Raw genomic sequence first — 278,515 nt, forward strand, 5'->3', positions numbered from 1 at the left:
GGAAAACCCTCGAATGCCTAGACCAGAGGCCAAAATGACACCCCCCACCACCCCAGGGTTGGGAGACACAGAAACTTCTCTAAAATTATTTGCAGAGGAGCTGAAAATTGGAGTGACACAAAGAGAGCTCAAAAATCAGGAAAAGGCCAAGAATTATCAGTGCCAAATCCTGGACTAGCCTCTTTGAAACCATTTTTTTCCTTATAAATCTGTTACTCAATGTCTCTGCTAATGAGGGCTTCCCAGGCAGTTTGTAATTTATGCACTGAACCATAAAGCAATTAAGCCAAAAACTTGAAACCAAGCCACAGAAATATAAAATATCAGGAACAGTCTCTGTATTCAAATGAAATGTCAGCATTCCAGATCAGTCTGTCTCACTAGACAGCAAAGACAAGAGGAGTCTTGGAAGGAACCGTCCGTTTCCTGTCCTTTAACTTGTTCCTCATCTGTGCCAAGACCCTCCCCCTTCTCCCATGGCTGCTAACCTCACTCAGGGGTCTTTGGGGAGGCACCTTCTCAAAAGCCTTTCGGAAGCCCAATCGTATCGAGGCGACTGGACCCCCCCTCACCCATGTCTTTGTGAACCCTCTCAAAGAAGAGGCATTTATTTTTTACTGTTTTAATACCATTTACTTATTAACAACTTTTGTAAATAATAATAGCAATGAATAATAAATAATAATAGCAATAAAAGTATCAGGATATATGGAAATCATTAGTAAAACGGCAACTCAACAAACAAATAACCACAGTAACAATGAGTGTTCCATAGAGGGGCATAATTAAACCAGTGAGCAATTACGTGATATCATATATCTTTTGAGCTAATAATGAAGTATTTAAATTTGCAATCCTGAGTTGGGGGGACGGTCAGGGACCCAAGCAGGCTTTACGTGGGCATGCCTCGGAGTTAGGCTGGCATATCTGGGAGTTTTAAACAAAATGGGGGTGGGGAGAAACCCAACCTTTAAAAAAACAAAAGCTGGGTGGCCCAAGGATGGGTGGAGAAGGTAAAATGATATAATAGAAAAATATTTTTATTTTAAGGCTCTTATATCAGGGTTAAAAACATTAAAAATGATAGAACAAGGCACAGTGGCAACTCATAAGGTCGATAGGCTTAAACCACACACCATATGAGTTTCGGGCAACAGGCCTTCTTCAGTGGTCAAGTAAAAACCCACATAATGCACACACAAGTAATATACAAATATATCACCATATATAGATAGATAACTTTATACAAGCCCAGGCATGCATATGGGATGTCTGGACTGTATTGGTCTCTCATACAGATTGTGCATGCTAGTGTCAACCTGGTAAAGCATATGATGATACCTTTGTATATTACTTGTATGTGCATTATATGGGTTTTTATTTGACCACCGATGAAGGCCTGTAGGCCAGAACGCGTATGGTGTGTGGTTTAAGTCTACGAACCTTATGAGTTGACATTGTGCCTTGTTTTATAATTTTTAATGTTTTTGATGCTGATATAAGCGCCTTAAAATAAAAATATTTTTCTATTATATCATTTTACCTTCTCCACCCAATATCTTTTAGTTTTGCCACTGTATTTTGGAGTTATGCTGGCACAGCGCCCTGGTGCATTGGCACAGTGGCAGGCTGCCAGTGCACCTCCACGCCACAGCCCTTCCAGTATACCCACCATGCCAATATACCCACTGTGCTGTGATGGGAGGGGGTGTTCCTAGGGCCTGGGGGGTGGTAGTCAGTACCCAAAGGCATTCCAGCAGTCTAATCTGGGCCATCAACTTAAAAATATTATGCCAATGAAACCCATGGCGCAGCACAAGGGTGAAGGAATATCCGCCTGGATTCTGCCAAGGGGGGTCCTGCCTCACCGCTCTTCAGTTGCATTCAGCCCCCCCCCCCCCGGATTGCACTGTTATTCACATAGGATAACGATGTGTAAATAACTTTTTCAAATATGCACTGTTTTTGCTTGGTACTGCTATGTGAAACAGGATGCTAGACGAGAGGGTCCCTCACTGGTCCGATCCAGCCAGTCTCTTCTTCGGATGTTCTCGTGTTGTTAACTCACTGATAAAGTAAGAGTCAAAACAAGGTGAGGCACGGTGCTGGACTGGGTGGTCCCTCTCCACTCTGACCCCGCAGGGCTCTTCGGATGTTTTTGCTGGAACAAACGTGTGTGTGTGTGTGTTGGGGCTGAGCTCAGGCAGGCCTCCTGCCCATGGCTGCCAGTTGGGGCCACCACATTACACAGGCTGGGCTGGACCGGGGCCACGTGTGTCCGGGAACGGCCAGGCAGCGAAGGACCCCCGAGGCCGCCGCTCCGGAAGGCAGAGTGCTGGTCTGGGTGGGGCTCAGGGCTGACCCAAGAGGGAGAGCAGGCTGCCTGGCGGTATCAAGCCTATCACCAAGAGGCAGATCTCCGCCCCCCCCCCCGTGGGGCCACTGCCCCCATGGGGTGCAGAGAGACCTTCCCTAGGACTTGTGAGAGGGATGACCGGTGCCTCGAGGGCCTCCAGGTGGACGGACGTCCAAGCCACTTTATTGACAGGATTTCTCTCCTGCCTTTATCCCCAACGGAGACCCAAAGCGGCTCACATTGTTCTCTCCTCCACTTTATTCTCACTTCCCTGCAAGGTAGGACAGGCCGAGTGTGACTGGCCCAAGGCCGCCCCTTCCAGCTCCTCAACCAGCACTGCAACCACAGCACCTTGCTGGTTCTCCACGCCAGTGCTGATCCCGAATGCCCGTTTCCCCTCTGGGAAACGGTTCTTGGTTCTTGCGTGGCTCCTCTTCCAGCGCGCCAATCTCGGCTCCCCCCTCACTGCATAAAGCTCCCCTGCCTGCCTCCGAGAACCGGATGCCGCTAAGCAACCCATGTTGAGAAAGGAGGTGGGTCTCTCTTGCCTTCAAGGTTTCAGGCTTCAGTTAGTTCTGACTTCCAGGGAAGATACAGACGGTACATCCCAAACTCTCTGTCAGATACCACCTGTCCTGGTGGACCAGAGCTAGTGTGGCGTAGTGTTCAGGAGTGGAGGACTCTAATCCAGAGAACTGGGCTGGTTTCCCCACTCCTCCACGTGAAGGCAGCAGGGTGACCCAGGGCTAGTCACAGTTCTCTCCGAACTCTCTCAGCCTCACAAGGTGCCTGTTGTGGGGAGAGGAAGGGAAGGAGATTGTGAGCTGCTTTGAGACTCCATCTGGTAGAGAGAAGCGAGGTATAAAAACTGATTCCTCTTCTTTTTCTGATACTCAGCCTTTGCTGTCCTTACCAGTGAGATTCAGGGCAAGCAGCTGATTGCCTCTCCTTGCCTCTCCAGTGCAGCGTTCCAGGCCAGCCCTGCCCGGACCTCTCACCCTTGACTGGATGCGTCCTCTCCCCTTGGAGGCCACCAGGTCAGCCTGCCCTGCTTGGGAGGCAGGGCTCTGGGACCTCTGGCTTCCTTCCAGGCCTGCCCTGAAAAGGCAAAGGCTCCACACCCAAAGCCACGGGTAGAAGCTTCCAGAGAAGAGGGCCGCCGGGACCACCTTTAAAAGCGGGAGAAGTGTTCATCTGGGCAGAAGCTTCTGGGGATGGCAGGCTCTGTCTGGGCAGACACGAGAAAGGCCCTGCTGGATCAGACCACAGTCCATCAAGTCCAGCAGTCTGTTCACACACAGTGGCCAACCAGGTGCCTCCAGGAAGCCCACAAACAAGACGACTGCAGCAGCACCATCCTGCCTGTGTTCCACAGCACCCAATATAAGAGGCATGTTCCTCTGATCCTGGAGAGAATAGGGATGCATTGTGACTAGTATCCCTTTTTACTAGTAGCCATTAATAGTCCCCATGAACATGTCCACGCCCCTCTTAAGGCCTTCCAAGTTGGCAGCCATCACCAAATCCTGGGGCAGGGAGTTCCACCACTTAACTATGCGTTGTGTGAAGAAATGCTTCCTTAGATCTGTTCTGAATCTCTCACCCTTCAGCTTCAGCAGACATTTCTATAGAACACCATGAAGGGAAATGGCTGTTAAGAGCAGGCTCCAAGGCCAGGAAATGCAGAAGACAAGGAAGGGAGATGAAATCAGTGTGGGAAGCCAAGGGCAGGGGGTGGACAGGCAGGAGGCACATCTCACGAAGCTACTTTCAGGGGGGTGCTGAGCTGCTCGACACCTGGCACAGGTAGATTTGACTCCAGGAGCACCTTAGAGGCCACGAAGATTTTAATGGGGGGGGGGGTATGAGCTTTGCTAAGTGAAGGCTGAGGAATCCTTGTGAGATCCTTGGAATGAGGCAAACAAGTTCTCCATGAATTCGAATCCTGTTGGGTTGTGTGTTGGGTGCCGTAGGCTGCCTGCTTGCCTTCTTGATCTTGTGCGATCCACCTGGAGTCTCCACAAGAAGGGTGGGGGCTATGCCTAAAGCAAACCAACAGCCCTGGGGTCTCCTCTGGCTGTCTTCCTCTGAAGGGCTGGGTTTCTGTTGGGTGTGTTTTTTGCCAGGTTAGGGGTGACTTAGATCCCCCGGAGGGTCCTGGGAGGCTGAAATCCACCCACCCGTTTCAAAAGTCAGATTTGTGTCCCATAATCTCTGCTGCGGCTGGGCTGTAGGCCCCCGGAGCAACCTTCCTACCCAGCGGCTCGGAAGGCAGCAAGAGCCCAGCCTGGCTGGGCGGGCTTGGGGCGGGGGGCGCACAGGGGCCTCTCCCCCACAAGAGCACCCCCCCTTGCGCTCCGGGGGCGCCGGCCTCCTGGCCCCGCAATCCTTGAAACCCCGGCGAATCTGCAGGAGGAGCAGCAGCAGGGGGGGTGCCGGGGAGAGGGGGCCTCGGCCGGGGGCCTTTGTCTGCCGGGCCCGCGGTGCAGCCCCAGGCTCGCCCCCCTTCTGCAGGGGGAGGCCAAGGAGCCCCCGCAGCCTCTCCGCCCCTCCGGCTCGGGCGACTCTGGCCCCGGCGGCGAGCCGCAGTGCCGGGCGGGCGGGGGCGCGCCTGGCGGGGGAGGGCCGCCGCGCGTGACGTCAGTGGCCGGGGGGTCCTGGCCGGCCCGCGCGGCCGCGGCAGGAGGGGGCGTCGGGGTGGGGAGCGCGCCTGCGGGGGCGGGCGGAGCCAGGCTGCCCCGCCCCTGCCGCGCGCTCCCGCTGCCGCTGCCGCCCGGGCGCTCCGCTCCCTTCCCGGCCCTTCGCCGCTGCCTGCCCGCCTCTCCGGGGGCGGCTCCAGACCGGCGCTGACGCGGGAGGAGGAGCGGGGGCGGCGGCTGGGGCTGCTGCTGCTGCTGCTGCTGCGGGGAGCGCCGTCCATCCGTCGGTCCGTCGGTCGGTCGGTCGGTCGGTGGTTCCGGGCGCCGGGGAGGGCCGCGGCCGGGGCCCCGAGCGCAGCTGCTGCCGCCGGCCATGCAGGGGCGAGAGCGGCCCGCCCCGCGCCGCTGAGCCCGCGCCCCCCCGCGCCCGCGCCCGCGCCCCCCGTCCGCCGGCCATGAACTACCAGGCGGGCGGCGGGCAGAGCCCCGGGCAGCAGGCGGCGGCGGCGGCGGCGTCGTCGTCGCAGAGCCTGGCGGCGCCGGGGTCGTCGGGGTCCGGCGGGCCGCAGCCGCAGTTCGGCCTGTCCAACTCGTCGGCCATCCGGGCCGAGATCGGCCGCTTCGAGTCGGTGCACCCCAACATCTACGCCATCTACGACCTCGTCGAGCGCGTCGAGGACTTGGCGCTCCAGAGCCAGATCCGCGAGCACGTCATCTCCATCGAGGGTGGGTCCGCCCCACCGACGGCCGGGGGGGGGACGGCGCGGGGGCGCGAAGGAGGGGGGCTCTGGCGCTGGCCCGGGGAGAAGGGGTGGGGGGTGGGGGGGTCGACCTCCGGGCCGCCCCCGCCCGGGATCCGCGTGCCTCTGCTGGCGGGGCCGGGCGATGCCCTCCTTCCCAGAGCCGCCGCCGCCCGCCTCCCTGCGAGCGAGCGAGAGCGCGGTGCCAGAGGCTCCCCCCCCCCCCGCTGCGGCACACCATGGAGGCCCGGTGCCGGGGGGGGGGCGTGTGTGCCGGGGTCTCCTGCTCCGCAGAGGCGCCGTGATTAATCCCTGGGCGGGTGGCACGCTCCCTGCCCCCCCCCGGCCTTGGCACGCGGCGTGCCCCTTGGAAAGCCGGCCCCGAGAAGGCGCTGCCTGGCCGGGCTGCCCCCGCCCCGCGCCTCTCCGGAGCCTGTGGCCAAAGGGCTGTCTGCAGGGGAGACCTCCCCCCCCCCGGCTTTGGCAAGGGCTGGCCCCACCAGATGGCCTGCGGGGGGGGGGGTATTTGCTGGCCTGGGCAGCTGGTGGCCGGCCGGTGGCCTCTGCCTTCAGCGGCTGAGCAGAAAGGTGCTGAGGCGGCGGGGGTCCGGGCTCCGGTCCTGGGGACTGCCGTTGCTTATGGAAAGGCCCTCTGCACACGCTCAGGGGCTGGGCCTGGGTCCGCATGCAATTCGGAGGCAGTGGTCTTTGGGGGCTTCCTTGGAACGCTGCAGTGCCCGAGGGCCGCGCCTGGGGCAAGCAGATGTGGGGCTCGGTGCCGTGGAGACCCTCCCCTCACCTGCTGCCCTCTTGCCTGCCTCCTGTTTGTCTGGAAGGGCCTGTGGTGGGGGAAGACCCTGCAGGGCTGTCCTTGTGTTTGGCCAGTCACTTGGGAGCGGGGGGGGGGGGGGGAGACACCCAAGCGTGCTGGGCTAACGGGATCCTGCTGCCAGGAGCGGCCCAGCCAGCCGGGGATGCTGTGCCGTGCGCACACGTGGCCCTTGTTTGCTAATAACACTGTGCCCGGCAATGCAGTGTGTGCGGGGGAGGGGGGGAAGAGAGCTGGAAGATGGCGTGTGGCGTGGACGCCTCCTTCCTGCAACCAGCCTGGGTGTGGCTCCCTTTGGAAAGCGTGCCCCGAGGCGGACGGGCGCTTGGGAGGTCGCTTGGAATGCCAGGGGCACCATCTCAGCTTTCCCTCTGGCAGGCCTTGCTTCTCACGGCACGGATGCAGTCAGAGAGCCCGGATGTTCAGGCTTCTGGCTGGGGGGGGGGGCATCCATTTTTTTTAGGCGGCCACCACGGTGACGGTGGGGCCTCGGGGGTCTTTAGGCCCGGGCAGAGGAGGTTGGGGGCCAGGGAGGTACGTGGAGCATTCTGGCATCCAGGAGTGGGGGTGGAGGAGCTGCTGGTTTGGTTATTGCTGACAACGTTGCTATCCCACCTTTCCTCTTGGTTCAGGGCAGCTTCCCTTGCCAGTTAGAACACTCCCAGCTAAAACCAAAGACCAAATCGCCAGCCCCAAAGCCCTCCCCCCCCCTTAGACTTGCCTGCCAGTTCCAGTCCCCTCAGGAGCCCTGGCAAATGGGCAGGGCCTCCTGGAGCCTCTCCAGGGAGGGGGCCTCTCCCACAGATGGGAAAGGCCCTGGGCCATCCCGAGCGAGCGGTGGGGTAGCCAACAGATGGCCGCCTGATGCAACCCAGAGGGCTGTTGGGAAGGAGGCGGGGCCCTCCAGTTGTGTGGGTCCCATCCCGGCTTTGAAGGGCCTTGAAGGTCACCACCGGCGGTCAGCCTTTCCCCCAGGCGGAGGCGGGGGCCGCTCCAGGGAGGTGTGTCCGGTGGCCGTTGGGTCCTGGCGACTGCCGGGCAGATGGCAGGGTGAGGGGGCTGGGTGCCACCGGCCGCACTGGCTGGCGCTGGGTCGTGCGATGTGCCCACAACTCTGCAATTCCCAGTGCCCACGGGCGCCCAAAGGTCCGGGGCTTCTGCCCTCCATCCTTCAAGGGGAAAAGGGTGCAGGAGGAGCCTCCCCCCCACCCCCTTTTGCAGGGCCGTGTGCCGCCTTCTCACGTGATGAAGCAAGAGCACATTTGCCCTTTGCCAGACTCCAGCAACAATGAACAAACCCTTTTTAAAAAATTCCCTAACTGCACAGACGGGGGAGGAATGTCCTGCCTGCCAGCCCTGTCTTGGGGGCAGCCCGGCCCCTCACGCGCCAGGGCACGGGCCCTCGCGGGTGGGCCGGCTTTTGAATCCAGCCAGTCCTAGGCAGGCCGGGGGCAAGTTGAGCAGGGGCGGAAATGAGCGGTGCAGCTTGTCTCTGGAGGGTGATTGTTTGGTGTCAGCCCTGTGAGGCTGAATGCGGGGAGGACGGGGCGGGGGGGGGTGTTGCTCTCCAGACCAGTCTGGATTCTCTTGGGAAAGAGCTCGGTGCCGCCAGTGGGTGTTTTGGCGGCCTGGTGGAGAGTGGCAGGGGAGGATGCCAGTCCCTGCATGGCAGCCGGTGTGGTGTTTTGTAGCTCACAGAGGGTGAGGGATTTCTCCAGCCAGCCGTGGCTCTAGGGATGGGGGGTGCCCTGCAGTCGGCGGGTGTAGGCCCAGCTGAGGTGCGGAGATTCGGGACCCCCTTGTGGGTGTTCGACCCTTCCACAGGTGGCACGCGGCATTTGGCTTCTGCACTGCGGACGTCTTCTTCAGACTGCCCTTTCAACTTGCTCTGGCAGGCAGTGGAGTGCGGGAGTGCGTCTATCATTGTTCCTTTGATGCTGGGGGAGGGCACGTGGTTGTCCATGGGTCCTGGGAGCCCCCCCTCTGGTGGCGTCAGATGGCTGGCTTGCTTCGGGGCTGTGGGTCAGTGGCTGGGGTAGGGCTGCTGAAACGGACACCGTGCTAGACCTGGCCACCCACAGAGCGGGGGGGGGGGATGTCCAGCTCTCCTTCTGGTTGTTGTTTTGGCCAGCCCCGCTCCCAGGTTCACCATATCCAGCAAAGCTGAGGTGGGGGGAGCAAGGGGACTTTGCTGCTGATCCTCTGGACTCTACTTAGACTTTAGCTTCTACCGGGGGGGGGGGGGGTGTCATACCAGCTCCAGTCGTACCAATTTGCCAAACATTAAAATAGCAAATGAGATTCAATGTGAGCAAGTGTAAAGAGATGCATATCAGGGCAAAAATATCTCAGCACATATACACTGATGGGATCTGTGCTGGCAGCGACAGGCCAAGAAAGGGATCTCGGGGTGGTAGTGGATCACTCGATGAAGATGTCAACCCAGTGGGCGGCTGCTGTAAAAAAAGGCAAATTCCACACTGGCCGTAATTAGACGAGGAATAGAGAATAAAACTGCTGCCATCATACGACCTTTGTACAAATCTGTGGTGAGACCACACTTGGAATACTGTGTACAGTTCTGGTCACCACACCTAAAAAAGGATATTACAGAGCTTGAGAAGGTGCAGAAAAGAGCAACCAAAATGATTAGGGGACTAGAGCAACTGTCCTATGGGGAGTGGTTAAGATGCTTAGGGCTGTTTAGCTTGGAAAGGGCTGCTAAGGGAAGACATGATAGAGGTTATAAAATTATGCATGGTGTGGAGAGAGTGGACAGGGAGAAGCTTTTCTCCCTCTCCCATAATACTAGAATGCGGGGTCATCTGCTGAAGCTGGAGGGTGAGAGATTCAAAACAGATAAAAGGAAGTACTTCTTCACACAATGCGTAGTTAAATTGTGGAACTCCCTGCCCCAGGAAGTGGTGATGGCTGCCAACTTGAAAGGCTTTAAGAGGGGAGTGGACATGTTCATGGAGGAGAGGGCTATCCATGGATACTAGTAAAATTGGATACTAGTCATGATGCATACCTGTTCTCTCCAGGATCAGAGGATCATGCCTATCATATTAGGTGCTGTAAAGGAACACAGGCAGGATGGTGCTGCTGCAATCGCCTTGTTTGTGGTCATCCTAGAGGCACCTGGTTGGCCACTGTGTGAACAGACTGCTGGACTTGATGGGCCTTGGTCTGATCCAGCAGGGCCTTTCTTATGTTAACAGGAGTTGAGGGAGATCAAGACATGAGAAGGTCAGCATGGGACTGAAAGCCCATCTTCTCCAGCCTTTCCCCTGCATCCCACAGTTACACACAAGCAAGGCATCAGTGCAATATCTCTCACTTGTTTGCTTTGCCACCCAAGGACTAATGTTTAGAGATAGACTCCCTCTGAACATGGAGGCTCTGTATGTGCACCCTGCTTCATAGAATTCAAGCCTCCTCAATGAATTTGACGTTCTTTTAAAGAGTCGTCAGTCCCAGGCCGGCACCACACCCCGTAGCGGTGAATTGCGTAAGTCCATGATGCTCGGGGGCCACAGGTGGCTCTTTGACTGGTGGATCCCACCTTAAAGCAGCCGCTGTTGGAAAGGCTGGAGGGCAGGAAAGCTGAGCCCCTCCCTGCCTGGGGTGCCTCGTTCCTTCTGAGGTTGGAAGTCCAGGGCCTGCCCTCTCCAACACCCCATCCAGCCCCAGGCAAGCGCCAGCAGGAGAGCCAGGGGCTGGTGCCAGGAACCTCAACCGCCTTGCTTTCTCACCTGGCCTGCTGTGCTCATGCTGAGAAGGGCAAGAAGGCCGAGGAGGAGGAAGGCCTTTCCCTCGCACCAGGGCAGGAGAAAGGGTGGCTGCAGTGGGAAGCAACAGCCTTGTCTGTGCAGAGGCACTCCGGGAACCTCAAAAGTTACAGTGACGGCCAACGCGGATGGTTGTACTGTCGCCTGGGTGTGTTTGGTGGGGTGTGGGGCTGCGTGGGGCGTACCAGAGTTCTGTGGCTGTTCTGGTTGCTGCTGATAGCCTGTGTGGCTCTCTGAGCCACCGAAGGAAGAGCGCAGGCGAAGGTGATCATGCGAGGGGCAGAAGACGACTTCCTTTCCTCTGGCCTCTTTCTACTGCCCATCAGTGTTTTTGTCAGGTTGCCCTGACTTCTCGGGCTACGTATGGAAATCCTGCCCTCCCTCTAAGGAGCTCAGGTGAGCCTGCTCTCCCCGTTGCTAACCGCCCTCTAAGCCCTACACCCCACTTTCTATTTGGGCTCCACTTCCGTAGCATCACCAACCGCTGAGATAGTCCACTCCCATCCTATAATACCCCAGAGGCCTTTGCCTTTCCTAACAGGGAAGAAGTCATAGAATCATAGAGTTGGAAGGGACCACCAGGGTCATCTAGTCCAACCCCCTGCACAATGCAGGAAACTCACGACTACCTCCTCCCCACACACCCAGTGCCCAGAAGATGGCCAAGGTGCCCTCCCTCTCATGAACTTCCTAAGTTCACAGAATCAGCATTGCTGACAGATGGCCATCTAGCCACTGCTTAAAAACCTCCAGGGAAGGAGAGCTCGCCACCTCCCGAGGAAGCCTGTTCCACCGAGGAATTACTCTGACTGTTAGAAAATTCTTCCTAATGTCTAGATGGAAACTCTTCTGATTTAATTTCAACCGGTTGGTTCTGGTCCGACCTTCTGGGGCAACAGAAAACAACTCTGCACCCTCCTCTATATGACAGCCCTTCAAGAACATGGTTATCATATCCCCTCTCAGTCTTCTCCTCTTCAGGCTAAACAGACCCAGCTCCTCCAATCTTTCCTCATAGGACTTGGTCTCCAGACCCCTCACCATTCTTGTTGCCCTCCTCTGGACCCGTTCCAGCTTGTCTACATCCTTCTTAAATTGCAGTAGACAATTTAACCCCTTGTCCCTTGGCTCTCTTTTTTCCAGCTCAGAGTTTGCTTTCAGTGATGCAGCAGCCAGAATTGAGCTCGGTGTTTCAACTGTAGGGGCACCACGGGTGGTGGCCGCAGCCTCAGTCATCCACGTTTGGTTCTTTTCAGACGACTGCTGAGCGCAGTCTTTGCCTTCCTTGCTGCCACGTCTCCCAGATCAATTTCTAGAAACTGTTTTATCCCGATGGGCATCTCTTCCCATCCTTGGTCCTCCTTTGTCAGGTGGGCGCTCTTCTGCCCACTCCTGGGAGATCCCCCTCAGAGCTCTTTGGAGCCCGTTTCCACGTTCACAGTCTTGAGGAAGTGGGTGTCCTGTGCAGAACGGGCGCCTGAATGCTCACAGACGTTGGTGAGCCAGGGATCCTGACCCCAATTCACAAATATGTCGAGCAACCCGGGTACAACATCCTGAGTCCACCGTCATTGGCGTGTGCCACTCAGCCGGGGACTGGCTCTTGCCAGTCCTTTATTACAGGATGACCACACGAGGTCTCGCAATGAGTAATAAATGTACAGAGCAGCCCCATGCCCAATTGTTTTAAATCTGACTGGCATAAATCTGAGCATGGTTTGCATTTGGATTACTGGCAACTGTTCCTGTCTATCAGTTTCCCTTTCCGTAAAGCATCTCTAAAAAGACTTTCGGTCCCATAACAGTGGCTGCCTGCTATTCTCTTCACAGACTGGCTATTATTCCATCCCAGCTGCCTCTCAAATACATCTTAATGTAAGGATTTCATTTTATTTTTGAAACCGCCACAATTTGGTGCCATACTGAACCATAAGCTGCAGCACATGGACTAGGCTCCGAGAGAGCTGGGTTCAAATCCCCACTAAGTCATGAATTTCATACGGTGACCATGGCTGGTCACTCTACCTTGTTCTGAGGATGGAACAGGGTTGGGGCAGGATCACTGCATGCCGCCTTGGGCTCCTTGGCGGCTAGGCAGGATTAAAAATGTAATGAGTAATCCACTGTTTCCCAGTTGTGCCTGTTCCAAATGTCTTTGTGGATGGAAGTGGGTTTGGGGGTGCTAAGCCCCACTCCCTTCTGCCCAGAGGCGTGCGCTGCGTGTCCACAGACCGGATCCAGTTTGCCCCTTTGCCCATGGGTCATTATTGCTTTGGGGGCTTTTCCCCTTCAAGTGCCTGGCATCTTTACCCAATCATACATTTGTGCCTCTTTTAATTATAGGTTTTTAAGCACCTTTTAAAAATGCTTTGGAAATGGTTTGGTGAGGCGTTGTGTGGCAAATGACACAAAGAGGCATTGCCGGCTGCCCTGGAGCCCATTCTGGGTGGCTTCTGCTTTCTCTCCTTTATCTTCATCTTCCATTTTCTGCCACGGCGCTCAGACGGCTGGATGAGTGTGTTGTTTGGCCATGGCAAATGGTACAAACTGTGCTCCTTGGTGGTAACAGTTTGTATCATTGCCTAGGTGACCTATAGGATAAAATTTCCCCCTTAAAATGTTTACTTGTATGAGCCAAAATCAGAGAGGACCTCATTCTTCTAGATCTCTGCTCTGCGGTGCTGCTTCCACCATGAATGGTAGGGAGTTCCTGTAATCTGTGTCTGATCCATATTTTCAATATACAGGATTGTCATTTTAGGAATAATAGATCAGCTGATCCATTACATTTAATAGGATTTTCTTTAAATTAATACAATAAAAATCCGATTATTTTCCTATTTAAGGAAATCAGGGTCTCGGTGTTTTTAAAATATGCTTTTGAGTTAACATTTTATTTTAATTATAGCTCACCTTTCTTGCTGAGGCTCAAGGTGAATTACAGAATATAGAGCTATGCGGTCAGAGGTCACGTGACGATCAATGAACTGTGCAGCAGGGTTGGGATTACAGAACTGGAGAACAATGTGAACAAACACCGAGGCAGGCGGGACTTTACCATAATGCAGAGAGTGGATTACTGAAATAGAAGGCAGTGCGGTAAAAGGAAGATGGTGATACAATAAACACTGCGCTAGAATACAGTCTTATTCCCTTATAAAATCATCCTGCTGGACTGCTCCATTCTGCTGAAATTCTAATCCTCTTATAAAAAATCCTCCTGAACAGTTTTGTTTTGTACATTCTGTGGAACGATAGAAGTGTGTGTGTGTAGGGGGGGGAGTCCTTCCTGACTGGGGGGGGCATCCCACAAGGCGGGAGGCTGCAGCAGAGGATGCAGTCGTTTGGGCAGCTGCTGATCTTGGCCGTTGGCAGGGCTGGCGCCCTCAGAAGGCTTTGCTCAGCTGAGTGAAGCCGTCTTTGATCAAGCATAACAGGAGAGGCAGCCCCGCAGGGATGTTGCTCCAAGGCCATGAAGGGCTTTGTAGATGATAGCTGGTACCTTGAATTGGACCCCATAAGTGATCATAGTATCAGAGAGTTGGAAGGGACCACCAGGGCCATCAAGTCCAACCCCCTGCACAATGCAGGAAATTCACAACTACCTTCCCCCCCCCACACCCCCAGTGACCAGAAAATGGCCAAGATGCCCTCCCTCTCATCATCTGCCTAAGGTCACAGAATCAGCATTGCTGATAGATGGCCATCTAACCTCTTCTTAAAAACCTCCAGAAAAGGAGAGCTTACCACCTCCCGAGGAAGCCTGTTCCATGGAGGAACCGCTCTGTTAGAAATTTCTTCCTAATGTCTAGATGGAAACTCTTTTGATTTAATTTCAACCCGCTGGTTCTGGTCCGACCTTCTTGAGCAACAGAAAACAACTCGGCACCCTCCTCTATATGACAGCCCTTCAGGTACTTGAATATGGTTATCATATCCCCTCTCAGTCTTCTCCTCTTCAGGCTAAACATACCCAGCTCCTTCAACCTTTCCTCATAGGACTTGGTCTCCAGACCCCTCATCATCTTTGTTGCCCTTCTCTGGACCCGTTCCAGCTTGTCTACATCTTTCTTAAATTGTGGTGCCCAAAACCGAACACAGTACTCTAGTTGAGGTCTAACCAGAGCAGAGTGAAGCGATACCATCACTTCACGTGATCTGGACACTATACTTCTGTTGATGCAACCCAAGATTGCATTTGTCTTTTTAGTTACAGCATCACACTGCTGACTCATGTTCAGTGTTTGGTCTACTAAGACCCCAAGATCCTTTTCACACACACTACTGCTCAAACAAGTCTCCCCCATCCTATAATTATGCATTTTATTTTTCCTACCTAAATGCAGAACTTTACATTTGTCTTTGTTGAAGTGCATTTTATTAGTTCTAGCCCATTTCTCCAGCCTTTCAAGATCATCCTGCATCTTGGCTCTGTCTTCTACAGTATTTGCTATCCCTCCCAATTTAGTATCATCTGCAAATTTAATAAGCATCCCTTCTATTCCTTCATCCAAATCATTTATAAAGATGTTGAACAACACAGGGCCCAGCACAGATCCCTGAGGAACTCCACTGGTCACTTCTCTCCAAGTGGACGAGGAACCATTAACTAGCACTCTTTGGGTGCGATCTGACAACCAGTTGCAGATCCATCTAACAATAATAGGATCTAATCCACATTTTCCCAATTTGACAACTAGAATACTATGTGGAACCTTATCAAAAGCCTTACCGAAATCTAGATAAACTATGTCTACTGCATTCCCCTGATCCAGCAAGGAAGTAACTTTCTCAAAAAAGGAGATGATTAGTCTGACATGACTTATTCTTGAGAAAACCATGCTGTTTTTAAGTGATCAGATCCATCCTTTCTAAATGCTCAAGGACAGACTGTTTGATGATTTGTTCGAACACTTTTCCTGGTATAGAAGTCAAGCTGATGGGTTGGTAGTTACCCGGATCCTCCTTTTTCCCCTTCTTGAAGATGGGGACAACATTTGCCCGCCTCCAATCTTCTGGCACCTCACTTGTTTGCCAAGACTTTTCGAAAATAATGGACAGAGGCACTGAAATTACATCTGCAAGTTCTTTGAGTACCCTTGGGTGCAATTCATCTGGCCCAGAGGATTTTGTTTCATTTAAAGAAACCAGGTGTTTGTGCACTGCCCCAATGCCAATCCTCGGCTGCAAATCCCTTCCCTCACCACGTGTTCTGTTTATGCCATGTTGAGCACCACTTCCCTCGTGAGAAAAAACTGAGGAAAAGTACGAATTGAGGAGTTCTACCCTCTCTTCATCTCCTGTTACAATTTCACTGTTCGGTCAACATAATGGGCTTATCTTGTCCTTGTTCTTACTCTTACTCTGTACAAAGGAAAAGATCCCTTTTTTGTTGCGTTTAGCATCTCTTGCTAGCCTGAGTTCATACTGAGCTTTAGCTTTCCTAACACTCTCCCTACAAGCACTAGTTATTTGCTTATATTCCTCTTTAGTTATAAGGCCCTCCTTCCACTTCCTAAATGAGTATTTTTTATTTCTCAACTCTTTAAAAAGCTGTTTATGGAGCCACCCTGGCCTCTTTAGGCTCCTGCCATTTTTCCTTCTCATAGGAATGGTTTGGGAGTAACCATTGAACACATACGTGAAGCTGCCTCCTACAGAGTCAGACCCCCCTTGGTCCATCAAGGTCAGCATTGCCTGCTCAGACTGGCAGCTGCTCTTTCATATCTCCTCCTACCTGATCCTTTTAACTAGAGATGCTCCCAGGGATTGAACCTGGGACCTTCTGCACGCCAAGCAGGTTCTCCACTACTAAGCCATGGCCCCTCCCCATTCTGAAGTGACTGCAAAGTGGGTGTGACACGCACATTTCTCCTAGTGCCCAATAGTGGCCAGGCTGTGGCTTTCTGTATCATCTGGAGTTTCCAAGATGACTTTTCAGGCAGAGCCATGCAGGGTGCAAATTACAATGACCCCCAGCACGGATCCACAGGGCCAGACCAGCCGAGTCAAGATGGGGGGGGGGGCATCTTTCAGGCTAAATGAAGATGAAGTGAGCATCCTTTTTTGCAGCTGTATTAACTCGCTTGTCCAGTAATAATTTTAGGTCCCAAATCACCTTGATTCTTTTTTTTTTAAATTATTTTTATTATTTTCTACAATTCAAAAAAATAAACATATCTCAACAATATATTCAGTTGTAACTACTTGTAACAAAAAAGCTCATTGCTATTACTGAGAATATGTTATCTATAGTATTCAATGCTATCTGCTATATATGACTTCCCCGCATCTTCTTCAGTCACTAATTCTACTGGTTAACACTTTTGCATTTCAAATTGATTTCTAATCCTTATTTTCTCTCATACAGACTTGCTTTAAGCTATCTATACTACTTCTATAAGCAATTTCAAGTCCTACATAGTTATAATATTATCATCATTATCTCTATATAACATTCTATTATTCTATAATGAAGGGATTAGATCAATACATAAACAAATTTTTCCATTTAAAAATTCATCAAAGTAAATCCACCGTGCTTCCCTTACACCCCAAAAATAAGCATCATCTTAGCCATTATCTTGTTTTGGGAGGGGATCTACCAGTCCTTCTTTATTTCCCAATCTCCAACCCCCATTTTTCAGTATAGTAGCTGCAATTCTGGCCTCTGAAAATGTAAAAGAAGATCCCAGTGATTGTATCCATTGGCTTCTTGTTAAAATTTCCAGCAGCTTCTTGGTAAGATCCTTCATCATGTCTCCCTCCATCGCTGGCTGCCAGGAAGTGTTTTCTTGGGATAATAATGTTCCTCCTGTCAGCAGTAACTCAGACAAGTAGATTGTAGAGGTATTGAATTCTCTCATGTTGCTCTCTCTCATTGCCAGCTGGTCATTTGCAGCTACCTCTTTAAGAATAAATTGTTCTAATTCATTGTCATTATTTCCAGATTTTATCACCATTTCCACATAGCATTCAATAGTCATCTCCTTAGTAGAACCTTCTATTTCCGTTGACATAATTGTTGTCGTATCTTGGGTCTTCATATCGTGGATCTCCTCAATAATTGTATTCAGTTTTCCATTAATTCCATTAATTGATTTAAATAGGATATTCATCATCTCAGCTAGTTGAAATACTTGATGTGAGAGCGCTTGTTGTTTTTCAAAGACTGAAAATCACCTTGATTCTTCACTGAGTTGGCAAGTGTAAGCTGAACCATATCAGAAGTAGGAAGCTCTGTGTCCTTTGTGAAGAAATGTCCTCCACCCAAGAACTGACCCCAATATTTCAATCATTGCGATTGCTCTCTGTGTGTTGAAGCCCAGCTGCAAACTCAGAGCTGGCAGGAAGGAGGGGGCCAGGGGATGAGCTGTCCACATCCAAGTGCAGGGTAGTTGAGTGCTTACATAAGTTAATGGCTCTGGCCAAGGAAAGACCATCGTTGACTGTCTCACGCCCTGCTAGGACATCATACGCCAAAGGGGCAGATGCTGCTAAGAGGCAAATGGCTAGAAAGTAAACCCTTTCTCTGGAAGCAGGAAGGGCTGAATAACCGGGGGCGGGGGGAGGGAGAGGGAGAAAGGACTCTTCCCAGGGGGAAATTATACTATCTGGATGTAGAGAAGAAGCTGTCTTGCATCTTGCTCTTGATTTGGGAGCACAATCCATGCAGGACTAAGTCTTTACATAGGGACTCCCCTGGCCCATGTGGCCAGGAATCATGGGGGGTGGGGGAAAGGAAAGACCCCACCCAGAGAACTAAGGTAATGCTGAATGTAAAACTGCTGCATCATCAAGTAAAGCTAGCCTGTTCTATTTAAACATCATTTAGGATAAGTACTGAGTGTAGGGAAAGGTTTTTTTTTGGGTCTATTTTCACCTTTTCTTTGTACCCTTGCTCAACCTGAATACTTGAATAGGTGTGTATTCTTTTAATTCGTAGCAGTATGAAAGGCTGTTGTAAGTAGTCTTGAGTTATTGTGGAAAAGCAGGCTATAAATATTTTTAATGCTAATACTAGCGAGCCTTTCACTCCCTTCTGTCCTAGAGCGTTCTCCTTCCTGGATCTTTCTGGAGTGTCAGCATAACCAGGCCTGCCTGTTCCCACTACAGGAAACTTTCTGGTTGTCACCTGTCCTTTCCAGCCTTGCAGGTCCCTGAGTGGGTCACTCGTGTGATGGTCCTGCGGTCTGGTGCTTCTCAGCCTCTCATCAGTGCGGAAATGTTTCTAATCTAATGTGTGAATCTGCCAACGGTGGGTTTTCTTGGCACTTTCTAAAGAGGAGGGTGGGTAACTGTTTTGCAGTGGACCCCACCCCCTTGGGAAAGGGGTCCTAGGGAGGGAGGGCTGCAGTTCTTCTGCAAGGTGAAGACATGAATGGTCAACGGTTGTGTTGGTCATTCCCCAAACACCAGCCATGGAGTCCTGTTCTGTTGGAAGCAGCCAAAGTATCTCAAGAGCGAGGGCAAACTTTTTAGTTCCTTAGAACTTCTCTTTTGGTTGGATGTTGAGTGGAAGAAAAAGACACTTCAGGGCATGTTGGAAGAGCCAGAAGTCTGCCGTGTGTCGGTTTTTTGAAAGAATGGAGACAGGCACGTGGGAGGGGAGAGGGGGGTGAGACGTCAGGGAGATGACTGCAGGGCATATTGCAGACTTCAGGCTCTTGCAGCATGCAACGAAACATGATTTTCTCTCTCTCCCTCCCCACCCCCAAGGTCAGTGTTGTCTACTCAGACCGGCAGTGGCTCTCCAGGGTCTCAGGCTTAAGGTCTTTTCGCATCACTTACCGCCTTGTCCTTTCCACTGGAGATATGCTCCAGGGGATTTCACCTGGCTGCGTGCCAAGCAGAGGCTGCCCTGGGGAGTCACAACCCCCCCCCTACAGCCCCTTTCCTCTTGGGGGCTGCTCTGATGATGCTTGGGCTGCTGTTAACAAAAAGGTATTAAGCAAGGGGGGTTCTTGTGAGGGGCCCTGCCTGCATGAGACCCCCGGTTTGGTGACGGGTTTGTAAAGGTGCGCACCACTTGAATGCTGCGTTTGGGCTGTATGGCCTTTCTCTGCTCTCTGGTCACTGGTCTGAAGGACCGGGGGTGGGAAACTGTAGGAAGATTAGGGTCACACTAGGCAAAGCTGCCCTTGCCCTCCCCTCAAATGTGATCCAGGTAATCCCCCCCCACACACACAAGGGGCCAACCCTATGATAATGTGAGGCTGCTGAGCACGGGGAGGGGGTGGGGGCTTCCTGCGGCTGCGGCAGAACTGCTCCTTCTTCTTCTTGCAGTCTGTTCTGTGTTGTGTTTGAGGCCTGGCAAGGCGGCAGTGGTGGGCATCGACTGGGAGCGGGTTCGAGTGCGTGCCCTCTGGGTTTGGGGCCTGACAGAAGCAGCTCCTCTGAGCAGAGCCTGTTTCGGCGTGGGGCTTGCATGTGGGTCTTTGCTGCCCTGTTTTGACTTTGGGGCCCGATGCCTGGTGCCCTGGGCAGGGATGAGTAATTCTAGGCTTCGCTGTGATTTGGGAGATTGCAAACATAACTGGGGGGGGGGGAGGCGCCTCTTGTTTTTTGCGATTTGGTTGCCAAGCAACCGAAGCTAACTGCTGTCACGTTTACCAAGATTTTTCTCTGAAACCAAGGAGGGGGTGGGAGAGAAAGCAGCCGGCCGCTGGGCTGGGCTGGGCTGCCGGGGGCCAGTGTGAGTCCGGCTGTGGCCAGCAGGCGTGTGGGCAGGGCCCCCTGTTGCTCCTGGAAGCAGCAGCGGCAGCTCCCTCGCCTGGGTTCGCAGGGGTCCTCGTCTCGACTGCCTTGGATTGGCAAGGAGCCCTCTGTAAGCCTTCTGGGGTGGGTCCAGCGTGCCCCCCGCCCGCCGTGTTGCTCAGCCAGGCCTAGTCCTCCCTCCCCTTCTGGTTTGTGCTTCTCTCCAGGTCCTTTGAATAGAATCGTAGGGGGCTTTCACACATGCTGACTAACGCACTTTCAATCCACTTTAACAATAGACTCATAGAATCATAGTATTGGAAGGGACCTCCAAAGTTATCTAGTCCAACCCCCGGCACAATGCAGGAGATTCACAGCTACCTTCTCCTCACCCCCCACCCCCCAGTGACTCCCAACTCCATGCCCAGAAGATGGGGGGGAAACCCTCCAGGATCCCTGGCTAATCTGGCCTGGAGGAAAATTGCTTCCTGACCCCAAAGTGGCAATCGGCATTATCCTGGGCATGTAAGAAGGGGCCACGAGAGCCGAGCACTGACACAACCCTTCCTGCCCTCCCTCTCATCATCTGCCCAAGTTCGCAGAATCAGCCTTGCTGACAGATGGCCATATAGCCTCTGCTTAAAAACCTCCAGGGAAGGAGAGTCCACCACCACCCGAGGAAGCCTGTTCCACTGAGGAACTGCTCCTAACTGTTAGAAAATGCTTCCTAATCTCTAGATGGAAACTCTTTTGATTTAATTTCAACCCATTGGTTCTGGTCTAACCTTCTAGGGCAACAGAAAACAATTCGGTACCCTCCTCTCTATGACAGCCCTTCAAGTACTTGAAGATGGTTCTCATGTCCCCTCTCAGTCTTCTCCTCTCCAGGCTAAACATACCCAGCTCCTCCAACCTTTCCTCATAGGACTTGGTCTCCAGATCCCTCAGCATCTTCGTTTCCCTCCTCTGGACCCGTTCCAGCTTGTCTACATCCTTCTTAAATTGCAGTGCTTGTTCTTCAGAAACCCATGTTAGTTCTTAGTAACCACAGCCGTCATTTCTAAATGCTCAAGGACTGACTGTTTGATGATTTGTTCGAAAACGTTTCTCCATATAGTCATCAAGCTGATGGGTCGGTAGTTACCCGGGTCCTCCTTTTTCCCCTTCTTGAAGATGGGGATAACATTTGCCCGCCTCCAGTCTAGTGGAACCTCACCTGTTCTCCAAGAATTCTCAAAAACAATGGTGAGAGGCTCAGAAACTACATCTGCAAGTTCTTTAAGTACCCTGGGATGCAATTCATCTGGCCCAGAGGATTTTGTTTCATTTAAAGAAGCCAGGTGTTTGTGCACTACCCCAATGCCAATCCTCGGCTGCAAATCCCTTCCCTCATCACGTGTTCTGTTTATGCCATGTTGAGCACCGTTTCCCTCGCGAGAAAAGACTGAGGAAATGTAGGAATTGAGGAGTCCTGCCCTCTCTTCATCTCCTGTTACAATGTCACTTTCCGGTCCCCTCAATGGGCTTATCTTGTCCATATCTTGTCCTTGGTGTAGTGGTTAAGAGTGGTGGTTTGGAGCGGTGGACTCAGATCTGGAGAACCGGGTTTGATTTCCCACTCCTACATATGAGCAGCGGAAGCTAATCTGGTGAACTGGATTTGTTTCCCCACTCCTACACATGAAGCCAGCTGGGTGACCTTGGGCTAGTCACAGCTCTCTTAGAGCTCTCTCAGCCCCACCTACCTCACAGGGTGTCTGTTGTGGGAAGGGGAGGGGAAGGTGATTGTAAGCCGGTTTGAGTCTCCCTTAAGTGGTACAGCAAGTCGGCATATAAAAACCAACTCTTCTTCTACTCTGTACATAGGAAAAGAACCCCTTTTTTTTGTTGTTTTTAGCATCTCTGGCTAGCCTAAGCTCATACTGAGCTTTAGCTTTCCTAACACTCCCCCTGCAAGCACTAGTTATTTGTCTATATTCCTCTTTGGTTATAAGGCCCTGCTTCCACTTCCTAAAGGAGTCCTTTTTATTCAACTCTTTTAAGAAGCTGTTTATGGAGCCACCCTGGCCTCTTTAGGCTCCTACTCCCCATTTTTCCTTCTCATAGGAATGGTTTGTGTGAGTGCGCCTTCAGCATTTCAAGGTTAAGAAACTCCCACCCCTCTAGAACTCCCTTCTCCTTAAGTATTTGTGACCATGGGATCCTACCCAGCATAACTTTAACGGCCCATTCCTGAGCCGAAAGGGCGGAAATCCTTAGGAGGCCAGGAAGAAACACGGTCCGGGCCCCCTCCTGCGCCGGCACTCATGCCACTGACACAACCCAGGGTGGCACAGACACTGGCGGGGACACACACACACACACCATCCTTCTGTCGCTGCTGCAGCAGCGCCACCCAGGGACGCTGGCACAGCCTCGCGCCAGTGTCTGGACAACCCACTTCTGTTCGCCATCCTCCTGGGGGCGTTCCTGCGCCAGGCCAGGTGAGGAGCTGCCTTTAGGCGGCCTCCTAAGCTCTTTCGGCCTGGGAATGCCCCCTTTGCCCTTACCTGAAGATGATGACGTATCCCCGTGCAAGCCAATGGGGTGGTGGCATGGGTTCTACAGGTAAGGGCAAGGTTTCAATTTCAGTGAAGGTGGGGGGAAACCTCAGAAATGGGCTGCCTGATTGTTAAAATTTGCTTTCCAAAAGTCCAGCCTACGTGTCTGACTACGTACAGCTTTTCTCTTCCCCGAGATGGTAAATTCCAAGAGTACATGGTCATTACTACCCAGGGACCCCACTGCTTCCACCTCATCAACCATTTCTTCCCTGTTGGTGAGAATCAAGTCCAAGATAGCAGCCCCCCCCCCTGTTCCTCTCCCCACTTTCTGGAAAAGGAAGTGGTCAGCAAGGCAAAACCAGGAACTTATTTGCCCTTTCACTTTCAGCAGAGTTGGACTTCCAGCAGATGTCCGGATAATTGAGATCTCCCCTGATCACGGTGTCCCGCTTCTTTGAGAACTTTGTAATCTGGTCTAGGAGTATTTCAGACCCCCACCATATTATCATGATTATTTCTTTTATTTTTACTTTTATTTTTAATTCCTCACGAGATATCCCCACCCTTGAGATATAATGCTGCTCCTCCCCGCTTCCGTATTTGTCTATCCTTCTTAATATTCCGGTCATATTTATCCGTGGTTATAAGGCCCTCCTCCCACCTCCTAAACATTCTGCTCCTAGCATTCCAGCCGCAGGGGTCATCCCACCGCGGGAGGGTCATGGTGCCCTTTCTGCCTGAGGACTTCCGGCTCCTCCTGCGTGTTTGTTGAAGCTGCCTCAGGGCTGTGGCGTCTGGCAGGGGAGTTTCTCGCTTCCGCCCTGCGGAAGGAGGGAACGGGCCGCCTGGAGGTGCAGTGGCTGGGGCTGGTCCAGCGGGCCGGCCGTGTGGCCTCTTCCGGTGGCCGGCGTGACCCTTGCTGGCCCAGGGCCCGTTGCTGTGCAGGCCGGTCCCCTGCCAGCTGTCCTGGAGGAGGGACGGCCCTTTTGAGGCTCCCCCTGCCCCAGGGAGCCCCAGCAGCTGCCTCATGACTGAGCACCTGGCCAGGCCTCTGAAGGGGGCAGTCCTTCTGCTCCTGCCTGCTTTCCCTCTTTGGTGCGCTGCACATGTGCTCGCTGCTGGCCACAGCAGCCACTCCCAGGCAGAGCTCCTCCCTCCCCGGTGGCCGGTTCCCTCTCTCGGCCTGTCCGTTCCCACCTGCCCCAGCTGTGCTGCTGGCTGGCTGGCCGGCGAGACATCCTCTCTCCCTGGGAGCTGCTGGAGGAGAGAGGCTGCCGTGGGGGGGGGGGGCTTTACTCACGGTGGGGGGGGATTTGGCAGGTGAGCAAGAGGTTCTACTATCTGGAGGGCCAGGTGCTGGCTGGATTGGGCCTTGGCTTCTGACCAGATCGCGATCACATCCTGCCAATGGGGCATACCTGCCAGATGCCTCCTTGACCTATGCCAAGGCCAGGCGTCTTTGGTACTGTGGGCAGGCTTCCCCGGGAGGGTCCTGTGCCGGAAGCCGCCAGGTGTGAGGTGCCCCCATCTGCCTGCAGCAGCGATGGCTGTCCCCGTGTGGCTTCCCCGTGGCGTTTTCTGGCCACTGTTGGGAGCAGGCCGTACCGCTGGGCTAGGTGGAGGGGCCCGGGGATCCGGCAGGGCTGCGCTTGCGTTCTTAAGAGGCTGCTGGGAAGGGGGATGGGGGCAGGGTTCCCAAGGCACCCACCTGGACTACTTGGGGAGGCAAAATCAAAACAGGGTTTGGGGCCAGGGCCATAACTGCAGGACCAGGCGGGCAGGTCTCGTGTTTTTGGATCAGGGCCGTGGTGCAAAGGAAGAGGAGGTGGAGTTGGTTTTCATACCAAGCTTTTCTCTACCTTTAAGGAGTCTCAGACAGGCTTACAATCTCCTTCCTTTCCTCTCCCCATAACCGGCACCTTGTAAGGCAGGTGGGGCTGAGAGAGTTCGGAGAGAACTGTGACTGGCCCAAGGTCACCCAGCTGGCTTCATGCGGAGGAGCGGGGAAACCAGTCCGGTTCTCCAGATTAGAGCCCACCGCTCTTAACAACCACGCCACTGAGCCTCTCTCCCCCACACGCCCCTGTTGACCCAGCCTGTCAAGATCTTCCTGAACTTTTAGCTGGGGAGGGCACCCCATGCAGAGAGAAGGAGCTGAGAGCGGGGCAGCAGCACCCCCACAGTCTGCAGCAACACCATCCACACCCACCAATCAGAACAGTGAGCCTGGAGATGTGAAGGCGGGGGGGGGGGTGTCCCATTTTTTTCTGAGATCTTTTTTCTGTTTTGCCAATGGAAATTTTGGGGAGCCCTGAAAAAAATTCCAGTGAAATGTTTTCTCTTTTAGGATGAGTGAAATGCTTTTAAAGACAAGCTGATCACTAAGAGCCAGCACGGGTTTCTCAAGAACAAGTCATGTCAGACTAACCTTATCTCGTTTTTGATAAAGTTACTTCCTTGCTGGATCAGGGGAATGCTGTAGACATAGTTTATCTAGATTTTGGTAAGGCTTTTGATAAGGTTCCACATAGTATTCTTGTTGACAAATTGGAAAATGTGGTTTAGCTCCTGTTACTGTTAGGTGGATCTGTAACTGGTTGACAGATCATACCCAAAGAGTGCTAGTTAATGGTTCCTCATCCACTTGGAGAGATGTGACTAGCGAAGTGTCTCAGGGATCTGTCCTGGGCCCTGTGTTGTTCAGCATCTTTATAAATCATTTGGATGAAGGAATAGAGGGGATGCTTATTAAATGTGCAGATGATAGCTCATAATTCTGCATGCCCTTTAGAGGCATGAACGCTAGCAGAGAGGGTGCTGCTATGCCCCCCTCCCATGGCCCAGAAAGGTGGTTTTAATAGTTTTAATGGAAGTTGTTTTATGGTTTTTTCCTTATTGTTGTTGATTTGTTGCCCTGAGCCCGGCCTTGGCCGGGGATTGAGGGCGGGATACAAATATAAATGAATAAATAAATACATTTTGCCCTGGGGGAAGGGACATGTCATTTCAAAGACAGAGCAGTTCTGAAACTTTTTAAAGACTGACAGATTTTGTGGACTAGAGCATGAAGTTAGGTCTGTGGAGCCTCCATATTCGGAGAAAGTCTCCCTCTAAAGACCCCCCAGTTGCATGGAGAAGAGCCTTAGGGGGTGGGCTGTTGCCTGACCAGCCACTGTTGGCAGCCAAGGCGTTGGGCCGGCACTGGGCCTTTGGCCTGACCCCGTGCAGCTCTTAGAAGCGCATCCGCTGGTAGTGGACTCGGGGTGGGGAGGGAGAGTGGGGGCACATTGCGAGAGGCCCAGCCTGTGCCCAGGGTATGTAGGTGGCATGGAACAAACCAGAAAAGGCAGTCTGAAGAGCCTCATGTCTTACCCCTTGCAGGCTGGAAGCAGTCATGTCAGGGTGGCAGCCCCATGGGGGGGGCACCTCTCATGATGCATCCCTATTCTCTCCAGGGTCAGAGGAGCCAGGCCTATTCTATTAGGTGCCGCGGAACATAGGCAGGATGGTGCTGCTGCAGTTGTCTTGTCTGTGGGCTTCCTGGAGGGACCTGGTTGGCCACTGTGTGGACAGACTACTGGACTTGATGGGCCTGGGTCTGGTCCAGAAGGGCCTTTCTTATGTTCTTATGTGATGATGGCTGCCACCTTGGAAGGCTTTAAGAGGGGAGTGGACATGTTCATGGAAGAGAGGGCTATCCATGGCTACTAGTCAGGAGAGTTGGTGGGAGAGAAATCGAACAGGTTAAAACCTTCAGGTACCTGGGGTGCTCTTCCACCATAATTTAAACTGGTCCATCCACCAAGAACGCTCTCTTGTATCAGCTAAGAGTAAGGCGTCTGCCATAGTTCGTTTTTTCCATCAAAATGGAAATCAATTTGTTCCAGCTGCTCTAAAGATCTTTCAGGCCACTGTAATCTACTGCATGGAATCCTTGTGTGGATTCAGGCTTTCAATAAGGAGGATGAACGGTTTAATTCAGTTTTCTTACGCCATATACTTGGTATCCCTAACTCAGTTGGATACCTTACATTATGTGCCGAGCTGGGACTCCATCTTTTGGAATCTAGAGCATGGGTTTCGGCCATTAGATTTTGGTTGCACCTCCACTTTCGAACTCCATCAAATAGCCTTATAGCTAGTCTACTTGCTGACCCTTATACCTCTAAATGGTCACTTTCGATATCACAGAAAATTCACTCTTTAGGCATTGATATGGAGGCTACGGCCAACTCTGGAGAAGCCTACATTTTCCGGGTGATTCAAAGGAGGATCTGGGATGTAGAACAACAAATAATAATTGCTGGAGTGAACAAGATCTGCTCACCATGTTTCTTTGGCTTCACCTATTCACACATGGCCATGGCCCAGTATTTCTCAAATTTAGTTCTCCCCTAGCATCGCATAGCCTTTATGTTGGCTAGCCTGAATATATTTCCATCAGCAATGGTTAGTGGCAGATAGAAGAAAATACCCCGTGAGTAAAGGCTCTCTAGTTGCCATCTTAAAGAACCAGACTCAGTCCATCATATCCTCTTGCACTGCCCACTCTTTGTGCAACAGTGCTTGCAACTGATTGGTCCTCATCTACAGGCCCAGGAAAACTCAGCAGACATGAGGACCAGGTTTTTGGTGATGGATAGAATCCTGGAAGTTACTGAGCATGTTGCTGAGTATCTTCCTATTGTTATGAAGAGAAAGAGAGAGAGAGAGAGAGAGAGAGGTGGTGTAGGATAAGAACTGTGACTAAAGATATGTACCAGTGTATTGGACATTAAAGGGTTTGGATGGCATTATCTGCCTGTTATATGAGGAGACATTGAGCAGTTTTATTGAAGCAGATGGATAGCTCATGATAGAATATTATTTTCCTTTGGTGTTTGTATTATCGCATGTTAAAATGCTGTTATTATGCCAATAAAGGTTTATGTATGTATGACTGCTAGTCAAAATGGAGACCAGTCATGATGCATCCCTATTTTCTCCAAGATCAGAGGAGTAGGCCTATTATCTTAGGTGCCGTGGAACACAGGCAGGCTGGTGGTGTTGCCTTACAAGTCTTACTTGTTTGTGGGCTTCCTGGAGGCCCCTGGCTGGCCACAGTGTGAACAGACAGCTGGGCTGCCCTCCTTGGTCTGACCGGGCAGGGCCTTCGTGTCCTTTACGTGGCCTCTCCTTGGCAGCCCCAGCCAGCCGGTTGTGTCTCATTGGCTGGCCTCTGCTGCCCCCCAGGGGCCATTAGTGGTACTCTGCTCTTGCAGGGGTGGGTGGGAACTTCCCTATGGTTGTACCTGGTGGGAAGCAATGGGGGGTGGGGTTGAGGGGGGGAGAATGGAGCAACCCAGCAGCATCTGACCCCTTTAAGGGCTGGTAATTCCCTGCGTGGCCCAGTGCAGCGAATGCGTGCAGCGACTGAGGGATGCAAAGGTTTGTTCCTGGCTTTGGCCAGGGGCTTGTGATTCTCACGTCTCCTGAGGAGTGGCGCCCTCTGAAATGTCCGTTGTCCCGGCGTGTTCAGGAATCCCCACTGTTGTTCACTGCCATGAGGCTGGGGGCACGATCCCTAGGAGTTTATCTCGAGGGACTCCCTTTGGAATGGATGAGGCGTGCCCCGACTCTCCTCCGCTCGTTCAGATGTGGTCTGGGGTGGCCTGCTCAGGTGTGCGGTGTGATTATCTGAGAGATGAGCTTGTGCCCTCGGAGGTGGGCTTGGGGGGCCCACGTTGCGCGAGCTGCCCACGCCTCTTTGGGACGAGCAGGGGAGAAGGCGGCGTGTGGAGCCACTAGCTGGGCGAGCTGCCTGTCCCGTCCCCCCCAGGACAGAATCCCCGAGGGAGGGTTTCTGGAGAGGGGTCCCACAGGGCCAGGCCACGGTGTGCGAGAGGCCCGCGTCTGCCTTGCGTGGCATGCTGCTGCTGTGGGAAGTCCCGGTGGGTCATGCGGCCCCCTGGTGTGGGGGCTCTGGGCGGAAGTGCAGCTCCGCAAAGGAGTGTCTCTGGGTCCCCTGCAAGAGGTTTCTCTGCCTCCACTGGCCAATTCCAGAAGGTTCCGCTGGGCGGCTGCTGCTTGTACCTGGGGCATTAAAGCTACGGAGTCCCGCAGGGCTCCATCCCATCCCTCCCCCCTCCCCCACCCCCACCCCGTGCTATTGACCATCTACCTGAAGCCAGTGGCAGAGGGAGGGGCGCCCACCCATATGTGGCTGTTTCTCCTTCTCAGCGGAGTCGGGGGGGGGAAAGGGGGCTGTGGAAGTCCGGAAGGGGGGCATGGAGGAGGTGTTGTGGCACAGCTGCACAGCATGGCATAGAGGTTAAGAGTGGCGGACTCTGATCTGGAGAACCGGGTTCGATTCCCCACTCCTTCACACGCAGCCTGTTGGGTGACCTTGGGCTAGTCACAGATCTCTTAGAGGTCCCTTGGCCTCACCTAGCTCACAAGGTGCCTGGTGTGTGTGTGTGTGTGGGGGGGGAATTGTGAGCCACTGTGAGACTCCTTAAAGGTAGAGAAAAGCAGGTTATAAGAACCGACCCTCCTTCTTCTAATGGGAAGGCTGAGGGCCAGGAAACGGAAGGTCAGTCCAGACCAGGCCGAGGAGGCTGCTCTGCGACTGCGGCGCCAGCCTGGCCTGGAGGGCCTGCTTGCCCCCCTCCCCCTCCCGGAGCAGGGGTGGGGGTGGGGGGCAGCTGGATCCGGGCCTCCTGTTGGAGGCTGGGGTTTTCCCCGTGGCGCGCAGCACATGCGATGGGCTGCAGGCTTCGTCAAGCCGTGTGATCTGGCCCTGGCGATCCGTGCTGGGGTCACGTCCCGGTCAGAGTAGGGCCCTGCGCTCCGCCGGGCGCTGCCCTTGAAGGCCGTTTCTGGAAAGGGCAGCCAAGGCCGGGGTCCAGGGCTCGGGGCGCCCTGTGAGGAAGGCCGGCCTCGGCTGCCCCCAAGATCCCCCCCAGGGAAGGGTAGGGTGAGTTGGAGGGTAGGGTGAGTTGGCGCGAGCTGGAGGGGGGGCGCCAGCTTTCCGGGGGCAGCGGGCCCCTTGGCCTGGCCGGCGGGGTGTGCTGCCCCTTGGCGAGTCGCCACAGGCTCGGTCGTGCCTCGGCCTGGCGCGGGGCTGCCCCACCTCTCTGCGACCCACTTCAGCCCCCCAGCCCCGCCCACCCCCGACGAGCCTTTGGGGCAGGCCCCCTGCCGCGGGGGAGGGGGAGGGGGTGCAGGCGGCCCCCTGCTCGGCGCCGCCCCGGGGCTGCTGGGCCGCCGCTGCCGGTGGGCGGGCGGGCGCGGGCGAGGCGCGGCGGCGGCGGCGCCAGGTCGGGGCATGCCGGCTGCGGCGGCGGCGGCTGGGCGGGCGGGCGGGCGGGCGGGCTGGTGGGGCTGCTGGTGGGGCTGGCGGGTCCGCCATGCCCCCGGGCTGCGATGGCGGAGGGCTGGCGCTGGCGTGAGGCGGGCGGGCCCCCCGGGGGCCGGCCGCCGCGGCGGGCGGCGAGCGTGTGCGAGGCGCTGGACGTGGCGGGCGCGCCGTCGGTGCAGGCGGCGCTGCAGGCGGCCGAGCGCCAGCGCCGGCGCCCCAAGAGCCTGTGCTCGCTGGGCCAGGGGCCGCCCCCCGCCGCGCCGCCCCCGACGCTCCCCCGGGCCCGCAGCGGCCTGCTGGCCTTCCTGCGCCGCCCGCGCGCCGACGCGCCGCGGCCGGCCAGCGTGGCCTTCTGGCCGCCGGAGAGCGGCGGCGGCGGCGGCGGCGGCGGGGGGCTGTGGGGCAGCCGGCGGCGGTGGGCGCTGTTCGGGGGCGGCGGCGGCGGCGGCGAGGGGTCCCGGCCGGACTGGGGCGCGCTGCGCAAGAGCTTCAGCTTCCGCCTGCGGCGGGGCCAGCAGCTGCCGGCCTCGGGGCTCCTGCGCCCGGCGCGCGGACGCACCCGCAGCGAGGGAGACGCCGCCGCCGCCGCCGCCGCCGCCGCCTGCCTGCGCGCCTTCCCCAGCAAGCGCGGCCCGCTCTGCCCCACCGCCCCGACGACGCCGACGCCGACGCCGGGCCCGCCGCGGCCGGGCGGCCTGTGGCGACTGCTGGCCGGCCGGCTCCGGCGCCGGGAGCGCGCCTCGCCCAAGGCCTTCGTCCCCGCCGAGCCCCCCGGGAGCCGCCAAGGGGGCCCGCCCCGCTCAGGTAAGCCTGCGCAGGCACGCGTGCACGGGACGGTGGGGGGAGGATGCTTCCTGGCCGGCCTTCGCAACGGCCTTGCGGGGTCGGTTGCGGGGCTTCTGAAGCGGCCGGGGCAGACCGACTTGCCCGGAATCCTGACGTGCAAGGCACCCCCTCCCCTCGGTCTGAGTTCACACCCATCTTCAGATGCGGACCTCAGAGGGCCGCCTGTGGCCCGCTTCCTGCTCGTCCCATGCCATGCCATGCCATGGAAGAGGCATCTGAAGGAACGCCTTTCTGTGCCAGTGCTGCCCCAGGCCCCTGGTGCCAGAAAGAGGGACCTCGCCCCCTCCTCCTCCAGAATCGGTGCCAGGGCAAAGGGGCCGTCACGAGCAGCTTGTTAGCTGACTTCTCGCGGACTCGGTCCTCAGGAACTCAGAAAGCACCCCTCCAGCAGCTGGTCTCTTGGACTGACCCCTTGGATAACTGCTCTGGCCGCCCTGGGTTGCCCTCCTGGGGCAGGGGTAGAGCAAGCTGGAGGGTCGCGTTAAGCCGCCTTCTCTGGGACGGTCCGTCAGAGTCAGCCTCATCCGCTCAGACCGGCAGCGGCTCTCTGGGGTCTCAGGCCTCAGAGGTCTTTCTCATCGCCTCCTCCCTGGCCCTTTTAGCCAAAGATGCTGCCAGGGGTTGGCCCTGGGACCCTCAGCACGCCAAGCCGAAACTCCTCTGCTAAGCCTCTGCAGAGATTTCAGAGATTGGTATCTGAAGAAGGGAGCTGTGACTCACGAAAGCTCATTCCCTGCCAGAAATTCTGTTGGTCTCTCAGGTGCTGCTGTACTCTTGCTCTTTTGTAGGGCTACAGAGATTTCACAGTGGCGCCCCTGGTCCCCTTCAGTACTGCCTATTCAGGCTGGCGGCGGCTCTCCAGGATCTTGGGCAGAGGTCTTCCACATCAAAGATTCAAAACACATTCAAAGATTCCACATTCAAAGATTCAAAACAGATAAAAGGAAGTATTTTTTCGCACAACACATAGTTAAATTGTGGAACTCCCTGCCCCAGGATGTGGTGATGGCTGCCAGTTTGGAGGGCTTTAAGAGGGGAGAGGACATATTCATGGAGGAGTATTCATGGCTATTAGTTAGAATGGATACTAGTCAGGCTGCATGCCTATTCTCTCTAGTATCAGAGGAGCATGCCTATTATTTTGGGTGCGGTGGAAGACAGGCAGGATGGTGCTGCTGCACTCGTCTTGTTTGTGGCTTCCTGGAGGCACCTGGTTGGCCACTGTGTGAACAGACTGCTGGCCTTGGTCTGATCCAGCAGGGCCTTTCTTGTGTTCTTATCACCTACCTGCCTGATATTTTCAGCTGCAGATTCCAGGGGTTGAACATGGGACCTTTTCATGCCAAGTGGGATGCCCTGCTGCTGAGCCATGGATGCCGGCTTGCCTGCCCTCTGCCTCAGGTCCTTAGTAGCTGTCAGGCAGGGTGGGGAGTGCAGAGGATTGGGGCCCCACTCCTCAGGGAGCCCCTGACCAAGAGCCCTACTTCCTCACTGAGCTGCAGTCCTGGACAGACGGCAGAAGCGGTCCCACACGGTCTGGCATTTTAGTCGGGTAGCGTGGGAGACTCTGGGAAGAGCTGCCCTGGAGGAAACTGGCTTGGGGAGGGGGGCCTCCTGAGGAATGCTCGGTGGGGAAGGTGGCCTGGCTTGCTTGTGTTTGCCCCCAGTCTCCTGTGTGTCACTGACTTTCAGACTGGCCCACCTGGCAAGGGTGTAGCACGGCTCATGAGGGGCTACTGTGTTTTGCCGCCTGCAGCCAAGTGCCTGCCTGTGGCGGACTGTCCTGCCCTCCTGTGGACCGCGGTGGCCCCTTCCGACGGAGCCTCCCGTGTCCGTTCTGGGGGCCCCGAGGGCCCCTTCCTTGCAGGGCCCCTTCCTTGCTTGGTTGGTGGGGACCATGGCGCTCGGCTGGAGGCTGATGGAGAGGGTGGGCATGGATCTGCGCCGCTCCTGATCTTGAGGGGTCTTCCCGGTCAGGGAGAGCATCAGGGGGGAGAGCATCAGGGAGGAGAGCACAGGGCTGCTTGGAAGGATGGGGGGGGGCCTTGTCTGCCCTTGCCGTCTGCGTCTTAAAAGATCCCTGCTGGGCAGCTGCGCAGCCGTTGCATTGATGAGGAAAAGCATTTTTACTGATGGGAAACGGGGGCTGCAGGGTATGGGGTTGCCCCCCCTCCCCTCCTCCCAGGCTAACCGTAGTGATTCCCAACACCCGCCAGCCAGGCCGGTGGTTCTGTTCCAGGCAGGGCTGCCGGAGCCAAATGGGAAGATCTGCCTCGGGATCTAGGGAGCAGGGCTCCCCCCCCCCCCGTGCCCTCTTTCTCCCTACACCCCCCTCCCTCTAGACCCTGGCTGGCGGAGGTCGCTGCAGAATATCCCAGTGAGCAAACAGAGGCCAGCTCCTCTCTCTGTGGACTGCAGGTGGGCAGCGCTGGGAGCCCAGGAATCTGGGGGCGGGGGCGCGTCTCCCTCCCATGCCTCTCAGGCAGACTCCGCTGTTCCCTCTGAGCTCCAGGCAGAGCCTGTCTCTACTTGCCCGGCCTGTTAAGGGCGGCTCTGCTCCTTCTTTTGGGTGAGGCAGCCCCCCCCCCCCGCCAAGTATCTGTCTGTAACCCAAGCCTTGGGATGCCCCCCCCCCCGCAGCTCTTGTCCTCCAATGGGATGAACCGCTGGTGGGGTGGGGTGGGTGGGAGTGAGTGGGGGCCGTACACCCCACACCCTGGGTGGGGCCCAGCTCTTTACCTGGCCTGTGTTCCACATGGGGCTGTGGAAACGGGGCCTTTTGCTGAGCACCTGCCAGGCTTTCGGGGGGAGAGCAGAGCCCCTCCTGGGGGCCTCCTATGTGCCTGGAGCAGAGCCCAGGTGGTGGTGGTGGGGGGAGGCTGGGCCCAAGCAAGGGTGGTGCGCGGGGGTCTACTCTGAGCTCAGGGCTTTCCAGAGCTTACTTGCCCTCTCCCCCCTCCCCCCCTTGGTGGTGACCAGAATGGCAGGGCTGAGGAGGAGGAGGAGGCAGCAGTGAGGAAGGCCTGAGCAGGGGCAGGGGAGGAAGGGGCAGGTGGGAGTTTCTTAACCTTGAAATGCTGAAGGCGCACTCACACAAACCATTCCTATGAGAAGGAAAAATGGGGAGTAGGAGTCTAAAGAGGCCAGGGTGGCTCCATAAACAGCTTCTTAAAAGAGTTGAATAAAAAGGACTCCTTTAGGAAGTGGAAGCAGGGCCTTATAGCCAAAGAGGAATATAGACAAATAACTAGTGCTTGCAGGGAGAGTGTTAGGAAAGGTAAAGCTCAGTATGAGCTTAGGCTAGCCAGAGATGCTAAAAACAACAAAAAAAAGGGGTTCTTTTCCTATGTACAGAGTAGAAGAAGAGTTGGTTTTTATATGCCGACTTGCTGTACCACTTAAGGGAGACTCAAACCGGCTTACAATCACCTTCCCCTCCCCTTCCCACAACAGACACCCTGTGAGGTAGGTGGGGCTGAGAGAGCTCTAAGAGAGCTGTGACTAGCCCAAGGTCACCCAGCTGGCTTCATGTGTAGGAGTGGGGAAACAAATCCAGTTCACCAGATTAGCTTCCGCTGCTCATATGTAGGAGTGGGAAATCAAACCCGGTTCTCCAGATCTGAGTCCACCGCTCCAAACCACCACTCTTAACCACTACACCAAGGACAAGATAAGCCCATTGAGGGGACCGGAAAGTGACATTGCAACAGGAGATGAAGAGAGGGCAGGACTCCTCAATTCCTACTTTTCCTCAGTCTTTTCTCGCGAGGGAAACGGTGCTCAACATGGCATAAACAGAACACGTGATGAGGGAAGGGATTTGCAGCCGAGGATTGGCATTGGGGTAGTGCACAAACACCTGGTTTCTTTAAATGAAACAAAATCCTCTGGGCCAGATGAATTGCACCCAAGGGTACTTAAAGAACTTGCAGATGTAATTTCTGAGCCTCTCACCATTGTTTTTGAGAATTCTTGGAGAACAGGTGAGGTTCCACTAGACTGGAGGCGGGCAAATGTTATCCCCATCTTCAAGAAGGGGAAAAAGGAGGACCCGGGTAACTACCGACCCATCAGCTTGACTTCTATACCGTTTTTTGAACAAATCATCAAACAGTCCTTGAGCATTTAGAAAGGATGGATCTTATTACTAAGAGCCAGCACGGGTTTCTCAAGAACAAGTCATGTCAGACTAACCTTATCTCCTTTTTGAGAAAGTTACTTCCTTGCTGGATCAGGGGAATGCAGTAGACATAGTTTATCTTGATTTCAGTAAGGCTTTTGTTAAGGTTCCCCATAACGTTCTTGTTGGCAAATTGGGGAAAATGTGGTTTGGATCCTGTTACTGTTGGATGGATCCGTAACTGGTTGACAGATCGCACCCAAAGAGTGCTTGTTAATGGTTCCTCGTCCACTTGGAGAGGAGTGACCAGTGGAGTTCCTCAGGGATCTGTGCTGGGCCCTGTGTTGTTCAACATCTTTATAAATGATTTGGATGAAGGAACAGAGGGGATGCTTATTAACTTTAAAGATGATACTAAATTTTGAGGGGTATCAAAAACGGTAGAAGACAGAGCCAGGATACAGGATGATCTTGACAGGCTGGAAAACTGGGCTATAACTAATAAAATGAATTTCAGCGGAGATAAATGTAAAGTTCTGCATTTAGGTAGGAAAAATCAAAATCCTAATTATAGGATGGGGGAGACTTGTCTTGACAGTAGTGTGTGTGAAAAGGATCTTGGGGTCTTAGTAGACCGACCAATGAACATGAGTCAGCAGTGTGATGCGGTAGCTAAAAAGGCAAATGCGATGTCCAGATCACGCGAAGTGATGGTATCGCTTTACTCTGCTCTGGTTAGACCTCACCTAGAGTACTGTGTTCAGTTTTGGGCACCACAATTCAAGAAAGATGTAGACAAGCTGGAACGTGTCCAGAGGAGGGCAGCAAAGATGGTGAGGGGTCTGGAGACAGAGTCCTAGGAGGAAAGGCTGAATGAGCTGGGTATGTTTAGCCTGAAGAGGAGAAGACTGAGAGGGGATATGATGACCATCTTCAAGTACTTGAATGGCTGTCACATAGAGGATGGTGCCCCAGAAGGTCAGACCAGAACCAACGGGTTGAAATTAAATCAAAAGCGTTTCCATCTAGACATTAGGAAGAATTTTCTAACAGTCAGAGCGGTTCCTCATTGGAACAGGCTTCCTCGGGAGGTGGTGGGCTCTCCTTCCCTGGAGGTTTTTAAGCAGAAGCTAGATGGCCATCTGTCAGCAATGCTGATTCTATGACCTTAGGCAGTTCATGAGAGGGAGGGCACCTTGGCCATCTTCTGGGCATGAAATAGGGGTCTCTGGGGGTATGGGGGAGAGGAGGTAGTTCTGAATTTCCTGCATTGTGTTGGGGGTTGGACTAGATGACCCTGGTGGTCCCTTCCAACTCTATGATTCTACGATACTATGAAGCTGGCACAGAGCATGATGCCGGGGGAAGCAGACTTTTAGGGAAAGGAGTTTCAGGTTGGCAAGGGCCAGGGAAGTAAGAATGGGCCTTAAATTGAGCCTGGGAACAAAGGCAGCCGGGGTAACTGTCCTGGGACCATGTGTCAGTTACAAGGGGAGCACTGTCTGGGTTGTCTCTGCGGGTGGCATCACGTAGAGTGCATTGCAGTAGTCTAGCTCTGAGTTCCCACTCACAGGGATCAGCAAAGGCAAACCATGGCGGTACCTCCTCTGCCTCCACCGGCAGCCTGTGTTCTTCCTGCCTCCTCTCTTCCCCTCATGCTCAGCGGCTGATCAACCATTGCCGCTGCTAGCCCCTTCCCCCCCATTTTGTCTTGGGGGGAGGGGGCCTCTCAGGCTGGGCACTGCTGGGACAGGGCACTCGTTTAGGATGTGAACTCCAATCCTTGTCAGGCGGTTGAGCCCTGTGAATCGGCTGGCCGTCCGAGCCGTTCCTTCTTCCATCTCTTGCTATAGATGGAGCCGACTTGTCTGAATTTCTGGTGGTCATTGTGGTGGTCGCTCAGACCTCCCTGGAGATCAGACCTCCCTTTCAACACTCTCCTGGAGATTAAAACCTCTGTGGCTGAGTTAAAGCATCGCAGCCCCCGCTGAATCCTCCTCCCAGGCCTGCTGGGCAGCGGCAGGGGCCTCCCGCCCAACGTTCAGTCCTGGCCGGGCACCACTCTCAACCTCCGAGGGGGAAGGTCGGGGTTCATTCATTCGTCCCATGTTCAAAGTGAAAAACCTTTCCCAGCCAGGGAACAGTCAATGTATCAATTAAAACTTTTATTTAAAAATAACCTGATACCTCTAGATCTGATTAGAAGAAGACTTGGTTTTTATATGCCGACTTTCTCTACCTTTTAAGGAGAATCAAACCAGTTTGCAATAGCCTTCCCCTCCTCTCCCCACAACAAACACCTTGTGATGTAGGTGGGGCTGAGAGAGTTCGGAGAGAACTGTGACTAGCCCCGGGTCACCCAGCGGGCTTCATGTGTAGGAGTGGGGAAACCAACCCGGTTCTCCTGATTAAAGTCCAGCGCTCTTAACACCCCGCTGGCTCAATAAAACATTATTGAATAGATATTCAGAACACTGGCATTCGTCCCCAGAAGTCATACCTGTATAATGACACGTGTCATTCCTGTTCTGCCTAAATTGATTTCCAGATTCTTTCCCAGAGCTTTGCCAAAAAGGGGGAAAACAGATTTCACTGAATGCCCAACCCTGAGGGATTCAGGGGTGGTTTGGCCAGTGTATATGGATACTACGACATAGGATGTCACATGATTTGGCTTCTGATTTGTGCCCTCTAAAGGCGTGATGTGTGTGTGTGTGTTAAGTGCCGTCAAGTCGCTTCCAACTCATGGCGACCCTATGGATCAGTGTCCTCCAAAATGACTTATCTTTGACAGCCTTGCTCAGGTCTTGCAAATTGAGGGCTGTGGCTTCCTTTATAGCAGGGATGGGGAACCTCAGGCCCGGGGGCCGTATGCGGCCCCCGAGGACATTTTGTGTGGCCCTCGGGAGCTCTGGGGCCCTGCCGCGGAGGCGGGGTGCAGGGCGGCCCTCTCCGAGGGTGTTCCTAGGGCTGCGGCTTACAGGAGTGCTGTGGTGCCCTTTGGACCTCCTCTTGCCTACTGTTGGCTGTTGGTCAGCGAGAGTGTAGGGGGAGTAACGCTTCCCCCAAGGCTGCCTCCTACAGCTGCTGTCGGCTGTTGAGCAGTGAGAGGTTGGGGGGGAAGAGGCTGTCGGCTCCCGTCGGCAGAGCATGCATGTGGGAGCCTATTGGGCTTTGGGGGGGCCTTTTGTGGACTCAGGGGGGAGGGCATGGAGACTGGGGCCCGGTCATGCAGGGCTTCGTGCACCGCCGGGTGTGGGCCGGGGAGGCTGGGGCCTGGTCGTGCTGGGCCAGTGTGCGCGGGTGTGAGTTTGGGGGGGGGGAGGAAGGCTTTTCTCTTTTCTTCCTCTTTTTCTGTCACTCTTTCTCCCTCTTTTTCTGTCTCTTTCTTTGTCTCCCTCTGTCGTTTTCTTTCTTTCCCTCTCTCCATTTTTTTCTCCCTTCCTCTCTCTTTCACCCTCCCTCCCTTTTCCTCTTTCTCTGTTTTCCTTCCTCCCTTGCCGATTGACTGTGGGCTGTGCCCCCCTGGCACCTCGTTTGCTCGGGCCCACTGCTGAATGCCCTCCTGCCTGGGAGGGGGAGCGGGGGCGCCCTGCAGGCCTTCTGTGTGGCCTCCCCTGGGGTTGCCAACCTCCAGGTGGTGGCTGGAGACCTGGCAACCCTAGCCTCTTCCTCCCACCGGGTGATCTACACCTGGTATGGCCCCTGAATGATGTCATAAATGTGCAAATGGCCCTTGGCAGGAAAAAGGTTCCCCACCCCTGCTTTATAGAGTCAATCCATCTCTTGTTGGGTCTTCCTCTTTTCCTGCTGCCTTCAACGTTTCCTAGCATGACTGTCTTTTCCAGGGACTCTTTATCTTCTCATAATGTGGCCAAAGTACGAAAGCCTCAGTTTAGTCATTTTAGCTTCTAGGGTCAGTTCAGGCTTGATTTGATCTAAAACCCACAGATTTTTTTTTTTTTTTTGGCAGTCCACGGTATCCGCAACACTCTCCTCCAACACCACATTTCAAAGGAATCTACTTTCTTCCTATCAGCTTTCTTCATTGTCCAGCTTTCACACCCATACTTACTAATAGGGAATACGATGGCATGAATTAACTTGGTGGCCAGTGACACATCCTTACACTTCGGAATCTTTTCTAGCTCCTTCATGGCTGCCCTTCCCAGTCTCCATCTCCTTCTGATTTCTTGGCTGCAGTCTTCCTTTTGGTTGATGATGGAGCCAAGGAATAGAAAGTCTTCAACAATTTCAATTTCTTCGTTGTCAATCTTAAAGTTGAGTAATTCTCCTGTAGTCATTACTTTTGTCTTCTTGATGTTCAGCTGCAGTCCTGCTTTGGCACTTTCTCTTTTAACTTTCAGCAGTAGTCGTTTCAAGTCTTCGCTATTTTCTGCCAGTAATGTAGTATCATCGGCATATCTCAAATTGTTAATGTTCCTCCCCCCCCCCCCCACAGTTTTCACTCCACCTTCATCTAAATCGTCACCATAAACAGGTCCGGGCCCCGGTGCAATAATCACACACCACAGGGGTGAAAGGAAAAAAGTTTATTCCTGTGCACGTAAATAAGGTGCCCCCCACCCCCACCCCCTCAGCTCCAGGGGCTGTTGTAGAGAGAAGCACCCTGGAACTCACAATGGCAGACCATAAACAGCATCTCATTTCCTCCTTCCGTTACACATGTTTGGAAAGCAAGCTACTGGTTGGCACATCTACTCATTATCCAAGCGTGCGTGCAGCTTTACTCTCTTATATAATTGAAACTCCCGCTACGGCTGCACAGCCTTCTTGGAGAGGAGGACGACCACGCAAGAGGTGCGTTTTGGCAAATTCTGTGTCACTGAGTAACTCCCGGTCACTTTCTACAAGGTCAACCTGAGCTTGTTGGGAGTCTAGCAGTGTTTATGAAACTCCAGATGTTCCTCTTGTGCCGTGTTATCTGTTATTCCCTGCCAAAGCTGTGAACGCCAGGCACCTCTAAACTTTATTTCGGTCAGGCCTTTTAGCTGTGCACCTTTGAGCCTAATAGCACCTTCATCTGGTGTGAGGAGTGCCTGGGTCTTTATTTAGGGCCTGGGGATCCATAGGATGCTTTTCTGACCATGATCAGTTAGGCGCTGTTTTGACATTGGGTTTTTTTCTGGCATCATATCAACTTTGTGGTATTGTTCTTTGTGTGGAGAGCTAGTTTGGCAGAAGATCAGCCTTTCATAACTCATTCTGACAATGAACAATACATCACTTCAGCCTCCTTGTTCAAGGCTGAAGAAAGGAAGAGTGAGACAGAGGAAACCTGATAAAATCTCAAAGCACAACTCACCGATATCTCTACAGTTCCATAGATGAATTACGTGGTACGCATGATTAGTCCTTCGTTCCATCATATCTCCCTCCATGCTGAGAAAAAAAACCCTGGATTAAACAATATTACCCCACAAACCAGGAACCAAAAATAAAAATCTAAAAATCCTATAAGCAAAAATTAACACGTGTTTCTTACTGTATATGGGTGATTGTGACAGGAACGATTCACGTGTGGTGGTGAGCTGCATCAAGATGGTAAATTCTCCGATGTGCCCTCATCTGTTGAGGTTGCTGGGACATATAATAAGTTCCTCCTGATGGCACAGAGAGAAGGTGTCTTAACTGGGCTCCCTGACCACGCAGATCAGTTTCTTCGATCTGCATTCTTCACCAGAAGCGCGTGGGTAACACGGCCCCCACCTTACCGCACCCCGCGAGAGTCTCTGGAACCAGACTGGCTTTTTGGCAGATCCAGATGACTCTTGGCAGGCCGGGCTTGTGTGCCGGCTCTTGAGAGATCTTGATTCTTCCGGGGAATTAGACAAAGCCAGTTCAGGCCGTGATGGGCTTCTGCAGCGGCGTTCCCTCATCTTTGTCCAAAAAGAGGGTGTGTGTGTTCAGCTTGGCTGTTTCCCCACCCGGCAACAACCTCTTCTAACCTCAGCCTGGTGGTTTGCCTGAAGAAGCAGACAGCAATCCATAGGGTCACGCTTGCTACTCTTCTTGGTGGTTATTAGCAGTGGTGGGTGTTTAAAATACCCCTTCTCTACCGCAGCAGTTCACCGCGTGGCCCTTGCCAAGGGACGCTCTCCTCCGCCTGCATCCCGGGGCCGGTGCTGTGAGGATAAACCGGAGGAGGGGATACCAGCGCTGTGAGCCACCTGGGCTCCCTCCTGGGGAGCAAAGTGGGGCCTAACCAGCAAATGAATTGACACCTGTGTGAATCTAACTTTTATTGAAAAAGGGAAATATTTGTTTTATTAAACAAGACAGTATAAAATAGAGAACTAAAATTATTGAACTCATACAGAATGTAATTAAGCAGGCAAGCACAATCAAATCTCCTAACATTGTTTTAATGCATACTAAAACTAGTTGTCTGTTAGAACAAATCAGAATTCAGTCTCTTATTCATTGCTCTTAAGGAAGTCAAATTAGCCGAAAGGGTCTCTATATCTTACCAAGCAAGGGTCCTTCAATCTCTGATAGCTGAGCTTCAGTCCAAGGAAAATCTGATTTGGTCCTCAGACTCGTGCATAGTTATAGAGAAAACTTCCCTATCTGATCAATCTCTGAAGTCACTTATCACAATCATGTGGCTATTTCTAAGTACCTGGTTGCCTATTATAATAAGCAAATCAGCATAAACACATCTGTTCGCTTTATCACATGATGAATACATTTCTGAACTAGCTAGACAGAAGGACATAAGCTGTCTCATCAAAATAACCTTTCAAACACTTTCCCCAGCTTTCCCAGATTACATCAGCTAAATACTTTCCCAGGCCTAAAACTGCAAGCACAGGATGACGTAGCTACAGGTGTCTCCTTGTACTGGGGATGAGATCATTGCTACTGCCACAGTGGGGTCAGGCCGGCCCCTGCTTCCATGCCACAAGGAGTGGTGTTTGTGTGTGAGTCTTTTCCTGGTCTGTCCATTGCACCAGCATCCTGCCCTCCCTCCTCCACAGGGCTCAGGGCAGCATACGTGCCCCCCGTCCACATTATATCACCACAGTAGCCCTGTGAGGTAGTTCAGGACGAGAGAGGAAGGCAGGCCCCAGGCTGTCCAATGAGCCTCGTGCGGAGGGGGTGGCCATTGGGGCAGACTCGGCTGAGCCATGTGTGGCCCAGGTGGGCAGGCCCCTGGGCAAGTGGGCTACGGCCCTGCACTGCCCCTGCCCCTCTTCCAGCCCTTTAGCTCTTCTCCACCTGCCTCCAGAGGTCTGGGGGTGAGGCCAGGCGGCTTCTCCCGCTAACCAAGAGCCGGGGCTGTGCCTCCGCAGACGACTGGCTTGGCTTGCCTGGGCAAGGCCGGGGTGCGGCCGGGGCAGGGCGAGGCCCACGGGAAGCCCGTCTTCCCTCTTTGCCCCACTCTCTGCTTTGACCCGGCCAGGTGAGGTGCAGCCCCGCCCAGTCTAGGCCCCGAATCCTCATGTGCCTCCTTTGCGACTGGGTGGGGAGGAAGGAGCTCAGCATCCAGCATTGCACAGTGGGGGCTGGGGAGGGGGGTGGGAGCCTGGCTCTTTCGAGCTGCCTCTCCCTCTTGTGGGCAGCTGAGCGTGGGTCCTCTTGCCGAATCTGCCCTGGCTGCCAGGGTCCCCCAATCTCCCGGCTGGGGCGTCCTCCTCCCCACCTCTTCCTGAGCAGAGCTGCGGAGCAGCCCGACTCACCAAACCAGTTTGGGTGGTGTCCCGGCAAGCCCTGCCAGGCATTCGGGCCCAGCAAAGTGTTCCAAAGCCTGGGTAGAAGTGGGTCTGGGAAGTGCTGGGCATGGCACGCCGGGGCAAGTGGCTGCCCTGGAGGTCCTAGGCCTGGAATGCCCCCTAGGCCTCCTGCCTCCCCCCCCCGGGTGAGGTGTTCTGGATGACCCTTCTGTGAGCGTCTCCCCCAGGCTGAAAAACAGCCTCTCGCTTTGCTGCCTCTCGCTCCCAGCCTCTCGCTCCCAGAGAAAGACCAGTATTCGTTGCATGGAATTTTGTGCTGCTTTTCAGCCTATGTCCCAAAACAGCTGTACAAAAACATGCAAACAAAAATAGTTGAAATTGGCCTAAGAATGACATCAAAGAGTATGGGACTGTAAAGTATTGTTAAAGATAGAATTGTCAAGCGTATAGAAGGGCAAGCCCTGCTGAGCAAAACCCAACATGGCTTCTGTAAAGGTAGGACCTGCCTCACTAACCTATTAGAGTTTTTCTGAAAGTGTCAGTAAGTATGTGGACAGGAATGAGCCTGTAGACATTGTGTATCTGGATTTCCAAAAGGCTTTTGACAAAGTCCCCCACCAAAGACTGCTTATGGATTGAGAGCTGGCTGAAAAATAGGAAGCAGAGAGTAGGAATCAATGGCCAGTTCTCACAATGGAAGGATGTGAGCAGTGGGGTCCCTCAGGGATTTGTGTTGGGACCGGTGCTTTTCAACCTGTTCTTCAGTGACCTGGAGTTTGAGGTAAACAGTGAGGTGGCCAAGTTTGCAGATGACACCAAATTATTTAGGGTGGTTAAAACAAAATCGGACTGTGAAGAGCTCGAAAAGGATCTCTTCAAACTGGAGGAATTAGCATTAAAATGGCAAATGAGATTCAGTGTGAGCAAGTGTAAAGTGATGCATATGGAGGCAAAAAATCCCAACTTCACATATACACTGATGGGATCTGTTCTGGCAGCGACAGACCAAGAAAGGGATCTTGGGGTGGTAGTGGATTGCTCAATGAAGATTTCAACGCAGTGTGTGGCTGCTGTGAAAAAGGCAAATTCCATGCTGGTCATAATTAGACAAGGAATAGAGACTAAAACTGCTGCTGTCATACTGCCATTGTATAAATCTGTGGTGGTCACCACACCTAAAAAACGATATTGCAGAGCTTGAGAAGGTGCAGAAAAGAGCAACCAAAATGATGGGGGACTAGAGCAACTGCCCTGAAGAGTGGTTAAAATGCTCAGGGCTGTTTAACTTGGAAAGAAGGCGGCTGAGCGGAGACATGATAGAGGTTTATAAAATTATGCATGGTATGGAGAGAGTGGACAGGGAGAAGTTTTTCTCCCTCTCTCATAATACCAGAACATGGAGTCATCTGCTGAAGCTGGAGGGTGTGAGATTCACAACTGATAAAAGGGAAGTATAGTTAAATGGTGGAACTGCCTGCCCCAGGATGTGGTGATGGCTGTCAACTTGGAAGGCTTTAAGAGGGGACATCTTCATCGAGGAGAGGGATATTCATGGCTACTTGTTAAAATGGATGCTAGTCATGATGCATACCTATTCTCTCCAGGATCAGAGGAACAGGCCTATTATATTGGGTGCTGTGGAACACGGGCAGGATTGCTGTGGTCGTCTTGTTTTGGGCTTCCTGGAGGCACCTGGTTGGCCACTGTGTGAACAGGCTGCTGGACTGGATGGGCCTGGGTCTGATCCAGCAGGGCCTTATGTTCTTATGAGACACCCAACAAGCCCCTCCAAAGAGTGAGCGTGATGGCGCAGAGTGGGCCCAGCACTGGCAGCCCACCGGAAAGAAAACCCAGCCAGCAGGGACTGGGAGAGGATGAATCTTAGGTGTGACCAAGAATGCTCTCTTGCTTTTGAGAATCGCCCTGACCGGCCCTGGGCACGCTTCCCTCCATGCAAAGCCAGCCCTCCTACAGCGGAAACAGGTTTGGGAAGGGGTTCTTGCCGGGCTGTTCCCCGATGCTGGTGTGCTAGAGAAGAGAGTTTTGCTCCTTTTAGGTATCTTATGGTGGGCACAGTGGGGCAGAGATCTGTGTCCAGACCCCCTCTGAATTCCAGGAGCTGCCCCAACGTCACCCTTTTGTGACCCTCCCCACCTTTGTGGGGAGCCTTGCCGTCTTAAGCCGCCTTGAACCAAGAGGAAAGGCAGGGTGGAAACGCCTTAATATAGAAAGAAAATAAATGCCGGCCCTCTCAAGCGCTGCTTCCTCTCTTTCTGCAGATTCGTTTGTGAACAGCCAGGAGTGGACCCTGAGCCGGTCAGTGCCGGAGCTCAAAGTGGTGAGTCGCCCTTGTCAGTGTGTGGCTTGGTGGGCTCCAGACTCTCCTGACCCCCGTGGTGATGGTGCTGTGTATGTGGGGAGGGGGGGCACTCTGCCTATGCCTTGAAGTGTTGCCTTGTTCTCCTGGTCTGTCCATCACACTGGCATCCTGCCCTTACTCCACAGGGCGGCATGCATGGTCCCTCCCCTCCACATTATATCACAACAGCAGCCCTGAGAGGTAGTTCAAGCCCAGAAAGGAGGGCAGGGCCCCAGCCGGTCCAGTGAGCCTCATGTGGGAGGGGTGGGTTGACCATGGGGTCTTACTAACTTTGGTACAGCACCCTGACAAGTACACCACTCTGGCTCTATGGACAAAGCCTGGCACTTGCAATAGATCCTGGGGCTAAATTGCCCCCCCCCCCCAGCTCTGGCCAGGCCTGCAGGGCAGCTTGCGCTCCTTGCAAATGCCCGAGCCCAGATTCACAGAGCCATGTGCTGGCGGGGGAAGGGGGGATGAGCTCAAGCTCCACCATGGCCGGTGCAGGTTGCCTCACCTGGTGGCAGGGTAGGGGGGCAGGAAGGACCCCATGGCTGCTGGGTCTCTGGCCTCCAAGGCCGCCCACACAGACCGCAGATCAAAAGCTGGAGGAGGGGGCGGGGGGGGGGCTCTGATCCTGGTGCAGAGTTGCCGAGGCTCTGGCCCCTCTCAATCAGGAGCACCATGAGGGGGGCTCTGTGGAAAGGGCCTCTTTGCCCCTTTGTGGCTGAGGCAGTGACAGGACCCTCTCCCTGGCGAAGCACGGGGATGCTGCTGCCGCTGCCCCCGCCCCCGGCCCCCTTGTCGGCTGTGCTTCTTCCGAGAGACTCCCTGCTCTTAGGGCAGCACCGGCAGCTGCCCACGCCCTGCCCCTCCCCGCACTGAGCTCTGGTGGCCTCTCCCGCTTGCATTTGTTGCTGCCAGGAGTGTGGAAACATTCAGACAGGCAGCGGAACTTGCCTAGCAGAGTTCTCTGCACACCTTCTTCTCTCAGCCGCTGTTTTATCTGCATTTCCCCCCACTGGGCAGCTGGACGGAAGGATGGGGGGCGGGGCGGGGGGCAGAGCTGTTTTTAATAGAAGCTCTCTGAAAGCCCTCTGGTGGCAAGGAAGGGGAAGTGCAGGCTGGGAGGGGCTCCCGGAAAACCAGTGGGGTTGTTGAGGGCAGGGCCTTGGACAATGCGCGCCTTCCTGTCCGGACAGCATGACAGGCGCACTTGCAGCGTGCTCTGCTCGGGAAGAAAGAGCGTGGGAGTTTGTTTGTTTGTTTATTTAAAAAATTCTCATGCTGCCTTTCCACCCAATCAGGGTCTACAAGTCAGCCAACATTAAAAAAAACATTAACACATAGAAACAATTAAAAATACAATTTAAATTATAACAACGCATAAACAAACAACACTAGAAGGAGGGCCAGAAACTATTATTAGGGAGATGCCAGACAAAACCAAAACGTCTTCACCTGCTGCCAAGAGACACTGAATGAGGGAGACCCCCCCCCCCACACACACACATCCCTTTGCAGCTGCGTTGCAGGATCTGATCTCGGATCCCTTGGGTTGCGTAGCCCTCTGTCTGCCAGACTTCGGGTGGGGGTGGGGGTGAGGAAGCGCCCAGTATCCCTTGTGGGCCATACTTGCTGGCCCCCCTCTCACTTGGAGGTCAAGGTGGCCTCCCAAGGAGGTGGCTGGCTCTGAAGTGCTTTTCACTGTCCCAGCTGGGGTGAGGGGGGGACCAGGGGCTGCGCTCATCCTTGCCTTTGCATTGCAGGGGATTGTGGGAAATCTGTCCAGCGGGAAATCTGCTTTGGTGCATCGCTACCTGACGGGCACCTACGTGCAGGAAGAGTCCCCGGAAGGTAAGTGGCGGTTGCTCCCACTCTGGGTCTGTGCTGGGGCTGGGAACCCGGAATTGGAGTGAGCCATGAGGGGCCCCCTGGCAGAGGCCAGCTCCCAGCATTGTGACTGAGCAGGACCCTGAATGGCACGCTATGGCATTTCCCTGCAGCTGCCGGCTCCTCTGCCAGGCTCCCTGGGGGCTAGTGGGGGGCTGGGGGCCCAGGCGACCCTTAGATATTTCCCCCCACCCAGTCACTTCCGTTTCCTCATTCGTACTTTCCTTGCCACAAGGACAAGATTACTTCGCTCATGGTATGGTTTCAGCATATTTACACGCAACGATTTACTTTGACCTCCCTCAGGATCTACATTCACTAAGTAATTCACCTTCGAAACCTGAGACCCAATTTGGGGTGGTCCCTCCCAAGCCACTTCCAGCTGGTTCTTCCCCTGAGGCTTCAACATAAGGACTGGATCTCCTGGTTGAAATAATTTATCCCTGGCCTTGGCGTCGTATCGGGGCTTCTGCTGGGCTCTGTGCAGGGTGGTCTGCAGCAGCTGCTCTCAGTTGCTGTAGATTTTCCAGAAGCTCTTCTAAGTAGGTAATCACATCTTTGCTTTCGATGGGTTCTCGGCCTGCCCATGATTCCTTGAGGATGTCCATCGGTCCTCTCACATGGTGTCCAAATAGAAGCTTGAAGGGACCGAACCTGGAACTTTCTTGGGGCCCTTCTCGATATGCAAACAGAAGACGTAGTCTTTGATCCCAGTTGTTTGGATGGTTCCCTGCATATGTTTTCAGCATTGGGTTCAAGGTACCATTAAACCTCTCATTCAGTCCATGCGCTTGGGGATGGTACGTTGTGGGGGTGAGGTGCCTGATTCCACAGCCTCGCATCAGTTCTTTGATGATGCTGGACATGAATGACATCCCTAAATCTGTCACCATCTCCTTTAGAAAACCTAGTCTGCTGAAGATTGTTAATAAGGCTTCTGCAACTGTTTTGGCTTCGATGTCTCTTAAAGGTACTGCCTCGGGGAACTTGGTGGAATAGTCCACTACAGTCAAACTATATTTATTCCCCCGCCTGGTGGTTCTAGGAAATGGTTCCACTGGAGCCACACCAATCTTTGAAAATGGTTCTGAAACAGGTGGGATGGGTTGCAAGAGACCCCTGGTTTTTCTGAAGGCTTTCCTACAAGTTGACAAGCCAGGCAGGACTTGCAGAAAGCTCTGACATCTTTGCCTATATTCGGTAGAATCTGGCGTGCAGATGGTCTCTGGTTTTATTAATCCCCAAATGTCCCGTCATGAGGTTTTCATGCGCTGTTTGCAAAAGGTGCAGTCTATATCTTTTGGGGATAACTAACTGCTTTGGCAAAGGTGTTAGACAAGGATGTATTTTATCTCCCTGTCTCTTCAATCTGTATGCAGAACATATCATTAGGAAAGCTGGATTAGATTTAGATGAAGGTGGAGTGAAAATTGGGGAGAGGAGCATTAACAATTTGAGATATGCTGATGATAATACATTAAGGTAAAGGTCCCTTGTGTAAGTACTGGGTTATTCCTGACTCATGGGGTGATGTCACATCCCGACGTTTTCTAGGCAGACTTTGTTTACGGGGTGGTTTGCCAGTGCCTTTCCCAGTCATCTTCCCTTTACCCCCAGCAAGCCGGGTCCTCATTTTGTCGACCTCGGAAGGATGGAAGGCTGAGTCAACCTTGAGTCGGCTACCGGAAACCAACTTCTGTTGGGATCGAACTCAGGTCGTGAGCAGAGCTTGGACTGCTGTACTGCAGCTTACCACTCTGTGCCACGGGGCTCTTACTGATAATACATTATTGGCAGAAAATAGCGAAGACTTGAAACGACTACTGCTGAAAGTTAAAGGAGAAAGTGCCAAATCAGGACTACAGCTGAACATCAAAAGACAAAAGTAATGACTACAGGAGAATTACTCAACTTTAAGGTTGACAATGAGGAAACTGAAATTGGTCAAGACTTTCTATTCCTTGGCTCCATGATAAACCAAAAGGAAGATTGCAGTCAAGAAATCAGAAGGAGATTGAGACTGGGAAGGGCAGCCATGAAGGAGCTAGAAAAGATTCTGAAGTGTAAGGATGTGTCACTGGCCACCAAGATCAAGTTAATTCATGCCATCGTATTCCCTATTACTACGTATGGGTGTGAAAGCTGGACAATGAAGAAAGTTGTACTTCTGCACAACAAAAGGAAGAAAGTAGATTTCTTTGAAATGTAGTGTTGGAGGAGAGCGTTGCGGATACCGTGGACTGCCAAAAACCCCAAAAACAAATCAGTGGGTTATAGATCAAATCAAGCCTGAACTGACCCTAGAAGCTAAAATGACTGAACTGAGGCTATCGTACTTTGGCCACATTATGAGAAGACAAGAGTACCTGGAAAAGACAGTCATGCTAGGAACAGTTGGAGGCAGCAGGAAAAGAGGAAGACCCAACAAGAGATGGATTGACTCTATAAAGGAAGCCACAGCCCTCAATTTGCAAGACCTGAGCAAAGATAGGTCATTTTGGAGCTTTTGACAAAGTCCCCCACCAAAGACTGCTAAGCAAACTTCATACTCATGGGATAAGAGGACAAGTCCTCTTATGGATTGAGAGCTGGCTGAAAAATAGGAAGCAGAGAGTAGGAATCAATGGTCAGTTCTCACAATGGCGGGATGTGAGCAGTGCGGTGCCTCGGATCTGTGTTGGATCCGGTGCTTTTCAACCTGTTCATCAATGACCTGGAGCAGGGGTTAAACAGTGAAGTAGCCAAGTTTGCAGATGACACCAAATTATTTAGGGTGGTTAAAACAAAACCGGACTGTGAAGAGCTCCAGAAGGATCTCTGCATACTGGAAGAATGGGCATTAAAATGGCAAATGAGATTCAATGTGAGTTAGTGTAAAATGATGCATGCTGGGACAAAAAATCCCAACTTCACATATACGCTGATGGGATCTGTGCTGGCAGCGACAGACCAAGAAAGGGATCTTGGGGTGGTAGTGGATAGCTCAATGAAGATGTCAACCCAGTGTGCCGCTGCTGTAAAAAAGGCAAATTCCATGCTGGCCATAATTAGACGAGGAATAGAGAATAAAACTGCTGACATCATCCTGCCCTTGTACAAATCTATGGTGAGACCACACTTGGAATACTGTGTACAGTTCTGGTCACCACACCTAAAAAAGGATATTACAGAGCTTGAGAAGGTGCAGAAAAGAGCAACCAAAATGATTGGGGGACTAGAGCAACTGTCCTATGGCGAGCGGTTAGGACGCTTAGGGCTGTTTAGCTTGGAAAGAAGGCGGCTGAGGGGAGACATGATAGAGGTCTATAAAATTATGCATGGTTTGGAGAGAGTGGACAGGGAGACGTTTTTCTCCCTCTCCCATAATACTAGAACACAGGGTCACCTGCTAAAGCTGGAGGGTGAGAGATTCAAAACAGATAAAGGAAGTATTTTTTCACACAACACATAGTTAAATTGTGGAACTCCCTGCCCCAGAATGTGGTGATGGCTGCCAGCTTGGAGGGCTTTAAGAGGGGAGTGGACATATTCATGGAGGAGAGGGGTATTCATGGCTGTTAGTTAGAATGGATATTAGTCATGCTGCATACCTATTCTCTGTAGTATCAGAGGAGCATGCCTATTATTTTGGGTGCGGTGGAACACAGGCAGGATGGTGCTGCTGCACTCGTCTTGTAAGTGGCTTCCTAGAGGCACCTGGTTGGCCACTGGGTGAACAGACTACTGGACTTGATGGGCCTTGGTCTGATCCAGTAGGGCCTTTCTTATGTTCTTATGACACTGATCCATAGGGTTGCCATGAGTTGGAAGCAACTTGATGGCACTTAACACACACAACTGCTTTGTCTTCTTCCACAATTAAGCACACTTTTTCTTTTGACAGGCTGTATACAGCCTTTGATCAATCACATTAAATGTGCAAGGACGTTCTCAGCTTGCTGCCACAACTCTTGCAGCGTTTCACCCTGGCATTGGTCAGGCAAGAACTGCTCAGCTGGTACATTTTGAAGCAGGGTAGCAGGCTGCCACCGCCGACCCCTACCCCACCCCCCTTTCTGCTGCTGCTGCTCCATTTGCTGCCCCCAGTCCAGAAGTTCAGTTTGTATAGCAACACTTGCCTCTGTAGGCCTAGGTGGAATTTCTGAAGCCTGCTCTTGAGTTCTGCCTTCTTGTAATGGCTTGGATAGATTTTGCTTGTGAGGCTAAGTAAACAGCACCAATGCAGGTGCGACTTAAGTCCTCCCACGCGCCAACCATCCTCATTCCTTGGAACCCTTTACACTTTTTGGTTACTTCTGTCAAGTCCACATCAGATTCTGGGCCACTGACTCCCTTTGATTTTACATCTTTGACTGGAAGATACTGTTCTTTCTTTACAAGCGGAGGAATTACTGAAGAAATCTCTGCTCCTGTATCTCCCCAGCACAATAACATCTCTGTGTGTGTGGGGGTGTTAATCTCCCACAGGTTCAAGAAGGCAGTCTTTGTTTCGGGCCTCCTCAGCTGCCCCTGCGCAGGAGACTCTGGCCGGTCTCTCCCTGGTCCCCGGGCTCTTCAGGCTCGGGTAGGGTTGCCAGGTCCCACTTCGCTGAGGAGGGCGGGGTTTGGGGAGGGGAGGGACTTCAATGCCATAGAGTCCAATGGCCAAAGCGGCCATTTTTCTCCAGGGGAGCTGATCTCTTATCGGCTGGAGATCAGTGGTCATAGCGGGAGATCTCCTGCCACCACCGGGAGGAGGCCACCCTCGGCTCATTTTGCTGTCCCGTGGCTCCTCTCCCATTGCCTCTCTGCTTTCGGGACTGAACTGGCACACGGGGGCCGGGGGGCCATTCTCTGTTTTGATGCCTTTAGGCGGTCAGACTCTTCTGCGCCCCAGTTCCTGACAGCTGAGGCAAACCGTTCCTCTCCCCTTAGTTTGCTCTGGAGGGTTTTGCCTCACAGGGTTGGTTTTCATGGTCTCAGCGTTTTCTGAGGTGGACCAAACTTTATGTTTCTTGGCGGGGGTGGGGGGGGTTTGTTGGAACAAGGATCCTCCTAAACCTCCTTCTGTCTTCATCTACTGGTTTTTTTTTAATTCCTTGTCCCTCAGGTGCCATTTTAAGGGTGAGGGGACTACCTACCAGCTGTTTCAGTTTCCCAAAAGGTTTTTCCCCTCTGCTGCTCCCCCCTCCCCCCTCCCCTGTCCGCCCAGCCGGGGTTCTGGTCCGAGGGACCCAGCGCCCCCCACCCCCACCTGGGTTGACCGCTCGATGCTTCCCTAAGGGGGCTTTCTCCCCGCGGTGGGCCCTCCGCGCCGCGGTCTCCCTCTCAGCAGCGTGGAGCCGGAGGCCTCGCACAAAACCCCTCTGTCCTCATCTGAGGACTCCGCAGCGCTCCTGCAGAAGTAACACAAGAGGGTCTCCACCATTATCCCCTTTCCGGCATCTGGGGAACTCCTTTCGTTCCACTGGGGAACTTCCTCCACTTCTTGGTGCGTAGAGGGGTAATTCTGTCCTTCACGGGATTATCCCCCGCTCGTCTCTTTTGCACGTTCCCTTTCAGCTTCTTTCCCCCTCTCTCTGTCGAGCTTTTTCGTTTTCTGCCTCAACCCTCAGTGTCTCTTTTTCTGCTTCGTAGAATCGCTGAGGAGTGGGACGGGACCGCCGGGGTCATCTAGTCCAACCCCCTCCATAACGCAGGGGAATAGCCACAGCTGCCTTCAGTTGCAGGGCCTTTTTCTTTTTCCGCTTCTCCTTTAGCTGGCTCCCCTTTCATTCGCGTAGTTCCCCCAATTTCTGGACGAGGGCCACCTTTGGGGGCCGCCGCTCCCCCCCCGCTCTCCCCCCCCGGCTGCCTCCCTGGGCTTGCGTGGCGGCGCCATTCCTGACAGGAGTTTCTCCTTACTTGGTAAAACGTTTCTCACAGACTTCCACGATATTGTTTTATATTTGTTTTCTGTGGGGTTTACTTCTTGTGGGTGTAATTTTTGTGTCACGGCTCTGCCACCGAATAATAATAATGTCACGGATTGAAGGAGAGGTTGGTTTTTCAAACATTGGGGTGGTGCGCGCGCGAGAAAGAGGGGGGCCCTGGGAGGGACAGGCTCAAAGCAGCAGGTGTCATTTTCACCAGCAACGTAGGATGAGGTTGAGAAACAGGCACAACTAGGTTTCAGGAAAAACGGTATGGCTGGCCAGAGACACAGATAGAGAGTGGGCACTTCTTTTATATACACACTTTGGTTCCACACTGAGAGGGGGCTGGCTCTCCCTTGGCTGGCCGTCTCTGTTTGGTTTTCACTCAGAATTTACTTAAACGCCACATTTCTTCCGTTTTTAGGAGTTAGGAACTGTTAAAAAAAAAAAAACCACTTTGCCAGTTTATTCCTTAACCTGGACCGGGATCACTCTTGACTCACCTTTGATTTGATTAATGTAGTTTTTATGTATTGGCAGTCGTAATTGAGATTTTAAATTGTGGTGTTTTGCTTGTTTTATAATTGTTTTATAATTGTTTTATAATTGTTGTTTTAGTTACAGCGTGGTGTAGTGGTTAAGAGCAATGGTTTGGAGCGGTGGACTCTCATCTGGTGAATCGGGTTGGTTTCCCCACTCCTCCACATGAAGCCGGCTGGGTGACCCTGGGCTAGTCACAGCTCTCTTAGAGCTCTCTCAGCCCCACCTACTGCACAGGTTGTCTGTTGTGTGGAGGGGAAGGGAAGGTGATTGTAAGCCGGTTTGATTCTTCCTTAAGTGGTAGAGAAAGTCAGCATATAAAAACCAACTCCTCTTCTACATTGTAAGCCATTTTGAATTCCACAAGGTAGGAAGACAGCCAATAAATGATTTAAATAAATTAATACATGAAGTCTTAAACCCCAGTATTGGAGACAGACCTTTTTACAAGCCCCAGGTTTGCAGAAAAATCTGAACTCTTAAAAAAAAAAACACCCAGGGCGGGCGGGTGGGTGTTAAACCCTCCCAAAAACAATGAAGGCAGTGCCCGTAGCTTTAAGAATCGCATGCCCTTTGCAGGGGCCTCAGTTTCTGGTAACAAAAGTTAGGGGAAGGGCCTTTTGAGGGAGGGCTCCTTGGGGCCAGGCCTGGTAGCAATCACGGGCAAGCCTGGCTGTTCACTGCTGTTCCAAAGCAATGACCACACAGATCACACAGTGTTTCATAGTGGTTAGAGTTTTAGACTAGGTTCTGGGAGACCCAGGTTCGAATCCCCAAATTGCCATGGAAGCTCACTGGGTGACCTTGGGCCAGTCACACACTCCCAGCCTAATCTACCTCACAGGGTTGTTGTAAAAATAAATGGAGGACAGGAGACTGCTATATGCTGTTTTGGGTCCTCATTGGGGAGAAAAATGAGGCAGAAATGAAATAAATAATAAATATTGCTAAAGTTGGGGGGGCAGATAAAAAGGTTGGTTAGCTGGTAGGTGGGAAGAAGAAGAAAGCAAGAAAAGGGGAGAGAATAGGGGGGCTGCCAGGGGGAGGGGAAGAGAAAAAGGGGTATGCTGGGGGAAATGAGATGCGCCCACAACTCCTTCTGGGACCTTCATTTGAAACATAAAATCATAGAGTTGGAAGGGGCCATCCAGGCCATCTAGTCCAGCCCCCTGCTCAATGCAGGATCAGCCTAGAGCGTCCCTGACAAGTGCCTGTCCAGCCTCTGCTTAAAGACTGCCAGTGAGGGGGCGCTCACCGCCTCCCTAGGTAGCTGATTCCACTGTCCAACAACTCTCACTGTAAAAAATTGCTCCTAATATCCAGTGGGTACTTTCCACCCACAATTTAAACCCATTATCGTGAGTCCTATCCTCTGCTGTCAATAGGAACAGCTCCCTGCCCTCCTCTAAGTGACAGTCCTTCAAATTCTTAAAGAGAGTAATCATGTCCCCCCCCCCAACCTCATCTTCTCCAGACTCAACATTCCCAATTCCCTCAGCCTTTCCTCGCAGGGCTTGGTCTCCAGGCCCCTGATCATCCTCGTCACTCTCCTCTGCACCTGCTCCATTCTGTCCACATCCTTTTAGAAGTGAGACTTCCAGAACTGCACACAATAACACATCCATAACATATTGTTATGGTTCTAATTCCTTTGTAAAAATGCCCTCCTGAACATTTGTACATTCCACAAACTAATAAAAATCTGGGGGCCTTCCTGACCTCCTCAGGCAGACTGTTCCATAATGTAGGCACCCTCATAGAGAATGCTTGGGGATGGACAGCTGCCAGTCTTACCCATTTGCAGGGTGGCTTTGCTCAGATGGGTGAAGCGTCGCAGTGGGGCGTAACAGGAGAGATGGTCCTGCTGGTATGTGGATCCAAGTCCATTAAGGGCTCTGTAGGTTATAACTAGAACCTGGTAACTGATCGGGAACCATTGGGAGTGTCTGTCGAGTGGGCGGGCTGTGCAGTCACTGAGCCTCCTCATCCCTTGACACCTGGAGCTTCCCAATTGTCTTGGAGGGCAGACCCATCTAGAGTGCATTACAGAAGTGTAGCCTAGAGGTAACCATTGTGTGGACTCATGTGGCAAGATCAACCAAGTCTAGCAAGGGTGGGCTAGGTGAAGCTGCAAGAGTACTCCAACATTGAAGCTGGATCTAGGTAACTCCTTGGATCTTAAGCGAGTCAGTGCATGTCAGCTGGACTCCGTCGGTAGTGGGAAGCGGAACATCCTTCCTGACCACCGCTACCTCCATCTTGGCAGATTCCTCTCCTGTGGCCCTCCCCTTCCTTTGTGGCTTTGTTTTGTTTATTTAATTCAGTTGTACCCCAGCCTTTCTCCCCGATGGCGACCTAAAGTAGCTTACATCATTCTCTTCTCCTGCATTTTATCCTCACAACAACCCTGTGAGGTAGGTTGGGCTGAGAGGGTGTGACTGGCCCCTGGTCACCCAGTGAGCTTCCCTGGCATGAGCAGGGATTCCAACCTGGGTCTCCCAGATCTGAGTCCGACACTCTCAGCCACTAGACCACATGGCTGGTCTCCCTTGTCTCACATTCCGCTGGTAAACTGCTTGGGGCAGAGACTTACTGGGATGGATCCCCTACAAAACACTGTGAACGGGGAGGGGGGCACTATTTCAATGACACTTAAGGTGCCAGCCCTCCACTTCCACAGACTGTCTCGGGGTGGGGGGAGCATGCAGAAGGTGGGGGTCATAGGGGGAGGACTCCCGGCCTCCAGTGTAGCTGCTACCTGCCCTGCGCTCTGTCCCTGTCTCTCCTCAGCCTGACCTGGCCACTTTCTCTGCAGGGGGCCGCTTCAAAAAGGAGATTGTTGTGGATGGGCAAAGCTACCTGCTGCTGATTCGTGATGAAGGGGGCCCCCCTGAGCTGCAGGTAAGAAACACACCCTTCCCTACATACCTGAGGTGATCCTCCAATATGGGGGTTAGTTCTGACCAGGGGCTTGTTCCAGTCTTGACGGTCAGACAGAAAACAGGTCCACGGAAGGAGGAGGACGAGGAGGATTCTTACCTAACAGTTCCACTCTAGCATGCGCTGGCCAGGCCTGGAGATGGGAGGGCCTGGGGAAAGAAAAGGAAAATTTGGAAGGGAACACTTTTTATCTTGCAACAGTTTAAGGACTTTTTTTTTTACATTTTTATGATGGAAAGTTTGAACAGCACTAACATAAACCTCTTGTGAATTTTTATTTTGTTTTGGAGTGCATGAAATGCTTTTTGAGACTTAAGATTTGTTTTTATGGTTTTACTCACCAAAAATGTATAGCATGAAGAATGTCATGCAATACAAACTGCAGCGTTTACTAATAATAATTTGATATTCCTTGTGGATACTGTAGACAACAAGGGGCAACCAGTTCCTCTGGAGGGCCACCAACGGCCAGGGCAAAGAGGCCAAGGCCTTCAGTTTTGGATACCACAATTTCAGAAAGATGTAGACAAGCTGGAACATGTCCAGAGGAGGGCAACAAAGATGGTGAGGGGTCTGGAGACCAAGTCCTATAAGGAAAGGTTGAAGGAGCTGGGTATGTTTAGCCTGAAGAGGAGAAGACTGAGAGGGGACATGATAACCATCTTCAAGTACTTGAAGGGCTGTCATCTAGAGGAGGGTGCTGAGTTGTTTTCTGTTGCCCCAGAAGGTCGGACCAGAACCAACGGGTTGAAATTAAATGAAAAGAGTTTCCATCTAGACATTAGGAAGAAATTTCTAACAGAGCGGTTCCTCAGTGGAACAGGCTTCCTCGAGAGGTGGTAAGTGCTCCTTCCTTGGAGGATTTTAAGCAGAGACTAGATGGCCATCTGTCAGCAATGCGGATTCTATTACCTTAGGCAGTTTATGAGAGGGAGGGCATCTTGGCCATCTTCTGGGCATGGAGTAGGGGTCACTTGGTGTGTGTGGGGAGGAGGTAGTTGTGACATTCCTGCATTGGGCAGGGAGTTGGACTAGATGACCCTGGTGGTCCCTTCCAACTATGATTCCTCTGAGTCTGCCTCCTGAGGTTGGCTGCCTCTGCACTGGAGGCTCCCTTCTTCACCACGGTGAGTGGACCTCTCCTCATATCTCTGCCTAATTCCCTCTTCAAGTCATCTGTGCTGGTGGCCACCACTGCCTCCATTGGCTGCAAAGCCCGCAGTTTACACGGCACATTTATTCCTGCTCTCTGTTTCTTACTGTTTAACCAACGTTTTTAATCTGTAAGAGGACAGGTTCTCTTATCCCATGACTGCTCAGTCATCAGACATCTTTGATAAGGTTTCTTACCCAAGATGCCAGAATGCTGAGCAGTCAGGGATAAGGAGACCCCCTTCCTCTTATAGATAACGCCTTTGAGAAGTACAGATCCAACACATGTTAAAATATATGCTTATGTTTCCAGTTTGGCAACAATTATAATACTATTAATTGCTTGATGATTGTAAAGTGTTAACGAGCTCAGTTTTGTTCATGATATAAAATGTTATATCCAGATATACTGGTATTGTGAGGCTGTTTCTGTCCAAATAGTGCACTTTCTTCACTAGAAAATTTGTTTTCAAGATTCAGCTTTTATCTTTTCCTACTTCTCAAACAGCACATGAATCTTAATTTTTGCCAAGATAAGATAGGGTTCTACAGTTAGCAGGTCTCTTACGTTACTGCTGGGTATATTTATAATTTTGCTTGTAGAAAAGAAGGCATATATAGTTTTAAATACCATGTATATGCCTATTAATATAATTTTACAGCTAAATATGTTATAAATGGTGCTTTTTATGTTGTTAAAAGCAGCAAAATAAGTTTAGGTTTGATGGGACAGTAAGTATTGCATCTATTTCAATTTCCCCAGGAATGTACACATTCATAGGCCGGTGTAAGGATGTGGGAGAAAGGGAGAAAGTTTCTCCCCCCATCCCAATTGTTTCATCTAGAGTCCTTTTCTGGGCTGGACATTTTAAGAAAAATGAATGTGCAAGCAGAGCAAGGCAGCCAGGATGGTGAGGGGTTTGGAGAAGGGGAGGCGCGATTGCCGTCCTCCAAGATCTGAAGGGCTGTCAGAGGGGAGAAGGCGCAGACGGGTTGGCTGCTGCTCCAGGGGGCAGGAATAGACCCGGTGGGCGGAAATGACCAGGACAGAGGATCTGGCTGAACAGGAGGAGAGACCTCCAGGCACTAAGAGCTGTTCAGCGGGGCAATTCCTTCACTGGAGGCCCCTAAGCAGAGGCTGGGTGGCCTTCCAGTGGGGATACGACACTTGCCTTGAGCAGGGGGCTGGACTGGATGACCTCTCTAGCCCCTTCCAACACTCTGTCTATGTGACAGGTAAGCACAGAGCCTGCATATTCAGGGAGGAGTTTGAGCAGGCCCTTCTGTGGACTTTAAAGAGGCCTTTAAATACAAGCGGTATGCTGGCCTTTCCAGTGCAGACATTCTTGAGCTGTGGGGGGGGGGCAGGAACGTGGGGGCCACAGTCCCCAGCAGCATCTCCAGGGAGCAGCAGGAAGCTCTGGGGAAGACCTTTCTCCAGGCCAAAAGCGAGATTCAGAAGTCGGTAGAAGACCCCTGTGTATGTTCATACAGACATGACGCCAAGGGGAGGGTCTGGCTCAGTCGTCGGAGACTTGCTTGACAGGCCGGCAGGCAGTCCCAGGGTCAATCTGCTCCCTGGGGCAGACCCTGGAGAGCCACAGTTGAAGAGGCAAATGGCAGAGGAAGACAGGCTGGGGCTCAGATCCACGCGCCGGCCTTGTCAGAGGTGGCTGCCTTCTTCCCCACAGTTCGCAGCCTGGGTCGATGCCGTGGTGTTTGTCTTCAGCCTGGAGGATGAGATCAGCTTCCAGACCGTCTACAACTACTACTTGCGCCTCTGCAGCTACCGCAACACATCCGAGGTGCCCCTGGTGCTGGTGGGCACGCAAGGTGAGTGGGGCAGGGGCTGGTCAGCTGAATCCTTCCTGGCCCATCAGAATGAGGTGGGGAGAGATCCACCCTCTCACCTGCCTTTCAGTCGTCGTTCTCTCTCCTTCCGTCCCTGGCCCGTCCCTCTTCATCCTGCAGACGAAGCCCCTTTGCATGAATGGCAGCTCGGCTAGATTCCTTCTGTCTGCCTGTCCTGCTGGTTTCCTGCGTTCCGGGGACTGGTGAACCAGGAGAAGCCGCGCAGTCAGAAGGGGAGCAGCCCTTACACAGCAGCAAGGAGGCCTTACTGAGGGATGGCGAGAAAAATCATACCAAATAGGGGGTTTTTTAAAGGAAAAGAGAGAATGAGGCCTTTACGCCACACCACCAATATTCACAGCTGTCCCGTGGGTGTGTGCACCAGCTCTCGCCTTGCGACTGGGGAGAAAAAACAGGTCGGGGGGGAGGGGGGAGCCTGGAAGAGGCTAAGGAACTCCTGGCTGGGGGAAAAACCCCACCACCCACTGGTGAGAAGTAGGAAATGCCCCCTCCAGTCTGGGCCCCCTTGGGAGAGAGCCTGCTCCCAGGAAGGGAGCTACCCACAAGAAGGCAATGCATCTGTTTTCTCATTTGCCGCCAGTCCTCGTGGGCCCTTTTCACAGAGACTTCAGGCACGTGACGTAGTTTAGAACAATTCACTAAAGGGAGAAAAGCACGTTCAGTGACTAATGCAACAAAGTGGGATCATCTCAAGGTTGAAGAACGCGCCCAAAATGCTATAATAGAGGAGCCCTGCTTGACAGCCCTCCCTTTTTACATTTTACAGTGCTATAGACTGTGGCCAGTGAAGGTCCTGCCCCCCCTTCCAGGCTGACTTACTGAGGCCCTCTGGATAGCAGAGCCCTCCTTCCTGTCCCTCAGCCAACTGTGAAAATGCCGGAGTCCTTCAGCAGCTGCCATCACTCACTCCCACCCCCAGACAAGGGCCCTTTGCTGCAGTCCTGGTTCTTTGCCTAGCTGGCCTGGAGCCCTTTCCAATGGTGGCTCTTTGCCTGGCCAGCTCGGAGCCTTTTGCACTTCTGGCTCTTTACCCAGCTAGCCTGGAGCCCTTTGCAAATCTGCACTGAGAGGCAGGTGCTGCCGGACGTTCATGGGAGTGGGGGCGGGGAGCCTCTCCCTGGGGCTGTACCCTGTCTTTGGCCCCGGGGGCCCTCCACTCCCCTCAGTGTTGCTTTTCAGGACTGCAAATGAGCGTCAGGCTCTCTCGCTTCCCTTTGCTTACAGATGCTATCAGTGCCACAAATCCCCGGGTAATTGATGACTCCCGAGCCAGGAAGCTGTCTAATGATCTGAAGCGCTGCACCTACTACGAGACATGTGCCACCTATGGGCTGAATGTGGAGCGGGTCTTCCAGGATGGTACGTGGGGCCAACCAGGGAGAGGAGAAGGGATTTGGGGAGTCCCTCCGGTCCCATGCCCTGTCACCTGCGCAGGGTGTGGCTGGTCCCTGCTGCCTGTCCCCAAGAGGTATATTGGCGCACAGCTTGGAAGCTGATCTTCCGCCGCTGTCCTTTTCTATCTTTGCTCTCCTTTGGGGGTTGGGGGGGGGCGTTGCTGGCAGGGCTTCACATCTGGATTACGCCTGGCACGTTCTGTGGGTAACCGCCCAAGAGACACACCCTTCCGCTCCCTCTGGAGCACAGCCGGGGAGGAACCGGGCTCTCGAATGCCCTGCCCCGCCTTCGGCAGCAGTGTCTGAGGCCGACCGAGGGCTCCTCGGAAGCAGGGACGCTGCTGGTCCCAGTGGTGGCTCTGGCTGGAGCAGGCCCCTTCCCATGCGACCTCTTTCTCTTCCAGTGGCCCAGAAGGTGGTGGCCCTGCGCAAGAAGCAGCAACTCTCCATCGGGCCCTGCAAGTCGCTGCCCAACTCTCCCAGCCACTCTTCCGTCTCGGCAGCCTCCATCCCCTCTGTGCACATCAACCAGGTGGGGAGCTGGGGGCGGTGGGTGGGGGGACCGCCTGCCAGGTGCTCTTGCAGCGGCGCATCTGGCGACGGGTCTTGCTGAGGGCCGGGGGGGCCCTGCTCAGACATTACACAGGCCCCCAGGACTCTCCCTCCATGGGCACCTGGTGCCCTGCCACTCTTCGATGCCCCAAATCCAAGGGCAGCCTGGTCCAGCAAGGGCGAAGTGCCCCTGGGCCTCCCTCAGGCACCCACACCCAAGGCAGCCAAGCCAGGCCTCACACAGGTCCACTCCGGTCAGCCTCACCTAGCCTCCCCTTCCTGGGGAATGACAGCAGGGTGGCCCTGATCCGGGTTTAGAAAAGGAGCCCGAGCTGAGCCGAGGGTGGGATGGAGTGGGTTGTGCAGTGCCTCCTGCCAAGCCAGTCCCAAGTGCAGCCTAGTCAGCAGGGAGAGGGCCCGGGGTCCAGGGCACTATTTCTGGGGCCCCTCTCTCAACCAGGAAGCCACCCAGGCCTTTGGCTGAGGAGCCTCCTGCTCCTACTCTGCAGGAAGGTTGTGCTTCCCCCCTCCCGGTCCACAGACTCATCCTCTGCTCTTCCCTGGAGAGGACTCAGCCCTCCAGCATGGTGTAGTGGTGGTTAAGAGCAGTGGCTTGGAGCAGTGGACTCTAATCTGGAGAACCAGGTTTGAGTCCCCACTCCTCCTCTTCCTCTCCACTTTTCACAAGCTGGCTTCTTGTGCAGTTTGGCACATTAAAAAAAAGATTCATTCTGCTTAGCCTTGTGTCCTGTGTGTGAGTGTTACATGCCATCAAGTCGCTTCTGACTCCTGGCGACCCTGTGAATCACCTCCGACACGTACCCTCCTTTTAACAGCCTTGCTCAGGTCCTGCAAATGGAGGGCTGCGGCTTCCTTGACTGAGTCAATCCATCTCATGTTGGGTCTCCCTTGTTTTCTGCTACCTTTAGCTTTTCCTAGCATTATTGTCTTTTCCAGTGACTGTTGTCTTAGAATCATAGAATCATAGAGCTGGAAGGGGCCTTACAGGCCATCTAGTCCAATCCCCAGCTCAATGCAGGATCAACCTAGAGCATCCCTGACAAGTGCTTGTCCAGCCTCTGCTTGAAGTCTGCCAGTGAGGGGAGGGAGCTCACCACCTCCTGAGGCAACTGATTCCACTGTCCAACAACTCTTACTGTAAAAATGTTTTCGTAATATCTAGCCAGTACCTTTCTGCCCACAATTTAAACCCATTATTGCGAGTCCTGTCCTTTTCTAATGTGACCAAAGTACGTCAGCCTCAGTGTAGTCGTTTTAGCTTCTGACTTGATTTGATCTAGAACCCACTGATTTGTGTGTTTTTTTGGGGGGGGCAGTCCATGGTATCCGTAACACTCTCCCCCAACACTCCATTTCAAAGGAATCTACTTTCTTTCTGTCAGCTTTCTTCATTGTCCTTGTACGGGGTGGGGGAGCTGGAAACCAGCCCTGGCCAGCATAAACATCTGGCTGCAGCATAGAATCACTGATGCCCAGGCCATCCTTCGTTGAGCTTCTGCCCCTTGGTCTACGAGCCCAGTAGTCCAGGCCCTCAGGTCTGCTCACTCAGCACAGGCCTTTTTCAAGCCCTCCCCATTCCCATTCATGCCCCATGATTCAGGGAGGTCAGTCTTTTCTCACACCTCCTGCCTTGCTCAGAGGAAGAATGCCTCCTTTGCCTGCAGCGAGAGACTGGGGATTGTCGAGGCAGGCCAAGGAGGGGCTACATATGTGGGGGGTGGGGAGGCACAGAACTAGAACAAGAATAGAATTCATCCCCCCCCCCCGTGTGAGTGGCCCCACAGTTCACACTCCAGTGATCCAGGGAAGAACCTGTGAAGCGCTGATGGTGGCAGCGGGGAAGGCCAGCCTGTGGGCGGGGGGCGGGCAGCTGGCTTCAGGGCTTCTGGGGCCTCTTCCCACCTCTGCCCCCCCACTCACAACTTCCTCTCCCCAGGCTGCAAACGGGAGTGGAGCCTTCAGCGACTATTCCTCCTCAGTGCCCTCCACCCCCAGCATCAGTCAGCGGGAGCTGCGGATCGAGACCATTGCCGCCTCCAATACCCCCACCCCCATCCGCAAGCAGTCCAAGCGCCGCTCCAACATCTTTACAGTAAGTGGAAGGCCCGAGGGTAAAGGGGGGAGTCATTTGGGTCGGCAGGGGCGGGTGAGATGTGCGGTCAGGGCTGTCCCGCAAGGGGGTCTGATTTGGATATGGGACCGGAGGGGCTGCTCACCCAGTGAGCTGGAGACCCCAAAGGGGGGAGAATCCCAGGCACAGTTGAGAGAGAAGATTGAGCTGCAGGAATGCTTTTGAGAAGGGGAGGAGGCGAAGAAAGTGTGACAATGACTTGCTCTGCATGGGAGCGTGGCTCCTCTCTCGTCCCACTCTTCATCTGTGAGTGAATCCTGGATGGGGAGACTCGCTCCTTACCAGGGCCATGCTGGAGGGATCCCCACCATTCCTCTGGGTGTGTCTGTCTGTCTCTCACATACACTCTCCCGTCTCTGTCCCAGTTGCGCTCTGGTTTCCACCTTTTTGATGTCTAGAGACCTGCATGGCCATAATAGCCCCAAAGAGCACAGGATGCGATCTGCAGCGTGTCATAGTGGTTAGACCAGGAGCCAGCCAAGTTCAGATCCCCACTCTACCATGAAACTTAGTGGGTTAGTTTAAGTGACACTGTCTAACCTACCTCACAGGGTTGTTGTGAGGATAAAATAGGGTAAGAGGCTGTGTATGTAGCTCTGAGAGTGGATGGAAATCTAATAATAAATTGAAATTAAATCCAGAGGAGATGTGGAATTCTGGGAATCCAAAGATATATATTTTAAAAAGCTGACATTTTTGGGTGCACAGAAAGATCTGAACACAAGAAGGCTGTTTTTGCCAGATGTTGAAAATTAAGGGGTGGAGTTTGCATGGGACACCTAATATGGGGGGGACAGGAGAACCTCGCCACCCCTCCCCTTCCATGGCCTCTTTCCTCTGCCTCCTGGTTCTACACCCCGCCCTGTACTCACTCGTGTTTTAGAAACGCTGTTCTTCTTCCAGCATCTTGCCACCAAGAGCCCCCTTCCGCCCCCACCACCAGATTCCAGATGGATAGCCAGGTTCGTTGGCAGCAGCCAAATGCAACAGGAGTCCTGTGCCACTTTAAAAACTAGCAATATTTGCCCAAGTATGGTCTTTTGAGCGTCGGTGTTCACTTCCTCAGGTGCATGAAATGTTCCGCCATTGATGGGGCCTCTCTGTGCGGCGTCTCTCCTCCACCTTTCTGTTTGCCACTTTTGGGGGAAAATCTGATGAACTACACACTCTGACTCAGGAAATTTTGCTAGCCTTTGTGATGGCCCTGGAGTCCCATTTTATGCCACTGAGGAAAGACATCTCCCAATAGCCATGTTGCAAAGGACAAGTCATGGCTATAAACCCAGAAATATTTTTTGACGTTGTGCCAGACGGGTGGAGCAGAAGACGGCCAGCAGGCTCGCCTTCAGCTGGAGCAAAGTCGTGGCCGGCCCCCTTGGCTCGCATCTTTCCTCTGCAGCTGCCTTCTGCCAATTGGCCCACCCCTCCTTCCGGATGAGGAACGTCTTCTCTAACTGGCATGTTTTTCCCCAGCCCTTTCTCTTGGTGGTGCTTTTCAAGGCATCAAGGACTGAAGCTGCAGCCTCCAGAATGCACACCCAGCAGAGGCTCTGCCTCTGAGCCGCCCGCCACCCCCCAGTAAAGGCTGCTTCAGAGAATGGGGGTGGGGTGGGGGGAGAAGGAGGGAGGGAGAGCCGGGAGCAGCCAAGGGGCTCAGTGCCGGCCCAGGTGACAGAGCAGGTGGTTTGCAGAGAAGGCATCAGGGGCCCAGAGTCTGGGTGGGGCAGAGAGGTGGGGGCCAGGCCTCACGAGGGGCTCAGCATGGAGTCCCCCAAGGATGCCTCAAATGAACAAATGAACATCCCTCTCCACAAAGCCTTGCAGCACCTAGCCCAAAGGGGGGCCCAGCCTGTAAGCTACCGGGCAGACCTTGAGAGCCTGGGGGTGCAGGGGGCCAAGCCTGGCCAAAGACAAGATGGCTGGGGGCCAGGGGGTGCCTGTGCAATGAGTGTCCCTAGAGGTACTCATGCCCTGGGGGTCTCTGGCCCTCATTCATTCCTTGGATGGGACCTTCAGTGCTCTGGGCAGAGGGACAGTCTTGGCAGTGATCAGGGGCCCTGTTCTCTTTGGCGCATCCTCCCTTCTGCGCTCTTCGTCTGGAAGCTGTTTTTTGTGCTTCACCCGCACACTTCTGACCGACCGCATGCACACATAACGCGCACGGCCCAGCCCCACATTCTTCCTGCAGGCTGTTCCCACTCCTGCTTGCTTCGGTGCCCCACTGCACGCGCCTCCCTCTCCCTTGCTTTGCTTTTGCTGGCTGTCGCTTGTGGGGTTTGCGCCGGCTCTGCTCGCTTGCTTGGCCTGTGGGCCTCTGCTCGGAATGGCTTGCTGTGGGCCTTCCTCAGGCCCCAGTTGGTTCGGGGGTCTCTGTGCTCCTGCTCTTGCTCTCCCTTGTTCTCTGACATGGGGACAGAGTGCCGTCTCCCTCCAGCTGGAGGCCGTGGCCGCAGCAGCTCCTGAAAGCCAACCCCCCCAGGCCTGTGGTGTGAGAAGGAGACCCTTGGCTGCTCGGATAGAGAGAGAACGAGGCTGGGTGTGTCTCAGGAGCCTTGGCTGGGGGCCAGGCCCCCTTGCCCTCGCCCCCTGCATTGTTCTGTCTTTCTGCACCATCCGTTCATTCCCGGAGCCCCCTTCCCCAGACCCCTGCTCATCCCGCCACTCCCTGCTGCTTCTCTTCCTTCCTCCCGCACGGCTGCCGCTCCTCGTTCTCCTCTCCTCCGCACCAGCGAGGGGCAGAAGATACAGGGTGTAGGTGTGCCTGCGGCCAGCAGATGGAGACAGACTCTTGCTTTCTGTTGGCTGCCGTGCCTGCCACCTCCGCTGCCGCCACCACTGCCCGTGCCTCTGCCAGCCTGTTGGTCTCCGCAGCCCTGTTCTCTGTGGGTGTCTCTCTTCGCAGACAGACAGACAGACACACATCCGTATTCCGAGTTTAACCTGCCAAACTCTTTATTCTTTCAATATTTGCAGATATGTGCCACTGTTTCCAACTTTTCATCAACCAAAAGGCCTTTTCAACTCCTTCCAAATTAGAAGATCCAGGTGGTTCCCTGCAGGCCTCTCAGTACCAATTCTCTCACTTTTCATTGCCTCTCCAGGGCCGGATCAGGGACAGGCACTGGGAGTGATCTCAGATTAGCGGCTGCCCTCCCTGCCGCCACATGGGCCCCCCTCCCGGAAACACGCAGGAGCCTTTTTACCCTTCCCCCCCTCTGTAAAGTCTCTGAGAGAGAGAGAGAGCCTGCGCCTGCCCTGTAAGCCGGGACTTTGCTGGGCGTGCCGATTGTCCACGCGTGTGTCGGAGACGGCTCTCCTGGGACGGGAAGGGAAGACCGACCGAGTCGCCGGGAAGTGCCAGGAGACGAAGGGCCCAAGGGACGCTTTGCTGCTGTTAGCGCCCACCCGCCTGCTATCCGCTCTCCAGCTCCCTCCTTCCTCCTGCATGGACTCCTCCTCCTCTTCTTCCTCTTCTTCCTCCTCCTCTGCTTCCTTCTCCTCCTCCTCCAAGCAGAGCAGACTTCTCTGGCTCTTGGAGCCCCGCTTTCTTGTGGGCTCACCGGTGGAGCACAAGAAGGGTGCCTGCGGAGAGTGTGGGTGCTTGCAGCCAGCTCGTGCGAAGGACAAGCAGGAGGGCCTGTGGGACTGATGGACACTTGCCGAGAGCCGCAGGCTGGCCCCGCCCACCATCCTTGTGGTTCTGAATGTGTTGGTTGTGTTCTTCTGTGAATTTCGCAACTTGCTCCACTGTTCCTCCATGGATTGCTTCTCAGCGGACTGTCGAGTTTCAACCTTACTTATTTGTTAAGTTGCTGCTGCTGCCGATGATAATGATGATGACGATGATAAATTGGAGTTCTTGCTCTTTCTCCCCCTCTCCCCCCCCCTCAAGAATCATGTTCTCAATGTAAAGTGGGTGTTTATTGTCGATGCTCTTTTGTAAGGGGCCGGTCATGGCCCGGTGACCTCTGCGACTTTGTATGGTGCCCGTGTGTTCACCAAATAAACAGTTGCATTAGTTGGGCTAGTTCGTTCCTTTCTGGGCTGCGCCGCTGCTGCTGCTGCTGCCGCCGCCACCACCACCGCTTCCATCCATGCTCACGCCATCCCATCCTGCGCCTGTCCATTACCAACATCCCATGGGCCCCAGGGGACTGTGTGGGGACGGGGTCCAGAACAACACATCTCCACTCTGGCCTTCCTTGGGGTGCAGAGCAGGGACTGGGTGGGGCAGAGGGGTGGGTGGTTTCTCTGTGCCCCAGGGACATGGCCCTGCTCCATTGCAGAGGTCCTTCTAACGGATGCTTGTCTCTTATTTTTCCAGTCTCGGAAAGGCACGGACCTGGAGCGGGAGAAGAAAGCCCTGGACTGCAAGGCAGACAGTATCGGCAGCGGCCGGGCCATCCCCATAAAGCAGGTTGGCATCAATAGGCAGAGGGTGGTGGATTGTACCTCCCTAGAGTGGGTGAGGCTGGCCATGCCCGGGGCTGGGAGCAGACCGGGATCTGGAGATGGGTCATGTTGGGCTAGCACCTCACCCTAGCACAAGGAGCATCTCCCTCAGCCCCATTGTGTTTCTCCATGCCAGCGTCACTGTCACCAGCTCTGTGCTCAGTGGACATGTGGGTGTGAGTGGGTGTGAGAGAGTGTGTGGGGGCATTTGCTGTGTTCACTGAGGGGGTCTGTGCTTCCCTCCAGGGGGCTGCTGAGCCCCACAGCAGCTAAGCAGAGAGGACACATTGTCTGCTTTGGTCCTGGCCTCATGAAAGTGGGGGGGGTAGAATGGGAGGGGATAGCAAGGCACACATGTAGTAGAGCCTCTGCCTGGATTGCAGAAGGGCCCAGGTTCAGTCCCTGGCAGCATCTCCAGTTGAAAGGATCAGGCAGCGGGTGATGGGAAAGGCCTCAGCCCCAGACCCTGGAGAGCCGCTGCCAATTTGAGCAGACAAGATTGAGCCCCCTGGACCAATGGTCTGATTAGGAAGAAAGCAGCTTCATGTATCTCATGTGAAGGGTGTTCCTCCTCATCAGTGAAGGGGCCACTCTGCAGGCGCTCAGAGGCACCCTCTCCTCCTGCATGATACCTAGTACCTGCCAGGACTTCCACCTGACCTTGAGAACAGGTCTGCATGGTCAGCCTGGCTCTGCTTCTGCCTTTCCCAAGGCTGTCCCTGCTGGAGCCACCCGGGCCATGGCCAGTCCACAGTCAGCCAGGGCACATGCCCCATCCTGGCAGTGCAAGACTTCTGGGCAGGGAAAAGGGGCCACGTGGGTGTTTCAGCCCAGAGCCACCCACTCGGCTGAGAGGCTGAAAGGGAGAGTAAGCATCGTCTTAAAGGGCCAGGGATGTCCTCATCTTTCCATGCAGGCTGAATTCAGAGGACATGAACTTCAGGAGAAAGCTATCTCCAGATGGCACTTTTGTGTCAGAAATGGGGGGTAATAGACAAGCCACTGGGAGGAGGCTGATTCCTCCTCCTCCCTGTCTCTAGGAAGGTCTCTGCTTGTGGAGTCAGAAGAGTGGGGTAAACAGGCCGGGCTGAACAAGCCCTTCTTGCTGGCAGAAAAGAGAAACCTTCCAGGCCTGCTTCCGAAGGGTCTTGTTTGGGGTGATCTCTTGGGAGTCCTGGCCAGTGATGCTTGGCCTCTGTTTTCTCTCTCTGTCACACGCGCACACACATACCCATTTTGAGGGGTCTGACTGCAGGAAGAGGAAAGGTTTTGCTTCCTTTCTCCCTCCAACCCATCTGGCTGCTTTTCTGCTTCCAGCAGAAGCCTCTTTTTCTGGCCAGGAGAAAGAGACACTCAGAGGAACTGCCACATGCCAGCTGCTCCTCTGTGGCTTCTTTCTCAGGAGCACCTTTGGCCACAGGTTGGCCTGTGGTGGCCCAGAAAGCCTCGTGCATCATTCCAGGGAGAGCTGCGTGGGCCTGGAAAAGCCAAATCCAACAGGCTTCCTGGGGCATCTCCAAGGCAAAGAGGGTCGATTCCCACCTGCACTTGCTTTGCTCCTTCCAGGGCACCTGAAGAGGTGAGCAAGGACTGCCTCTGAAAGCCCCGGCAGGAAGCGGGTGCCTGTTTTGTCTGCTGGAAGGTGCCCCCGGACTCCTAGGGGATTATGCCAAATGGCGGGGGGGGGGGCGCTCTTTCCTGGTGCTTCCAAGTTGCTGGTCAGTAAGGATTCAGAACTACTGTATCTATGCCATTAAAGGTTTTTGTATTTGTATTTGACAGGATTCCTGGCCTGGTTTCTCATCCAGAGTGGGGTGACCAGCTGGGCCTCCATCTCTGAGCCCCACATGAGGGGGAGGTTGCAGAGGGGCTTTTTGCTGTGGATGCATGGGGGGTGTGGGGGTCAGTGTCAAGAGAGGTGCCTGGGAGGGGGAAATGAAGCTTCCTGCCCCAGGACCCTTCTCCTGTTTCTGGCTGGGAGCTGCAGGGAGTCAAGAGCCCCCCCCCCCCGGGCAATAGGGACAAGCTGCCAAGGCTGTCTTCGCAGCCTGCCAGAGGGTTTAGGAGAAAAATTCCCTGGCAGGAGTTAAAGAAGTTTATGCGGGGCATTTTCAGTGGGAAAACAACATAAGAGGAAATAGTTAAAAGCACCCCCCCAAGTAGTGGCCCCGATGGATGGCTGTATCCCGGAAAGGAAAAATGTCCCTGGCTGCAGAATGTCCCGTGTGTAAAAGGGGTCCTGGGAGAAAGGATGGGGGCAGAGAGCCCTTTTTGAGGGGATCCTGGGGGAGTCTGTCGCTTGGGAACCTCCCCCCCCCGCCCCTAGCGCTCCCCCAGTTTTGCTGCCCTAGGAATTGCCAAGAAGGGATCTAAGCCCCACCCCCCACCCCAACCATGCCACGAAAAGCACAGGCACCAACCCCCACGCAAGCTGCCAGCTCCACCTTCCTGGTGCCCCCCCCATTCTCGTCCCCAGGCAGGGCCTCAGAGCCAGGGCCTTGCAGCCAGAAGTGGGGGCTCTTCCTCCTGCCCTAAAAGGGAGCAAACCGGACGGGGGGGGGGCAGCGCCACTGCTATTCTGCAGCCTCCTTGCCAGGAGCAGAGCCCCCCTCCACTGTTTCTTTACCCTCTTTGCAGGCTTGCAGCGTGGCAGGTGCCCATGTGGCCACCACTGACCAGAGGTTCCCGGTGGCGTCTCGGCTCGGGCAGTGCGCTCTCCTTGGGCAGCCGGGCTGGGTGGCTTCTCCTTGGAGGGAGCCGGGATCATGCTGGGAACTTAGATTACATTTAAATTGCCATTTGCATTTTCCAATCAATACACGACTTTACAATTAAGTTTGGTGTTAAAATTCTTAGCGAAAAGTGAGTGGAAGGGAGATTTGTGGAGTAAACGAGTCCTGTGGGGGCCATCTCTGCTTCCTGCTTCATTACCTTGCATATTGCTGCTGCTGCCGCCGCCGCTGCGGCTCTTGCCGCTTATGTGTGTTTGTGTGTGCCTGTGCCACCGCCTCTCTCATCCAATCTCAGTCTTGCAGGCTGGCAGCAGAGGGGGTGAGGGGGTGGGTGGGGGGTTGGGAAGGCGGCAGGAGGCCTGCTTGCCTGGGAAGGGAGGCCTGCCCCATCTCAGCCCCAAGAACCGACGGGGCAGCAGCCGAGGTGATCTGGGGGCCCGGCTGGGCCCCTGTGGCTGGCTCTGTCCCTCCTGGAAGCAAGGAGACAGAGAGCTTTGGCATCTCCGGCCCCCCAGGGCTGGGCCTCTTGACACGCAGGGCATCGAATCGGTGCCCCTGGGCCACCCCCCCTTGCTTGCTCCCCCGCTCGGCACTCCCATGTGGCCCAGCCGGGCCCCTGTTCTCGTGGCCCAAGAGTGTTCAGTGCTCGGGCTTTCCGTGCTGGGCTGAGCCCTGGGAAGAGTTTGGCGTGGGGGGAGGCAAGGCTGCCAACTGACCAGAAGAAAAAGTAGACCGTCTGTTCTTCTGCCTTTAAGAGCTGCCAGATGGCAGGAAGCAGCAGAAAAATTTCCCAGCAGGACACTCAGCCAGCATCCCCTGTCAATTAAGGTGATGTTAAAAGTTGGGGGTGGGTCCGGCGGGGTCTGTCAATACTTCTATCCCTCTATCTTTGTGGGGCCTGTCAGAAGGAGGTGTGGAACTTGAGGGCAGCCCACTTGGAGGGACTGTGTGGGCATGCAGCGGAGAACGGCCCCTCTTTGGGACAGGGCAGGTCGCTGCCAGGCCCAGGGGTCCTTCGGAAGGGCACTGGGCTGAGAACCAGGGGCAAAGCACAGGACTCCCGAGGCTGGCGGTGCAATATCCAAGGGCTGCTGCTGTGTCCTCTCTCTGGTGGGAGGAGGCATAACGGGGGGGGAGGGGGGCAACTGCCCCTTTCATGTGGAGGCTGCTGATCAGCTCAGGGCTGCTCCTCCCAATCGGGCACAGGGAAGCTTGGGGCAACTCCAGGGCTCTGAAGTGTGAATCCTAGCAAGTGTAAAGCCTTCCCTGAGGCAGGACCACAAGGCCGGCCTCTCCCCACTCCGGCCAGCCAGCTCTCTGTCCTGCAGGGGCTGCTTGCCACCCCCAACCCCCCATGTCTGTTGAGGGGGGCTCAAGCTGTGGCCAGTCGGAGTGGGGGTGGGACGGAGAGGAACCCCGGAGGGCCCAGCTGGCCCAGCTCCAAAGTGATCCCAGCTTACGAGTCAAAGCGTTGGTTTCTGCCGGGAGGGGCCACGGGGGCTTTTAGAACCTCGCCTGCCTCAAAGATGGGTTTGCTCTTTGGCTGAGTCTGAGTGCACAGAGCTCTAACTGGTTTGCTTAAAAATGGATTCCTGAACCGTGAACCATTTTCTTTGTTGGTGGCAAGCATGAGTGGTGCACGCACACCTCTCAAGCGTATGCTGTGTGTGAGTCTCGGATCCGGGCATCTGCGCACCAGAAACAGCCACTAGACTGCCCGGCAGCAAGCGCATGGTGAGCAGTAGTGGGTGGGGGGGAGGCGAGGCCGAACTGTTTCTGGCCTGGAACCCTCCTCCTCCTTGGAGTTTGCTGGAGAGTCCCACCCCTTCCTTTCTGGGGGGGCGGAGCTCCACAGCTTCCTGTGCACAGCCACCCCTCCACCCCCTTTCCCCTCTTGGGGGGTGGTCTCTGTCCTTGCTCTTGCTTGTCCTCAGGAGACCTCTGCCTTTCCTGAGCCTTGTTCCTGTTGCAGCCCACCGACCTACCTGGGGCCAGCTTGGCTGGGATGCCAGAGGTTCTGATTTGGAAACAGCCCAGCTGTACCTAGGGGCAAAATGGGGGTGGGGGGCTTTAATTTTCTTCCAAGCCGGGCAGAATAGACTCCTGAAGCAGTAAATCCCCACTTCCCAGGGGTATGCAGGCAAGAAACAGACTGTGGAGTGCCGTCCCACATGTGACCCTGAACATAAGAATTCCTGGCTGGGAATTGAGGGTGGGCTATAAATATGAATAAACAAACAAACAAACAAGAAAGGCCTGCTGGATCAGACCCAGGCCCGTCAAGTCCAGCAGTCTGTTCACACAGTGGCCAACCAGGAAGTCCACAAACGAGATGACTGCAGCAGCATTATCCTGCTTGCGTCCTAAAGCACCTGATATAATAGGCCTGCTCCTCTGATCCTGGAGAGAATAGGTATGCATCATGACTAGTATCCATTTTTACTAGTAGCCATGGATAGCCCTCTCCTCCGTGAACATGTCCACTCCCCTCTTAAAGCCTTCCAAGTTAGCAGCCATCACCACATCCTGGGGCAGGGAGTTCCACAATTTAACTGTAGGTTGTGTGAAGAAATACTTCCTTTTATCTGTTTTGAATCTCTCACCCTCCAGCTTCAGCAGATGAGAGTATTATAAGTATTATGAGAGGGAGAAAAGCTTCTTCCTGCCCACTCTCTCCATACCATACATAATTTTACAGACCTCTGTCATGTCTCCCCTTACTGCATACTAGTCTGTCCTGGGTCCTATAAACGCCAGATGTATGCAGGGGGTTTGTGTTGGAATTTAATCCTCAGCAGCATGGGGACTAATTCACACATGGGAAAAGGGGCTTCAGCCTCCCCCCCCCCTGCTTATTTTCCATGCTGAATCAGCCCCAGGGAACCACTGCTGGTGCCTTTGGGGACACTTACAGGTAGCCTCTACCAGCACGTACAAGGCTCCTCAGCAGAACACCCAGCAGGTTCCTGAGGCTCTGTCCCATTGGGGAGATGGTATAGGGCCCCTCTTCCCATGTGTCGTTCTCCTGATCTGAATCGGGCCCCACCCACTGGAGAATGAGGTTTCAGCAGAGAGTCCTCATAGTGTGTCCGGCTCAATGCGGCCCTGGGTGGATCTTTAGACAGAGCAGTCAAGCCCTCTGTCTCAGGTGGGGGCTGGTGCGAGAGCCGTGGGCAAATTCTGGGTGCACCTTCCCCCGTCCCCTCACTAGCAGCCTGCCATGATTTGGCTCAGATCCAAGCAGATGTGAGTCTTTGGGGACTGAAGGGCATGTTTGAGCCCTGACCTTCTGTGGACCTTGGCACAGAGTGGGGGGGGGGCAGCAGCCAAGAGCCCTTTCTTTCTTTGCTGGGGTGGGAGAATGAAGAAGACCTGAGGTGTCCCTCTGACAGAGAGGAGAGGAGATTGCCGTAGGGTAGAGCTCCCAAGGCAAGGTATGCTGGGTGTGGCACTGGGGTTGGGCAACTCCTGGCCACAAAGAGGCAATTGAGCAAAGTGGTGGGATTTCTCTGACCGCCACCCCTCCCCCCCCCCCCATTTTTCCTGCAGGGAGTTCTCCTGAAACGCAGCGGCAAGTCTCTGAACAAGGAGTGGAAGAAGAAATACGTCACTTTGTGTGACAATGGAGTCCTGACCTATCATCCCAGCCTGCATGTGAGTGCTCTGCGGAGAAGGATCGGGGCCAGGGCTGGCTGGAAGGTGGGAAGCCCTGCTGGCTTTGCTGAGGGGAGGGGCAGGCGGGGGGAGGGCTGCTGCAGCTGCTTGCCGTGTTGTTGGTACGTGGCTGTTGCCCATCCATCTCTGTCGCCTCCCCGCTGGGGCGCTAATGGCTTCTTCTTCTGCCCTCTCTTGAGCACAGTTTGCTGCCAAGGCTAAGAGCCGTGGACACGGGACACTTGTGGCTCCTCTGCCCTAGAGCAGGAGCCCTTCTGGGGGGCAGAGAGGGGTGCAGTGCGGCTGACATCCCGCCGCCCCTGCTCTGCCCTTGGATCCAGCTCTGCTGGGGGTGGGGGTGTCATAGGGCCCGTCAGATCACCTCCCTTTCGCTTTCCCAGCCCTCCGTTCCACATTCCCTTAGTGCCCTTCCTCTTGGCCTGCTCACACCCACGCAGCCCCCAGCCCCGACAGGCCTTCTTCATCTGCAGGGGGTGGTGGGATTGGGAGACACTGGGGTGACGCAGGGCCAGAGCTCCTGGTTTGGGATTTGGCTTGTGGATCTTGCTTGCATGGAGTGCTAGTCCTCAGGAGTCAGGAGAGGAGGGGGAAAGTGAGTGTGGAGCGAGCGCCTCTGGCAGTGCTTTCAAGAGAGGTCCAGTTGTCAGGAAATGGGTGTGTGTGTGTGGGGGGGTCCTTTCCCCAGGTTGCCTTCTCCTGTTCTCTTCTAACCTTTCCAAAATATTCCAGATTAGACAAAAACGAAACGCTGCAGCTATATCCTGCTACTGAGGAAAACGGCGGCGTGAGGGGTGCCTGGGGAGGGGTGTTCCCTTGCGTGCACCTCTGTACTGTTTTGGGCGCTTCTTCTGAATGTTGGGGGGGGTAAGGGATGGGGCTGTCACAGTCCACCCCAAAGTGGCAGCATCAACACAACTTCTCCCCCCACCCCGACACTGCTGCCTCCCTTACGGCCTCCTCCCAGCCCTCCCCCAAACTCTCCTGGGCCCATTGCTTCCCCTTCCCAATGCTGGTCCTGTGCCTCCTCTCCCGCCCCACCCCACCCACAGGCACATGGGAGCAGGGGCCTGCGGTGTGCCCCTCCCTGCCTGCCTCCCTCTCTGCCAGGCGGGCTAGGCGGAGGCGGTGCACAGGCCCCTCCCACCCTGCAGCCATTGAAGCCATTCACACAATCACCTTCTGTTAATTCTATCTGCAACATCAATTAAATTGTTTGTAGAAGCTAATTGAATGTGGCTTAATCACACATCTTAATAGCTTTCCACGCTTTGAACTCGTTGTTAATTCCAGTAATAAAATGAAATGAGAGAAACTGGCTGGGTAATTAGCGAGGAGGCTTGGGAAGAAATTGCAGTTTTATGGCAGGCAATAAATGCAGCATGTTGGTGACCGACCAGGCTCTCTCCGGCAGGCGGGCAAGCCGGCTAGGGCCCCGCCCCAGTTCTGCTGAGCGAGGGGAAATCCTCCGCCTGCCAGCCCCCTCTGGAGACGGGCCAGGGCCTCAGGGGAGCCCTCCTCCTCCTCCATTGGGGCCAGAGGACGGAGGCTGGCAGCACCCTGAGCTTGGCCCCATAGCCAACCCCCCTCCCCAGTTCCCCATGTGGGGCTGTCCCTCCCCTTGCCAGGCAGGGGCTGCTGATGCTCTTCTGCAGCCTCCTTGTGAACTGGAGCAGACACACGAGGCCGCAACACCGTCCCCCCTAGACGGAGGGGGCTCTGGGCTGCAGCTCCTGCCTCCCCTTTGCCCTCTGCTGGAGAAAAGGCGGTGCAGTGGGGCAGCCCCCTGGGGCAGCAGTAGGGAAAGACCCCCGGCCCACACACTCCCAGTGGCCTCAGCCCTGCACTGCTCAGCACGGCCAGAGGCAGAGGCAGGGAGGGGGTGCCTGAACATTTGGTGGGGGAGGGGGTGTCGAGTTATCTGGGCCATTCCTGGGGCCCCTGGCCAGGGTCCAGCACACAGCTGTCTGAGGCTTTAGTCCCTGTCCTGTTGAACAGCGGTCTGATCCTGTTCTCCCATGCCCCTGGGTGGTATTCCAGGGGCATGCGGACTGAATGCCCCCCCCCCCCCCGCGCAAGGGCAAAAGTCACTTCTGTTGCAGAAGCAGTCTGGAAAGCAGCTGGCTGGCCCCCCCCTCCCGCAAATCTTCTGAAGGGCACAAGAAAGAGCCGAGGCTCTCCTGGCTGGCTGGAGGGGCAGGCATGTAGGGGGAGAGGGCTCCCCTCTGCCTAGAGGCTGCCCGAACTGAGGCGGGCCTGTCTTCTGCCCTTTCCAGGACTACATGCAGAATGTCCACGGGAAGGAGATCGACCTGCTGAGGACCACCGTCAAGGTGCCTGGCAAGAGGCTTCCTCGGGCCACCACCGCCAGTGCCCCCAGCGCCAGCCCCAAAGCCAACGGCCTGCCAAAGGAGCGCAGCAGCGGGCAGTTTCCAGGAGGTTCCAGTAAGACCAGTCTCTGTTTGCTCTTTTCTCTGGAGAAGGGGCTGCTAGGTCCTGGAGGCGGTGGGGGGGGGTTGGCTTGGAAAGTCCCAGCAGGCAGCTCGGGGCCCACAGCCTGCCCTGTTTTGCGCCTGTCCTGGTTTGTGTCTTCTGCAGCAGCTCTTCACTGCTTTCAGAGTGGGGGCTTGGCTGGGGCTTAGTGCTGCTTTCCCGAAAGGCCCAGCTGAGAGCCGGTCCACTTCCTGCAGCACCGGCCAGGGGCCAGCCCACCTCCTGTCTGTTTGGGCCGTCACGTGCCTGTCCTCAGACTCCTGGTGGGACAGCCGTTGCGTTGCCTAACTTGGAGCACTTGACTCTGCTGCTGAAATGTTCCTCTAATGGAATGTAGATGGAATGGTAGAGAGAAGGGAGAAGATGAGCAACGTGTGCTGGCTCTATTAACGGTTTTCAGTGTCTAATTAAATGCAAATAACTAGCATTAAAGCCCCATTACAGCAGAGCATCCAAGCCCTCCAAAGTTGGGAAGTTTGCAGAGTGGGGGCTTTGTTTCTCATGCAGACGGAGCCAGTGCCTGCAGGGGGGGGGGGCAGATTCCCAGGAAAGATGCCGGCTTTGGCCCTTTTGCCTCCTGGGAGTGTGCCTCAGTTTTTCCCGTGGGGTGATGCGGGCCTTCTTCTGCTCTGAGAAAATTCTGGAGTGCCCGAAGGCAGCTGCCTTCTGGGCTCTGGGCCTATGTCTGAGTTTGGGGGCATCCAATTCTGCCTTTGGGGGTCTTCTGGCCGAGACTCCTTCTCTCCCCACCTTTCTCGTACCCTGCTTATCCTTGCTCGCCCCCTTTTAAGACCATTAGAGCCACCTCAGTGGCCCCCCGCAGGGCTGTAGATCAACACCAAGCGTTGCCAGGTGCCCTACAGACCATCGCCAAGGGACTGGCAGAGTATCTGAAGCCGCAGAGTTTCTGGCAGAGCATCCTGAAGAGAGGGTGCTGCGCTGGCGCCTGCCCCAAGGGCCCTGGGGATGCCTGTCTGTCTTTTGACTGTGGGTGTCTGCCCCCTTCCTCTGCTCGGCCTGGAGGTCTGCTTGCGACCTGGGAAAAAGTCGTTTGGGACCCCGGCAGGGCACATGTCCTCCTCCGGGAGCCGCTGCTGAGTGTGCAGAAGGGGTGGCAACTCGGCCCGGCTGGCTGGCTCTTTTGCTTGATTATTCCCCGCAGAGTGCTTGTTGCTGCCAGGCACTCTGCCCTCCACCCTGGCCGTGTGCGTGCCCTCTCCCCGCGCCACAGGGGCAGAGAGTGCCATTGGCTCCCCCCAGCCCGGTTGCTTTGCCTGCTGTGATCATGTCACGTTGGGCTCCGTCGATGTTAACATCTCATTATCTTTGTTACTGTAATTACATTATCCGCGGCTTTATGCAGAATTATTCTCCAAGGACTAATTGATGGATCCATGTTTAATTCATTAATCATTAGCATCAAATTCGACAATTACAGTGCACACTGATTGTGGAATTTCAAATGTAATGAGGGAAGAATTAACAAAGAAAAGGGAGAGCTCTTTCACTGGGGCTCTGCCGCTCGCTACGGGGGCGATGACATTGAGACAAGCGGAAGACTGGTGCTGGGGGTGGGGGGCAGGGCGGCCTGGGCTCGGGGCAGCCCTGACCTTTGCATTTTCTCTTCTGTGGGGCAGGAGGATGTGGGCCCCCTCCCAAGCCACTCCAGGACCCACACCGACCACCGTGGCTGGTCACAGGTCTGCAAGGCTGAAGGGCCAATCCACCTATGACAGGGCTAGCTCTTCTCCCTGCCTGGCAGTGCCAGGGTGACGCCTCTGTTAGGTTGCTGCAGTCTTGGGAGGGGTGTGAAGAAAATCAGGATCCACCTCCAAAGAACAAATACCTTAGAGGAGCCCCAGGCTTGCCTGCCTTCCTGCCTGCCTGCCACCAAGAGCTCCCTTCAAGGCGGAGGGAGGCCAGCTGGTGCCAGAAGATGCCCTGTGAGGGCTGGAAACTCTTGCTGGGGAGGCCTGTCTGACGATTAGCAATTCTTTCTCTGGCAATTTCAAGATTGTTATTCTCCCTCTCCCCACTATTCATCCCCCCCCCCACGGCTCCCTAAACCACCACACGGGAGCTGCCTCAGGACTGCGGGAGTTTGACTGCCAGTGGAACAGGAGCCTTTGCATTCATTTCAGCTGTTTATCAGTTTATGTCACTTGCTGCGGAAGGTGGGCAGCAAGAAGAGTCTGAGGCACATGGCCCCAAGGCCTGGCTCCCCCGCCCTGCCAGCATCATGCTTGACAGACCCAACACCCCAGCCTAATAGCGAGCCCCTTGGAAAGTAGCTCCATCTTCTCTGGGAAGTGCGGCTTTGCCATCTTCTTTGGGAAGTGCATGCAATATCTTGCAGGAAATGTCCATCAGCGGTTTTATGCTGGGCAGAGAGGCCAGACTTTGAGAAAGATTAAGTGGGTATCAAGTGGGCCTCTCAAACAAGCCTGCGGGTGGCCACTTCCACATCCCTGGCTGGTCCGTCAGAAAGCTCAAAGTGGTCGTCCTGAAACACACCTGTAAGGGGGTGGAACTGACAAATATTAGAAAATGTGTCTTTCTCCATCAAGGACTAAACAAGGATCGCAGACTTCTCCAAGCTGAGCAGGACTTTGCTTGGTGTTCCCTGACCTTTCCAGGCCCAGCCCACCTTGAGGAGTGCAAAAGCTTGTCCTCTTTCTGCAAAAAAATGAGGCTTCCTCAATGGGCTTGGTCCAAAGCACCTGTCTTGGTCAGTAAGACAGAGGGAGGCAGGGGTGATGCCAGGCACAGCTGACATTCTGGTTGGGTCTGAAATCTCAGGAGCGGTGCAGCCATGCCAGCGGATCCAGCAGCCCGACACTAGGAGGCGTTTCCTTCCTTATTCAGAAAGAGAAGATCTTCTGTAAAAGGCAGTTTTCCAGATCCCCCATCTTGAAGTTGTACGTCTCTTTGTTGGGGGGAGGGAGACGTTGTGCTGTGTGGCTTGGCCCTGTGCCCCTCCCTGCCAGGCATCTTCATGGGGCCCTTCCACCTTCTTTGGGGCATTCCTAGGGTCTGCCCTCCCCAAGCCTGCTGGCCCAGCCACCTTTTTATTGCCTTTGTGTCCGGCTTTCCCCACAGAACACCAAGTACCTCCCGTCAGATTTCCACCAATACAGGGCAGGCCCAGACTGGCTGCTCCCATTGGGGAGCAGGCAGAGAGGGGAGGGGGGGCTTTGTACTTCGCCGTCCATTGCTTTAAGGGGCAGGGGCCGTGGCTTAGTGGCACAGTTTCTGCTTTGGGTCCTGGGTCCAATCCCCAGCAGCATTTCCAGTTGTGTGTGTGTAAAGTTGCAACCAACTAATGGCAACCCCAGCAAGGGGCTTTCAAGGCAGGGGAGAAGCAGAGGTGGTTTGTCATTTCCTTCTTCTGCAGAGTCTTCCTAGGTGGTCTCCCAAGTACCAACCCAGCTTAGCTTCTGAGATATGACGAGATTGGGCTGCCCCACGCCGCCTTCCCTTCCCACCTTCAATTAGGTGATGCACAAGACCTCAAGCTGCTGCCGCCAGCCAGAGGAGACAAAACCGTCATGGGCGGAAGTAGCCTTCATCTGCTGGTGGGCTGACCTGGGCTAGATTCCCAGCTGGCTCCATTTGCAGAAGCCTCCAGAAGCCAGCTGTGGTCAGACTCAAGCCTCACAGGAAAGGCCAGTGGCTGTGCACTTCCACCCCAAGGTTGCAGGACGGGCTGGCCATGTCGACGAGCTGGCCGGCTGGGATGCTGGGCTCTGACTTGTGGTGCCGGCTACAAGGCATAGGGTGACTAAAAGAATGAAAACAGAACTGCCGACTCACAATAATACAAAATGCTTCAAAGCTCAACCCAAACAACTACCCATAACCTCAATGACAACAAACTCATTACTCCAACAAAATGTAAGATGAAGATTTCAGTGGGACATGGTGTGTCCTCTACAGCTGGCACAGGTGGTAACAGAAGAGCAGGTCTAAGCTTAGAAAACTAATTCTGTTATTTTAGGCAGCCTTCCTGTGGGCATTAAAGCCTGTGGCTGCAAGCTAAAGAGTTCTGGATCCCAGCCACTTCCTTTATATTGAAAGTGTCAGCTGCTCACGTGTCCAAAGACTGGTGACTGTTCCACATCAGAGGTCCCCGACCTTTTTGAGCCTCACAGCACCTTTGGAATTCTGACACAACGTGATGGGCGCAGCCGCAAAATGGCTGCTGCAGGAGGCGGAGCCACCCACCCAATGGCTGCTGCAGGAGGCGGAGCCAGCCACCCAATGGCTGTTGCAGGAGGCGGAGCCAGCCACAAAATGGCTGCCACAGCTCACCTTCCGTCACACAGTGAAGATCCTTGTGCTGTGGTGGCAGCTGCTGCCAAAGTCCATGTTTTTAAATATCTGCACAGCCAATCAAATTTCCGATGACCAATCAGAAGCCTCACTGGAGAAAAGCCCCACCTGGCCTGCCCACTTTCTAAAACCACTTGGCAGGTGCCTTGGCGCCCATGGGCACCACATTGGGGACCCCTGATCTACACTGTCCTGAGCGTGGAAGAGAGCCCTTCAACCAGAGCACTGGCACTGTGCTAACCTCGTCCCTGAGGAACCAGCCCTAGGCCTCTGGGGCGTCTGAAGAGGGGCTCTCCATCCTCCACTCATCATCCGCCTCAGTTTGACCTCAGCAGGGAGAGTCTTTTGCACAAAGGTCAGAAAAGGGAAATTCAGGATGGCCTCCACTGCATTTATGTTACAGAGTCCTGCAGGGATCCATCTTGTCCTCCGTGCTGTTCAACAGCTACATGAAGCCACTGGCTGAGATTGCAGAATACGCCCAGCTCTGTTTCTCCTTATCGGCAGAGCCAGGTGGGCCTGTGGAAGTTCTGGGCAGGAAGTTCTGGAGAAGGTGATGGGATGGGTGAGGGCCAATAAACTGAAGGACAGTCCAGGCAAGACTGAGGTGGCGTTGGCCAGTGGAGAAGCCACTCGGATGCTGTGGAATTCAGCCTGCCGTGGAGGGGATTGCCCCCCCTAAAGAGCAGGCTGTAGCCTGGGGATGCTGCTGGATTCTGGCCTGTGGTTGGAGACCCAGGTCTCCAGCGCCTGTGACCAACTGTTGCTGATACACCAGCTATGACCCTTCCATGAAAAATGCAACCTGGTCACGCTAGATTAGCCTCAAGGTGAGAGTACTGGAATCCATTCCAGAAACCTCAACTGGTCCAAAATGCAGCTGCCAAGCTATTGTTGGGGGTGGGGGGTGGGGCAAAACAAGGGCGGATGGGGAAGGCAAATGGCCATCCCCCCTCCCCTGGCCACATCCCTCCAGTGGTGAGGATTGGTGCAGGACCAGCCCCAGTGAGGAGAATATCACCTCCCATGAGGGTGGCCTGGCCATTAGCACACACACCCAGTGCCAGAAGCTGGTCCTTACCTGTGAGGCTCTCGATGTCGTGGGACTGGAGTACGTATAGAATCATAGAGTTGGAAGGGACCACCAGGGTCATCTAGTCCAACCCCTTGCACAATGCAGAAATTTGACAGCTACCTCCCCCACACACACCCAGGACCTTCTGCAGTCCTGCCTGGCCCCCCTTTAAGGTCTGCCAACCATGGAGGTGCTACAACAGACATCTTGTTCTCACGCCATTGGCATGGCTATTGGGCTACTGAAGGATTGGGGCCCCGTCGTACCTTGACCACAGAGATGGACAGGGAGAGTCTAGAAGCAGGAATCAGAATCATAGAGTTGGAAGGGACCACCAGGGTCATCTAGTCCAACCCCCTCACAATGCAGGAAATTAATAACTACCTCCCCGCCACATCCCCAGTGACCCCAACCCTCCCCCCGCCATGCAGGATCCCACAATCAAAGCACTCCCGACAGATGGCCATCCAGCCTCTGCTTAAAGACCTCCTAAGATGGGGACTCCACCACCCTCCGAGGCAGTGCATTCCACCATCGAACAGCCCTCACCATCAGAAAGTTCTTCCTAATGTTCAGGTGGAATGGCTTTTCTATTAGTTTAAATCCATTACTCCGTGTCCTAGTCTCTGAAGCAACAGAGAACAAGCTAGTTCTCTCATCAACATGACATCCTATCAAATATTTAAACATGGCTATCATGTCTCCCCTCGACCTTCTCTTCTCCAAACTAAACAAACCCAACTCCCTCTCTCCTCATAGGGCATGGATTCCAGACCTCTGACCATTCTGGTCGCCCTCCTTTGGACACACTCCAACTTGTCAACATCCTTCTTAAATTGTGGCGCCCAAAACTGGACACAGTATTCCAAGTGAGGTCTGACCAATGCAGAATACAGTGGTAGTATTACTTCCCTTGATCTAGACACAATAGTCCTATTGATGCAGCCCAGAATTGCATTGGCCTTCTTAGCCGCCATATCACACTTTTGACTTTCGTTCTTTCGTTCGTTCACTTTTGACTCATGTTCAGTTTGTGGTCCACTAAGACTCCCAGTTCTCTTTCACATGTACTGTTGTCAAGCCGACTACCTCCCATCCTGTACCTGTGCATTATGTTGTGTCTGCCTAGGTGAAGTACCTTACACTTCTCCCTATTGAAATCCATTTTATTACTTATGGCCCAGCTCTCCAGTTTATCAAGGTCATTCTGAACTCTGACCCTATCCTCCGGGGTATTAACTACCCCTCCTAACTTGGTGTCATCTGCAGATTTGATTAGCATGCTCTCTATTCCCTCATCCAAGTCATTTATAAAAAATTTAAATAGTACCGGTCCCAGGACAGACCCCTGTGGTACCCCACTGGTCAGTCCTCTCCAGGATGAAGTTGTGCCATTAATGAGCACCCTTTGGGTTCGGTTGGTCAACCAATTACCAATCCACCTAACAGTAGCAGTGTCCAGCCCACATTTTACTAGCATTGTTTCAAGAAGATCATGGGGGACTTTATCAAAGGCTTTACTGAAATCAAGGTACACTACATCTACAGCATTCCCTTCATCTACCATACTTGTCACTCTTTCAAAAAAAGATATGAGAATTTGGCATGTTGACCCATGTTGACTGTCAGTGATCACGGCATTTCTTTCTAAGTGTCTACAGACCGTCTGTTTAATTATCTGCTCTAGTATTTTACCAGATATTGATGTCAGGCGATAATTGTTTGGGATTTCTTTTTCCCCCTTTTTAAAGATGGGGACCACATCTGCCCTCCTCCAGTCCACTGGAACTTCTCCTGTTCTCCATGAATTCTCAAAGATTATTGCCAGTGGTTCTGAAATCACTTCAGCCTGTTCTTTTAACACCCTTGGATGCAGTTCATCTGGCCCTGGAGATTTGAATTCATTAAGAGTAGCCAGGTATTTCCGTACTATCTCAGTGTCTATACTATCCTGTAATTCCCCTATTGTATCGTCTGCTCCATTATTCCCAGGTTGAGCACTATTCCCCTTTTGGGAAAAGACTGATACAAAAAAGGAGTTAAGTAATTCTGCCTTTTCTGCCTCCCCTGTTAATGACTCACCGTCCTCTCCACGCAATGACCCAATCATTACCTTGATCTTCCTTTTGTTTTGGACATACCCTTTTTTGTTGTTTTTAACTTCCCTGGCTAGCTGGAGCTCATTCTGCGCTTTAGCCTTCCTGACTTTCTCCCTACATGTTCTCCCTACTTGTTTGAATTCCTCTTTGTTGATTTCTCCCTTTTACCATTTCTTGTACACGCCCTTCTTAAATCCTTTCTCAACCAAACGTTCTTTAGACATCCACCCTGGTTTCTTCAAACCTCTACCTTTTTTTTCTCCTTGTGGGAATTGATTGAAATTGCCCCTTCAGTATCTCCCTTTTAAGAATTTCCCATCCTTCATGTACTCCCTTCTCATTCAATATCCTCACCCACGGGATCACACCAAGTAGTTCCCTAAATTTATTGAAATCAGCTTCCTTAAAGTCTAGAGTACATTGGTTCTTGTAGGTTATCCGGGCTGTGTAACTGTGGTCTTGGTATTTACACAGCCCGGATAACCTACAAGAACCAATGAACTCTGACCGTGAAAGCCTTCGACAATATCTAGAATACATGCTTGACTATTTCTTGCTTCTCTTTTCTGCTGTATAACAAACTCCAGGAGAACATGGTCACTCCCACCTAAAGATCCCACTCCTTCTACCCCATAAAACAAGTCATCATTATTGCTTATGATCAGATCCAAAACAGCTGTTCCCCTTGCCGCTTCTTCCACTTTTTGGACTATGAAGTTGTCTGCTAGGGAAGTGAGGAATTTGTCGGACCTAGTTGTTTTGGCAGAGTTAGCCTTCCAACAGATGTCAGGTAATTGAAATCTCCCATTACTACTACATCTCTCTTTTTTGAATATTTGGACATCTGTTCCAGGAAAGCATCATCTAACTCTTCAGTCTGGCTTGGGGGTCTATAATATACCCCCACAATGACATCACTATTTTTCTCCCCCTTAATTTTTACCCATATGGTTTCAAGCTGGGTTCCAGTGTCTAAGTCCTGGATCTCCTCGCAGGTGTAATCATCCCTAACGTATAATGCTACTCCTCCCCCCTTTCAATTTGGTCTATTTCTCCATTCCAATCATGAGACTTGTCCCACCAGGTTTCCGTAATGCCTATTATATCATATTTGCTTTGTACTATTAAAAGTTCTAGTTCATCTTGCTTATTTCCCATGCTCTGTGCATTAGTGTAGAGACACCTTAGACCACAGGTCCTTCCTTTTGGCAGCTTATTTAAGATGGTTTCCCTCCCGTTGTTAAGTTTTTGAACTGTCTTTCCTTGCGTATGTGCTACCCTCTGCAAATCTTTCATATCTATATTTGCAGTTAATGTCCTCACTTGAGGCTTTAAATTAACGTCTCACTCCCCCAGAATATTTAGTTTAAAGCCCTCCTTATCAGGAAGCGTCATGGGGATCCGTTGGGGAAAGGAGAACCACATATTGAAAAGCAGGGAAGACTCTGCTGGGGGCGGGGGGGGGGATGTCGGAAAAAGGCCCGCCCAGGCAGCATGAGGGGCCTTCCAGGGCAGAGGGTTCGCAAGACCTTTGGGGTGGGGCTGCTCCCCTGGCCTCCAAAGCAGCGGGCCCGGGAGGGTCTCTGGTCACTGCCCTCCCTACCTTCCCCTGCCTGCTGGCTGCCCCTCCACTCCCCTCCAGCAAGGAAGATGGATGTGGCAGTCAGGAACCCAGCGCCAGCTAATTACCCTTCCGAGTATGTCTTGTAAATTAAGGGCTAATTAGAGGCAGAGTCAGTGTCATGGTTTTACACGTGTTCTTGAGGCGCTGAACCAGAGGGAGGGGGGCAAGCCACCAGGCAAGGCAAGGCTGTTGCCAGCGGTGGGGGGGGGGGGGAAGGCACCGAGGCACACCTGATCCCTCCAGGGACCCTGGCATCCTGCCTTTCTGGCCTGTCTGTCACAGCCAGGGCTGTGTGTGGCTGCAGCTCAGAGCAAATTGCCTCCTACTGATCGGGCAGACGGGATCCAGGCAGCACTCAGCCACTGGGGCTGCCTGGGACTGGGACCGGTTCTGCCTCTTTTAGCCTCGGGAGCTCTGCCACTGGACCCCTCCCCATTGTTTGAGCCCCCCTGCAGAGCTGCGCTCTTTCTAGAAACCAGGGTGTGGCTCCTGCTGGCTTCCAGGTTGTGATGCCCAGCCCCGGGGTTGCCATCTCTGGCTCCCTGCCAGCCGCTCTCAGCCTGTTGGCAAACAGAGTGGCCCGTTGCCCTCCCGATCTGTGAGGCTGTAAGCAAGCCCTGTACTGCAGGGATCTTGCTGTGCCTGTCATAGCAGTAGCCCAACGTGGGGGCGTGGCATGGCGTGGAGCTCTTCTATGGCTGCCTGTCGGCTCTCTTGGGGTCCGTCCTCTCCACAACCCTGGCCGGGCCCTTCTGGACTGCTGGTGGCCCACAGAGCCTTTTGCCATAGGAGCATCAGGTGGGCAGCTCGGCCCCCACCCTGAGAGATTTCTAATGCTACCAGTTTGGGGGGGGCTATATCCCAGGGTTTCAACAACTCGCATAACAGCCAGAGCTGGCGGAGGATCTGCCTTTCTCAGGACACCCACTTTGCATGGGAAAAGGCAGAACGGACAGGGACCTCTGGTCGTTTAGGGGGTTAGAGAAACCAAACCCACCCTAAACCCTTGAAAGAACTCTGCAAATCTTCCTTGAGGCTCCCCGCCCACCCCCACCCCCCACGCGCAAGAAAAGGTGGAGCTTTTTTTAAAAAAATGCTGCTTGGGTTTGTTTGTTTTTTAAACCCAGGACTTTGTCTTCTTGGAAATGCAGGAGGCAGATTTTTGCGTAAACGCGAGTGTGAGGCAGAATGTCCGGAACAGTTTCGAGAATGCCGCATGAATGTGCATTATCATTAATTGCAGAACAGTTTATATTTCAAATGGCTTTTTAAAAAGCAAATCGAAGCATAGGGCTTTCATGGATGTTGGCTAAGGGGAACCTCCATATTTAGAGGCAGTTTACCTCTGAATACTAGTAGCTGGTGGCAAGGGAACAGCAGAGGAGGGCTGTTGCCTTTGTGTTCTGACTGAGCCCTCTGGCTGGCTCCTGCATGAGGCAAGATGCCGGACTAGACGGGCGCTCAGCCGGATCCAGCAGGAGAGCTTCCAATGAGCTTTCCTGCCACAGTTCTTAACACAACCCTGTAAGGTAGGCCCCTGTCTAGCGAGGGTGGCATGCCGAAGGCTGAGGCCCAGAGTCTGCTTCGATCGGCTTTTGTGTCACTGTGGGGAAGCAGCCCGGCAGCCGGCTGTCTCGCTGCTCTAAAGCTGACCGATAGGAAGGGCATTTGCCCCCAAGGCCTGAGCTCCACCTGGGACATGCCCTGGCATTTGCCCGCTGCACAGTGGGGCTTCCTTGGGCCCCTTGGGCCAGGGTGGGTTCTTGCTGGAGCCCCTGGGGAGCCTTGGAGGTGGCCTTGGGCTGGGGCTCCTGTGACTGGGCCTGGCCTACTCTCCAGAGTCTCTCCCTGCCCCGGAGAGCCTGGAAGCGGGGGGCTCAGCCCTGGACCTCCTGCCAGCCTCCCCGGGTGTGCCAGTCCAAGGGGGGTGGGGGCAGACCCTCCAGGGCTGGGCGGGGAGCCCAGCTCTGCCCCACGGGGGCGACCCAGCGAACACGGGAAGGCGGGCCAATGCAAATGCCACCCTCCAGGGCCACCACATGCCCCAAGGGCCGATGCGCGTGAGGCGCCGTGCTGGAGTGCTCTCCCAGGACCGGGCCTGTCTCCCCCTGCAGGTGCGCCCCACTCGGCCAGCAGCACCTCCCTGCACTCAGAGCGCTCCAGTGGCAACCTGCTGGGCTTCGGCGTGAAGCTGGAGGGCCTGCACCAGCGCTCGTACTCCGTCTCCAGCGCAGACCAGTGGAGCGAGGCCGTGGCCGCCCCCAGCGGCACGCCCAACCCCGGTGAGTGAGGCCGGCCGATGCCGGCGGGGACAGGAGGGGAGGCCTGGCTGCCTGGCCCTGGGTCTGGCGGGAGGGGAGGGCAGGGGGCTCCAGGGCGGGGTGGCGCTCCAGCCGGCCCGGGTCACCTGCTGCTAATTCACCCCTTTCGCCGCGCAGCCACTTTGGCGAATTGGAAAATAAATGCCTGCGCGCGGCATCCATCACTCGGCGCGGCCGCCGCACTCAAAAGGCAGTTAAATGCACATCAAGAGTGGCGGCGGCGGCGGCGCCATTTGCACGCCTGCCTGCCCGCCCGCCCTGCGCCGTTCTCATTAGCGCGCCCGCCCGCTCCCGGGGGCTTTCGCAGTTTAAAGAGAGCCTCTTTATGATCATTACCGGAGTCCGACTGCGCCGCCGCCATTTGCAGCCGGGGAGGCTCCTCATTTGTAACTGTGAAAAACTATCAATTTCAGCGCGCCCGATGCAGCGCCTCCATCATTGGGCCCATCAGCTCCCTGCTGGAAGCGAATTAATCAGACTGTTACTGCTGATGGGGCAGAGAGAGAGAGCGAGCGGCGAGGAGGGGGAGCCAGCCGGGCGGCGGGAGCGCGCCTGCCCCTGCCCAAGCGGGGTGCCGGGAAGCCCTTTCTCAGGCTGCTTGGCCCTCCTGCCCTGTTGCCAGAGTCTCGCATGGGGTCGTCCCCCTGCCCATACAAAAGAAGATCCTGTCGGAGGAGGCGGAGAGAGGCTGCCTGGAGCGGCAGAAGCCTTCCTCTGCCCAGAATGCTTCTGTGCCCCAGGAGTCCCTGGGCATTGCAAAGCTGGTGGGGGCGAGGGGGGGGAGTTCCAAAGGCACCCACCCCCAGCCTTTTGGTGTGCATGCAAGGAAAATGACTTTGGGATCAGGGCCAAGGCAGGGGCCTCAGCTGAGGATCACGGGGAATGGGGGGCCGGGAGAGGGAGCCCTGCAGCGGCCAGACGCGCAAAGGGACGCAGGGCCAGAAGCTGGGCTGGCAGCTGGCTGGCAGATCTCAGGGCCAGACTTCAGGTGCTGCTCTTGGGGTTGCTGGCAGATCTGCTGCAAAAAGCAACCGGGTGGGGGCGGGTGCCAGGGAATGGGTGTTTCCCTCTCCTGCTCTCCAGCATCATTCAGTCTGCCTTTGCCCCATTCTGGGGGGGGGGGGGGAGCTCATTTCATTCTGCAGCATGGGGAGCTAACCCCCTCCTACCCATCACTGAAGTTAGAGCCACGTGGGCAGGGAGCAGCTGCTTTTTGGAGCCAAACTTCGCATCTGGGGAGCCAGTGAGAGATTCCCCCCCCCCCCCCCGTGTGCCATGTAGCTTGGGAAAGAGCTTTCTCTGCCCGAGGCCCCATGGAGCAGCTGCCAGTCAGAGTGCAGCTCTGAGGGAGAGGGTCCTGTGTGGTCTGAGGCAGGAGGTTTGGTGGCACCCTGGAGGCAAGCTCTGCTTGTGCTAGTTGGCAAAGTCCAGTGACTAGAAGAAGAGTTGGTTTTTATACCCAGCTTTACTGTGAGGAGTTTCAGAGTGGCTTACAATCGCCTCTCCCTTGCCCCAACAGACACCTTGTGAGGTAGGTGGGGCAGAGAGAGTTCTGAGAGAGCTGTGACTGGCCCCAGGTCACCCAGCAGGCTGCATGTGGAGGAGTGGGGAATCGAACCCAGCTGTCTGGTTTAGAGTCCACCACTGTTAACCATGACACCTTGCTGGCTGTAAAGGAGAAGAAGTCTGGCTGCGCTTCCAGAGAGGCGCGCCTCTGAGGAGCAAGAGTCCGAGCAGTAGCTCCTGACCACCAGTTGCTTTCATACCCCAAGGTGGGGGTCCAGACGGAACCAAAGGGGCCTGTGCCAGCAGGCAGACTGACCGCTTCCCCACCACTGCTGCAGGCCATCAACCACCGGGGTGGAAGTGAGGCTCACGCCTTTGGTTATTTGTTCACCTCATTTATACCCCACCTTTCCTCCCCAGTGGGGGCCCAAAGCAGCCTACGTCATTCTCCTCACCTCTATTTTATCATCACAACAACAGCCCTGTGAGACAGGTGAGGCTGAGACTGGGTGACTGGCCCCAGGTTACCTAGCAAGCTTCCATGCAAAGTGGGGATTTGAACCTGGGTCTCCCAGATCTGAGTGTGACACTTTGACCGCTAGGCCAAGCTGCATGGCCTGGGGAATCCACTTTGAGGCTGCGGCTCCCTGAGCCTGCCTGGACCAGGGGTTGGCCATAACCGAGGTGAGGAAACGGTACCGTCACGGAGGACTGCTGGTATGAATGGGCAGAACATGTGCCCTGCATGCAGCCTCGTGATACCGTCAGCAAACTGGAGGCCCTTTGGCTGCCTTCGGGTCCAAGATTAGATCATCCCAGGCACTCTCCCAGTCCTGTCGGCTGTGTAGACAACCACCGAGGAAAGGATTTTGTGCCTCCGTCTCATTCTGATCCTCAAAAGCAAGGTGGCCAGCAAAGACGTCCGGCGCGCCCCGGGATTCTTTGGGGCAACCCCAGCAGGGCTCAGGGTTTCAAACGGCTTTCAATATGTAGTGTAGACAGGGGTGGCCAACCTCCAGGCGGGGGCTGGGGTTCTCCTGGAATCCCAGCTGATCTCCAGACTGCAGAGCTGGGGCCCCCTGGAGAAAATGGCAGCTTCAGAGGGTGGGCCCCGTGGCTCCACACCCCTGCTGAGCTCCCTCCCCAGACTCTGCCCTCTGCAGGCCGTGCCCTCAAAGGTCCAGGGGTTTCCCCAGCCAGAGTTGGCAACTCCTGACTGTAGAGAAGGTAGAGGAGACTTTTCTGTGATGAAGTCCACATTTCACTCTGGGCAGGGGACAGCTGGGGAGAAGGGTGTGGCCTCCCCCTCTTCTGTGGTGCATCATGACAGGGGGACTGGGGGGGTGGGCCAAGGAAGGGGCCAGGGGCTGCGGTGGGTCTTGAGATCCTGGCAGGAGCATTTCCGCATTTATGCTGATTGGAAGCAAGCGCGCGGCGCACTGCTGGAATTGAATGTCAGGCTTCTGATTTTGTTGCTGGTCTCTAATGAAATTTGACATTTAATGGTGAGAGCTGCGGCAATGTGTGCTTGTGTGTGTGTGTGCGTGTGTGTGCGTGTGTGATCGGAGCTTGATTAGCGCACTCTAATTGACAGTAATTAGCCAGCTCCCTGATTGTTTCTAATTCTGCTATTAATTGTAAGGAACAGTATGATTGAGGATAAATTTGGCGTGTGGCAGTCAGAGGGAGATGTCTCTTCAGCGCCTCGCAGACGTCTGCAGGGGGGCGCTCCCGATCCTGCCCTGTGTGCCTGGAGCCAAGGGGTGGGAAGGAGGGGTCCTGCTCTGTCCTTGGGAAAGGTGGGGGGGCAGGGAGGCTGCTTGGGAGAGGCTCTGGTGGCCTTTGAGTGGGAAGGCCGGGCCGGGAGCTGGGAAGGTGTGCTCCACGAACCCTGCGGGGGGGGGGAGCCTGCTGACTCTGTCCTCTTTGCCCCCCCAGCCAACGGCCCCTCAGACTCCCTCACCTCCAGCCCCAACATGTCCAGTGGCGCCAGCCCCAAGGTCGAGCCCCCACCATCTCCCCACGCCAACCGGAAGAAACATCGCCGAAAAAAGAGCACAGGCAGCAGCCGGCCGGAGGGGGCCAACGCTGCGGCTGAAGGTACCCTGGGGGGGAGGGTTGTCTCTGTGCTCTTCTGCCCCCCCCCATTGGGGCCGCTGCTCCTCCTCCTCCTCCTCCACAGTTGAAAGGAATGCAATGGGAGAAGCGGATGGGCTGTGTTGTGGGGGGAGGCCGCTCTGAAGAGAGACCCTCTTTAAAGGTGTGAGAGGAGGGGGCACAGGAGCCTTTCCCGGGGGCACAGGAGCCTGGCGGAGGGAGCTCCGTCTGGGGCCTCAGGCTTTGTGGAGCTATCCTCTCCCCCCCACATCTTGGCACATAGCTGTGAGGGGCTGTGCCCCCACCCTTCCCCACTGCTTGTCATTAGGCCTTTGGATTATTGGGGAAGGGAATGAGGAGTGAGGGGTTGCCGCTCAGTCCCCCCACCCCAGCCCTGTGAGGCCCTTCCACCTGCCTGGGACGGCCCAGCAGAGCAGGCCCAGGGCGCTCACATAGGGCCGCAGCCCGGGGGGGACGACAAAGAGAGGCCCCAACCGCTTCCGCCAGTCACCAGAGCGGGGGGGGGGCCTCAGTTTCCCGGTGTACCTGGCCAGGGGGCCCTCTTCACCTGCAGGGACAGGGCAAGTCCAGGCCCAGAGCACTGGTCCCTACTGCCTCTCCTCTTTCTGGGTGAGCTTCCAACAGATTATCTCTTTCCCTGCAGCGGGGGGGGGGGTCGTCTGGGGGCTCTTCTCCAAACCCTCGTGCCGCTAAGTCTTTGACATCTCTGGAGGGACTGAAAAGCTTCCTGTCCTTTGGGACCATCTTGGGCCAAGTTGGGGAGAACCCGGAGTCGGGTTGGGGAGGGGGGTGGAGGCCCCGCAGCCAGGGGTGGGGCAGCCTGGGTCAAGGAGTACCTGCGTGGCTCCATTGGGCAGATGCCGTGGGCATACAAGCTCTGGGGGGGCCAGACACGTCCACCCTTGCACCTAGGAGCAGCTATTTCCCGTTCTTCCCTTCCCGCAACATGTGCATTTGCACAGCATTCGCTGCCATCTGCACCTGTTAATCTGATTTTACTTCCTTTACAGCCTTCCTTTCTGTCTTGAGTCTGGCCAGTGTTTGGGGTTCTGTCAGGAGGTCTGCTGGGTCAGGGGGAGGGGGGTCCTTTCGAAGTCCTGACTCCAGCCACCCACCCACCCCCCGGCTGCTTCCCACTGGATCCCCTTTTCCCTGCAGCCGGGGCTCCTGCCAGCACCTCTTTACTGCACTGGGCAGGAGTCTGGTAGCCAGGTCCAGCCCTGCCCCCACTGCCAGCCCCCTTTCTTTGGGGCTGCGGCAGAGGCCTTGCAGGCTGGGGGGGGGGGCTCCCTCCCATCAGGCAGGCAGAGCAGCCTCCGTGCCTCAGGTTGGCACCCTGGGAGAGTGGGTGAGGTCTCGGGATGAATTGCCATCAGTTTATCTCATTTAGGAGGTAATCAGAGGCGAAGACGTGCGGCGCAATTGAATCTTCGTTGTTCTGAAGTATCATAAATCACGCGCGGAGCTCTTGCTTTTTTACATGGCCGCATGTTAAAGAGAGAGGGGGGGGAGCGTTTCTGGGGCTGGAGCCGTGATTTCAGGGGGGGCTGTGGAAGCGAAGGGGGGCCTCAGGCCACAGCTCCACAGGCTGCACAGTGCATGGAGCAGCAGAGTGGGGGCAGGGAAATCCCCGATGCCCAAATTGGGCTCCTGGGAGCAGAGTGTTGGAGAGCCCTCCACTGGGGCTGGCAAAGAGCCCTGCGAGGGCGTCCGGGAAAGAGGCTCCCCCAGTGCAGGTCTGTCCCGGTGCTGGGTCCCTCCCCCCCCATCCCTGGTTAATGAAATGCGGGGCGCCCTGCGACAAGCTCTTAATGTGTTTCTTAGTAGCCGCCAAAGGGTGTGCTTTTGCCTTTGCGCTAGAGTTTTAAAGCCCATCAGAGAATTGATGGCCAGTAAGGGAGGTGCTGGGGGACAGGCGTGATGAATGCCGGCTGTCGAGTTGTTGGAGGCCCCCCCCCCCCCAATGCTGGCTCAGCGGCGTTTGCCAGATTGCCAGGGATTATGGCCTCTCTGGTGCCCCTCCTGGCAGCCCGTGCCTGGTCCTGCCAGACGCTTGTTTCCCATTCCCCTTGCGGGCCTTGGGATCCTTACCATCAGGAGCCAGTTGCCCTCGGCCAGGGAGGGGGGCTCTCCCCCTCTCTGTGGGTGAGATGGACTGAGGGACCTCGCCGCTCTCTGAAGTCAGGAGGTCTGTTTTTCTGGGACCGCCTCCCCGCCCCTTCCCCAGCCTTCCCTCCCCTCTGCATTTTCCCCAGTATGGGGGGCCTGGCCTCTGGTTACTCGGTGCCCACCTTCTGCCTACCAGGGGCACCAGGCGAGCCGTCGGTCCAGAGCCTCCTCCTGGTCTTCCCATGTGCATTGCCTCCCCAGTGGTTTGGCTGCCCCCTCTCATCCCCTGCTTCCCCGAACTGGTTGGGGGTCCATGCGCCTTGCTTGTGCTATTTGCCTGGAAGTTGGGGGGGGGGGAAGGGGATTGTCCCTGATGCATTAATGCAGGTTAGGAATATTGGGTTTAATGAGCTGCAAAATGAGGCGGTAGCGCAATGACATTTACGAATGGCGCCCGCCTCACGCTCCCTTCCCACTGCCGGCTTGATTGTAGCGATCCCAAGTACCTCTGGGATGAGGAGCTGCTTCTGAGTCCTGCCCGCTCTCTCCTGGCAAGGGCATCTCCAGCGAGTTCCCCAGGCCTGCGTATGCAGGCCGCCGGGTCTCCCAGAGGGGAGCGGGAGGGGGCTCTTTCTTCCACGTGGCAGTGCCTGGCCACGCTCCTGTGCTCTTGCCGTGCCCTCGCTAATTTCCCTCTCATTTGGAGGGCTTGTTGCCGAGGCAGCATTGGAGACGAGGTCGTGGGGTTAACACCCATTAGCAGTGGCAGCCAGGCGGCCTCGCTTACTTCCGAGCGGGCGGGCTGTGAAACATCATCAAAAAATAATCAAGAGAGGCGCGGGCTCATTCCACTGCCCACTGATTCCCGCCAGCCATGGGCTCCTGCCTGGGCTGTGCTTCTTGTCCACCTGGCTCCCCCTGCAGCCCCCGACCCCAAAAGGGGAGCTCTGTGACAAACCCCTGGCAGCTGCTGTGCTCCCCCCCACACTCTTTTCCAGCCTGCAAGTCCCGGTCTCTCGTCAAATTACCCAAATGCGCCTCTAATTTCTCAGTTGGTCAGTCACAGAGCTAATGAGTTGGGGGGGGGGAGCGGCTGCTGGGCCCAAAGGAATGCATGGAAATCACGGGGGGGAGGGGCACGCAGGCACTGAGCTCCCCTTGCCTCTACTGGGGAGAGAAGAGCCTCTCTCAGAGATTCTCCTGCCAGGAGTGGGAGCGCTCCAATGCCGGCACTGTTAAGCACCTGTGCACGGGCCTGAGGGACAAGCCCCCGGCCTGTTGGGGAGTGGGTTCCTGGAGCCACCGAGCCCCCTTCTGGCGGGGGAGACTGTGCCTGGCACAAGGCTGCAGGTCTCCCCTTCTCAAAAAGGTGTGCACTGGAAGGGGAAGAGGACAGAGCAGAGCGGCAGGAGCTGTGGGGTGTCACTTCCTGACCCTTCCGAGAGCAAGGAAGGGCTGCTGTAGAAATGCCATGCACCTGACTGGGGACCCCCGCTGGCTTCACCCTGCCTGTGGGACTCCCTGTCACTAGAAGCAGGAGCTGGGCAGGTGCTGGCACTCACTGCCTAGTTTGGCCCCTGCGTGCAGCTGGATGCCCCCTCCCCACACATCTCCCTAGTGGAAGCGAAGGCAGTGCTGCCCTAGAAGGAAGGCGGGGGTGTGGAGGCTTTGGGAAGATGCAGGCAGGCAGCAAAAGGCCCGAAGGCCTCCAGGAAGCGGGGTGGGGTGGGGGGAGCTCCTGCTTTTACTCTCCAGGGCATCAGCTGCTCCTGGGGGGTGAGCCGGCCCTCCGGCTGAGGCCACTGGCGCTCACGTAGGCAGAAGCCTACGTGCCTGCTCTGGGATCTGTGGGCACCACCCTTCTGCCATGGCTGCGGGGCAGGGCTCGGGCTGGAGAGGGCACAGGAGGGCACTGGGCCTGGGGAATCCGGCTTCCTCCATCTCCCTCGCAGCGCTTAGGACAGAACAAGGAAGCCGCTCCATTCAGGAGCAGAGGATGTTATTTGCATAAGGCTAATTAGGTAATTACAAATCGTTTTACTAGGAGGTGGCGTGTGCGCTGTGACACGGGGAGGGATTCTTCATTCCGTCCAGCAAAAAGACACTCTGGTGCTGTCAGGTTGGGTGGGAGGGGGTCTCCTCTGCATCCAACTGGGCCATCCAGACTGTGGCCCACAGCACAGCACCTGCTCCTTGCGCAGGGGGCCATGGGGGCCGGCCGGCCTGCATGGCCAACTTGGGGCTCTCCTGCCTTCAGCTCCAGGCAGCCCTGGGCCTGATTGGTCCTCTCGGTGTTGGCCCATCTTGTAAAGATCGCTGAGCTGGATCCCACAAAGCCCTTCCCGTACTCTTAAGAAAGCTGTTAAGAAAAGTGCTGTTGGGTCAAACCAGTGAGGGTCAATCTAGTCCTGCATTTTTCTCACTCTGCTGCCAACCAGCTGCCCTGGAGGGCCAAGAAACGGAACAAAGAGGCCAAGGCCTTCCCCTGGTGTTGCCCCCCGGCTCTGGGATTCAGAGGCTTACTGCACTAGAATGTGGAGGTTCCCTTTAGGCACTGTGGCTAATAGCCACAGATAGACCTTCCCTCCATGAATCTGTCTGATCCCCTTTTAAAGCCACCTATAGCCACCACTACATCCTCTGGCAGCAGATTCCACGCTTTAATCACTGGCTGTCTAAGAAGTATTTCCTTCCGTCCGTCCTGCATCTGCTGCTTCTCTCTCCTCCTCTAGAGCAAGACGAGTCCTTTGAGTTCATCATTGTGTCTCTGACGGGCCAGACGTGGCTCTTCGAGGCCTCCACGCAGGAGGAGCGGGAGCTCTGGGTTCAAGCTGTGGAGAGCCAGATCCTCGCCAGCCTCCAGAGCTGTGAAAGCACCAAGAACAAGGTGTGTGTGTGGGGGGGTGTTTCCTCTGGCCCTGCCCCTCCCCACCTGTGCAGTCCCAGGAGTTAGGTGGGGGAGAGATTTTGTTTCCAAAGCGAGGTGGACAGACGGTGCCATTGGGTTGCAGGATGGGAGACCCAGTTGAGCACAGCCGTTTCCTCCTCCTTCATTTGGGGCCTGGGGGGAGGATGCAGAGATAAAGCCCCAGGGTTGGTTTTGGGGGTGGGGCAGGGGCTGCACTGGAGGCAGTTGTTGTGTCTGGGAAGAAGGCTGCAAAGGGGAAGAGCCCCTCTAGGCAGATGCAGAGTGCCTTCCTCTTGCCACTGAGGTGGGCTTCCGGCAGCTCCAGGCTGGCTTTTCCAGGCATGTTGGAGGGGGCGGAGGGCTGACTGCCAGAGGTCAGTGCCCAGCCTGTGCCTGGTGCCTGTCCCCAGGGGCATGCTGGCAGGGGCTCCGCAGGGGCAGAAGGGCGGGGACTCAGGGGCTGCCTTTCTTTCAGGCTCGGCTGGGCAGCCACACCGATGCGCTCGCCCTCCAGTCCGTCCGCACTGTGCGCGGGAACAGCTTCTGCGTGGACTGCGATGCGCCCAGTGAGTGACGGCCAGCCTGGCGGGGGGGAGGGGGGCTTTCCGCCATTCTTCCCCCCCCCCCGCTTGCCACTGGGGCCGATGGGCAAACTGTCAGTGGGGGAGGGGGGCCAGGGAGGGTCACTGCAGCTTGCTGGAAGGCTCTTTGGGCAATCTAAGTGGAAATAACAACATGCTCTAAATCCCACAGAAGTTGGATGTGGAAGTGCCGGCTCTCAACCTCCTGAGGATGCTTTGGCGGAGGGTCCTCTGCCCGCTGCCGGGGCCCTTACCAAGTGGGGGTGGGCCGGCATGGGCTAGAGGGTCATGGGCCCAACAGGGTTTTCTGCAAAGGCTCTTGGGGACGAGAGACTTTCGGAGGGAGCTGGGAGTGCAGCAGTTTGGCCCTCAGTTTGAGCCAGAAGAGCTGCCTTGATCTGGGGTATATTATGGAGTGGGGGGGGCGAGGCCTGTGCATGGTGGGTGGATGGATCCCTGAGAGATAACCCCTCCCTCCTTTCCTTCTCAGACCCTGACTGGGCCAGCCTGAATCTGGGAGCCCTCATCTGCATCGAGTGCTCGGGCATCCACCGCAACTTGGGCACCCACCTATCGCGCGTCCGGTCCCTCGACCTGGACGACTGGCCCCCGGAGCTGGTGGCTGTGATGACGGCCATTGGAAACACGCTGGCCAATTCCATTTGGGAGAGCGCCATGGAGAACTACCCCAAGCCGGGCCCAGAGAGCTCCAGGTATGCGGGATGGTCTCTTTGGGCTGTGCCACCATGACTGACCGGCGCTTTCAGACCCTAACTCTTCACCCCCCTGCTCCGTCTGTGGGTCACTGCAAAGAGCAGATGTGTGGGAGGCAGCTGCTGCGGGGGGGGGGGGAGCAACCACAGAAGGAAATGCTGCTCTTTGGCTGCTGCTGTGTTCTCTCTGGTAGCGGGGGCGGGGGGCATGCCTTGAGGCCGGGTAGTGGGCCGGGCCCCTTGTGGCTGGTGCTCGGGAGGTTCCAGAGCCTTTTCTTGAGCCTAGATACAGCTGAGTGTGGACTTAAAAGCCTTCTTTCCTGTGGGCTTCAGATTTGTTTATTTTTTACGTTTTGAGGAGTTTTTATGCAAAAAGGATATTAAAAATGTGAATGGCTGTTTTTGCCTCCCACGAGGCTCTGGAAACAACAGCCAACAGTCGCACAAGGTCCTGGATGAGGAAGCAGGTCTCCTTGACCACTCTTGGCAGGCGGGCCTTTCAGGCATAGAAGACACCCCCGCCCCCCACCCGGGGCAGAGCTGTGCCACAGCCGCCAGCTAAGATGCCCTTTAAGGCACTGGGGGGCAGTGAAGACACTATTCCCAGGAGGGCCACAGAGTCAAGATTTCTTTTAGCCACACGGCCTTTCTGGTGATGACCCCCCCCCCAATATTGCAACATGAGCCAGGGTGAAGGGCTGTGGGTGCCCACTCTGAGGAGTCTTGAGGCTTTGGAAGAAAGGGCACACCATCTCGCCCCCTTCCTTCAGTGAAAGACCTGGCCATTGGAGAAGGGCAGGGTTGAGTCAAGTGGTGGATGATGGGCCGGATTGCCATCGGATGCATCCACAGAATAGAGGGGGGTGGTCTGATGGGAATGCTCTCTCTCTCTCTCTCTCTCTCTCTCTCTCTCTCTCTCTCTCTCTCTCTCTCTCTCTCTCTCTCTCCCTCTCCCTCTCCCTCTCCCCCCCCCCATTGCCAATCCACAGATGATCGCATCCGGCCTCAGGTAGCATGTGCAGTTGCCACCTCTGCCACACTCGCACTACCTGGCAGGGCAGCTGATGGTGGGGAAAGCCTCCCTCGCTGGGTGGGTGGAGGAAACCTCCCTGGGAGAGCCCCAGTTCCCCTAGTTTGTAAAGCACAGAGTGGGACAGAGTGGCCCTGGGCTCAGGCTGGAAGCAAACAGAAGCTGGCAGGCTTGTAATGACCAGGAGGCTTTTCTGAGCCCGAGATCGGCATTGTGGGAGATTCCACGTCACTGTGCACCATCACCTGGCCTCTGGCCCACAGTTTCAAGGCGTGGAGACTCAGTTACCAGAGAAGCAGTCTGGGCCCAATGAGGCTGAGGGCAGGGACGACCGGCCTTTAGTCACATCAGGGTTGTCGTCCCCCCACCATTCAAGGGCCAAGTGCAAATGAGACATTTGGCATACCCAGACATTACTGTATGTAAGATATTACCGCCACCTTGAATCCAAGGAGGTCAGGTGAGATAGAAACATTTTCAATCAATCTATCAACAAACAACCAGGCCTCATTAGTTGGGCTGGGGAATCTTGTGTCTACCTGTCTGCTTCCACAGTGGGTCAAAATAGATCCCCGGAGCTGTTTAAAGTCAGGACCGCGGTGTGACTGGAGAGGCTTAAGCCCCTCTTCCCACCCTGCTGGCCTGGCAGGGCGCTTGGGGCTCCTGCTGCAGCTGCCTGTGCCAGCAGCACCTGCCCCCTTGGTCCCAAACAGCCAGCGGTGGCAGGACCAAACAGTGGCCATCCCAGCAGCCAGCGGCCTCCAGCAGCAGCGTCCTGTGCCTGTCCGTGGCAAAGAAGGGGTTAAGCAAAGCGGCCTGTCTGGCTGGGCCCCTGGAGGGGGCCTGCCTTGTTTGTCCCTATCGGAGCCCCTCTGTCTGTCACTCACTCATCCCGACACCCAGACAAGAGCCTTTTCTGCTGCCTTATCAGTGGATAAGAGCAGGTCAAGGGGCGGGAGCCACTGAGCATGCTCCGTAGCCAGCATGGCGTGTGCTGAGGAAGATACAGATGGATAGAATGGGCAGCAGATAGCGGGGTGTGCACAGCATCGATCCGGGCCCCCTCAGCGCCGGTGCCTTTGTGTGGGCAGAGAGACCGCCGCTGCGATAATGCTCGCCGCCCTCCCCAGCACTGGCACAGCGCCCAGCCGGGGGTCTCGCAATCAACGGCAATCCGGTGTGGGTGGATGGCGTGGTCCCTCCTGCCTCCCTCCCTCGGTGACACTTCCTTGTACTTTTGCAGGGAGGAGAAGGAGCGCTGGATCCGGGCCAAGTACGAGCAGAAGCTTTTCCTGGCCCCCTTGCCGCACTCGGATATTCCCCTGGGGCAGCAGCTCCTCCGGGCTGTGGTGGAGGACGACCTGCGGGCCGTGGTCACTCTGCTGGCCCACGGCACCAAGGAGGAGGTGAACGAGACCTACGGAGACGGGGATGGAAGGACCGCGCTGCACCTGTCCAGCACCATGGCCAATGTGGTCTTCACCCAGCTCCTCATCTGGGTAAGGCCGGAGCCTGACGGGCTGAGGGGGCTGAGGTCTCCCCGCACCCTGCCTGCCGTCCCACCGGCAGAGGGAGCTGCGCTTGGTGTCTCTCCCCCCGCCCCAGGAGAGCTGGGCGTCCTAGTCCTGCTTGTTAGCCCCTAGCAACTGACAGCCAGAGGGGTGGATCGCCGGTTGCCGCACACCGGGTTGACCCCTTTGCGGCTGGTTTCTTTGCTTCTCCCCTGCAGTACGGAGTGGATGTGAAGAGCCGGGATGCCCGAGGACTGACCCCGCTCGCCTACGCCCGCCGTGCCGGCAGCCAGGAATGCGTGGACATCCTGCTCCAGCACGGATGCCCCAGCGACTCCACCACGGCCTCCCTGACGCCCAGCCTGCCCCGCCGAAACATCAACAACAACTCCTCGGGCACGCTGCCATTAGACCCTTACCCTGCGGCCCACTGAACACGGGCTAGGCCACAGCACTCTTGCCCAAGTGCCCTCTGCTAACGCCCCTGGCCCTAGGCCCCTGAGCCGCGTGCCAGTTGCCGTCCCTGGCACCCAGTTGGCACAGGGATACTCTTGTGCCTGTCCCTTGGGGTAGGGACGCACTCTCAACTTGGAAACCAGGTTTGGACGGGCGGGTGCCCGTGGCAATTTGGAGCCCCTGCCAGTGGGTCAGGCATCCTTGGAGAGGGCAACAGCTCTCTCCTCCCCCCTCCAAGATGAGGGGAAGATGGGGGCCCCTGAGGGCCCCGTGTAAAGGGAAACCTCTCCCCTCCCCATACGTCCCACTCTGGCTTCTGTCCTTTCTGCAGCGCCCTGTCCACTGTGGGGGTGGGGGGGTGGGCACTTGAAGACTTGGCCGCTCTTGATGCAGCTCCCATCAGCCCGGCCCCCTCCGCCTTTCTCAGTCCCTTGTGTATAAAATGTACATTGGAAATATTTATATTGCATTCTGTAAATAAGGTTTCTCTGCTCCTGTGTGGTTGTGTGCACGTGTGTGTGTGTGTGAGAGAGAGAGAGGGATGGACGTGCAGCTCCAGAGCAGCTGCCCAATAAAGTATCGACCCCGTTTCTCCCAACCGGTGCCTGGCTGCTGGCTTTGTTCTCTCATAGAATCAGAGTTGGAAGGGACCTCCAACCCCTGCACAATGCAGGAAATTCACAACTACCTTACCCCCCACACCCCCAGAGACCCTTACTCCATGCCCAGAAAATGGCCAAGGTGCCCTCCCTCTCATGAACTGCCTAAGGTCACGGAATCATCATTGCCAACAGATGGCCATCTAGCCTCTGCTTAAAAACCTCCATGGACGGAAACTCTCTTGATTTAATATCAACCCATTGGTGCTGGTCTGACCTTCTGGAGCAACAGAAAACAACCCGGCACCTTCCTCTCTATGACAGCCGTTCAAGTCCTTGAAGATGGTTATTATATCCCCTCTCAGTCTCCTCCTCTCCAGGCTAAACATACTGAGCCCCTTCAACCTTTCCTCATAGGACTTGGTCTCCGGACCCCTCACCATCTTTGTTGCCCTCCTCTGGACATGTTCCAGCTGGTCTACATCTTTCTTAAATTGCGGTGCCCAAAACTGAACACGGTACTCTAGGTGAGGTCTAACCAGAGCAGAGGAAAGTTATACCAGCACTTTGCGTGATCTGGACACTACTTCTGTTGATGCAGCCCAGGATAGCATTTGCCTTTTTAGCTACTACATCACACTGCTGACTCCTGTTCAGTCTACTAAGACCCCAAGATCCTTATTGCACACACTACTGCTCAGACAAGTCTCCCTCATTCTATAATTATGCATTTGATTTTTCCTACCTAAAGGCAGAACTTTACATTTATCACTGTTGAAATTCATTTTATTGGTTTTAGCCCAGTTTTCCAGCCTGTCAAGATCATCCTGCATCTTGGCTCTGTCTTCTACTGTATTTGCTACCCCTCCCAATTTAGTATCATCTACAAATGTTATAAGCATCCTCTCTATTGCTTCTTGTTTGGGGAGTTCCAGGGCTAGGGGGTGGGCGGCAGGCCACAGACGGGGGGGGGAAGTCTGGGGGCGGAATGGGCCGTGGCTCCGGGCAGCCACTGCAGGCGGGGCAGTTGCCTTGGCCTGCCTGGGGGGTGAGAAATGGGTGCGATGCCCAGGGGTGCACCCAGCCTGCCCGCTGCCTCCAAGGGCAGCCTGTGCCGAGTTTCTGCCATCCTCTTCGACGGCTTGATTTCTAAATGCTGCTCAGGCTTGTCAAAACAATCTGAGACTGCTGTTCAGCCTGTGGGGAAGGTCATGGCTGCCCCCCAGGGGGAAAAACAGGAAGTGTCCTCCTAAGGGGGGGAACCCAGCCGCCTCCCCCAGACCATAGCTTAACATCCACGGAGGCTGCCCTCTCCAGCACTGGTCCCTGGGGCGTTTCCTGCTCTGACTGGCAGCAGCTCTGCACAGCTCAAAGGGGTCCACCCAGGAGCAGGTGGAAGGGGGGCGCTGCTGGGCCACGCCTGGTCACTGCGCAGGGCCCCTGTAGTGTGACGGGCAGTTCTGGCCAGGTGGCCGTAGACAGAGCCTTGGAGTTCTGCTCTGACCCACTGGACGCACTAACCCTAACCCCGTCCAGAGGCGTCTGACGGAGGCACCTTTGCCGCCACTTTGAGCACTGCCTCTGGGTGCTTCGATGTGTTCCCGGCTGGCGAGGAGCGGCTGCAGCGATCCAGTGCAAGGCTGCTGCAGGAATGGAAGAGCGTCTTGTGATGGCTCAGCTGGATCGGGACCCTGGAATTGGCAGGGGCGACTTGTAGACCTTAAATCCACCCATCCCAGCTGCTCTGGCCTGCTGGAGAAAGCCAGCCCGTTCCCCGCCCCCGCCGCCCAGCTACAGCCGCAGGCATTTAGGGTTCGTGCAGGAACAGCTGCCTTTGGGTGCTCCCATTTCCTGCAAACAGTGAGGGGCTGGCTGGGGGGGGGGGCTGCAACAGACACTAGCAGGGACCTCCAAGGCTCGGTTACTGGGGGAGGGGTGTGTGCGCAGGGACCTCTGCCCCGGGGCTCCCAAAGGAGAGCAGGTGAGGTGATGCGGAATACTGCGTTGCCCCTGGGCAATGCTGAGGGAGGGGTCCAGGGTGGTGATGGGCAGCGCGGGTGGAGGCTTGGCGAGGGGGCAGCGGGGCTGGCAGAGCGACCCTTGCAGGGAGCTAGCAGAGCTGCGGCGGCCGGGCCAGTGTCCAGCACCGCCGGGCTTCCAGCAGCCCCTCCCTCCCGCCACCCTTTCATCGGCAGGGCTCCCCCACCCACGCACCCACCCCGGGAGCCGTTCAGGAGGGGCGCGCCAAGTCCATAGAAAATAACTTTATTGAGCGTCACACACGGCTGCACGGGACACCAGAGACACCACCGACGGCGGGGGGGGGGGCGTATATACAGGCGGGGGTGGTGGGGGTGAGGCGTCAGGGCCGCTGGCCCTGCTCGAGCTGCTGGTGCTGGCTGCGCACGGCGAAGCGGTTGACGTGGACGGGGATGGGCACGACGATCTTGGGGTTGCGGACGGGCTCGCCGGCGCGGCCGCTCACGTTGCCGGCCTTGATGCGCTTCCACTTGGCGCGCCGGTTCTGGAACCAGATCTTGACCTGCACCTCGCTCAGCTTGAGGGCGGCGGCGATCTGCGAGCGCTCCGTCAGCGACAGGTACTTCTTGCAGTGGAACTCCTTCTCCAGCTCCAGCAGCTGCTCGCTCGTGAAGGCCGTGCGCCGGCGCCGGCTCTTGCCCCCCGCGCCCCCCCCCGGCCGACGCCGAGGCCGAGGAGGAGGAGGAGGAGGCGCCCCCCCCCGACGACGCCCCCCCGCCGCCCGCCTCGCCGCCGCCGGAGCCCCGCCGGGCCTTGGCCCGGGAGCCCGCCGCGCCGCCGCCGCCGCCGCCCGCCCCGTCGGGGCCCGCCTCGTCGTCGCTCTCCGCCTCGGCCGAGCTGTCGTCGTCGTCGCGCTCGCTGCCGCCCGCCGCCTCGGCCGCCTTCTCCTCGTCCGAGCTGTAGGCCTTCCCCTCTGCCGGACCGACACACGACGGGGGGGGGGGGAGAGAGAGGGGGGGTCAGCCAGGGACCCGGCGGAGCAGAGGGCAGCGGAGGAGGCCGCGCCTCGCCGCCCTGCCGATCCCGGGACCATCCGGTCCAGCGCCCCCTTCCTTCCCCACAAAAACCGGCCCGGTGCTTCTTGGAGGCCCACAGGCTGGGCATGAAGCAACAGGCCTTCCACACCGCTGCCTCCCCCACCAGTCACTGGTAGACTGCCTCTGAACATGGAGGTTCCTCCGCTTCGAGTGAATTGCTCTTCCAAACATAGGATCATAGAATCGTACAGTTGGAAGGGGTCAGACAGGCCATCTAGACCAACCCCCTGCTCAATGCGGGATCAGCCTGGAGCAGCGGTTCCCAAACTGTGCTCCGTGGAGCCCTTGGTGCTCCGTGAAACATCTCCTAGTGCTCCGTGATGAATTTCTATCCTGAAATGTGCTCTATGACTCAAAATGTTTGGGAACCACAAGTCCTCTCCTCTGCTCCCCCCTCCTCTAAGTGACAGCCCTTCAAATCCTTAAAGAGAGCAATCATGCCCCCCCCCCCAACCTTCTCTCCTCCAGAGGAAACATTCCCAGCTCCCTCCGCCTTTCCCCGTGGGGCTCGGTCTCCAGGCCCCTGATCATCTTGGTCGCTCTCCGCTGCACCCGCGGCTCGACTGCTGCGATCTGCCTTCTGGCGTGGCGGCAAAAAATGCCCAGGTGGGGCTCTGCCCCGCTTCTTGTCTGGTGGAAGGGAAGGAGGGAGCCTGCCTCATCCCACCCTCTCGGACCTCAGGGACTTGGCCCCACCAGACTCCTGCTCTTGGAAGAGGTAGCTTTGCTCCTGGGGAAGACTTGGCAGGTCTGAGCGCACCTCGGGTCCTGCTTGAGAGCCCACCCACCCCCCCAATTCCCCCAATGCAGGAAAAATGGGAGGAGCGCGAAGGCGCACCAGGCGGCCGACGGAGCCTCCGGGAAGGGCCGCCGCCTCTTCAGGCTCAGCACCCCCCACCCCCCGCAGCTGCCGCCCGGGCCCAGCCAAGCAGGCGCGGGGTGAGCGGCAGACGCTGGAAGGTCGGAGAAGGAGGCTCGTCGCCGGCACCCATCCTTCGGTTCAAGGGCGACGCTTCCCTTCCTCTTGAGGAGCTCAGAGGAAGGCGGGGCCACTGCAGGGTTTCCGCGGCCGACTGCCGCCCGAGCCAGGCGACACCGGCCCCCTTCCCCACAGCTCCCCCTCCCACACACACACCCCACAGTGAAAACTTTGAGCTTTCCTTTCGCCTGCGGCGACACTCTGTGCCAGGATGAGAGCGGAGCCCACCCTTACTGGCCTGCCGCTCAGAGCCCGCCCCCTCGCCCCTCCCCTGGCTGGCCTGCGGCGCCCCCTCCCACACCAGCGCCCCATTCAGTTGTCTGCTGCAGGGCAGCCCCTAGTGGCCGAAAGGAGGTTTGCAGACAGCCAGGTCACGGGCAGGGGTGAGACTGAAGAGGTATTTGTGTGTGTGTGGGGGGGGGAGGGAATCCGGGGGCTACGGCCGGAGAGCCCCCCCCCCCCGCAGCCCTGCTCCACCCGCAGGTTTTTCACGGGGAATGTATATCTCATTGGTTCTTGTAGGTTATCCGGGCTGTGTAACCGTGGTCTTGGAATTTTCTTTCCTGACGTTTCGCCAGCAACTGTGGCAGGCATCTTCAGAGTAGAACCCTCAAGGACAGTGTCTCTCCTTCAGTGTTACTACTCTGAAGATGCCTGCCACAGTTGCTGGCGAAACGTCAGGAAAGAAAATTCCAAGACCACGGTTACACAGCCCGGATAACCTACAAGAACCAATGAACTCTGACCGTGAAAGCCTTCGACAATGTATATCTCATTGGCGAGTACTGACCTTGCCACAATCTTCCTTCTTATTCGTTAGCTAATCCTGCCCCTCCCTCAAAGAGCTCACGGTGGCAAACATGGTCTGCTCCCCCTATTGTATCCTCACAACAGCCCTGTGAGGTAGATTAGGCTGAGAGAGAGAGAGAGAGAGAGAGAGAGAGAGAGAGAGAGAGAGAGAGAGAGATATATATATATATATATATATATATATATATATATATATATATATATATATATATATATATATATATATATATATATATATATATATATATATATATATATATATAGGCCCAAGGCCACCCAGGAACTGGATAGCAATTTTCTAAAGGTCTGGACAGCCCCCCCCCCCCAATAAGTCCTTTACACCAGACTAGAAATGGGAACTCCTGGGGAAGATTTGGGGGAGGTTGTGTATTTCTATTTTTCAATAGAAAGACTGGGAAAATTTGGGGAATACTTTTTAAAAAACAATTCCTATGAATTTTTAAGTAAGAATAAGTTAAATGCTTCTTAAGGCAAGGTTTTTCACACTCAACATGTATCAACTGGCAAAGCCTGAGAACTTTCCAGTGGAAAAAATGGGAACTTTTGGAGAATACTCCTGTGGTTCCCCCCTCCTTTTGCAATGAGTGAAACTAAAGACAGAGATTAGCTCCAAATGCGCAGTAAGACAATTTTTATATAAGACTGTGTGGCATCAGTCAGCATAATGCTGTGAACATATACCTCACTTTCAACTTTTTTGTTTTAATGTAAATAATTTTGGCAACAATTAATATGCTATAAGGTGTTTAGTAATACATTATTAAAGAGTTCAGTATTTTCAGTTTTATCAAATTTAACTTAATATCCCAATATGCTGATAGTCCTTGATTCTATGAGAGAGTTTCAGCCCAAATAGTACACTCTTTTGTTTACTATAGAATGTGTACCTTTCTACTTTTATTTTTTCCTTTCTCTCAGATGGCAAAAATTAATCACAGGTCTGCTTTGGTAGTAAAGGGTGCAGCAACTCTTTCTCAAGTACTGGGTATACTTTCAATTTTTCTTATATTTTTAAATTCCATAAATATGCCAGATAGTACAATTCTTTACGCTAAGTTATAACTGATGCGTTTTATGTTGTCAAATCAGTAAAAATAATAATAATAATTTAGGCTTGATAGGGAGGTAAGTATTTCATATGTTTAAATTTCCCCCCAAATTTCCACTTTTTTCTGGAAAAGGGGGAGGGATCCCATTCCCCCCCATCCCCATGGCTTCAGGAGGTCTGTCAAAGCGAACCTCTCTGCTCCAGCCGCTCGGAATGGCACCGTTCTCTCTTTCCCCCGCTCAGAACTTTTCTCCCCTTTTCTAACTCCTGAGTGTGTGTGTGTCCCCCCCCCCCGCCCGCTCCCCGCCATGCAGCACTGCAGATTTGCGCCATCCTGGAGGCGGCTTCTCATCTGCATGAAAAGGACTTGCTCTGGAGGGAAGGGCCCCCCCCACACACACACAGAGGGGCAAGCCCCCATGACGGGCGTCCACAGCATCCCTCTCGGGGCAGAGCCTTAGCCAGCCCTACAGCAGAGACCTCTTTCAGGGCTACACACCCCCTGGGCCCGTTTCTCTCCCGGGGCAAAGCGGCTAGGTGGGAGGGGGGCACTCTGGCATCTGCGAATCCCGCCTGGTAGTGGAGCTGCCGCTCGAGCGAGAGTCCCCGGCAGGCCCAGGAGGAGGGCAGGCAGAGGAAGAGGCGGGCTTGCACCGCAGGGACCCTGCCCCCCCCCAGGTGGGGGTCGTTCTTCCCCAGGGGAGACAGGTCTCGCTTGGACGGCCTCATGGGGATCTTCCTGCAGCCGACCGGTGCATCAAGCTCAGGATGGGGCTCAGGCCGAGGGCCTCTCCCCACCCCACCCCCAGAGCTGCTGTTGGCGTTCTTTTTAACTGGAGACACCCGGGAGGGGGGCAGCTGGGGTCGAACGGAGATTAAGCTTCTTCCCACGAGAAAGGCCCCCACCCTGTTCACTGGCTTGACAAAGTCCCGCTTGCTCCGACCTCTGGACGCTTCAGCCCTCGGGCGAGGGAGAGGCAGGGGATGGTGGGGGGGATGGCGGGGGGGGATGGTGCCATGGGAAGTGACGCATCCCGGAGGGGGCTCCGGAAGAGGGCTCTGAGCCCCCTCCCCTGCCCTCCCTGGCCCTGCTACAGAAGTAGCCCAGTCCTAGGCACCAGGACCTGATCCTGCCCTGCACACAGAAAGCGAGAGAGGGACATCGGCGAAGGCGGCACGCCCGGCACTCACCAGGCCCCAGGGTGGGCTGCAGAGGGCCTGGTGGCGGCCGCGGTGCCGGAGCCCACCCTTGCTGAGGAAGGCGCCAGGGAGGGCGGCTTCCGATGCTGCTCTTGCTGCTGTGAGCCGGGGGGCGGCGCAGTGAGGCCGTGGGCCTGGGGGCACCAAGGCCAGAGACCCAGCGGGAGTTCGGCACATCACCTTCTCCTGGTCTGTCCCCCAGATAACACTTGGTTCCGCGAATAACAATCTCCTGGTGGTCCCTGCCCCAAAGAGAGTCCCGCTGACCTCGACCGGGGAAGGACCTTTTCTGCCCTGGCCCCTGTCCGGTGGAATAGCCTCTCCAAGGAGACCTTAGGGGATCCCGCTGGGAGCTATTCCATCAGGCTTATGGTTGAAGTCAGCTACTGTTTTCTCCATCAACGCTGCCCTCCCCAGCCTCCCCCTCCTTTTCATGCTCTTGTCAGCTGAAATGTATTGGGGGGTGCGGTGGGGGGCTCTGACTGAGGAGGGGCTCGCTGCGTCTTCTTTGCCGCAATAAGAGCGCCAAATGCTTGAGAATGATATTTCTGATATTTCATGGGGCTAGTTTTATTAATGAACACTTTTAATAGGATATGATCTTGTGTTGTGAGCCGCTGTAATCCCGGCTCTTTGCTGGGGAGGGCGGGATATAAAGGTAATAAAATTAATTCCGTCTGAGAGCTAGCGTGGTGTCGTGGTTAGGAGCAGCCGACTCTAATCTGGGGGACGGGGTTCGATTCCCCCCTCCTCCACAAGAAGACAGCTGGGTGACCTGGGGCCAGTCACCGTTCTCTCTCAACTCTCCCATCCCCACCCACCTCACAAGGTGCCTGTTGGGGTGGTGGTGGTGAGAGAATACGATTGTAAGCTGCTTGGAGACTCCCCCACCGCCCAGCACCTGATGCCCAGTCGCCTGCCCGGCAGCAGGACGCCCTCCCTTCCCCCGCGGGACACCCGGCCCGCCTCGGGCCCAATGAATGGACGCCTGCCCCCTCCACACCGGGCCCGGTCTGAGGAGCGGCAGGGCCTGCCGAGCTGCCCTCCAGGAGGGAGGTCCGGGAGCTGCCGGCCTGGCGGAGAGGCCCGCGTCCCTTCCGTCGCCTGCTGCGGCTGGCACACAGGGCGAGCCAGGGGGCAGGCCGGGTCCTGCCAGGCCAAGGCTCCCCTCCCCCCCTCCCCCGGGCCGCGGCCGGCGGACCCGAATCCCGACTCCGAGCCCCGCCCGGGCCGGCCACCCGCAGGCAGAGCTCTCCTCCCCCCATGGGGCCTGACCTGCGGGGGGACCAGCGGCTTCCTCGCACTGGTGGGGCTGAAGCCCATCGCCGCGGGAACGGGACCTTGCCCCCAGCGGCTGGCTGGCAACACTCAAGCTCCAAGGCCAGCCGGAGCAGCCTATCCGCGACCACCAGCTCACCGCCTCTGCGCCCCCGAAGTCCCCGGCCAGCCCCAGGGAGCGCCTCCTCCTCCTCCGGGGGCTGGCTGGCTGGCTGGCTGGCTGGCTGGCTGGCTGGCTGGCTGGCTGGCTTCCTTCCTTCCTTCCTTCCTTCCTTCCTTCCTTCCTCTCTCCCTCCCGGGACCCAGGCCGTGGACCGCGGCCAGGCGTCCCCCACCCCACCCCCGCTAGCCCTGCCCGGCGGGCTCCTAGCACCATGGACAGATCCGCCGCCAGTCCGGGCTTGACCTGTGGGGCTGGACCCCCGGCCTGCTGCTGGGCCCCTTGGCCCGGTTCCACTCCCATTAGTGGGGAGCAGCTCACACCGACACTCCCGGCAAAGGGGAAACAGGCGCCCGGGTCCTGCTGCGGGGCGGCCCCAGCCCGGCGCTGTGTGGAAAGGACCCGAGGCAGGGGCCCGGGGCAGGGAAGGACCCCGCGCTGCCGCCGCCGCCCTCCGAGCAAAGTTGGCCCTCCCGCCCGGCTTTGGCCGGCTGCGGAGGTCGGGGGAGGATCCAGAGCGACCCTTCACCCCCACCAGCCCACACACCCGCGTCTTCAGAAGAGGCTGAACCCCCCTGGCCCGGAGCTGACCCTTCCGGATCGGAGTGTGCTGCGAAGGCGTTGGCGAGGGGGGGGGGGCAACCCCCTGGAGGCTCCTGGGCAGCCCGAGAGGAGGGCGCTTCCCTCCACCCCCCCCCCCCCCGTGGCTCAGCCGTCGCTCCCGGGCGGGAAGGAACGAAGAAACGAAGGAAGGAAGGAAGGAAGGAAGGAAACTTTGCCCAGCAGAGAAAACTTTCGCCAACTCCCGGTGGGCGGCCGCCTGCTTCTCCTGCGGGAGGGCGCCTAGCGGCCGAGGCCCCTGGCGGGCGGCCGCTTTCCTCCCGGGGGCCGGCGGGGCGGCGCGCTCTTGGCCGGGGCCTGGCCCGTCCGCCCACTGCCCGCGGGGTCTCCCCGGCGCCTCTCCTGCCTACCTTCCAGGTGGGGGAAGGGCTCCGGGAAGTGGAGGGGCGGCTGCGGGGGGCTCTTGTCTCGGCCGGCGGGCAGCTGCTCGGTCTCCAGGGCTTCGGCGGCGCTCCGGCGGCGGCAGGGCGGCTCGGTGCTGCTGCGGCCGGCGGCGGCGGGCAGCTCTTGCGGCGGGTAGAAGCCGTCGGGGGCCTCGCCGAAGCTGGGCAGGGCGGTGGTGAGGGCCACCATGGACGGGACGGCCTGGCCCAGGCTGGCGCAGAAGGAGTTGGTCAGGCGTCCGGCGAAGGAGGCCAGCGGCGCCAGCGGCGGGAGGCCGGCGGCCGTCTGCAGCGGCCCGTGGGGCAGCACCAGCGGCCGGTAGGGCATGAACATCGGGTAGCCGGTGTAGAGCAGGGGGCCCGAGCGGGGAGCCGGCGGGGAGTGCCCGATCAGCGCGTCAATGGAGAAGGCGGCCCCCTGCCCCGTCGGTCTCTGCATGGCCGCCCTCCGCCCCCGGGGGCCCGACGGCACCTACTGGCCGGCCCCCCGGCCCCGGCCCCGCTGCAGGGCGCCAGGCTCCGCGCCGGTTGCGGCAGCGGCGGGCGTGGTGGGCTCCAGCCTCAGCGCCCAGAGGAGCGCTGCCCGGCGGCGGGTCGCGCCCTCCCTTCCTGGGAGCCCGGCGGAGCGCTGCCTTCGGGGGAGTGGGCCAGCCGGCCGGCCAGCCCGCCCGCCCGCCCGCCAGCCGCGCCGCGCCCCGCCGCCGCCCGCCTGGGCTGGGCTCCCCTCTGCCTGGCCCGGCGCTCCGCCGGCTGCTGGCGCGGTCTGCGAGGGGGCGGGCGGCAGGCAGGCAGGCAGGCAGGGCGGGCGGGCGGGCGGGGGAGGGGCGGGGGCGGGGTGTCGCCCTGCCTCGGGGCTCATCCATCTTCCTCAAATTCCGCTTGAGTTCCCCCCAGAGCGGCCCGCCCGCCTTCCCGCCCAGCGGCCCGGCCAGGAGCAGCGGCGGGTTCCCACTGGAGCGGCCCAGGGGGGCCCCTGGGAAGGCGCCGCCCCCGCCCGCCTCATCAGCCATTGTGGCCCGTGATTGATGACGGCCAATGCCCGGCCGGGGCAGGGGGGGACCAGCTGCTCCCAGGCGGGCGCCCACCCCGCACAGCCCCGCCAGCAGCCGGCACAGCCCCGAGGGGGCGGCCGCCCAGGGCCCCAGAGCGCTGCCGGACAGAGGGCGGCCCAAGCGCCCATCCCCTGGGACGTCCCTCCAGGGGACCGCGGGGGCCGCCCCCGCCCTGAGAGGGAGCGCCTCTCCTGCCCAGGGGTCCGCCGCCGGGCCTTGCCGGCCTTGCCGGGGCGTCTTTCTCCGGCGGAGCGGGGCCACAGCGCCAGCCCCCCCCCCCCGACCTTCCTCTCCTTCCAGACCAGCACGGGGGCCTGGCATCCCACCCCGCTCCCCTCGTCCGAGGGGCGGAGGGCAAGGCTGGCCGTGAAGGGGGACACGAACCCACCCCCGAGCGGCTTCCTGCTGGGCTCACTGGGGCAGATGCGCGGGGGGGGGGGCTCTGGTGCGGATTTTACTCGTGAACCCTGGATTGACGTCCCAGCCGCCACTAAGAGCGCCTCCCTGCGAGTCCAGCTGCCCTTAAGCCGTGTCCCAGACTGGAGGGGGGGGGGTCGGACAGGGTCTCCAGCCTGTTGCAGCCCCTTCTCTTCCCCTCCTTCTCACCGCCCTCCAGCCTTTTCTCACGCCGGGTTCTGAGGGGGGGGGCGTGCGGGCACCAGCTGCGACTAGAGTCTTTGCCAGAAACCAGCCGGGGGGGGGGGTCCCTCACTTCCCGCCTGGGGCACCCCTCCTTGGGACACCGCTCCCCGGGCTCCCAAAACCCAGTCCCCTTTCCAAACGGAAAGCGCCCCCCCCCCCGCTCCAGGAGCTCTGGCGGCAGCGGCGCCTTCAAAGCGCCTAAAGCCAACCGCGTGGCTGCCGCCCCCGCATCTCCGCGGCTCTTTGTGGGGTCCAGGCAGGGCGGCCCCCCGACCTCTGCCGGGCCTTCGACGGCTGTCCCGCGGGGGCGGGGCTTGCTCTTCCCTCTGGCGGAGGCGGCATGGCAGCCCGGCCTCCGCCTTGGCCCTGCCCGCCTTGGCCCTGGCCCCGGGCTCCGGGGCCCTTCTCCTCGCCCGCTGGTGAGCGGCAGGAAGCACCCGGGCTGGGCCGGGCCAGGGGGTGCGGGGTGCCTCGACGGCCAGGCGCGGGGGGCGCTGGGGTACCGGCGCGCCCGCGGGGCTGAGCCCGTCTGGCGGCGCTCTGGGCGACGGGCGCGGAGCCCCTCTGCTGACTCTGGCTGTGGCGGCTGCTACGGGGGGCGGTGGCAACCCCCCCCCCCAGCCTAGACCTGGCTGAGCAGACCCCTCCGGCCCCCCGAGGCCACCCCAGCCAGCCTCGGGCGGGGCCTGGGTCCGGAGGCCAGCCCTTCAGCCCTCACCGGGCTCCCGTCGCCACTGCAGGCGCCCCCTCGCCCCCCAGTGCGTCCACGTGGGAAAGGAGCGTGCGGAGGGAAGGGGGGCAGGGGGGCAGAGTGGGGATTTGAACCCGCACCTCTCTCTTCCTGTCCGGCCGCTATACCCCGCCCCCAACCGCCACCGGTGCGAAACAATGAATTGGGTCCAGGTCTCCAGGGGTGAATGGCTGCCTGCCCGTTTCCGGTGCTGCCTGGTGACCCCTGCGGGGGATGCCTGCCAGAACACCACCCCCCCCCCGCCAGTGGTGAGAAATCTTGGCAGACGGGGAAGGGAGCCACCAGACAATGGGCAAAGGGGGGGGGGAGTGGGGCAGGAGAATCCAGGAACAGTCTGTGAAATGGCCAGTCTGTTGCACCACTTGAGAAAAAGTCAGTGGTCAGTTGAAATCGGCAGAGAATTCAGAACAAAACCGGATGGGTTTTGTGTGTGTGTGTGTGTGTGTGTGTGTGTGTGTGTGTCTTTTTGACCAGGTTACTAGTGTAGTGGATTGTGCTGCGGGTAGAATATATCTCAAATTCAGAGCAGCGTTTGGCGGAGCTCCCCGCGGTAGTCGAGTTAGCAGTTCAGTGTGAGCCAGGTGGTGGAATCCTGGGGTGTGGTCTTGACTGGCCCCTGCTCACCCTGCAGGGAGGGCTGGAGCAGCCGTTCTGGGCCCTGCGTTTGGAGCAAGGTGTAGACAAACTGGAACGGGTTCAGGGGAGGGCAGGAAAGACGGATGGGTTGCAGGAGGTGGGGGGGGGAGCCGTGGCCAGACCCTGCAGAGCTGACCCGTGGCAGAGGGCCAGGGCTTGACTGACAGGAGGGCAGGCCTCCTGCCAAGGGTCTCTCTAGCAGGAGGCCTGGAGGCATAGGCTGGGCAGCCACCTGTTGGGGAGGCTCTACCTTTGGGTTTCCTACATTGAGCGGCAGGAGGTAGGACTAGATGGCCTCTACAGATCCTGCCAGCTTCGTGGCTGTGTGTGGGAGCACTAGTTCCTTCTGTGGGTGCCGCCTCTGGCACTGTAGCTTGCCAAGTGGCTGAGATCACGGGTCTCGTCTGGTCGTCTTGCCACTCAGTCAAACGATGGGCGGGCCTGAATGTGGACCTTTTACCCATCGTGACTTTCAGCGGGTCACTCAGGCCTGTGTGGGGGCATGCTGGTTCAGCCACTTTTGGCTGCTGCAAACTCTCCCGCAGGGCTTAACTCTACGATGCCCAAGGAAGCAGCACCCACTTGGTTGGCTGAAACAGCCTGAGCGGGCACGTAGGGGCTCGGTTCAGATCATGCCCATGGCACCAAAGGAGGGGACTCCCATGCCTCCTCCATGCCTTTGTCGTTGTAAGAAGTGGGCCATACTGTTGATCCCCACTGGGGAACTGCAGGCATAGGGGTAGCAGGTACATGTGCACTTCCCTGACAGAAAAACAGCACATGGGGGGGGGGGAGAAATAAAAGCCCTCCCACCTTGCGCCAGGGTCGTGATCCCAACTGGGGACCCCCTTGCACCCGCTGAGCGAGCTTCAAATCATGCCGGGTGCTCCATGTGTAAAACTCCCAGCTTGTTCTTGAAGGGTTAGGGTTGGGCACATCGATAAACCTGAACCGAAAGTAAACCAGCAATTAGCCATTTTGGCAGTAGGGTTTAGGGTTAGGGTTTTACTGAATACCAAAACTTGGGAGAAATGCTGAAGTGGGATGGCTTTGGCCTTTCCCAGGCTTTTCCCCATGGGAATTTTTAATGAGCTCTGGGGGAGGCATCTTTATAGGTAGAGTTCCCAAATTTTCAGGGTAGCTTCAAGGCACTCTCCTTGCATGAACCCAAAGTGTGGTGATGATTGGGTCAGGGGGTCTGATTTTATGGGGTTCAGAAGGAGTCAACCCCTCCTCCATAGAGAAGCATTGTAAATGTTACCATACTTCTCTATGGAGGAGGAGGGTGACCCCTTCCAGACCCATAAAATTGGACCCCCTGTCCCAAACTTTACCAAACTTTGGGGTTCATGCAAGGAGAGTCCCTTGAAGCTATGCTGTGAATTTGGTGACTACTTCCAAAAATGCCTACATAGGAGCTTCAAAATATCCCCATAGACTATAATGGACCTGGCAATAAAGCCGAAATACAAAGTTACCAGTATGGGTATTCAGCTTATTCTGGATTTACCCAAAAAAGTCAGGCCCAATAAACCCAAACCCGAAATGTACTGAAATTTTTATTTATTTATTTATTTATTTTTGCACAACCCTACTTGAAGGCTCAGACCTCGAGGGGACGGCTTTGTGGTGAAAGACTGGAGAATTTCAGGCTGGGCTATCCTGGCATTGGGTGCAAATCTCAAGTGCAGAATGTAGGAGTCCAACTTCCTCCATACAAGCACAAGAAGGCCTGAGGGGTTCTTCAGTCTTTACTGCCCCTGACCGCTGATCTCCTGGCCCAGCCGCATGGCTGGCAGACAAGGAGGGGGAAAGGCCTTTCCAGCCCTCCCAAAGACTCCAGTGGGGGCCTGGTGCAGGAACAGCATTTGGCTCTACTTCCGAGTGGGGCCCCTTGTGGGTTCTGCCCCTCCCCAATCATATCCGATGGGTGATGCTTTGCTAATCAGAATTTTATTGTTTTTAACAATTGGCCATAACAATAGCAGCATAACAATACTGAACACCGCAACAACACATATGTGTGTGTAAAGTGCCGCCAAGTCGCAGCCGACTTATGGCAACCCCTTTTTTTGGGGGGGGGGGTTATTGCAAGAGACTAACAGAGGTGGTTTGCCAGTGCCTTCCTCTGCACAGCAACCCTGCTATTCCTTGGTGGTCTCCCATCCAAATACTAACCAGGGCTGACCCTGCTTAGCTTCTGAGATCTGACGAGATCAGGCCAGCCTGGGCCATCCAGGTCAGGGCAACAACACATATACCAGCAGTAAAAATCAATGCAATGTACAGCAATCCAAACAGTTCCCAACGCCGAGTCCTCAAGGTCTTGCACTTTGCTTGACTGCTGCCAGGCTAGGTGGGAGCCAGGGCCTTGGAGTATAGTACTCGAAGTGGGGGTGCCTGGCATTCCCACATGATCCCAGTGCACCCCCACGCAAGCCAAGGTGCTGTCTGGAGTCTGCCTGGCTGCTGGCTTCATTGGCCTCTCTTCTTCCCGGCCAATGGCTGGCCTCCAAAGGGTCATTGGGGCTTTGCTCAGGGCCTGCCCGGGGCCACCCATTTCCTTCTTGCATGTTAAGCAGTGGAGCCCTCCCGTGGAAGCGGCTGCTGCTGTGGGGGCAACTCATGTGCCCGGGCCACTTGCCCCAGCCGCTCACAGCAGGAGGTTGTCATGGGCAAGTGAGCTGAGGTGGGCAGGAGGAAAAGGCAGCTCCTCTGGTTAGAGCCCCACAATCATACCGCCACTGTCAGGTTTGGGGCAGCAGGGTGTGTGTGTGTGACCAGCTTGCTCACCATCCATGGAGCGAAAGGCAGAATAAATGGGGGGGGGATGTGTCTAGCTCAGTGATGGCGAACCTTTTAGAGACCGAGTGCCCAAACTGCAACCCCAAACCCACTTATTTACCGCAAAGTGCCAACATGGCAATTTAACCTGAATACTGAGGTTATCCCCTCTTAAAGGCATCTAGGCTAGATGCTATCACCACATCATGTGGCAAGGAGTTCCACAGGTTAATTACATGATGGGTAAGTGGGTGTCCCTCTTTTAGTAAGGGATTTCACTGAAAGGTGGGAGGCGCTGCAAAGCCAGCGCTGTGGCCCGAGCGCTCTGCTCCCCTCCAGCTATGCCATGCTATGCTCCCCTCCAACCTAGCTCCTCTCCAACCCCACCACTGGAATCCCCTTCGCCTCAGACTCAACAGGCTGCCCTCCGTGCCCTCACGCCGCATGTGAGCCACCCTGCCGCATATGTCAGGGGAGAGAGGAAGTGCTCCCATTGGGCTGCTGGGCAGAGGGGTGACTGATGTGAGAAATGCCCTCAGGCACGCATGGAGAGGGGGAGGCAGCCCGGTCCCGCATCCCTCTGGCTTTTTAGTAACAAACTCAGGCAAACTCTGTGCTGGGGCAACGGCACGCGTGCCCACAGAGAGGGCTCTGAGTGTCCCCTCTGGCACGTATGCCATAGGTTCGCCACCACTGGTCTAGCTTGTGCAAAACAGAGGTGAGGGATGGGGGAGATATGTGCCTGGCACAGCCGCTGCTCACAGTGCCAGAGGCAGAGAGGCCTTGCCCAGCCCTCGAGGGAGAATAAGTGGGGATATATATGTGGGGCAAGGGAGCGTCTTCAGCTTGGCCCTAGTACAGCACATCCTCGAAGCGGAGCAGCAGGAACTGCTGGAGGGGGAGGGGCAGGCCCAGCTCAGGCAGGGTCTGGAGAAGGCGCCCTTCGAGGTAGCTCCGCAGGGCACACCGAGCCAGGTGCTGCAGGGATCGGGGCCTGTGGCCCAGGGAGAAGAGTGACTGGAAAAACCGGGGGTGCTTCTGCAAGAGAAAAGAGTGCACTCACTGTGAGCTCCCCAAGCACAAGAGCCGCCAGTTGGGGCCAAACCCGTGGCCCTGCTAGCACGGCAGCCTATTGCCTGAGGTGGCCAAACTGGCAACCCCAACAAGAGTGGCCCGGAGGCTGAAGCCTCCCCAGGGATGCATGCAGGCTTCCTGTGTGGGAGGGGGGTCCATTCCATCATCGTGGCCAAGAGCCAGTGGTGTTCTCCATACACGGTGAAGCCAGCTGAATTCGTGGCCAATCACAGTATTTACAGTGGCAGGGGATTCCACAAGCTCCTTGCTCTCGGAGGGAAGACGCTCCGTAGCACAGGAAATGCTCTTGCTGGCAGGGCTCTCTTCCTCCAAGGGGCCTCCTCCCACCTCCTCCTGAGACTCCTCCTTGTCGACCTGCCCAGATGCCCACAAGTGCCAGGAGGTCAGGGCAGGGATAGAAAGCTCATTCCGGCAAGTTGCCCTTCTCCCGGTGAGTATCATTTTACACCTATGGACACTGGGCCTTATTCACCATGCTACTGCCCATTCACCTGGGACCAACTACACATGGGGTGGGTGGGGCATGGGTTTGACCCATGGTCACCAGCACACTTTTACAGAAGAATTTGGCCGTTTAAAAATGGTGCGGGGTACGTGTGTTTGAGGTGAGACTTGTCTTGGCAGTAGTGTGTGCAAAAAAGGATCTTGGGGTCTTAGCACACCAAACACTGAACACGAGTCAGCAGTGTGATGCGGTAGTAAAAAGGCAAATGCAATTTATGTGTTTATTTATTTTTCAAATTTCTATCCCACTCTCCCTGGCCAAGGCAGGGCACAGGACAGCTCACAAAGTCTTCTGGGCTGCATCAACAGAAGCCTAGTGTCCAGATCACACAAAGTGATGGTATCGCTTTACTCTGCTCGGGTTAGACCTCACCTAGAGTACTGTGTTCAGTTCTGGGCACCACAATTTAAGAAGGATGTAGACATGCTGGTGCTTGGTATGTTTACCCTGGAGAGGAGATGATTAGAGGTGATATGATAACCATCTTCAAGTACTTGAAGGGCTGTCATATAGAGGATGGTGCCGAGTTGTTTTCTGTTGCCTCAGAAGGTTGGACCAGAACCAATGGGTTGAAATTAAATCTGAAGAGTGTCCGGCTAAGCATTAGGAAGAACTTCCTGACAGAGTGGTTCCTCAGTGGAAGAGGCTTCCTTGGGAGGTGGTGGGCTCTTCTTCTTTGCAGATTTTTAAGCAGAGGCTAGATGGCCATCTGACAGCAATGCTGGTTCTTTGACCTTAGGCAGATGATGAGCGGGAGGGCGGGAAGGGTCGCATCAGTGTTTGGCTCTCGTGGCCCTTTCTTACATGCCCAGGGAAATACCAATTGCCACTTTGGGGTCAGGAAGCTATTTCCTCCAGGCCAGATTGCCCAGGGATCCTGGAGGGTTTTTTTTTTGGGGGGGGGAGCTATCTTCTGGGCATGGAGGGGTCACTGGGTGTTTGTGGGGGGGAGGTAATTGTGGACTTCCTGCATTGTGCAGGGGGTTGGACTAGATGACCCTGGAGATCCCTTCCAACTCTATGTTTCTAAGATTCTATTAAATGAAGAGGACACCCAATCTATCCCTACTACCCGGCATAAGCAATGCATAATCAACACCAGCAATACTCTGCAGATGGAGAGTCTGTAGAAGGCAAAAGCCTCTCCGCGGACAACTGCCACACAACTCCTGACACCACATGTGCCGTTCACGAAGGGCCCCTGACTCAGTGGCAGGCAACGGGGACAGAAGAGCCCTGGGGCCCATCCCTATCCCTCTGGGACCCCTCTTCTCACTTCCCTCCATTGCAAAAAGGGCCCATTTATTCCCCCTTGCTGCTTCCTGTTGGTTAATTAGTCCCTAATGTATGAGAACGCTCCTCCTCTGACTCCCTGGTCGTTAGATTTCCTCAGGAGCCTTTGGGGAGGGAGTTCATTAAGAGCCTTTTGAAAGTTTAAGCCTACGATGTCTCCTGGACTGTTCTTGTCCACAGGGGGGCACTGAGAGACTTTCTGGGACAAGCTGAACCTTTCCAAAAGAGACAGGCCTCACGGGAACTGCAAGGGAACCTGGCTGCAGGTAATTAATATCAAAAAGGTGGCTGAGCAGCTGTTAAACAAACAGGAGCCATTGAGCCTCCTGGTTTGGAAATGACTCCTCCCAAAGGGATGGTGTGGTAATGTGGCCGGAGCAATGATATCACTACTCTTTTCTTGCTGAGTTTGCAAATTCACCAAGAGTTCAGACACTTTTCAACTGTCAATGAACGCTGTTGCTTAGAGCTACTTTAATCTTGGACAATTAGTTGAAACAGTTAACAAAAAGTTAGATTAACTGAGCGTCAACATGGTGTAATGGTTAAGAGCAGGGGACTCTAATCTGGAGAACCAGGTTGGTTTCCCCACTCCTCCACATGAAGCCTGCTGGGTGACCTGGGGCCAGTCACAGTTCTCTCAGAACTCTCTCAGCCCCACCTGCCTCACAAGGTGCCTGTTATGGGGAGAGGAGGGTATCGTGATTGTAAGCGTCTTTGAGTCTCCTGAAAAGTAGAGTATAAAATCTAACTCTTCTTCTAATTGCTTTTTAATAGAGGTTAACAGTTGAGATTGGGCTTCTTATCTTGTTATATTAGATGTCACTCATATACACATGCTGACTGGCTCATTGACACTTATGTTGATTATCTCATATTTAGCTACGAACCCATCAGGTATCTAGATATGACCATATGATTATAATAGATCAGATTTAGAGAAAGAGAAAATTGGTATTTTCCCCCTATAAATATGCACTTCTGTGACAAGCAAATCAGATTCCTCTGGATGGAAGTCTCAGAAGAAGATCAGGTGACATAAAGGTTGTACATTACCTTAGAGTCATAGAGTTGGAAGGGCCCATCTAGTTCAACCCCCTGCTCAATGCAGGATCAGCCTAGAGCATCCCTGAAAAATGTTCGTCCAGCCGATTCCACTGTTGAATAACTCTTACTGTTAAAAATAAATTCCTAATATCCAGCCAGTACCTTTCCACCAGTAATTAAACCTATTATTGCGGGTCCTATTTTCTGCTGCCAACAGCAATTTTCTGCTGCTATTTTCTGCTGCCCTCCTCTAAGTGACAGCCTTTCAAATTCCTAAAGGGAGCAATCCTGTCCCGTCCCCCCCACTGCCCTCAACCTCCTCTTCTCCAGACTGAACATTCCCAATTCCTTCTCAGCCTTTCCTCGCAGGGCTTCTTGGTCTCCAGGCCCCTGATCATACTCGTCGCTCTCCTTTGCGCCCGCACTATTCTGTCCACATCCTTTTTGAAGTGGGGCCTCCAGAACTGCACACAGGGCTCCAGGTGCGGCCTGACCAATGCAGTGTACAGGGGAACTATGACATCTTGCGATCTGGATGTTATGCCTCTTGTTGTTCTTTTTTATCTTCTTATTCCATGCCTCTGTTGATACACCCCAAGATCACATTAGCCTTTTCTGTCGCTGCATCACACTGGATACTCATATTTAACTTATGGTCCACCCATACCCCAAAATCTTGTTCACACACTCTGCTACCTTTAGTTGAGAAATCCTGCTGCTAAACAGTTTTGCAAAGGCGAAGCCTTTAACATTGTTTAGGGTTAGGGTCCTCTAGCAGGATGCAGGAGAGGATCTCTGATTAGAGGGGGCTAGAACTTGAAAATGAGAGATGGTCAGTAAAGGGGGTCCATGTAAGGAAACCAGAGGGCTGAGGGAGGCAGGGCTACTTGGAGGAGGGGAGGAGGCCCAGGCTGCTGCGCACCAGTGCTAGAAGTCTCTGGGCCACAAGATGGGAGAGCTGCAGCCGTTGGTGCTGAATGACGAGGCAGACAAAGAGGGAATTCCAGAAGCCCGGTGGAGTGGGGGAAGCCAAAGGGGTGCTGCTGCTCTCCCCGGCTAGCAGCTGTCTGGACAAAACAGGAAAAGACATGTCGGACGGGGGGGGGGGGCTCTGTCTACCAAAGAGGGCATCGAGTCGAATAAGCCAGAAAACATCAGGGGAAGAAACTCCCCCAAGGAATGAAGGGTTCCTTAGAAATGGGGGTGCACTATTGCCCCACTGATCAGATCAAGGAGGCAGATCTTGAGATGGAGAGGCAAATAAGGGAGGGGGTCAAAGGGAAGAACGCTGCCCTACTGCCAGACTTCAACTACCCTCCCACTGAGCGGGCTGCCTCTGGAGCAGGCCCAGAGTCCCAGGCTCACCTGCACAAGTTCCGTGGGGACAGCCTCCGCCCACTCCTCCGTGACACGGACGTGCTCATAAGTGTTGACCAGGGCCTCGATGGTGCGCGGGGAAGCACAGCAATGGCGAAGCACCTGTGCCGGAGGGAAGCAGAGAAAGAGGGGGGCTGCCGGACTCCGCACAGGGTCCACACCACAGAAAAGCCCGGCCAGCCTCCTCTCAGAGACAGAGGACGGGGCCAGCATAAGGACCAGCTGCCCAAGGTGGGGTCAGCTCTCCTGTTGGGCCTGAACACATCAGCACGAGAGGAGCCCTGCTGGATCAGAGTGGCGGTCTATTGAATCCGGCACCCGCCTCCTCACAGAGGCCAATGCAGGAAGGGCCTACAGAGGCCGAGGCCGTCCCCTGTTGTTGCCTCTCTGAGCACCGGGTTTAGGAGGCTTACTGCCTCTGAATGTGGGTGCTCAACTCCTCCTGGCTAGCAGCTGTTGATGGACAAACCCCTCAAAGCTCTTTTTAAAGCCATCTATGCTCGTGGCCGTCACAACGTCCACTGGCAGTGGATTCCACAGTTTAATTGCTCATGAAGGGATCTCCTTGTGTCTGACTTGACTCTATTGCCCATCCACTTCGACGGGTGCCCCTAAGCTCTAGTATTATGAAAGATGGAGGGAAAAGGCTCCCTCCGCCCACTTTCTCTACCCTGTACAGACCTCTATCATGTCCTACCTCAACCATCTATTTTTAAAACTAAGAAGTCCCAGACTCTGCCCACACCTGCCCCCCTTCCTGCCCCCCCTGGTGGAGGTGAGGTGGTCAGTTATAGATGGAGAACCCTTCCAAGCCAACATATGGCTCCCTGGCCATGCGGGGGGGGGGGGGGAATCCAGCCTTCTCCTGAGCCTGACTCCCCTCAGCCCCTCCAGGCCAGAACGGCCTGCTCAGACAGGCCGTGGCTCTCCAGGGTCTCAGGCGGAGGGTCCTTCACGTCATCTCCTGCCTGTTGTTTTTAACTAGAGATGCTGCTGGGGGGGGGGGTTGAGCGTGCCGAGGGGGGGGCTCTTCCGCTGAGCCGTGGCCCCTCTCTGCCCCATGGCACCACTGCCCTCAAGGGGTGGGTGTGCGAATGTGTTTAAAACAGGCACGTGGCAAGTGGCTGCTGTGCCCATGCCACTGCACTAGGAAGCCTCCCCTCCCCCAAATAGTGGCACCTTTGAAGCTGACCTGCTGCTTTTTGATGCCAGCCGGTGCCCTACAGAGTCAGCGGCTGCCCTGCCGAATGCACCTTCCTTCCCGCTCCTGCCCCCCAGGCGGCACTCCTGCTTCCCCTTTGTGGGCCTGCTCAGGAGGAGAAAACCCTTTCCAGCCCCCCTGGCCCCTCCTCCCCAGGTCCTCCCTCCAACTCTCCCGGCCCGGGGCTGAGTCTCCAGCTCCTCTGGCCTGGCCTCTTGGACGGTAGCAGCCCACCCACCCACCTGGGGGCTGGCCAAGGCCGGAAGGCCTTCGCCAGCTGGTCTCCCCTCTGCTCCACCTCAGGGCCAGTAGGGGCTCTGCGGGGGTCTTGGGAGGAGAAAGGCCGTCCCCATCACCCACTGCCCAATCCATTGAACGGGAAACACTGGGGTGTGTGTGCTGTGGGGGGTTTCCAGTGTGGTGCCCTCCACCTGCCAAGCGGATGCTCTGCCACTGAGCCCCCCGGAGCCCCTCCTTACAAGATGGACATCGCTTGGAGTCCTCCTTGCTGGTTTCCCTGTATTTCCCCCACAGGGAGAGCAATCAGCCAAGTCTGGACTGGATATTAATTATTTGTGGCAAAAGCTTTGGTTCCAGACTCCTCCCTAGAATAGATACCCCGGTCTACTGAAATAATTTTCATCACTGAAGAAAGCAGCCTCTTCAGGTGTGTATTTGATGGCTAACCTTTCACATGCGGATGGGGCCACAGCACACGGGGGTGGGGGGGGGTGTCTGTGGCTCTGCCCGAGAAAGAGAGACCCCGTTGCCATGCTGGGCATGGGCAGCCTCTCAGGGGACGCCGGTGCCCCCTCCACCCTGCTCTCAGGGAGAGACAGCACCGGGACGTGGCCATTCCTGGCCAAAGGGATAACCCTTATCCAAGACCTTGGCACCAGCAGAACTGTCACCGAGCCATGGAGGAGGAGGAGACTGGGCCGTGGAACCCCAGAGATGGGGGGGCTGTAGCAAGAGACCCCACCTCCCAAGGAGGTGCAGAGACTGAGCAGGCCGTAAAGCCAGAGGAGCTGGGGTGGGTCAGGAAGTATTGCCGAACGGCCTTGACTGCCTCCTGTAAAGGCTCACCGTCTTGCGTTCCATTCCTGCAACCACATCCTTTGTCCCAAACAGCCTGAGCTCCTGAAGGGAGAAGACCTCAGCCTCAGTGTGGTTCTACTCACACACATAGGGTTGCCAGCTCTAGTGTGGGAAAGTCCTGGAGATTTGGGGGCAGAGCTTGGGAGAGGGAGGGTGCTTGATGGCTCTGTGATTCCACAGAGTCCTTTCTCAAAGTTGCCACTTACTCCAGGGGAGCTAATCTCTGGAGTCTGCAGAACAATGGTAATTCCCCACCTAGTGGGCAGCCCACCCTGGCTGAATTTCCAGTTTTCCAGCATGTAAGCAGTCCTCGGGCAGAAGGCGGGTGCCGCCGTTCACCCCGTTCATGAAGAACAGGAATGCATGCCAGGGGGACTGATGTCAACGACCCCCGGGGGAAGCAGGCCCTGAAGGCTCACGGTGCTGGAAGGGGGCCAGCTGCTTCCAAGAAAAGGCTACTGGGGCTGGGGGGACAATTCTGTTGGGGTGCAGGGTCCACAGAGGGCCTTCCCGCTCTCTCGCTCTCTGCCATCCAGCAGCCATGGCCCCCTCCACCCAGGATGCCCCTCCAAGGATGCCCCCCCTTCTATCGGCCACACCTTAAGAAGGGCTCCCGGCCAGATCCGCACCGCCCCGTGGTTGAGCAGGTCGCGCACCACCTGCTCTGGATGGTGGTCCGTCTTGTAGGCTGCCACTTGCAGGATGTTGTGCATAGCCATGTTGCCGCTGTAGCTCATGATGTTGACATTGGCGCCGTGGGCCAGGAGCAGCTCCACCACGCGGGGGTTGGCATTCTTGCAGGCCTGGTGGAGCGGGCGCTGGCGGTCGTGGTCAGCGGTGTTCACCTGGGCGCCCACGGCCACCAGCTGCTGGCACACTTTGAAGTAGTCCTCTGTGGCCTGGGGAGGGTGAGGCTGGGCGCAGGCGGCGTTCAGTGGCGTCTGCCCCTCCGCGTTCCTGGCCTCCAGGCTGGCCCCGTAGCTCAGGAAGAGCCGGACATGTTCCGCCAGGCCCAGTCGAGCAGCCCTGTGAAGGGGGGTCTCCTCCTCCTCCTCAGTGGTGCTATTGACCGTGGCCCCGTGGCACAGCAGGAGCCGAGCACACCTGCGAGGAGGGCAGAACAGTCTTCAAGGGTGGCCAGGCCAGGGCCCATGCCCGCCCCTGGAACGGCCATCGATGCAGCCCCTGGGCGGGGGGGCCTGGCTGGTGGTGAATGGTGAGGCGGGGTGGGGGTGGGGGGAGAGCACTCACTGCAGGGACTCTGGGCTCTGGCACAGGTGCAGCGGCCTCAGCCCATCTTCAGAGACGGCCTCGGGGTCAGCACCAAAGGAGAGGAGGAGCCGGAGGCAGTCTGTCCTGGCTGCGGTGGAGGCCACGTGCAGCGCAGTCTGGCCCCCGGGGGCCAGGTCCACGTCTGCCCCCCGCAGCAGCAGGTGGCGCAGGCAGTCCACAAAGCCACGGCTCGCTGTGATGTGCAGCGGGGTGGTGAGCTCTTGCTCGTAGGTCAGTGACCAGAGCCCTGCAAGGGAGATTGCCCGCACGTGAGGCCAGGGGGCAGGAAGAGCCGGGGCCGCGTCGCACCCTTCGGGCAGTCAGTGGGCCGATGGGCCTGGACTAATGCAGGGAGATACGGCACTCTGCGCATGCTGTAGGTGTAGGGACACCCCGGGTCACAGAGCTGGAAGCTGCCTTCTGCTGAATCAGCCCACTGATTCAGTGGGTCACACTTCTTCTACTCAGACCGGCAGCGGCTCTCCAGGGTCTCAGGCAAAGAAAGGCCTTTTCCCTCACCTACTGCCTGGTCCTTTTTTAATGGGAGATGCTGCCAGGGATTGAACTTGGGACCTTCTGCATGCCAAGTGGAGGCTCCGCCATCGAACCACAGCTCCTGCCCCCAAGTGTCCTAGGACCTCGGGCCTGCATAAATAGAGAGGGGTCCCCACCAACACCTGCAGCAGCAGCCCCCTCCCCCACCTCAGGCTCTCCCTCCTTCTGGGAGGCCCCTCCCCAGCGGTCCCGGGAGCTTCCCTCCCTCATCCTGGGCCTGGGCCAGAGGCCAGCCCTTGCGCTCCCCTCCTCCTGGGTCGCCCACCCTCGGCTCTCCCCGCTCCTGACCCACTCAGCCAGCGAAAATTGAAGCGGTAGTCCTTCCACTCGTCCAGGTTGCTGGTGTCAAAGACGGAGTTGGGGCTCACCCCGCTCTCGGGGTCTCCGAGGAGGCAGAGGATGGTGCACCCGTCTCCCTCCAGGAGGGCTTGCCAGAAAGCCTGAGCGGGGCCTTCTGCCTTGGCAGTCACGATGGGCTCCATGAAGGGGGCTGGTGTGGGGGGGAGTGGGAATCTCAGGGAGCAGAAGCCCTGCAAGTGTAGGGAGGGACGGAGGGGGGGGAGGGCCTGCCGCTGCAGCCCAGGAGTCCAGTTGCAGCCGGTGCTATTCTTGGGCACCTGTCTTGTGACAAACAGATGGGGCCTGTTTCAAGGGGGAGCAGCAGGGAGGACATGCGGGGAAGGGAAGGGGGGGGCTTGTGTTGGAAAATCTGCCCTTCTAGGACGGTGTCACTTGCCTGCACATTGAGAGGGGGGACTGACCACAGAGTCAGATAGATAGACAGGACAGGGGGAGGTAATCTCTAGTTATGCGACTTGCATCGAAGAAGGGTGAAAGGGAAGAGAGAGAGAAGAGGATATTGTCCCTGACAATATAGCTCTAAATATCAAAGGGCATGAAATGAGGGGAGAGGTGCAACTGCTAACAACCTCCCATCTATCTATCTGACTATCTGGTCAGTTCCCCCCCTTTGAGTGTGGAGGCAAGTGACACAGGGAGAGCCCAAATTCCAACAGATATTAAATAACATCTGGGATAGAATTGACCCCTGAGGAACCCTACCAGCCAGGGGTTGCCTGATCGAACGCTCATCCCCGATGGCCAAGGTCTGACTGCCTCCCTGAAGGGAGGAGGCAGGCCAGGGCCGGGAAGGGCAGTGCCACCCGTTGCCAGGGAGGCCAGGCGGCTGGCCAGGATGGATTGGAATGGTCAACCGTATCAAACGCCGCTGACCGATCCATTCAAAGCACCACTGCTGACCCGCCCTTCTTATCAAGAGGGATCCGGAGATCGTCCAGGAGGGGGCCACTGAGGACCCCCTCGGCCCCAAAGGCTGGCCTGAAGCCAGACTGGGATGGATCAAGTGCCGATGTTTCATCCAGAGAGCAACTGCTCTCTCTGTTACCTTCCCCAGAAAAGGAAGGTTTGATACCGGGTGGTACTGCGCTAGTTCCTGTTTACCTAAAGCAGGTTTCTCCAAAAAAGGCTAAGGAAAAAAACCTGAAAGAGAGAGAGAGATTAATAATCTCCCTCAAGGAGCCTTCGGCCACATTCCAGCCGGCTTTCACCAACCAGGGTGGGCAGGGCTCCAAGGAGCCAGGGCTCCCTCACAGCAGCCACCAACATCAGGTAGTGTGAACTGGCAAAGGAGTCCAAAGAAATACCAGAGACCGCCAGCCAAGCCTTTCCTTTGGCTCCCCAAATACGAGAACTCAGAGAGCCAAAGTAAGCCCTTCTTTGCTGAACAAGTGATTAAAATGTGGAATTAACTGCCAGAGGAGGTAGTGATGGCCCTGGGCATAAATGTCTTTGAAAGGGAGTTACATACGTTCCTGCAGGATAGTTCAATTGATGGCTGCTAGCTGGGTGACCGAAGGGAGCCTCCATGTTTGGAGGCAGTCAGCCTCTGGATCCCAGTGCCAGGAGGCAGCATTAGGGGAAGGCCTCGGCCTCTGTGCCCTGTTTGTTTGGCCCTACGGAGGAAGTGGCTGGGCCCCTGTCTGAGATGGACTAGACCAGGGGTGGGGAACCTTTTTTCTGCCAAGGGCCATTTGGATATTTATAACATCATTAGTGGGCCATACAAAATTATCAACTCAGAACTCGCCCCCACACATTGTGGCCCTGCCCCCTTTAACCCCTCTATTGTTGCCACTTCCGCCCCCAGCCCTCTTGCAGTACAAAGGGAATATGTTTCTCCACAGCCCGGGTGGGAAAGGGTTAACACAGTTTCTTGGGCGGTCCTAGCAGCTCCATAGCTAACGACTCTTCTGCAAGGGGGAAATAAGATCCCTTTTCTCGGCAAAACAAACTCTAATCCGCCTTGAATAGAGGCTATTCCTGTCTGCGGGAGGGGGCAGATTGCCAGTCTTAGATCCTTCTGAGCTAGAGATCTGCCAGGACCCACAAAGGGCCAGACCAAATGATTTCGTGGGCCTTATACGGCCCCCGGGCCTGACGTTCCCCACCCCTGGACTAGACTGACCATCCCTGGTTTAACCCAGCAGGGCTCTTTCGGTGTCCTTATGTAGGAGCCCCTTCCCTGTGAGGAAAGGCTGGAGGGTTGTGGGCTTTCGTTGGGGGGGGGGAGACGACTAAGAGGGAACATGGTAGTCATTTATACAATTATGTCTGGAGCAGGGTGAGTGGACAGGAGAGCCTTTTTTTTGCTACTCATGTAATACTCAAAGTTGGGGGCACCCAGGGAACATGTAGGGGCTCCAGATTCAGGACAGAGAACGGGAAGCCCTCCTTTACTCAACAAGTCATTAAACTATGGAACTCACTGCCAGAGGAGATAGCACCTAGGGCTTTAAAAGCGGGCACTAGGTTCCCTCCATGGCTACTAGCCATGGCGAGCGAGAGGCCGCAACCCTCTGAAGCCTGGGGCCAGGAGGAGACATCCAGGGGAGGCCTCGGCTGCGGTGCCCTGTTGATTGGCCCTCCGGGGCAACTGGCTGGCCACGGGGGCACTGGGAGGACAGCGGGGCTCTCCTCCTCCAGAAGGGCCTCGCCGCCGTGACTCCTTTGTGCTCCCGGGCCAAGTTTCCTGCCGGCTGGCAAAGCCAGCGCATCCCCCCTCCGCTCCGGCCACCTTCGCAGCCGCTGGCCTGAGGGCGGCTGCACCCCCCCCCCCCCCAGCCGCCGCCCTGCCAGCCGGCCTCAGGCCACCCCCGCTCGCTTCTTCAGCCTCCACGAGTCCGCGTGCAAGACGCTGCCGGCGCCTCCTCTCCCCGCGCCAGTCCTGACCCCATTTCTGGCTGGCCCAGCGCAGGTCCCCCGGCTCTTGGCCAGAAGGACGAGGTTGGCTTGGGCTGGCTCCGCGAAGGGCCGCCGCACCTGTTGCGAGCCCCCTGTGTACAGGGCGCTCTGGAGCCCCCCGTCTCGGCACTCCAGCGGCTCTTTGCGGCCGCTGCAGCTCTGGGCGGGCCCTGCCAGGCCCCGGCCTTCTGGCCCCGCTCCCAGCACGCCCCTCCCCGGCCCCCAAGGCACATTGCGGGGAGGGCTCGGAGGAGGAGGAAAGCCTGGGCCGGAGCGCTGCTCTCCTCCGCCGAGCAGCTCCCCGCCAGCCGCGCCTGCCGCCGCTGACCTTGAGCGAGGGGCCGGTGGGTGGGTGGGCGCCTGCCCGTGGAGCCCACGCTGGCCCGCCTCCGCCCTTATCAACCGAGCCCTTGGCAGCGGCAGGGTGTCGGTGTCTGCCTCTCGCCTGCCTGCCTGCCTACCTGCCGCTCATCAGCTCCCCAAATCTATTTCCGTCCTTGATGCAGGTGGGGCTTCGTGTCTGGCTTGGGCGGGACCCTCAGAAGCCCAGAGAGCACCCAGGCATGCCAAAGGGCTTTCCTCCCAGAGCGGGGCCCCACAGCCAGGGGTTTTGTGTCTGCCAGGGGTTCAGCGGCAGGGCTTGTTGAACAATTTCACTTGGTTCTGATACTTTCTGATCCGTTAGCAGAGGGCTTTTTAAGCTTAGCAAACAGCGAAAGCCCACGTGTGCATGCGAGTGAGAAATCAAAAGGGAAGCAGCTTTTGTTTCTAATCAAAACTAAACTCATTTATTGGTGAAATACACTTTGGATGGGAAAGAGACAATACAAGTCCGCTAGCCTAATCTATCTTGCTACTTCTCTAGATAGAAAGGCTCCATCTTCCTTCCTCTCATTGGGGGAGGGAGGTCTGTGCGGCAGAGCGCACGGCTCCTGCCGTCTGGCTTGGATGAGGGGGCAAAGGGAAGAGAGAGCGAGAGAAGGGAAGTTTCCCTGACAATATAACTCACCAGCCAGCAGCTCCCGCTGCTCCGCTTATGTTCCAACTTCAGCTCCGGTAGGGCTGTCTTCAGAGGTCTCAGGCCTGGGTCTCAGGCCTGCCGCGGCTGCAGGATCAGACCCTTTCCAACTAGATTGGACTGCTCTTTAATTTGGTTTTCCATAGAGGTCTTCTGTACCGTACATGAACTATCACATGAATTAAATATGACTGAATGAATGAACAACTGAAGAAGCTACTGCGAAATGATCACGAGATCCGGAAGTGTCGTTTTGTCTTTATTATTTTCCTTTGAAGCAACGGTGGAGTAACCATATTGTGTAACTTACCTTATCTGGATTGTCTTTATTATCGTTTTCCTTTGAAGCGACGGTGGAGAAACCGTATTGTGGAACTTACCTTATCTGGACTATCACGGTGAAGGAACCGGTACCGTTGGACTTATTTCTTTAAAGCACAGACTTTATAATACTGGCATGTTGGAAATGTTTTAGTTATATTTGTGTTATCGCTGCAAAGGTCATGTAAGGTCCTTGAGATATATTTATTTTGATATGTATTTTGATGATTACTAATATAGTCTTTAATTAAGGTTGAGCTGTGGTGCTGTTTATTATTCCTAACCTCCAGGTACTAGCTGGAGATCTCCTGCTATTATAACTGTTCTCCAGCCGATAGAGATCAGTTCACCTGGAGAAAATGGCCACTTTGGCAATTGGACTCTATAGCATTGAAGCCCCTCCCCTCCTCAAACCCTGCCCTCCTCAGGCTCTGCCCCAAAACCTCCCACCAGTGGCGAAGAGGGACCCCACTGCCCGTGGCAGTGGTAGAAATTGCAGGCAAACTGCACAGCCCTTCCGAAGACCAAGTGCCTCTGGCGCCTTTTCTTTTGAAATGAAAGCCCGAAGCAAGAGGACTTCCCGGCTCCTCCGTACATTTGCCCCTGCCTCCTGCCCGCAGAAGCCAAACTCACACCTGGCGGCCCCCGGCCTTGTGGAAACCAAGGCAGACCTTTTGGGTGGGGGCTGCTTGGGTGCCGTTGCTGCTCTTTCCACATTGCCTCATGCTGTGTGGCCATTTTATTTTGATCTCGTTCATAACATGCTACTGTGTGTTTTTATGCAGTCTGTAAAGGCATGAAGTGGGGCGTGTCGACCCCCCCACCACCTTGCGCTCCAGGGATCGTCCTGCCTCTGCCAGGCAGCTCCGGTGCCCTTGCTTCTGGGGGCTGGGAAAGCCTCTTCTGGGCCGTTGCTGCCCACGGCCTCCCTTCAGGCTCTTTTCTGCCCTCCCACCTGTCTCCATTGAGGGCCCCTAATCCTCCGTGTAGGACAGCTGTGAGCAGAAATGTCCCAAGTCCCTTTGTAGCCCTCCTATGCAGCTTCCCGCTCTGGGCACGAAGGGGGGCTCACTGGTGCCAGGACAGGGTGGTGAGAATTACAACTGATCTCTAGGTGACATAGATCTGTTCCCCTGGAGAAAGCAGCTGCTTTGGAGGGCAGACGCTGATGGTACCATACGCCAAGGAGGGCCACACCCTCCCCAGCCCCACCCACAAATCTTCCAACCTAGAGTGGGCACCTCCATGCCCACCTCCTGGCTACTGTCCCAGTTTCTTTCTTGGCACCTGCCTCTCCGCCTGTCCACGCCCCCCCCATCTCTCTCTCTCTGGGCCCCTGCCGCCTCCCCCCCCCAAGAGTCCTTTCCGATTAGGCGGAGCTAGCTCCTAGGCATCTGGAACTGCCCTGGGGCCCCAAGCAGGTCCACCCCCAGCCCCACAAAGACTCCGCCCCCTTCTCTTCTCCGGACAGGAGCTTGCAGCCAAAATGTGGATCTTGCAGCCGCAAGCAGCCTGCGCCACCCCACCTCGCAGTAGCCCTCCTGGCCCCACTGCCAGTGGGGCTGGCTAGCCTCCCAGAGCAGAAGAAAGCAGCCCCGCCCCAGTCTGGCATCTCAGCAGTCAATCCCCAACCGAGGCTTCAGGCCCAACCCTGGGCCACCCAAGGCCAGCAGACGGCTCCTCCTGGCCCAGCCTGGCCTCTCTCCCTCTGGTGCCCCCTCCAGATGCAGCTGGAGAGCTGAGCAGCTCTGGCCTCTCCCGGGAGGGGGCCAGCCTTTGGCTGTGGGGGCAGACACCCCGAGCCTTGGTGGTGCAGGAAAGCTGCCAGGACTCCTCTACCACCTTGACCCTGGATCACGAGCAGCAGCAGGAGGGCAAAAGAGAGCACTGGCGGGGTGGGGGGAGTGCACACACAGGCACACACACCCCAGCTCAGGCCTGGATGCGCATTCATACACGCTGGACCCTGTGAGGCCGGGGGGAGCCTGGAACTTGTCCTCACATCGCATTCTCTCTTTCACACAGACAGACAGAGGCATGATTGGCAGGTCCCCATTTATGCTGCAGCCAAGAGCAGGCCGCATTTCACGCCCCCGCCCTGCCTCCCTCCCTCAGTCCTATTTCTTCTTCTTCTTGTCTTTCCCTTTGGACTCAGCGGCCTTCCGTTTCTCCTCCTCGACCAGCAGCTTCTTCTTGCCCAGGGGAGTCTTGGTGTACCAGTCCTGTGGAAAGAATGCCAGAGGTCTGCCCTGGGCCAGTGGGGGCACCTGGATGGAAGGGCACGGGCGCACTGACCAGGCAGCAGGCAGAGCCCAAGTGGGGTGGAGGTGGAGGAGGAGGAGACGATGCAGGGGAAGCCCAGCAGGGCCTTCAAGGGATGACCCTCCCTGCCCCCCCACCCACATGGCCAGCTAGATGGGAAGCCAGGCAGGGAGCAGACCAGGGAGGGTGGGGTCAGCCAGGGCAAGGGAGGGGGGCCTCCCCCAGGGGGGCTGGTGGGTGTTTAAAGCACCACAAAGGCCGTTTGAGGACACGCAGCGACCTTGTCTTTCTTTGTGGATCTTAGAAGCCTCCAAGCCCATGAAGTGGCTTCATCCTGAACCAGCCCACACCCTGGTCCATCACGGCCAGTCTTGTCTGCCCAGAACGGCAGCGGCTCTCCAGGGTCTCAGGCGGAGGAGGATGGCCTTTCCCATCAGCTCCTGCCTCGTCCTTACTACAGAGGCTGGGGGTTGAATGGGGGGGGGGCTTCTGCATGACACCCCCCCTTTTACACCTGCGGTATACTGTGCCACCACTGTGCCGGTGTGCTACAGCGGTGCAGCTGTGTGGCGGCCCTGCACCGGCGTAGACCCTGCGCCTGCATTGGTGCCTCTAAGGCAGGCGTAAGGGCTGTTTACGAGGGCGTTGGGGCCCATGTCACCCCCTAAAGCCTCTCCCCCCCCCCCCATAGCTCTGCAAATCTCTGCTTGTGCAAAACAGACTCTTTTCAAGTATGGAAATAAAACAGGAAATCAAGTATTCCAATTTGTATCAGAAAAGCGAGTTGTAAAAATATTAAGATCAGAAACTGATCTGGAGAGACGTTACTATCTCCCTTCTCAAGTAAAAGAAGAAATTAAAATTTCTGTTAAACTCTCTATGCAGCACAGGCACCTAAGAACATAAGAAAGGTCCTGCTGGGTCAGACCCAGGCCCATCCGGTCCAGCAGTCTGTTCACATGGTGGCCAACCAGGGGCCACTAGGAAGCCCACAAGCAAGGCGACTGCAGCAGCATTTATCCTGCCCATGCTCCACAGCACCTAATATAACAGGCCTGCCCCTCTGATACTGGAGATGGTGAAGAGATTTTAAAAAAGTCTTAGTACTAATCCAATACCAACACTAACCAGTGTTACATCCCAGAGTTATAACAGTGGTTCGGGGGCTGGTCTTGGATAGGGGGCGGCGGCTGTGGGCTCAGGCCTGGCCCCGGCCTTGTGTTCTGTTGCCTGCCAGCTCCAGCTGGGCTCTCCTGATGTTCTCACACGCCTGTGGAGGGGCATTCTGTACCCCAGACCAGCCCTGGGAAGAAAGGGCCCTCCCCCCGGCTCCACCCCCCCCCAGGCCCAAGCAGAGCGTGAGGGAGAGGGCAGAGTGGGCACCTGGAGCATTGCCTCCTCCTCTGGGTAGATGGGCTCCGCCCGGGCCAACATCTGCAGGAACTCGCTGGCAACCAGTGGCCTCTTGGGCAGCTGCAGGAGCCGCCTCTCACTGAGCACCGCCTGCACCGCCCGCGCCAGCCGACCCTGGCTGTAGCCATCCGACACCTTGGCCAGAGCACTGAGGTCCAGGGAGTCTGTCAGCACGCCACCCTGTTTCTGGATGAGCCGCTGCCAGGCCACTGTTGGCGGGGGGGGGGGAGAGGAGGGGTGAGGCTCTTGCCGACTCAGCCCCCCCCCCCAGGTCTGGACAGCCACTGACTCACACCCTCCTTCCTGTCACTCCTGGCTGCGTATCGAGTGGCCCCATTGCCAGGCACACGACAGAAAGGCAATGCTGGACTAAGGGGGGGGGCGGAACTGGCTGGTGGCATCCTGACTAGTTTCAGGGGGTTGGGTGGGGGAGGGGGAGTCCAGGAGAATATATATAAGAAAGAAAGAAAGAGAGAAGAGAGAGAGAGAGAGAGAGAGAGAGAGAGAGAGAGAGAGAGAGAGAGAGAGAGAGAGAGAGCCCCCCAATAAGTCCTTTACACCAGACTAGAAATGGGAACTCCTGGGGAAGATTTGGGGGAGGTTGTGTATTTCTATTTTTCAATAGAAAGACTGGGAAAATTTGGGGAATACTTTTGCTGGAGAGAGCTGAGGCTGCCCTGGAGAGAGCTGAGGCTCCTTACCTTAGGCACAACCTCCCCCCCCCCCCACAGCTGAAAGCAGAGGTGCTACTGCCAGGCAATGGGGTTGGGGTGGGGAATCACCGGTCTCCCACCAGGGCTGTTCCAAGGACCAAAGCCCCTTCCCCAAGGCCTGCTCAGTTCAGGCCCAGCCTGGCGCCCCTCCCCTGGAACTGGGGGCTTCTTCCGGGACAGATTTATTCCCTGCTCAAAGGGCAGACAGGTGAGTTGTCAGCGGCAGGGCCCCCTCACTGGAGAGGCAGCAGAAGGCCAGAGAGCCCAACGGTTGGCTGCCTCTCCCCCCCTCCCTGAGGGCTCGCCCGTGCCCTTGCCCCTCACCGTAGCGGGAGGCGTAGTCCGGCCGGGGGACGAGCAGGATCCGCTCGTAGGCCTTGCAGAGAGCCTTGATGTCCGCCAAGTAGGGCCTGCTGGAGGCGCCCATCAGCAGCACTCGGTCTGCGGCCGTCAGCAGACTCAGGGCCTTCAGCAGGTCCTTCTTCAGACGCTTGGGGTCCAGCTGTGGGGGGCAGTGGTCAGTGGGGCCCTGCAGCTCTGGACTGAACAGCCCTCCCCCTCCCTTCTGCTGATCTCAGGCCCATGTGGCCATTTCCTCCAGGGGAGTGGGTCGTGCTTGTCTGGAGATCAGTCGGGATTCCAGGCCCTGCTGGGGGGGGGGGTCAGCCACTCAACTTCCTCTGTCCAAGGTTGCTGGCATTATGGTGAGCTGATGCCTACAGGGGAGCAGGACCCCACCCCACCTCATTTTTTGTCATTGGGAACCCTTCCAAATTCAGTGCTCCCACTCTCATCCTACGCTTGACCTGTGGGGCTGCCACCTGCCTCTTTAAGACTGCCCTCTACCTTTGGCCTGTCTGCCACCAGCTCCCAGTGGCAGCAGCAGCACACACACACCCCACCACCACACTGACCTCCTTCTCCTCTTTAGGAACTTTCTTGTAAAAAGTCTTCTCAGCATTCCCTACCCAGAGGACAGAAGGCTGAAAGGCGTGGGCTACCTTCACAGGGGGGGGGGGGGGAGAGAGACAGACAGACAGACAGAGAGAAAGGTGCTCCAGCAGCCGACCTCTGCAATCAAGGCTGGTTCCGTGAAGCACGGCCAAAGTCTGAGGCCGCCGCTGGGCCTGGCCTGCTGTGTTGTTGGGGTGGAAGTCCGGGAACCCACTTGTGGGCACCATACCCCCCCGCAGCAGATTGCAGCTGCGTAGAGGGAGGATCTATTACCACCTAGGGAAGAGGGGCACACAACCATTAAATCAGAGACTCTTAAATTATGTACACATCTCTGAGCCCAGACCAATTTTCTGGTGTTTAGAAATGAACCCCCCAATGAAATGTAAATGTAGTTGACAACAGAAGTCTGTATGTACAACAGTATACCATGTGCATGCCCCACATACGAAAATGCAGCAACCAACGACAACCATGTCTTGCTTTGATATAAGGAACTGTTCTGGGAAGGGGTCTTGTTTATTAAAGGTAAAGGTCCCCTGTGCAAGCACCGGGTCATTCCTGACCCATGGGGTGACGTCACATCCCGACGTTTACTAGGCAGACTGTGTTTACGGGGTGGTTTGCCAGTGCCTTCCCCAGTCATCTCCTCTTTACCCCCAGCAAGCTGGATCCTCATTTTATCAACCTCGGAAGGATGGAAGGCTGAGTCAACCCTGAGCCGGCTACCTGAAACCAACTTCCATTGGGATCAAGCTCAGGTCGTGAGCAGAGCTTGGACTGCAGTACTGCAGCTTAACACTCTGCGCCACGGGGCTCTTCTTGTTTATTAACTGTACTAAAACAGTTACAGCCCACCTTTCAGCCTGACTCCAACTTGAAAGCCTTCCCAGCAGGTGCTGCCCAGACCCTTCCACCTGAAAATCCCTGGTGAGATGGAGGCTCCCCCTCCCAACACACCACCAGGCTCAGCCTGGCTCTTCTGAGGGGCTGCTCTTCCTGTGTGGCGCTTATTCTGCCCTCCCGGAATTTAAGTCCATGGTCTCTCGCCTTGCCCTCTGGGGCGGCAGGAAAGAACATCTTCCCCTCTGGGAGAGAGCGAGAGAATGCAAGAGATCCTACCAGATCTTGAGCATGCCTGGCTAGGAAAGCCAGCCATCACTTGACCCATCCCCCCTTTTTCTGTTCCAGCTTGGATTGTGGGTCACGTAAAGTAGGAGAGCAAAAACACCCCCAAGGCCCACACCGGCACGTTTGAAAACAGGGCTGCTGACCTTCCAGTTCCTTCATGGCATCCAAGCGCACCAGAAGAGCCACGGTATCAACCCCATCCTTGGCAGAAGGGTAGTGTACTCTTACCTGCAGCCGAAGGTGAGAACTTCTCCTCAGGTTGTGCTTGAAGGCAGCACCACCAGGGCATTGTGGGAAATTCTCACAAGGGCGACTTCCCCTCTTTATGAACCTGGTTCGTGTTTGGAAGAAGGGCAGCCAGCCAGGAGCCCCTCAGAGAAATATTTCTGTTTGTTTCTGTCGTTCAGTTATACAGCCTCTGGGACTCCAGGCCAACGGCACAACTACCAACAGTCCCGTCAGAGCAGTACAAATGGAAGTGTGGCAGAGAAACAGAAACATCACTCAGTGAGCAGAGGGAAACCAGTGGAGTGGAGCAGAGGCAGCTCTGGACCTTGGTACTTAATGTGGGACAAGGTAAAAAAAATTACCCTGCTGGGAAAATGCTGCTGTTTCTGGGTACATTTGGACCTGGGCACTCTTGTGCTTATAAGAAGAAAACAATACATTGTCATAAATTTCCCACTGGGGATGTTGTGAAGATTGTATGACCCGCCGCCACCAGTGGCTGATGCTGTTGGTACATCTGAGCACGTGGGTTGGGCCTAGTTTTTGTTCTGTGTTCTGAGGGCATCGACTATTTAACTGTTGTAACTGTCCTAAGGTCTATGCTGGAGACCACTTGGAAACCTTGTATTAAAGTGGGCTCCTTCGAGAAGCCTGTTCCAATATCTCATGCCAGCCCGCCAGGGACAATGTCGTAAAAAGAGAAAGCCACTAACTGTTGAGGTTTGCTCCTGGGGTAAGTAATGACCCCTTAGGACCAGGCCCAATGAATTGCTCACAAGCTGACACATGTCATTCAGCAGCTTTCCCTAGACATCTCCCTCAAAAACAACAACAACAACAACAACAACAACGCTGATTATTGTCGAAGGCTTTCACGGTCAGAGTTCATTGGTTCTTGTAGGTTATCTGGGCTGTGTGACCGTGGTCTTGGTATTTTCTTTCCTGATGTTTCGCCAGCAGGTGTGGCTGGCATCTTCAGAGGAGTAACACTGAAGGACAGTGTCTCTTAGTATCAAGTGTGTAGGAAGAGTAATATATAGTCAGAAGGGGGTTGGGTTTGAGCTGAGTCATTGTCCTGCAAAAAGTATCAAAGGTAATGTGCTAATCATTGTCCTGTAAGTATCAAGATAATGTGCTAATGAGGGTGTGGTATGTTAATATGGAACCACTGTATCCTGAAGTGATCTGTTAATGTGTGAAATCCAAAGCTAATCCGCATGGATTAGCCATGCGATTTCACACATTAACAGATCAGGATACAATGGTTCCATATTAACATACCACACCCTCATTAGCACATTTCCGAAAGAGATTTGCTGCTGAGAGATTTTCCTGACCTCGAAGGGTTACAGATTCGTGTTCCAGCCGTCTCAACGAAAGACCGATGGAATTGAGCTTTTGAAAGATAATTATAATGCTTGGAAAAAGAGAATAGAAGTGGCGATGAAGTCGGAAGGTTTAACAAAATACCTTCAAGAAAATCCTCCAACCCCGCCCAGCAACGATTGGCTCTGGGGGGGATGGAAAAGCACAGGACCTTATCCTGACTAATGTAACTGACTCTGTTCTTTGTGAATTGCGTGATACACAGACAGCTAAAGAAATGATGAAAATCATTGATGGGATGTTTACCAAGAGGGGTTGGCCCTACTTCTTAGTCTTGAGAAGAAAATTGGACTCTTTTAAAGTACAGAGATGGACAGAATATTAGAGAGCATATTTACCAACCTAAAGAGTTGCTTGCACAAACTGAGATGGCAGGAATGCCGGTTACTGAAACAGAGAAGTTATGTACCTTGTTTATAAGCTTGCCGGAATGGTGCATTCCACTTGTTGGGCAACTAGAACGTAAGCCTGATTTAACTTTTAAAGAAGCATGTCATGAAGTTACTATGGAAATTGTGAGAAAGGGGATGTGGAATGACCAGCCTTTGTCAGAAGAAGTTGCTTACAAACTGACAGTGAGGGACCGCCATGTTGCACAAAGGCCCCCTTCTCCAAATTTTGGAACAAAGACGAGTCACGAGGGACGAAGGGAGGGGCTGAGCAGAGCGGGAAATGGTCAATTTGAAAGGAGTCGTTTTGACGCGTGAGCAAGGAGCCCCTCCCCCCAGATGGGATCAGAAATTCAACAGTTGTTTGTTTTGGCTGTTCCGAAAAAGGCCACAAGGTGTCAGAATGTCCTAACAAGCGTGATTCAGGGCCAGATGGCCACCGCAAGGATAAGGATTTTTATGAACGAAAATATGATGAGAAGCCCAGACATTTCAACTACTCAATTGGGGGAGGACCCTCTGAAAGCTCATGTTTTATCCTTGATTCTGGTTCAACTGTGCACATCTCTAACCGAAGAGATTTCTTTTACCACATTAGAATATGTTTTCCCACGAGAGGTCATTACGGGAAATGGAGCAAGGGTCATTGCAAGGCAAAGAGGTTATGGTTTTTTGATTTGTCAGCTGCAAGATGGTGAGATGTGTGAATTTCCATTGAAAAATGTCATATATACCTGATTTTTCACATAATGTAGTTTCTTGGAGTAAGCTTGCTGAAGAAGGTTATGAATCTCATTCCAAGGGAACTAGATGTACAATTTCATTGAATGGGAAACCTTGTATGATTACTGAACAACGCAATGGGTTACCGATTGTTCAAGAGGAACAAGATGCATTTTCATACAAAAGCCAAGAGGATGAATTGCATGAAGTGTGTAATGATATTCCCCAAGATGAAGTTAATTTGGGAAAATGCTGTGGAAAAACAGAGTGCTCAACACTATGGCATCGGCGCCTCAGTCATGCCAATCTTCAAGCGCTTAAGGAGATGGCAAGGGGAAACCTAACCCAAGATTTTGTTTTTAGACTGTGATTCTGAAACTAACTGTGTTTGTTGCATCAGGTCCAAAGCAGTGAACAGACCTTTTCCAAAGAATAGTGAAAGGAAGACGACAGCTCCACTTCAGCTCATTCATAGTGACTTATGTGGCGCTCTGCCACCAACACTGGGTAATTTCAAATATTTCCTTACCCTGATTGATGACTATTCACGTTATATTGTTGTGTATTTGCTTTCTGAGAAATCTCAGGTCTTTGACAAGCTGAGAGAGTATGCAGCCATTGTGCAGAACAAGTATGGACGGAAGATACAGGTTCTTCGGTCGGATTCAGGTGGGGAGTACATCTCTAAGACAATGCAACAGTTCCTGAAGGACGAAGGCATTCAGCATCAAACGACAGTGCCGTATAATCCATCTCAGAACGGTGTAGCAGAGAGATGCAACCGGACGCTAGTTGAAATGGTAAGGTGCATGCTTAAAGACGCACATCTTCCACACAGCTACTGGGGAGAGGCTGTCATGGCAGCAGCATACACCAGAAATAGATTGCCCACAAAGGCAACAGGGAGAACTCCTTATGAACTATGGCATGGACATAAGCCAAGTGTGCAGCATCTGCATGTTTTGGCAGCAAGGCCTATGCCCATGTTCCAAACGAGAAACACAGTAAACTAGATGACACTGCACGAGGGAATTTTTGTTGGCTATTCAGCTAAAAGCAAGGGTTACAGAATAATAGACCCAACCACTAAAAGAATTTCTGTTAGTAGAGCAGTTTACTTTGATGAGAGCCAAGCCCCGCCAGCTTCAGAGGGGGATAAGGCTGAAGTAAATAGCTAACTCAAATACCCTGGTGACATCTGCCCCAGAGAGGAAGAAGCTGAGGAGCCTGTGGGGAACCCAGAAGAGGAAGAGGGCACAGATTTCCATCCAGAGGGGGATGCTGAACCAGAAGTGCCTGATGAACAGGAGGAGACCACAGAGCCTGCGATGAGGAGATCTGAACACACAAACAGAGGTGTGCCACCGCTGAGATTCTCCTACCTCGCAAGAACGGCGGAAGAATTCGAACCAACTTGATAGAGTGAGTCAAGTTACACCGAGAGGGGGTGTTGGAAACCGGGCTCTCCCTAACGGTGTCACTTGCCTCCACACTCAAAGGGGGGGGGGAACTGACCAGATAGTCAGATAGATAGATGGGAGGTTGTTAGCAGTTGAACCTCTCCCCTCATTTCCTGCCCTTTGATGTTTAGAGCTATATTGTCAGGGACAATATCCTCTTCTCTCTCTTCCCTTTCACCCTTCTTCGATGCAAGTCGCATAGAGCTGGGCTCTTCGTGAGCTCAGGCCTTCCCACTCCAAAGATGGAGTGGAAGGCAGGTAACTTCTATATCTAAGGAATTAGCTAGATAGATTAGGATAGGGGACCCTGTATGTCCTTTCCTATCCAAAGAGTATTTCCACAATAAATGTATTTAGTTTGAATAGAGCAAACAACTGCTCTCTCTTTATTTTCATACACGCACGCATGAGTCAGCTCCCGCTGTTTGCTAAGCTTAAGGCACTCTGCTAAATATTAGGAATACGCAACTATGCACATTCCAAAATGGATAACTTACAAGAACCAACAATGCTGATTGTTCAGCATCTCTTGAGCTGACCTCAGACCCAGAGCTGATTTCCATGGTCTACATGTCCCCCCTTCGTTGCCAAAGGCCATGGTGGGCCTGGGTTTCACCCCGGGGCCCCCCCTCACCTGATCCCACTCCCCACCCATTCCTGACCAGCCACCTGTGCCTCCCTCCTGGATAGGCCCACACCTTGAAGACCAGGTGGATCAACATCTGGAGGCCACTCTTGCCTGGATATTTCCCTGCCAGGTTGTCTGGAGAGAGGTCAAAGAGATTGGCACCCGTCTCCGTGCACACGGCGTGGACCAACATCTTTTTCCCCGTGCCCGCTGGGCCCACCAGAAGGATGGACCTCACCAGGGGTGCCAACTCATGCACAGTTGGAGAGCCTGCAGGGGGGGAGGGGAGGAAACAAGAGAGAGCAGAATGGGTCCTCAGCAGGAAAGAAGTCAGTGCTTCGGAGAAAGGGCCCCGAGTAACACCAGGGAGGGTGAGGGTAGGGTGGGGTCGGGCGCCGATGCCAGTGGGGGGTCTTACCAAGAGGCAAGATGGCATACAAAGCGATGTTCTGACGCACGTCTAGCGTAGAAGGGGTTGGTTCAATTTCTGCTTGGCGTAAGGTGGTGCCCAAGTAGCAGAAGTCTCCTGGGGGAAAGGAGCCACGAGAGGGGGAGGGGGTTTACCTATCTGCCACATCAGTGGCTCAAGCCACAAGTCCTACATCCCTGGCAGGAGGACTGGGCAGGCTGCAAGCGGTAAGGCCCCCGGCCACGATATTCGACCGGACCCTCTCCGTGGTCCTCTCCAGCACTGTCACTCGACAACTCACTTTGGCGAGCAACGGGACTGTGTAGACAGACAGCGGCTCATGGGCCAGGGTTTCTTTGTTCACGTCATTTATAGCCCCACTTCACCGCAACTTCAGTGGTCCTCAACAGTCTCCATTTTATCCTCACAACATCCCTGCTGTGTGGGGCGTGGGTGCTGGGCCCAAAGGCTCCCAGCAAGCTTCCGAGGCAGAGGGGAGATCTGCGCCCAGGTCTCCCAGACGCCAGCCCAACCCTCTGACCTCCACGCCACGCAGGCTGGTCCCACAAACAATACACTCAGGACAGAGGAAAAAAACGACATGTTCAAACCAGGTATAATTAGTGGGTGGGCTTCATAGAATCATAGAGTTAGAAGGGACCTCCAGGGTCATCTAGTCCAACCCGTCTGACATCTACTAGCTTACATGGCTTTCCACAGTGGCAGAACAAAGTTATGGAGGAAAGGTTGGCCAAAGGCCACAAGCCACGGCAGCCAGAGAGGAGCTCCCCAAACCCAGAGGCAGCAGCACAACTTGGCAGTTGCCAGGAGGAAGGAACATGCAACGGCCACCTTCCTTCAGCCAACCCCTCCCGAGGCACTGGACTGGCTGCCCCCAGAGGCAAGACGTGGCCGGGAGGGGCTCTGGTCGGTCCCACACGCCATGCCGTTCTTCCTGGCCTGCTCTGCAGGGGGCTCCCTTTGACATGAGTTGCCTGCAAGGGCTGGGGCTGCTCTGCTGTCTATGCAGCCCCTGGCACAGCCGCCATGGTTCCAGGCTACAACCCCCCCCCCGAGTGCCCTCAATGGCTGGGGGGGGGTCACTCACCGGAGTAGTCAGACAACTGCACTTTGGGGGGCTTGATAATGATGCCCTGCAGCACCAGCTCTTCGTAGAGAGAGTCGATGGTCCTGGGGGGGGCAGGGAGGGCAGGGAGAGCGGAGTCACCCTAGAGCAGGACCCGACCCCCGAAATACCCCCAATGGTCACTGCTTACCCAGGAAGGGGAAGGTTCAGCAGCAAGAAAGGGTGGGGCAGGAGGGTGGGGGGGACCCCTACTCCGGCCTGGGAATGCCGCCAAAGGCCACCCAGCAGGGACAGGCTGGCACTGGGGCCCTCAGCCGGATAACTACCCTACACTACGGTGTTTGTGTGTGTGTGACACTGTGGCCTCCCATAGCCAAAGAGCCCCCTCTGCCACCCCAGCAAAAACTGCAGGCAGTCACCTAACAGGAAGTGTGTTTCAGGCAGGTGGCCAAGTGAGTCCACAGTGTGTGCATGTGTGTAAAGTGCCACCGAGTCGCAGCTGACATGATGGCGCCAGGAGTGCAAAGGGAGAAGCAGCGGTTGTTTTGCCCTGGCCTTCCTCTGCACAGCCTTCCTTCGTGATCCACCCATCCCAGGGCTGACCCTGCCGGCTTTCAAGACCTGACAAGATCCAGCTACGCCAGGCTGCCTCCCTTCCCCGGCCCATAGCAAGAGAAGCAACACTGAGCCCAGGAGAGCCTTCCGGACCAACCAAAATCCCCAGCGTATAAACGAGTGCCAGTCAAAGGGCACACCAGGAATTGTTTCCATTCGAGTCCAGGAGCCCCTGAGAGGCCCACAAGGTTTTCAGGGTCTGAGTTCTTGGGAGTTGAAGTCAGCTCCCTTCCACAGACGTGGTGGGACCGGAGAAGGTGGGAGGGGGCAGTGGGGAAGAATGCTGGCAAAGGATGCAGAAGTACCGTGCAGATTCTCATCAGCTGGATCAGAGCTTCGTGCCTGACAAAGGGAGCTCCGACTCTCCAGACCCCAGACCCCGAAACACTTACTGGTCTCAAATGCTGCTGGACCCAAATCTAACTGCTCTACTGCAGTAGTAGAAAAGGGCAAGAGTCCAGTAGCACCTTAAAGACTAACAAAAATATTTTCTGGTAGGGTATGAGCTTTCGTGAGCCACAGCTCACTTCTTCAGATACGCTCTACTGCAGACCGACACGGGCTCTGCCCTCTGACGCCCCCAAAAATCTGACTCCTGAATGCTTCTATACTGGCAAATGTTGTTGGTCTTTAAGGTGTGCCTGAACTCAAACACTGTTTGAAACAAATATGACTCGTCCCAAGCGACGGTCCTGCCTCCACAGCACCACCCTACAGAGGTGCCTGCTCCCAGCTCAGCAGGGTAACAACAGTCATCGTTCAGGGTAGGCAGGAGGGATTTTTTTTGGGAGGGGGAAGAGTACCTGTCAGGTGTCAGATCTTTCTCCTTGCTGCCTTTCTTCCCTTTTTTCTGCTCCAAGCAAACCAAAGAAAATCTTTTTTGCAACCTTCCGAGCGAGGGCAGGAGGGAAGGATCCCCCCCCCCCGCCAGGCTCGGGTTCTCTGGAGGCGGCCTTCGAGACAGGCCACTTGCTCTCGGGACTCAACTGGGGCTGTTGCAGTCCCTGGCCCCACGAGTTCCCCTCACCTTGGCACTCGTTTTGGCCTTGGGGGGCTTCCCGGCTTTGCTGTCTTCCTGGTCCACAGCCAATCTCAGATGCCGCAGTTCCTGGCGCATCAACTCATCCACCTGGGGGGGGGGGGACACACACACACAAAGCATTCCAGTAGTGCTGTCCCCTCAGGCCTCTCCAGGCCCTCCCCCAGAAAAGCACCTGCCCCCCCCACTTGCCATCCCCCCACCTGCAGCCGTATCTCTGCCGCCACTTCTTTCTGCTTCTCGGCCTTGATGAGCTCTGCTTCGTAGCGCTGTTCAAAGTTGATCACCTCGTCTTGGTTGCTCCACAAAGCTGGGCAAGGGGCGGGGGGTGGTCTGGTGTCATTTCCAATATCACCCCCCTGGCTGGATGTCCTCCAGCAGGGCCAAAGAAACAGGCTGTGTGGGTGGCGAGGGCATGCCAGCCAGATCCCAAGACTGGACGTGGTGTGGGCTCCCGTGGGATGTCACCTCTGGCCCTGTGCCCGCAGCATACTTGGCATGGCTTCTCTGCCCGGCATCTGGTCTGGCCAGAGCCCCGGGGCCATCCTTGTGGCACGGTGCTCCTGGCAGCCCCCCAGCAGGCGAAAGGCAGGCCTGCTCAGCACCTTCTGCCCCTCACCTGTGTACTCCTTGAAGCCTTGGTCGATGGCTGCCAAAAACTTGGAGGGGGAGAGCTTCAGTCCTTCATCTTCCTCCTGTGAAGAAGCTCCAACCCTGCGCATTCACTTGGAGGCCAGGCCCACCTCCTCTCAAGAACCTGCCCCCTCGCTCCCCGGGGCTCTCCATCACCGCACCAGGGAGGGTCTCCTCCAGGCACGGCACAGATGATGGCCAAAAGCCTTTGCCAGCGTGCCGCCCTCACCCACAAGGGGCCTGAGAGGCAGGAGAGGACATTTTGTTTTAATGGCCTTCTCAGTTTCCTTTAATGTCAGCCAGTCTTAGTGAATTAAATGCATCCTAGTTTCAAGCAGGAGCCTCTGGCCTAAAACCCTGACCCAAAGGGTTCCTGGCCCTGGGTGTCCTTGCAGGGCGGATGCCTGCCCAGGGGCCCTCAGCTTTGTCACGCTGCGCCAGCCACTCCCACTCTCTCCTGGGGGCCAAGAGGGAGGGGGGAGGGAGGGGTGCTCTCTCCTCTTTCCCTCCTCTCATCTGAATCGGGCTTATTGGTTGCCATCTCCTGCCCTGGAGAAAAGAGCTCATGTGACCTCAATGACGGCAGTTTTCTGCTTGGTGGATAAAGGGAAGCAACGGCGTTCTTGGCCAGGTGCTAATACGGATGTGGGCCCAGGGGGCCACCTGCCCTCTCGCCGAAGTGGCCTGGGCTGGACAGGAAGTGGAGGGGGGGGCTCTCACCGATTTCTTCTCCTTCTCTTTCTTCTTCTCCTCCTCCTTTCCTTTCTCCTTCTCCTTGGGTTTCTCCTTCCCCTTCTTCTTTTCCACCTGGGTCTCCGCCAGGTCCAGCTCAGCCTTCACCTGGTAAGAGGAGAGGGTTACTGGGGGGCAGTTTGGGGACACCCCCCTGACCTGTCCGCCGGGTCCTATACCTCCTCGGGGGTCTTTTGGGCGAAGAGGATGCTGGAGCCCCCAATCGCCTCCTCCGGGAAGTCAGGGAAGCGTCCGGTCAGGTCCCTGGAGAAAAGAGAAGGTGGGCTGTCCGGGGGGCTGGGCGGCCTCTCCCCGCCGGTCCCGCGGCCGGTGGGGGGCGCCAGGCGCCGCGGCCGCTCACCGGCACTCGATGAACCACTGGCGAAGCTGGGCTTTCATCTCCTCGCGCATGCTCGGTCCCTCCACCTCGTAGACGGTGTCATGGATACTGTCCACAGCCTCCTGGTACTCGGCCTCGTAGTCCGCCTGGCGCATCCGCCGGAACTCTTCTCCCAGCTGCGCCCGAATGATGGCCGGGGAGGCGCCCGCCAGCTGTGGCTCCAGGGCCTGCGGGGGAGGCCGAGAGGGGCGGCGTGGCGGGGGGGGGGCGGCCGCCAGAGGCCCTCCGCCCCCGGGGGCTGCGGGTGGGGGTGCGCGCGAGGCCGTGGGGGGGGGGCAGGCCATTAGGAGAACCGGCGCCGGGAGGGAGGGCGGGCGGCGAAATGAGCCCGTAATGAGTTCGGAAGATGCCGGCGCGGCGCTTCCCTGCCCAGCAGCGCCCGCCCGCCCGCCGCAGCCACTTTCCCGCCTCATTGGCCCCCAAATGGATTTTAAATATCATTCCGAGGACGCAATTATTTAAAACGCTGAACTAAACACTCGCTAATGGCCACGAGGAGGCGGCGGCGGCGGCGGCGAGGCCCCCGGGGGAGGGCGGGGCGAAGGGGCCGCCCCCGGCTGGCCGGCAGGAGCAGAGGCCGCGCTCCGTCGGGCGGCTGGGCGTGCGGGCGGGGAGAAGGCGGGCGCGGCTCTGCCGGGACGCGGAGGCGCCCGGAGCCGAGGCCGGGGGGGGGGAGGCGGCTGCGGCGGGCGGACGTGTCCTGCCGGCCGCCGGCCCCGCTCGCCCCGTCGGGGCTGCCTCTCCCGAGCCCGGCCCCTCTGGCGCCCGGGTGCAGCCCACCCCCGCGGAGGAGCGGCCCCAGCGTCCGCCTCTTACCATGCCGATGAAGGCCATCTCCTGCAGCCGATCTTGCTGGGTGAGCCGCCGCTGCAGGCAGCCTTTCCACACCTGGGGGGTGGGAGGGAGAGAGGCGGGTCGGCCGGGCTGGTGGGGCTTCGCAGAGCGCTCCGGGCCAGAAAAGGCCCCCGGGAGGACCGGCGGGCGGGCCTGGAGGCCGGCGGCGATGAGCAAGGGCCCGCCCTCGCCCCCCCTTCCCGCCGATCTCTCCCGTGCCAGCCAGGAAAGGGGCCTTTGGTGCCGCTCGGGGCCCTCAGCCGCAGGAACTTCGCCCCCCGACCCGTGTCCCCAGCGTTCCCGGTGCCCATTCTCCCCCTTGGGTGGGTCGGTGGGTGGGGAAGCCCCCGCCTTCCTTCCGCCCCAGCCGAACTCTGCGCGATTTCAGACAGGGGAACCGCCGTCGAGGCTCTTTTGCTGGAGAACCAGCCAGCAGCAGCAGGACAGAGCTCTTCTCCCCACTCCCCCCGGCGTCTGAGGGAGGCGGGTGGGCCTTTGGAGGCCCTTGTGGGGGCAAGGAAAGGGAAGGGTCGCGGAAGGCAGGAAGACAAGAATCCTGCCGTCGGTTTTCCCTGTGGAGCGCGTGGAAGGGCGCTTGAAGAACCCCTCTCAGGTGGAGGAGACCAGGCGCCCCCCTCCACCCCCACACACAGGGGACTACCCCTCTGCCAAACAGGACAGTCGCTTGCCCAGAAAATCGGCCTCTGGACGAATGACTGGAAAATAGCAAATGCCCCCTCCCCAGTTATTAAAAAAGGGGTCCGAAAGGGATCCAGGAAGCTACTGCCCCTCCTGTCTAAACATCTGGCCCAGGTAAATTAGTAAAAAGGAGGCAGCATTTGGGAAGCCCCCCCCCCCGCCTGTTTTGGTTTGCCCTCCAGGGGAGCCAGTTGGCCGCTGAGTGAGAGAGGGTGCTGGACCGGATGGACCCTCAGGGGCCTGGCCCAGCAGGGCTCCTCTGAGGTTCTTCTCGGCGGCGGGGGGAGGCCTCGGCCTCTGTGCCCGGTTGTTGGCCCCCCAGAGGGACTGGTTGGCCACCCTGGGAGACGGGGTGCTGGAGCAGACAGACCCTCACGGGCCAGATCCAGCAGGGCTCCTCTGAGGTTCCTGCGTTCAGTTTTGGTGTCAGCCATGTTTCCCTTTAATCTTTGTAAATAGCAGCAGCAGCAGCAATAACAACAATAATGTCATGCACTGTCGATTTTTCTCTCTCGCTGGGACTCCAGGCGGATTACAAGTAAGATATATATATATAAAAACCTTTCCGTAAGGTCACAACATTTCTAGTCCGAGCAAAGGCGGCCAGTGGCAGAGGGGCGTGGCTGGCAGGTGAGGGCGGATGTCACAGGTGGGGGCCAGCACTGGTTGCAGGCGTTGTGCTGTTCTCACTGTAATCCGCCTGGAGTCCCAGCGAGAGAGGCGGTTTGTCAAGGAAGGAAGGGAAAGCACCTTTCTGCCGCCCCTTTCCAATCAGGTGCAGATCCAGGGTGGTCCCTCTCGCCCCCCCCCCGTCTTGTCTCCTCCCTCAATTGGTAGCTGGGCTGTTTTTGTGGTGGTTTGGACCCAGAGCTCTCCCGGGGAGCAGGGGCTGGAGGGGCGTGGAGGGTGGTCTTTGCTTGAGCCTCAAGGGAGACCGAGCCCCCAGGCTGCTCCGTGGCCGGCGACGGCTCTGGCGGCCTGCCCGCCCTGCCTAGGGATGCCCCTATCCGCCAAGCAGGCGCGCCGCTGCAGCCGGAGCGCGGCCGGACCCTGAGCGCATGCTGCGGGGGCCCTTGCGCCGAGGTCCCGGCGCTTCCGACCCGGCTGGGATCCTGTCCTGCGCCAGGCCCGGGCGGGCGCCTTTCCCGCGGAGCCAGGGCGCCCCCTCTCGGGCTGCGGCGGGGAGCCAGGCCCAGGTGCGGCGCGCCGGGGGGGGAGGGGAGAGCCGCGCCCGCCCCGCCCCGCCGGGCCCCGCCCTCACCTTCTGGATGCAGACGGCGGCCTGGGCCCGGTTGGGCTCCCGCGAGCCGCCCTCGCGCGCCTTCCGCTCGCGCTCCTCGTCCCGCCGGATCTCGCGCATGAAGCGAGCCCGCAGGCGCCCCTGCCGCATCCGCTCGGCCATCTGGATCAGGCGCACCGCCTCCTCGCGCGGCATCGACGGCCGCAGCGCCTGTCAGCCGCAGGGCAGCCCGGTCAGCGCCGGGCCTGCAGCGGCCCCCCGACTCGGCCCCCGAGGAGCGCCGAAGCAGGCGAGGCCGCCCCCGGCCCCCCGGCCCCCCGGCGCGGCCACTCACCGCGGCCGTCTTGCTGGGCGCCACCCGCGCCAGGATCTCGGCCAGCACCTCCCGGCGCTCCTGCAGCGCTTTGGCCCGCTCGTGCAGGAAGTAGCGGGGGATGGGCACCTCCAAGTCGGCCTGGGGAGGGGAGGGAGCGCCCGCTCAGACCCCCTTGCCCACCACGCCCGCGCTGCCGCCTGGGCCCCGTCGTCGGCAGCTTCGGAGGGCAGCGAGGCCCGCCCGGCCCCCCCGCTGAGCTCCCGCCCCGCAGCTGCAGGGATTTCCCGCCCCCGATCCGGTTCGCGAGAGGCCTGCTTTGGGGAGGGGGTCCAGCCGCGGGGAGGCGATGGCAGGAGCCGCCCCCTCCTCGGGGGAAGGGCTCCCCGGGCTCCCGAGGCCCGCTGTGCCGGCCGGCGGTGGTGGTGGGGGGTGGGGGGTGGGGGGCACCGACCGGGCCGAGGCGCAGCTCGTGCAGGACGTGGTCCATGTAGTGGTACTCGGAGAGCTGGAGCGCCACCAGCTCGTGCTTGAGCTCCAGCAGGCGGCCCAGCACGCCGTCGAGCAGGCGGCGCAGCACGGGGCGCTTCTGGGGCTGGACGCCCTGGTCGTAGCAGGCCTCGAGGCGGCGCGCCGTCTGCAGGTAGCGCACGAAGAGGGTGGCCAGCGTGTGCCAGAAGAGCGCCGCGTTGCGCTCCGCCTTGCGCGGCTCGGCCGGCAGCTCCTGCGCCAGCAGCTCCGCCAGCGCCCCCCGCGACTCCCGCCACAGCTGCTCGTAGGTGCTGCGGGGGCCAAGAAAGAGGCGGCCCAGGTCAGGGGCGAAGGAGGCGAGAGAGAGAGAGAGAGGGCGCGCCCCCCGCCCCCTCTCGGGCCGGGCCGGAAGAGGAGCAGCCTGCCGCCACCTGGGGCAGAGCCCGGCCCGCTGGCAGGGGAGGCGTTGCGTGCCCACGTGCGCCTTAGTCAAGGCGGGGGGCTGGCCCGGCCCAGGGTGGGGGCCAACTCTGCTTGGGCCAGGGGCATCCGGAGGCGACCCCTTTCGCCCACCTGCTGGCCATGATGCCGCCGCCGCTCGCTTCCCCCAAGCGGGTGCGGCAGGCGCGAAGGTCCCTGGCGGGGGCAGCCTGGGCCCCGCCCTCCATTGTCCCCGGCAATTCCCACAGAGACCAGAGAACGCGGCGCTGGGGGGTGGGGGTGGGGGTCGTCCCGTCTGCCTCTCGCCCAGGAGTAGGAGAGCCCGGCCAGACCCAGGGCGGCTCAGCCGCGCTCCATGACTGGGCCTGGAGGGCTGCGGCCCGCCCCTCGGGCAGCTTCCTCTCCCGCCCCCCCTGGTTCGGGAGCAGGTGGGAGAGCGACAGCGGCCGGGTGCCGCGGTGTCACCGTCGAGGAAGGCTGGGGGTGGAGCCAAGCCCTGGGGACCGGCAGAAGCCCCCAGGCTTCTAGCGAGAGCGACTGGTTGAAGCTGAGCTGCCCAGTAGGGGCAGTGGCAGCTTTGATCGGGTCTAGCTGGCGTGCGCCCCGTCGGGGGGGGGGGGCCTTTCGGGTAGAGCCGGGCCACCTTCCCCCAGCCAGCGACCCGGGCCACAGGAGAGCCGAGCATGGAAGAGCAGCCCCCCCCCAAGGAGGCTCCCCTGCCAGCAGCCTTCGGCCAGGGCCCAGCATCCTCCTGGGGAAGCCAGCGCCGCCCAGGTGCTCCTCCTGGTATCTGGAGCCGGGGTGGGGCCTCCTTCCCCATCCCCAGGAACTCTCCCGCCCACCCTGCGGGGAAGCGAAGCCAGCCACAGGCCCCTGCTGCTGGAAGACGGACACTCTCAGGCCCAGCTTCCCCCCCCAAGCAGGGAAGCGCCCCCCTTTGACTGGCCTACCTGGAGCCCCCCCCCCCAGCCATGCTTAGAAGCAGGGGGTTTGGCTGGGGCCGAACCAGCTAGGGGAAAAGCGGGAACAGTGCCCCCTCCCAAGAGTCCCTCCTGGGCCCTGGCCAAAGCCACTCCAGAGAGACCCCCTGGAGTGTTGGCTGCTCTTCATGTCAGGGAGGAAGGAAGGGACTTGTAAGCTCTAGCCCTGCGGCGAACCCATAAACAGATTTCAGCAGACAGCAAATCCAGGCAACCAGTTTTATTGGTTAGAATCGACAGGTTTCAGAAGCCATATTCAAAAGGACATTAGTAAGGGGCAAAGGCAAGGTGCACAGCATATATGGAAAAGCAAAAGGAGATAACTGGTAACCTAGGCAATCCCCCTCCCAGAGGCAGGAAGGAGCACTTGGCGAGTCCCACAGTATGAGAATCTATGAAGACTAAACACAGGGCACAGACTGGCCTTCGACAGAACAACACAACAGCACCCGGGAGCAGCACAATCGCACTACTGCATACCATCCTCATGGCTTGCTCCTGGCATTCTGCCCCCCTAAAGACCCCCTTCACCCTCCCACTGTGGATCTGTGAAGGTAGGCTGCATGAAATTCTTGTACTAAGCGGGGGGCAGAGACATCACTGGCGCGCACCCATTCATCCTGGGCAGGACTAAAATGTTTCCAGCGGATCAGGTACTGAAGGGCACCGTAGCGAACGCAAGAATCCAGTATTTTAGCCACTTCAAAATGCTTCTCCCCCACCCCCACCATTTCAGGCACTTCAGGTTGTGGTTCAGGATGCCATTTTTGGGAAGGAACAAACGGTTTTAAAAGACTGACATGGAACACAGGATGGATTCTTCGTAGGGACTTGGGCAAGGAGAGTTCCACAGCCACTAGATTACTAATCCGGGAAATGGGGAACGGACCTACATACTTGGCACTGAGTTTATCACACGGGCGGGTGGATCGTAGGTTCTTGATGGACAAATAGACAAGGTCCCCCACTTTGCATTCCATACTGGAGGAGCGATGTTTGTCAGCCTGAACCTTGTAACGCCGTTTGGCCCACTCTAGATTTTTAACCAGCCATGGCTAGGTTGTTTGAATAGAACGTACCCATCCGGTTACATCCGCTCCTCCTCAGAAACATCAATATGACCAGCGGGGCCAAACTCTTTACCATGGACAACCTGGAAAGGGCTGAATCCTGTGGATTGGTGAACCACATTATTATAAGCATATTCAGCAAAAGGCAACAGGTCTACCCAATCATCTTGATGGTAATTAACGTAACAGCATAAATAGCATTCCAACACCGCATTTACCCTTTCAGTCTGACCGTCCATTTGGGGATGGAAGGCACTAGACAGTCCTTGTTCTACTCCGACCAGTTTGAGAAAAGCCTTCCAGAATTTGGCTACGAAAGTTGACCCCCTGTCCATCACTATCTTGTGTGGAAAAGAATGTAGATGGAAGACATGTGACACAAAGAGGCGGACTAATTTCGGGGCGGAAGGGATACTTGCGCAGGGTACAAGATGCACCTGTTTTAAAAACAGATCAGTAATCACCCAAATAACTCTTTCCCCCACTAGGGGGTAGGTCCGTCATGAAGTCCATTGCAATCACTTCCCACGGTTTCGAGGGTTGTAAAAGTCCGGGTGATTTGCCCTGTGATCGTTTGGCCGCTGCACATATGGGGCAGCTGCAGATGAAGGAGTCCACATCTGATCGCATGCCCACCCACCAAAACTGTCTCCGTAGCAAATGCAATGTTTTGAGGAATCCGAAATGTCCGGTGGTCTTGGCGTCATGAACCAAACCCAAAACCTCCCCCCCGCAACGCTGCCGGAACATACAATTTAGAATCTTTGTACCAAAACTCCCCGCGTTTAAGTAAAGTAGCTGGGAGGGTTTGCGAGGACAGTTCCGCTTGATAACTGCGAAGGAGAGTCTCCTTAAAGGACTCAGACAGTCCTTCCACCCCCTCCGGAGAGGAGTCGGTGGGCAGCTTGACTGGGGACGGAAACGATACAGGTGCAGGGAGCGACTGAACGGGGCGCTCAGGTCCCTGCACCTCAGGAACCGTGGCTGTCAGCCGCTCAGGGGGAGGAGGAAGCGAGGTGGGTGGTGCTGTCGGCTCAGCCGGGCATGGGGCTTCCCCCCCATCGAAAGAGGCGGCGGTGGGGATTGGGTCTGAGAACGGGTTTGTACGGCCAAAGTGGGCAACAGACCTCATTGGGCAGGGGTGAAGAGCGACTCTGTGGGCCAATCAACCTTGGTGGGATATTGGGGAAGTCTGGATAAAGCGTCAGCCAGAAGGTTTTGCTTCCCTGGTACATATTTTAGAACTAATCGAAACTGGGCAAAGAAGTCTGCCCAGCGCACATGCTTCGCGGACAGCTTGCGAGCCCTCGTTAGGGCCTCTAGGTTTTTGTGATCAGACCACACTTCAAAGGGCACCTTGGAACCTTCTAAAAGCTGCCTCCACACTGTCAGGGCATGCTTCACCACAACGGCTTCCTTCTCCCAAACGGCCCAATTGAGTTCGGATGGAGTGAACTTTTTAGAAAAATAAGCGCATGGATGCAGGTGCCCATCCTCCCCCCGCTGCAGGAGGGCACCCCCCATCGCTACGTCGGAAGCGTCTACATGCACTACGAATGGTTGATTGCAGTCCGGGTGCTGCAAATCAGGTTCGGATGTAAAAAGCTGCTTAAGACTATCGAAGGTGGCTTGACACTGGGGGGTCTACTCCACCCGGGCATTGGGTAAGGTGGCTGTATTCCCCTTTCCCTTAGTCTTAAGGAGGTTCGTGATGGGTAGCACAATCTGAGCGAAATGGGGGAGGAACACCCTGTAAAAATTCGCGAACCCGAGGAATCTTTGGACCTGTTTGTGAGTAGAGGGTGGTTCCCAATTGAGCACTGCTTGCACCTTTTCAGGATCCATAGTCAGTCCCTCGTGTGAGATAATATATCCTAGGAAAGTCAATTGCTTCTTATGGAACTCGCACTTAAGACACTTTAGCATACAGCTGATTGTCTCTAAGACGGTGCAACACCTCTCGAACCAAGGCAACGTGCTCATCCATGGTTTTAGAGTAAATGAGAATATCATCTAAATAGACCACCACTCCTTTGAACAGTAGATCATGGAGGATCTCATTAATGAGTTGCATGAAGACCCCTTGGGCCCCTTTTAATCCAAAAGGCATCACCATAAATTCGAACATTCCAGAGCAACTAGAAAAGGCAGTCAGAAATTCATCCCCCTCCCGGATCCTGACTCTGTAATAAGCCTCAACTAAGTCCAATTTGGTGAAAATGTGTCCCTCTTTCAACTGTCCCAAGAGATCAGAAATGAGGGGGATGGGATAAGCATTTGTTTGAGTAACAGCATTGAGTTTTCGAAAGTCAGTACACAAACGTAAATCTCCTGTTTTCTTACGTACGAAGAAAGCCGGTGCCGAATAGGGCGTGGTGGAGGGTCAGATGAAACCGCGAGCCAAGTTCTTGTCTAAGAATTCGAGGAGCACCGCCCGTTCTGTAGGACTCATTGGGTAGATTTTATTCTTTGGCAGTTTTCCATCCCCCACCACTTCAATAGCACAGTCCGTCCGGCGGTGGGGGGGTAACACATCACAGTCCTGCACATTAAATACATCTGCAAAGTCCTGATAGTCGAGTGGCAATTGGGTCGGACTGGAGGTGTCCGAGACCAGGGCAGGAGTTGGTTTGATTATGGTTTTAACGGCCACTTCGTATCGGTGCAATTCACATAGCGGGTTATTGAACATTAAGGTCTCAGCTTCCCAGTCTATGGTGGGACTGTGCCCTTTGAGCCAATTTGCTCCAAACACCACAGCATATTGAACATTGGGCACAATAGTGAAGTTGATTTGTTCCCAATGGTGGCCAATTCCCATTGCCACTACGTGAGTGCGACGGTCGACTGCCCCCCCTTGAAATCACTGCCATCCATTTGAGCAAAGTGAACAAGTGCCAGTAAAGGAACTGACTTCACTTGGAGCGCCTTAAAGGTGGTTTCGTTAATTAACGAGCAGGCACACCGAGTCTATTAAGGCTTTAACTTGTAATTGAGGACCTTTTCTATAATGTCGTAATATCACATCTACATACACAGTCTCTTCTACTTCACTCACCATGACAGGCGCCTCGGGTTTCGCAGGAACACCTGTGGAGGTCTGCGGTATCGCTCCCTCTACCGCAGACCCAGTCCGTTTTTTGGCTGATCGAGAGGAGACTCCCAAGTAAAGGGCTGGGGAGTTCTAGTGGTCACTCTCCTCTGAAGATGCAGGGCTACTCTCCCCAGGAGTAGTAATTGTAATCCTGGACCCCAACGGGTCCACTGGCGAAAGGTCCGTCGTCACTTCTCTGGCGTGTAGAGCTGGGGGCGCTTTTCGTCTTGGAGGAATGCTCCGCTCAGCTGTGGTGCCTCTCCCCTGGGTGCGTCCTCTCCCGCGAGGAGTCCCATCTGGCTGGGGAGTGGGACTCAGCAGCCCCGGACGTGATGGACAAGTGGCAGCGAAGTGACCCATGGCCCTGCAAACGAGGCAGGCTCCCCTTTGAAACTGCAATGCTCGGTCTGGTGGAGGTAGAGCCGGCTTCCGCAGGGCCTGAGGAGCGGCAGGTTTGGGAGGGTTTTTCTGGCTTCCTCCCTCCCTGGCCTGCCGTCGGGCAAGAGAAATAAACTGGCGGCGGTTTTCCCTCTTCCGCCAGTAAAATCCACTCTTCCAAGGTGGCTGGGTCTCGCTGCATGTATGCCCAGTTTAGAATCTCAGGATGCAATGCTGCTCTGAAGTAGTGCACCCGGGTGGCTTCAGTCCAGTCCACTATTTTATTAGCGAGTCTTTGGAACTCATCCGCAAACTCTCGGACTGAGAAGGATCCTTGACGGAGTTGTAAGAGGGCCGCTTTGGCCATCTCCCCTTGAAACGGATCCTCAAAACATCTTCTCAATGCTCGCATGAATTCATTAAGCGACCGTATGGAGCGGGCATGGGTATCAAACTGGAGGACTATCCATTCTGCAGCCTTTCCAGCTAGAAGTGAGGAAACGAACCTTACTCGGCTGTCTTCCGTGGGAATGGTATGCCCTTGTTCTCTCATGTAACTGTCTACTTGGTGAAGAAAACAGGGCAACGCATCCGCAGAGCCATCAAATGTCACACGCAATCGGGGTTGCTTCCACTGCACCACCGGTCCCACTGGTGGAGGTGCCGGAGGCTGTCCTGGAGCCGGCTGCACCACAGGCTGCTGGCTGGGGGGTTGTTGTCCCGACTGCCCTGGCGGCACTTGTACCGGAGGTTGCTGTGGTGCTGGCTGTGCCGGGGGCTGCTGGCCAGGGGATTGCTGGCCTGGGACCGGTGCCTGTGCAGGTGCCACTTGAGCTCACTGCAGGCAACCATATTCACACATCAACACGTCCATTTGGTCCTGCATACGAGCCATACGATCCAAAAGCTCTTGGTTTTGAAACCTTAAGGCAGGGTTGGGGAACGTCAGGCCCGGGGGCTGTTTAAGACCCGCGAAATCATTTGGTCTGGCCCTTCATGGGTCCTGGCAGATCTCTAGCTCAGAAGGATTTAAGAGTGGCGATTGTCCCCCTCCCGCGGACAGGAATAGCCTCTATTCAAGGCTTGTTTTGAGTTTGTTTTGCCGAGAAAAGGAACATTTCCCCCCCTTGCAGAAGAGTCATTAGCTATGGAGCAGCTAGGACCGCCCAAGAAATTAATTTTTAAGTTGATAATTTTGTATGGCCCGCGAATGATATTATAAATATCCAAATGGCCCTTGGCGGAAAAAAGGTTCCCCACCCCTGCCTTAAGGCATGGATCTCCTCCTCAGCCCCCCCGGTCCGTCGGGCTTGGCTGGCTCGGTAGTTTGTATTCCAGTCGCCCTCCTCTGCATACAAGCCCTCCTCCTCATATTCTGGGACGTCAGGAACAAAGGTGAGCCGCTGCCTGCGCGTTACGTCCCGGGGCAGGCCAGGTTCCGGGGAGCCCAAAGACAACGAGGGGAGAGACCAGTCCGATCCCCCGCAAACTTTCGACTGCACTCCCGTTCCTGCCGTCGCCCGAGCAGCAGCCGCATCCGCCAACAGTTGCTCCTCTGCCCGCCTCTGGTCAGTGAGAGCGCAGTCCGCCTCGAGTTTGGCAGCGGCGGCAGCCGTCACAATTGGTATGGCCGCCTGCTCCAAGAGTATTTGGATTTCCTTGTGCTGGCCCAACAGCGGTTGGATCTGTTGAGCCAGACCCGCAGAGGCAGGACCGAATTCAGGAGTTAGTATCTTCTCAACGTCGGCTGCCGTCGCCGGCGTGAAATCCACAAGAACCAGGACTGTCCTGGCGGCAGTGTTCTGTGCTTCCCGGCGGCATAGGGTGGGATCCAGAACAGTTTGCGGAACCTCTCCCACCAGAGCCCCCACCATTGGGAAACAGAACTCAGGCCCCTGGATCGGGGCCGCCGACTCCTGTTGCGTCCCGCGGAGCATAAGCTCAGCCAACAACCGGGTTAGGAGAGTAAAGTCCTCTTGCGCTGACCGAGCCTTCTCCAGCAAAGTAAAGTCCCAAAAGGTCGTTGTGGGCATGTAGATCAGCGTCCTGAGTCCTCCAGGGGGTTGCTGCTGCCAGGTGACGCCACTGATCAAACACCAGCCCAACCAGCCGAACGGACTGTGCGTAAGTCCGCTGCGCCTCCTCTGACACGCCGAAAGTCAGGGTCCTCGGGGAGCTCGTCCTGCGCCCCAAGCCGAGGAGACGAGTGTCCAGGCAAACCCTCCAGGGCTCCAGCCAAGGTCAACAAGTAAGGATAGGACTAGTGTCCTAATGTAAGCTCTAGCCCTGCAGCGAACCCATAAACAGATTTCAGCAGGCGGCAAATCCACAAAAGCAGTTTTATTGGTTAGAATCGACAGGTTTCAGAAGCCATATTCAAAAGGTCACTAGTAAGGGGCAAAGGCAAGGTGCACAGCATATATGGAAAAACAAAAGGAGATAACTGGTAACCTAGGAAACCCCCCTCCCAGAGGCAGGAAGGAGCACTTGGCGATTCCCACAGTATGGGAATCTATGAAGACTAAACACGGGGCACAGACTGGCCTTGGAAAGAACAGCACAACAGCACCTGGGAGCACCACAATCGCACTACCGCATACCATCCTCATGGCTTGCTCCTGACAGGACTCCAGGCCACAGGGGGCCCAAATCTCTAACAGGAACCAGCACCCCCCTGCTTCTACCCCCCCCCACCCCCAAGGAGGGCAAAAACCCAGCCGATGTCTAAGTCTCTCAGCAGAAAAGCAGCAGAGCAGAAAATTGTTAAATTGCCTCTCCCCCGGCCCCCCTCCCTCCCTCTTGAGGAAGAGCAAAGGGAAAAAGGAGAGCTGTGAGATAAGAGCCGCCTGTGATCAACCTTACAGTCCCACCCTAAGCAGAGCCATGCCACGCCCCCCTTCTAAGCCCCTGCAAGCAGGCAGGCAAGAGCCCCACCCCAGCAGCTGGCAGGAGCCCCATCTGCTCTGACCCAGGGCACGGGTCTGCCAGCGCTCCAGCGGCACCTCAGAAGATCTGGCACCTGCCTCAGGCAGGGTTCAAAATGACCTCGTTGTCCACTTGGGATTCTTTGCCCACTCAGTTCAGCCTGCTGGCACGAGCTGTTGTGGTGGCATGATGTGCTGTGGAGTTGTATGTGGTCAAGATATGACACATGAACCCATGAAGCTGCCCTTCTACTGACTCAGACCCCCCTGGGCCCATCAAAGTCAGTATTGCCTACTCAGACCGGCAGCGGCTCCCCAGGGTCTCAGGAACAGGTCTTTCACGTAACCTACTTGCCTAGTCCCTTTAACTGGAGATGCCGGGGATTGAACCTGGCACCTTCTGCATGCTACGTAGATGCTCTACCACTAAGCCACAGCCCCTCCCCATCATATGAGGCTGCCTTCTACTGACTCAGACCCTTGGTCCATTGACAGGAACGAGCCTGTGGATATTGTGTATTTGGATTTCCAAAAAGCTTTTGACAAAGTCCCCCACCAAAGACTGCTAAGCAAACTTCATAGTCATGGGATAAGAGGACAAGTCCTCTTATGGATTGAGAGCTGGCTGAAAAATAGGAAGCAGAGAGTAGGAATCAATGGTCAGTTCTCACAATGGCGGGATGTGAGCAGTGGGGTGCCTCAGGGATCTGTGTTGGGACCAGTGCTTTTCAACCTGTTCATCAATGACCTGGAGCAGGGGTTAAACAGTGAAGTAGCCAAGTTTGCAGATGACACCAAATTATTTAGGGTGGTTAAAACAAAATAGGACTGTGAAGAGCTCCAGAAGGATCTCTGCATACTGGAAGAATGGGCATTATAATGGCAAATGAGATTCAATGTAAGTGGGCAAAAAATCCCAGCTTCACATATACACTTGATGGGATCTTGGGGTGGTAATGGATAGCTCAATGAAGATGTCAACCCAGTGTGCGGCTGCTGTCAAAAAGGCAAATTCTATGCTGGCCATAATTAGACGAGGAATAGAGAATAAAACTGCTGATATCACTGCCCTTGTACAAATCTATGGTGAGACTACACTTGGAATACTGTGTACAGTTCTGGTCACCACACCTAAAAAAGGATATTACAGAGCTTGAGAAGGTGCAGAAAAGAGCAACCAAAATGATTAGGGGACTAAAGCAACTGTCCTATGGGGAGCGGTTAAGACGCTTAGGGCTGTTTAGCTTGGAAAGAAGGTGGCTGAGGGGAGACATGATAGAGGTATGGAATGGAGAAATAAGAATTTAGGAATATCTGACAAAATAAAAGCGGTAAAGATATTTATTATACCAAAATTAATGTATTTATTTCAGGTTTTACCAATTGAAATAAACCAGAAATACTTTAAATTATGGAATACAAAGATTAAAAATTGGGTATTTGGAGAAAAAAAGTCTAGAATCCAGAAAAAAATATTACACACTCCACAAGAGGAATTAGGATGGGGATTGCCTAATTTGGAATCTTATTTTGAAGCTTTTCAAAAGACTTTGGAATGTTGGAACGATTACTTCTACGAATATATACAATCAGACATAGTCGCATACCTTACTAAGGACTTACCGTGGGATAGTAAAATAAAGGGAATAAAGGACAAGGGGTCTCTGTATATGGAATGGGTAAAAAGCGGGGAAGCCAACCCTAACATAATTCAGAAACTGAAAAATCTGTGCTCCTGGTTAAAGATTCTGTTATGAAATTGTGTTCGGGGGTAGGGTGGGGGAAGGGGGGAGATTAAGGAAATTTATTATTATAGATAAAATTGTAAAGGATTGTATCGTTGAATTAAAAAATTTACTTCAAAAAAAAAACAAAACTTGAATGCAAGGAGCAGGTTTCAGACCAAAAACAACTCAGTTCAAAAGGCTTTATTGACAGATGCAGTTCTGATGCTGATGACATTTCCTCCCGTTTGCGCATCCAGATCGTTAAGGGATAGGCTGGAAAAGTTGGTGCCCAAGGGGGGATACAGGAAAGAAGGGGGCTCCTGGCCTCTGTTGTCCCCCCCTTTCCCGTCTCCAGAAGAAGCAGGCAGAATAGCTGGATGTTTCCCCACCCCCATCTTTATTGATTCATAATGTCTCGGGCAGGCCTGGATAGTATCCCGATAAATAACTGTTAAAAACAAACACAGGCCCAAAGAAAGTGAGGTACAGAGGCTGAAGCGGAAAGTCAGGTGCTCCAGGCCTGGGTGGCGGCAAGCGGGGGGGGGGTAGGGAGGCTCTTTCACACATACAGAAGACGACAAGAAAGGCTCAGCAGACCTGGAGAACTGGTGTCCGGCTACCCAGGCCAACGGGGACATGGTCAGCAGAGCCCAGGAGGCGGACAGCTGGCAGTGGGGAGACGACCCGAGCGCTCGGCCAGGAGCGACAGCAGAAGCGGCTGTGATGGGCCCCAGAGGACCAGGCGGCCGCAGTCTGTTCCTGCCCCGGCGGCAGGTCTGTTCAGCCGGGCCAGGGGCTGGCCCCCGTCTCCAGCGACGGCCCTGGCCGGGCCGGCCACACTCACACATTGTGGGTCCTCTTGGTTAGCTGTGGCTCCTCCCCAGCCAGTTTGGACTTCAGGTGCTCCTTGTAGGAGAGGATGTCGCCCGGCCACTTGGTGATCGTCTGCTTCTCGCACACCCAGATTTCTTGGGCCACCTGGACGAGAGCAGAGATGCATTTGCTCAAGGCACGCCCAATGCACGCCTGCTCCAGACAGAGGCAGCAGAGAGCCCGTCCCTCTTGGTCACCAGCTGGGTCTGGGACCCACAAACTAATGGCCCACTTTAGGCTGCGACTTTGGCCTGCGTGAAGAGTGGGGGAGGGGACTTCAGCCTCCCCCCTCCCAGTTTCCTGAGCTGAAACAGCATTGAGACTGGGGAAGAGATATTTGGCCTGTTGGGAAACCCTCCGGTGCACAACGTGGCTTTCTCCAACAGGCCAAAGAGAATCTCCCTGGGACTGCCACATGGAGGGAAGAGACGGAAACCCTCCCTCCACAGCTGCACACCAAACCAGGCAGTGTGTGCGTGGGAACCAAGAAGAACCCGCAACTCACACAGGATTGGGTCCCCAGCCCCCAGCCTGTGCACTTTTTAATACACCAACGGGCCTTGGTGAAAGTCAAGAAAACCATTCAGGCCATGGCTGCTGGTATTCACAGGTAGAATGCCCAGGATTGTGGAGGTTTCTTGTAGCTGTCAAGGCCAAGCTACTGTTTGGTCTACTGCAGCATTTATATCCCACCTTTCTGCCCAAACAGAACCGTTGACAGATCTCTCTCTTTTTAAAAGCCTCCTTAAGCCGGCGGCTGTTCCACACAGTGAATTCCACCAATCGATGTGTGAACAGGTATTCCTGTTTCTGTCCCGACCGACTGCAAACCAGCTCTTATCAGGAGCCTGAGTTCTTGAGTGGGAGACGGCTCTCTCTTCCAACTCTTCAGCAGCAGTTCACTTAAGAGCCCCAGACTCTGCGCGTGGGCTGAAGCATTTGCAAAGGGCGTTACGGTCCTTGTGGTGGTACCTCCGGCCATCGTCCCAAGCATCTGCCTCTTCCTTTCTTACAGAATCTGCCCAGTGGGCGTTTCCACCCTGCTCCCCACGCTGGCCCACTACGCTCATGCCCCAGACCATGCTTCTGAGAGTTCGTCCCCTGGTTCGATGGCCTACCTTCTCACACTTCCACCAGATGTGTGGAAACCATGAAGAGGCGCCTGGAGGAAGGTTTGGGAGGGATGAAGGTGAACGAGCTGAAACTTAATCCTAACCAAACTGAGATATTTATGATGCGGGGGGGGGGGGGGAGAAGGTCTGACCCAGGATTTGGACACCTCCAGTTCTGGATGGGGTTGCACCCCTCCTACCTAAAGAAGCAGGGATGTGACTTGGGGGGTGCTGCTGGATCCAGGCCTTCTTTGGATAAAAAGTGTCCAAAGGTGACTTTTACCAGCGTTGGCGCTTTACATGGGGCTGCCCTTGAAGACCGTCTGGAAGGTACCACTGGTACAGAATGCTGTGGGTCATGGGGACCAGATCACTCCAGTCTTGTTCCAGATACACTGGCTCCCAGTTTGCTTCCAGGCCCAGCTCAAGGTGCCAGCATTGACCTTCAAGGCCCTATAAGGCTTGGGGCCAGCACACCTGAGCCCTCCCCACCACCCGCTCCTGTCATCGTTGGAGGCCCCTGCCAACTGAGACCAGACAACCCCAGGAAGGGCCTTCTTAGCTGTGGTGCTGAAACTTTGGCACTCCCTCCCAAGAGGGGGACTTGCCTTTCTCCCACCAGTGAGTGAAGACTTCTTGTGTTTGCATAACGCCCCCACCCCCACTAACCTTTCATGGCTCTCTTACCTGGGTCTGTTATACGTGTTTGTCCATTAAGCTGTTTTATTGAATGGTTCAAAGATTTTACATGCGCGTATTTTAAAGGCTGTTTTAATGTCTTAATGTTTGCCAGCTTGGGGATCTTATTTGGGAGGGAAGGCAGCGTACTGATGTTTGAAATAATAGTTAAGCCAAACACCCCTCCCCCCTGGGGGCTCCGCACTTCACCTCCCCCCTTCCCCAACCGACCTGCTGGATGAGCCGGAAGTCATGGCTGACGAGCATCATGCCCCCCTCGAAGTCACTGATGGCGTCTGCCAGGGCGTCGATGGTCTCGATGTCCAGGTGGTTGGTGGGCTCGTCCAGGAAGAGCATGTGTGGGGTCTGCCAGGCCAGCCACGCGAAGCACACGCGGCACTTCTGCCCGTCCGACAGGTTCCGGATTGGGCTGACCTGCCAGATCACGAGGAGGGAGGGTCAGGGCTCGGCTCTCGTGGCCCCTTTCTTAAATGCCCAGGGTAATGCCAATCCCCACTTTGGAGTCAGGAAGCCATTTTTCTTCAGGCCTGATTGGGCCATCTTCTGGGCATGAAGCAGGGGTCATTGGGAGTGTGTGTGTGTGTGTGGGGGAGGTAGTTGTGAATTTCCTTCATTGTGCAGGGGGTTGGACTAGATGACCCTGGAGGTCCCTTCCAGCTCTATATTTCCATGATTCTTTTTCTTCTCCTACAGCCGATGAGGCAGGCTGCCAGCCAGTTGCTGGCACAGGTGGCAGGGCTGAGCGGTGTCTCAGGCCCTCCTGTTGTCTCTCTCCAAAGCCGCCTCCTCCCTGCTTGAGCCCCAGAACCTCTCCTGTCAGGGGTGTGTATTGTGCTTCCTCCAACTGGGAACCAGCACAGACTCCCCTGGCTGAAGCACAAACTACCCGGCCTGAGCAGCCAACAAGAAGGCACAGCAGGAGATTCCAAACCACCTCCAGGGAAGAGCCCCTGGGAGCCTCAGTCCTGACAGCAGCGGGGCAGGGAGCCTCCACACCTGTGCCTCACCCACTGGCTGCCCTCACTTGGGAAGCATTGAAGTAGCACCCCTCCCCCAGCTCCAAGCGACCACAGCACAAGCTGCTGATGGGGGGGTGCTCTCAGGGGCTTGAGCGGTGACAGCACATCTGACGTTCTGCGCAGAGAAGACCCAGGACAGACACCCGGGGGGGGGGGGGGGCTCTCTTTCCAGTCCCAAAGCTCAGCTGTCCTCCTCAGGCCCCTCAAGAAAACACCTCTCCCCTTTCGGCTGCCAAAGATGGCCAGATGCCATAGCCCCCCCCCCCACAACCCACCTGCTGCTTCCCTGTCAGCCCGTAGCGGCCAATGATCTTGCGCATCTCCTCTTTCTCCTTGATCTCTGGGTAGCACTTCATCATGTACTCCAGGGGGGAAAGATCCAGGTCCAGCTGCTCTTGCAAGTGCTGGAGGCAGGGAAAAGAGAGGGGTGAGGGAGGCCCCCCACACCAAGCAGCAGGCCCTCCAAGCCAGAGCAGCAGGGGCCTGGCGCCTTTCGCAGCAAGGTCCCGCCACTGCCGCTTGGGAAGGGCCCCCAGAGGCAGGAAGGAAACACGACCCCCCCGCCTCCTCCGTTCTCACCCCCCCACACACTAAGGAGCGGGCAGAAGGCTTCCCAAGAACACCTGGTGGTATCTGCCAATCTTGACGTGCGAGTGTTTGCGGATCATCCCGTCAGTGGGCAGGAGCTGAGAAGGTATAAGAGGTGCCGTGAGCACAGAAACCCAGTCTGGGGGCTGGCCAACCAACCGGCCAGCCCCCCGCCCCCCCCACTTCCTCCCCCGCCAGCCAGGAGCTCCGAGGGCAGCGGAGGGCACTCACCTCACCCGTGAGGAGCTTGAGCAGAGTGGACTTTCCGGCTCCATTCGGCCCCACCAGCGCCACCCGTGTATCCAAATCAATCCCAAACTCCAGGTTGGTGTAAATCCAGGGCTAAAACCACAGAGATGCAGGCTAGAGCAGGCCACTCCATGAGATACGTTCTCCTGACGCCCCCACTGTAACGGACTGGATTTCGGCCCGTAACTTCAGAGAACTATGAACTGAAAATAGCTCAAGGCTTTGCTCTTGGCCGCTATTCACAGCATCACAATCCTCCCCGTTTTATCAAATTAGAAAAGGCTTAACGCCTGTTCTAGCCGTTTTGATAGTACAATATTTTTCTCAGGACATAGGTCCTTCGTTTCTCTGTTTAGGTAACCAGCAAATGAATTGACACCTGTGTGAATCTTTCTAACTTTTATTAACAAAAGGAAAGGTTCTTTTTAATAAACAAGACGGTATAACATATAATACTAATATTATTGAACTTATACATAATGTAATTAAGCAGGCAAGTATAATCAATTCTCTTAACATTATTTTAATGCATATTAAAACTAGTTGTCTGTTAGAATAAATCAGAATTCAGTCTCTTATTCTTTGCTCTTAAGGAATATCAATTAAGCCAAAAGGATCCCTATATCTTACCAAGCAAGGGTCCTTCAATCTCTGAGCTTCAGTCCAAGGAAATCTAATTTGGTCCTCAGATTCATGCATAGTTATAGCAAAACTTATCTATCTGATCAATCTCTGAAGTCACTTATCACAATCATGTGACTATTGCTAAATACCTGGTTGGCTATCATAATAAGCAAGTCAGCATACACACCTGCTCACTTTATCACATGATCAATACATATCTGAAAGAGCTAGATAAAAGACCAGAAACTATCTCATCAAAATAACCTTTTAAAACTTTCCCAAAAACTTCCCCCATTACATCAGCTAAAAACTAAAACTGCAAGCAAAGGATGACATAGCAAACAGGTGTTTCCTTGTACTGGGGATGAGATCATTGCTACTGCAACACCACCATTGCCACTCACCCCATTCTTGGTGTACTGGAAGCTCACGTTCTGCACCATGATGACAGGTGGGGGGATCTTCCCACAGGAAGGGAAGTAAAATGAAAGCGTCTGGAGAGAGAGGTGGAGAGAAGAGCCCGTTGACCCTCTGAGCTAAGGGCCAAGCCTGCCGTGTCCCAGGGGGCCTCAGCTTCCATCCCCCCCACTCTCCACCATCTCGCCTTGCCCTTACCTTATCGCTGATCACCCGTTCCGTCAGCCCTGACGCCATCATCTTCTGGAGCGTCTTCTCCTTGCTCTGTGCCTGGCGGGCTAACTTGGCGCTGCCGTGACCAAAGCGCGCAATGTAGTTCTGCAACAGGCCAAAGACGCCTCTGTTGGCATGGCAGCTAACCGTGCGGCCCCACCCCAAAGCAGGCACCAAATGTTGCCCTCTACAGGCCAAACGAGAGGTCGGCCGCAGCTGGGACAGGAGCGCTACCTTCATGTGGGCAATCTGATCCTGCTCCCAGTGGAACCTCTTCATCTGGTTCTCCTCCAGCTCTAGGCGGGTCTTGACGTACTGGTCGTAGTTGCCCTAAAGGAGAGGAGCAGGAAAGCAACCTTGAGTCTTCTGAGATACGATCCCACCGCTGCCGCTCTTGGAGCTCTGACCCACAACGGGACGTGGGAGGCAACTCCAAGTCAGGCCCACACCTTCAGAGCAGCGGAGGCCCTCTAGACGGCCAACCCAAAGCTTAGCCCCTTCTCCAGCCCCCTGGCTCACCGTGTAGTACTTGAGTTTGCGGTTGTGCATGTGAATTATGTTGGTGCAGACCCCGTTGAGGAAGTCCTGGGAGTGAGAGATCAACACGAGGATGCGCTTGAACCTGCAAAGCCAAGGCAAGCCTGAGGGGACGCATCCAGACAGACCAGGGGAGGGAGTGTTCAGCACTGGAGCCCGCCCCAGGGCGCCTCGGCCACAGCCACACCACTCACGTCTTCAGCTCCTCCTCCAGCCACACGCAGGCATCCAGGTCCAGGTGGTTTGTGGGCTCGTCCAGAAGCAGCATGAATGGCCGGATGAACAAAGCCCTACAGAGGAGAGCAAGAAGAGGCTGGGAGGAGGGGTCCTACCCAGCGAGCAGGGTGGGGTGGAGGAGGGAGGAAAAGCAGCCCCCCCACCAGCCGCCTACCTGGCAAGAGCCACCCGCATCCGCCAGCCCCCACTGAAGTCCTTCAGCTTCTTCCTTTGCATGAGGGGGGTGAAGCCCAGGCCGTGGAGGATCCGGGAGGCGCGCGTCTCAGCCTTGTCCGCGTCAAGCTCTTCCAGCCGCTCGTAGAGCTCCATCAGCTTCTCACATTCGGCTTTGCGAGGCAGGGGGGAAAAACAGTCAGCGGGGGCATCCCCACCTCTGGAGATCCCCATGTTGCCACTCAGGCACAGAAAAAAAGCACACACACCCTCCCCCAGGTGCACCCCAGGGAGCCTGTGCTGTTACCATCCTCGTGAGCAAGCCGCTCGGCTTCCCGCTCTAGCATGGCTCTTTCCGTGTCCACCTCCATGACGCACTGCAGCGGCGTCTTCTCACTGGGCGGCATCTCCCGCGTCAGGTGGTAGATGTCTATGTGCTCTGGGATGGGCACCTCCCGCTTCCCAATGGCAGACAGCAACATGGACTTTCCTAGAAAGGCCAGAGGGAGGGATCAGTCTAACAGAGCAGAACGGTCTCTGTGATCCAAGTACAGACAGGGACTTGCCAGTACCACCTCCAGACAAGGACGGGGAGCCCACTGTGCCCATAACACTCAAAGGGCACTAGAAACACTAGAAAAGACTGGGCACTCCACCTGCAGATCGCAAGACCACCCAGCGCCCCGCCCCCATCCTCCTCCTGTCAGAGTGAAAAGAACCAGAGGAGTTGGAAGGGGCCACACAGGTCAGCTGGTCCAAGAACCTGAAGAGTTCAGTGCCATAGCCGGGCCTGAGGACTGCTCGGCCCAGTGCCCATTGGTACCCTCATCGGAAGCCAGCTGGTGCCCTTTCCTGCAAGTCAACCGCCCTACACAGGACCAAACACCAGGGGCCAGCAGCCCACCCTCTCACCCTCAAAAGCTTCCTCAGGTGTGTGTGTAAAGTGCCGTCAAGTCGCAGCCAACTTATGGCGACCCCTTTTTGGGGTTTTCATGGCAAGAGACTAACAGAGGTGGTTTGCCAGTGCCTTCCTCTGAACAGCAACCCTGGACTTCTTTGGTGGTCTCCCATCCAAACACTAACCAGGGCTGACCCTGCTTAGCTTCTGAGATCTGATGAGATCAGGCTAGCCTGGGCCATCCAGGTCTAAGACTTTTGGAGACTGAATCCAATCAAAACACATGTTGAGAAAACAAACCAGAATTGCCACTACAAGAGCTAATTCGGCCCTCCTGGGACCGCTCTGACTTGAGGCCCCCCCTGCTGCCCAATGAATCGAAGATGGCTCCTTTTCATTTTGGTTCTTACAGCCCTGCGAGGTAGTGGAGCTAAGAGAACAGGGCTGGACCGAGATTGGAACCCGCCCCTTCCCAGTCCGGATCCAACATGCTGAAGACCAGGCTGTAAGTGAGGAACGGGCCAATTGCGGGGGGGGGGGGGAGGGGGAGGAGAGCTGGGTGGCAAACCTCAGTAAGGACGGGTAATTTTCCCATTTGCTTCACACTCCCCCAGCCCAGATTATGGGGGGGGAAGATAGAAAGCCCTTCCTGAAAGGACAAACATTCTGCTAAACGAACACGAAAGTTTCCTGCTGGAGAACGAGCTCCTCTGTAACGTTAAGCAATGCAAAGCCCCCAACCCTCTCCTCTGTGAAGTCTGGCCGCTTTAACAGCAGAGGGCCCAGGACCAGTCGCTGCTGCTGCCGGCGCAGAAACCGAGGGCCTCGCTCGTGTGAGGGGGGGGGGCTGGGGGGGGGAGAACTGCCCCCGCCGGAGGCCGCTGCTCACCGGTGCCGTTGAGGCCGATGAGGCCGTAGCGCCGTCCGGAGTTGAGCTCCAGCGTGGTGTCGCTGAGCAGCTCCTGCCCGTGGAAGGTGAGCGAGAGGCTGATGATGTGGACGTCGGTGCTGTTGGGGTGGGAGGCCAGCGCCCCCGTCACCGCCCGCGCCGCCGCCTTCCGCAGCTCGAACTCCTCCAGGGCCCGCGCCGCCGCGTCCACCTCTGCCGCCGCCGCCGCCGGTGGGGAAGGGGCCGTGAGAAGGGGCGGGCGCCGCGCGCAGAGAAGCCCCTCTCCCCCCCCCAGCCCCCTCCCCGAAAGAAGGATGCCTCCACCTTGGCCCCCGTCCCCCCACCCACCCAGCCGCATGCGGAGGGAGGGAGGGGGGGCTGCGGAGGGGAGTCTGCCGCCGCCGCCGCCGCCGCCCCCCCCGGGCTCTCTCACCGGCCTCGCCGGCGCCGTCGGCGGCGTCGCGCTTGAGCTCCATCTCGGCCTCGCTGTTGTCGTCGGGGCCGCGCTTGGGCCGCTGCCGGGCCTTGGCCGCCTCCTTCTTCTTGGCCGCCTTCTTCTTGGCCAGGTCCGACGGCATCGCGGCGCCCGACCCGGAAACCCCGGACCCCCGCTGCCGGCACGAGGGGAGGGGAGGGGGGAGTCAGAGGGCCCCCTGCAAGAAGCCCACCCGCCCCGCCCCACTCCGCCCCACCCACGCCGCCTCCCGGCCCAGGCCGCGGCGAAGCGCCGGGTGCCCTGTCCGCCCGCCCGCCCGCCCGCCCGCCGGGCCCCACGGCCTCCCTGCAACCCGCCGGCCACGCCGCCTGCCGCCCGGGCGAGGGGGGGGGAGGAGGCGTCCCCCGCCGCCCGACCCTCCCTCCCTCACCGGGCTGCTGTTGTTGCTGTTGTCCTGGCGGCGGCGGCGGCCTCCCTCCTCTCCTCTCCTCTCCCCTCCGCTCCCCTCACGGATACCGGCCGACGGGGCTCGGCGGGTTCCTCGTCTGTCGCCACAGGACAGCGGCTGCCGCGTGCGCACGCTCCGCCCCCTCCGGCGCCGCCGCCAATCGCCGCCTGCGACGTCAGCGCACGCCGGGCCCCGAGCGCCGCTGGGAAAAGGAGTCGGTCGGCGGGCGCGCTCCTCGCCGCCGCACTACAAGGCCCGGCCTGCCCCGCGGCCGGCCGCACGGCACGCTGGGAAATGTAGTCCGCCCGCCCAGCCCAGCCCAGCCGGCGGGGCTGCTTCCCCTTTCTCGGGGGCTCTGCGCGCGTGTGGACGTGGCGCGCGCGGGTCAGGCGCGCCCTGTTTTTAAGGGGGGGAGGGGGGGCCGGCCAGGGGCGCGACTGGCTCGCTCGGGCGGGGCTCCTTTCCTGCGGGGCCCCCTCCCCCACACCCGTGCGGAGCGGACGGCGGCCAGCGGGCCCCCTCCGCCCGCAGCGGTGGTTCCGGGGGTGGGCAGGCCCGTCGCCCGCCCGCCCGCCCGCAGCCCCCTTGGGCCCGCTGGAGCGGCGCGGGGGCCCCGTCGGGTGAGAGGGGGTCGGGGGAGGGTCGGCCCGTCCCTCCCTCCCTCCCTCCCTCCCTCCCTCCCCGGCAGGCTCGAGCGGCGGCCCCGCCCCCCGGGGTCCCCGCTGGTCGTCCGTGTGCCGCGGGTGGGTGGGTGGGTTGCTTGGGTGGGGGTCTTGCGATGCGGGGGGCGGCGGGGGCGGCGGCGTCGGTGCGGCCGGCGCTGCCGCTGCTGCTGGGCTTGTCGCTGGGCTGCAGCCTGAGCCTCCTGCGCGCCTCCTGGAGCCAGGGGGGGCCCCCCGACGGCCCCCAGCCCCCCTGCCTGCACCCCCCCGACCGCCCCGCCGCCCCTCCCCGGGAAGAGGACTTCCGGCCCCGCATCGTCCCCTACTACCGGGACCCCAGCAAGCCCCACAAGAAGGTGCTCCGGTAAGGCTGCCGCGGGCGGGGGGCCGGGGGGGGGTCTGCCCGCCGGGAGGGGGCCCGGGCAGGGGGGGCCCCCGCGCCCAGCGGTTCTGGAGTGCTGTGCCTGGACAGCAGCCCTGTCAGGTCGGCCACTGTCGTCCCCTGTATTCTGGGGGGGGAGGGGGATGGGAGGGGGGAAGGAGGCCCCGTTCATGGCCGAGGCGGGATTGAACGGGACCGTCCCGGGCAAGGGCCCCGGGGGGGGGGCGCAGCACGCAGACCCCTCCCTTGGCCGCGGCTTCCCTCCGCGCTTGGAGGCCCGTGTGGGGAGCGGGGCTGCACGGCAGGGGGGCCTGGCGGGGCTGGCGGGGCTGGGGGCCCCTCTGCTGGCCCCACGCGCACACGCGCGCGCTGCCCCTGCCCGCCTCACTGGAGCGCTGCTGCTGCTGCTGCTGCTGCTGCTGCTGCATCCTGGACGGCGTGGTGTCCTGAGCCGCCCTGCTTTCGCGGGCCGAGCGGGCGGGCGGGCGGGCGAGCGGCGGGGCGCTGGGTTTCTGAGCGGCTCAGGGAGGTTTGGCGGGTGCCGCCCGGTCCCGTCCCGTCGGCCTGCGAGAGCTGCCGTAGGCTGCTCCCCTCGGCAGCCGGCCTGACCGATCGCGGCCCGTGGTGCAGAAGACCCCCCTGGCCCCCCTGTCGGGCGCAGGCCGTCTTGCCGGGGCCAGGAGCCCCCACCGCCCACGGGGCCCGATGAACACCGCGGCCTCTTTCCCCCCCCCCCCCCGCCCCGCAGGACGCGATACGTGCAGACGGAGCTGGGCTTCCGCGAGCGCCTCTTTGTGGCTGTGCTGAGCTCGAAGGCGACCCTGAGCACCTTGGCCGTGGCCGTCAACCAGACCGTGGCCCACCACTTCCCGCACCTGCTGTACTTCACGGGCCTGCGCGGCGCCAAGGCGCCCCACGGCATGACGCTGGTGTCCCACGGCGACGAGCGCCCCGTCTGGCTGATGTACGAGACGGTGCGCTACATTCACCAGCACTTGGGGGGCGACTACGACTGGTTCTTCGTCATGCAGGACGACACCTACGCCCACGCGGAGCAGGTCAAGGCCCTCGTGAGCCGCCTCAGCATCGACCGGGACGTCTACCTGGGGCGGGCGGAGGAGTTCATCGGGGGGGACGAGCGGGCCCGCTACTGCCACGGGGGCTTCGGCTACCTGCTTTCCCGCAGCCTGCTCCTGAAGCTGCACCCCTACCTGGACAGCTGTCGCAACGAAATCCTCAGCGTGCGCCCGGACGAGTGGCTGGGGCGATGCATCGTGGACTTCCTGGGCATCAGCTGTGTCTCGCAGCATCAGGTACCGCCCCTGAGGCGCCGAGGTGGGGCTGGCTGGCGGGGCTGCTGTTGGGGGTCAGTGTGGGGATATGAGGCTGGCTTGGTGCCCACCTCTCTGGCAAGCATCTGGATCCAGGTGGAACCTGCAAAGCGTGGCTGGCAGCCAGGGGTAAAGGCCCTGTGCTGCAGCTCTGTGGGTGCACCTGCCAGCACCCTGGCTCATTCGGGAGGTCTGTCGTTGCAACAGCTAAGCGGCAGGGGGTCTGTATGGGCACAGAGCAGGCTTAAAGGGGTAACGCTCAATGCCAGGAAGCAGTGAGAGTTCCACGCAGGGAGGAGGGTTGGAAGGCAGGGCATCTGGCGGGGGCAGCCCCACGCAGCCTGTTGCAGTCAGAGTAGCCCCCAGCAGGTTGCTCATGGCAGTTGTTTTTGTGGACTACAGCTGTCTTCTTTGTCCTGTGTCCACTGATCCCCAGCCCGAGCTCAGGATAGTGAAAAGCGAAGGGAAAGGAGGCATTTCTCCCCGTCAGACCCAGGCAGCCGCATCAAAAGCCACCAGGCAGGTGTTGAGGTGGAGAAGGACATAAGAGGTGTGACTAAGGCAGAAATTGTTGTAATATTGGGTGACCAAAGGTTGAGTGGGAAAAGACTCAATTAAGTATGCTTGTAAAGTGCCGTCAAGTCGCAGCTGACCCCTTATGAGGTTTTCAAGGCAAGAGACTAACAGAGGTGGTTTGCCAGTGCCTTCCTCTGCACAGCAACCCTGGACTTCCTTGGTGGTTCCTCATCCAGATACTAACCAGGGCTGACCCTGCTTAGCTTCTGAGATCTGACGAGATCAGGCTAGCCTGGGCCATCCAGGTCAGGGCGCCACTTCACAATGGTGAAGAATAAATCCTGCCTGAACTTCTCACGGGTTTTGAACAGTTTACTGGGTCAGTGGATTGTGTGAACTGCTGTGGATGCGATGAACCTTGAATTCAGCACCTGGCAAAGCTCCACAGACAATGTTGGTTCCCAAACTGGTTAAAAGGCAGGCCAGGTGGCAGAAGCCCACCCCCCACCCCCCGATCTCGTCAGAATCTCAGATTCTGAGATCTGACAAGATCAGGCTAGCCTGGGCCATCCAGGTCAGGGCCAATTAAGTATAGAAATTGTTTTATTTTAAGGCACTAATGTCTGTATTAAAAACAATAAAAGCTATATTAAAAGAAAACACAATTGGCAAGTGCTACAGGTTGATAAACTTGTAACGAGCAAAGGCTTCCCCCCGTAACTCCAGAGAGCTGTGAACTGAAAATAACTCAGGGCTTTTGCTCTTGGCCTGCTCTTCACAGTATCACAATCCTCCCCGTTTTATCAAATTAGAAAGGGCTGCCACCTTCTCCAACTGCTACAGGTTGATAAACTGAAACCACAATCCAAACGCATTTTGGCCCCCTGGCCCTCATCAATGGCCTAATACAATCACTTATAATGCACACGTAAGCATCATTCAGTGTGTATAACAGTATTATAGTGGAATTGTAACAAACTAGGTATGCGTGTAGGGAAGTCTTCCAATTTGGCTCTGTGCTCAATATATTCTATAAAATTAAAGAGCCGACTGGCGTGGAATACATACTACTTGTTCTATTTCTGGGCTGTGTTAGCCTTCCATACAGACCGTTTATCTGGTTGATACAGGTATCCGCACCTTGTGTGAAAGATCTGGAGTTAAATCCTTTTAGTCACCGATACAGATGAGAGTCTTCCCATCCAAAGCATGTTCCAAAAGGCTGGGGGGGGGGGTCCCCCACTGCGATTGCTAGTGCGCTGGAGTGGCTTCAAGGCTCGGCAGTGAGAATTAGGCCCCACTTGCCATGAAGGCTAGTACAGGCCGTCTCACAGCCTGCACTGGGCTGGGGTCTCCCCACCCCCAAATTGCCAGAGGGATGCTGTGGGCAGAGTATGGAGAGAGGGGCCTGGGGGTTCCAACCCCCACTTGGCCATGGGGCAGTCTGGCTGGAGGGTTCTTGTTAATTCTTTGCCCAAGGCGTGAGTCTCAAATGACTGGGGGTGGGGGCTTTGCCTGGAGTGTGTGTGGTGTTCATCATAAACTGGGGAAGTTGTGGCCCCCGCAGAGGACCACAACGTTTGTCTCTCTTCCCCCCCCCCCCACCCAGGGCCAGCTGTACCTGACTTATGAGCTAGCTAAGAATGCAGACCCAGAGAAGGAAGAGGGGCAGGGCCTGTGGGGGGCGGTCACGGTGCACCCCGTCACGGAGGCCTCCCTCATGTACAGCCTGCACAAGAGGTTCAGCAGGATCCAGCTGGAGAAGACCTACCGAGAGATTGAACAGCTGCAGGTAGCAGGGGCTGGGGGGGAGAGGCCTATGGATGGAACTTGGCGGGGAGGGTGGGGCGGGGGGTGACGGGGTTCTGATTCCCGAGGCCTGGTGCCAATTCTCTTTCACACACGGGCTGGCGTGGCCCCTGGGAAACCCCAGCAGTCCGGGTCTGCGTTGGGAGCAGGCTGGGCCGTGGCCTGCAGGCACCTGCTTTAGGGAGAGGGGGAGTGGGGGCGGGGGCAGAGGGAGAAGGATCCTGTCCTGGGCACACCACCCCAGCCATGCATGGGATGCTTAAAAGAGGGTGGGTGGGGACCTTCTAAGCGGAAGTTGAAGGCATTGTCTTGTCCGGCCTTGACCAGAGGGAGCCGTTTGGCACCTCAAAGGCTAACAGATTGATGCAAACGTTACCTTTTGTCGGCTCAAACCACTTTGTCAGGGGCTCACACGGGGAGGGGTTGTGGGCCCCACAGCAACTTTGCCCTTCCGGGCCCGTCTTGCTTCTGTTGCAGCAGAGTAGCACGGCTGTTCCAGCAAACCATGGGGTCCCCCTTTCGTGACCAGGGCTCCTGCCCAGAAGGCCACCTTGTAACGGACAATGTCTCTGCCCGTAACATTCAGAGAAATGTGAACTGAGAATAAGTCAAGGCTTTGCTCATGGCTGGGATTCACCGTATCAAAATTTTCCTTGCTTTATCAAATTAGAAAAGGCTTACACTTCTTCCAACCTTTTGATAATACAATTTATTTTCCAGGACTGTGGGTCCTTTATTTCTCTGTTCAGGTAACCAGCAAATGAATTGACACCTGTGTGAATCTTTCTTTATTGAAAAAGGGAAAGATTCGTTTTATTAAACAAGACAGTATAAAATGAAGAACTAACATTGAACTCGTACAGAATGTAATTAAGCAGGCAAGCACAGTCAAATCTCCTAACATTGTTTTAATGCATACTAAAACTAGTTGTCTGTTAGAACAAATCAGAATTCAGTCACTTATTCATTGCTCTTAAGGAATGTCAAATAAGCCAAAAGGATCCCTATATCTTACCAAGCAAGGGTCCTTCAATCTGATAGCTGAGCTTCAGTCCAAGGAAAATCTGATCAATCTCTGAAGTCACTTATCACAATCATGTGGCTATTTCTAAGTACCTGGTTGGCTATTATAATATGCAAATCAGCATAAACACATCTGTTCGCTTTATCACATGATGAATACATTTCTGAACTAGCTAGATAGAAGACCATAAGCTGTCTCATCAAAATAACCTTTCAAAAACTTTCCCAGATTACATCAGCTAAATATGTTCCCAGGCCTAAAACTGCAAGCACAGGATGACGTAGCTACAGGTGTCTCCTTATACTGGGGCTGAGATAATTGCTACTGCTACAACCGCATGAGAGAGCGTGCTTGGCCCAGTCTATGTCTTCCCCCTGCGAGGAATTCCCACAGGGTGCAGGGACAGGCCGTGGTCATCTGATGTGGGATCTAAGGTCCTCCTAGTTGTCTGTAATACACACAGAACAATGAAGAGAACGTTTGAGAACCCGGGTAGGGGAAGGGTTATAGCTTAGGAATGTTTCAACTGACCCCTGTTGGGTTTTGTGGCTTTTTAAAACCTTCTTTTTCCAGCTGCCGAGTCCCCCCACCCCACTCAGCTGTGGGTATATTTCTGCTGACAGAAGTTTCACTTCACGCCGCTGAAGAAGTGGGATCTAGCCAACAAACACATGCTTTATGCATCAGTAGATGTCTTCCTATCTGAGATGCTCCCTGCGAAGCGTTCCCTTGCCTTTGGCCTTCCAGAAGACAACCTTGATGACTTGGTTCAGTGGGGGGGAGGGGGGTGTTTGAGAGAGCTGGACAGCTTTGGAAGACCACTGGCGGGCAGTCGCAGCTCAAGCCAGAGGAAGCGCATGCTGGCTGAACCGGTCTCCTCTTTCCTGGCAGGTGCAGATCCGTAACCTGACCGAGCTGATGCCGGCAGGCGAGGCTGGCCTGACGTGGCCTGTGGGCATCAACGCCCCCTTCGTGCCCAAGTCCCGCTTTGAGGTGATCGGCTGGGAGTACTTCACCGAGCAGCACTCCTTCTCCTGCCCCAGCGGGGCCCCCAAGTGCGAGCTGGTGGGGGCCAGCAAGGCGGACGTGGGCGACATCCTGCAGGCAGCCCTGGAGCAGCTGAACCGGCGCTACCAGCCGCGGCTGCGCTTCCACAAGCGGCAGCTGCTGAACGGGTACCGCCGCTTTGACCCCACCCGGGGCATGGAGTACCAGCTGGACCTGCTGCTGGAGGCGGTCACCCAGAAGGGCCGCCGGCACCTGCTGGCCAAGCGGGTGAGTCTGCTGCGCCCCCTCAGCAAGGTGGAGATCATCCCGATGCCCTACGTGACGGAGGCCACCCGGGTGCAGCTGGTGCTGCCACTCATGGTGCAGGAGCGGGACTTTGCGGGCAGTTTCCTCGACACGTTCGCCATGAATTCCCTGGACACGCACGACAACGTCGGGCTCCTGCTGCTCTTCATCTATGACCCCTACGATGCCCAGCGGGTCAGTCAGGTGGACGTCTTTGCGGGCGTCAAAGCCATGGTGGCCGAGCTGGAGAAACGCTACGCGGACGTGAAGATACCCTGGGTCAGCGTCAAGACGGAGGTGCCTTCCCAGGTGAAGCTTATGGACATGGTCTCCAAGAAGCACCCTGTGGACACGCTCTTCTTCCTGGTCAGCGTCTGGACGGAGGTGACGGGGGAGGTCCTGAACCACTGCCGCATGAACGCCATCGGCAACTGGCAGGTCTTCTTCCCGGTCCACTTCCAGGAGTTCAGCCCTGTGCTGACCTACCGAGGGGAGCAGGCCGCCGCCTCCTCCTCCTCCGGCACGGACTTCCTGCGGGATGGGCACTTTGACCGGCATCCCTTTGCCGAGGCCTGCTTCTACAACTCAGACTACATGGCCGCCCGCACCAAGCTGGCCGCGGACATCCTGGACCGGGATGAGGTGCTGGAGGGCCTGGAGGTCTTTGACGTTTTCCTGCGCTACTCGGACCTCCACCTCTTCCGGGCTGTGGAGCCGGGGCTGGTCCAGAAGTACGTGCTGAGGAGCTGTGACCCGCGGCTGAGCGAGGAGCTATACCACCACTGCGTGCTCAGCAACCTGGAGGGGCTGGCCTCCCGCTCCCACCTGGCCATGGCCCTCTTTGAACAAGAGCAAGCCAACAGCACCTGAGGGGCGGGGAGGAGGGGGGGTTATCCGAAGAACCATTAAAGCTATGCGGTGAGGCCGAGGCCCTGGCGTCCATCGTCCGTTGTGTCTGTTCCTGCTGGGCACTGGTAGGGGTGGGGTTGCAGAATTTGAACTGGGGGGGGGGGGCTGGCTGTGCAACCAGCTGACTGTGGTACTGGGCTTCTGTCCCCCCCTCCCCCCAACCCTGACATGCACGGTGCTGGTCTGCTTCGAATGTGCAAGCGTGGAGTTGTGGTTCAGAGCGGTGGACTCGGGCTGGTTCCCCCACGTGAGCGGTGGACTGGGTTGGTTTCTCTATTCCTCCACACGAAGCCAGCTGGGTGACCTTGGACCAGTCACACACTCTCAGCCCCACCTACCTCACAGGGTCTCTGTTGCAGGGAGAGGAAGGGAAGGTAGAGAAAGTTGGTGTATAAAAACCAACTCCTCCTTCAAATGCTCCGATTCTTGGATTTGGGTTTTGTTCTGAATTACAGCCACGCACCATTTAGGTTGCTTCCAAGAGGCCTGGGTCTGAGTGGAGAAGCTGGAGTGGCCTCGGTGGCAGATTGGCTGAGCCCCCGGTGGCTGCTCTTTGTGTGTGTGTGTGTGGGGGGGGGAAAGACTTGTGCAGAGGCAGGGGGCTGCCCTGTAGGGAGCAAAGCAGTGCTCGCCCCCAGGTTCTCTGCCAGCCCTGCCCCTGGGGAGGGTCCCCGGCTGCTTCTGCAGGCAATGCCCTGGCCAGGGGGCAGCCAGGCTGCTCCCGTCCCTGCCCTTTCTCCAGGGGGGCAGTGGGCCACGCTTGGCCCGAGGGGCAGAGGGGTTGGTGCTGGGGGCCACTGATGGCTGGCTGTTTGTGTGGGAGGGCTGAATGCTTAGTGTGATGGGGGGGGGGGGGGCTTGGGCTGGCCCTGGAAAATGGTTCAAGCAGACCCGAGGAGCCTTTTTCACACACTGCCTCCGGTTCTGAATGTGGACTGCCAGGTGTCCCAAAATCAAAGTGGCTACTTTGGGGCTTCCTGGTTGGAGGGTGGGGTGGGGTGGGGTGGGGGGATCCTCCTGGGGCTGGGGGCTGCTGCTGCAGCACTCAGGAAAGGAAGAATTTCTCCGCACCTTTGGCCCCTGGGACCTGCTGCTCCAACAGGTAGGGCCGCTTTGCAGTGGGGGGGGGCGGGGTTACACCAATGAAGGAGGGGCAGATTTCCTGGGCTGGCCAGCTCAACGGAGCCTCCCTGGGCAGAGGCAGTGTACCTGTGACTACCAGCAGGGGGCGGCGCTCGCCGCTGTGGGGGACGCCGGGCTGGAGCACGCGGACTTGCCCCCCCCCTCCGCCGCCTCTGTTCCGAATTGGGGGGCGGGGGGGGCGAGGAAGGCTCCCGGCGTGTGTCTCTCTCTCCCCCCCCCCCGACGGAGCTTCCCCGCAGGCGGGGGCTTCCGTCAGAGCCGCTCAGCCCGCACCGGCGCGGGGGGGGGGACGCGCGCCCCCCCGTCGCTCCCTCCCTCCCTCCCTCCCTCCCTCCGCATCGCGCAGGCGCCGGGCGGGCGGGGGGCGGGCGGGCAGCGGGGGTCCAAGTCGCCGCGGAGCGCCCGCCGGGCTGGCGAGGTAGGCGGCGGGGCGGCCAGCGTGGGGGGGGGGCGTCGCCCGGCAGCCCCCCCCTCTTCCCCCCCGACCCCCCCGGTGCTGCAGCCGCCGCCGCCTCCCTGGCGGCCCGGGGGGGCCCGAAGGCGCCCCGCTGCCCCCCTGGCCCCGGGGGGGGGTGGCGGGGGGGGCTGGCCCTACTGGCGGGGGTCCCGCCGCCTGCCCTGGGCGGGGGGGGCGGGGGGGGCGCGGGCTGGAGAGCGGCGGCCCCCCTGGCGGGCAGCTGGGACCCCCTCCTGGGGGCCTGCGGAAGGGGGGCCGCGGGCATCCCTCGCCCCAGGGAGGGCATCCACAGCGGGGGGTGGGGGGTGGGGGGGGTCCCCTTCCTTCCTTCCTTCCTTCCTTCCGGTGGTTTTGCTCCGCTTTCCCTGAGACTTGTCAGCCTCCGTCTTGGGGAGAAGAGGGGGGCTGACAGGTGGGGGGTGGGGGCCCCGAGGGCGCCAGGGGTGGGCCCTCTCGCGGGGGGGTGAAGTGGGGGTGGCCCCCGGCCCCCGCGAGGGCCGCTCGCCCTGGCTCCAGGCCCCCACCTGCGCCGGCTCCGCTCGGGCCCGGGCTGACCGTCCAGCCCCAGCTGTGTGGGGACCGGGAGGGAGGGAGGCCTGCCTGGCCAAGAGGGCAGCAGGGGCTGAAAGCCCCTGGCAGGGGCCGCTTCACCTGTGCAATGCTGCACTGCTTGAAGGCCGGCAGGCCGGAAGGCATCCCCGTGATCTGGGAGGCAGGAGGTACCTCGCCTCCTTCCCTGGGTGGGCCTGGCAACCAGGGGGCAAGAGGACGGCTCCTCTCCTGGATCCACGAGGGGCTACGTGGCAGGGAGCAGGGGGTCGGTGCACGGGGGGGGGGGGGGAAAGAGAGCAACAGGGTCCAGCAGGGCCCTCTCTGCGTGGGCTCCGGAGCTCTTTCATTTGTTCCTCATGGATCTAAAGGAAGCGCAGAAGTGGGCAGGACTGCAGATCCCACTGGATTATAAAGGGGGGTCACAAAGAGCAACCAGAGGAGCTCCTCCACCCCGGGGGAGGATGTCGGTGCAGCAGAGGAGGGGCCACATTCCCCCTTGGGGTCAGAACTGGCTGAGAGGGGCCTTGGGGCGGTCGGGGGTGGCTCACTGTAAACGCCAAGCCGCACACGCCCCCCCACCGGTGTGCAGCAGCACTGAACAACCCCTGGGCCAGGGACTGGTAGGAAAGGGGCTGGATAGGAAATAGCCAGCAGTGCCAAGCCCATGTCTCGATCTGTGGGGTGCCCTCGCCTGGGGTCCTGTCCGCTGTTCTGGTCTCTCAGAAAGGGCACCGCAGAGGTAGGGAAGCAGCCGAGAGATGGGGGAATTCCTGGCTTGCAGAAAAGCCTAAAGAGTTAGCTGTTCCTGTAGAGACCAAAGGTGATGGCCAGGGTGGGGGCACGGTAGGGGCGTATAACGTTCTGCCTTTTTCTCCGCTGGAACCCCCGGCCTTCCTTTGCATAGTCTGAGCAGACAACAAACGAGAAGTTCTCTGCCCAACCAGGCCCAGGCCGTGGGGGCGGCTGCTTGCTTGGGAGGTGCCCTTGCAAGGGAATCAGGCCTGTTCATGAAGGAAAGGTCGATTGGGGGCTTCCCCCCCCCTCAATGAAGCACCATGGAAGGTTGGTGTCTTCCTGCCCTGCCCCCTAGCTGGCGAATAGACGGTGGGCCTGAAAGCCCCCCCTCCGGCTGCTGTGCTGCTGTGGCTGCCCCCAGGTCCTCCTCCTTCCTCCTCCCTCCTCCTCCTGGCCCCGAGTGGGTAGACTGGGTTGCTCAACTGGCCCCGGGAGCCAGAGAACACCCCACTGCAGCCCCCTTCCTGCTTGTCGCCCCACCCTTGCATAGCTTGGTCTGGGGGTTGAGTGGGGGTGACCTTTGCCTGCCTTGTAGCACACAGGTGGATGCCGTGGATCCCTGGCCTGACCAAGAGCTCGGCAGCCGCCCTTCCGTGTGCCAGTGGCTGGCAGGAAGGATGGGCCTCCTCCTCCTCCTCGCGGTCTGGTCTGCTCCGTTCTCCCAGCTGAATGCCGTGGATCTTCCAGGAGGGGGTGGCCGTTGCACAGTCTTCGCCTGATGGTGAGTTTGCCCCTCTCCTGCCCCTGGGAAGAGAGCAGAGTGCCTGGTCTTGGGAGCTCAGCTCAGCATCCCGGCCGTGGCAGCCTGCCTTCCACCCGCCCACCCGGAAAGAGATGTGTGGGGCTGCATAAATGAGAATGAACAGCAGGTATTTCTGTATGTTTATTCCGTTTTGTACCTTGCCTTTCTCCCCAGTGGGGAACCAAAGAGGCTGATGTTATTTCCCCCTTCTTCACTTTATTTACACAGCAGCCCCCTGAGGTAGGGGAGGCTGACAGCAGGCGGCTGGCTGAAGGTCACCCAGTGAGCTTCCAGGGCACAGTGGGGATTTGAACCCGGGTCTCCCAGATCTGGTCCAGTATGCTTGTAGTTTTGGAAATCTCACAAGCGGTTGGGGGGATTCCTGCGCTCTTGCCCCTCCCCAAGGTAGCGAGAAGATTGCTGGTGACACAGTCCAGACCAAATGGTGTACCAGTGCTTGATGCCCATAGTTGATACTGGAGTGGGGCTTTTCTGGGTAGGGAGGCAGCCTGTCATAGAATCATAGAGCTGGAAGAGACCACCAGGGTCATCTAGTCCAACCCCCTGCACAATGCAGGAAACTCACAACTATCTCTCTCCCCACACCCCCAGTGACCCCCTACTCCATGCCCAGAAGATGGCCAAAGTGCCCTCCCTCTCATCATCAGCATTGCTGACGGATGGCCATCTAGCCTCTGCTTAAAATTGTCCAGGGAAGAAGAGCTCACCACCTCCCGAGGAAGCCTGTTCCTCTGAGGAACAGGTCTAACTGTCAGGACGTTCTTCCTAATATCTAGACAGAAACTCTTTTCATTTAATTTCAACCCGTTGGTTCTGGTCCGACCTTCTGGGGCCACAGAAAACAACACGGCACCATCCTCTCTATGACAGCCTTTCAAGTACTTGAAGATGGTCATCATATCCCCTCTCAGTCTTCTCCTCTCCAGGCTAAACATACCCAGCGCCTTCACTTTTTCCTCATAGGACTTGGTCTCCAGACCCCTCACCATCTTTGTTGCCCTCCTCTGGACCTGTTCCAGCTTGTCTACATCCTTCTTAAATTGTGGTGCCCAAAACTGAACACAATACATCTCTGAGGGAGGGGTAGATCCCCCCCCATGGAGGCAGCCATGCCTGACCCAAATGGCTCAGGCTAGCTTATGGTATGGAGGGCAGCAGGGGGGGAGGGGCTGCGGCCTCAGGAAGGCTGAGCTCAGCAGGGGCTTTTGGGAGTGTGTCGTGATTTGAGCAGAGAGATTTTGGCTTTCCTAAAAATAAAAGCATCTTTCTGGGCTCACAAGCTGGGGCAGATATTTCTGTGGGGCGGTCGAAAGAGCCCAAACAGGCTGTCTTCCTCAAGAGCACAAGGTGTGTTCAGGGCAAGGGAAGGATGCCCCCAAAGGGGAGGGGCCGAAGCTTGGCCGAGCACTTCCTCCATGCTCACAGGTATGTGTGGCTGGGGGGGGGGGGCGTGTCTCTGTCTTGTGCTGCAGTCCAGATCCCCCTGGGTGGGGGAGCTTGTGTGTGCACGAACCCACCACGGGCCTCACTGGGGTGGCTCCTTTGTTGGTATGCATTTGGGGTGAGGGTCTCGCCCTGGCTGGACCATAGTTGAACATCATTGCTCCTTGTCCCACCGTGGCCTGCGCGTTCCTTCTCCTCCTTTTGAGCACGGGGCCTTTCCGCGTGGGCCCCACCCCTGTGTCTGTGCTGGAGCCATGTGCAGGTAAGGGGGGGGGCATCAGCTCCTTCGTGAGAAACCCTTCGTGGACTCTTGTGGAAGCCCCTGAGCCTGGCGAGGTTCTTGGCAGGCTTTACAAGGTTGCTCCGTCTCCATCTCCCCAGCAACGGGAAAGGCATTATACTGTTCCCATGGAAACTGGGGGAGAAGCATTTGGGAAGGGAGGAAGGAAGGGAGGAAGGAAGGAAGCCCGCTTGCTTCTTGGTGGCTGGCGCTTGGCAGCCCTGGCGCTGCTGCTGCTGCAGAGCTCTTTGTTTGCAGGCCCAGAGGCTGGGCAGGGAGGCGGGCAGGCACAGCTCCGGCTTCAGGATCCGACCAGCCCCGGTGCGTGCGCCCTCCCTCCTTCCTTCCCCTGAGGCGCTCCTGCGTCCCTGGCACCAGGGGAGGGTCCCGGCAAGCAGGCACTACCCTGGCTGGCCTGAGAGGCAGGGAGGCACCCAAGAGCCGGAGAGCACATCTGAGGACGGGGCAGCCAGGTAAGCACAGGGGAGGGGACTTCCCTCCCTTCCCCTGGGACATCTTCGAGGTGGGTGGAAGGGAGGAGCTGGAGCCTGTGGGAGATGCGGCCTCACCCGTTTACCTGTGTGTCTGATTGCGGGGGGTCGTGGGGGGGCTGGAGCACAGAAGGGTGGGCGTGGGGCTCCTTGGAGGCCCCGAGGAGGCTGCACAGGGGTTTGGTGAGTGATGTTTCGGTGGGGTTTCCACCTTTCCCTGAGGGCAGAAGTCCTGGCCACGGCTCCCTGGAGGGTTGGGGGTTGGGGTGCTCCCCTCCTAGCGGCTCCTGCTGCTTTGCTGCCACTGTTCTCATTGGTGTGGGGAGGGCTCTGTGTGTGTCTCTCTCCCCCCCCCCCTCACTTGTGAGTGAGTTCAGGAGACCAGAGGGCAGGACGGAGCAGCTGGCCTCCTCCTTCTGGGCTCTTCCAGCGGCTCCCTTGTGCTGCTGGCTGGGAAGCCTCAAGGCCAGCCTGCCGGAATGGGCCATGTCGTGCTTGAAAGTTTCCGCTTGTGCCACCCGTCTTGAGGTGGGCCTTGGCTGAGGAGTCCTCTATGGCCCCTTCCGCGACCCTCTTCCGCCAGCGGCTTGGTTCTTGATGGCCATTAACCGGGCAAGGCCTGCATTTCTGGGGGCAGAGGTGGGTGGGGCCAGGCGTTGCATTTTGCTGGTGGTTCTGGAGATCTGGAACGGCCGTCCCGGGGCTGCAGAGGAGCCTCAGCAGAAGGGGGTGGGGGAAGGAGCCCGTGCCTACCCCGGCCATGGTCCATGGTGCCCCCCGGGCCCTTCTCTCAGCCCTGCCTCCAGGTTCTGGCTCGGAGCTTTTAACGACAGAGCCACTTAGGTGCAAAGGTCTACAGCCAGCGAGTGCCGTCACTGACGGTCCCTTCTTAGGAGCTCGTCCAGGCCACCCCTTGTGTCACACAACCAAGGGGGGGACACGGGTGGTCACTTGTCCCTTTCACCAGGACACGACAGCAAGGGCAGGGAAGGTGCTCTGGAATTGGAGCCCACCTGCCCCCCCCCTTGGTGCTCTGTATCGCAAGGCTCAGGAGCAGCTGGTGAGGTCTGCCCCTCTCTCCGGAGCCCCAGCCGCGATGGAGCAGCAGAAAGCTGCCCGCAGGGCTCCTGGGAGTCAGGCTCACTTTTCCCTTTCCTGTCCTCCAGGGAGCTCAGAAAGATGGTTGTGGTGTTCTCCCCTCCTCAACGTTATGCTCACAACAACCCTCTGAGGAGGGCTCGGTTGAGAGACCATGATCAGCCCAGTAGGTTTGAAGGCAAGCAGGGATTCTAAACTCAGTCTCCTCAGTGGCATCCGCACGGGGAGGGGTCTCCATTTCCCTGTCGTTGCCGCTGCAGGCGTGGGAGGCCTTGGTGCTGGCAACAGACCCTCTGCCACAAGGGCTGAAGGCCCTTCCCTCCACCGGCTGCCATTTTGTCAGTGTCCCCCCACCCCGCTGCGCAACCAGAGGGCCTTTTTCAAAAACGATCATTGGCATTGAGCAACGATGCCCCGATGCCTGTCTGCGGCCGGCATCTCTCTGTGGGCTCCTCTGAACCTCCAGCTTTCCTTTTTGCTTGAAGCATCTGTCTAGTGCTTCTCTTTGCGCGGCCTTGTCAGGGAGAGCCAGGAGCTCAGGGGAGCCAGCAGACCGTGGCAGGGGATGGTCGCAGGGCCAGTGCCTCTGGGCAAAGCTCACCGGTGGTCTGGCTGGGGGGAGTGGGGACCATAGGGGCGGAGACGAGGAGAGCCGGGTCATTTGGCTGGTTGGAGCACCAGCGTTCTTTGGAACGCGTCGGAGTCTGGGCGCTGGGAGCTCCTCTGCTGCGGCTGTGTGAGTGACCGGTGGGAGGGAGGGGCTGGTGGCCCCCTCAGCTCTTCCCGCGGCCTGTTGGCTTGTCATTGTCCGGATGGCCAGCACGGTGAGCGGAGGACTCAGCCGGCTCGGGACGCGGAAGCCGCGCCACTGCAGCTGATTTAGTGCTTGGTGGTGGAGGTGAGGGACCAGAGGCAGGGGCCACAGGGTGGGTGGGCTTATGACAACTGTGCCCCCCACCCTTTCCCCTGTGAAGGGGCCTGTGGGGATTGGAGGGGAGGGGCCCTGCACCCACTCCCACCTGGAGCCATGTGTGGAGCTGGGGTGGTCTTGGGGAGCAGAGCAGCTGGGTGCGAGGAGGGTGTGCCGAGACCCCAGGGGAACCCCTTCCAACCTCCCCCATCATGAGTTGGTGCGGTGGCTGCCCAGCCTGCCAGGAAGACAACTTGGCAGGACAGGCCGTGTGTGGGCCTCTGTGGCCAGGCAGGCAGCAAGGAAGCTGGCTGAGCAGCGCTCCCCCCCCCCCCCGTCGGTCACTCCTCCAAGACCCTCAAGCCGTTGGAAAGAATCTGATGATCCCCCCCTCTTCCTCTTGAGTCCAAGGCCCAAGGCGGAGCCCTGCAGCGCCCCTCTGTAGAGCTCCCTCTAGGTAGGCTACGTGTCCTTGGTGAAGACAGTCCATTTGGAACAGGCGGGGGTTGGACTGGATGACCTCCAAAGGACCTGGCAACTCTAGGACTCTCTGACTCGTTGAGCATCCCCGGAGACAGTGCTCCAACTGGCTGTGAACCCCCACTGGCTGAGGGGGTGGGCTTCTGCCACCTGGCCTGCCTTTTAACCAGTTTGGGAACCAACATTGTCTGTGGAGCTTTGCCAGGTGCTGAATTCAAGGTTCATCACATCCACAGCAGTTCACACAATCCACTGACCCAGTAAACTGTTCAAAACCCATGAGAAGTTCAGGCGGGCAGAATTTATTCTTGACCAATGTGTAGTGGCGCCCTGACCTGGATGGCCCAGGCTAGCCTGATCTCGTCAGATCTCAGAAGCTAAGCAGGGTCAGCCCTAGTTAGTATTTGGATGGAAGACCACCAAGGAAGTCCAGGGTTGCTGTGCAGAGGAAGACACTGGCAAAAACCACCTCTGCTAGTCTCTTGCCATGAAAACCCCCCCAAAAGGGGTCACCATAAGTCGGCTGTGACTTGATGGCACTTTACACACACACACAATGCGTAGTGGCAGCTCATGCTTACAGATGAACCATTTTATGGTCTGAACCAGTATCTTCCTTGGTATCCAAACCGTACTTGACCAGTCTGTTCTGTCCAACACCCCCTCTTTGGACAACGTTTGCCTGTCCCCAGTCCTGTGGCCCCTTGCCCCGTCTCCATGGTTGCTCACAGATGACAGGTAAAGGTGCTGAGGGGACATAGAATCATAGATCACAGAGTTGGAAGAGGCCATAGAGGACATCTAGTCCAACCCCCTGCTCAATGCAGGATCAGCCTGGAGCGTCCCTGACAAGTGCTTGTCCAGCCTCTGCTTAAAGACTGCCAGTGAGGGGAGCTGATTCCACTGTCGAACAACTGTTACTGTAAAAAGCATTTTCCTGATATCCAGTGGGTACCTTTCCACCCACCATTTAAACCCATTATTGCAAGTCCTATCTGCTGCCAACAGGAACAGCTCCCTGCCCTCCTCTAAGTGACAGCCCTTCAAATACTTAAACATCAGCAAGTTCCTTTAGTACCAGGGGAGGGCAACGTATGGGGGGGGGGGCAACGTTCACCTGCTTGTGAATGGTTGATCTTGAACTGCCATCCTGCCCCCCCTCCCCAGGCAGTTCCCCCCAATTTTGTTGTGACAGGTGAATGTGGGAGTGGGAGGATCTGCTTAATTTTGCCCTTAAATACTGTTCTGCTCAATATATTCCCCTGTAGTGCTTTTCTGAGAAACTGCAAATAGAGAAGCGACTGGCTGGTGGGGGGAAAGGGAGAGATCCTCCACTTCTCAGTCTCCTGGAGTTGCTTTGGTTTAACACAGGGGTCGGCAAACTCATTAGTCAAAAGAGCCAAATATCAACAGTACAACTATTGAGATTTCTTTTGAGAGCCAAATTTCTTAAACTTAAACTATATAGGTAGGTACACTGTTTATTAACTTAATAAACTTTAATTAAAGTTTTAAGTCTTAATTAAACTATAGGTACACTGAATAAAACTAGATATCATACTTAATAGTGATCTTATTTATTGATAAAAATTAAATTGTAAGACCCTGCCATTTCCCCCTCCCTGTTCGGAGTCCTCGTCTGGAGGCCTGGTCTACCGCCATAAAAGCCTATTGGTAGACCTGGCCTCCGGCTGAGTCCCATTGGGAGGCCAGGTCTACCCATTGGCTTTCTTGGCAGTAGACCTGGCCTCCGGAGGCCCATAGAAGCCAACTGGTAGACCTGGCCTCTGAAGGGGGACATTTTCCCCTCCTCGGAGTCCAGGTCTACTGCCAAGAAAGCCAGTGGGTAGACATGGCCTCCCAATGGGACTCCGCCAGAGGCCAGGTCTACCAAAGGAAGCCCGCCCCGCCCAACAGCTGATAGGCGGGGGGGCAGGAACCAACGAGCTGCCTACCCAGCAATCGCGCGGCTAGAGGGGAGGGGAGGCTTTAGCCTCCCAACCATTGAGGGCAAGGGAAAGGGGGACCCGGCCATTCTCCACAGTGGGGGGGGGGAAGACAGCACACCCGCTCGCCCGCTCTCTCTCTCAGGCACGCTGGCTCCGCAGCCCGGCTGCCGGTGCGAGCGGGCGCAAGATCAGGGGCTCCGAACCAAGTTCGGAGAGCCACACTCAACGGGCCAAAGAGCCGCATACGGCTCTGGAGCCGCAGTTTTGAGACCCCTGGTTTAACACAAGCCCAGAGAATGTTCCAGCTGTGTCGAATACCTCCCTTCAGTCTTTGAGGGCATGAGAAAGGGGATGAGATGTTGAGGATGGCTGTCAGAACAGGACCTCCGTGTTCTGGGAGAAGGCGGTTGCTACCATGACTCGTTTGTTGCCTCCTGGGATTATCTGGCTGGCCGCTGATGGGAACAGGATGCGATTCTGAACATAAGAACTGCCCTGCTGGATCAGACCAAGGCCCATCAAGTCCAGCAGTCTGTTCACACAGTGGCCAACTAGGTGCCTCTAGGAAGCCACTAACAAGACGACTGCAGCAGCACCATCCTGCCTGTGTTCCACCACACCCGAAATAATAGGCATGCTCCTCTGATCCTAGAGAGAATAGGTATGCAGCATGACTAGTATCCATTCTAACTAACAGCCATGGATACCCCTCTCCTCCATGAATATGTCCACTCCCCTCTTAAAGCCCTCCAAGCTGGCAGCCATCACTACATCCTGGGGCAGGGAGTTCCACAATTTAACTATGCGTTGTGTGAAAAAATACTTTATCTGTTTTGAATCTCTCACCCTCCAGCTTTAGCAGATGACCCCGTGTTCTAGTATTATGGGAGATGGAGAAAAACGTCTCCCTGTCCACTCTCTCCAAACCATGCATCATTTTATAGACCTCTATCATGTCTCCCCTCAGCCGCCTTCTTTCCAAGCTAAACAGCCCTAAGCGTCTTAACCGCTCGCCATAGGACAGTTGCTCTAGTCCCCCAATCATTTTGGTTGCTCTTTTCTGCACCTTCTCAAGCTCTGTAATATCCTTTTTTAGGTGGTGTGACCAGAACTGTACACAGTATTCCAAGTGTGGTCTTACCGTAGATTTGTACAAGGGCAGTATGATATCAGCAGTTTTATTCTCTATTCCTCGTCTAATTATGGCCAGCATGGAATTTGCCTTTTTTACAGCAGCCACACACTGGGTTGACATCTTCATTGAGCTATCCACGACCACCCCAAGATCCCTTTCTTGGTCTGTCGCTGCCAGTGCAGATCCCATCAGTGTATATGTGAAGTTGGGATTTTTTGCCCCAATATGCATCACTTTACACTTACTCACATTGAATCTCATTTGCCATTTTAATGCCCATTCTTCCAGTATGCAGAGATCCTTCTGGAGCTCTTCACAGTCCAGTTTTGTTTTAACCACCCTAAATAATTTGGTGTCATCTGCAAACTTGGCTACTTCACTGTTTAACCCCTGCTCCAGGTCACTGATGAACACGTTGAAAAGCACTGGTCCCAACACAGATCCCTGAGGCACCCCACTCCTCACATCCCACCATTGGGAGAGCTGACCATTGGTACCTACTCTCTGCTTCCTATTTTTCAGCCAGCTCTCAATCCATAAGAGGACTTGTCCTCTTATCCTGTGACTATGAAGTTTGCTTAGCAGTCTTTGGTGGGGAACTTTGTCAAAAGCTTTTTGGAAATCCAAATACACAATATCCACAGGCTCATTCCTGTCCACATGTTTATTGACACTTAAAAAAAATAATAAGTTATTGAGACAGGACCTACCAGCTCAGATCCAGCAGGGCTCCTCTGGTTCTAGTTACATTATGGGAAATTCAAAAGATCAATGGCTGAGCAGTGTTAACCCCCCCCCCCTTGGGCAGTCATTGCTCAGAATAGTATTGTTGGGAGGGGGAGAGACTTTGAGGACAAGGGTAGGGCCATATGAGGAGATCCCATAAGGGCTGAGGGGGACAGAGTGCCTGGGAGAGAGGTACGGGGGGGATTGGTGCTCTGACCCTCGGCAGGGGAGTGGAGAGGCTGGGGGCTTCATATCAATTTACCTAGAGTGGGGGTTTCCAAAGCGGGGTGGCATGGAGAAAACCAAAGGGACATTGTTCTTCCTGGCTATAAACTCTCTAGACTGGGCAGGGAAGGAAGTGTCTGAGGCACTGTTAGTTACTCTCTCTAGCAAAGGGGGCATCTAGTATGAGAGAGGCAGAAAAGCTTCTCCCTGTCCACTCTTAAAAGTGTCTTAAAAGGGGGCTGTACTAGCACTCACCTGGCCAAAACTGTGAGGGTCATCTCAAGATAGAGAAGGAAACAGGGGAGTTGAATAAAGCAGAGAACGTTACAATCTTGGGCGATCAACTACCCTCACAGCGGCCGAGCAAATGTGGGCTGGAGTCATGCCACTGAGATGAAGTTTGTGGGTATCATAAAGGACTGTGCATGATTACCGGTGGCCACGGGGCGCGATGGTTGCCCTGGGCCCAGTTCTTGGCAGGACTCCAGACCTGATGCAGGATGTAGCCCGCATGGTACCGAGTGGGAGCAGCGATCCCAACGGTGTTAAATTCAACATTCACGTCAGTGGGAAGGTTGCCCCCCCCCCCCAGTCCAACAACATCACATTGGATTTTAAAAGAGGGAAGTTTACAGAAATGAAGAGACAGAGGTCATATGTTAAAAAGAGAACTAAGGGTCAGACCTCACACATACAGAGCCTGAGAAATAAGGTAGTAAAAACAGAACATTTGCCGATGGGGCCGGGTCCTGGTTCAGTGTAAGGCAGCTTCATGTGTTAACAATCATGCTGGTGAAGAGTTAGCCTGTCTTAATTGCCCCCCCTTCCCCACCCTCACAGCCGACCATCTAGGTCTTTGTCCACACCGGGAACCACGAGGGGGTAATCTGATTAGCCTCCATCCCAGAAGGGTATATCTGGTAACACCAGGATACACTAGAGAGCTAACCCTATCCCTTCCATGCTTGCTGTTACGCTGTTGGTAAGTCCTTGTCTTTTTGGCAGGGCTTTAGTAGGATATAAACAGCAGGCCTCTTTTGGAGAGGGGAGGATATCAGGGTGTTCAGTTTTGTTTAGTTTTAATTTGCAGTGTTTAAGTAGAATATAATCAGAGTTGGAAGGGACCACTAGGGTCATCTAGTCCAACCCCCTGCACAATGCAGGAAATTCACAACTACCTCCTCCCCCCTCACAGTGACCCCTACACCATGCCTAGAAAATGGCCAAGACGCCCTCCCTCTCAAGATCTGCCCCAGGTCATGGAATCAGCATTGCTGACAGATGGCCATCTAGCCTCTGCTTAAAAACCTCCAGGGAACGAGAGCCCACCACCTCCCGAGGAAGCCTGTTCCACTGAGGAACCGCTGTTAGAAAATTCTTCCAAATGTCTAGATATTAGGAAGAATTTTCTAACAGAGCGGTTCCTCAGTGGAAGAGGCTTCCTCGGGAGGTGGTGGGCTCTCCTTCCCTGGAGGTTTTTAAGTACCTATTTGTAAGCTGCCTTGAGCCAAAGGGAAAGTGTGTGTGGGGGGTATAAATATTTTCATAAATAAATGCAGGTCAATTAACTTGTGAAACACATTGCCCCAGAATGTACTGACCCTGACTTTAAAAGAGAATTAGCCAGCTTCATGGAGGTGATGTTATTGAGTATTTATTTACTTCCTTTGTAGGCCTGCCAGCGTCTCAGGAGTGGGGTTTTTGCCTAGGTTCCCCCCTCCAGTATTGCCAGCACCAGTTCACTGCACCAGAGGACCACCGTTTGAGGAGGAGGGGGCAGCATGAAAGGAAGCCCCGGGCATGCAGTGCCATGCCCCACTGCCCATGCCGCTTGTTTTCCTCCTAAGCCCCTTTCCAGAGTCCATGACCTGGCCCCATAGCAGGAGCGGAGGGGGAAGGGGGAGGCTGGCCCTGATGCCCTGGGTAGTGGGGCATGACCTGTGGCCCTAGGCTTTCCCCATGTAGGCCCTGGGTTGCCTGGTCTAGGGAGGGAGGTGTCAGAGGGGGCCCCTGTCCACCCCCATCACCTCCCTGGGTGCAGGAGGGAGGGAAGGAGCTAGTTACCCAGCTCCAGAACCAGGAACCTGCTTGGTGGTATGGCAAGATATGGTGAGCCGTGGGCCTCCGTCAGCGGGACAGCTGGGTACCTGGTGCAGCTCCCTCCTCGAGCACCCCTTCCTCCTGGCTACAGCTGTCCACCTGCCATGCTCTTGTAAAAGGTTCAAAGGCCTGAGGAAGGAAAAGAGGGAAGCCCAGGTAGAAAGGATCCCCTTTCTGCTTCTTTCATCCACAGGGCCCTGTGCGGGGCTGCTGCCTGATTACCTGGTGGAGAGGCGAGAGGCAGGGCAGGTTCCTGTGAACGGCAGTTGCCCCAGCCGGTGCTAGTTGAAATGCACAAGGGTGTCCCTGCTTCATGTCTTTTCCCTTCTGCATGCCCCAGTCCAGTTCTCCGTTGAGCATATCCCCCCTCCCTGCCTTAGCAATCCCCCCACAATCTCCCTTTGGGAGGTGAGGCTCCCTTTCCAAGAGAGTCCCTCCAGTGCAGGGCCTGGCCTTGGAGCGCTGGCTGCCTGGGCTTTTCCATGTTGCTGTGCTTCATCAGTGAAGGGGCCTGGGAGTCCCATGGCCTTCCCTGCGTTGGCCCCCACACCCACTGTGTTGGAGATGTTTTGCAACCTGTTGGGGAAGGGTCAGTTGTTAGGCTGAGGACACAGCAAGAAGGGAGAGGGTTGGTGGCCACAGGTGATGTCTGGTGGGTGGAGGTGTTACTTGCCGGGGCATAGACGCCCCCACTCCCTTGCCCTGTAGGCTGCTGTAAGTTATTCCTTTAATTTAAAATGTCTGGGCCACTCTTCCAACATTCAAGGTAGTTCACACTGAGAATCAGAAGATAGTCCCATACAATTAAAAATACAAAATCTACCCTAACCATCACAATAAATTGGTAACACCAACACCAGTGGAAAAACCAACCAACCAGTCCCTGCCCACCTTCATGGCAATGAGCCAAAAGCTGATTTGAACAGAACAGTCCTGCCCCCCCCCCCCCCGGCACTGAGCTTCTTGACTCACCCTTCATGGGTGCCAGGACTCAAATGGGGACAGGCAGCCCTTTGGGTTTGTCGCTCAGAGAACACGAAGGGCTTTAAATCTTAGTACCAGCGCTGTGGACAGAACACCGAAGCAAACTGGCAGGTGGTGTAATGGACAAAGGATCAGCTGAATGGGTTCGAAGCGACCAATGACTGTAAGCAAGTGAGCGGGCACATTTTGGACCAGCTGCCGCTTCCTAGCTTTCCGAGGATGGCTCACGTAGACTGCAGCATGGCAGGCCGGCCCAGAAGGAACCGAAGCCTGGGCCAGTGTCGTGAGGCCAGACCTGGCCAGCAGGGAGAAGCATCTTTGTGCATCACGAGAGAAGAGTCCAACAATGCTGCAGCGTCTGCTCCCAATTCTCAGTTGTTTTCAGAAGGCAGAACTGGGTCCAGCGGGGTCCCTGACTGGTCAAGGCAACAGGTACCCCCTGCCTACCAGGATTAAATCCATCCGTTCCAGGAGAGCTGAACCCCCTCTTCCAACGTCACCTCAATCTGGTCTAGATTCAGCCTCAGCTTGTCCACCCTTGTCTCTCTGACCACGGCTTCAAGGTCATGCTTCACAATGGCGTCAGGGTGGCTCGCTAGCAACATGTAGAACTGAGTGTTGGTGGCCGACATGCGGTGTCCCCCAGCTCCAAAGTCAGAAAGGAACTCAATCCATGACTCCATAGAGGTGACAAATGGTACTGGGATACAGGTGATGCCTACATGTTACGACAATATTGGGACATGGTTCCACATCTCCAGAGGTCACTCTTTCAGGCCTGCCTAACATGGAGGATCAGAACCATTGGAGAGCTACCATAGAGGCTTTGTTTACATGCTTCAGGCAGTCTAAAGGAATTGTGCAACTATTTCAAAAGTTGATGTGTGTCAAAAGATTTATCTGGAAATATTGTTCTTACTGAAAATTATCCACCAGGGCTATCAAAGCAACCCTCCCATCTCGTATCCAGCTCTGATGCCAGGTTGATATGGGTCAAAGAAAAATGGTGGTTGCAACTGACTTTTGTAGAGCCCGTAGGGTTTTCAAGGCAAGAGGTGGTTTGCCATTGCCTGCCTCTGTATAGCGACCCTGGACTGCCTTAGTGGTCTCCCATCCAAGTATTAACCAGGGCCAACCCTGCTTATCTTCCAAGATCTGACAAGGTCAGGCTAGCCTGGGCTATCCAGGTCAGGGCCAAGAGAGAAACACAGCATTGGTCAGGCCGCACCTGGAATAGTGTGTGTAGTTCTGGAGGCCTCACTTCCAAAAGGATGTGGACAGAATGGAGCAGGTGCAGAGGAGAGCGACGAGGATGATCAGGGGCCTGGAGACCAAGCCCTGCGAGGAAAGGCTGAGGGAGTTGGGAATGTTGAGTCTGGGGAAGAGGAGGTTTAGGGGGGGGCATGATTACTCTCTTTAAGTATTTGAAGGACTGTCACTTAGAGGAGGGCAGGGAGCTGTTCCTGTTGACAGCAGAGGATAGGACTCATGATAATGGATTTAAATTGTGGGTGGAAAGGTACCCACTGGATATTAGGAACAATTTTTTTACAGTGAGAGTTGTTCGACAGTGGAATCAGCTACCTAGGGAGGCGGTGAGCACCCTTTCACTGGCAGTCTTTAAGCAGAGGCTGGACAAGCACTTGTCTGGGATGCTCTAGGCTGATCCTGCATTAAGCAGGGGGCTGGACTAGATTGCTTGTATTGCCCCTCCCAACTCTGTGATTCTAATATAATATTTATTTTTTATTATTCATAGTCTGCCTTTCTCACTAGGACTCAAGGTAGATTGCACAGCATAAGTCAATATAATCAACAGGATGGTATGTCCAATAAATAGTGCAATAGGATTTGAGTTGCAGAAATCTGAAACAAGAGTTGAAGCAAAGCACAGGTATTAACATGATCCATTAAACAAATGGAAAATTACATAGTATGAGCCTATGAATAGCAACAGATAGTGTGGACGCTACACAGTGGTAGGGTCCACGGTCCCGAACCCTTCCACCCAGGCATCTTTCTAGGCCGCTTTGCTACAGTCCAGCCCTATTTCCAGATAATAGATGCCATCCCAGATCACCTCTAGTTGCCTGATCAACTTGCCCAGAAAGGTACAATTTGATAACAGGTCTACAGTGAAGCCTCCTTTTTTTCCTAATGATGGTTTTTTCAGTAAACTTCTTTGAGGAGTGGTGGACTAGTGGAAGGGTATTTCCTTGGCATGCAGAAGGTCCCAGAGTCAATTCCTGGCATCTGCAGCTAAAAGGATCCGGCGGTAGGATTTAGGAGTTCCCCGAGGACAGAGCCATCCCCGCCTGGGCACCTCCAGCCCTGTTCCTGGGCCATCGCGGTGGCCTGATTTCCTGGCCACCAGCCCCGTTGCCCATTTCTTGCCCAGAGCAGAATCCTAGAGCCAGGATCTCATGCAAAGGGCCCAGGTAAACAGGGGGCAGCCCCCAGAGTTGTTGTGGCAGCCATAAAGCACAAAGCCCAGCCAATTACCAGCCCTCCATATTCCCATTCTGGAGTCTTCCAGCACGACGCCAAGGGCAACCTGTGTCAGGGAACCTCCTGGACTGCTGTAGGGAAGGCAAGCCAAAAGGAGTCCTCCTCTGTCTCAGGAACGCAACACAAGGAATATGCAACCAAGGCCAGACAATGTCTGCCTTGGGCATCCAAAGGAAGGAGGAAGACTCATGGTTAACTGTGACCACCAGCTCCAGGATGAGGATGGGTCAGACCCCCAGGGAGAACAACTGGGGACTGGGGGGGGGGAAAACCAGCCAGGTCCCGCCGACCATATCCTGCAGCAGAGATGTGGAGCTCTGGCCACGCAGCTCTTCCAGCGGCATCGGAAAGTGAAAGGCCTGCAGCGCCTTCTGCCAGGCTGGCTTCTAGCCTTGTGCCGCCTCCTGTGACTGGCAGCAGCTCTTCCAGGCCTTAGGTGGAGGTCTTCCTGAGCCTCATAGCCAGGGCTGAGCCTGGGCCTGCGCCCCTTGCTAGGCTAGTTGTCCTCCTTGCTTCCTGTGGGAGGTTTGCCTCTGGTGTTTTGAGGCCGAATCCCTGCAAGCGGCCTGAGAAAGCAAGAGGGGACCAGCTGCCTTTCTTGTTGCTGGTTTTTCTTCTTGGTGGGCACAAAGTGCCCCACCTCTCCTGTTCCGCATTGCCAAGGCTCCATCGATAGGCATGTTGCTCTGTGGGCCACATACACCTCTGCCTGTGGCTGGCGCTCTCTGCGTGGGTTGAGACGATCTCTCCGAGACGCACCCTTGCTGCTGCTGCTGCATGTGTGATCAGTACACTCTTGTTGGGCTTCACGTACCTCTGAGGTTCTGCTGTGACTGACTCCTGCGTTGTTGGAATTTCATCCTCCAGCGTGGTGGTGGTGGTGGGGAGCTGCCACCTGGAGTCTACGTTGACGTCAGTTGTCAATAGTGCAGCTGTAGGCACAACATGCCAGTGGCAAGGAGCAGGATTCAGATGGGGCCTGGCTCTTCCCGGCTCTCTTCCCTTTTACCTCTTCCACGAGACTAGGGGCACCCTACTGGCCACAGCCCACCATGGGTGCAGCCGTGCTGGGCGGTCGGACTTGCTGCGCTCACATGTTGTTGGGCTTTCTGAATCGAGAGGATTTGGAAAGACTCCTGTGCCTGACCAGTGGTCATCTTTGGGGTCTCCGTTCACGCCGTCAGTCTCTATTTTGCTTCCACAAGTTTTGGCTGGAAGATGAGCAGTGTTGGTGTGGACAAGGAAGGGGCAAGAAGGAGAAAGGGGGCACGGGGGGGACTGGCCCACTCGGCATGAATGGCTGTAGGGCTGGATGCAGAAGCGTGAGGAGGCCACGAGGGAGGTGGGGCCCGTGTGGAGGATGAACTGGACCCCCAAGAGGACCCCCAAGATCTTGTGCAGACTCCAGGAGGAGGCCTTCAGGCAGCCTGGCCACAGTTTGGGTGGGGGGAGAATTTCAATCCCCTTGTAAGCTTTTGGGCAAATGCTGGGTGTCAGACAAACAAGATTTATCTCAACGTGAGCTTTCCTATATTGAAAGAAATGCTGTTAGTCTTTCCTCTCTCTCTCTCTCTCTCTCTCTCTCTCGTTTGCATTATTTGCTGGATTTTTGCTTCAGTTTGCTGCAGCAGACTAAAATGCCCCCCCCCTTTGCCTTCGGCCGCCTTAGCCTTCAGAGGCCTTCAGGACTTGCCCTGGAAGAGGTTCCCCTTGTGAGGCCTGACTGTTTCTGAGGCAGCCGGAAAAGGGCTCTGCTTGCAGGCTGTGTGAACGAGCCGTGTTCAAGCTGGCCCCCTATTCTCAGGGTGGCTTCAGACAAGACCTGCGTGTCGCCCTGGTGTCCCAAGGGGCGCTGCACACCTCTCCCCCAAGGCAGCAGCTGCCCATTCACCCCTCTAGGGTGAGGGAGAAAGGGGGCACACCCTGGAGAAAATGGCCGTTTTGCGAGGTGGCCTCTATGGGATTATACCCCACTGAAGTCCCTCCCCAAACCCCGCTCTCTTCAGGCTCCACCCCCCAAATATCCAGGTGTTTCCCAATCCGCCATCGACAGGCACAGAAATGCCCTTTCCTGCCCTCAAGGGAGCAGCTCGCTCTGCTTCCCCCCCAGTGATGGGGAGAGGGAACTCGGGGCAGGGCGGCTTCTCCTTGAGGGCCAGAGGGTGGCTGAGAGGCAGGCAAGCAAGCAAGCAAGCATGCATGGGGGGGGGGGGGGTGTCTACAGCTAGTGCCTCTCGCCTCCCCCCCCCCACCTGCCTGTGGTGGGGCGGCTCTTATCCCTGATGGAAAGGCCAGGCCCATGCAGTTAGCCGGGGCCCAGGGGTGAGCTCCGGGACGCGGGCAGGGGGGAGGAAAGCGGTAAGGCGAGCTACGTGGGACAGCGCTTACACGTGTCGCCAGCAAGGACGGTTCTGGGTGGGCGGCGGGGGCTTTGTGCTACGGCGGCGCAGAAAGAGTGCACACCCGCCCCTTCCCCTCCGGCAGTTCGGCTGACCTTCACGGGAGAAAAATAGAGGCAGCACTACGCATGCGCTGAATCCCCCCCCCCGAGAACTCCGGTAACGGGGGGGATCGATCCGTAGGGGGGGGGGAGGCAACTTTGCCCCTCGCCTCCTGTCCCCCCCTCCACCCGCCCCGCCGACTTGGCCCCGCAGCCGTCCGCAGGGGTCCGGGTGCGGCCTGGGAAGGGGGCCCGCAAAGGGGGGTTCGGGCGCCAGGCGGCTCTGCCCCCGCCCCGACGGGCATCTCCGAGAGGCGGGCGGCGGGGGTCAACTGCCCTGCCCGGGAACGTGGGAGCGCGCCCCGTCCGCACTGCCCTGCTGTCACCCCCGCCGGGCGGGCGGGCCGGCGGGCGAGCCTCTCCCGGGGACCGCGCCCCGCCCGTCACCTGGCAACGCTCCCGCCCTCTGTTGCCAGGGAGACGCGCACCTGGGGATGCTGCCCTGCGGCCCCCCCCTCCGGCGGAGGGCGCGGCGCTCGCTCAAGCCCCGTCCTGCGGGGGGTGGGGGTGGGGGTGGGGGCAAGCGGGCAGAAGGCGGCCGCGCCCCGGCTCCGGGCGTGCGCGGGGCCACTCCGGCGCCTCCCTAGCGGCTCCTCGCTCCGTGGCGCGCGGGGGGGGGGGCCGTCCTGACTTCCAGGGGCGGCTGAGCTGCGGCCCCCCGGGGCCCGGGAAGGAAACGTGGGCCTGGAGGCGGCGGCGGCGGCGGCGGCGGCGGAGGGGCGCGGCCGGAACGCCTCTGGTGTGGCCGGCGGCAGAGGCGCGCAGCGCCGTCCGGGCAGCGCGGGAAGGACGGGTCTCTGGGCCGCCGCGTGCGCGCCTCCCCGGCCGGCCGACCCGCCCGGGCCGCCTTCCCTTCCTTCCCCTTCCCTTCCGGTCTGCCTGGGCCGGCCAGCGCCGCCCGCCCGCCCTCCGTCCCTCCGTCCGTCCCGTCGTCGGGGCGAGGCGAGCCGAGGCAGGGCGGCGGAGGAATTGGGCCGCTGCGGTGGGCCGTCGCGGGCGCCCTGCCGGGGCCCCCTCCCCGCTCGGCCGGCGGCGCTGGTGGGAGAGATAGGGGGGGGGGAGAGCCCCGCCGGGCCGGGAGGGGGGGAGAGTTGGAGGGCAGCGAAGGGGAGGGCGAGGGAGGGAGGGAGGGAGGGAGGGAGGGAGGAAGGGGGGCAGAGAGAGAAAGAAAGAAAGCGAGCGAGAGAGAGAGAAAGCGAGCGAGCGAGCGAGGCGGGGAGGACGGACGGACGGACGGACGGCCGGAGGAGGCGGCGAGGCGCGCCAGCGAGGAGAGCTCGGCCGGCCGGCCGGCCGGCGGGGAGGGCCGCTCGGAGCCCCATGGCCGCCGCCGCCGCCGCCGCCGAGGAAGTCACGGGAGGGGCGCGCAAGGCGACGAAAAGCAAACTTTTTGAGTTTCTGGTCCATGGGGTGGTGAGTGGGGGAAGGGGGCCGCTAGCCCGGCTGGGCGTCCGGGGCCGGCGGGAGGAGGGGGGTACACCCTGCCCCCGGGACGGGGTGGGGGTTTGGGCCCGGGAGGGGGGCAGCGGCCTGCCCGCCCCCTCTTCCCCGCACGTGCTTGGCGCGCTGCTGTCGCCGCCGCCGAGGCACCCAGAGAGACCCGTGTTGGGGGGGGGCAGCAGTTGCCCCCCCGCAGGGGTTGAGAGGGGGCCGGCCGGCCCCGCTGCCAGGCAGGTGCCCCTGCCCCCGCCTCTGGCCCGCTCGGGGGCTTGAGCGGGGCTGCTGAGCAGCCCCCCCTGGTCTGTTGGGTGCCCACCTGCGGGAAGGTGGGCACGGCTGCCTCCCACGTGGCCAGGCTGCACGGGCTCCTTCGGGGCGCCTGTGGGCCAAGCCCCTTGCTGCCCGGCCACTTCTGAGCCCGGACGTGGGGCGGGGGCTGCTCCCCCCACACTTGTGCCAGAGCTGCTGCTGTTTGGGAATGTGTGGAGGGGGGGGGTCTCCTTCGCTTCTGGGTGGGGGGGAGTGACTCTCGCTGAGGAAGAAGCCTCAGGCTGCCGGGAGGCGCTGGCCCCTCTGCTGAGCTGTTGGTCCTCCGATGTGAGTAGGCATGCGGAGAACTTGAACCACCTCGGTCCCCACGTGTGACTGTGCGGTCACACCCCCGCCGTGTCCGCCCTTCCTGGAGGTGCTTTGGACGAGGAAGCGTCTCTCCAAAGGCCGGGCCGAGAGTGCGCATCGTGAACACGGATCTCGGCTGGTTGGCCGGCCGGCCGGCCGCCAGCCAGCCGAGGGGACGCTGGGGCCTCCTGGGCCTCAAGATGGCCAGGAGAAGGGCCAGGCGGTGGCCTCAGGCATTCCGCTCCTTGCTCACGACGCAGAGCGCCCGATGGGGTGGGGGTAACCTGAGGCAACTCTTGCTTCTGGACGCAGGACATTGGGGGGCCATCAGGGCCAACTTCTGGCTCCTCCTGGCCCTCCCTTGGCAGTCACGGCTTTCTGGCCGTGGCATTCCCAGCCCGCGGCTTGGTGCCCTGTAGGCCTTCTCTGATCCCGACGGCCTGCGTAGCTGCTCCGTCCCCATTGCCGGCCTCGCACCAAATGCCTGGTAAGCTGCCCCACGCCTGTTTTGGAAAGGGGGGCTCCTTCCGGCTGGTGCCGGGCACCTGCCTGCCCTCAGCATGCAGTAAAGCGGCCCACCGCAAACTTGGGACCGCCTGTTCCCGTGGCATCGGATGGCGTTTGTCTGCAGTTATGCTTTCAAAGACTAGTTGGGCAGGGAGCCCGTGTTGAATGCAGGCGGCGTACTGTGCACCTCTGGGTATCAAGAGATGCTCTCCTTTTGTTGCCGGCTCCGCCTCTCTAGAGCTTGTCTCTTATGCTGCCCACACCAGTGGGTGCGGAATCACGCTTTGCAAGTTCTTATGAAACCTTTTTTTCAGTGAACAGGGATTTCCACATTTGGTGGGGTGCGTGGCGTTCCAGGCACTGGTCTGAGGTTGTTAGGTTATACTTTCAACCATGGGGAGGGGAGGTGTGCCATGTGGGAGGGGCTGCAGCTTGGGGGTGCTTCTGGATCCTGGCCTACGAGGGGAGGGGAGGGTCTCCGCCGGCCACATGACCCTCTCAGCCAGCTTTGGCTGATCTGCCACAGCCCTTCCTCAGAAACCAATTCCAGCCCCCCCCCCGTGGGCCAGGCTCTGTCGCATCCAGGCGCCATCGCTGCAGTGGGGGTGTGTGCCAGGGGCTACCTGTGGGGGCCTGTTTGGCAACTTCAGTTGGTCCAGTGTGGGGCGGCCCGGCAGTTGTGAGGAGCTGGGCACGGGGGGAGGGAGGTTCTTGCTCCTGTGCTGATGGTTCTGCACCAGCTGCCTGCCTGTTGCTGGAGACCCTTCAAAGTGCTCGCTCTCTCAAACCACGAGGGGCCAAGGGACTGCTGGGCCAAACTGCCGGTTGAGATCTTCTGCTCAGGCCCTGTGTGGCCCCTCCCCAAGCAGAGGTGAGGTGGGTGGAGAGCAGGGACAGGGCTTTTTCAGTGGTGGTGCCTCGCCTTGGGAACGCGGTCGCTTTGGAGGCTCTCCTGGTGCTTCCCTTGCTGTTCTTCAGGCACCAGACCAAGACGGTGTGTTTTGTACCCAGGCCTTTAACTGAGGGACTCCATCCTTCTAAGCTCTTCTTATGGTGTGCTTATAGCCGGAGGACTGTTAAGGCTCTTTTATGCCTCTGGCAGGCTCCTGGTTTGTTTTGTAGCTGGTTTTAATAGCATGTTTGTTCTGTTTCTTCCTTTTTGATTTTTATCCTATTTGTTTTCACTTTGTGAGCCACCTTGACTGGGTCTATGGAAAGGCAGCATAGACGTTTTCTAAATATATAAATACGTGCTAGAGTTAAGCGCTCCATTTCCCACACCTCTTCACCTTAAATTTGCTCCTGCTGAATCTGCTTTGAACCTCAGAAGAGCCCTGCTGGGACAAACGAAAGAGGGTCCATCTAGTCCAGCATCCAGTTTCCCAAGAGGACCAAACAAACAGGGCACGGAGGCCGAGGCCCCTGATGCAGCCTCCAGGCCCTGGCTCTAGAGGTTCGCTGCTTCGGAGTGTGCAGGTTCCCTGGAGTGGCCACGGCCGGGCCTTTCCTCCACCCATCTGCCTCCACCGCCTTTAAAGTCCTCTCCAGTTGTGGCCATCAGGGCGTCTTCTAGCAGCGAATTCCACAGTTCACTTATTCATTGAGGAAATAAGTCCTTCCTGTGGCCTGGCCTGCGTCTGTTGCCCGCCAACTTCATTGGGTGCTTCCTGGGTTCTAGTACTATTGGCGGGGGGACCTGTCTCTAGCCACTTTCTGCACCCCATGCATGATTTTATAAACCTCTATAATGTCGCCCCTTGTCTTTTTTTTGAAAAGTTGAAATGCCCCAGAGTCTTTGGCCTTTCCTCATGGGCAAGGTGCTCCCACACGGACGAGGCCCACGCCTTGGCTGCACACAAGGGGCATGACGATATTGGCCCCTTTTCAGTCCCTTTCCTAAGAACTGAGAGGATGAAGCGTAAAGGTTGACTCCAAGCTGACGTTTCCATCAGGCTGTCTCCTACAACCCCAAGATCTCTTTCCCTGGCGGGCTCAGCCAGTCCAGATCCCATCTCCGTATATTTCAAGTGAGGGCTTTTTTAGTGCCCAGTATTATCACCTTACGCTTACCAGCACTGAACTTATTTTCCACATTTCCCCCACTTACCCCATTTAGAGAGATCCTTGTGAAGTTCTTCACAATTTGCCTTGGTTTTCTTTATCTTGCCCCTTGAACAAATGGCTACTTGTTATGTGCATGCAATGAGTCATTCCTTCAGGTTAATCGATTCTTATTCACCTTAATGTGCTTTGCATAAAATTGGATGCTCTTAATCAGGGCTGTGTCCACTGAGTACAGGAGCACATCCATACCATGGAAGCTAGGGTGCAGATTGTCTGCAGAATCTTTAACACCTCGGTTAAAGATTCTGCTCCCCAGAGGCCAGGGTTCAGCCCCGCGGCAAGGAAGCTGGGCGCTTGGGGAGCTGAGAGAGGTGCAGGCGTTCAAAGTCTGTGGGGAGGAGAGGGTATGTGAGGGTCTTGGAGAGGTTGACATTGGCATGAAAGGGGGCAGCTTTTACTGCGTTCCTTGTGATACTGCAGTCGAACCTTCTGCAGGCGGCCACTGCTCCTGCCCTGTGTCTGCAGAACATGCCCCCCCGCCACACACATGCTCAAAAAGAAGTGGGCTTCTAAATGTCACGGAAGGTGTGAACGATGAAGCCAAGGCACGCTTTGTCCTCATCAGCTGCTGTCTCCAATCGAGACCCTTGGATGACCATCCTGATCAAGAGTATAGAAGGAAAGTGGTGAAAAGTGTGGGGGGGGGAGGATGAAGCCACTTTGGGAAGGAGGGGGGCTAAGCAGAGTTGTGAGGGAGCTATATGATGCTGTGAATATTGGGGGGGGGACTGAATCGGGGTAATGGAAGAGCCACTGTTCCATCTGTGTTCTTCCTGAGAGTGGCCCAGAGGCCCTGGAGTGGGAGGCTGGGCGGGTCTCGGTCTGGCCCAGCACAGCAAGCTGCAGATGCCCCTCGCTGTAGAGTGGCATAAAGGGATGTTTGGGTAGGGGCATCAGTGAAAGCTGCCCAGCAGGCTGAGATAAAAGAGGGGGAAAGTTTGGAGAAGTATGAAAGGAACGGACGGTAGTATAATTGAGTTCCAAACAGATCTTGGCAAATTCCTGAAAAGCGGGCCTCTCAGAGGCCTGACTAAGACACTGAAAGCACTGGTCCTTAGAATTCAAGCCTCAGAGCTTGGAGATAAGGGGCCTAAGCCCCCCTATAATCCAAGTTACGGGACTGGGCAGGTTGCTGGCCAGGCCAGGAGGCTGAAACCTCAGAATAAAGCCAGGTGTTTGGAAGGGCTCCTTAGATTGTAGACCCAACCCTCTGTCCCAACATAGAGTCAAACTTGGTTATACTTGTGGTTATAGGTTGTGTGTGTGGTAGGGGGAGGGGGCTGTGAGGATGTTCAAGAACTGCAAGTCCCCTTTCTCCTCAGTATTTGCTCCAGAATATCTTTTTGAAATTCAGATTTTCGGAACTTCCTCTGAGCTTCATCTCCTGACGTTTTCCTCTTTTCAGGTCAATCCACACAACTGGAGCCTGTGCCAGTTGCGGCACAGAACAGCACTCCGGTGCCTTCAGTCCAGGCAGGCGTTTCCCAGCCGGGGGGGTTCTCTTGGCTGCCTTCTTGGCCTCTTCCTTCCCTCTCTTGCTGTGGCCCCGGCTTGGCTTCTCTCTGTGCGTGTTCGGGAGGGAGGTCGGGGCTCTCGGTCTGGGCCCCCCTTCTGCTTCCACATTTGGTTGGGCAGACCAGTGGGCCCAAGCGTGGGTGGTTGCCCCTTGTGACCGCTTTCTTGTCCCCGCCGCCGTTAGAGGAGCTCTTCCTGACCCTTGGTCAGGTGTGTGTGTGGCAGGTTCTCTCACACTGCAGGATGGGGGGTGGGGGCCTTTCCAGCAGAGACTGTGAGGCTTGTCCTCCGAGGGAGGCCTCAGCCATGGACATGCCTGGAATGCAGGGCCCTGCTCCGCATGGCAGGGTGGGGTGATGGACAGGCAGCAGCTTGGTCTCCAGGGAAGGCAGCCAGCGGCCCCTGCGGATGGACAGCAACAGGTGGCAGCTCTAAATATGAGCCATGGTGCTGATATCAGTTGCTGCGGGGTGGGGGTGGGGGCAGAACTCTAGCTGGTGGGGGCACCCACCCTTTGCAAGGTCTGCAGGCTGCTGTGCTTGTGACTGCAAGAGCAAAGGTTTGTGAGTGCAAGACTACTGGCAGAATGATGAAATGGTCACAGATAACCGTGTGAGTGTTTTTATGTTATGACCCCTGCATTGAGATAGCCAGAAACAAATTGGTTGGCAGGGGGTGGGGGGTTGTCATAGAATCATAGAGTTGGAAGGGGCCACCAGGGTCATCTATTCCAACCCCCTGCACAATGCAGGAAACTCACATCTACCTCCCTCCTGCACCCCCAGTGACCAGAAGATGGCCAAGATGCCGTCCCTCTCATCATCTGCCTAAGGTCACAAAATCAGCGTTGCTGACAGATGGCCATCTAGCCTCTGCCTAAAAACCTCCAGGGAAGGAGCATTTACCACCTCCCGAGGAAGCCTGTTCCACTGAGGAACTGCTCTAACTGTTAGAAACTTCTTCCTAATGTATAGACGGAAATTCTTTTGATTTAATTTCAACCCGTTGGTTCTGGTCCGACCCTCTGGGGCAACAGAAAACAACTTGGCACCTTCCTCTCTATGACAGCCCTTCAAGTACTTGAAGATGGTTATCATATCCCCTCTCAGTCTTCTCCTCTCCAAGCTAAACATACCCAGCTCCTTCAACCTTTCCTCATAGGACTTGGTCTCCAGACCCCTCACCTTCTTTGTTGCCCTTCTCTGGACCCGTTCCAGCTTGTCTTCATCTTTCTTAAATTGTGGTGCCCAAAACTGAACACAGTACTCTAGGTGAGGTCTAACCAGAGCAGAGTAAAGCGATACCATCACTTCGCGTGATCTGGACACTATACTTCTGTTGATGCAGCCCAAGACTGTGTTTGCCTTTTTAAGTTACAGCATAACACTGCTGACTCATGTTCAGTGTTTGGCCTACTAAGACCCCGAGATCCTTTTCGCACACACTACTGCTCAGACAAGTCTCCCCCTTCCTATAATTAGGCATTTGATTTTTCCTACCTAAATGCAGAACTTTACATTTATCTCTGTTGAAATGCATTTTCTTGGTTTTAGCCCAGTTTTCCAGCCTGTCAAGATCATCCTGTATCCTGGCTCTGTCTTCTACCGTATTTGCTACCCCTCCCAATTTAGTATCATCTGCAAATTTAATAAGCATCCCCTCTATTCCTTCATCCAAATCATTTATAAAGATGTTGAACAACACAGGGCTCAGCACAGATCCCTGAGGAACTCCACTAGTCACTCCTCTCCAAGTGGAGGAGGAACCATTAACTAGCACTCTGGTTGTGATCTGTCAACCAGTTGCAGATCCACCTAACAATAATAGGATCTAAACCACATTTTCCCAATTTGTTAACTAGAATACTATGTGGAACCTTATCAAAAGCCTTACTGAAATCTAGATAAACTATATCTACAGCATTTTCCTGATCCAGCAAGGTAGTAACTTTGTCAAAAAAAGAGATAAGATTAGTCTGACATGACTTATTCTTGAGAAACCCGTGCTGGCTTTTAATGATCAAATCCATCCTTTCTAAATGCTCAAAGACTGACTGTTTGATTATTTGTTCAAAAACTTTTCCCGGGATATTGCCAAGATCCTTCTCTGCTTTTGTTGTAAAATGGCCACTCGGTTGGAAAATGGCCACTTGGTTCAGATCAAATGAAAGAATCCCGCTGTGGGGCAGGCAACATATTTTTTTTAAAAATACACTACAGCCAATTACAAAGCAGCACTTCCAGGGGGTTCAGAAGCTCTGCATGTTTGCTGGGGGTGCATAACTGATCACAAGGCACTCCTGGAATTTCTTCAGGGGAAAAAGCCCCTGTGCAAAACGTTTTGAGAATTTCACTGCAAATCCTGTGCAGTTAGAAAGCAGCAGCAGAAACACACCATGCACAAAAGTTGTGTGCATCTTGGCCACCGTACCAAGTCCTAGGGAATCTCACAGCCCAGCACTTTTCAGGTATAGTGGTTTCTATCTGCTCTAGCTTGGCCATCACCTCCACTGCCATTGAGATACTGGATATCTCCAAAATGTCTGCTTAGCCTGTTTGGAGAGAGATCTTTCCAGTCGTCCAAGCTGAAAATGTAAACAATATCCTTGGAAAGTGGCTGACCGCTTTTGCATTTCTGGCTGTTATATTCTGCCAGGTGAACTGGGGGCTACTGGATGTTCAAGGCTGTCATTGAGAGAGTAAGCAATCTAGTCCCCAAAAACGTGGAGGAGGCCACAGTGAGGCTGTTCCCAAAGAAAACTTTGTCCACACTTGGGAAAGTTGCTGAAGCTTATGGTGGTGACCCAGCACCAGAGGTTCTTGGATGAGATGATAATCTAGATCCTTTTCGGTCTAGCTTCTGGTTTGGCACTGAAACGGCTCTGATCACAACAGGAAATAAGCATGGAAACCCATCTGTATTGGTTCTCCTGAACCTCTCTGGATTTTGATCCTGTAGTATCCTTCTGGATCACTTAGCTGGGATGGCCATGGCTGTGGCTCAGTGGTAGAGCATCTGCTTGGCATGCAGAAAGTCTGAGATTCAATCCTTGGCAGCATCTTCTGCTAAAACGATCTGATGGGAGGAAATGGGAACTACCTCTACCCAAGACTGTGGAGAGCTGCTGCGCGTATGAATAGACAGCGCAGACCTTGCGTGGACCAGTGGTCTGGCACTATGTCAAGGCAGCTGTTGGTCCAGAACAGGTCCAAGTAGGGACAAACCATTTGGAGCAGGTTAGTGGACTTATGAAACAGCTGTCCTGTTTTGGGGGCCTTTTTGGTGGTAGCATGGAAGTCATGGAACACATATCTGTCCTGTTCACTAATGTTATTCAGGAAATGGAAAACCTGTTGTTTCACAGGGCTTTCATTAAATGTATTTTTGGCTAGGGAAGTGTGGTGTTGTGGTGTTTCTTTATCTCTTTGTTTAATAAGGTATAAACCCACCTTTCTCCAAGAAAACTGTGACTCAAGGCAAGTCAAAAAATAATGCAAGCAAGGTGATCAGTAAAAACAGCTTAAGACAATATCTAACAATTCCATGAAGACAGCCTGCCAAACACAAATAGTAGACCAAGCCCTGCTAGGAAAGGCTGAGGGGCAGTTGGGAATGTTTAGTCTGGAGGTTGAGGAGGGGGGGGGGAACACAATCACTCCCTTTAGGAATTTGAAGGGCTGCTCACTTAGAGGAGGGCAGGGAGCTGCTCCGGTTGGCAGCGGAGGAGAGGACTCGCAATAATGGGTTTAAATTACAGGCAGAAAGGTAATTCATGGAAGGCAGAAAGGTAGTGTCTGGATATTAGGGGGAATTTTTTTTTACAGAGTAGTTCAGTACTGGAATCAGCTGCCTAGGGAGGTGGGGGAGCTCCCCCTCGCTGGCAGTCTTCAAGCAGCGGCTGGACAAACACTTGTCAGGGATGCTCTAAGGCTGGTCCTGCATTGACCAGGGGGTTGGGCTAGATGGCCCGTATGGCCCCTTCCAACAATTCTTTGATTCTACCCTCTGAAAGACCGTTGCCCAATGAGACACCAGCTCTGTGTGTGCCCATTTATGCAGCTCCCAAAGCCTTCCTGAACAACTCTTTCTTGCAGCCTCTGCTGATGCCTCTCCTCATCTGGGAGGCCTTTCCACAAGACTGGGGCAGCTACTGAAAATGCACCTGAATGGACAATGGCAGATTATCCCAAAGTGGGGGAGGGATAGAGAGAAAACAGTGCTGTGCCAAGCAGCATCGCCCCATCGGTTGATACCAAAATGTGCAGTCCTACTCGGAGTGACTCCAGTGTAAGCCCACAGACTTCAGCAGCCTTAGACTGGAGTAAGTCTGCATTGGATTGCCCAGGCAGCTCTCCAGGTCTCTGGAGAGACTGAGCAAATGAGATTCCTGCCCTGTGTTTTGCCTGGGGCTCTTTCTTGGTTTTTCAAGTCTGGTTGCAGGTTTAGGGTCTGCTCCATGGATTTTGCGGCATCTGGCAACTCGCCTCTTCCTTTTGCTAGGCTGGCTTTTAATCTGATGGTGGGACCCAGATGGTGGTGCTGTGGGTCAGCTTTGGTACTCCTGCTGGATCACCCTCCCAGAGCCGCTGTACCACCTGGGCCCCTCCTTGCTCCAGGCCAAGATCTCTGTGGCCATACTGCATGGCCTGGAGCCTGCTTGGGTGCTTCTACCGGCTTGTGGGAGCAGCCCTGGGGGCTGGAAGGGTGCTAATTTTTCTCTCTCCCCCCCTGCAGCGTCCTGGGATGCCATCTGGTGCTCGAATGCCCCATCAGGGGGCTCCCATGGGTCCCCCAGGCCCACCCTATGTGGGGAGCCCCTCCGTGCGCCCTGGGATGCCCCCAGCAGTGATGGAACCGGCTCGCAAGCGGGCGGCCCCGCAGCAGGCCCCGCAGCAGGCGGCACAACAACAGGCAGCCCAGCAGCAGGCGGCCCAGGCGACCCAGAGCCGGCCCAGGAGGTGGGTGTGTGGCAGGGAGGGAGGGGGGCCAGCTGGCTGGGGGGGGCAGGGGGGCAATCCTTGGGCCTTGCAGGTCCTTGCCTGGGATGGGAGCGGCTCTTCCTCATGCCCCACGTTTAGCTTTGCAGGGCATCCCCCCTGTGGGAGTTGGGGGGGGCAGTTGCCCTGCCGCTCTGCTTTCCAGCTGCAGCTGCCTCATCTGTTTCATGTTTCAGGATTTTCTCTCATGAAAATTCTGCCTTTCTACCCAAGGAGCTCGCCAAAATGCAGTTTGCACCAGCAGAGCGCCGTCTCAGCGGACAAGGCAGCCGGCCACCTCCTTCCCTTGCCAGGAAGACCTGCTTGTCAGGATTGGGGCTCTGGGCGCTCCGGAGGGGCCCGCCTGCTTGGCTCAAGGCCGTTGTGGTTCTGCTTGCGGTGGGCATTGGAGCCGCTGGCGCCATGTTCAGAAGAAGGGGCCTCCGGGCAGCAGCTTGGGGCCTGTAGGCCTCACACGGCCCATGTTGGTCCTGTTGGCTCTACCTGGAGCAGGACTACCTGGAGCACCCCGTGGGGTTCCCTGTGGCCGTGTCCCTGTGGCTGTTGTTGGATGGAGAGGGTGGCCGGCAGGCCGCTTCACCGCTCTCTTAGTGCTGGAGGAAAGGCAGGCGGGGGAGAAGGGGCAGCTGGGACGCCAGCCGTGGGGAGTGGTCCGTGCTGCTGATCACCGCCGACATCCAGTCGTCAGAGAGCCCCTCCCGGAGTGTTCCTCAGGAACCAGCGGGGATGGGGGTGTAGTGGTTAGGGACTCCAACTTGGGATGGAGAAGCTGCGTTCAAATTCAGCCTCTGCCATGACTCTGGCTGGGGGACCTGGGGCCGCTCACTCCCTCTTAGTCTAATCCGCCTCACAGGATTGTGGTGAGGATAAAGGGGGGGAAGAGACGACGCTGCTGTTCTGAGGTGCTTGAAGGAAGGGCACCATGAGAACACAGCGCCTCCGTCCGTCCGTCGAGCCCCTGCTCAGGACCCGCTGCCTTGAATCCAGCCACGCTGGAGGGGACCCTGAGGTGTCTGCCCAGGAGCGTGCCAGTAGGGGTTTCCAGGCCTTCCCGGGCCAGGGAGTCTTTGTGGCACCTGCCGCAGGTTGTCTCCTCGGGTGCAGGGGGTGCCAGGCCCTTCCTGCCCTGCCGGCCCAGCTCTTGGTGGCATTTGCGGGGGCCCTGCCGCTCCGCACTGCAGGGTTGGGGGCCAGACCTGGCAACGAGGCGTCTTGGAGCGAGGCTGCCTTCCTCCCTGCCCGTGGCCCGCCAGCGGAAGTGTTTCCGTTTCAGGAGGCTTTTGCCAGGGGACAAATACGGCCTCCTGCTCCTGCCAGATCTGTTTGCTGCTGCTCGTTGTTCAGATTTTCAAGTGACTGTTTTTAAATTGCTCTTTTCGATGTCTGTTATGTTGCTTATGGCAGATGGGTGCGGTGTTTGCTTCCCTGAAGGCCCTTGGGTGGAGAGCGCAGCTGAGCAGTACGATCGGTGGAGGGAGGGGTGCAGAGGGGGCTAAAGGAAGGCCGCCCTTCTACCTGCCCGAGGGCGGCCATTTGCACGAGCCCGTCCGATGGGGCGGGGAGGGCAGCGCTTCCCTTCTACCCTGCCCCCCAATGTCGTGGTTTCTGAATGAGAAGCCAAACCAGCCCGGCCACTGAGCTGCTGCCTCGCCTGGCCCCCCACGCCCTGCCTTTGGCCCTCCTGGAAAGGGCCCCTGGGCTCTGGGTCAGTTCAGAAGCGGCTGCCAGGGTGAGGCCGCCGGTCTCCCAGCTGTCCGGGGGGGGGGGGTGTGTGCCAGGGACAGGCAGGGGCCTAAAGGACCAGACCGGGCTCTGGGGCACCTTGGGCCTGCGGGCCTCCTCGGCTGAGGGCATATTCTGATCAGGGCACATGTGCTGGCTTCTGCCCAGGGCTTGGGTTCAAGGGCCTGGAGCGGTCTCTGGTGGCCCCCCCCGTCTTCAAGCGAGGAGGGTGTGGAGGGGGCCGGGATCACTGAGCAGCCGGCCTTGTCCGACCGTCACCACGGTGACCAGTGTTTTTTTCTTTTAAAACTCTACAGTGCCAAGAGGAGGAAAATGGCTGACAAAATCCTCCCTCAGCGGGTGAGTGGCCTTCCCTTTCTTCCTCCGTGTGGCTTTCCTCGCTTGATCAGGCGGGTGCCGCTCTGGGCTCCAAACCGGCCCGTGAGACACGGCTGCTGCCCATGGGAGGCCGTGGGGGGGGGAGGGGGGCGCAGGGCTGCGAGTGCAGGGCAGGGGCCGAGCCGGACTGCCCCCCCCCCGCTCTTTTTGGTGCCCGGTCGGGTACGGGCACAGGAGGAGGAGGAGGAGGAGGGCCTTTGCTGCCACTGGCTATTTGCTCCCATGGCCGCCAGGCAAATCTCTCAGCCCACTTGTCCACCTTGGCACCCAAGCCATGGCGCTGTCAAGCTCTAGCAAAGCTCCACGCCTGGCCGGGTGTTCCTGGGCTTGAGTGTGCGCCTGTGTTTGGAGCTGGCAGCTGGCTTGGACCAGCTCTCCTTCCCCACCCCACCCCCCGCGGGTGCTGCTCCTAACAGCTGTGCCTGCCCCTCTCTTGTGGGCATGTGCTCTCTCCCTCTCTCCCCCCGGGTGGGGGTAGGGGTGGGGGGCTTACATCAGCTGCTGTCCATCCTGTCCGTGGCAGCCTCCTTGACGTCTGAAGACTGTCTTCACTGTGTTCTTTGCCATGACTCCACCTCTGCCCTTGGCAAGGTGTTCTGGCATTTCAGAGCAGTTTTCCCCACTTCCACAGGCTCCTTGGCCCCACCCCCAATTTTTTTCTTTCTTTGGCACCTCAGATTGCCAGGAATGGAGCCCCATGTAAAAATCCAGTGCCGCTCAGCTCCCCTGCAATGGCCCCCAGTGAGCTGCCGTGTGCCCCACGGGGGAAACAGGCATGCACCAGTGGGCCTGTGTGGAAATCTCCTGACCAGGGCAAGCAGCAGCTCCCCAGGGCCATTTCATCCTGGGAAACCAGAGCAGGGGTGGGGGCTGACACCCTTCCTCCCCAGTTGCTGAGACCCCAGTCTGGATGAAACATCTGGGGTGGCCAGGAGGAGCTCTGCCACTGTGGGGCCTTTTCCGGAAGGGCAGCAATGCTCTGCTTTCTCCCCAGATTCGGGAGCTGGTCCCTGAGTCCCAGGCGTACATGGACCTCTTGGCCTTTGAGCGCAAACTGGACCAGACCATCATGCGAAAGCGAGTGGACATCCAGGAGGCCCTGAAGAGGCCCATGAAGGTAGGTGCTCCCCCCTGCCAGCAGCGGGGCCATGCGGACAAATCCCCACGGCCACCCCCAAGCCCCCTCGCTCCCCAGCAGTGCCGAAAACAGACAGACTGGGTGACCCCTGCTGCCGCCGCCAGTGACTCGGGGAGGATCTCCTGCCAGGCGGGAGGGAGTCGTAGGTTCCTCTAAGCAAGCAGGGGTTGGGAGCCTGTCGCCACTCAGCAGTGTCGAGCTGTCGTGCTCCAGGGATAGATGGAGAGCTTCCCCATTGCCCCTCCGGTTACCAAACTTCAGATAGTAAGACCGACTAGGCCTGGCGTGTTTCCAGAGATTGAGCTTAGAGCACGCAAAATATAAAAAAATCTAACAAAGGAATAAAAAGATTATTTATCTATTTATTTACATCGGGATATTTCTGGTCTGTTTCATGGTCTCCTAAGCTTGGGGACAAAGAAATGGTGAGAACGGGCAGTCCCTTCTCCCCTCACATGGGGCATCCTAAACTTTGCTGAATTATGACCGTCTGGCTGTACTGGATGCGGCAGCCGCTGAAAGTTTACTGTGACAACCTTTAGTTCTCAGGCAGCAGCCTTTCCAGCCCCTCATTCCCAAGGATTGTCCAAAGGCAACTGCCTGGAGACCACCCTGCTGTCAGCCCGCCCCCCCCCGCCCATCCGTGGCCACGCCAGATTCCTCTGGAGTTGGTGGGCCACCTCCCTTGCCTCAGCCGCCACCTGGAGGCCCAGAAGCAAGGCCACCTTGAGGAGTGCCCCCCACCCCCTGGAACTGACCCCAAGTTAAATAGCCCAGGAGACTGAGTGGAGCTGCAGTGGCCACAGGGAGCAACGGGAGGTTTGCCTGGATGGCAAAAGAATTAAGCACTGCTGTGCGCCCCCCCCCCCACAACAGACTGCAAGCTAATAATATGGACTGTAGACTGTTTCATCTAGTGGGAAAGGATTGTAAAGATGTAATAAGCAAATGGGATGTTGAGCTGTTGCTCGAACCAGGGGAGACAGGCGAGGGTGAATGAGTGGGGGGGGCATAGTCAGGGGTTGCTCCTTGCTCCTGTGTTCCTGGCAGTAGTCAAGGGCTGCTCCCTGCTCTCATGTTCCGGGTGCTTAACTTTGGGTTTTTCCAGAGAAGCTTCTCAGCGGTGGGGGACTTGTTTCCTTCCCTTTTCTGCTTGCCATAACCCTGACATTCAGGGTTAACACCCCCCTGCCCGTGCTTGTCCATCTCGGCAGGGCAGCTGGTGGCATTACAGCTCTTGTGGCCCTGCCCCTGGACAGCGGCTCATGGCAGCCTCCCTGCCCCCCCCAATAAATGTACAGAAAGAACGAGGGGGTGTGCCTGCTTTCCCTGTGGGAATCGCCCCTTGATAAGACGGGGCTCTGCGTCGATCTGGTGGCCGCTACTCAGTGCCTTTGGGGTTGTCTGGCGTGGAACGTCCTTGCCCCGTGCTAATTTTATCCTTCCCCCAACAGCAAAAACGCAAGTTGCGCCTTTACATCTCCAACACATTCAACCCTGCCAAATCGGATGCAGACGACTCTGATGGCAGCATCGCCTCCTGGGAGCTGCGGGTGGAGGGCAAGCTCTTAGACGACGTACGGGCAAGGGGCGCTCTCGTTTCCCGGGGGGCTGGACTGGGCTCGAGGCAGCTGGCTGGGCTGGATGGAAGGGAAACCCCCCCCCCCAAGTCTGGGCAGAACAGCAGACTCGGCAGACTCCTGTGGGGAACTGCCAGGCCCAGCAGCGAGAAGGAGGCACCGGTCCAAATGCAAGAAGGCAGGGGGGAGCAAGGCGGGGTGGAGGAGTCCCGGGTCCTGTCCCAAGGCAGGTAGCGCAGGGAGCTTTTGCCCACAGAGCTTGGCTGTGCAGGCCTGAACATATTAGAGGGGCAGGTGGCAGTTTGGGGCTCTGGGAGTGGGGGGCAACAGATTTGGTTGAGGGTACTGATGATGCTAAGAAACAGATTCATTTGGGGGAGGAGGGGAAGCCGTGCAGACCAGGGGGGTTATTATTGGAAACCGTCCCCATAGAGTTGAGACCCCTCCTGTTTCTCTTTGGGGGTCTCTGTCCACCAAACCGGGGACCAGGTCTTTAAGGAGGGTCACATTTACCCCCCCCCCCAATTTCCTGCATGTAGTGATGTTGACGTTTCTCCCTTTTGATTCCATAGCTCAGTAAGCAGAAGCGAAAGTTTTCCTCTTTCTTCAAGAGTTTGGTCATTGAGCTGGACAAGGATCTCTATGGACCGGACAATCACCTGGTGGAGGTCAGTGGGCACGCACACGGCGCTGGGTGGGCAAGGGCCAGAAGCCCGCTCCTCCCGAGTGCCCTTCTGTGAGTGTGTGTGTGGTTGTGATTGTGATTTTCTCCCCCCCCCCCAGTTTGTCTGTGGTGGTGACTAGGTAGAGCCCAAATAGGCTGGGTCTCCCCACCCTCTGTACAGTGTGTTTCCAGGAGTTGTCTGGACCCGTGTGTCCCCCTCTGGTTTCCTGGCCTGATCTGGGAATGAAAACTGCCTCAGCCTCTCTGACAGAGGCCCCTTCACCAGGACAGTGCAAAAAAGGGAAGAGTGGTTCTATCTGCACCACTCAGGGGCTTTTGGGGCCATTTGCTACGGCCTCCGTCTGGATCGGGTGGCCAGACTGGAGCCCAGGGACCTGTGTTCGGATGGCACTGCTCCTGATCAGTCTCTAAGGCGGTGTTAGAGATCAGGCATTTGAACCCCCCCAGCATCTGTGCTGTGGCTCTCTCTGGGTTCAAGTCTGTCTCCCACACTGGCCTTCTATGCAGAGACATTTCCCCACGGTCACCCCCTGCCAACTGCTTCGAGGCTTCCTTTTGATTTTTCTGCCCTTCAGAGGTCACCTCGCTCTCCCTGTGCCTTTTGCCCGCATTTTCCAGGTTCTGGCTAAAACAGCCTCTGGAAAACATGGGCAAAACACGTAGGGAGAGCGAGGCGACCTCTGACAGGCAAAAAAGGCATGTGCATAATCAAAAGGAAGCCCCAAAGCAGTCGGCGGGGGTGAGCGCAGGGAAGCGTCCCTGCATAGAAGGCCACTGTTGAACATCTCCATGAGATTACGAGGGGAGAGATCTGGGGATTCTGAGGGAGGGGCTGTCAGAATCATAGAGTTGGAAGGGACCGTCAGGGCCATCTAGTCCAACCCCTTGCACGATGCAGGAAATTCGCAGCTGCCTTCCCCACACACACCCGGGGACCCCTACTCCATGCCCAGAAGATGATACCTGGCTCTTTACAAAAGAATCGTTTTGGTCGGCGGATACCCTGAATCAGGGTTTGGAAGTGGTCATGAACTTGGAATAGTACCACTAAACTGTAGCTGAGTCCAGACAAGACTGGGATGAAGGGTTAAGGAGTCGGCCTCTTCTGGATGGAGTTGGATGGAGTTTAGGGCTTCGGGGAGGGGTGATCCTGTTCTGAGGCCTGGAAGGTTGTTCAGCTGCTCCGCTCGGGGCATTATCTGCAGCTGCCTTGAGAAATGGGAGCGGCCTGCAGCTCTCTAGCCCAGGGTGTGGGTCAGATGAGTGGCCGTCATAAGCTGGATGTGGGGCTGCCTTTGAAGATGGTCCGGGAATGCCCATTGGTGCAAAATGTCACTGTTCGGTTTCTCTTTGGTGTGAGCTGAAGAGGGAGCATCACGGCACTCCTAAAGAACTGCAGCTGCTGCCCACCTGCTTGGCTCGGTTCAGGGCTCGGTTTGACCCTTACAGCTCTCCGTGGCCTGGGCCCAGAGCCCTTTACAGGATGAGTCTGCCTGTCTTCACTGTGCTGCACTGTGAGGAACCCCCCCCCTCGGGTACATTTTTATCCTGCCTTCATTCCAAGTAGCTCGGGGCAGCAGATACAATTTTCCTTTCCTTGTTTTATCTTCACAATAGTCCTGTGACGTATGATAGGCTGAAGTGTGTAACTGGGCTAAGATCACCCAGAAAGCTTAATGGCAGAGTCAGGATTTGAACCCGACTTTTCGAGATCCAACACTATAACCACTACACCACGCTGTTTCTCTGAAGCAAAGTGGGTGTCAGCCAGAGATGCAGCATCCTTCATGGTGCTACGTTGGCTGTGGCATCCCCCCCCCCCGAGATTCACCTGCTACCCATTAGGTGCCAGGCGAAGAAGACACTTTTATTTACCCTGTCAATGAGTGGGCTATTATTTCACCTGATCAGTGATATTACTGCTGCTCTGTTTTGCGTCCCTTTATAGTTTTGAGTGACAATCATGGAATCCTAGGGTTGGGAGGGGGCCATAGAGGCCATGTCCAGTCCCACCCCCCACCCCCCTGCTCAGTGCAGGATCATCCTAGAGCCTCCCTGGCCAGAGATTGTCCATCCTTTGCTTACTGTTTTACCGTTGTGTGTGTTTCAATGGCTTTTTGTGTGTTTGCCTTCTGCTGTGAACTCCCTTCCCATGGGCTTTGTCCTCGGGCAGAGGGCTAGCAGCCCCACAGAACCAATGGGGCCCTTGGAGCCTGCGGCCCAGATCCCCTTGGCCTGAGCTGACCCCCGCCTCCCTCGACCCGGGGGGCTCAGCCCATCCCCTTTGCTTGTCTCCGGCAGTGGCACCGGACTCCCACCACCCAGGAGACGGACGGCTTCCAGGTGAAGAGGCCGGGGGACGTCAGCGTGCGCTGCACACTCCTGCTCATGCTGGACTACCAGGTCAGGCCTGGGTGTTATTGGTCGTTATACACCCTGTCTTTCTCCCCAGTAGGGACCCAAGGCAGCTTACATTGCTCTCCTCATTGCCTCCATTTTATCCTCACAACAACACTGAGAGGTAGGCTAGGCTGAGTGTGTGTGATTGGCCCAAGGTCACCCAGTGAGTTTCCATGGCAGAGTGGGGATTTGAACCTGGGTCTTCCAGAGACTAATCTGACACTGTAGCCACACTACACCACACTGTCTACCATTATACCAATAAGTGTAACTGGCTCTGTGAATTCCAGGCTTTAATTTTTTTTAAGTAAGTCTCTGTAAGCATCCTTCAAGTTTATGCCCCAACTACAGATGCTGATGAGGAAGAAATTGAAAGTTTTTATGCCAGTGTTCAGGAAGAAATTGATCACACACCTAAACAAGATATGCTGATAATCATAGGTGATTGGAACGCAAAAGTAGGAAACAAAGCAGAATCAAATGTTGTTGGCAGATTTGGGCTAGGAGCACGGAATGAAGCAGGAGAACGCCTCGTAGAATTCTGTGAAGACAACAATCTGTTCATTGCAAACACATGTTTCAGGCAACCAAATAGACGATTGTATACATGGACATCACCAGACGGCCAGTATAGAAATCAAATAGATTATATAATTGGAAGCAGAAGATGGAGAAGCTCTATTCTCTCGACCAAAACAAGACCAGGAGCCGACTGCGGTACAGATCATGAATTGGTAATATCGAAAATCAAGATAAAGCTTAAGAAAAACACCAAAACATTCATAGCACCAAAATACAATCTAAGCAATATTCCTGAAGAGTTTAAAGACCATGTAAGGAACAGATTTGCATTACTGAATTCAAGTGAACGTAAACCTGAAGAACTATGGGTGGAAACTAGAGATATTATCAAGGAAGAATGCAAAGACTATTCCTGTAGCCAAAAGAAAAGAAAAACCTCGATGGATGTCTGAGGAAACTCTTAAAATTGCCAGAGATAGACGAGAAGCAAAAGTAGAAGGTGACAGAAATAGAATCAAAAGTCTAAGTGCAACGTTCCAGCGACTAGCACGTAGAGACAAAGAGACCTATTATAATAACCAGTGTAAAGAAATAGAAGAGAACAACAAAAAAGGAAGAACAAGAGATCTATTCCACAAGATCCAAGAAATCAAAGGGAAATTTAAAGCATGGTTAGGCATGCTGAAAGATCAGCATGGAAATACATTAACTGAACAGGACAAAATAAAGAAAAGGTGGGAACAATACACTGAAGAACTATACAGAAGAGATGAAAGAATAAAAGATTTTTCCAAGAAGAATTTTTTGAAGAAGAACCTACAGTTTTAGAAAGTGAAGTGAAAGCTGCATTGAGAGCAATTGGGAGAAACAAATCACCAGGAGCAGATGGGATATCAATAGAGGTATTCCAAGCCACAGAAACGGAGTCCATCAAAAGAATGTGCCAACAAGAATATGCCAACAGATATGGAAAACAAAACAATGGCCCACAGACTGGAAATGATCCATTTACATTCCAATTCCCAAGAAAGTAGACATCAAAGATTGCAACAACTATCAGACCATTGCATTAATTTCTCATGCAAGTAAAGTGATGCTCAAAATCTTACAGCAAAGGCTGTTACCATATATGGAACGAGAAATGTCTGTTGTTCAAGCTGGTTTCAGAAAAGGAAGAGGCATTAGAGATCATATTGCAAATATTGCTGGTTACTGGAACGTACGAGAGAATTTCAGAAGAAAATCAGCTTGTGTTTCATAGATTACAGCAAAGCTTTTGACTGTGTGGATCATGAAAAGCTATGACTGGTTTTAAAGGAAATGGGTGTGCCACTACATCTGATCGTTTTGATGCGCAACCTGTACTCTGGACAAGAGGCCACAGTTAGAACAGAATATGGAGAAACGGAATGGTTTCCAATTGGCAAAGATGTCAGACAAGGATGTATTTTATCTCCCTATCTCTTCAATCTATATGCAGAACATATAATTAGGAAAGCTGGATTAGATTTAGATGAAGGTGGAGGGAAAATTGGAGGGAGGAACATTAATAATTTGAGATATGCGGATGACACTACATTATTGGCAGAAAATAGTGAAGATTTGAAACAACTGAAAGTTAAAAGAGAAAGCAGGACTACAGCTGAACATCAAGAAAACAAAAGTAATGACTACAGGAGAATTACACAACTTTAAGCTGACAATGAGGAAATTGAAATTGTTCAAGACTTTCTATTCCTTGGCTCCACCATCAACCAAAAGGGAGACTGCAGCTAAGAAATCAGAAGGAGATTGAGACTGGGAAGGGCAGCCATGAAGGAGCTAGAAAAGATTTTGAAGTGTAAGGATGTGACTCTGGCCACCAAGACTAGATTAATTCATGCCATCATATTCCCTATTACTATGTATGGGTGTGAAAGCAGGACAGTGAAGAAGGCTGATAGGAAGAAAATAGATTCCTTTAAAATGTGGTGTTGGAGGAGAGGGTTACGGATTCCGTGGACTGCCAAAAAAACAAATCAGTGGGTTATAGATCAAATCAGGCCTGAACTGACCCTAGAAGCTAAAATGACTAAACTGAGGCTATCGTATTTTGGTCACGTCATGAGACGACAAGAGTCACTGGAAAAGACAGTCATGCTAGGAAAAGTTGAAGGCAGCAGGAAAAGAGGAAGACCTAACAAGAGATGGATTGACTCAATAAAGGAAGCCACAGCCTTCAATTTGCAAGATCTGAGCAAGACTGTCAAGGATAGGACATTTTGGAGGACTTTCATTCATAGGGTCGCCATGAGTCGGAGGCGACTTGACGGCACTTAACACACACACACTGTCCCTTTTTGTTGTAGATATATAAGAGGAAAGACATATCTCTGCAAGAGAAGGAGCTAAAGTCTTCCCTTTTTAAAATGAAAGCTGGGAATTCATAGAACCTGTTGCACTTATTAGTAAAATCAGTATAACAATATGAACGGCTGATTTAAAAAAATGGAAAGAAGACCGATGGCACCTGGGGGGGGGAGGGCCCCTCCCTGCTGGTCCGATTGGGGCAGGGAGACCTGCCATGTGGACGCCCCTTTGCAGTGTATGAGCTGCTGCACCAGCAATGGGGAAACCATACAAGCCTGCTCAGGGTGGAGGGCAGCCCCTGGGGGTTACCCCAGAAAGCGAAACCCAAAATATATGGGGAAGAGAGAGAGATGTGTCTTCCCTGCAACATACACAGTTGGACGGGGAATTCTGCTCCATAACAGGGGATGCCCATTTACCTAGAAAGAGGGTGATGCCCTGAAGCACTGTCAAGAATCCAGGCTGCTTCCTTCCCTACTTCCTGTTTTTCAGGAGTTTTTTTGAACCCGTAATGGCTAGATCACTACAGCATTATCGTAATCTGTTGCAGAAATATAGAAGGTCTCTAAATTCCCACCTTTCATTTTGTTTTTTAAAAATACACTTCTTTTGCTGCAGAGATCTGCAGCGATTAGGAGTAGAAGCTTACTTTTTCTGTAAAACAAAAGCTAGGGATTCAGAGGAGCTCGTACTTCGTTGCACTAGAATACTATAGTGCTGTTGTGATCCAGATATATTACCGGTTTTGAAAAAAATGAGCATCCTGCATTAAAGCTCTCCTGTGGCTTGGGGCTGCGAGGGCAACAGGAAAGGAAAGGAAGACGGTGCCGGTGGGAGGAAGGACCTCCCAGCATGTGGGGCTTCCCACCCAGGTTGCCTGACGGGGCTGGGGCTGCACTCTTCCCAAAAAGGTCAGACAGAAGCAGGTTTGGTGAAGAGCCCACCAAGGATGGTTGGAGTGTGAGAGACCCCGGTGTCGTGCGGCTGCTCCCCACAGGAGGGCTGCAGTTTGCTAGGTGAAGGCGAGAGAAGCCTGCACTGTGGGTGGGCCGGTGCTCCTGCCCGCCCTCCAACCCTGCTGCCAGCCTCCCTGCTTTCCTTCCCAGGCTGCTGATGGGGAGACTGAGGCAGGGGGAGGGAGGGAGGCCAGCAAGAGCGGTGGGATGCTGGAACACAATTTCTGGCGCATCAGCTTGCCTGCTGAGCTATGAGGGGATTGTGGGAATTGTCCAATGGGAGCCACTTCTGGAGACAAGGAGGGGGCTCCGTGGTGAGGGACTGGCCCAGCCCTGCTTCTGCTGCTGCTGCCTTCTCCGGAGGCCAAGAGGTCATCTCAAGAACTTCTCTGTTTGAGCTGCCTAAGGCCCGTCTTGGCATGCTCCCTTGTTCAGTGCGCACTCACACCCCGCCCAGGGAAGTGCCGCCCTCCACTCAGCAAGGTTTGACGCCTCCCTCGTGCCTCAGAAGGCTTCCTCCCTCTCGAGTGGGCTCTTTGTGTGGTGGAATGGATGCTTCCACAAAAATCCAGATTGCCAGAAAGTAAAGCAGAGAGAGTCCAAACGCTCCTCAAATGAGGAGAAGCTCTGCTCCGGTAAGTGCTCTGGCCCGACACTCTTGCCCAGTGTCCTTGGAGGGTCAGGACCCAGGAGGCTGATTGTCTCAGATCCCATCAGCAGAACACTCATTGGCCGGGTGCTTGTGACATCATCATAAAACACACACACACACACACCCCGGCGGGGCTTCAGCTTGAAAACAAATGATGGGAGGTGTGTGTGGGGTGGGTGAGTTTTGTTTTATCAAACCGGGGGCGGGGGTTATACGATAGATGATGTGTGCAGTTGTAGCGATTGAGGTTTTCGCTCACAATTTCAGAGAGCTGTGAACTGAAAATAACTCAAGGCTTTGCTCTTGGCTGCTATTCACATGAGCTTACACCTCATCCAACCTTTTTGATAATACAATATTTTTCTCAGGATATGCTTGGTTCTCTGTTCAGGTAACCAGCAAATGAATTGACACCTGTGTGAATCTTTCTATCTTTTATTGAAAAGGGGAAAGATTCTTTTGATTAAACAAGACAGTATAAAATAGAGAACTAAAATTAATGAACTTATACAGAATGTAATTAAGCAGGCAAATATAATCAATTCTATCATTATCTTAATGCATATTAAAACTAGTTGTCTGTTAGAATAAATCATAATTCAGTCCGTTATTCATTGCTCTTAAGGAATGTCAAATAAGCCAGAAGGATCCCTATATCTTACCAAGCAAGGGGCCTTCAATCTCTGATAGCTGAGCTTCAGTCTAAGGAAATCTGATTTGGTCCTCAGACTCATTCTTACTTATAGAGTAAACTTATGTATCTGATCAATCTCTGAAGTCACTTATCACAATCATGTGACTTTTGCTAAGTACCTGGTTGGCTATCATAATAAGCAAGTCAGCATAAACACATCTGTGCACTGTATCCCATGATGAATAAAAGTAAAGGTAAAGGTCCCCTGTGTACGTACCAGGTCATTCCTGACCCATGGGGTGACGTCACATCCCAACGTTTTCTAGGCAGACTTTGTTTACGGGGTGGTTTGCCAGTGCCTTCCCCGGTCGTCTTCCCTTTACCCCCAGCAAGCTGGGTACTCATTTTATCGACCTCGGAAGGATGGAGGGCTGAGCCAACCTTGTGCCGGCTGCCTGAAACCAACTTCCGTTGGGATCGAATTCAGGTCATGAGCAGAGCTTGGACTGCAGTACTGCAGCTTACCCCTCTGCGGCACTGGGCACATGATGAATACATTTCTGAAATAGCTAGATAGAAGACCAGAAGCTATCTCATCAAAATAACCTTTTCAGACTTTCCCAAATTTTCCCAAAAACTTCCCCCATTACATCAGCTAAAAACTAAAATTGCAGGCAAAAGATGACATAGCTAACAGGTATCTCCTTGTACTGGGGATGAGATCAGTGCTACTGCGACGCTGGTCGAGTCTTGCAAAGAGGCCGTGAGGCACATGCAAGCGCCACTCCTGACAACTGTTGGGTCTCTTTCTCCTCCTCCTCCAGCCACCACAATTTAAACTTGACCCCCGCTTGGCGCGCCTGTTGGGGATCCACACGCAGACACGCTCCGCCATCATCCAGGCGCTGTGGCAGTACATCAAGACCAACAAGTTGCAAGACTCCCACGACAAGGAGTACATCAACTGTGACAAGTATTTCCAGCAGGTGAATCCAGCATTCCCCTGGTCACGCGCCAGAGCCTTCGGCCCGGGGGGTGGGGGGTGGGGTCTCCTGCTTTGCCTCTGGCAGACCTGTTTGTGAGGCTGACTCCGGGCTCTGGAGGGCCCTTAGGGGCTCCACCGCAGAGCGTGGCTGGCGCTGCCGGCCAGGGGGCTCTGGAATGCGTGGCAGGAATTCGTGCCCTCCCCTCTGGGAGGGGCCATAGCTCACGGTCTGTTCTGGCTGCCGTTGCCCTTAGCCCCGATCCATCGTTGGTAGCATGCACCTGCACAGCTCTGCTGTGTGCCGCCAGGGTTGTCAGCCTCCAGAGGGGAGGGGGGGCTGGGGATCCCTCGGAATTACCACCCATCTCCAGACTACGGTTCCCCTGGAGAAGAGGACTGCCTTGGAGGGTGGACTCCCTGGCATTGTACCCCACTGAGGTCCCAGTCCTCCCCAGGCTCCACTCCCAAAATCTCCAGGAATTTCCTACCCCCACCCCCGCCGGTGGCCCCCGGGGAGTGGGGGGCGGACAACCCGTGCTCCCTGCTCTCCGATTCCAGCTGCTTCCTCTAGTCCTGAGGAATGGAGGGGGGGGAACACAAAAGTAACAAGAAGGGATTGCCAGTGCTTTCACCCAAAGGGAGGCTGGCTTTTTCCCCACCCACACCCCACGCCCACTAGAGAGGCAGCGAGCAAATAAGGAGGGGGAGCAGCTGCTCTTCTCCCTCGAGGGGTAAATCCGCCAAGCAGCAGCAGAGCACAAACGGTGCCCACCCCCAGCCGATTTTGCAGCACCTTTGGATATTTTGGATATTTGGTTTTGTTGTGACCTGGTGGAGCCCTCTTGGGACCCCCCCCCCACAAGCCCCTGTCCAAAAACCAAATTGCCACTGAGCATGGGAGGAGGTGAAACAAACTCAGCCTGATTGCTTGTTTTCGTTGCAGCCATCAAGACCTTCTGAGTACCACAAGTGAGCTCGCTCACACACAAACACACACACACACACACCTTGCCCCGGGCCCCTCCTGCAAAGGTAGAGCCTTCCTTTTTATGACCACCCATCTCTTCCTTCCTGGAAATCAGTTTCCCATCTGCTCTGGACAAAAGAGACCTGAGTCCGGAGACCCTTTCCTCCACCCTTCGTTGCTGATTGCTCTGTCTTCTGCCTCTGATATAAAGGATGGTCTCCAGAGGGCCAAGCGGCAGGTGGTGATTCAGCTGCCTTCCCCCATCAGCTGCCTCCTGATGCCAGGCTCTCTCTCTCTCTCTCTGTCTCCCTTTTCAGATCTTCGACTGCCCACGGCTCAAATTTTCTGAGATCCCACAGAGACTCACTAACCTGCTGCTGCCACCAGACCCCATTGTCATCAACCACATCATCAGGTAGGCCTCCCCACTCCACCACTCCTGCCTCGGCACGGGCAAGCGCCTCTCTCAGGTGTGCCCCTGCCTTAGCCTCCAAAGCGAAGGCAGCTGTCTCCCTGTTGCGCCGTGCCCTGCCAGGCTGGCCAGTCCACTGCTACTCCTGGCCTCTGGTAGGTACATCTTATGTCATCAGGCAGGGTGGCCTGTCCCCCCTCTTGTTGCTTGGGCGGAGGAGCCCTGCCCCAATGGGTCTGTCCCCTGCCAAACAGACTGGGAGGACTAAGATGCAAACTTGTCCAGCATCAAGGGAGCTTTCTGCTCTTTCAGGGCAGTGGAGGAGGGGGGAGGTGCAAGGCTTCAAGCTCACCTCCGTTCACTGTGCAGAGAGGCGGCAGGTTGCAGTGGCCGCTGCCTTGCCCGACCGCTCCAGCAGTCTTCCCAAGCCAAGCTCGGGGCGTCACCGCTGGCACTGTGGGGCGCTGAGGGCCCCCAGCCCCTCGGTTCAGCTCAGAGCTGAGGACCCTTCAGAGAGAGGAAAAGTGTCGGGAGCCCCTCTTCCCTGCAGGAGGAACCTGCTGCTGTGGAATTCATGGGGAGAAGGCCTGTGAGGTGGCCGAGATAGCGGCTCCCATTGCAGCAGCTGAATTGTGGCCAGCAAACTGTGTATGTGTGTGTGTGTGTCTGGGGGGGGGTAGCTTGGTCTCTTGTGGCTCCAAATCTCTCAGGTGTGCTCTGATGTTGGGGCCCGTTGACAAGCAGATCGGGTAGCAGAGGCTCTGAAGCACAGAGGTTCTTGTCCTTAGGCACCTTAAAAACCAACAAAATTTGGCAAGGTATATGCTCTTGTGAGTCACAGTTCACTTTGTCAGGTAACTGGCAATGTCAGCTTTGACTCACAAAAGCGTATTATTCCCTGGAAAATGGTGTTGTTCTTGAAGGTGCTATTGGACTCAAATGGTGTTTGGCTACTGCCGTCTAACACAGCTGTCCACCAGAAAATATCCACAAGGTTAGATCCCTGCCCCTCCTGGCTGGCTAAAAAGAGTGAGGAGCCTAGTGAAAGGTAAGATGATCACTATGTCTTTCCCAGAAGGAGATTTCCCCAAACCTCCGAAAGAGGCAGTGATTCATCTAGTAATAAAGAAACCTTGGTTAGACAAAGGGATTCTGGCCAATTGTAGACCAGTTTCTAATCTACTTTTGTGGGAATAGTAATTGTGTGGTAGCAGCACAACTCCAGGGTTTTCTGGCTAACTCATAGAAGGGACCATAGAAGAGCTGGAAGGGACCAACAGGGTCATCTAGTCCAACCCCCTGCACAATGCAGGAAATTCACACTACCTCCCCCACACACACCCAGTGTCCAGAAGATGGCCAAGATGACCTCCCTCTCATGAACTGCCTAAGGTCATAGAATCAGCATTGCTGACAGATGGCCATCTAGCCTCTGCTCAAAAACCTCCAGGGAAGGAGAGCTCACCACCTCCCGGGAAGCCTGTTCCACTGAGGAACTGCTCTAACTGTTAGAAAATTCTTCCTAATGTCTAGACAGAAACTCTTTTGATTTAATTTTAACACGTTGGTTCTGGTCTGACCTTCTGGGGCAACAAAAAACAACTCGGCACCATCCTATATATGACAGCCCTTCAGGTACTTGAAGGTGGTTATCATATCACCTCTCAGTCTTCTCCTCTTCAGGCTAAACATACCCAGCTCCTAAAACCTTTCCTCCAGCTTGTCTACATCCTTATTAAATTGCGGTGCCCAAAACTGAACACAGTACTCTAGGTGAGGTCTAACCAGAGCAGAGTAAAGTGATACCATCACTTTGCGTGATCTGGGCACTACTTCTGTTGATGCAGCCCAAGATCGCATTTGCCTTTTTAGCTACCACATCACACTGTTGACTCATGTTCAGTGTTTGGCCTACTAAGACCCCAAGATCCTTTTCGCACACACTACTGCTAAGACAAGTCTTTCCCATCCTATAATTAGGATTTTGATTTTTACTGCCTAAATGCAGAACTTTACATTTATCTTTACTAAAATGCATTTTATTAGTTTTAGCCCAATTCTCCAGCCTGTCAAGATCATCCTGTATCCTGGCTGTGTCTTCTGCCGTATTTGCTACCTCACCCAATTTATTATCGTCTGCCAATGTAATAAGCATCCCCTCTATTCCTTTATCCAAATCATTTATAAAGATGTTGAACAACACAGGGCCCAGGACAGATCCCTGAGGCACTCCACTAGTCACTCCTCTCCAAGTGGATGAGGAACCATTAACAAGCACTCTTCGGGTGCGATCTGTCAACCAGTTATAGATCCACCTAACAGTAATAGGATGTAAATCAGATTTTCCAATTTGTCAACAAGAACATTATGTGGAACATTGTCAAAAGCCTTACTGAAATCAAGATAAACTATGTCTACAGCATTCCCCTGATCCAGCAAGGTAATAACTTTCTCAAAAGAGGAGATAAGATTAGTCTGACATGACTTGTTCTTCAGAAACCCGTGCTGGCTCTTAGTAATCAGATCCATCCTTTCTATATGCTCAAGGACTGACTGATGGTTTGTTCGAAAACTTTTCCTGGTATTGATGTCAAGCTGATGGGTCGGTAGTTACCTGGGTCCTCCTAGTTAAATTGTGGAACTCCCTGCCCCAGAATGTGGTGTTGGCTGCCAACTTGGAAGGCTTTAAGAGGGGACATCTTCATGGAGGAGAGGGATATTCATAGCTACTGGTAAAAATGGATGCTAGTCACGATGCATACCTATTATCTCCAGGATCAGAGGAACAGGCCTATTATATTGGGTGCTGTGGAACACGGGCAGGATAAATGCTGCTGTGGTCGTCTTGTTTGTGGGCTTCCTAGAGGCACCTGGTTGACCACTGTGTGAACAGACTGCTGGACTTGATGGGCTTTTCTAATATTATTATGTTCTCCTTTTTCCCCTTCTTGAAGATGGGGACAACATGTGCCCATTTCCAATCTTCTAAAACCTCACCAGTACTCCAAGACTTCTAAAAAATAATGGACAGAGGCTCAGATATTACATCTGCAAGTTCTTTGAGTACCCTTGGATGCATCTGGCCCTGAGGACTTTGTTTCATTTAAAGAAACTAGGTCTTTGTGCACTACCCCAATGCCAATTCTAGGCTGCAAATCCCTTCCCTCATCACGTGTTCTGTTTATGCCATGTTGAGCACCGTTTCCCTCGCAAAAAAAGAATGAGGAAAAGTAGGAATTGAGCAGTTCTGCCCTCTCTTCATCTCCTGTTACAATTGCACTTTCTGGTCCCCGCAATGGGCTTATCATGTCCTTGTTCTTATTCTTACTCTGTACATAGGAAAAGCTAGCCTAAGCTCATACTGAGCTTTAGCTTTCCTAACACTCTCCCTACAAGCACTAGTTATTTGGCCCTGCTTCCACTTCCTAAAGGAGTCCTTTTTATTCCTCAACTCTTTTAAAGAAGCTGTTTATGGAGTCACCCTGGCCTCTTTAGGCTCCTCCCATTTTTCCTTCTCAAAGGAATGGTTTGTGATTGCGCCTTCAGTGTTTCATGTTTAAGAAACTCCCACTCTTCTTGAACTCCCTTCTCCTTAAGTATTTCTGACCATGGGATTCTACCCAGCATAAGTTTAAGTTTGTTAAAATTTGCTTTCCTAAAGTCCAGCCTATATGTCTGACTGCGTACAGTTTTTCTGCTTGTGACTCTGGTTGTAGCACAGAGATGGCTTTGGTTGCTCTGGTGAAGGTCTCCATTTTCAAGTAGACCAAGGCAATGCTTCTTTTGTCCATCTTCCTGGATTTATGAGCAGCTTTCCATACTATGGCATTGATATCAGAGATATGAACACACGAAGTTGCCTTCTACTGTATCAGGCCATTGGTCCATGAAAATCAAAATTGTCCACTCAGACTGGCAGCGGCTCTCCAGGGTCTCAGGCTGAGGTCCTTCACATCACCTATTACCTTGTCAGTTTTAACTGGAGATGCCGAGGATTGAACCTGGGACCTTCTGCATGCCAGGAAGATACTTTACCACTCAGCCACTGCCCCTTCCCTATGATACTAAAATAGTGTACCATATGCAGAAAGTGGTTATTGATGATGCTACCCCTATGTCACAGGAGCTCTCCTGCGGAGTACTACAGGGCTTGGCCTGGTCGCCACCATTATTTGGCATCTGGGCAAGGCCACACTGACTAAGCATGCCCAAAGCTTTGGCACGGGCTGTCATTAATATGCTGCGGATGCCCAGCTAAGCATCACAGAGTAAGCCCCCAAAAGCAACCTGAGTCTCTGAGTTATGACTGCACCCAGAAGCTGTGGTGGAATGGCTGAGGAGCAATGTGACAAAGCTTTTGATCTTCATGTGGAGGTGATGTGGATTGGGAAGGGTGAGATTTTGAAGGGAGTTGTGCTACCCTCCTTGGATGGTGTGGCTTTATCAGTAACAGACTCCATTAAGAGCTGGGGAGTTCTGTTCAGTCCTGCCCATCTGGATGAAAACCTAGTAAACCTGGTGGCGAAAAGTGCCTTTTACCGGCTTCATTCGGCACAAAAACTGCCCCTGTTTTTGGACTCACCCAACAGAGCCGTACCAACTCGGTCCCATTGTTGAGGAGAAGCGTGGGATGTCACTCTTTTAAACACATCAATTGTAGTCAGCAGGTGCAGTTTCAAACTGTGATGGGAGGTCTGCAGACAGGCTCCCCTTGGTGGCTTTGGGCTTACAAAATCAGCTTTGCCACTAGGGCAAGGAGTGGGCTGCCTCTGAATGTCGCTTCCTGGTGTGCATCTCAGTTCTGGGATCCCCCTTCTTAGATCCAAACGCTTGGTGTGTCTTGTGGCTGTGAATGCTCTTTGCTTCATCCCCTCCTCCCCCAGTGTGGACCCCAATGACCAGAAGAAGACGGCTTGCTATGACATCGACGTGGAAGTTGAGGATCCCTTGAAAGGACAGATGAGCGGCTTCCTTCTCTCCACTGCAAATCAGCAAGAGATCACAGCCCTGGACAACAAGGTACTCTGGGGAGACCAGCTTGGCCCTTTGGGGTTTGAGCTGCGGATGCCGCTGTGACTGTGAAGCAAGCCAGAGAGAGGGTGTGGGGCCCCTGGCTCTGAGGCAGAAGGGTAGAAGTGTGGTTCTGCTGGATCGGACCACTGGGCCATCTAGTCCAGCACCCTGTTTCCAGCAGTGGCCAGTAAGATGCCCCAGGGAAACCCGCAAGCAGAACGGTTCAGAGAGCTGGCAAGAGGGCTGCCTTCCGCCTGTTGGTTCAACGTGCTTTTAAATCCATTTTAGCCAGCAGCCATCCTTTTAGCTGGCTGTGTTTTGGGGGAGCTCCTCAACCCTGCCTGGTTCACTTTGGGGCAGAGAAAAGAACTCATTTCAGCCTGAAGGGGAACCGGGGAGGGAGAAAACAGCTTTCCTTCCCAACAGCTTTCCTTCCAACCTTTATTGACACTTCTGTGATACCTGGGCTTGATCCTCAGTTCTTCTTGCTCTTCCCTGGTAACTTATGAGATTCTGTGGTATAATAATATCTGAAGCCAAATCTGAGCTTGGGCATTTTACAGGGGAAAAGGGTGCTAAGGGGCAGCAGGGCCCCTGTTGCCAGTACAAGGGCCAAACATGCCACCCTTGTTTGTAGGACAACCCCCTGCCCATGGCACAGTTCGGCTAGTCACAGTTCTCTATGAACTCTCTCAGCCCCACAAGGTGTCTGTTGTGGGGAGAGGAAGGGAAGGTGAATGTAAACCGGCTTGATTCTCCTTAAAAGCTAGAGAAAGTCAGCATATAAAAACCAACTCTTCTTCTTCGTCATTCTGGCATAACCCTGGTTCATTTGACAAAGGTGAGTTGTTGTCATGGGAATCACAACAACCTGTGAACCCCCCAAAGAGACCCAAAGAGCTGTCCTACATTAGTGTTTTATTATCTTGCTAATGCGGGTGGGGGTGGTACAGGTAGTTAAACCTAGTAGGCCAGGTCATGAGCCAGGGAGAATTGGGTCCAAATCCCCCCTCTGCCATGGAATCTTGCAGGGTGTCCTTGGGCCAGTCACACGTGCCCAACCTAACCTACCTCTCAGGATTGTTGTGAGGATAAAATGGAGGAGAGGAGAACCATGTCAGCCACTTGGGACTTATAATTGAAGTAAACTAAATAAATAAATCTGACCTGGTATGGGGGGTTCTCGTTTTCCCACAGGGCACTACTGGTGGAGTATTGGCAGTTCAGCTCCATGTGTTACATAGTGATTGAAGAGTTTAGTTTGGGCACTGGGTGCAAATCACTCCTAATTTGCTTCCTTGTTCAGATTCATGAGACAATCGAATCCATCAACCAGTTGAAGATACAGCGAGACTTCATGTTGAGCTTCTCCAAAGACCCCAAAGGGTACATCCAAGATCTTCTGCGGTCTCAGAGCAGGGACTTGAAGGTACATTTTCTCTCTGACTTTGAGAGCTGACAGAAAGGAGAAGGCCTGTGTGGTTAACAAAATCCTAAACTGTCATGTTGCCCGATGGAGCATCTTGGCTTACCTCCGGTACTCTTCCCTCTCATGACCACTGGCTGCTGAGAGAGGAGCCCTCTCTGCTCCGTAGTTTGGGTGGGTACTCAGAGCAAAGGGAAGAGGGCTTCAAACATCATAGAATCATAGAGTTAGAAGGGACCACTAGGGTCATCTAGTCCAACCCCCTGCACAATGCAGGGAATTCACAACTATCTCCCCCCCCCCCGCACACACACACCCAGTGACATCACTGGTTGCCAGTGTGCCAGACCGCAGTGCCCACACCGTGGGGTCCATGCAGCCGTACACCCACGGGGGCCTATGCGCCTGCATAATAGATATGCTTAATGAAGCCACTTAGAAATAGTCACATGATTGTGATAAGTGACTTCAGAGATTAATCAGATAGATAAGTTTTCTCTATAACTTTGCATGAGTCTGAAGACCAAATCAGATTTTCCTTGGACTGAAGCTCAGCTATCAGAGATTGAAGGACCCCTGCTTGGCAAGATATAGGGACACTTTTGGCTTATTTGATATTCCTTAAGGGCAATGAATAAGAGACTGAATTCTGATTTGTTCAAACGGACAACTAGTTTTCATATGCATTAAAATAGTGTTAGGAGAATTGATCGTTCTTGTCTGTTTAATTACATTCTGTATAAGTTCATTAATTTTAGTTCTTTATTTTATACTGTCTTGTTTAGTAAAAAGAATCATGCCCTTTTTCAATAAAGGATAGAAAGATTCATACTCATACTCATTGAGTAGTTAAGTTGTAGGGTCTGAATGCTGGTGGATGTAGTGATGGCTATCGCACATAGGGTTTGTGCCCTGCGACACCAGGGTTTGGGTAGACTTGTGGAGAAGGAAATGACCCTTCTGCCTCCTTTGGGTCAGGTTGTTCAGGGCTTTTCAGCCCAGTCCCGAGGCCAAGAAGAGCTCCAGGAGAGGTGAACAAAGCCCATCTGGGCTCTTGATGCCACTTTCCTGGCATTGCAGCCAGCGTGCTGAGCTCCCTCTGCATTGCAGGTGATGACGGATGTGGTTGGGAATCCCGAGGAAGAGCGGCGAGCCGCGTTCTACCATGAGCCCTGGTCCCAGGAGGCTGTAAGCAGATACTTCTACTGTAAGGTAAGGCCCCAGAGGAGAGACAGTATGGGTGGGCGGGCCGGCGGGCCGGCCAGCATCTCCAGACAAACACAGCCGCTGTCTTTCTCTTTCAGATCCAGCAGCGACGGCAGGAGCTGGAACAGTCACTTGGGGTGCGCAACACATAAGCTGCTGAGGCAGGGTCTCCCGGGGTGCATCACGTACCCCTTCGAGAATGGACCTGCTTCATGCCTGGCCGAGGAGGCACCCCCAGCAGCTCCAGTCTGGCTGGCTTTTGGGTGGTTTTCCCCTCCGAAGCCTGCTTCTCCTCAGACCAGACAGCAAGGTTTCCACTCGCATTTCACGCACTTCATTTGTTGTTGGCGAACGAGGCCTGCGCGCACACGGACCCTTTGGCCCCTCACTCATTCTGGGGGACAGGGCAGTGGTGGCAGGCGGTGCTGACTGGGGTTGCTGCGCATTGATTGTGCTCCACCCTGCCTCCTCACTTGATGGGGCATTTGTGGCCAGGTGACCAGGGACAGGTCTCTGGGTCTGTGAGGGCTGCAGAGAGCTGGAATTGGCAGGGAGGGGTGGGGATTGCAGCACGCTCGGTTCAGCATGGCTGAAGGGAGTGGCAGAGCTGGGAATGTGTGTCTGGCTCCCTGGTAGTCTGGGTGGGGCGGCACCGAAGTCCCACTCCACTGGCTCCAACCTCTTTTTCCAAGGCCAGGCCAGAAGCAGGCTGGGCCACCACCCAGCTTCCCCTTGCCCACGGAAGACACAAGTGAAGATTGGCTTCTGGTGCCTTCTCCCTGGGAGTTTATTCCAAGGAGGCCAGCCCTGGCCCAGCAAGAGGCAGGGGCTTTGAGGGGCAAACACGGCAACACTCTGCCCAGTGCCCCAGGGAGCCAGGGTTGGGCTGAGGAGTCTGGGGACTTTTTTCCTTGGCCAAAACGTGTGGAAGCCCCAAAGTAGAGCTGCACCACTGAGCCACCCTTTTTTGGGCTGGAGATCAGTTGTTCCACTCTGGCCAGGAGAGATGACTGAGGAAGGGGCTTGCCCTCGGCATATTGTTCCTTGCCCGTCCCTCCGGCCTGGCAAAGCTACCGGGCCCTTTTGCTCAGGCTGACCTGGGGCTGGCAGAGCCCTAGACCAGGCCTGCTGAAGGGCTGTCTTGGCTGCTGGGCGCTGGGCCCTTGCGGTGGGCTCCCAGGATAGACAGATTGCCCCCCCCCCCCACAAGCCTCTTGGGTGTGATCGCGGCTGCTCCTCCCCTGCCTCACAGCCACAAGGGACTTCAGCTGTTCTAGCATCAGGGCAGCAAATGCCAGGCTTCTCACGGTGGGACACTCTCTCTTGGGGCTGGGGACAAGGTCACCACCCCATTTACTGTGCAAGGAAGGCACAAGTCATTGGCCCGCTCTGCCCTGATGCCACTTGCCGAATGTCAGGGCTGGGGAGAGGCAGGCTGGCTGGCCGGCCGGCCGGGTGGTGGCCTGTTTGCAGCGAGGCCGTGAGCAGAACATGGAGCCTGGCCCTTACTGAAGAGGGTGCCAGGCGCTTCTTTCCCCTCCGCTCATCAGTGTTTGGGTGCTGCTTTCCAGATGGAAGGGAGGGAATCTGAATAGGTCACCCGTCTCGTGTGTCGGGGGCGGCTGGCTGGAATGCCGAGTGGCCGTGCTGTGCAGAGGTCCATGCTGACAGTCCAGAGAGGAGAGAAATGGCGCAGTAGTGGAAATACACTGTGGCCATCTTTGGTGCTGCAACACCTACCACACCACGTCACACCACTGAAAACGCCTCTTGCCACTGGTCCAAATTCAGGGTGACCAAGCTGAAGCTAGCAGTGTGGGCTCGCCCTTTGTGAAAGATGCAGAGGGAGAAGCGCTCCTCCTCTGCGCAGCCTAAGCGGGGTGGGGGGATAATGTGGGTGTGGTGGGTTGGAGCCTGCAGAAGACTGCACAAAAGATGCTGGTGGGGCAGCTCTTTCTCCAGCCTCAGGCTCCTGCCTGGGCATCAGGAGGGCCTCCTGAATGAGAAACACCACCGGGTGGGGATTGCAAGAGCAAGCAGGGACGGGAGAGACTCACCTCGGCCCTCCATGGCCTTCTGTGAACTCTTCTGTGGGTCCAACTCAAGGTCTCAGTATGTTTTTCACTTCTCATCCCCAAAGCAGAGGGTGGGTGCTCTTGTGGCTTGTGCAGAAATCCAGGCTTCTCTTAGTTCACCGTCAACTAAGAATTTGCTGTCCTCCTTTCGCTTTCAAATAATTGTGAGTGTTCACAGATATGCTTTGTGTCCAAGTGCAAGGGAATGAGTGCTGTGTGTGTGGCTGTCCCACTCCACTTTCCCTGCCAAGGCCAGTACTGTCTCCTGATCAGCAGTGGCCCTCCAGGGTCCCCAGAGGGTCCTCTGCCTCACCTGGATTCCCCCGTCCTTTTAGCTGGGGATGCCGGGATGCCGAGCCAAGCACAGGCTCTTCCACTGAGCCACAGCCCCACCTCCTGCCAACTAAGCTGGTAAACTGTTAGAGGATTGGCTGGCTAGAGGGAGCAACCCTGGAGCTGGTGTGTTTTGGGGGGGGGCAGATCAGATGTCCCCTGAATGGGGAGTCAGTGAACGAGAGCAGGAAATTAAGGGTTGTTCAGGAGCAGCCAGTCCTTGAAGTGCCGTTTGCACTTAGAGCACAATCTGATCTCTGAGGGTAACCACGTGGGTGCTGCATAGACCACTGTGCACGTGCGCGTGTGTAAGAGTAGCGGATGTGTAAATGGCAAAATGTGGGCTGCTCTTTGGACTCCCAGAAGAATGGCAAACCAGCGGGTACCTGAATAATGGCCTGTCCAAAATCATGCCCAGTGCCAGATCTCTTGGCAGCAGTTCCTGTAGTTTGCAAACGCTGGTCCGATGGAGGCAGCGAATAGCACAGAGCTCCACTGAGCACGATTACTCCTTGCATGGGGGCCCCAGGACAACGCAGTCATCTCGTATGTACAGAGAACTAGCGGAGGAGGCAAGTCTACGCCAATATATTCCTGAAGCTGCAGGTGTAAAAAACAGGCTGTTGCTAATGCATGTGCACAACAGCTTTTGCACCTCTGTGCCTTCTTGTAAAAATAAAGTTAGTGAGTCTTGGAGGAAGGGAGGCGTGGAGGCCGGCACCCATGGCCAGAGCATCTCTGCTGTGGTTGGTTGTGCAGTGGCAGCCTTCAAACAGATGATTGTTGGGGCAACCATGGAGCCAAAAACTGCAATGGGAAAGGAGCAAGCTAGGAAATGGGCTGTGCTCCCCTGGCCTCCCACATATTTTCTCCTGCAAACGGCTGCCTACAAAAGTCTGCCTTTCCTTCAGAGATGAGGCTGCTGGTTAACCTGTAGCTTGGCCCTGAGGCTGCATGGGGAGGGGGGGCTGTCTCTCAGCCTTCCTCCTCTCCTTGCCAAAGGAAGTCTTCTGGTCTTCCTGGAAAGCAAGGCGACCATGTGAAGCTGCCTTCTACTGAATCAAACCATTGTTCTATCAAGGTCAGTATTGTCTACTCTGGCCTGCAGTGGCTTTCCAGGGTCTCAGGCAGAGGTCTTTTGGGTCACCTCCCTGATCCTTTCAACTGGAGGTGCTGCAGGGGATTGAACCTGGGGCTTTCTGCGTTCCAAGCAGAGGCTCTTCCACTGAGCCATGGCCCCTCAGTTCACTTTCTAACTCATGTACACACAAATGAAGCTGGCTGCCGCTGAGTCAGACCCTTTGCTCCATCAACATCCGTGTGTTGCCTGCTCTGAGCAGCAGCCACTCTTCAGTCCCTGGTGGCGGTCTTTCATTCCAGCTCCTACCCGATCCTTTTAACTGGAAAGACTGGGGGTTGAACTGGGGACTTTCTGCATGTCAAGGAGATGCTTTCCCACTGAGCCACAGCCCCTGCCCCAAGGTGTGAAAAGAGCAGCTGCTACTCCACCAGTATCTTGGCGGGGGCTCTGACCTGCTGGTAGCAGCAGCAGCTTTCCCAGAGACCGCTGTGGGTGCAGACGGCCGAGGGAGCCGGAGATGGCAGAGGGAGTGTGGCTAGAAGGGGCAAAAAAAGAGAGAAAGAAATGCAGTCCCTTTGCCTGACCTACCTATCAACCGGGAGGTCTGTCATACACGCACATGCACAAATGTCTTCTACATGCACTTCGGTGTGAGGTTGCAGTCAAGTTTTTCCCTCACCCACCCCCCCCAAATCAGGCTGGAGCTGGGGACGAGGAGAGCCTGCTACTGAGAAGGGGTCCTCTGTCAGCAACAACTCTGCCGTTCTCCTGGTCCGTGTCTGATGCCCTATCCTTTCATAGGCTGCTGGACCAAGCGTCTCCTGAGCCTCTGGAAAGGGGCAGGTGATGAGAGAGGGAGGTTCCCGTGCCATCTTTCCGTGTCTTTGTTGTACGGTGCTGCGTGATTTGTAGAAAAGCTTTTGAACAATAAATACTTCGTTCCTTTGTATCTACTGCACCTTCTTGGGCTACCAGACCCCTGGCAAAGCTGCTGCCGGGCCAGGCGAGGGGCAGTTTTAATGCACTTCAGTGTCTAAGTGGTCTTGGCAGACAACGGAATGGCTCCCGTGGCCACAACATCCTCGAAGCCAACAAGATCTCGTGCAGATGCCAGGGGACGTGGCTTCTGTCCTCTTCTTCACTCTGCTGTGTCTGACAGGAGGGTGGTACTTTGGGGCTAGGACTAAGTTTCTTTCCCTCTTTTGCAAATAGCAAAAAAGCATGTTAAAGGCAGACTTGCACACGGTCCACAGTGTAAGGCGAACTAGCACCACTTTACCATGCATGCCCCCCCAACTGTTTGGAGGACCAGTAGGATAATTAGGGCTTAAACCAGAAAGATGAACATTGTTGCCTTCTCTGTGTCATTTGGGTGCCTTACCGCAGTGAAGGAGATGTATGCTGCGGCTGGGACCAGCACTGCAGGGGTGTGCACACGGAGTCTTTTCTCCAATCTTTTAGGACATTAGGCAAGGAAGTGTTGAGGGGGGCCACCTGCTCTGTGGCTTTTTTGGGGGGTGGAGATGCTAAATCCCTTCCATTATTAAGGTGGCCACTGCCCAATGAAGCCCTGGAGCCCAAACCAGGTGCACGGAGTGGGGAGGGTTTGAGCGGAAAGACTTTCTAAAGCAGCTGGCAAACCCTTTGCTCCTCCTGTCTCCCTCGGCATCACAGTCTGCCCCTGCGGGCCCTGGGCGGAGCATGGCCCGGCCTGGCAAGGAAACCAGTGCTGAGAAGGAGAAAGATCTGGCAGCCATTGCCCGTACCCGCTCCTTCCGAGTAGTGGTTCTCTACCAGAGATGTGTGCATTGCCAGAGGGATGCAGAAGTAGTCTGGGTGGCACACAGTTTTCATAACAGTTGCTAAGAAGTCGTTCTCCCTCCACCTGCAACCATGACGTACCATCTTCTGCCAACCCTACTTTCTATGGGTTATCTAGCTGTGGCCTTCTGGCATGCTGGTGATAACCTGGGACACGTGGTGTTTCTCCTAATTTGCCCACCCCCAGCAGTTCCTCTTGTCCACCAGCAAGTGGGTTTGATGTGCCATGCCTATCTGCCATGGATTATCTGTTGTGCTTCAGATGTTCCCTTGGTCTGCATTTCACAATTATAGTACCACAAATTATACTCCACAGTGTGATTACTATTTTTACTACTAATGAAATTCTTCATTTTGGTTTGTTTTAAAGCCATAGCAATAAAATGCATTTTTTTAAATCTTAAAACTTACCATAAATGTTAAATATAATAACATAATGCCTGTAAACATATAAATATCATTCTCAGAAAAAGTGGGCTTTCTGTTCCTGTCATGGTGGGACACCCAAGTTCTCTGACAGAGTGGCTGGTGGGGCGTGAGAGGTTGAGAACCGGGGCTCTAAGGAACATTGCTGGCCTTCTGAAGGGAGCAGTGGAGGCAGCAAACAAGGCTTTCCACGTTGTGGGCTCCAGAGAAGAACAAAGACTCTTAGCTGCTGGCAGAGACACGGTCTTAAAGGAGCGGTCTGGAGGGCTGATGTTGCCAGGCCAGCCTGTGAAATCGAGAGATTTCACTGAACATGTGGAAGAGCAGAAAGCAAAAAACAACAACCCCTTTTCTAATGAAGTGGCCCATTTCTACCTGCACGCACCCTCCCCCATTCCTCTCCACCTCTCTCCCTTCGCAGGGGTGACAGGCAGGCACCAGCCCAGGTGTCGCCGAGGCCAAGCCAGGTCCCATTCCTCTGAGCTCCAGCAGGAAGGAAGGTGGCTTAATAAATGTTCTTCTTCAGTCTCACACTTGGGCGTGTGGGATGGCAGAGGAATTCTCGACCCCGCCAGCAGCATGGCCGCTACACATTGCAAAGTTGCAATAGCTCCCCCACCCCACCCCGCACTTCTTAGTAGAAGGGTATTTATTTTATCGCTTTATTTTATTTGATTTATAGCCAGGAGAGGCAACCAATACCTCTCATACGATGACAAGGTCAGAATATTAGGAGTGCAAGACTCCCTAAGCCAAGGATTCCAAGCATGGTGCCAAAGGTGGGCCGTTGCTTGACTCCTGCAAAGGAAAAAGAACAACAACCACAAAAGGTGAAGATCACAAGAGGTTCTGTCTGCTTCACTGCCTGTGTTTGTGAGCGTGAGAAACTGGCCAGTGTGATTCCAGAAGTTGGATTGCTGACAGCATGCTGCATCATCTCGCAAGGATATTTTACTCTCCTTGTGAGGGGCTCAGCCGGTTGTCAATGTCTGCCTTGCTTCAGTGGGTGGGAGTCGGCCCTTCTGTCAGAGGGCTGGCTGGCGGGGGGGGGGGCATCAGCCCACCAGGAAGTGTCCGGGTGCTCTCAACGGTCAATCTTGGCCCTGCCTGTGAAGTTAGTTAGGCTGAGCATGTGTAACTGGCCCAAGGTCACTCGGAGAGTTTCCAGGGCAGAACGGGGATTCAAGGTCTAGTCTGAAACTCTAACCACACTGGTTGAACAGTAGCAAGCAACCAGGCCTAGGTGAGCTGTGCAAATTGAGTGGTAGCAAGTTACCCAGTGGTTGTCACTGGGTCTGGCCCCAATGAGTCCTCCCTCAAAGGCTAAAACAGCCCTGAAAAGGGACTTGCCTCATCCCTCCTGCCTTTTACTGACAGAAACCAATCCTGTTGTCGCTACCTAGTAACAGCCACTGAATACATCCATTCCCTAAAGCTCCAGGTGGTCCTTTTATCCTTTGGGTTTTTTTAAACTCCCCAACATAATTTTGTTTAGATTTCCAATTTTTCTGCAAACCTGGGGCATTTTTCACGTTTGTAGAAAGATCTGTCATGTCTGTTCACAGGTCCCCTCTCTGGCTTTAAATATCTTCAGATTTGGCCAACTTCCCTATTTGAATATATACAAGTGAGAGTCTGCAAGATTCCAGGTGGGGGTCCCATCTCCCCTTTCTTGCTGGGCCCTCTGTGGCTCCCGGGCTGCTTTGCTACTGCCGGGCCCGCCACGGCTCCCGGGCTCTGAGGCAGCTGCTGCATCGCCTAGGCTCCACCATAGCTGATGCTGGGCCCAGTGTGGCTACTGGGATCCACTGCAACTGCCAAAGACCACACTGAAGGTAGGAAAGAGTGTTCTCCACTCATGCACAGAGAATACTATTTTGGGGGGGTTAAACCTCCCAGTTTTTTTAATTTCAGATTTTTCTGCAAACTTGGGGGGTGATCTAACTTTGCAGAAAATAAGTTTAATACAAGTGTATTAAACACTTGTATTAAATACAAGTGTTTTTAGATATCTGCAGATAGAATCATAAAGTTGGAAGGTACCACCAGGGTCATCTAGTCCAACCCCCTGCACAATGCAACAAATTCACAACTACCTCCCCCACACACACCCAGTGACCCCTACACCATACCCAGAAGGTGGCCAAGATGCCCTCCCTCTCATGAACTGCCTAAGGTCATAGAATCAGCATTGCTGACAGATGGCCATCTAGCCTCTGCCTAAAAACCTCCAGGGGAGGAGAGCTTACCACCTCCTGAGGAAGCCTGTTCCACTGAGGAACTGCTCTGTTAGAAAATTCTTCCTAATGTCTAGAAGGAAACTCTTTTGATTTAATTTAAACCCGTTGGTACTGGTGTCAGGAGCGGGCCTATTCTCGACGATTCTCGGCTCCTCGGCTCCTCTGAGTTGTTTTGACTTTCTCGCGGCTTCTTGCAGCTGCCTCGCTTTGTTGTTCTAATGGACACTATCTCGTACATTCCTCTCCCGTGGGAGACTGAGTTACTATGCCAACCTGCCATATCAGCTATGCTAATATATATTACTGATTTGCGCCAACCAGCCATTCTTGGCTTAGTTAGTTTGCAAGCACTGTTAACCCGTTTGATTTCCAATAAAGTCAACTTGCCTTAGGACCACCTGTCTGGGTTGTTGCTTTTGGGGATTCTTCGGGCCAAGGGCTTACCCCTGGTCCGACCTTCTGTGGCAACAGAAAACAACTCAGCACCATCTTCTATATGACAGCCCTTCAAGTACTTGAAGATGGTTATCATATCCCCTCTCAGTCTTCTCCTCTTCAGGCTAAACATACCCAGCTCCTTCAGCCTTTCCTCCTAGGACTCGGTCTCCAGACCCCTCACCATCTTTGTTGCCCTCCTCTGGACCCGTTCCAGCTTGTCTACATCCTTATTAAATTGCAGTGCCCAAAACTGAACACCGTACTCTAGGTGAGGTCTAACCAGAGCAAAGCTATACCATCACTTCACATGATCTGGACACTATACTTCTGTTGATGCAGCCCAAGATCGCATTTGCCTTTTTAGCTACCGCATCACATTGCTGACTCATGTTCAGTGTTTGGTCTACTAAGATGGGGGCCATACTTGAGAAATAGATATATAAATGATGATGATTCAGGTCGCTGGACTGTGAAAAGTTCCAGGAGGATCTCTCTGCATAGGCTGAGTGACTAACAATGTGGCAAATGAAGTTCAATGTGGCAAATGTAAGGAGGCAGTTTTCCTTCCCGGGCATGTGTTTAATGGTGAAACGAAATTTGGAGAAAAAGTCTGCCCAGCGTAGCTGTTTGGCGAACAGCTTTCGCTGACCCAAAATAGCCTCAAGATTCCGATGGTCTGTCCAGACCTCAAAAGGTTCAGCCGCCCCCTCCAGGAACTGTGCCAAACCGTGAGGGCATGCTTAATTGCCATGGCCTCCTTCTCTCCAATTGGCCAGTTGAGCTCTGGCCCAGAGAATTTCTTGGAAAAATATGCACAGGGTTTAAGCCTCCCTTGGTCATCCCTCTGAAGGAGTGCACCTCCCATCGCCTTCTCCGAGGCGTCTACCTGAAGGGTGAACTGCCTGGAACAATCTGGGTGAGCCAGCACGGGCTCGGAGGGAAAGCGTTCCTTAAGAGTCTCAAAAGCCACCTGACACCGGTCAGTCCAAGGCACCTGGTACTGTGCAAAGGTGGCCTCTTGCCCCTTCCCTTTGGTTTTAAGCAAATCGGTGATTGGTAAGGCTATTTGGGCGAAATCCTGGATAAAACTTCTGTAAAAATTAGCGAACCCCAAGATTTGCTGAACCTGTTTGCGAGTTCTGGGGGGTTCCCATTCCCATACCGCCTGAACCTTCTTGGGGTCCATGATCAACCCTTGGGGGGATACAACATATCCGAGAAACGACAACTGGTCCTGATTGAACGCACATTTCGACAGCTTAGCATACAAATGGTTCTCCCTTAAACAATGCAAAACCTCTCGCACCAACTCTCGGTGTTCTTCGGAGTCCCTGGAGAAAATCAGAATATCGTCCAAATAAACTATTACCCCTTTAAACAGTAGATCGTGCAGGATCTCATTAATTAATTGCATGAAGCACGACAATGCCCCAGACAGACTGAACGGCATGACCAAAAATTCAAACAAACCATAACAACAAGAAAAGGCTGTCTTTGCTTCGTCTCCCTCCTTAATCCGGACCCGGTAGAAGGCTTCCGCCAGGTCAAGTTTTGAGAATACACAACCCTCCTGGAGAGTACTCAGGAGGTCCGGGATTAAGGGAATGGGATAGGCGTTAGTCTCTGTAATCGCGTTAAGCCCCCTATAGTCTACACACAGTCTGAGATCAGAGGTTCCCTTCTTCTTCACAAAGAAGCAGGGAGAAGAAAACGCAGCCTTGGATGGCTGTATGAATCCCAGCTCCAAGTTCTTGTCCAAGAATTCCCGCAGTACCGCCTTCTCTTGGGGACTCATGGGATAAACTCGGGCTTTGGACGGCTTAATGTCTTAATCAGTTACGGCTTAATCAGTTCAATGGCACAGTCCGTCGTGCAGTGAGGGGGTAACAAGTCACAGTCCGTCCCCTCAAACACATCAGCAAAGTCACTGTACTCCAGAGATAGCGTGTGCACCTCCAGCACGACAGCATTCCCCCCCTCGCCTCCGGGCAAGTTGTCCCAGCCGTGTCTCTCACACTGGGGGGCTCCAAATACAACCCGCCTTTGTTCCCAATCAATGCTTGGGTTGTGTCCCGCCAACCAGTTGCTACTGAGAACCACCGGGTAGGAACTCTTAGGGACTAAAGTGAAGTGGATCTGTTCCCAGTGGTCTCCCACCCCCAACAACACCTTACGAGTGCGCAAATGGACCGGCCCCCCCTCGCTGATCACTTCCATCTATTTGATGGAAATGTAAAGGCTGGTCCAGTTTTCAAGTCCCAATTTTCAGGAGTTCTACCACCGCCTGATCAATCAAGGTCCGGGAACACCCGGAGTCCAGGATAGCAATGACAGCCACCGGTTCCCCTCCCTGGGGGTTTTGTAACACAACAGGTAGTAGCAGCGTTTCCTCCTGGTCACTCACCCTACTTGGAGCCAATTTGGTTTCTTCCGAGGGTGCCCTCCATGCCGTCTCTCTTACAGAAGGCCCTCCTCGTTTTTTGCCAGCGAGGGATCTCTGTAAATATCCTGAGTACGAAGGTTGTGTGGATCCGATGTGGATTCTGCCTGCAGGGCTGCCGTTCTGCGGCGACCGGTCGTCCCCTCTGCTCTCTTACGTTCCAGGGTCAGAGGTGGTGTCAACTCCCGCTCTTGGGCCACTTGGGTGCTTGCCCCCTCTGTCGACGCGCTGGTACACTTCGCCGCAAAATGACCCATCTTCCCGCACTGGAGACAAGCCCCTTCTCTGAAACGGCGCGCCCTGTCAAGGCTGGAGACCCCTCAGTGTCTTCCCTCTCGCCGCAGGTCCGCTGCATTGTCCCCTCTTGCGAGAGCCACGAGGGTTGCCTTCGATGGACGATCCTTGGAGAACTGGAGGGTCAGCTTGCGATTCTCCACCAAAGCTGCCAAATTTATCCATTCCTCTACTGACTCAGGGTCCCCCCAAGGTTAAGCAGCCATCCAGCACTTCCCACCGTAGTCCTTCACGGAAGTGCTGGACCTTGGTGGCTTCGCTCCACTCCCGTATCTTGCATGATAGGGATAAAAGGTCCTGTGCATACTCACTCACTGAACGGGTCCCCTGTTTCAAACGACGCATGGCAATCTTCGCCTTCTCCCCCCTATGGGGATCCTCAAAACGGTGTCGTAGAGCAGACAAAAATTCCTCCAAGGATTTCAAGACCCTGGGCATAGTTTCTGCTGCAGTCACTGCCCATTCTACCGCCTCCTTCTCCAAAAGGCTGATCACTTACCTGACCCGAGCTTCCTCCGAGGCAAAAGTCTCTCCTTGGTCCTTCATGAAGCCGGAGACTTGGAGTAGGAAGTGGGGCAGCTGTGCGCTGGATCCATCAAAGGACACTTTAAGATCCCTGGCAGTAGGGCGTCTGGGTGTGGGTGCCTCCCCACAGACGAGCAGTTCCGTAGTGGGCCGCGAGCTCGCTTGGGGTTGCTGCGAGGATTGTCTGAGCTCTCTCACAGCCCCCGTAACAGCAGCCAAATCCCTCTGCAGAGTCTCCAACTGAGTCTGCAGGTCCCAGTTCTGTAGAACCAACGTCTGGTTCTGTCTGCGTAGCAGGGTAGCCTCCTCTGCGGTGAGGACGGGGGTGCGGACGAGCGAGGGCTCCTTCCACCACTCTCCAGGAGCAACCTCCCGGCTTCGCTCTTCCCCTTCTCCATACCAAGCGGTCAGCAGTCTTCGGTATAACTCGCCCCATGGTTCCGACACTGCTCGTTCGCCGGTTACGATCCTCTGTCGCTGTCCGGCTTCTGAGGGCAAGGAGGTCCATGTCGGCCTCCCAGGAACATCGGTAGGCCCGGGCGGGCGCTGCTCCAGGGTCGTTTATTCCCGGCCAACCTCAATATCAATGATGGTCTGCTGGAGGTCCTCTCTCGCAGCAAGCAAATTTGAGGATTGTGCAGACATACTAATACTAGCTAATTCCTAACACAAAAATAAAAAAGAAGGCTGGGGATTCTAACTTACTGTCAGACTCCAGGACCTCGTTGCATCTCAGGAATAATAAACTTCGCTCCAGACGTTGCAGAGAGTTTTTAAAAGTCTTATTAAGAAAGCAAATGAGTTCAGTGGCCTATACAACTTAAGTTTAGAATGGCAACGGAGATTTTACAGATCAGCTTTATAGGATGCACACACTAGAACTGTTTACATGTAATGGCTTTGAAATGCAAAACATCAGAGTTCTCTCAAACTTCAAGAGAGAGAGGGTTCCGGCAAAATCACACCTTGAGATCAGAGTAGATTTACAATAGGAAGGCTACTTTGAAATGGAGACATCGGAGCCTCTGGCCATAGCACCTCTCTCCCAAACTGAAGAGACTTTCCCACAGGACCAAAAGGTGGGGGGGGGGACACGGAGCTTGATATCCGGGCCTCAACTGCATGCCCTCGCTGACAACAATGGAACAAAAAAGTCTAACTTTAAATACATACTGATGGGGGTCTGAACTGGTGGAGAACGAAAAGGAGGGGCTTCAGTGGCTCAGTGGCAAGAGGCTCTGCTTTGCACCCAGGTCCAGTTCCTGGCATCTCCAGTGAAATGGGCCAGGTGATGTGTGACGTGAATGAGCTTGCTCTGCCTGAGACCCTGGAGAGCCACTGCCTCAACAGGCAGCATTGACCTTGAGAGACCTGAGTCGGTGGAAGGCAGGTGTCTGTGATTCGCTTGTGTGCCAACGGAGCACGGAAAATTCACCCTTCAGGCATCCAGATTTCCATGGAGCTTTCCTCCTTTCAATGGAGTGTGCTGCTGTGCCTCGCCCTGTTAACTGGATTTTATCAATTAACCCAATCCTACAGCACCTGGTCCTATATGATCAGTTTTATATCTGTCTCCATTCCCTCTCCCTGATCATATTTGGGATTCAAAGAGCATGTTTACTTCCTTGGTGCTTAATTGGGAAAGTGTGATTTAGATCCTGTTACTGTTAGGTGGATCTGTAACTGGTTGACAGATTGCACCCAAAGAGTGCTAGTTAATAGTTCCTCATCCACTTGGAGAGATGTGACTAGTGGAGTGCCTCAGGGATCTGTCCTGGGCCCTGTGTTGTTCAACATCTTTATAAATGATTTGGATGAAGGAATGGAGGGGATGCCTATTACATTTGCAGATGATACTAAATTGGGAGGGGTAGCAAATATGGTAGAAGACAGAGCCAGGATACAGGATGATCTTGACAGGCTGGAGAATTGGGCTAAAACCAATAAAATGCCTTTCAACAGAGACAAATGTAAAGTTCTGCATTTAGGTAGGAAAAATCAAATGCCTAATTATAGGATGGGGGTGACTTGTCTTAGCAGCAGTGTGTGCGAAAAGGATCTAGGGGCCTTAGTATATATCTATTTAGTATATATCTATTTCTCAAGTATGGCCCCCATCTTGGTAGACCAAACACCGAACATGAGTCAGCAGTGCGATGCGGTAGCTAAAAAGGCAAATGCGATCTTGGGTTGCATCAACAGAAGTATAGTGTCCAGATCACGTGAAGTGATGATATTGCTTTACCCTGCTCTGGTTAGACCTCACCCGGAGTATTGTGTTCAGTTTTGGGCACCACAATTTAAGAAGGATTATAGACAAGCATGGGTCCAGAGGAGGGCAACAAAGATGGTGAGGAGTCTGGAGACCGAGTCCCATGAGGAAAGGTTGAAGGAGCTGGGTATGTTTAGCCTGAAGAGAAGACTGAGAGGGAATATGATAACCATCTTCAAGTATTTGAGGGGCTGACATATAGAGGATGGTGCTGAGTTGTTTTCTGTTGCCCCAGAAGGTCGGACCAGAACCAACGGGTTAAAATTAAATCAGAAGAGTTTCCGTCTAGACATTAGGAAGAATTTTCTAACAGTTAGAGCAGTTCCTCAGTGGAACAGGCTTCCCGGGAGGTGGTGAGCTCTCCTTCCCTGGAGGTTTTTAAGCAGAGGCTAGATGGCCATCTGTCAGCAATGCTGATTCTATGACCTTAGGCAGTTCATAAGCGGGGGGCACCTTGGCCATCTTCTGGGCACTGGGTGTGGGGGGGGGGAAGGTAGTGTGAATTTCCTGCATTGTGCAGGGGGTTGGACTAGATGACCCTGGTGGTCTCTTCCAACTCTATGATTCTATTATTCTAAGGGGTTCCAATGTCACTTAGAGCAGCAGAGTCTTTTGCTGAAATGACCAGGGTGGTGTGTGGCCAACGAATGTGCAGCAGTGGTTCTGCAGAACAACCTACCTGTGCTTCGCAAGCAAGTAGTTGGGGCTCCTGACCACTTCCCGTTGCTCTGGCATGTTCTTTCTGCTGATCCGGCAAGGATGTAGCCAGGATGGCAACCGAATCGGATGACTGAGCCTGCTAAATAGTTGGTGCTGTTTTTAGTGCCGTTTGAAGGGAGTTCCAGCCAGTCACAGGAAACCACTGAGAGAGGAGAAAGAATACCCTGTGTTTTGGTCAAGACACTTATGACTCGAAGGGCAGGAAAGCCCCGTATATAACCAAGTGACAGAGCGCTTGTGGAAAAGTCCACAAGTTCTCCCCTTCCTGGGATCTCAGGCTGTAGAACTGCAAGATCACCTTTGGAGACCTGACTGGCCTAGATGGGCTACTTGGGGAAACCTCAAGCACCTCTGCCGCTTGTTAACCTCTCCAGAGGAGGAGCTTCAGAATGGAGCTCAGCACTGCTGACCACCACGCTCTTCTCCCGCTAAACAGCTGGGGTGGGCCAGGCAAACATTTACCCACCCGGACGTCAGCCAGGGCACCTGGAACTAAAAGTGGAGAAGAGGATTATTTACCCAATTGTTGAAGTGCTTCAACACACCCAAGGCTAATTCCAACCTACAACGTCAGGAATGGTGGCAGAGGAACTCCGCACCTTGGTGCCCTTGGTGGCTCGGCTCTCGTGCTGCCACTTGCCCTCCTGACTGCGGGTTTTCTGAAGGGAGGATTCTCTGGCGGCAGCTCAGAGAGTCACACCAGGCCACGGGCAGCACACCAGCCAGACCGCCCAGGCTCCAGCTGTGCAAAGCCGTCCCTGGGCGAAGGCCACGGGCTTGGGGCTTTGGCGTGATCCCTGGGATTGCTGGAAAGACCGTGGTGCTCAAAAGAATGGAGAGCAGCCTCTAGCGCCTGTGCAAGTGTGACCTAGTCAGAGCTTCACTCCTGGGGGGCCTCTTCCCAGCAGAAGGTCCAGCCAGGATATCCTGGACGCTGGGGTGTGAGCTAATCTGGGCCTGGGGAAAAGGTTCATTTTCTTGGGACTGTCTTGCCAGGTTTATCAAGAGCCAGCTGATCCCAGTCACCAAAGAGATTTTATCAGTTCTTTTTCCAGGAGTTTACCTGGCTGCACAGAATGTTTTGTACAGCAGTACTTTGAAGTGAGTACTAACCACTACCCGAGGCTCTGTCCCTGAACACTGTATTCTCCTCCCTCCTGGGACGCTTCTAACGACGGCAGTTGTGGGCTCCACTCACCTGGCTGTAGTTTCTCCTTCAGGCCCCAGTAGTTCTGATGTGACCATTTAGTGCTGTTTCCCACAACAAGGTCTCTGGTTGTCAGGACATCAAACCAGCAGAAAGGGTCCGACTGGCAGAGCACAGCCGCCTCCTTTCCCAGGGGGTCTGTTGGGTCCTCGCGGGGAGAAAACACCGGCACAAAGGAGGCATCGTGCTTTGGTCCATAGAAGAAGTTGTGCAACAAGTATGGTGTGTCATATGTCAAAAGTGACGTTGTGTTGCTAACGGCCCCTGCAATGGAAAAGTAGACCGGGTGACTCCAAAGGAAAGCGGTGGTGGTGGTGGGGGAAGCACTGGAGATCCCCAAAGACAGGTGGGTGGGTGGGGCGGCACCATTTCCTGTTTGCATCCACAGGGGCATCAGTGTGGAGAGATTGCTGCCTGAGGACCATGAGCATGACTTTCACTTTCAGAACTTAATTTAAAATATATTTATCACTGCCTTTTTCATATCATAGTCAGGATGCTAGGTAGGTAAATATACAATTAAAAAGTCCATAAGAACAGCACATCATGAAACACAACAAGTATTATTTATTGTGTACTTCCAAATGAAGATGTGACAAATAAGTGAAGTAAATAAATAAATAAATAAACAAACCAGAATGGGTCCACCTGCCTGGCAGATGCTAGAGTGGGAACGTTACAGGAGTAAAACATTTTTTCCAGTTTAAGCCTCTTGCTGTCTGAGTCGGTGGGAACTAATGCACACACACAGCCTCCCCAGGCAGCTAATTTGGCCTATAGAGGGATTTTTGCAGGAAGGGAAGGGGCCGGGCAGCTGGGGTGGGTCAACCCTGCCCTGTTCTCTGTGGGGAGCAGTTGCCACAGGGAGGCCCCTTCTTCCACCCCTTTTTGTGGGAATGACAAAGCTGCCGAGCTCAAGCATTGCAGTCACCACGTCTTGCTTTGCCTGTGGAAGCTGTATGGTGTTTCTGGACTCAGAAATTCTGGGAATTCACAGGCAGGCCCACTTTGAGACATGGCAGAAGGAGGGTGTGTGAGAGACAGAACTGAAACAGGTGTGGGGGCAGAAGCCTGTAACAGCAAATGCCTGCCAACAGACGCTTTCCTGGCTCAGAACAAAGATTTCCTGCTTCCCTTCAAGGCGGAATATTTGGGGGAAACACACGCGTCTGTCTGCTGGTCTCTTTGCACTTCTCCACAGACATCTGTTGATCTTTGGGAACAAGAGGGAGTTAACAGGCCCGGTTCTCACTCACAGTCTGCTCCAAAGGCAAAGAGCTGCTCAGAGGGGCTGCCGCTGCGAAGGACTGTTCCATTGTGAAGAGTAAAATCATCCTCTGGATTGTCATTCATGACTCCAAAGAGGCCCTGTGTATGATTCAGGAACCTCTCTGGCAGCAAAATGGTGATGCTCAGCAGCTGTCCACTTCCTTTCACTTCTACTCCTACTCCGGAGGAGAACATCACCGTGGCACCCATCCCAGGTACAGCATAGAGGAAGAGACCTGGGACAGAAAGGACAAGTGAGCCTGTCTGTGGGGCAGAATTATAGGGCGAGCAATAAAACAAATCACTCTTACAAGGCCCCCCCACACACAGTTTTGATTATAACTGACATCAAAGAGTTTTCCATTTCCTCTTCTAGGACTCAAATATGTGCTGTTAATCACTCTTGATTAACTATGACTGATTTTTGTAATGATCCTCAATAGTCAAGGTAAATAAAGATTGTGGCTTTACATAACATTATCCAACTTACCCAGCTGGAAGTTTTCTTTGCTTTAGATTTAAAGACCAGAGGTTATCTGGCTGTCCAATCACAACTTCAGGCTAGAATTCAACTAAGCATGTGCAGAATGTATTTGCCACAATGAGCCCCTCAGTCTTTTTCTCTTTGGTTTCAGTTCATAGTACTGTTAATACGGTTGTGAAGAGGAACAGAACAGGGCCCCAGTGAGCTGAAGGGGGGGGTTCCATTCCTCCCCGTTCAGTGGGACCAGGGAGGGCTGCCAACTGAAACCGGACAGGACGTTGAGACATGTTTATGCGCAAGGATACTACGATCTACCACACCAGAGGTAGGCAAGATTTTTGGCCTGAAAGTGCTGAAAATAACAACTCAGCGTCTACCTGTAAAGACACTAGAGGGCTGGCAAATAAAACCGGGTGGGTGGATGGGTGGGAGATGAGGCTTGGCCCAGTGGTGCAGGCAGCATTTCACGGCAGCTCCTTGGGCAGCTGGAGGCTGCTGGGTTTGAGAGACGGTGATAGCCTTCTTCTCCCACATGACTGGGTCCAGCACCACCGCCAGCACATTGGTTGCTTCGGCAGCGGTCTGGCCATGGGTGTCAAGGAAAATGCTCTGGTGCGTGGCTGGCGACAGACATTCTGGGGGCATACCACTGTTTGCTGCTCTATATGAATTTGTCCAGAAAGGGCTACTTGACCTGATTGGACCAAATGCCGTTCAATTGCTGGGCTTTACAGTATAAACGTTACTTCTCAGAAATGGCTAAAATTGGCCTCCATTGTGTACAAAGGAACGTGATCTGTTGCCACCCGGCGAGAGTGCCCCAGGTGCAGTTTACCTTTTCAGGGCCGTACTCTTGTCAGAGATACAAGTTGACCATAATAGTTTGACAGAAACAGCTGTCAGATAGCTGTCAGATCTGGGACATCTAAACTGATGCAAGAGGCAGCAAGAGCCTTGGAGGTCCCAGAGTGAACTGCAGCAAACCAGATTAAGGCAGTAGGCTGATGCAATACTGTGGGCAGGTCTGCACGTGGCCTAATTGGTATCTGGTGCTGAACATGTATATCTGTATGATAATTACTCTGTGTCGGGAAGTATAGTGGAATAAGTGTACGTGATGGTTGGTTTTATCTGTGCACTGTAGAAATAAATGAGCACTGTTTTCTATAAAGCCAAGGAGTTCTGGTGGTGCGTTCTGGATAACTGCTAATCCACTAGCTCCCGCGTCAGGGCTCTGGGCCCAGATTCGCTACACTGCGCTGGTTACGTGTGGTGGTAGCACAACAGTGTCCAGAACATCCAGAGGCTGCTGAAACAGTGAGAGATTGAGTGCAGAGATGGCTCAATCTTCCATTCCCATGGAGAAGCTCAACACTGACAACTACAGCATTTGGTCGGTGAGAACATTACCTGAAACATGAAGGTTTATGGGAATCTGTGGAGCAAGCACCCGCTAATGCAGCAGAGCGGGAGAAGGATAAGAAAGCGCTTGCCAACATAATTTTGACTGTGGGAGACGGCCAGCTTGTATACGTTGCCGGCAAGACGAATGCAAAAGATGCGGGGGAGTCTTTGCAGACAGTTTATCGCAGAGACTCAGCCGGGACTATCCTAGCACTAACGATGAGGCTTTATAGGAGTTGTAAATCACCTCACACGCCTGTTTCTGAACACTTAAGGACTCTAGCTGAGTTGTTTCGGCAGTTAGAGTTGAGAGGAAAGAATTTTTCTGATGAGGACAGAGTCTACATCATGCTTGGTTCTCTAGACGAGAGCTTTGATGTTTTGATAACCTCGTTGGAGTGTATGACTGTAGAACAACTTACGTTTTACTACGTTACCAGAAGGATCCTGGAAGACGAGGAGCGTTGGCAGGAGGGACGGATACAGAGGACTTCAGCCCAGCTGAGAATGAGTCATCCCATGGAAAGAGCTGCATCTCGTCCTTCTCTGGAGACTACAGCCCAGGAGTTTTACAACCCTGGTTTACAAACCTGGCAGAGAGGAAACGTACAGGCAACGCCAAAGACGTCAGCCGAGCTGAGGATTCAACCCGGAGGTGGGAAGTATTCTACTCAGCGCAGAAACCAGGGAAGCAAGTGTGTGGGGCCAACTGGAGGAGTGACGGCTACAAGCAAGAGGAGGAGGACTGTGTGTTATTTGTGAGAAAACGTTATTCTTGTGGAAGCACTCAGCACCTCAGAAAAGATTGCCCGCACCTGAAGAAGAAGACGACAACGGCAAAGAGACAGTTCCAGAATGCCACACACACAGCTGTAGTGTGGTGGAGGATGATAAGGGTGAGGATTTATGGTTGCTTGACAGTGGGGCCAGTAAAATGTTTGTTAAAGATGTCTCTGTACTGGCTAGCACAAAGCAGTCTGCTAGAACGCATGTTAGCCTGGCAGACGGGAAACGTTTAGAGGTTCAGTGTGAGGGAAGCCTAGATTTTCCTGAGTTAAATCACACGTTCCAAAATGTGCTTTGTGTCCCCCTACTGGAAAACAACTTAAGTGTGTCAGCTCTGGCAAAGGCTAGTTTTTCAGTGCAGTTTAAGGGAAACACCTGCCAGATATGCAAAGAAGGAGATACACTGATACAAGGGCAATTAAAGCAAGATGTTTATGTTGAGCGCAGAGGGGCTAGGAAAGCCACAAGCACAGTAGAAACGTTAAATAAAAACCCCCACCCAGGTTGTGTACATCTCCTACACAGACGGTTAGGGCATGCAGCCTTTTCCACAATCCAGAGGACCCTAAGCTTACTAGGGGAAAATGATGTGAAGTTAAACAAATGTAATAATTTTCTGGATTGTACTGTTTGCAAGTCAGTAAAAAGCAGACGGAGCCCAGTGGCCAAAATCAGCAAGAGGGTGACAAATAAACCCCTTCAACTTGTACATTTGGATATCTGTGGCCCGTTCCAAGAGAGGGTGTCTAAGAATAAATTTGCTCTTGTGATAATTGATGATTATATGAGGTTTGGATGGATTTATCTGCTCAAACACAAAAGTGAGGCTTGTAAAACAATAAAGTACTGGGTGAATAGAGTGGAAGGCAGCTAGGCTTGAAGGTTGCCAATCTCCAGTCGGATAGAGGTAGAGAATTTCTCTCTCATGCATTAACCCAGTGGTTAGAGTGTAAGGGGATTGAGCAAAGACTGGCTAACCCCTGTGTTCCTCAAGAAAATGGAATTGCAGAGAGAAGAATAGGATACTTGAAATCCATGTTGCAAGCCCTACTGGAAGATGCCAGTTTAAAGCCTAGGTTTTGGGCAGAGGCAAAGTAGCTAATTACCTGATTAACAGACTATGGACTTCAAGCATAAATGACATCCCCTATAAGGCATTGTATAAAAGGAATCCCTCCTTGAAACACCTAAGGGTGTTTGGAGCAAAGGCATGGGTTGATAAACCTTTAAAACACAGAAGAGGGGGAGGAAAAAAGTCCAAGCCACTGTTATTTCTGGGGTATCAAAATGCGGCCAAGTCATACCGTTTTGCATATGAACATAATAGAATAACCATAAGCCATTCTGCTAATTTCGGTGAGTCATTTAATTGGTCAAGGCTGCACGGCTCAGATATAGTGCCTGAAATGGTATCTCTACCGATTAATGAGCAGGTTGATGAGCAGCTGGAAGCCAGAGATAATGGCAATTCTCCTGGAAGGGCCCCTAGCAGGGAGATTGTAAAGTCTGAAACTCCAGAAGGAGAAAACTCTGGAGAGACGGGGGTCAGGAGTTCTACCCGCAGCACAAAAGGTGTGCCGCCAAAACGCTTTGGGTTTGATGATTGTGAATGTGTAAACAATGTGTCAGTAGTTGAGCCAGCTTGTTATGATGAGGTACTTTCTCTGGAAAAGGGAGAAAAGGTTTTATGGCTAGAAGCCATGCAGGAAGAGATGAATGCATTAAAAAGAATATAATGTCATTACTCCTTCTCAACTACCGCAAGGTCAACCCGTGATAGGTTGTTGTTGGGTGTTTAAGCTAAAACAGCTGGTTGATGGCACAGTGAAACGGAAAGCCAGAATAGTTTGCAAAGGCTTTGCCCAGTGCAAATATTTAAATTGTGATCAGACTTTCAGTCCCACGGTGCGCTCAGAAACAATTAAGACCGCCCTGGCTGTGGCAGGGTTGAAAGGTCTAGATGTGTATCACTACAATATTCAAACAGCATATTTAAATGCACCTTTAAAGGAACAAATCTGTATGCAACAGATTCCTGGCTTTAAGCTAAAGCAGGAGAGCAAGGTCCTGAGGCTAAATAAGGCATTATATGGCTTACATCAATCAGCCAGAGAGTGGAATCACTGCCTTACTGAGGCCATAAAACAATTAGGTTTCAAACAGAGCGTGTCAGAGTCTTGTTTGTTTTCTAAATGCTCAGGACAGAAGGAATGTTTTGTAATGGCGTATGTTGATGATTTGGGTATGATGACAAATAATAAAGGTGACAAGGAACAGTTTGAAAAGCAATTAGGAGAACGCTTTAAAGTGAAATGTCTTGGAAAGATAAGTCATTATCTGGGGGTGAAAATAAGCAGAGATGAGGACGGGATGTTTTCTCTGTCTCAGCCTGACAAAATACAGCAGCTACTGGAGAAATTCAGTATGCTAGAATCTGATGCTGTGGATACTCCTATGGTCACAGGATATGTGAGTGATAAAACAGAAGCACAGGCAGAGTGTGATCAGTCTTTAGTGGGAAGCCTGCTTTATCTCACAACTTGGTCTAGACCTGACATATATCAGACTGTGCACTGCCTGAGTAAGAAATGTGTGTCACCTAATTTAACTGATTGGAAAGCAGCGAAGCGTGTGTTAAGATACCTAAAAGGATCTATGCACAGGAAGCTGTGCCTGAGAGCTTGTGATGGGGAACTGGCTGCCTATGCAGATGCTTAATAGGCAGATCAGGGAATAGCCAAGTCCACTACCGGTTATGTTTTGTATTTTGGCAGGGCCCCTATTCACTGGAAATCAGTAAAACAATCTTTTGTTGCAATGAGTACTTGTGAAGCTGAGTACAGTGCAGTGAGTGAAACTATAAATCAACTGGAATGGTTCATATATCTGTTAAAAGAACTGAATGTTTTTGTACCTGTACCTGTTAAAATATATACTGACAATGCCGAAACAATGCAATTGAGAAATGAGCAATGTTTTAGAAGCAAAAGCAAACATATCAGGATCAGATATGAGAATGTAGCTGATGCTATAAACAGGAATCAAGTGTATATGGTAAAGTGCACTAGTGAAGAAAACGTGGCTGATCTGTTCACTAAAATCGTGGATAGTAACAGATTTAAACAATTGGTCAAATTATTATAACTTGAGAAGGAGTGTCAAAGATACAAGTTGACCATAATAGTTTGGCAGAAACAGCTGTCAGATAGCTGTCAGATCTGGGACATCTAAACTGATGCAAGAGGCAGCAAGAGCCTTGGAGGTCCCAGTGTGAACTGCAGCAAACCAGATTAAGGCAGTAGGCTGATGCAATACTGTGGGCAGGTCTGCACGTGGCCTAATTGGTATCTGGTGCTGAACATGTATATAAGACTGTATCGGGAAGTATAGTGGAGTAAGTGTACGTGATGGTTGGTTTTGTCTGTGCACTGTAGAAATAAACGAGCACTGTTTTCTATAAAGCCAAGGAGTTCTGGTGGTGTGTTCTGGATAACTGCTAATCCACTAGCTCCCGCGTCAACTCTTTGCGCTGGTTTCTGTGCCCCTCTGTTGGGAATTACAGCTGCAACCTTTTGGTGTAAACTATTAAAAAAGGAGTCCCCAGTCGTCTTCCCTTTACCCCCAGCAAGCTTGGTGTGAGAGATCCCCCTCTCTGAGTTTGCTTCTCCAAATCAGTTGCTCAGACGTTGATACAGAAACAATAGATTTATTGAAGCCTTCAGGAGATGAGACAGGCACAGGTAGAAAGTTGCAAGTGAGGGGCTATACGGGTTTACAGAATATATTGACTCCAGGGCACTGGGGCACTGGGGTTCACACTTATTGTTATGGGAAGTTACAAGCTTGGCATAATACAAAACATCAGACGGATCCCAGGAAGTCTGGTGCGGCTATCACACTTCCAAGGCCGCACCGGCCTGAGGGAGTACTGGCAGGAAGAACAGCGGGGGGGGGAAGATACATGGGCCATCAGGCCTGGCGCCTGAGACCAGAAGGTGTGAACTGCTTTTACGAGTTCACTGATAACACCGCAGGTGATGGAAAGCAGAGACACAAAGACAGAGACCCTCACATTCTGCCCCCCTTAAGGCCCCCCTCCGAGAGGACGAGGCTTATCGGGATAAGCGAGGTGGAATTCTCGGACCAAGCGAGGAGCTGCCATGTGGGGTGCGGCCACCCATTCGTCATGAGCGGAGCCAAGGTTTTTCCAGCGAACAAAGTAAAACAGTTTCCCTTTCTTCCATTTGGAATCTAAAACCTTGGATATTTCCAAATGGGTATCCCCTCCTACTACGGTAGGAATCTCATGAGCGGGAGGGGGGTGGAACTGGGGAGCTGCTACATAAGGTTTGAGGAGGCTTATATGGAAGACTGGATGAACTCCCTTGAGAGTCTTAGGGAGACTCAGTTCCACGGTAACCTCGTTGATTACTCTGGTAATGGGGAAAGGTCCTACATAACGGTCGCTCAGTTTTTTGCAGGGGCGAAGAGAGCGGAGGTTTTTGGTGGACAGATAGACTTGCTCCCCCACCTTGAGTTCCCATCCCGGAGACCGGTGTTTGTCTGCTTGTTCCTTGTATTTGCTTTTTGCCCTTTCCAGATTTTTGAGCAACCATGGCCAGGTGGATTTAACCACCTGAATCCACTCCTGAAGATCAGGGGTAGACTGGAGCTCTGGCGAGACGGGGGCAGAACCGAAAGGGCCAAAATCCGTCCCGTATATAACTTGGAAGGGACTAAAGCCGGTAGAGGAATGAGGCGCATTGTTGTACGCATATTCGGCAAATGGCAGCAGGTCGACCCAGTCGTCCTGGTGGAAATTTACATAGCAACGCAAATAACATTCTACTACCGCATTTACTCGTTCCGTTTGACCATCCGTTTGGGGGTGATAGGCGGAAGAAAGGCCCTGTTCCTCCACTCCCATTAACTTTAGGAAAGCCCGCCAGAATTTGGCAACAAACTGGACCCCCCGGTCGGAGAGGACCTTCCTCGGGATCGAGTGTAGTCTGAGGACGTGCGTGATGAACAGTTTAGCTAAGCCCTGGGCTGAAGGAAGACCTGCACATGGAACGAAATGAACCTGTTTGGAAAAGAGGTCTGTGATAACCCAGAGAACCGTTTTCCCCCGACTTGGAGGTAGGTCGGTGATAAAATCCATGGCGATGACTTCCCAGGGACGGGCGGGGTTCTCAAGCGGTTTGAGAAGCCCCGGGGGTTTTCCCATCCGTTTCTTGGCTGTGGCGCAGGTGGGGCAGCTGCGCACATACAACTCTACATCAGATCTCATACCGGGCCACCAGAATTGCCTTCGAACCAGGTGAAGCGTTTTTACGAAACCAAAATGACCCGCTAGCCTGGCCCCATGTACAAGTCCCAATACTTCTTTGCGAAGGGAAGATGGGACATATAGTTTCCCCCCTTGCACCCACCAAGTGTTGGTTCGTTCCAAGCCAGTGGGGAGGAGATGGTGCTCCTCCTCCTGTAAGGAGGCGTCCCGGAGTCGCTGTTGGAATGCTTCCGGGATACCTTTGAGCGTAGGGGGGGTCTCCGGTTGGCGGGCTTGGGATCGGGTGGTGACGGCTAAGCCAGGGACTTCCCCTCGCTGTTCGGGAGTGAACAGGGAGTCGACGGGGCGATCGAAATCGTTGCGATACTGGGGAAGTCGTGACAAAGCATCAGCTAGGGCATTTTCTTTGCCAGGGACATGTTTGAGGGTGAACCGGAACTTTGCAAAAAATTGGGCCCACCGAATTTGTTTGGCATTGAGTTTTCTAGCTCCCTTGAGAGCCTCAAGATTCTTGTGATCTGTGCACACTTCGAACGGCAGCTCGGCCCCCTCCAAGAAGTGTCTCCATATGGTAAGGGCATGTTTGACCGCTGCTGCCTCCTTCTCCCAAATGGCCCAGTTGATTTCGGACTGGGAAAACTTCTTGGAGAAGTAGGCGCATGGCCTCAACCGTCCCCCCTCATCCCTCTGCAATAGGGCCCCGCCCATGGCTACATCCGAGGCATCCACCTGCACCACGAAGGGCTTGGTGCAATCCGGGTGAGCCAAAACGGGTTCGGATGAAAAAAGTAGCTTTAAACGTTCAAAAGCTTGCTGGCACTGGGGAGACCATTGCAGACGGGCTGAGGGGAGTGCGGCGCTAGCCCCCCTGTCCTTGGTACGCAACAGGGCAGTGAGGGGAAGCGCAACTTGGGCAAAGTTGGGAATGAAATTCCGGTAAAAGTTGGCAAACCCCAAAAACTGTTGAAGTTGGCGGCGGGTAGTGGGGGTTTCCCAGTCCCGCACCGCCTGGACCTTGGCGGGGTCCATTTCCAACCCTTGGTGGGAAATCACATACCCCAGAAATGTAATAGAAGGTTGGTGGAATTCACACTTGGACACCTTAGCATACAGTTTGTGCTCCCGCAGCCGCTGGAGCACTTCTCGCACTAGGCGCACATGTTCTTCCATGGTCTCAGAGTAAATAAGAATGTCATCGAGAAATACCACCACCCCCCGAAACAGTAAATCATGCAAAACTTCATTAATTAATTGCATAAAGACACTCGGAGCCCCCGAAAGTCCGAACGGCATGACCAGGTACTCAAACATCCCAAAACAACTGGAAAAGGCCGTTTTGGGTTCGTCTCCTTCTTTGATGCGAATGCGGTGGTAGGCTTCTACCAAGTCCAGTTTGGTGAAGATTCGGCCCTCCTTTAATTGTGCTAGAAGGTCAGGAATAAGAGGGAGGGGGTAAGCATTAGACTGGGTGACTGCGTTCAGTCTGCGAAAGTCAATACACAGTCTTAAATCTCCCGTCTTTTTCTTTACAAAGAAAGCTGGGGCTGAATAAGGAGCCTTGGAGGGGCGTATGAAACCCCTCGCCAGATTGACATCCAGATAGTCTCGCAATACAGTCTTTTCACTAGGGCTCATGGGGTAAACCTTTCCCTTAGACAGTTTGCCTTCCCCTACAATCTCGATGGCACAGTCCGTTTCTCTGTGGGGAGGCAGTTCGTCGCACTCTCTAACATCGAAAACATCAGTAAACTGCGAGTACTCAGAGGGTAATTGAGGAGAGACTGGGGCGGGGGACCCTACCAGTGCGGCGGCTGGAGTTCTGAGTACCTGATCCTTGTCATGCAACCCACAGGGGTTTTCGGGGAAGGAAAGCACCCGTTTAACCCAATCAATGGAGGGATTGTGTCCCCTTAACCAGTTCATCCCTAACACCACAGGGGTTACAATAGGGGCGATGGTGAAATACAACCGTTCCCAATGTTCCCCCACGGACATAATCACGGCTGCAGTTCTGTGGGTCACAGGGCCCCGTTTAAAGTCACTCCCGTCCATTTGGGAAAAACGGAGGGGTCCCGGAAGCCGCTTGCGCCGGACACCCAACTTCTTGGCAGTTTCCTCATTTATCATGGTGCGGGCACACCCCGAGTCGACCAACGCGGGGACCTCTAACGGGGGACCCCCTTTGGGTAGGGACAGATGAACACGCACAAATACATTGTCCTCTTGGGCGCTTACCATCGGTGGAGCTCCTTGCACAACGATAGGGACGGTCTGCTGCGGAGCCCCCTCTACAGCAGACCGACGGCGTTTTTTGCCGGCTGTTCCCACTCTTCCTCCTCGCTGGAAGAGGGGGGCGGAGTGGTGGCTTCCGGGGAGCCGTCCGAATCAAAGACGGTATTTGTAATCCGGGACCCCGATGGGACCGTAGAGTCGGATGCCCCATCCTGGGGGCGCGCGTGGAGAGCGGAGGGTGCGCCGGAGCGCCGGCTCAGTGGTCCACTTCTGCGGCGAGGCTGGCTGTCGGCGGCCGGTTTCGTCGGCTCGGCCTGGGTTTGGCGGGGGGGGGGTCGGACGGCCTGAGCGAGAGGGGCATTGCGATGCAAAGTGACCCTTTCCCCCGCAGATCAGGCAGACGCCGGCCTCGAACCGCTTGCGGCGTTCCGCGGCCGAGAGACCCCCGCCACCCCCTTGCCGGAGTTCCCGGCCACGGTCACCTCGGGGCCTGGGGTCTCGCCCAAGCCGTTGCTTGGACAAGTTCAGGAGTTGTTTGCGATTCTCGATGTCAGCAGCATGGCGAACCCAACCTTCCACATCCGGGGGGTTCCCTTGCATGAAGGCCCAATGTTGGAGGTCTGGGTTGAGACCCTCCCTGAAACATTGTACCAAGGTAGCTTCACTCCAGTCCAGAATTCGGCTAGCCAGTGACTGGAACTCACTTGCATACTGCGCCACCGACTTAGTCCCTTGGCGCAGTTGCATCAGGGAGGCTTTAGCGCGCTCACCCAGAGTCGGGTCCTCAAAACGGTTTCGGAGTGCTACCATGAACTCGTCCAGGGTTCGCAGCACCGGCGAGCGGAGTTCATACTGCAACACCATCCAGGCAGCCGCCTCCCCTTGCAGTAAGGAAGCCACGTACTGCACCCGGGACTCCTCAGAAACGAAGGTTCGGCCTTGTTCCCGCATAAAAATGTCTACTTGGACCATAAAAAAGGTCAACTGGTCTCCCGACCCGTCATACGTGACTTTCAGGTCCCGACGGGCCGGGGGGGCAGGGGTTGCGGGCGGAACTACCGGCGCCCCGTCTGGGGGAGCACCGGCTGGAGGTTGCAACTTCAGCGCATCTAGGGCCGTGGCCATCTCACCCATTACGCGTTGCATGGTCTCCATCTGCTCCTGCATAGCCCGGCGGTCTTCCTGCCACTGCTTTCGTTCTTCCTCCATGAGGGCCTCTTTGCGGGCCGGGTCCCCTTCGAGTCCCGTGCTGGGGAAGGCCAACCGGCGATCCTTCGCCGCAGTCCGCGAGAGCGACCAGCCCTTGGGAGAGTCCAGCCAATAAGTAAGCCCCCGGGGACGTTCGTCCCGATCTTGGTCGGGGGCGCGACCCTTCGGTTTCTTTGGCTTGGCTCCCTCCTCCTTCGGGTCCGGCTTCTCCGGCTCGTCCGGTTCCTTGGGGGCATCGGGGTTAGGAGTGGTGTCCTCGTCGGCTGACATTCTGTCCAAAGCGGTACAGCTGCAGTCCGAGAGGCAAGGACTTGCAACTTAATGTGAGAGATCCCCCTCTCTGAGTTTGCTTCTCCAAATCAGTTGCTCAGACGTTGATACAGAAACAATAGATTTATTGAAGCCTTCAGGAGATGAGACAGGCACAGGTAGAAAGTTGCAAGTGAGGGGCTATACGGGTTTACAGAATATATTGACTCCAGGGCACTGGGGCACTGGGGTTCACACTTATTGTTATGGGAAGTTACAAGCTTGGCATAATACAAAACATCAGACGGATCCCAGGAAGTCTGGTGCGGCTATCACACTTCCAAGGCCGCACCGGCCTGAGGGAGTACTGGCAGGAAGAACAGCGGGGGGGGGAAGATACATGGGCCATCAGGCCTGGCGCCTGAGACCAGAAGGTGTGAACTGCTTTTACGAGTTCACTGATAACACCGCAGGTGATGGAAAGCAGAGACACAAAGACAGAGACCCTCACACTTGGTACTCATTTTACCGACCTCGGAAGGATGGAAGGCTGAGTCAACCTTGAGCTGGCTACCTGAAACGAACTCAGGTTGTGGGCAGAGCTTGGACTGCAGTAAGAAGCTCCTACTGGGAGAAAATCCAAACTGCCAAGTTCTTCACTGTTGTTATTAAAATACACAGAACTTTGTTGGAGAAAGATTGTTTAAATACTTCACAATTTTATAAATTTTAAGGTGATAATTTTAATCATTGGTTGTTTTTATTGATCTTATACCTTCGCTTATACAAGCATTCTGTAATTTTACTGAACAATACTATTGAGCTTAGATGTCTGATGTATTAATATGTGATTGGTCATTTGACCGTATTAATAAAACTTGACTTGACCTCCAAAACACTGATACTAACCACACTGTCTGTTGTTTCATTCTCAAGGTGATTTTCTGCTGGCTGGGCCTTTAAACTTCACGTGTCCCTTTATTGTCCCTTAGGACAGAAAAGCAGCATGGGCACCCATTCTCCCAATCTCAGGAATATTCCGAAGTTAGTCCCGTGATGTTCAAGGGAGCCTGTATGCACTATGCACAGGTTGCACCTAAGTCTAAAAAGCCAACGCTGGCCAGCCAGAACTACACACAAAATACTCAGCCGTTTCTACCTACCAGCTTGCCTCCTTTGTCTACACAACATTATTGGCTTTTGCGGCACTCACATTTCTTCACACATATCCACTGAACCAAGGCTACCAGCCGTTCTGAACTGGTCAAAGGCTCCTTTCTTCAGGGTACCTATTCATGGCAAGGTTTTCAAACAATTTTCATAATTTTAACATGTTTCATGCTGTAAACCACCTTGAGCGGGTTCTTTGGGAAGGCAGCATATCAATGCGCCACATAAGTAAATTACCACTGAACTCCGGCAGCCACTGGATGTTAGCAGCCTCAGATTTGACCAACTTTGCTATTAGTATATAGATGATGTTTGGTTGCTTTTCTCCAAGGGACAGTTTTTACCCATGATTATTCAGAGAGTTTATGTGGTGGTCCAAGAGGGCTTTGATGTGGTGCCTTCTACACCCCCGGCCCAGCCTCTTTCCTCTAGCCCCACAGGTAGTCCTGCTAGACTTAAATTTCTTTACCCATTTTGTGTTGCTGTTCTTTTACTCCTACGGCTTTTGCTTATTTATTGTTGCTGCAGCCTTTCAGCTGCCCTACCTTTCAGATCCATCCACGTTTGTTCAGAGAAGTTGAGAGCCCGGTGATTCAACAGCACCTCCAACCTGCTAGAATGTTCCGGCATTCGCATCTCAACCACATCGGAGTTGTTTTCCTGCATAGCAACAGCAGAGAAGCCGGTCACCTGGGCCTCAGTTCCTACAAGACATTCACAAAAATCAATGTAGCGCACAATTTTCTCAATTTCTAAACTGGTGTAAAACAAGGTACTGAAACAGCAACAAAATCATATTAAATATTATATACACAACAAAATGAAATACTAAAAGCCAAATTCATTGAAAACCAGTGCCACCTCAATGCGGAGGTGTTTGCTGCCTTTCCTTAAGGTGCTCCCACCCACCCAAGACCTTCCTCTTGGCTGCAGAACCGCCTCTGTTTGGGTCACATCCTTCAAACAACTGGGAGTTCCCCTGACCATTACTATAATCTAGCCTGCATTTAACCAGTTTGCTAACCAGCCTATCATGCTTTTCTAAAATTAAAATATACCTACAGAATCCACATGATCCGCTAAGCTAGCAATTAAAAAGAGAGAGAGCCAAGATCGATCTGGCAGGAATCCTTGGTGGCTTCTAGGAATCCCTGCATTCTTTTGAAGATGCCTGAAGTCAGTCTTTCTGCCGTAATACATTTTATCCTGGCCTTTGTCCATGGATTTCAGGACGCTTCAGCCTATCCTCATAAGGGGAGGTGCCCCAACCACCCAATCATCTTGGCTGCCTTCTTCTGTACTGTTTCCACCTCTACAGTGTCCTTTTTGAGATACGATTACCAAAACTGCTCACAGTATTCCAAATGAGGCCAGACCAAAGATCTATACCAGGGAATTACAATATTGGCTGTTTTATTTTCAGTCCCTTTCCTAACATCCCCCAACCCAGAGTTTGCCTTTTTCACCTCTGCAGCAGACTGGGTTGACTCTTTAACTGAGCTACCTGCCACGACGCTGAGATCGTTTCCCCTCTCAGTCTCAGAAAGTTCAGACCTCATGATGAGCCTGTATCTGAAGGTGGCATTTTCATCCCAATGTTCATCACCTGACACTTACCAAAATTGAACTTCATCTGCCACATTGTTACCCGCTCACCCGATCTGTGGAGATCCTCCTGGATCTTTTCACAGTTACTGCCTTTTGATCTCTAAGCTCTGCATACCTGTCTCAATAAACCAACTCTTTAGGACTTTTGTCTCTGGTTGTGGATATTGGATTTTGGTACAAACAAGTGCTTACAGTTTGCAAACTTGGCCACTCACCCCTACTTCCAGATCATTTATGAACAAATCAAATAGCACTGCCCCTAGTATTAATCCTTGTGGGTACCCTACTGCCTATTTTCCTCCATTGTGAGAACTGTCCATTTATTCCTACTCTTTGCTTTTTGTCATTTAACGGATTTTTAATGAAGACGAATAAGAATTGTTTTTTTTATATGCCGACTTTCTCTACCACTTAAGGAAGAATCAAACCAGCTTACAATCACCTTCCCCATCTCTCCTCACAACAGACGCCCTGTGAGAGAGTTCGGAGAGAACTGTGACTGGCCCAAGGTCACCCAGCTGGCTTCATGTGGAGGAGTGGGAAATCAAACCCTGTTCACCAGATTAGCTGCCGCCGCTCATGTGGAGGAGTGGGGAATCAAACCCGGTTCTCCAGATTAGAGTCCACTGTTCCAAACCATCGCTCTGAACCACTACACCACCCATCCCCTTATCCCATGACTGCCAAGTCTGCTTAGGAGTTTTTGATGAGGTACTGTTGGAAGGAATGGACTGTGCAATGTCGCTTAATGCTAGCACCGGCCTTGGATCTACTAGGGAGGGCAGAAGAGAGTTAGTTAATATAGGGGTAGATAGGACCTTTTTTCCCCCTTTTAACCACTCCCACTGCTGTCCCTTTGTTACCCAGAATGCTACTCTTAGGGGTTTCCTCTCCCTTCCAGTTCCTTCCCTCTCCTTCCCTTTTGTCCACCATGAGGCCTGGACATGTGCTCTACAATCTCTCTCCATCTTACCGTAGTTAGTTAGTTAGAAGCCTTTACTCTTGTCTTTCCTGTCCAGTATGGAGTTCACCTACAATAAAGAACTTCTATTTCTTTTCTAAAGTTATAAGCCTGAGTGTGAACTTATTCCTCAAGCAGCCAAACTATAGACTTCTGCTGTGCACAGACTCAGCTCTGCTTTCAGGTTATGTAGCCCAGACAAACAAAAAGGGTTAATCTGCTAGCTGAGTGGATAACAAAAAGGAGTGCTGCTGAAGTAGGAGGAAAAGTTCCTAAGTACAATAAGGCTTAGAACAGGTTAGAAAGGCAGAAACGAGCAATGGCTATGTCTGTAGATGCACCAACTCACGATGCTGAAACCAGGAAACTATGCTATATGGCGAATGTGCTTGGAGATTGCATTCTGGAAAGATGGACTAATGGATGTGATTACCAAAGCACCCCCTGCTCCTGATGCTGAAGGATGAGATGCATGGCTTCAAAAGGATGCAGATGCCCAAAGCCTCATTTCCAGGTCTGTGCCTGATACTTATCTAATGCGTTTGGTGGGAGTAACAACTGCAAAAGAAATGTGGGAAAATCTAAAGGCTATGCACCAGCGTTCAGGGTGGCCAATCCTTCTTGCCTTAAAACGCAAGCTACTCACACTTCGTTACCAAGAAGGACAGGACTTTGATTTGCATGTGAATCAGCTCACTAGTCTCTTGAATGAGCTTCAGGATGCAGGAGAAACTATCTCAGAGAGAGATCGTTACATTTACTAGGGATTTGACTCTTGTGTGTTTCCCTTTAAGCTTCCTTTTAACTATTCCCCTCATTTTTGTGAAGCTCTTTCTTTTGAAATCAGTTTAGAAGTAGCTTTCAAAAATTGATAAGAGCTTCTTAGTTCCTTCCTGCTTTTGAAACCTTAAAGCAAGCAGACTATGACACTGGCAGCCGCTCCAGCCTTACCATTCAGTGACACTTGGCGGGTTCTTCCTTGCACTCTCAGGGAAGTTAGGTCGGATTCCAACAGTGTGTATTCACCAAGGCCTTTGAATGTGAAATTTGCGCCATCAAATGTGATAAAGTGAGGGTCTCCAAACGCTGAAGCTGTTAAAGGCAAGTGCAGAATGTTAATGACAAGTCTGTGATGCAGCAAACAAGCAAATGGAGGCTTAACAAAGAAAACAGCTGTCTTGCCTTATTTTCAGTGGTGGGATGGAAGTCATTTTTCATTGTAAAATATTTGCTTTAAAAACGGTTACATGTTGAAAGTGTCATTAATGCATTAATTAAGCTACCCCTGTTAAAAACTGCACAACCAGATACACACTGCCCAAGCTGGGAGTCCACAGGAGCAAGCTGGGGAAATGCCTGACAGTTCTGGTACCAACAGAGTCGGGCCCACTTTGAAGCACCGGCTTCCTCTGCATTCTGGAAAGGAGCCATTGAAGGCGGGGAGGAGGACGTGCCTGCTCGAGGGGGGCGATACCGCTTGCAGCCGCTGGAGGGGCGGTGATTGAAGTAGGAAGAGCAGTTGTCAGACCACAAGCAGCAGTAGTAGAAGCTGAGGACGTCATAGATCCAATGGGAAAAGCCGGGGATGCGGGGGGGCTTTTTATAAGGAGGAGCCCCCCAGTCATGTCCACGATCAGGTGTGCTTCCCCCGTGGGAGTCTCCAGTGAGGACCTGCACTCCGGCGGTGTCATAGCAGCATTGCTGTCCGGAAGCGTAGCTTGGGCTAGTTAACAAAAGAACATAAGAAAGGCCCTGAAGCTACTGGTTTCACACCGTCAGTCAGACCCAGGCCCATCAAGTCCATCAGTCTGTTCTCACAGTGGCCAACTAGGTGCCTCTGGGAAGCCCACAAGCAAGGCGACTGCAGCAGCACCATCCTGCCTGTGCTCCACAGCACCTAATATAATAGGCCTGCTCCTCTGATCCCCTCTTAAAGCCTTCCAAAGTTGGGAGCCATCACCACATCTTGGGGCAGGGAGTTCCATAATTTAACTATGCGTTGTGTGAAAAAAATACTTCCTTTTATCTGTTTTGTTGGGGGGGAGAGAGAGAGAGAGAGAGAATGGAAAGGAAGGCCTGGCTGAACGGCTGTGCTGGACTGGCTTCAGCACTCACAGTTCTTCTCAGAGAGAATCCCGGGTTTCAGGCACGAGCCCTTGAGCCCTGTGTGGAAGACAACGCCTTACCTGGCCTGAACGCCCCTCACGCAGTGCACTGCTCCTGGGTGGTAAGTGCACACGCTCCCTTTTTCCAGGTCACAGCCGTAATCCGTCTGCAAAGGAGAGAGGTGGCGCTGGTCAGCGGTAGAGTCAGACCTCCGGTGATGCCCCCCCCCCCCCGCCGTCAGCTTCAGCACTGCAGTGGTCTGCATGGCCTCATCACACAGCAGAGTCCTGCCTTACCCCAGGTGGTTTCTGAGGATGGGAAAGTCTTCCCGGCAATTTTGCTCTTGGGGAGCAGCAAACTGTCTCTGCAGCTGGCTGCTTAAAAACAGACGGAGGAGCTGAGCTGAGCTGAGCTGAGGTAGTTGTGAGTTCCCTGCATTGTGCAGGGGGTTGGACTAGATGACCCTGGTGGTCCCTTCTGACTCTATGATTCTATGATTCTCCCCAGAGGGCTGGCTGCTGGGGTCTGGCAGGCTGGAGGGACTCTGAGGCTCTGAGTGCTGGGCTTGAATAGATGCTTATCTCTAGGCTTGCTTGGGGGAGGTAGAAGAAGGGCCTGGTGTGTGTGTGTGGGGGGGGGGGCTCAGCTGTGTAGCCTTTCCCATTAAACTCAGCTGTGTAGCCTTTCCCGTTAAGATCCTGTTACAACAACACCATCCTCCAAGCAGGATCCTGGAAGGACATTGCCTGGACTTTGGGCGGGACGGATAATCACTACTGACCACCTGACCATCCTCTACAGTGTTAGGCCTTGAAGCTACTGGTTTCACACCGTCAGTCTGCAAATACCAGGGGAGAAGCGTGTGCTCCCTCCTGAGCTCCTTGGAGGAAGGGCGTGATCAAAGGGTACTGCCCTTGTAATATAAGGCCAGCTCCCAACACACAGGGTCCCAAGAGGCCAAGCCTTGGGTGGAGATTACAAATACCAGGTGCCATTCTGCCAGCATCTAGACCCCTTGTGCTTTCAAGTCAAAGGACACCTTGCAGCGCATGCGTGTGTGGGGTGGTGGTGTAAGAGAGAGAGAGAATGACTTGGCAGGCAGCAAGCGTGGGGCTGTGCTTGTTGTATTGCACTAGGACCAGCCTCTCTAACCTACCTCACAGGGTTGGTGTGAGGATAAAAGTGGCAATGGGAAGCCACATACTCTGCCCTGAGCCTACTTGGCATGAGCAAAAAAAGGTGGTAAACGTAGTTCAAACAGGAGATATCTAGAAGTAGTGTGCCGTGTCCACTCATGCCCTTGGCCCAGTCCTCAGAAAGGCTCCACCTGATGAGGATGGCTCTTCCACACTACAGAATGCCTTTAAACACTGAGCGAAATCTGTTCCTTTCCTCACCCTTAGAGACAATATGGAATTAGGGTGCTCAAAAACTGTCCCTGGGGGATTAATCTGCGCTGGTGCCAAAAGAGGGTTCAGAGGCCTGGCTGCTGTATGGGTTGCCAACTCTGGGTTGGGAAATTCCTGGAGGTTTGGGAAGGGGCCTCAGTGGAGGGATACAATGCCATAGACTCCACCCTCCTAAGCAGCCATTTCCTCCAGGGGAACTGATCTCTGTCACCTGGAGAACAGTTTGTTTATTTATGTTCATATTTCTAACCCACCCTCCTCGGCCAATGCTGGGCTCAGGGTGGGTGACACTATTAAAACACGTATAACAATACAACTTTAAAAGCATTTAAAACCATAGCACCATTCCTAAATATTAAAAGATGGTCGCCACACAGTAGTGCCCACTGCAGCAAGAACGCTGAACAAGACAAAACTTTGGAAGGCCTAACGCACTAAGCATAAACAACGTTTAAACAAACATCTTATCTTTGTCTGATCGTACTCTATGGTCCTGGAAATGATTTGAAAGTGCCATACGCTTAGGGGGCTACCGCATTATGTATTCCCAGCAATGTATTAAGAGTTTGAAACTGTTATAAAAAATACTGTTCACACTTTGTTTGGTCCCTTTAGCTGTGAAGACGTCTTCCAACCATTTTTTAGCCGTGGAATCCCAAAACCCTTTTAAAGCGATGTTTTTTATAACATTTTCAAACTCTTGATACATCGCTGGGAATACATAATGCGGTAGCCCCCTAAAACCGATCATGCTCCTGCCTCTCTCAGGGGAAGGGGGAAGGGCGGAATGGTTTTTTTACAGCAACAATACAATGCTGGAATCCTGGCTCTTTGCACCAAGCAGCCCTTTTCCTTGCGCAGGGCGGCAGTCACCAGGAGATCGGCTTAAAAGGGGGGGAATTAAGAGTGGGGAGGGGGGAAACTTGTCGCACTTCCATGAAGTCATGGATTATGCGACTCTCCCCAAGGAGAAACGCAGAGCGGCAGAATTACAATACAGCGAGGGAAAAGTCAAGATGTGGAGGGGAAATTTGAAAGGGCAGCCAAACCGTGCAGTTTGAGCAAGGCGATAATGTGTAGTAGGTAAAAGGTGCGTTAAGGCTCCCAGTTGGCTATTCCCCCCCCCCAATAACAGCAGTTGTATAAAGAAAAAAGGGGGGGGAAGAGGAGTGAGGCCAGCTTTAATATCACCTGCAGCTGTCCTCAGTCGTAGGCCTGGTGGAAAAGCTCTGTCTTATAGGCCCTGGGGAACTCTGCAGATGCCACCAGACAGAGCCTTCCACCAGGCAGCCACCCACTCTTGGGACCGGGGACCACCTACAGATTGTTGTCAGCAGAGTGCAATGCTCTTCGGGGGGTGTACCAGGAGAGGCGATCCCAAAGATACGAGGATCCCAGACCGTGTAAGGCTTTAAAGGTCAAAACCAGCACCTTAAACCTGATCCAATGCTCCAGCTGGAGCCAGTGCAGTTGACAGAGTACCGGCTCTCGGCGGTCTCAGAGCGAGGCCCCAGTAAGGAGCCTCACTGCCACATTCTGTACCAGCTGCATTTCCGCTGGTTTCAGTCTCTGACCTGGAAGTGTTCAAGAAACCTCTGCCACCTCTAAAGAAGATTTTGTGACATCCACTAAGCCCCCGGGAGACTCCAGTTCTGTGATTTCAATTCCAGGTGTGCATTTTGGCCCTGAAAGCAGTGGGGGAGAGGAGGAATAACCAGGTTGCATTTCAGTGCGTTGCAGAAGGTAAGGAGTGATGTGACGTACTGGTTAGAGTGTCGAACTAGACCTGGGATTCTCCAGCTCCCCTGCCTGGAAAAAGACATGTTCCAGGATAATGCCCCTCTTTTTGTGTCTGCCCAGGTTGAAAGTAGCTCTGGAGACTGTTTCCCCAGGCAATACTGAAGTCCTTGGGCCCAGATTTCTCCCCCACCAAGTAGCTGCTTCTTGGAGACAAATTCACACTTCTGGAATTCCCAGCACAGAACTGCAACATCCCGTGGAGTCTGGGCCTCCGCCAAGATTTTTGTCTATTGCTAGGGTTGCCAAGTGCCTGGTGGCGGCAGGTAAAATTTCGGCAATCCACCGGGCTGCCTGCCTACCAGCTGAGGGCCGGCCGGCAAGCACGCGGGCATGCAGCGCACGCATCACTTCCAGGTTTACCCAGAAGCGACGTGGACGCTCTGGCAACCTTGGCTAAAACTCTATGGAAACCATAGAGTTTAGGCTGAGATCGCTAGAGCGTCCACATTGTTTCCGGGTAAACCCAGAAGTGATGCAGGTGCGTCGCACAAGGTGCTCATGCGTGCCATGACAGGCGCGCGCGTGCATCGTGCACCTCGACCACAGCCCAGCAAAGCTCCTTCCGGTGGAGCTACAGGTCCTGGCAAGCCTATCTATTGCTGAAGTCACTAACAGCATGTAAGGTGGACGCAGAGGAAAGGGAGCATGGATCTTATCAGCAACCTACATGAAACCGACCCGTGTCTGCCCTGGCCTGTGCCAAAGTGCAGGGGCAGTCAAGAATCTCTGTCAGGAAACTGGGCAGGCCCTTTTCTTTGGCATCCCAGGCGTGACACTTGGCAGTTGCCCATGCAGCCGAATCTTCCCTGAAGGCGTCTTCCAGGTGCCAAGCCAAGGCATGCTCTGGGCTCCAGATGGCTGCCACATGGCTGAGGGTGGAGGATCAGAACAAAGACAGAAATTGTTTATTTTGATGCACAAAATGTATACCCTGCCTTTCTGCCCTCATAAGGACTGCCAAGGCAGCTAACAAATTAAAAACATGCATAATAAAATCACATCTTAAAAACCATTAAAACCAACAAACATCATTAAAGCAACTAAAACCAGTCCTAAAATACATTTAAAAAACAACAAACAATTAAAACAGGAAGGAAGGATTATTGAGGGAATGCCAGATGGGAAAAAAGCTTTCACCCACTGTCAGAAGATGCCAACAGAAGGGGGCAGACAAATCTCCTTGGGGAGAGAGTTCCAGAGCTTTGGTGCAATGACCGAGAAGGCCCTCTCCCAGGTTGCCACCTACCTAGTCTCAGAAGGTAGGGGTTCCTGAAGGAGGGCCGCTGAAGATGACTGTAACAGTTGGGCTTAGCCAGTCCTTCTGGTATGCTGCTCTCAGACCACATAGGGCTTTAAGGGTCAAGATCAGCACACTGAATTGTGCCTAGAAAGAGACTGGAAGCCAGTGTGGGTGGGCCAAGACTGGAGTGGGGGGAGGACTTGGAGGTGGACCACCACATCTTCTGCAACACCAGAAGCCATTTCTACAGTATAAGGTTGCATCAAGAGGTGCGCCATCTTTATGACCTGGAATGCTGAGCCCCGGCATGGCTGCCTCAGTGGTCCCGTCTCAGACTAAGCCAGGAATTGCAGCAAACCCAGAGAGGAGGGGCAAGCAGTTGTTGGAAGCAACAGGAAATGAGGAGAAGTGGGCTGCAACTTCAGGGAAGATGGGTGAAGACAGATTGGTCGATATGTTTCTTAACCCAGAACCCATGGGCAGTGAGCTGATCCCTGCGTAAGCAGCTGGATTCACTTCCTACCCGGGCAATAGAGAGCTGATGGCAGGGGTGGGTCAGGGGAAAGGGAAAGTAGCTTTTCCGTGTACCAAAGGCAGGGAATGGCCAGTAAAAACGAGCCATTTGAGTCTTTTCTCTTCTGAGCTCTTTCAGGATGCCGCACATTGGCTCTCCTGTGGCAGAAGGACACAGACCACCGTGCGGGGGGGGGGGGGGGCACCACAGAGCACTCATCACTCACCTCTGTCCTTCCAAAGAGCCATTGGAAGTTATTCTCAGTGCCCCCAGTTCCCAGGCACTGTAGCGAGCAGAAGGGGCAGGCAGGAAAGTGAACGCGCCCACGTTGGGAAAGTTTTTCCCCAGAGTGTACAGATACTTCCACTCAGCAGCCCAGTTTTCAGAGTAAGGCTCTCCTGTTTATGGAAGGGGAAAATAGCCAGCTCAGGCCAAAGAAGATCTGCATGGAGTTCAGTTGGAGAACCGCTAATTGCTATTGCATTTCCTTGCTGGATGAGGCAAGGGTGTATCTAGTCTAGCATTTCTAACAGAAGCCACATAGATTCTCTACCTTCCAGCCCTAGAAGTTCAAAAGCAGTGCAAGAAGGCACCTATTTATTTAAATTATTTACAGTCCAGCTTTCTCATTTGGACTCAAGTCAATACAATCAACAGATGGGACATTTTACATACAGTGCAACAGGATTAGGGTTGTAGAACCAACCAGAACTCTAACAACAGGACTGAAGCAAAGGGTAAGTGTTAACATGCCACATTAAATCATGCAAAATTCTATAGCAGGATCCTAGTTTCAACAAGCTATACACAGTAGTATATGCCCCAGTCCCTAATAATTTTTCCAAATAACTAAGTATATCGTTTAGTACAGAGCAAGACTATTGCCTATGTACAAAAGCCCTCTTTAATAATTCGGTTTTGTATAGTTCATGGAAAGCCAGGAGAGCGGGAGCTTTCCTGACCTCCTCAGGCAGACCGTTCCACAAGGTGGGGGCCACAACAGAGAAGGTCACGTGCACGCGCAGTTGCTGATTTCACCCATTTGCAGGTTGGCACCTGCCGAAGCCCCTGCGCCAATGAGCGAAGCTGTCGTGGCAGAGCATAGGAGGAGAGACAGCCTCACCGATAGGAGGGACCGAGGACATGAAGGTCTTTGTATGCGATAGTTAATCCCTTAAATTGAGCCCAGTAACTGATGGGCTGCCAGTGAAGAGCCTGCAGAATGGGAGTAATAAGTAGGGTTGCCTGGTCCCTCTTCACCACCGGCGGGAGGTTTTTGGGGTGGAGCCTGAGGAAGGCGTGGTTTGTGTCTGTGTTTATGTATTCTGTTTACTGGGGTTATTTTTTACGAATATAATCCAATGTATTGTTTTGTATCGATGGCCGGGTATATTGTGTATTCTGTTCTGATTTTGAGGGGAGACCCATGCACAGGTCATTGTAGTAGTCTAGTCTCAATGTTCCTGTGGCCTGGATCCAGGTGGCCAGATCAGCCGTACCAAGGTAAGGGGCCATTTTTCGGGCTATGCTGAGTAGGAAGAAAGCCTTTTTTGCAACTACATTAACTGGATTCTCTGCTCAGCCCTCTCACCACTCTGCCTCACCCTAATAAGAGAGGGAGGCGGATGATTTCTGCAACAAATTCTGTTACATGCTGTAGTATCGTGAATGCAGGACAAAGCAGAAACTCGCCCCCCTAGAGGTTTCTTGTATACATTACAACACACACTTAGCTTATAGGTGAGTACAAGTTGTCATCCCCCCCCCCCGCCCCCTGCCAGCTGTACAGCCATCACCCCAAAGCAGAAGCCTTCGGCATTCGCCTCAGTGTCAAGTTTGCTCAAACTTCTTGTGAAAGAATTAGGGAGGCAGAGCAGCAAATGCCTATTATTAACTTTCTAAATAGTGTGGACACCAGCCAGCTAAATGCTAACAAACAAAAATAATAAAACTAAAAGGTAATAAAGCTAAAAATAAAGGAAAATAGAGGAAAATAAAACATTCCGCCAAGCAGAGCACCACCACAATGCTGTTCTCAGCTCATCTGGAACCGGAAATCTCCTCTGACTGGCTGCTCCAGAAATAATGTGGGGTCCCATATCACCCCAAGGCTCTTAACAGAGTCACCAAGGGCTAGGTGAGCTCCATCAGCACAATGTCCTTCAAGCCCCCCCCCCTCCCAACCAGAGTTGCCCATGTCTTTTCAGGGTTTAGTGTCAATCTCACCTCACCTCTCCTATCGTTTGTCTATCTGAAGAAATACCACACACTCCAGAATTGCCCCTCCAAGTTCATTGTAACTTGGTCTACATTACAGGGCTGTTACGAGGAAGCAATGGACATGTCTCAGGGCTAGTTGGTACACCAGGGGAAAGAAGCTCTAGCATGACTGTCTTTACAGGCACATAAGAAAGACTAGCTCACACCCTGCTAGAGCCCCACCTTGGAATACAGAGACGGAGTGACCAAAGGGTAGAGAGTGTTGCAACGTGGACAAAACAGGTTATGTTGTGGTTCCTGGGAGGGGCCAGGAATTAGGCAAGTGCTTCACCCACCCACTTTCTGTTTCTCCTCAGCTGAGGCCTGGCAGAATGAGAGAAGGCCAAGACCGAGCGCGCTCCATCAATTAGTTATTACCCTCAAGTTTAAAAAAAGACGGAGAGTTTTGTAATACAAAGACAGAAATGATGCTCTCTGAAATAGAAAGTATCCCTTCCCTTTGAACAGGAAGAGAAAGGTGAACCATGGGGGTTGGGGGGAAGGTTGTACATTCCTTGACCAAGAGGAAAGCTGTGCAGCTTTTGAACTCCCTGTGGTCAGAGATGGGCCAGTTTCTCCACCGCCTGCACCACCTGCTATGCAGAGCTCCCCTGCCTCTGCACGCCCAGGTCCCATGGAAGCCTCCAGCTGTCGTGGTTCACAGCCTCTGAGAGACCCCCTTCCCCATAAATCTGTTGGATCTCCTCTTTAAAGCCCTCTCAGCTAGTTCCCATCACCACATCTCCTGCACATGAATTCCACAAAGATAATTCACAGTGGGTAGCCGTGTTAGTCTGTCTGCAGTAGTAGAAAAGGGCAAGAGTCCAGTAGCACCTTACAGACTAACAAAAATATTTTCTGGTAGGGTATGAGCTTTCGTGAGCCATAGCTCAGTTCTTCAGATTCGGTATCTGAAGAAGTGAGCTGTGGCTCACGAAAGCTCATACCCTACTATGAATTCCATGAGTTTATTATGTATTGGGTGGGGAAAGCAGTATGTCGTTCTGCCTTTCTGGCATCCACTGCCCATCAATTCCACTTGGTGACTGAAAATTCCAGTACCAGGAGAGGCAGGAATTTCTCTCTCTCCAGCTTCTCCACACCAGTCAAAATGTGATAGACCACTTTTGAACAAGAGAAGGCGCACAAACAGGGCAACCAACTGCAGCTTGGCCTCAGAGGTGGGGAAATGCATGTGATCATGCCTGGCACATGTAGCAGCTGGCAGGGGCTGGGAGACCTGTGAGAGACCCCAGAGGGCTAGGAGGGCCTTCTGGCTGATGGAATACATGTCAGGGCAGGGTAGGTTGCCAGCCTCCAGGTGGTGGCTGGAGATCTCCCTCTATTACAACTGTTCTCCTGGCGACAGAGATCAGTTCCCCTGGAGAAAATGGCCGCTTTGGCAATTGGACTCTATGGCATTAAAGTCCCTCCCCTCCTCAGGCTCCACCCCCCAAAACCTCCAGGTATTTCACAACCTGGGACTGGCAAACCTGGGGCAGGCTCAGCACCTTGCAGAGGTCCTGGAGCCACAACCCTTTTCAGGTGCAACTTCTCAACTGTGGGCTCTCAACATGCCGGTTGTGGTTTCCGGCCACCCAAACAGGCATGGCAGGCAGCAGGTGGAGAGCATGTAGCCTCCTAGGCCAGGGGCACAGGAGTGGTGTGGGTTGTGCCTGCCCTGCAGGGGTGGAGTAAGACACCAGATCAGGAGAGAGACACCACCCATGAGCTGCACATTGCCCCCTCCGCAAGCCACAGCGGGCCCCTGGTGTGTCCTGTGTGGCTTACCAGACACCCTACCCCTCTAGCCAAGCCCCCTCTGCTTTCCTTTGCCTCTCTCCCTCTCTTACCCTCTTCTGCCCCCCCCAAGCCCTATGCATGGGGGCAGGGGGGACACACACACTCCCATGTGACCATCACCGGCTGCTTTGACCATGAAACTGTTGCTGCCTTCTGACATCGGGGCAGTGTGGGACAGTGGTGGCACTGGCCTAGGGACCAGCAGCAGCCTGTTCTACACCAACTCCCCTCCCCTGCCCATGGCAGCCTCCTGCCTCCCTGTGACACCTGTTATGCAGTCTGCAGCTCCACTGCCTGAGCCAGGCCTCCATGGTCTGGACAGGGCCACCCCCACCACCGAAGGGTGTGCCAACTCTGCCGGATGCCACAGCGTCACTCCCTTGGGTGTAGGCCTGTGCATATCGATAAACCTGAACCGAATATAAAGCCAAATTTAGCCATTTTGGTAAATTTCTAGTTCAGGTTTACCGAATGCACAAACCTGGGGAGAAAGCTGAAGCCGAATAGGCAATTCCGGAAAAAGTCGAATAATTATTAGGCTTTTTCAGGTCCTGGGGGGCATTTTTCGAGGCAGAGCCCCCAAATTCACAGTGTAGCTTGAAGGAACTCTCCTTGCACAATCCCTGAAGTTTGGTGAAGTTTGGGTCAGGGGTTTTGATTTTATGGGGTCCGGAATGGGTCGCCCCCCCTCCATAGAGACCCATTCCGGACCCCATAAAATCAGACCCCCTAACCCAAGGTATGCTGTGAATTTGGGGGGCTCTACCTTGAAATATTCCCCCCAGGAGAATTTTAAAAATACTTACATTTTAGACTTGTAAGTAATGGCCACCGTCTGCTTCCTCCCTCAAGACACTAAGGTGTTTTATGCATGGTTGCTTATGTTGGGTATTAAATAGCGAGCTTTGTTACATGTCAGACAGTTAAGGGGTTAATATTGTAACTGACCAAGTGGTCAGTTTAGGTGGCCATTGCGGCCGTGCCCAAGGGTCACGTATACAACTATTTTGCATGTTTAACTGCTTTCGATTTCTTTGTTAGAAGAGAAAGCAGTTGCACACTTTTGCTTCCACTGCTAACCAGGCAGGATGATGAGAGGCTCTCCTTTCGCTAAGGATGCCTACTCATAAGTAAGCTTAGTGCCTTGTTAAAGGTTTTGGCAAGTATAGGAAACATAGAATGTAGACAGAATTATTTGTTTTGTATCCCAGTG

At 55.0% G+C, this 278,515-nt stretch overlaps 8 protein-coding genes across 9 annotated transcripts in view; 3 read left to right on the top strand and 5 right to left on the bottom strand.

Annotated features, from left to right (window-relative positions):
• The first annotated feature begins 5,450 nt into the window (after positions 1–5,450).
• On the top strand, positions 5,451–101,054 carry AGAP3 (ArfGAP with GTPase domain, ankyrin repeat and PH domain 3). 2 transcript variants are annotated; one of them, XM_056857783.1, is made up of 18 exons: positions 5,451–5,721; positions 44,876–44,934; positions 46,725–46,812; positions 56,098–56,183; positions 59,066–59,207; positions 60,471–60,605; positions 61,045–61,172; positions 63,150–63,305; positions 67,669–67,761; positions 74,078–74,182; positions 76,477–76,645; positions 87,938–88,105; positions 91,589–91,750; positions 96,610–96,764; positions 97,261–97,351; positions 97,857–98,079; positions 100,353–100,608; positions 100,839–101,054. In XM_056857783.1, exons 1-18 carry the CDS (start codon positions 5,451–5,453, stop codon positions 101,052–101,054), a joined length of 2,703 nt encoding a protein of 900 aa, XP_056713761.1. The 2 variants fall into 2 exon arrangements, with proteins under 2 accessions (XP_056713761.1, XP_056713760.1); XM_056857782.1 differs by lacking the exons at positions 67,669–67,761; positions 74,078–74,182; positions 76,477–76,645; ... (5 more) ...; positions 100,353–100,608; positions 100,839–101,054 and adding an exon at positions 66,318–66,581.
• Positions 101,055–104,037: 2,983 nt separating this feature from the next.
• GBX1 (gastrulation brain homeobox 1) lies at positions 104,038–111,691 on the bottom strand. Its single transcript, XM_056857784.1, has 3 exons — positions 111,225–111,691; positions 104,406–104,636; positions 104,038–104,362 (listed from the first exon to the last, which is right to left on the bottom strand). Exons 1-3 carry the CDS (start codon positions 111,689–111,691, stop codon positions 104,038–104,040), a joined length of 1,023 nt encoding a protein of 340 aa, XP_056713762.1.
• Positions 111,692–117,969: 6,278 nt separating this feature from the next.
• On the bottom strand, positions 117,970–130,054 carry ASB10 (ankyrin repeat and SOCS box containing 10). The gene is given in 7 exon segments (XM_056857781.1): positions 117,970–118,155; positions 122,423–122,536; positions 125,333–125,837; positions 125,985–126,252; positions 129,810–129,839; positions 129,842–130,006; positions 130,009–130,054. Coding segments are annotated over 7 exon segments (1,314 nt in total).
• A 3,223-nt stretch (positions 130,055–133,277) lies between these two features.
• On the bottom strand, positions 133,278–151,503 carry IQCA1L (IQ motif containing with AAA domain 1 like). Its single transcript, XM_056857195.1, has 19 exons — positions 151,493–151,503; positions 150,903–151,230; positions 150,470–150,589; positions 150,157–150,345; positions 148,179–148,250; positions 147,324–147,529; positions 147,142–147,226; positions 146,951–147,070; positions 146,217–146,292; positions 145,801–145,907; positions 145,586–145,687; positions 145,362–145,408; positions 143,965–144,047; positions 142,866–142,973; positions 142,518–142,717; positions 136,463–136,549; positions 135,873–136,050; positions 134,806–135,044; positions 133,278–133,382 (listed from the first exon to the last, which is right to left on the bottom strand). Exons 1-19 carry the CDS (start codon positions 151,501–151,503, stop codon positions 133,278–133,280), a joined length of 2,463 nt encoding a protein of 820 aa, XP_056713173.1.
• Positions 151,504–162,315: 10,812 nt separating this feature from the next.
• ABCF2 (ATP binding cassette subfamily F member 2) lies at positions 162,316–170,624 on the bottom strand. The gene is made up of 14 exons (XM_056857789.1): positions 170,490–170,624; positions 170,042–170,281; positions 168,562–168,744; positions 168,256–168,427; positions 168,059–168,154; positions 167,847–167,949; positions 167,562–167,657; positions 167,313–167,432; positions 167,102–167,191; positions 166,056–166,166; positions 165,860–165,922; positions 165,512–165,640; positions 164,428–164,631; positions 162,316–162,511 (listed from the first exon to the last, which is right to left on the bottom strand). The coding sequence occupies exons 1-14, from the start codon at positions 170,617–170,619 to the stop codon at positions 162,374–162,376; spliced, it is 1,875 nt and encodes a 624-aa protein (XP_056713767.1). The 5' UTR covers positions 170,620–170,624; the 3' UTR covers positions 162,316–162,373.
• A 1,079-nt stretch (positions 170,625–171,703) lies between these two features.
• Positions 171,704–178,812, top strand: CHPF2 (chondroitin polymerizing factor 2). The gene is made up of 4 exons (XM_056857779.1): positions 171,704–171,951; positions 172,718–173,282; positions 175,426–175,608; positions 177,541–178,812. The coding sequence occupies exons 1-4, from the start codon at positions 171,704–171,706 to the stop codon at positions 178,810–178,812; spliced, it is 2,268 nt and encodes a 755-aa protein (XP_056713757.1).
• Positions 178,813–200,734: 21,922 nt separating this feature from the next.
• SMARCD3 (SWI/SNF related, matrix associated, actin dependent regulator of chromatin, subfamily d, member 3) lies at positions 200,735–233,834 on the top strand. The gene is made up of 13 exons (XM_056857780.1): positions 200,735–200,803; positions 210,329–210,552; positions 212,631–212,673; positions 213,707–213,829; positions 215,305–215,427; positions 216,003–216,098; positions 218,417–218,518; positions 224,453–224,614; positions 225,898–225,995; positions 230,876–231,011; positions 232,312–232,434; positions 233,542–233,643; positions 233,736–233,834. The coding sequence occupies exons 2-13, from the start codon at positions 210,338–210,340 to the stop codon at positions 233,787–233,789; spliced, it is 1,377 nt and encodes a 458-aa protein (XP_056713758.1). The 5' UTR covers positions 200,735–200,803; positions 210,329–210,337; the 3' UTR covers positions 233,790–233,834.
• A 6,260-nt stretch (positions 233,835–240,094) lies between these two features.
• Positions 240,095–278,515, bottom strand: part of SUSD2 (sushi domain containing 2) — a 65,651-nt gene continuing 27,230 nt past the window's right edge. The window contains exons 6-15 of the mRNA XM_056857196.1: positions 273,467–273,638; positions 272,154–272,355; positions 268,358–268,443; positions 267,626–267,894; positions 267,123–267,263; positions 264,148–264,306; positions 250,766–251,014; positions 249,501–249,773; positions 248,262–248,444; positions 240,095–240,171 (exon numbers count right to left, since the gene is read on the bottom strand). Of these exons, the coding sequence (XP_056713174.1) occupies positions 240,095–240,171; positions 248,262–248,444; positions 249,501–249,773; positions 250,766–251,014; positions 264,148–264,306; positions 267,123–267,263; positions 267,626–267,894; positions 268,358–268,443; positions 272,154–272,355; positions 273,467–273,638 (1,811 nt within the window). The remainder of the gene's footprint in view (positions 240,172–248,261; positions 248,445–249,500; positions 249,774–250,765; positions 251,015–264,147; positions 264,307–267,122; positions 267,264–267,625; positions 267,895–268,357; positions 268,444–272,153; positions 272,356–273,466; positions 273,639–278,515) is intronic.

The sequence above is a fragment of the Euleptes europaea genome, chromosome 11 (assembly GCF_029931775.1).
Source record: "Euleptes europaea isolate rEulEur1 chromosome 11, rEulEur1.hap1, whole genome shotgun sequence".
NCBI classification, from domain to species: Eukaryota; Metazoa; Chordata; class Lepidosauria; order Squamata; family Sphaerodactylidae; genus Euleptes; species Euleptes europaea.

Bases quoted from the DNA above. Each gene is read 5' to 3' on its own strand.
- IQCA1L (XM_056857195.1), bottom strand. The intron at 136,051-136,462 runs GTCAGTGTGGTG...TGCCCCCCACAG, and splicing joins TTCCTAAAGAGGAGAAGGAG to CTGGACCCCAAGCGTCTGAA. The intron at 135,045-135,872 runs GTGAGGGGCAAG...CCCCGCCAACAG, and splicing joins GGACTACGCCTCCCGCTACG to TGGCCTGGCAGCGGCTCATC.
- ABCF2 (XM_056857789.1), bottom strand. From the start codon at position 170,619: ATGCCGTCGGACCTGGCCAAGAAGAAGGCGGCCAAGAAGAAGGAGGCG. The intron at 170,282-170,489 runs GCGCCGGCGAGG...TTCTCACGGCCC, and splicing joins CAAGCGCGACGCCGCCGACG to CTTCCCCACCGGCGGCGGCG. The intron at 168,428-168,561 runs GTAACAGCACAG...TGCCTCGCAAAG, and splicing joins GCGGCTTGCTCACGAGGATG to CCGAATGTGAGAAGCTGATG.
- AGAP3 (XM_056857783.1), top strand. From the start codon at position 5,451: ATGAACTACCAGGCGGGCGGCGGGCAGAGCCCCGGGCAGCAGGCGGCG. The intron at 61,173-63,149 runs GTGGGGAGCTGG...TCCTCTCCCCAG, and splicing joins CCTCTGTGCACATCAACCAG to GCTGCAAACGGGAGTGGAGC. The intron at 96,765-97,260 runs GTGTGTGTGTGG...CCTTTCTTTCAG, and splicing joins GTGAAAGCACCAAGAACAAG to GCTCGGCTGGGCAGCCACAC.
- SMARCD3 (XM_056857780.1), top strand. From the start codon at position 210,338: ATGCCATCTGGTGCTCGAATGCCCCATCAGGGGGCTCCCATGGGTCCC. The intron at 232,435-233,541 runs GTACATTTTCTC...TCTGCATTGCAG, and splicing joins CTCAGAGCAGGGACTTGAAG to GTGATGACGGATGTGGTTGG. The intron at 233,644-233,735 runs GTAAGGCCCCAG...TTTCTCTTTCAG, and splicing joins GCAGATACTTCTACTGTAAG to ATCCAGCAGCGACGGCAGGA.
- CHPF2 (XM_056857779.1), top strand. From the start codon at position 171,704: ATGCGGGGGGCGGCGGGGGCGGCGGCGTCGGTGCGGCCGGCGCTGCCG. The intron at 171,952-172,717 runs GTAAGGCTGCCG...CCCGCCCCGCAG, and splicing joins CCCCACAAGAAGGTGCTCCG to GACGCGATACGTGCAGACGG. The intron at 173,283-175,425 runs GTACCGCCCCTG...CCCCCCACCCAG, and splicing joins GCTGTGTCTCGCAGCATCAG to GGCCAGCTGTACCTGACTTA.
- GBX1 (XM_056857784.1), bottom strand. From the start codon at position 111,691: ATGCAGAGACCGACGGGGCAGGGGGCCGCCTTCTCCATTGACGCGCTG. The intron at 104,637-111,224 runs GGAAGGTAGGCA...GTCGTGTGTCGG, and splicing joins CCGGAGCCCTTCCCCCACCT to TCCGGCAGAGGGGAAGGCCT. The intron at 104,363-104,405 runs CTCCTCCTCCTC...GCCGGGGGGGGG, and splicing joins GCGTCGTCGGGGGGGGGCGC to CGCGGGGGGCAAGAGCCGGC.